The sequence below is a fragment of the Stigmatopora nigra genome, chromosome 15 (assembly GCF_051989575.1).
Source record: "Stigmatopora nigra isolate UIUO_SnigA chromosome 15, RoL_Snig_1.1, whole genome shotgun sequence".
In the NCBI taxonomy this organism is placed as follows: domain Eukaryota; kingdom Metazoa; phylum Chordata; class Actinopteri; order Syngnathiformes; family Syngnathidae; genus Stigmatopora; species Stigmatopora nigra.
Window position 1 is genome coordinate 6387727 of NC_135522.1, and position 243346 is coordinate 6631072.

Consider the following 243346-nt stretch of genomic DNA (forward strand, 5'->3'; position numbering starts at 1 on the left):
GTTGAAACATATCTGTCTCCGCCTTGTGGCTTATCACAGTACTGAGACATGCATAAATCATTGATGAACTCAACTATGCAGAATATGTAGACCAAATGGAGCCCAGCCATCTGTATGCAATGGTAAAAAAAATAATCTGAATATATTTCTGCATATATATAAAACTATATATTACATCTAGGTTTGACTCTATATCATTCAAATTTCCATGTAGTTATTGGAATGAAGAACCACCTCTAATGCACAAATTAGTAACAATCATGTGATGTCATAGAAAGTAACGGAACATAATAAATGTGATTTTCTCCTCATTTTTGCTTAAACCGTGTGCGCGTCGTGACTGCAGCGCGTCTTTATTACCTCTCTGCTGTGCACCTGCAAGGGAGGGAGAGTTGCAAAACGAGGGGGGAGAGAAAGGGAGAGTAAGAGAGAGACTCACTTCTCCTCTTCTTCCTCTGCATTGCACTTGCATCCGAGCTTCATTTCGGACAGGACACTCTGCTCCTGCTCCTCCTCCTCCTCCTCCTTCATCTCTTCTTCTTAATTTTCTTCTTCTTGATGCTGCAGTGGACTCGCTGACTTGAAGAGAAAAGGAGAAAATTCAATTGGGATGAAAATAAGAATACATATACACTTCTCGTAGTTTTTTTTTTGGATGAAACATTCAAAGAGGATGACTTATTTACCCACAATAGTGATCATTTACGTTCTGGTAAGTACCTTGATACTTTTTATTTTGGAATTTTGGAGTTGGAAGGACTTCTTTGCCAGTTGCATGAAATAAAAAAATGGCAGGTTAATTAAAAAGCATGCATGTCCAATGGGTTATGGACTATTAGGTATCAGGGGGCCAAAATGGGTCCTGGCATGCAGGGTCCAGATCAATTTTAAATGTGTGGAATATATAGATGTTTTGGGAAGATGTGATCTATTTTAAAAAGTGTATGAATTCCAATTTTATGAACGGTGACCCAAACTTTATCATTGGGGTCAAAAGTGGATTTTCCCATGTTCTTCCCTATTAATCTCATCATGTTACACAGTATCTACTACCTAAAGTATATGCAATGTACATATATTTGAGGATATATTTTTGTGCACATGGGACAGTAGATAAGTGGTTAGCATGTCGCAGGCTATGTATGGCCTTTGTAGACTGTGCATGTCCTCAGGCCTTTGTGGGTTTTTTTCAGGCTTCTAGTTTTCCTTCCAAATCGTGAATTTAGGTTGGTTGGACACTTTTTTTTTTAATAGTAATTTTTTTTGTATATGATGATGAAACACTGTTTCCCCAAACAATATGTCGCAGGCTTCAAGTTTCTCAAAAAATTGGGAGTCATACTTGTTGATTCATTTATAATTAGCTTCTATTGGGTTTTTATAAAAGTTATATGCATATCTAATATATAGCTTTGTTAAATTTGGAAAAAAGTATTGGCTGGATTTAAGTCAGATTGAAATCTTTGTTGAGTGATTTAAACGTAAAATATGTAGTCTATATTCCATGTGTCATTTACGATGATTGGAATAAAGTATTTTTTTTAGGGGGGTTCATTTTCATTCAAAAACTAAGACAATCATCATAGCCTCCTCTTTAGTCACAGAGCAAGTGGTTTTAGTTTAAGTTTGGCAGCCCATTGCGGCTGGAAACTTGACAGAGTTGCAATTGGAGGACTTTTTGAATGAAAACGAGGCAAGAGCGCAGCGAGCGGTTGGCGGAATCGCCGCGGCCGCGTTGCCAACCAGCTGTGCAATGACAGCTGGCCGAAAGGGCGGCCACAGATTCAATTTAGGAAGAAACCGCATTGCCCCCCCCCCCCTCCAACCCACCTGCTCGTTGCATTAAGTGAGCATGAAATCCGGGTGAATGCAAGACAAGCAGACTCTAAGCCCAAATGGATCACAGAGAAAATGTCACAATGGAAGGAAGCAAAGTTCCGCAAGGCCTCAGGCTTTGTGAGTTCCCAAAAACAGAACAGACAAACCTAAATAAATGTGGGTTTATTTAACAAACACAATGGAATGGATGCGGGACCAGATTGTCCTGTTTAACACCCACAAACCCTGGCTTTCAGATGGTTATGGGTATTTCAACACCCACACAATTTTTGCATTTTTGTAGCCTTTAGGCTTTTTTGTTGTTGTTCATTTTTCTGCTATTCTTGTGCAATCGTCCCAATCACTGCTTGAATGTCACCAAAAAGTCTGTGCTTGCACTTAAGGCTTGTTTTGACGGTTCGGGATTTATGACGTTTTATTGTCGTGTGCGTCTTGCCTCAAGGTGGCGTCGGCAGCGTCCAAGAGTGAGCGTGCGGTGCCATGCGACTCGGGCCAGTTTACCAAAGATGGAGAGTGCTGCCAGGAGTGCCCGCCCGGCGAGGGCGTGGTCAGGCCTTGCGGCGCCAAGCAGACTGTGTGCGCACAGTGTCTCGACAGTAAGTTGTATTTGATAAGGGCTAAATATCTACACATTTTGCATATTTTCATACAGATTTAAGAAAGTTTCAACTAAAACGAAAATGATTTTTCCAGATATAACTTAAATAAATGTCAACTAGACTTACTTCGAGTGTCAAAAATATTGTGGACAAATTATTGGGACATCGTACTACAAAAGGAAGCCAATTGAAGTTTTTTTTTGTGTATGTATGGTTGACCTCCAGTTCAGTTCATTTCACCTTGAATGATTTATCAGGAAATGGGTCAATTGAATCCCCTTTCAACTTTAAAAAGGGTAAATTTGAGCCCTAGTTTAACAGAAGGGCTATTACATGTACCACCTTGGTCGTCTGTATGGACAAAAGCTGTCATAAATCCTCCATTAGTCATGGTAAAAGTTACAATTTAATCACTTTAAAAGAAATAAAGCACACATTCTTAACTTGAGTGACCGCAATATGACATAAAGGTGATTCACACGTTCTTAACTTTCATAAAAGGGATTAAAAACAAATAATCAAGAGGTTAAAAAAATAATACAAATGAGTAAAATTGCACATAGACAAAAATATAACTACTATAGTTCATTTTGCTCTTTTTTGGCTCTTAAAAGTGTTGCAGTTCCAAATTAATTTGTAACAATAAAAATAGAGCAGTTATTCTTCATGTGACTTATGATTTTGAACCAACCCAATCAATTTTGTTGTCTCAGTTCCTGGATCATAGTCAAATATTTCTTTTTTTTTTTTTGCCAAAACACTACGTACTAACGTCCCAGTGTCTGAATTTATAAGAAAAAAACTATATTTCTCATATTTCCACATGGGATTTGACACAATTCCCAGCAATGTTTTTCTTTTGACAAAGTTGACTTGTAAATTCCATGCTGAATTATGACGAAACCAGTTTTTCTCAGAGTTTGGCTGACATCTTGCGAAAAGTTTAGCCAAACTAAACACAGACTGGGGATAAAAATGAATTAAATGTATCCAGAGAAGTGCAAAACATTGAAGTTCGCAGAGAAAATATAAAGCATTTTTCCAACTTATAAAATAAAAGATGATGACCATTTTAAGGGGAAATTATGCAATGCGGTTAAAACAGAAAAATTTTCCAAAAGTACACTGATTATCATATTGTCTCTTATATTTGTAATACTTATTTGGCATGGTAAAAAAGCTTTGTGGTTAAGTATTGCCAATAGCCTCTCAAATATTCCTAATTTATTTCCTTATATAATAATATTGTTATTGATACGTATTATATATACATTTGGCTTGTGGTTTAATTTACACCCAAAAAACAACACTACTGAAAACATGCAATAACTACCTGATCATATTTAATCTTGCAAACATATCCAATATTCCAAAAATATCCATATCAAATCGGGACATCACTTATGTGTATCCCACCTACTTCTCCATTTTGGACAATCTCCATCATAATCCCCAATTGATCTGTACTGTCAATTCTCTTATACTTTATTGCTCAAGGGAGTCTTAACAAAGATGGAGCTATCTCTCTCAACTGTAAAACATTCATGAACTTGAACAGCCTGCCCTTTGTTTTAAAATCGCACGCGTATCATATTCTCCCGCTTTGCACTCGTAAATTACAGTCAATTATTTTATGTTTATTCACGCGCCTTTTCCCAATTGTTTTCCGAATTCGCCATCCTCCCTCGCACTTCTGTCAACGCTCCATTTTTTTATTTCTCTATGCAGAAAGCCCCTTCACCTCTTTCACCCCAGTTGTGATGACTCAACCAACTATACTGTCAGTTAAATTGGTATTAGGAATCAGCGCACCTGAGGGCTCAATCTCCTCATTCATCATGCATACTGTTACACCAATGCAGTTTAGCCATCCGCCTGCCACTAATTAAACGCCTTCGCCATGCTTATCAGGAACAATTATTTCCAGCCGATGTGTACTTACATCTGCGCGGCCCTTGAGAGGCTACTTCTAATTTCCTGCGACACGTGTGGCGAGCGGTGGGCTTAAATGCGGCCCGGCCCGACTCACCTGCGCGTGCGGCTGAAATACTCGACTGAATCATTGATGATTTGCAAAGTGCAAAATTTCCTGTTCGGCAGCCAATCTTTAGTTACCGCAGCGCCATTTTGTTCCCACTTCCTCTCGGTGTAACCCCCGCGAGACAGCCCACACCCCCCTACGTGAATACCGCTCCACCTCTCCACTCGAGCCAGAGTCAGCAGTGTTGAAATATTAATTAGCTGTCTCCTCGCGTTCTCTCGGGTCTCGAACCATAGATCCTCCTCAAAAAGCTGACAGGTCAGTGTTGTGATTAAGAGCCAATTGGAAGAGAATTGCAGGCTGGAAGGGGAAAGGTCACGGAAACATGGGAAATTCCCAATCCACTTGTCTTCCCACTACATCCTACCACACCTTGGCAGGTGGAAGTAACCCATTGTTACATTCTTTACTCCCAGATTTCCTTGTATGAACACTATAATTTATTTTTTTTAAATCCTGGAATGATGATATTCTCTTTTCCTGCACAGAAAATTCTCTTCACATCCCGTGTCTTTTTAAGTCAACTTTTCTCTATTTTTAAAGTCATACGCCACTTTTAACATCCTGATAGACCCTAAAAGTGCCCACCAGTCTTTAAGACTACACTTCTAGAGTTATTAAAGACTAAGTTGAACTAAAACAGGGGTAGGGAACCCATGGCTCGGAAGCCCTATGTGGCTCTTTGCTAAACTGTGAGGTAAAATATGTATTTAAAGCACTGGTGACAGAGCAGAGTCCCGAATGCACCATTAGGAACGTCACCTCAGGACTATGGCGATGACACTACCTCTAGCGTCCCTTAAATATTATTTTATTTCATTAGACTTTTCTGCATGCATATTTTTATGAATTATTAACTGCATAACAGTGTTGTTAAAAGAATTCAGAGACATTTAGTACATCAAAAGATGGAAAATTTAACTAGTGAAAGCTTGTAAATCCTTTACTCAATCCATTATTAATATTATTAAGTTATTAAATTGCTCATCAAATATAGCTAATGTTTTGTGGATGTGTTTTCCTGTTTGTGTGCTGTTTGCATGATTTGCATGCTTTTGCAGTTTTGTCCCTTTTGGCTCTCCTTTCTTTGCTTGTGTGACACCCAGGTGATTCTGATTGCCAGCAATGTTTGTTTGCACCATGTGTTTTTGTACATCTTTGTGGGAGAATAATTTCCTGCTTCCCGTAAGTAATATTTGCTTGTTTATCAATGTGGATTTCTCATGTTTAGTTTTTAATTTGGTTAATATTCCTCACAGTATTTGTGATTTGTATGCTTACTTTTCATTAAAAGCCCCAATTGTGCACCAGCAGGCCATTTCATGACAGCAGGCAATTGTTTTGCAAGGCAAATGTACATATTTTTAGAGTTAAGGGTCTTAAATATCAAAAAGTATATAACCCTCCCATCCTGCTTTTTTTAAAAGACCAAAAACAGTCACTTTAAAAAGTTAGGGATAGGATTAGAGTCCATTGTAGTGACTAGAGTCCCTTGAAAGATTACTTGCTTAGTCCCCCTCCTCCCAAAAAAGGAAAAACATAACCAATTATGATAAATATAATGCTGTGAAAAATTGTACTGAATATACCATAGATTTACACCACTTTTTAGGGCAGATTGGGAGTGTATAATAGGACTAAAGTACTTTTTTTGTGCAGCAGAGGATACAAGCTTCCACTACTAAATTGGGATACTCCTCAGCATTGCATTATTGATGACACAAATGGCATTCTGATATGATATATAGGATATGTTGAGAGAGGCCAGTCAGTACAACCCCCCACTTGACCCCAATACATTGCATTCACCATTCTATATCACTTGTCGACATCAATGTGTGGTCTTTTTGTCTAAAAAAACAACAACACCTTTTTAATTGTTGATCTTGGACCACCTTGCTTTCTGACTACTTTGACTTCAACATTCATGACTAAATCTTTCCCCCTTTATTCTTACCGAACCGGGCGTGCAAAATCAAAGCAGCCTTTAAAACATCCCTGCTGTTCACAAGGTGTTGGTGGTGCCAGCCCAGGTTGGATTTGATACACGTACTTAAAACATAGCCAGACAAGAAAGGTGCATTGGGATATTCACAGCTCTTAAACTGCTGTGAATCAACATGACACTCCCATGTGCACTCTGACACATTCACACATCATCTTACTACTTACTACAGTTACATCCACGCCAGTTCAGGCTGCCAATGATTTACTCCACTGCAGGAAGATAAGCAGCACAAGTAGCATTTAAACATCCCAAAACAGACAGGTGCCGTGTTATTTTTGTTCGATATTCAAAACCCCAACATTGACCTAGTTGGAAAGGGGTTGGAAATATTCCCCATGCTCAAATGGGAAATTAAAAAATCCATACTACACATTCTACTACACTTAAAGATGATTTTTGTAGGTCAAATTGGACAAAAGTACATTTATGTCAATTTATTTATGAAATCTCATTCAGCCCTAAAAGTAAACTGTTATGTTTGAATGATATATGGGTTACATTATATTTTTTCTCAATTTTTTTTATGTGCCAACAAAGTTTAGTCCAAAAATACGAGAATTGTGCAATGTAATATCAAAATATATCACAGAATAAAAATTTCAAAATACCTTTACTATATATAAATAGAAAAAAAGTGCACATCTTACAATTAAAACTGACTTCATACACTCAGTTAAAAAAAGTATCGTTTTAGTGTCCTGATTTTATATTATTTTGTTATTTATGCATTGGATTTTCAAGTTCAAGGGTATCCCTGCAAAAAACTTTCAGGTACTTAAATGAAATCGAGTTAGATGTTACAATGTCTTTTTCCCAATTCTGTCCCTGGAGATCATTTGTTCCGTGACAAAATGTTTCAGTTTTTTCCTCATATTCCTGTGCTCTCCATCCCTATCTGCAGGTGAGACTTTCTCCGAGAACTACAGCCACACCGAGCAGTGCCGACCTTGCACCGAGTGCACGGGCCTAATGCGAATGGAGACCCCGTGCACCGACTCCAACGACGCCATCTGCGTTTGCCGCTACAACTTCTACTTCGATTCATTGTCGGGAAGCTGCGAGCCCTGCACCGTGTGCCCGGCCGGCGAGGGCGTATTTGCCCACTGCGAGCACGACCACGACACGGTGTGCGAGGAATGCGTAGACTTTACATTCTCGGACCGAGACAGCTCGCTGGACCCATGCCTGCCCTGCACCATTTGTGATGACGAGACCGAGATCCAGCTGGCCCACTGCATGCCTGTCAGTGACTCAGTCTGCCACAGTGAGTAGCTTTACACTTTTGTACTAAATGAGAAAAACCTTGAGATTCAAACCTAAAAGCTTCGATTAGGAATCTCTCTCTCACGTTTCAACATTGCATTGAAAGAAAAATGAAATTAATTACAAATAATCCTCATTTTTTTTTTGCATTTAACTGACCTAATTAAACAAACATGGTACTACTATAGCTACTACTATAGCTGGGGTCGGGAACCTTTTTGAAAGAAACTATTCCTATTTTCAAATGTTATTCCTTACGAGCCATACTCACAATTTAAAAGTCAAAATACATAAAATGTTGTAGTCATTTTTATCAGTTTTAAAGTACAAAAAGTCTCTGAATTCCTTTGGCGACGTTGTGGCTCCCAAGCCATAGGTTCTTTACCCCTGTACTATAGGAAGACCCTTTTCAAACACTTGGATAAGACATTCTAAATCTCTTAAACCACCATGCTACTGAATTGCCTTTCAACAGACATTGGCTTAATTTACGAGTAGCCGTTTTTCGGACACAAAGCACTCCCTAATGATTTGCACTAAGCAAAAAAGAGAGAAAAATCCTATGTAAGTCAAGGTATCAAAGTATTCCAATGACGATCGTTTTAATCAGAAAGAGCTTTGCAATGTCGTCATCCCAACTTCAGTGTGTCCACTTTGAAGCTCTCTGATGGTGTTTGAACTGATGCCCGCGGGCAGGACTTGGTAATTTACAACTTCCACTACACACTTCTTTTTGTGAGAGACATCATGTTCATTTCTTCCCCTCCTCTTTGACCTCTTTCATGCTAAAGCGACGACAACAGCTGCCCTCAATGCAGAAAACCTATTAAATATTCATATGGCGACGTTCAAATCTCTTCTGCTAGAATCTTTTTCAATTTTCTCAGTTGCCTTCCATTTTTAACTTACATCCAAACACACCTTAAACAAAATAGTCTTTCCACTTCTACATATTCTTTCAAGATCAGCTCATATCTAGAAAAAATCTTTCTTAAAGAATACATCTTCCTATAAGTACAATAATGATAAATAAATCTGTTCATGAATGACATCGCATGGTAAAGGAGGACACAAAAGTAATGTGAACACAAGAGTGTAGCAATTTCAGATGATGATTATAGATTAATCAAAGTCAAGAGATTCCTATGACAAGGCTCAGGTTTCGCCAAGTGACCTCCATGAAATGTCTCATTTGCACACACACACACGCACACACACATTTCTGTCCCACAGGCTTCTATATTTATCAGCATCTAAAATCAATAACACAGATGCTTCCTCCTGGCGAATGTATTTAAACTCAATGACGTTCCATTAAACTCATCACAAGTGAGTGAATACCACACCTGCTGCTTCTGCATTGTAATCCTTCTCCTATTCAGAAAATATTGCTCTTGCTCTCTTTGTTTCGGAGCTGTTCAAAATACCAAAGCTTCATTTTGATCGCAGCAGGGACAAATAAGACAAACACAAAATAATCCTTATTTGCAAGATATTTGACTTTAAATGCGACAAAAAGTGACTTTAAAATGACAACAGACCATCAATTTGGAAGCAAATTGCAAAGCATTTCACATAATAATCCTTATTTACAGGCAATTTGACTTTAAAGTTGCTCTCAAATGCTACAACAAGTGACTTCAAAATGATAACCGACCATCAATGGAAAGCAAATATACAAGATACACAGAAAAATCTTAATAATGAATTTAAATTCTACTTCTCATCTACCTTAGGGATTGAACCCTTGAATTCAGAACTGCAAGGCCAACCCCCTAACCACTTTTCCACTGGCACAGATTTAACTTCAATAAAATTAGGACCAGAGCATCAATGTAGTCACACAGTCAGTCAGCAGGTGCTGTCTGTCCTCTACAACTTTATCCTTCCTATCACTTTCCCTCCTCTCAGCCAGCGCCCATTGCACGTTTTCAGCTAATTAGAAAGCTGGATAGCAGCTCCTCTGTTCATCAACACTCCCCTCTTCTGTCTGCTTTCCTAACCCTTCCTTTGGAAAGGAAGGAGGGATGCGTCGGATAAGGCGTCGCCGCCACAGAGGAAAGAGTGTTCTCGAGGGGGCCATATAAAGACGTCATTGTTTGGCCTGCCACAAGACGTTCTCAGGTCCACACCCTGCTCAGATATACGGCTCAATGGGCTATTTCCTGATCCAGCAGAAGCCCAACTAATAGATGAACCCAAATTGTAGCTTTACTGAGGGATATGGCCATGTTTTTGGGTTAGAGTAATTAACAAAGGTATTTCTGGGAGGGAGTTATAATAAATTCACTACATTTATACTGCGTAAACTTGATTTAAGTTGCAATTTTTTTTAACCACATGCATGGTCAACTTTAAATACCAATGTATGGGTGAGTTGCATGGATTCAGAAAGACATTAATAGGAACGTTAACATTAACACGCCTTTTTTTTATTCCATTTGCCAGCTTTGGTTACTGCGTTAATAAGGTTAGCCGGATGCGAATTAGCGGTATGATGCATGGGCCGAGTACAAGAAACTTGACGATGCCTGGAGGAAAGGTCATGAAACGCACCCTACGTGATGTTTTTCCTTTTTTTTGGAGGGTGGGCAATTAATAGCTTGAAACAGACCCGTGTATGATGCCTCACTGTCTGCCAAAGATATTTTCTACCCATTCTGTAAAGCAATACGGCGTGCAAGCAGGAATGCCCCGTCATCACCCGGCAGTGTGGGTGTCTTCTTTTTCTTTTTGTTGCTTGATATACAGCACAGGCCTGCAGCCAGAGTCTGTGTGTAAACAACACAGCAATTCAATTACAAAATGGAAACAGAAGAGGACGCATGAGATGTTTGGGAACACTTCAAAGTGGGCCGCACATTGTATGGCGATGTTTGCGTGCTCAGCAAATGACACATCGTAAAAATATGGGTTCTTGTAGGAAATGGGGATCTGATTAACGGGGTACGTAAAAGTAGCTAGTAGTATTTACTCATTGACTGCTATTGACAAACCCATGTAAACTAGGAAAGATGCTCGCAGTCAAAAGATTGGACATCTAACACCATCAAAGACACGTAAATATAAGCATTGTATCAGCATAAACTCATTCAATGCAATGAGTTAACAAATAACGGGTGTAACTACTTTTACGTAATCCTATTTAGGCCATTATATTTGTACTTGTATAGCAATTGGTGTCTTTTATTCTAGTTTTGCTGATGTTTGGGTTTTAATACTGCATTCTAATGATCAAAATTGGACACGCAAAGAAGAGTAGTGAAACTAATCAAAGTAATTAACAGTCAAGAAAAATAAGCGTTTCCATTAAGATACTTGGCAAGTCTTTGGCAATGTCACTTCAAATGTAACTGCCAAAGAACGTGAAATTGGAAATAAAGTATTTCATCTTGATTTATTGCAAACTAGAAGTTGCAAACCTCATGGGATGAATGTAGGAAATTGGGATGCAAATGTGTTGCGTGTCTTCTGTAACTGATCCAAAGCAAAAAAAAAAAAAATCACACATTGTTAAAACATGGTTTGGAAAGTTGCCGTCTTTTTCTTTGAAGAACTCATGGGAGGTTTCACAGGGTTAATCCCTAGCGTTCCGGCTTGGGGCTAATGAGGAGCAGTCCCCCACCAACCCTCCTTTTCTTTAATGCTTTCACACTCGAGGGTTCAGGCAGACCCGAGCCCTCGGGGGAAAGGAATCAGGAGCAAGCCTGACAGCTTCACCACACTGGACTTTAATGGTGGACGCCCGCAGCGTTCATTGTGCTGCGGGAACGAAGGAAAGTACGACCGATCATTAACTGGGTGACAGGAACCAGACATTCCCTGGACCATGCTCATGCCCTATTCCAGACACCCTACCCTATCCTGATCCATTAGTCCGTACGGTCCTGATTCGGATTGCAATGTTGGGGGGCCTGAGAGGGATCTCTGAGAAACAGTTCCTTTGTGCAACATTACAGGCAGAACTTCAAAACATCTGCGACAAAAAAAAGGAAAAGATCTCATCACAAGAGCATTTTGATTGCAGCCATTATTCAGCACACAGCCAATGGTTGCCAGGCAGAATTTGATGCTGTTTTGTTTCTTTTGGGCAATAAGCTAAGCTGTCCCTAAAGACAAATTATAACACAACTGCAGTTGACTAATGGGCTAACTAACTCGGCAAAACTAACAGAAATGAGAGTTTTCATATAAAACTAGGAGGGGTTTTATTTGCTCCCAGTATGTTTTCTGTATTTCAAATGTAAATGGGATTTTGAGTTTTGAATCTTTCATTTTAGTGCTGAACTATAGTTTTTGTGGATAATTAAGAGTAGCCCCATAATCTCTCCATCTTCTTTTATCATAATCTTTTATACAGAATTTTTTTTAACTGTGTTTTATTTAATGCAAAACAATCTTCAATATAAATCACAAACAAGTAGGTTTAGTTTAAATGTAAGTATGGTATGAATGTTTTTTTTGTACAATAAACACTTTTTATTATGCTCCTTTTAATCAACTACCATATTTTCTCACATAAACACCGTATTTGGATTCATATAGTATGTCAGAAATACCATGTGCAATGATTTTTCTCAAGAAGTTCCAATCAAAGTAACACATTTAAGGTGTTACAGGTTACTAACTAACTAACCCATGTTAAGCAACTGTTAAACGATTTCCCCCCAATCTACTTCCATCTAAAGTCCACTGAAAATCTCCTTGCTGTGCTCTTCTCTCCCTCAGATCCCCTGCTACCCACTTATTTCCCATCCACATCCACTGAAACAGAACCGACTTCACCCACTTTCACCAACTACTTCCTCCCCGACGGTTCCGAGGGTCCGGGTCCGGATGACGAGACTACCACGCCTGCCCCCGGTTCGCCACGTTTCTTGGGCCACGGCTTCAACGAGAACCTCATCCCTATTTACTGCTCCATCCTGGCTGCCGTGGTGGTGGGCCTGGCGGCTTACATTGCCTTTAAGAGGTCAGTTTCGTGTCGAAAGGAGAGCCCAAGAACAGTAGGGACAAAAGAAGGCGTGAGTGTGGTTCGCGTGGCCTCGGCCTGGAGGCTCTGACCTACAAGTGCCGACGACCTTTTATGCAAACGTAAAGAGCAAGATGCATTAGAGAGGATGAGGTTTCAAACTGAGGTTTGAAGCCAAGATTAGAGGGTTCAAGACCGGATTACTATTTCAAAGTAGGATTTTGATACAAGGCTGGTCTCTTAAAAAGGTTTTTTGTTTCTAGGTAAAGGGTTGGGATTGACTTAACGTTATAATATAAGGTTTTAAAATCAGGTTAGGCTTTTTGAGTTTAGAGTTAAGGTTTGACACACGATTTTAGGGATTGGAATTATGGGCTTTTGACATTGTACTCTAGTCTTAAAGTAGTCTAGATTAAGGTTTAATGACAGGATAAATGTTTAAAATCACACTTCTATTATTAGCGTGTTAAAGTCTTAGGTTAAAAATTAGTATTCAAAGTAAGCCTAAGCGAATGTAATATTCTTAAATAGACTTTCAAATCCATTTGGAGAATTTTCAAGTTAGAGCAGCCTTTCAGATTTCAAGATATGGTTGCAAGACACAGAACAAGAAGAATAAAAGTGCAATATAAAAGATGACACAATTATAGTTTTAAGGTGACTAATGCATCCAAGGGCCGGAGGCTCTGACCCACTAAAACAAACAACCCTTTTAGAGCAAAAAAGCAACAGTGCTAGATACATTAGAGGTCACAAACACACACATACAAAGTCAATTACACATGCTTATACACACACAGGCTCTTATAAACATTGATTTATGTTTTATTCTTATTTTTTATTAAGTGCCAACCAGGGAAACTCAAGCAGCACTTTTATGAGGGAGATGCACAAACACACAGAAAAGCTCATGATAACGATGCATGTCCCTCAAGAGGGATTTTCTACATGTATATAAGCAATGGATATCAAATGTTTATGCTAGTTAATTTTACAGCAGAGGCCTCGTAAAGAAACACAGATGTGAACGGACACACAAACACACACATGCGAATGTTGTAAATGTTTAAATTCTCACATTAACTCATGACCACTCTAACACACACTGGTTTGTATTTTCTTTCTGTGTAAACAAGCCAAGGAAAACAAATGGCTTCAGGAAAACATGTTAAAATCATATGTAAACAGCATCATTGTCGCCATAATAACATCAACACCAGATTGGCCTGTTTTTTTCTGTAAGAATGAGGCCATAAGATGCAGGGAAAAAATGTAATGGTTGCCATGGTGAGTTAAATTGAAGGAAACAGGTTTGTAAACACGTTTGTCTCAGTTGATGATAACGTCCAGCTAAACAAGCATGTGTATAGTATATTCATTTTCTGAACTGCTTATCCTCACAAGGTCGTGGGGTGCCGGAGCTTGTCCCAGTCTACTATGGACACCCATAATTGGTGGCCAGACATTTGGTGGACAACAACTAACACTCACACTTAAACCTAAGGGCAATTTACAATGTGGGAGGAAACTGGAGTACGCAGGGAAAACCCATGCACCCCCGGGATCAAACACTCGATCCCAGAATTGTGAGGCCAAAGCGCTAACCACTAATCCACCGGCCCACCGGTGTGAGTGTGTCTATAGTATATATTTCTTATTGTTATATTAGAATTAGCTTTGTTTTTCAGACACTAGTTTCAGTCAAACCTTCTATAATATATTCCATTATGTCTCTATTTAATAAAAATGAAACCATTGATAAAATAGATTCAAGCCTTCTCTGAGGTTTCAATCTAGGACCACAATATTACTATTGCCATTAAAAGACAAGGCTTAGGAATTCAAACTCAATTTAGGCTTGAGATGACAGGTCAAAACCACCAACTTTAGTATGTTTTCAAGCCACATTAATAGATCAAGCCAGAGATCCTTTAGTGAATAAAATGTTACTAGCCCTGACTGCCTGTGCTCTCCACAGGTGGAACAGCTGCAAGCAGAACAAACAGGACGCTAACAACCGTGCCGCTGCGGCGGCGGCGGCAGCAGCGGCGGCGTCTGCGACAAACAACCAGACCGTTACGCCGGAGGGAGACAAGCTCCACAGTGACAGTGGAATCTCGGTGGACAGTCAGAGTCTACAGGAACAGCAGCAACAAGCACAGGCCAACGTTCAGGCTCAGCCACCACGGTCACGCACACAAGAAAAGATAGGTAAGTGGCTGCCCGTCCGTCTGTCACGACATCCAATCATTCGCCAATTAACCAACCGGGGATGGGCAACCTTTGGTTAGAGGGTGATGAACAGTTCTTTGGGCTTTTCACTATGGTGTCAGAATTCTCCAAAATATGTAGTATGTGCGATTGACGTCTCGGTTTAGGCAGATCATCAAAATCAGGTGACCCGGTAATAGTAATATTTAAAAATCCATTTCCCTTCCTACTATTAGATGCATAAAACTGGTCAAAGTGGTTCTGTTACAGTCTTTAAGCATTTTGGCAACAAGATTTTTCTGTGCTCAGGCTCATTCCTTTAAAATGAGCTTTTAAAAAGATAGACAGAGAAATACAAATTACTGTGTCACTACTGCAGGTGTCCTGTCCTGAAACAGCAAGGGTGAAATTGAAAGTGATCAATCAGTCTAGGCCGCCCCTATCTAAAACGAGAAGTTCTCTGAAACTGTCTAACTTTTGTTGCTTCAAATTTACAATTCCAAACCTTACGAAGACAATGAAGATGATGTCGATTTTTGCTTGTCTCAAGCCATGAATGGAAACAGACATTTTGTGTCAGGAACATCAACAAAGCCTTTCACAGATCCACATTAACTGACTTAATTGACCTTGAAATTGTCCTGAGAACTGCCCCAACTAAACTTTAAATGCGTTGGCAAAAATAGAAAAGATCAATATTACTGTTCCCATTGAACCTGAAAGTCAGGTTCTCTAACTATTGATTTTATTTAATTCTATATTTGCATTATATTAGTTCACACAAGCACTCCATCTTTATATTCCTGGCCTGGTGTCTATCAAATTTTAGGATCCATTTTGGCTTAGTAGTTAAAAAATACATTTGCCCGAAAACATGCCATCCATCAATCAATCAAATCTTAATTGATTGTTCTAGTTTTTAGTTGCAATAGTGACAGCTTTTAAAGCAAATGCTGACTGTGTTTTGTGTGCAGCAGGTCAAATGTAGGACAGGGACGTGCCAGCTTGAGTGCGTTGAGAGTCTTGTTTAAATTTTAAATCCAGTCAATATGGATGTGAAGGCACAGAGCCAAGCGAGGTGATTCTTTTAAAAATGAGGCACACAAACCCCCATTATGCCACAGCCCACCCCAATCCCATTTTTTGTTCACGCCTTAAAGAAATACAACATCTAAACTGAGGACTGTCACTAATAGTTTGACCACTTTTAAATTAAATAGGATAAGACTCACCCAAAAAAACAACAAAAACAATATACATATTTTTCTGACAGAAAATATAGCCCGCTATAAAATTGTACTGCATTTAAAATATAATAAACAGTCCAAATAGCCAGAAACAAATTATTCCACGGCTCCTGCTGAGAGGTGTAATATTTGCATTGCATGAACATGCATACAACTGCTTTGCGAGTCCCTTTACGACTTTTTGTGCTAGGATTATTATGGCCATCTTTCATTATGCAAAGCTATATTGTTTGTTTGTGATGCACCATGCGCAATTCTCTTTCCAATATACTTCAACTTGGTGCCAAAAAAGTGGCATTAGGCACTTTTGGGATAAATTCTCTATTATCTGCTATACTAATGTCTTTTTTATTTTAATTCATCTAGCCTGTGACTTATTTTTTCCCTTGCAACTTAAAGCACACATACACACAACTTCTGTATGTCAAAGAATCTGCGTTTCAGGTCAATCAAAATTGTCTTATCTGACATAACCATTAGATTGCACTAACTGTAAATATTCTTTCTTTCATTATAGGCTATCAATCAAATCTACCTAATGTTGTATCTCGCAAGCATGCAGTCACACAGAGGCGATGACTCACTCTCTGTTATAGCTCTGTTATGTAGCACATTGCTGTTTCTTTTCTTTCTATTGGCTGCCGATCAAAGAGCAGATCTTACAACGCTAACATCCTAGAACGAAATGTTGTAGTAGAAATTGCATTCTGTCAATAGTATTCGTTTCAATAGTACCGTAGGCTAGCTTCCTCCTTTTTGAAAATGTATTAATGTACAATAATTCTATAGGGACCTGTAGTAGGACTCGTGTAGTCGACAGTGCTGATGAATGAATGGCAATGTACGTGTTAAGCAGACAAAAGCAGGCTCTACAGAAAAAAGGTTTCTGTGATTCCTCTTTGGCAAAAGCATGCATTGATAATAAAGAATGCCTTTTCATTCTTAAGTCGTTGCCATGGAATTCGCACTGTTGGCAAAGCAGGTTAAGAGGTTTGTGGGTAAAAGAGCATTGGATTCCCATCCTTGTCTGGGTAATGATGCCACTTGAGCTAGAGTGAAAGCACAGCGCTCCCATCAGGAATGATGAGAGAGTTCAAAGAATCACAATGTTTGATTATGATAATATTTTTTTAATGATCAAAAAGGAAAAGTACATAACTGGAGAACACAAAAGGGAAACTAGATTTTCAATGCGATTGGCGGGCCACCAATTCAGGGTGTCCCCTACCTGGTTCCCATTGTTGGCTGCGATAACGCATCAAATGACAATGAATGAATGTCTTGCTAGTTTGAGTCTGACATGTGTTTTTTCTTCCCTTTGCAGTGGTGAGGGTCGACGGCGGATCTGAGCCCCAGTTGCCTCCTTCCGAAGTCTGAGGATGAAGAAGCCCACTCAAAATGCGCCTCTCTCATTTAAGAAGGCAGCACGCGGGCCTCACAGACTTGGATTTGGTTCCAAAGACTAACCTTAGATGGACCTCTTCATGACTCTTCATGACTGCATGCAGAGTCTCATAGAACCACGTGCCTGGACTCTCTTAGCCTGTCGACTAAAGTAGATAAAGAAAAAGTGCATCTTAGTGAAAACTCCACAAGCTCATTTTTCACACTAACTCCCATTTTTTTCTCTCTCTCTCCCACTCCACAGAGAATTAGCCTTGAAAGCCACCGGTGCCTGAAAGGTCACACTAATGCATCTTCCTTCACATTCTAGGACTCACGTCAGACACGCTTTGTATTTTCTTGATTTTGCGAATTTACACATCCCAACTCCCTAGTGATGGAACCAAGTCTGCTAAACTTCCTACACTCAGACTTTCTGTAAGGCTCCAGTTTCATTTTTTAGCAATGCTGAGTCAGCAAGGTTGGTTTCTGCTGACCCAAAACATTGGGGGCAAAAACACCTCGACAAATTGTGTCCTCAACAATGACCCTGAACGAATTGCTCCACTTTTAAACGGAGTGAAGGTGAACATAATACGTTCAAAGACTCACTTTTTGAATTCCAATGAAAATTGCCAAAATTATTGGCCTCAATGGAGTCAAACATTTTGGAACACCCTGTATTAAAAGCTAAAATAATACTTAGGAAAAAAACAACAACCCCACATACTTGTTAGTTCACCCTTATTCAAAGATTAGTCATGATTTGTGGCTGCCATTGTGTATGACTGACAGGGACGAGGCGTTAAATGCGTGACGGTCAGCAACAACGCAACATCCATTAATGCGAGATATGGTTACAGAGAGGTGGCAATTACCCCTCACTTGCGCCTACCTTCACCCACACGCCGTCCATGTGTGTGAGTGTATGTGTGCGAGACTTTCTCAGTGTTGAAGCTGCTGACATTTACTGTATAGACATGCTGATTTGAAAGCCCTTCACTTCACAGGCAACCTTTTATATCTTGAATGTCGACCTCCTTCAGTGACGTAGATAAATACCTTTTAAACATCAAAGAACAAAAGCTCAGCTTCGGTAAGGTGTGAAGAATAACTTTGAGGTAATATAACACTTATTAAAGTGTCATAAATTTCCAGTTGGCAATGAGCATCATTGGATAACATACAAGTCAATCATTATACTTACTTGATTCATTGGTGGTGATGTCATAGGTTTTTTTGAAGTTGCTTAGTCTCTTTAAATAAATCTTTAATGTTGAAGCCTTTCTAACGCTGAAAGATTTTACAACATAGCGGGAGAGGTTAGACTGCTGAAAAAATACTTTTGGTTCTGTTGGCCTGCTAAATATTATATATAAAATGTATAATTTGAAGTCATTTTAAATCAGCATACATTTTGATAGGAATGTCAGGAGAAATTGAATAAATAAGTAATTAGGCTTAACAAATTAATTTCACTTACCACAGGATTGTAACAAATTTAAACTTCTTAAAATGCATGAACCTAGGAAAATAGCACTTCAAGGATTATACTTATTATAGGCAGTTCTGCAAATTAGAGCCAATATGACTTCAAATGGTTATTTGTCCTTTGAAATTGACTTTAAAATTGACAAAATACCAAAAATTAAGTATATTGGTATACTATTTATATGTCATTTAATATAAGTCTGCCATATAAATCAAGCATACTTATTGTAATTTTCGCAGGCACTCAACCCACCAAATTTTACAAGAAAACTAAATTCGCCCATAAATAAACCACACTGGACTATGAAACCCTGGTGCCAACATCAATTATGTGAAATTTACACAAAATAACCATCAGCTCTATAACCTGAATCTACAAACAAGCAGCAACAAATAAATCGACGGCTTAAAATCGGGGGAAAAATAAATACTGTCTCATAGTCTTAAAATTACAGTACTTATAAACCATCCAGCCATCTATACCAACACCCACGGACCAGTTTACAAAGCATACAACAATACTTACAGACGCATAATTATAATACATACATTTAGTGTAGAATAAGTAACTTTCCTAGCACTACTGGAAAGCTCGAAATAGTGAGATAGCAGGGTGAGTCATTGACTGGGTCACGTGGAGACCAAGTTTTTTTTCCACACAATTAACCTTCTGCTCCTTTATTTCCTTACATGAACTGGTGATTCATGCTTGGCTGAGGACGAGTGGAGGCTAACACACACTGCGACACACACACACACACACACACACACAAAGATGGACACACACACACACATATGAGGAGCCGATATGAATCACACTCCTGTCGAGAGGCAGTGTGGGCGTGATTCATCCGCATCCTGGCAGTGGCATTCAAGCAGAAGCTGTTACAGTGCTGAGTGGAAAGCATATCTCAAAAAAAAAGAAGAATTTAAAAAGACACTTTCCATGACAGCCAGGGAATAAACCACATTCTCTTTGTGGCTGCTGGCGGATTAAAATGTGAAGCCAAAAGGGAAATGGCGGCAGGATGAAAAAAATTCTTGGAAAGGCAAAAGAATATCAATTGCTCTATTTAGTTACATGTTAAGTTATTTTCATGTGATCTTGCCAGTAAATATACTGTAAAACAATAAGGTACAGCTACTAGTAGGAAAGACTATGTTGTTGTCTTATGCTTTCAGAAGAAACTCAACTTTATGGATATAAATAGACAAATATTGGACATCTGTTGCAGTCAATGGCCATTTTTTTTACATTTTTTTCTTTTCAAATAGATGCTTTGTGACTTGTGAATAAGTTAATTTCATATGGGAATAGAAAGGTTGTCAGATACAATCAGGGATGCCCCGATAAGGGACATTTTGACTTCTAATACCGACTGACTGCTTCCCCAATTTTTAGTCAAATTAATGCGAAATATGTAACCAGTAAATGTTAAATCAAGAAATATTCAAGTCAAGAAATACTTTGTTTACAATATTACACAATCTATTACTGCCATTAGATTCTAGAGAAAAGTAGAAATAGACAGATATTTTATTTGCCTAATGCTTTGATTTACAAAAGCGAAAAGCCACAATATTACTGACCAAATCATAAAATTTGACAGTAAAAAAAATCCAATTTAAATCCTGCATTTCTCTCATTGTCTCACTCAGTGCCAAACTCCACATTTTACACATTCCACAAGGTATGGGATAATACTAATAATACACATTTCAAATATTAAAAACCACAGTTTTGCAGGTATTACCACATTCGAGACATTTTCTGAAAATCTATCTGACACAATACTGCAGTTCTTGCCACTGAAACGTAATTTAAATCCTCACCTAACGATGCAATTAGGTAAAAACTCCACATCAAAATTGTATAGCCTCTCAAAATCCACTAAACAATGCAATAATCACATCACACATTCAGTTTATTGCTAATGTTACTGGCTGAATTGTTATTGTGCATTAACAGAATGATTGTTTTGGCACTTGTGTTCCACTTTTGTTTTTTTTAAGCACTTATTAGACTATCGCACTCAAAGAGTCGCACCGCAGTGCCTGCGAGCTTTGTCTTTTTCTTTTGTAGCTTTTGAATGTGCATTTTGTTTACATGGCGGGGAGTCTAAATAGAACACGTGTCATGTGACTTTTCACTGTGATTGTCTACCATAGTACAGTATTATAACTATTCTAATGACCAGAAAGGGATATTTGTCACTGTACTGACACACTAATAATGTACAAGGCTTTATGTAAATGTGAATTTCTTAGAGTTGATATAAAATACAAAAAAAAAACAAAATGTACAAAGTGTGTTCATGAAATGGTCTAGAATAAATAAAAAGGAAACATTTCTTGCATAAGGAGTCTGAAAGTTTTCCTCAAAAGAGAAAAATTCAAACCAACAATGGGCTGAAAACACCAAACTTGCATTTTTCTTGGCATTTTGGGAAAATTCCCACAAGCTCGGAGAGAAGTCAACGTGCCAAACCACAGTTAAAATGACAACCACGTGTGTCAAGGCCCAAAATATTAGAAACAGCTCTCAAAACAATGCAGTTTTGTTCACTAAATGATACCGGGTATAGAATATCTGGTGGGAAAGTTGCAAAATTTGCAATTAAAACACAAACTTTGACCAATCACAACTTAGAATCAGATCAAGATTATTCACTTGACTCACACGAATGAGAAATTCCAACCAATTTGTTGCATGAATGCTGATTTTGATGAATCAGTATAATCAAACCAATCATTAAGGCTGTGCACAACACCAGAAAAGGAAAAATGTACCACCACAATGTCACAAATTTCACTATGACAACTTGATAGTTAGAAAAAAGATATCTCTAAAAAATGTCATACTCAAAGTATTATTAAGAAATAAAATAAGATGCCCGTCATCAAACTGAGTCAGCAAAACCCGATGCCACACACATGTAACACTGAACCTACTTAGTTGCAGATGTTTAGTCCAGTCCCCAAAATGTCCCCTACATGCTGAAACCTGCTTCTCTGGCACACCCAAATTGGAATGAGATAAAAGCCGAGCTCCTTACACATGTGCATGCAATGTGAGCAAGTTTGTAGTTAAGGTCCATTCAAATATACTTAATATGAGCTAAATGTAGTACAGTATAGTGACGTATTTTGCATTCTTAACACCAACATATTTGCAGAAGATCTTTTAGAGAACATGCACTGAAAAACAAGACAAAAAACAGGCTTGGAGGAAAAAAAAAAACAGTAAAAAGTGCAATGGTATCCAGCTGTGCTAAGCACTATCACACTGCTTTAAAATAACAATTACATGTGTTTTTATTTAGCATGCTGACCTGTCTGCGGAGTGACGTGGAGGAAAATGACTTTTTTGGGAACACAAGTCTAATATGTTGCCAAAGTATTCCTAACTTTTGGATAGTAACTACTGTTACAAAGATTTAGCCTTTGAGAATGCAAATATTGATGGACACTGAGGCAAAGCGACATTTCAGTATAAAGAATATTAACCAATATTAGTACATTAAAAGAGTATCACATCATTGAAAAGTGATCTCATGTTAGAGGCTGCAATATACTAATTAAATAGATGATAATGAGAGCAGTATATTCAGATTTTTGTCATCTGGAAAAGGAAAACTAGAGAATTTGGAGTGAAAATCTAGACACACACAGAGGAAACACATGTCAGAGTTAATATTTTCTCTCTTATTTTTTTAAAACTTATTATTAAACAAATTTGGCTATGTAATATGAGTCACCCTATATGAAAATAGATTCCAGAAATGGAATAGATTTCAGGACAACATCAAGAATGCACATAAAATGGTGGTGCGACTGGAAAAATACAAGATCATAAATATCCATATTTTAAAAGAACAGCTCGCTATAATTATCAAGACAGTTGTATATGTGTGTGTGTGTGTGTGTGTGTGTGTGTGGATAAATTGGATATCGTATTGTGCAGGTGTATCTAATAAAGTGTCCAGTGAATATATACCTCACCAAGGATCCTTTAGATGTGGACATTTAGTGAGGATTTATGATGAGTGGGTGATAAATGTCGTTTGGGGTTTTTGGCACCAAACCTTACTGCTGGGAGAATGCTGGATAAAGCACTACAGATGACCCATGCTGATCCGTTTATTAGGAACAGATGACATGACCTGTGTACACATACTTTGCCATTTTTCTCCATTTATGTGGGTTGGTTCATATTAGCTGGAGTCTATTATGATTAAGTGAAATATTGTGGATTTTTAGTGGTTCACTAAGCAGTTTTGGGCAGTTCAAATGAGCATGGAGATAACCACATAGTCTAATATTTTTTATTCTGAGGAATGTCATTTGCCATAGGGATAACTTAATGGCTTTATCCAGAGTTGCACACTTTTATATGGGCTCTTTTTTCTCATTAATGGTGCGGTCCATTTTTCAACTGAGGTTGAAACAACCACAAAAGTTTTCTCCAAAGCTGACATTATCAGTCTGAATAAAAGTGATGACAGGATAGATCCTTGCGGTATCCCAGAGGCAAGTTTTTGCCAAGAAAACGTAACATTGTTTTGAGTAACTATTATACTATTTTGTGTTTTCTTTTCATGTGTAAATCACATTACTATATACATCAATCCACATGAAAAAAGAAAGCCTGTCTGAGTGCTTATGGGGTTATTTTTGGTAATGGCTGCCTTTCCTTTGCTCTTGAATGAACACACTGTCTGTTTTCGGCCAAATAATCAGTTTCCTTTAGACTACATTGATCCCTTAATGAAACCATTTCGAAAGAAAAAAGGGAAAAGAAAAGCAGACATCTGGATATGTGCTTGCTCCTCAAATCAAAGTCAAATGTTTGCAGTTTCGCCTCACAAAACCGGGCATTTATTGTGCTTAACCAATAGTCATTGGCCTCCCATTAGCCCACCAAGTGTCACTCTTACTTTTTTCCTGCCTTGAGGCCCTCCCTTCGTCCTGACTTATTCCCGACTTGGGGGCGGGGGGAGTATTTCCGCAAAATGTACTGTCACAGAAACAAACAGCCATCTGCACTCTTGATGTGACCTCATTAGAAACAGCACACAAACGTGCATGTTAGCAATATCACAAAGCTTTGTTCATTAGTGGTTGCTGACCCAAGGCCTCTTGAAAAATATTCTATTAAAAACATACCCAGCGGGGGAGAAGGTTTTATGATAGCCACACGAGGTGCAGCGTGAAGCCACTTTAAGAGGATGCAGCTTTGATTGATTCTAACTTTGCAGCATCAATTTGCTCAGGAGAAGCCATTAGTCAGAATGCCGTACAGACACCAGACGGGACACAAGTAACGGATAATTACTGCGGGAGGGGAAAAAAAAAGCCACATATCTCTATATGAGTGCCCAGATATTTCACAAGTCCCCCAATCCTCGACTGACCGCTTGCAGTTTGCTGACTCTTCCTAACAAGATAAAGTGGCGATTAAAGCTGAGGCGGACTGAGGGATCCATTAAACGGTGAAGCAGAGCGTAATAGTTCACATCAAGAAACTTTCAAAGAAACCACTTAGTTTTAGATGTAAATATCTCATCTGAGTGTTATTTTGTTTCAGTGACGAAGGAACTGTGCCTGGATGTAATAATAAAACAAAATAATATTAAGAAGAAACTTGTAGAGAAAATGTTACTTTCATTCTAAAGTGTTCAATAAATACATGTTTACGCTAAATAAAGTAGATGACTCATACATATACGTGTACATATGCACACATACGTGTACATATGCACATGCATACATATATGTGTGCATATGCACACATATATGTATGCATGTGCATACATATACGTATACATATGCATATCAATATCAGTATACGCACATATCCATATGCATACATATACGTGTACATATGCGTATCCATAACCCTATACGCACATATCCATCTACACATTCATCTATACACATCCATATCCATACTCATATTCATATCCATACATACATACATACAACTAGCTTCACTGCTGAGTGGAAGAAAATGATTGGCGAGAAGAAATCACATTTCTCAAGTGATACTGTAGCTTCAAATGCAAAAATCTACCAATGTATTGCAGCCAAGTATTAGTCTTGCATCTATTTTCTTTTTTTTTTTTTTTGGTAATGGACAAATAGATTGGTAAATAACAGTTTTATATAATGCTGTGGCTCAAGTGCTGACTGAAAAAAGATCTGATTTCAACAGTGTCAGCTTTGATTGTGATCAAGTAATGATTAATGGATGGATGGTTCATTGGCGAGATTTCCCATCAAGTCACTAATCATCATGTCTGATTATTTACTTCAAGAGTTCATATCCTCATTGCCTGCAAGTTTGGGCCTGTAAACAACAGTTTCTGAGCCCTCTAGACCCGAAAAGCAATTTGGCATTTGTGCTCTAACTGCATGAAAATACTCCTGCTCATTCCTGAACAGACCGAGGAGAGAACATATTTTTCTACTGATAGCTTCAATGGAGGATAAGAGAAAACAGAGATGGGTAAAAGAAGAATGCCCCAAACCACTGGCTCTTAAGTACTGACTTGAACTTAATGCTCAAGGCCAAAGCAGAACTGAGAGATCATTTTTCTCTACACTTTCTCCCTGTACAACTTTGAAATCTTAATCTTTGGTCCTGAACAAGCACAGTTGTTTGTCACGTCTTTGCTCCTGTATTCATTCTTGCACATTTCAAACGCAAACATCTGCTTCCATATGCTCTACGTGTAGAGGATATAGCAAATTCCCCCCACGGGGGACACCCGCAAACTCGAGACGAAGCAGGGGTGACTAAAAAGTCATCAATCATAGCTTTGGCGATGAAGATGTGGGAGGCCAAAGAAACTTGACAATAAAGTCATTACAAGCTGTTTGGTCAGCCTAGAAACCAAGTGGGTTCTCACCACATGCTGATATGTGAGATACAAATCTCAGGTAACGTTTTAGAGCTGAAAGAAAGAGACATAGAATATAATAGAGTTGCAAGTGGAGTATGTCATGTTATATCCCACATGGAATCATTCATCGAGGCTTTGAGAAAGTCCTGACAAGTCTCTAATTAAGCTTGAAAACCAATCCGACCAGTCGGAATCACACTGTGTGGGTGAATTCTCTTCCTTTTTCTGTCACACGACCTCCTGTATTTCCACGTTCAAGTACTCCTAACACATCTGTCGGGAGATGTTAGTTTGGTCCATCAAACACTGCAGGATAGGGAGAAAACCAGAGGATGGTGACCCTGGGAGGACCTCGCAGTCCAAAGACTGGGACTCTATTAGCAAGATTTAAGATCTGATTGGATTTGCAGTTATGTCCTTTGGGGCAATGCTGGGCAAGGACCATATTTTGGTCTTCGATTTTCTGAATACTGTACATGGACATAGAGTTCTACAGCAAAAGAAGAACGCAAACAACTACAAAATTCTAGTTAAAAAGTGAAAATAATAGCTGAGAACCCACAGGTCAGTTTGAATTATCGTATTTTTTGGACTATAAATTGCACTGGAGTATAAGTCGCACCAGACAGAAATTACACAATAAAGAGGTATTGGAGCAAGAGGGCAAATAAAGACCAACATAAACACAGATGGATTTTTATAGTGAGACTTAATCTGGCACTTTGAATTAACAACAACGTGCAGCAGGAAATGTTTAAAAACATCTTGAGCATCCGGGCTGACAAAAACAAGTTGATATTCAATTTATTGGTTCTTTTTCCACTTTAAAAGTATGTGATTTATAGCTTGATATGTCAAGCCTCATTCCTTTTCATGCTCCGCTACTGCAAGGTTTGTTTGGCGCATAGTTATTTGACTTTAAATAAAAATGCTGGTCATAAAAGTAGAAGATAAACAGATTTTCGGCTGCAGGCTCGAGCAGCCTTTCTATGTGGACAGAGACCGATTCCATTGTTGTAACCAAGCTTGAATTTGTGCAACTCCTACAAATTTGAGTTTGCTATTTAAACTAGAGAACTTGTAAAATGCTTAAACACAACACAAAATGAACATTCACACCCTCAGGCACAATTACAATACAAAAAAAAGCTAACAAAGGCTTTTTCACAGTAATAAAACTAAAATATTCATATAGCATTCCGAGGCGGACTTTGCAAAGTGACCTTCACATGAGTCAACATCGGCTCCATTAATCCACTCGCTGCTTTTTCATTATCTGTGTAATTTACTGCTGGGAGCAGAGAGCCACTCAAGCATCCTCGCGGGTCAAAGTACAATGCGGTGTGACTACCACGGCTTTACGTTGATACACAATAGCTTACCTACACGCTTGGAAGCAATCACCTGATCAGGCTTTTTCCAAGTTACTTTTAAAAAGTCAAGAGATATTGTTATTATTTTCTGGAAAAGTAACAAAATTACAAACCTAGTTAATACTAAGCTGTAAATAAAAAATAATGCATTGGCACAAATTTCAATTCACTACGACAATGCATGAAAGAGATGGAGATATACATTAATGTAATACGACAAATTTAATATTTGACTTATATTAAATATGTCGTCTTTACACTTGTCGCTCTTAAAATTGTAACAGCAACATCAGATTTATTAAAGAAATTCATGCAGGTGCTCTCATACAAAGACAAACTGCGGCTATGGCGGCCACTCGCTGACCTCTCTGGCCGGCGCCTCCATTAGCCAGAACACTGCACTGTGATTGCATTACATCAGACCTAATTGTGTTCAGGCAGGCCTTCTACACGTCAGATATCGCAAAACAACAGATTGCCCGTGTACACCCACGCCAAAGTCGAAACCTCCAAGAAGATTAACAACAACAACAACAGTGATAACAAACCAGATCATCATCAGGTTTATTTAAATTGTGCAAGATGGCCATCAAGTTCAATATTACTATCTTTCCATCACTTTGTCTCATACCTGCCAACCTCAGGCAATTGCTCTCCTTATCAATTAATTCAATTCCCCTTATTATGCGATAATAAACCATACAAATGCAACACGGTACATATTTACTCACATAAGGCGCACTTAAGTCTGAAACCTGTTACATTTAAAACTGCAAATGATTATTATCACCGATGATGTCACGGCTTTAATATTTTGACATTTTTTTAGGACATTATTTTTTCTGGAGGTCATTTCTCTCCAAACTGTCCCGTTTTACGTCTTTCCGCAAAATGATCACTAGGACAATCCAAGCCATGTGGTCTGGAACTCACTAGCAACACTAGCCAGAATAACAAAATGGAATGAGATTGGATGCAGCTTTATCATTTCTTTTTTTTTTGATGACGTGTTTATGATCCTCATCTTCATTCCTAAACTAACAGTGGTGAGCATGTGAGTCCTTCCTTTTTTTTTTTTGCTTCACTATAAATATATGTTTAGTACCCTAACCCTGGATTTTAAATAAAGACTTCATGTTGTCTTGAGTTACATACCAGGCGGGCAGACGGCGAAGAAGGGGGCGGATGCGTGTGCTGTAAATCAGACAGCTAATTTAATCAGCTTGTGTTTGATTAACAAGGCAGTACATCAGTCGCCGGTAGTCTATAGTGGGCGGGCTATGAAACAATAGGCAGGACTCATAAATCATAACACAGTTTCTTCACTTTAGTTTTGTCACCATTATAAAAAAAAAAAAAACTCCATCACACTCAGGAGGAAACTTTAATCAGATTTATCGGTATTAAATCAGGCGATCAAATCATTACGACGGCAAATTGGATTGAATATTTTTTGTCGTTTATTGCTACAATGTCCTACTTCTAATTCTGATTATTTATATTGTGGCAGTTATTGAGAGAGGAAAGAAATTAATTAACAAAAACATTTGCTCTGCAGTAAAATGATCTTCCAATGTGCTATACATTGTACTATTCTTAATATTTAAGGAACAATGCATGACTTGACTCTTTCTGACTATGCAGACTTTATCTATTAAAATGTTTATATTGAAAAGAAATTGTCTGCTATAAGCGAGCTTGAATTTGTGTTTTGTACGAGACAATGTCTGGCACGATTCCTGACAAAGCAGCTGCTTGCTCTCTGCTGCTTTTCCAAATCCAGTAAATACTCAACCCCCACCCGCCTTGCAAACCAAGGCATCGACCACCACGCCAGCTGAAAGGCGCGTGGATAGCAGCTAACCCTATCCGATCAAAGAGCAATCTTGGGGGCGTGATTTGATGTTTGGAAAGTATTTGATTGAAAAAGCGCACACAGAGATTTTAATCACTCTTCCTTTGTTGTGGTTGGTCTTGTTGGAGTCTTCAGAGAACTTTGACTCACGTTTTTATGTGAATGCAAACTTGTAGTTCCTTAATAGGAGATGTCCACGCTTATTATCTACACTCCACATCAATAACCAACCATGCACTTCTCTTATTCGACGCGCAGGGAAATATTTACAAGGGCCACATGTCTACAAAGCACTCACATGCGGGCAGATTTTCTGAATGTCCTGTATAATATGGCTACGGTAACTGAACACATTCCGTCATTTTCAAAGTAGTTCATATTGCAAGAAAAGTATGAGAGGTTTACCAATTTTAACTCTCATAATCCCGAATGCTTGAAGTTTAGTCCAAAAAATGTCCAACACATTAACAAGGGCTGGCTCTAGAGGTGACTGTGTAGTAGTTATTTTTCAAAATATTGCATTCAGCCAAAGCACCTTCTATGTTCGTTCTGCACATATCTGGAACTCAATACCAATTTACATACGTGAACTACCATCTCTGAAACTCAAAATTTCAATTACAGATTTTCTTCATAGCATATAACTAAAGTTTTTTGGGCAACTTTTATTATATGCCAACTTCCAGTGGCTTCTATGGGCATGAAAATGATTTCTGCAGACATTTCACACTTTCACAAAAATCTGGAAGGACATTTTTTGTCATCTATTTGTCAGGAAGGCCCCAAATGGGAATAAATGTCAGTAAAAAAAAGTAATCACATGACAGCTGCATCATCTGTCTGACTGACAGGCCATAAAATTACAATCTAAAAAAAAAAAAGAACCTACGAGTAATAGATTCTCAAAGTGAAAAGACCTAGTGGAGCCCCCCCCCACTCTAAAAATCCTTAACGGAGGACACAGATGTAATTAGGGGCAGAATTCAATCCACCCTGTAAGAGGCACTCTGGATGGCACATGGATCCAGAAAGGTAAAACACTTAAACAGCTGATGGAGAGGAGCAAAGGTGGTGTCCACTGGAATTATGGTCAAGGAATACCTTCTATTTAATGGATGGGGTAGGGAGGGATTTATTGAAACACTTAGGGGGAAAAATGGAATCAATGGGGGTGAAGAGGGTCGTCAAGGTAGAAGACTGGCAATGGTGAACCAATGAGGATCACACAACAAAAAGATCAATATAATTCCAACCAAATTCCCTGTCACTTAGTGTTCCAAGAATTTGGGGATTAAATTTAAGAGACCAGATGATTTGATTAAATTTGATCGTAGTGTCACCTTAAATCTTGACCATTAACATTTTTCAGATTTTTCAGAGTTAATTCTGAAATGAAATTTACTCCATATGACTGACTTGTATGCTATCGGTGTAAAGGTTCAATTGCCATACTCGCAAGCAATACAAATGGCTGTCTTTGTATTGCTTAAACAACATATTAAAAAAGAGAAAACTAATGATCTAAATGAAGTTAAGTTCTCCCTAAAAATAACGCTTTGTCAGTAAAACAAACACAAAAACAGCTCAAGTTAACGGCAGCAATGAGACGGATCAAATGTTCCCCCTCGGAACGTTATAATCTGTATTAAAAACCAAAAGCTTGCTCACTCTGCTGATTTGAGCCTAATAGTCCAAAAATAATATTTCCAAGATATTCTTTTATGTGCAACACTCATTCTTCATATTGAAGGTATGTCATTAAACCAAAGCCACCATTTTTCAAGTGTTTCCAAATGTGTCATATAATGCGGCAATCAGCACAACAAGAAGCTTAAATCACAATTCGAAGAATTCCTTTTTACCTCGAAAATGCTGACCACTTTATAGCGGGTGCAGAAAATTCCACCAGGCACCCCGACAACAAGGATGCAAAGTTCCAACCACGTTTTTAGAGGCTACATTCACATAAGTGGCTTATTGAAAAAAAATGTCAGACATGCCAAAGTGCAGGCTATGATTACAAGAGCCTTACTGCATAAATGTCTGCACTAGTGTTCTTTGGACAATACAGTAAAACCTCTTAAAATTGATAAGAATTGGATGATACCCTTAGGAAAAACATGTTTTAATTGCCAATGTTAATTCAAAAGATGGTGCTATGAGCCATGGAAAATTGTTTAATTTGACTTCTGTGTAAAAAGTCTTTCCCTCAAGTCTAGGTTTGCTTAGTTAGTCTAAAGTGACTCTTTTTTGCAGGATTTATGACTAAATAAATTTTTCCTTCAATCAAACTCCCTTTTTTTTTCTTTAACCAAAAAGGAATGATAATGAAATCAAAAGTATTGGAGTGATTAACTCGATTTGGGTAAGCATATACGTAAACATAATCACCTCATCACAATATTACATTACAATACAATACAATTTATAACATTCAAAATTAGGACAATTGTCATTTTAGTATAGATTTTTGCAATAAAAACGATCATCAAATATGTTTTGGTGTAAAATTTGAGGTGTGGCTTTTTGTCAGGGTTTCCTAGTAGTCTAAAAATTACACACAATCTGTGTGTAGCCGCCTTTTAATAGCTGAATTTATTTCATATTCATATATAATAAGAACCCATATTTATATTATTCACAGAAGGTATAGTCCTATTGATTATTACATCAATTTCAAAGATATTGAATGCTTTTTCACAAGGAATTACAACGGCAATGCTTGGGATATGGAAAATACTGCCACAATATTTGCTCAATATAGTGTTCTACTTTTGACTAGAGTTGATCGGCACCCTGGCTTCTCAATTTACAAGCACTGTTTTCTTTCTCACCATCAACACTGCGGACAAGTCGCCTTTCATTCATTTTGTCTGAGATGACTTAAACTGTTAAAAGCATCATTTGAAATATTCTCCACATTCACCAGCAAGAGTTTTATCAAGTGTGACACATCCTGCCGTTAAAACTGACCACCGACAATGCCTTGATGTAAGATGGCAAAATTTTCATTACTCGACCTCCTGTGAGAAATAACATTAGTACTAGCAGGAGTCCATCCAAGCCTTGCGGCTTATAAATAGACAACATTTCCAGCCATACATTTTCTACACGACTTATCCACTTGGATTTTGCAGAGTAGATGGAGCTTATCCCAGCTAATATTGAAGAAAAGTGGCATACACTCTGGACAGAAAAGCAGGATACACTACACCAGGGGTGCCCATTATGTAGATCGTGATCTACCAGATCGCCAAGGAACTATTGGTAGATTGATTAATTTAGAGTCTGAAATGAATCGAATCAAACGCTGAAGATATTGCAGAGCTGGATACAATCTGGATTTGAACTACTAACTGTGAGGCGGATATATTTCTGCTCCCTTTATTTGGAGTTAAATATCCCACAACTGAAATATTGTACAATATGTAAACCACTTCAATCTTTGTGTACAGGGGGTCCTCAGTTTACAATAGGCCTGTTCTGCATTTAACTGTTTTTACATTCATTGCCTGGAATCACTTCTCATGCAACTATTTAATCTAATTAGGACTATAATACTATGTTGGGCAATGCATGTACAAATTCAGGTCATGTCATCACCGTGGGAATGGAATTCTTAACTATATCATTGACCCCCTGAGTTCACCTTTACAAAAGAATCTGGTTTAGTAGACCGTGTGTACCTTCAACTTCTTGCAGGCAGTCTTTCGGGGGAATTTATAGCTTATTTAGACAGTGGAACAGACACGAAAAGGGCCCAATAAAGTGTAGAGTGTACCATTTCCTGTGAGAGAGGTCGGTGTCACTAACATACGGTGTTCGTCAACCAGGAGCTACCTGTCGGGAACGTGTCATCGCATTCTGCCGTGTGTTTGGCGGCACCCGTTGCAAGACGGGGAGCAGCTGTCACCGCACGTTTAGAGGGGCGGGGGTTCACCGAAAGGGGAGAGTGCTGACAGTGGGGATTCATTTGTCAATTTCCTGCTTCACAAAGACAATTCCTGGGTCGAAGAAACCAGAGGAGAAGGGCCGGGAGGCTCTCTATTCCCGTTAAGAACAATTTTATTAGGATCCTCGTAACTTTTAACACGTACCCTCGCCGTGTTTTGCATGGGAAAATGCGGCAGGAGCGCTAACTTTTAAAGTTGGCTTGGCGAATGCCATTAGGAGGTGTGCCTGAAAGATGCCAGCCGCAACATGGGCTTTGGCTAATATCTGGGTTTCACTGCTCTTTAGTACTTGAGGCATTTCAAACTAAAGTTTGGCTTTCAAGCCAGCACTTTAATTTGAAAGTTTGGATTCAAGCCATAACGTACTTATAATTTTAAATGAGGGTTTCAAGCCAAAATTCGAATGCCAAACGTGGCTTAAGACTTCAAACTAAAATTAAAGGTTTAAGTTAAGGTTTAAAATCAAATAAGTTTAGGGTTTTTAAAAGGATGTCAGGCCAAGGTAAGGGTTTCAAGTTAATTTCTCAAGTTGAAATTTGACTTATATGATAGCATTTTAAAATGAATTTTTTTCAAAGAAGAGTCTCGAGCTTATGTTTGAGGTTAGTGTAAGTACTTTGTTATTTCAGTTTGAAATTTTACTAGGTGATGTTAAAAAATATGGTATTCTTCCTCTATTAAGTTCTCAATATAGGGATATTCTCTGACTATTTTTTTTAAAATATAACCATTTTTGGATCAAACAAGGCTCTTCTGCAATATCGAAAGACATATATTACAAATTGTCATTCAAACTTTCAAATAGCACTGCTGTATGAGCTTTCAGTCCATTTTTTTCTTGATCAGCGAGTCGCCATATTTCTACCCTGTAAATCCGCTAATGATGTGTGGCATCACGGCCGGCCCCCGAGAGGCTCGACAGCCGAAGACCACCGGCGAACGTCAGCTGCCGGTTAGACTTTTGTGCCGCTGATGGGTAGATAGCCATTTTTGAGCCCACTGTCATTCACGCCTCTCGTCCCAGGTGGACGCCCGAGGGGCAGCTGGCAGGTTTTGCAGCCTCTTCTTGCAAGTAAAGTGTGAATTTGCAATTTCAGTGGCTGTTTTTGGACTGGAAATTTCTCCCTGAAGATTAAAATCAGCACACTGTCAATTAGGAAGGACCCAAACTAATTTCAGGAAGACAGAGTAGAGCGGAGACCACCGCCAAGGCTGGTTAAAAAAAAAAAAAAGCTAGGTAGAATTAAATTTTACAAAATTGCTGAGCTATAACAGATGCACAGGCATTTCTCCGCCTGTGACTTTCCAACATAAACATAAAAAACTGAATATAGCTGCTGTATTTGTGTCTGCTATATTTCCAAAGTAAACAATTTTACAAATGAAATTAAATAGCTACATCTTTGACTGTTTTTAAAGTAGTTTTATAAAAGTCTTGGTAAAATGGCTATAGCAAGGATGTCAAAACTATTCCACAAAGAGCAGATTTTTATTCCAACTGATCCATGAGAATTTTAACCAATTTCTTTGTAAACAAGCAGCAACCGACTGCAATCAACTGATTATAGTTTTAAGAAACCAGATAGGTGGAAATCTATCCTTTTTATCGGTTGGACTGGAAACCAGCATGGACTGAGGCGATTGAAGACTGGTTTGTAAAACCACAGACGATAGATTGTACAACATAGTGCAAAAAGTGCATTTTAGGTGTTAAGTTCCTCCATCCCAGCACCAGGTTTTGACTATTCTACTACCTTATGAAGAGTTGCCATGTCCTTAAACCAAGAAAACTAAGGAAATCTGGGTTTATCCACTTGGTAGCTGATTGAAAGGGGCGCAAAGTCGCCTGCCATCATAACCCATCACATCCAGACTCAACCTGATACGACTTTCTGAAAGTGGGAATCCCAAAATGATTAATATGTTTACCTAAGCTGATTGATTGAGTCGGATGGTAATTATGCTAGTCCAAAGATCCAAAGAGTGTAAACAAGCCATTAGTCATGAGCCTTTCCTTCCTTGCAAAGCTCCAGTGAAAAGCTCAGCATGACTCGCTGGCTTTGTATGCCTAACTTTTTTGCCGTCCCCTTGGTCCACGAGTCGCCTCCAGGTGACCTCTGTAATGGGCCGAGGGCAGGCTTGACAGACTCGACCGTCGGTTCTTTATCACGGCAGGAAAAATGACAAGGAAGGAAGCGACAAGTGGGAGAGATCTGATTGCTTCCACGTGTAACAAACTTTTGACCGATGCTGGTTAACTGCATTGGAAACCACAAAAACACTGAAAAAACAAAGAGATGATAATATATCTTCAAGACAAATAGAAACACATAAATGTATCTGGTTCTGATAATGACACAGAATAATTTGAAAAAAATACTGCATGTAACAGCCACTGGCAAGCTAAATTAATGACTTTAAAATTTGATGCAACAAGAGTATCATTGAAAAATCTGCAAAATGTGAATAATTAAAAGCAATCACCAGGTATATCCTAAAATAATACTTCAAAAAAGTAAAAAAATACATCTCTGATAAGCCTGATCCTTAACTACATTCAGAATGCAATGAAACTAAAGTCTACTTAACTATTCATCATACACAAATACATATAGAATTCAACTTAATAATAGTATAAAATAAATATAAATACTTAGTTGAGTACGACCATGCCCTTTACGTTTCCAACCTTAATTCTTGATTTTAAGCCAGAAGAAAGTAGCCTTGCTGAGAACTATGAGCAGTTAGTCAGTACAAAAGAACTATATTTACCATGTTAGCAATATGAATTAAGAAGCCATGTTCACAAGACAACGATCTTAACCAAAAACACTGACTACGCCATTATCAGTATCGTTGCAGTATTATCACGAGCACCTTTTCTAGCGTCTGTATAGAAGTCAGATGTCACGTAACAATTTTTTTCTATAACATATAACACATCTTTAGGCAGCCAAACAAGCAAAACCGCTATCATCAACTAACACTTGTGTCATTGCTGTGTGTGGGTGTGCCTTTTAGTACACAATGCTGAATGACAGTTAAGTGTTTATGATAAGATCCAAGTATGACCTACAGTTACTAACGGCCTGGAAAGTATCAAAACCTGTGAGCCGACAACAAGAGTAAAATCACTCAAAGGATTGTGATTTCAAAGCTGAAACAAATGAGATAGAGGTGGGAGAGGCGCCAAATTATTGTAAATGAGTTCCGTGTTTTAAACGGCTTTACTGATGCCTTAAAAAAGTTGAATTTTACGATTTCTCTCGTATAAGATGACCCCTAATTCACAATTTTCACCTCCATATATATAGTTTTAAAGGGAGTACTACTGTGTTACTTTGAAGGGGGAAAATCTTAAGAAATTTGAGGATTTCTTGACCAAATGGAGGCTACATATTCTCACTCCATATAGAAAACGTTGTTCTTTTTGTCATTCTTGCAGTCAAAAGACTAAGGTGTGAAATGGAGGTAAGCAGGTGTTCTGAACATCTGCTTTTAAAGTCAATGCCTGTGAAGTCTTTGTATGGCTCATCTCTGAACCACTTCTTCACTGGATACCCCCCATTCTGTGGCACAGCGCTGACACACCTGTGTCTCCCAAGAGCATGTTACACACTCCAGACCAGTTTCTTTCATTCATGGGTGGGACAGTGGGGCCAAGTCAAATGGGAACGAGAAGAACTCAAAATCAATTGTGTACATTATTCCCAGATGGACATCCTTCCAACACGAAGAGCACATTGTCAGGCTTCCCTTTGATTCCAATGACTTTTGACGGCAGTAAAACCAAGAAGCAAGCATGAATCGTCAGTGTCGGCTGATGCTTTCCATCATCATCATCATGATCGTCTTCATTACTATACTGAAAGCTACAATTACTGTCAGTCCCTGAAGGCAATGCACATGAATGGATAGATGAACTGAAGTATGGATGAAAAATGTACAATCTTATGAACCATTTGCAGAGCCAATGTAAAAAGAGCCAATGTAAAAAGAGCCAGTGTAAAAAGAGCTATAATGTCAATATGCCCGGAGACACCATCAGACTATGGATGGATAGAGAGATTGAAAGAATGAGAAATTAGGATTTGTCACTGAAGTGTGAAAAAGAGTGTCACTAAAGACAACATATTTTTTTTTTTACCTAATAGGGGAACACTTTTATGACAATGTCTGTGCATGTGTGTATGGGCGCACGTGTCATCTCATCTGTCCTGCTGCTTACCCATCACGGTCCGACATAATTGGATGTGTAGGAAGGGAAATGGAGTCGTGGTGATGTGAGCTGGATCGATATCGGCCGCCTGTGGCCCAGGCTTCTTCTTCATTCTTATTTTTTCAGCATCATGCGAGTGTGTGTTAATGTGTGAATAGTGGGAGGTTGATTAGAGGAGACACCTGCCTCGTAGTCGCGTTATGTACTTAAAATCGAGGCAGCATCCGGTTCTGCCTTATACAATGCTAACAGTGTTTATTGGAAATGTCAGGGTGCTTGAAGCTGAGGTGAAAATGAAGTAAAATGACAGCTCACAACAATTCATTGTTATAAAATGGGCCCCTGTCAAAAACACATCTTCAGCGACCACTTATTGTCTAATTTTTTATTTTGAAGACACGGCTAAAAAGACAGGTTGGTTGGTGTAGTCAGTATGTTGCCACTATCAGAATAGTAGTAATTTATTTTTATTATTTTTACTATCAGAAGATATTTTGGATTATTGCTGAAAATTAATGGCATATGAAAGCATACATCCAATTGTTGTTGTTTTAAACTGATGGCCATAAGTAACTTTGGAATTACACAGTCTAATTTAATGCCCCACACCAACATTAGTGTCAAAAGTTGGCTTTCCAAATCTGCTTCCCCAATCTGGATATCATTTTAGCTAACACGATACTTTTACATCGTTGACAGTATATTTGTAAGAACCATAACCTCTTACAAGCACAATTACAAGTCAGACCAAAAAAGGTCAACCCTTGGTGGGTCTATCCAGGTATTTTCCCACCTATATATCACCCAAGAACAACTATAGTTAACCCATTGTCGCCCCATAGGATCACACCATATGGCTCGAGTGGTTTTGTTACACCATCAAAGTAGAAGCATCATCAGCTGGGCGGTGTCACAACCGCCTTGTAGGGTCAACGGCCAGGAGGGTGTCCAACTTCAAGGCCTTGAACAGGGTAGGTTTTGGGGGCTATTGTTATGACTCAAAGACCAACTTTGAAGCGGGTCAATTCTTGAATTGGACCAACGCTTGAACCTCACACTCTACATCCCCCGTACTTCACATATGGACACTTGAGGGGGGGAAAAGCACCCATGGGAAGTGCTGGTAACCCGATAACATATAGCAGCCTGCTGCCCCTGTCGATGGAGGATTCCCATTGGAAGCTACCATGAACCTGCCGAGACGTGGAGGCTCAGGAGGGTGGGATCAACTGATACTAGGCTGACAATGGGATGAGTGTCTTGGAAAAGAAGACATTTGCAGCACAGAGACCTCATTTGTCTTCTTAAAAATTGATATTCTGTGATGCATTTATTTTGCTTCTTGATGGCGACCGATCGATACTTTTAAGAGGGTGACTCACTCATTGTATGCTATCTATAGCCGCAATTTATTATTTTTAGTAGCTTAAAGCACCAAACACATGTACACAGTAAGGTTGTCTTATAGCTTTATCTATTTTTGGGAAAGCCTGCCTAGTATAGTTGAATAGTTGAAATAATTCAATACTTCCTAGAGCCATTTTGGTTGTTTAGAGTGTATCTGCATACATTTTTTAAAAGTGTATGAGGGTATGTGTGTATGCGCATGGACTCCAAACAATACCATCAGATCGAACCACGAGCCAGCCCTTCCTCCGTGACTTTAATGGCTTCTATAATTAAAAAAGCTTTCAGACCAAGAAGGGGTTGACCACCAAAAAGGCGAAGTAGAGGGGGAGGTGAGGAGAGTGAGGTTTGATGGCAAGACAGCTTGCCAAAAAAAACCCTTCAATAAATGTAATGCATTCCACCTTGTCCTCCCTGCATATTAGTTTTATACTCCCACACATTTGGATTGTTACATAGGAACTTGATGAACAATTAACCTAAAAAAAACTTCATTAAAAGCCCTTGAGGAATAAACACTAAATGCACATTTCTGAGATCAAGTCCTCTTTTTCTACATGTCTACTAATTGGAAAAAATATCTTGTTATTTTCTCCTTTTGTTAAAAAAAAACAAATGTACCAACATAGTCAAAATTATGTCAGTCTTTGTCAACATTTTTCTTTCTACTACAAAACATACGTGTCCTCCTATTTTCTATTTTAATGCTTCCGCTATTCGAACTTGACAAATGGGAGTCAAATTGCAGCCTAAAATAGGTTTTTCATAATCTTTCTAGGTAATCTTATTAAGAGAAGACAAGAGGATACATATGCTTATTAAAATGATACATTTGAAAAGGTAAACCACAGGCAGGCACAATTTTCCCAGAAAACACAATCATTTCGGGTGAGTACTCAACAAATTCCGCTTAGTTTTTTCTTTCTTTCCTTAAGTACTGTTGACAGGTACTGGTATTATATTATATATATTATACTTTTCAACTTTCAAGGTCAGTTTAAAGTTTCCAAGTAGTGAGGTGTCAGTAATTGGTGTTTTATCAGCTAAATGGCAATACTTAGCCATTTGTTGTTGTATAAGCAACACAGGGCTTATATTTCTGATATGCGACCTAGTGACGTTTACATTGGCCTTTTTTTAAATGAGAAGCAGGCATTCACAAATCTCTGGTAGTTTGGAAATATTTCTTTGACTTTTTCCATCGGCCACAATGCAAACATAAGATATCAGGTGTCTCGGTGTTGTGCTCTATCGTCAGTTCCCATAACAAACAGCCAAAGGGTAGAAGGGGGGTGCATCAGTGGAGGTAGGGGGTGCGTCTAGGTTGTCAGGAAATTGATGTGGCGCAAGTGTTTCAAGCTGTGCGGTAATCCTATAAGAAATGTCACCTGGAGGTCCTCATTTGCATGATGTAACATATTCATGTCATTATAATACAATGCCAGCCTTACTCATTGAGTAAAAATAGAGAGAATGGAAACAATTACGCATGTGTAACGGCGCCCCCCAGTCAAAGAGCTGTAATCCGAAAGGGATGGCTGCATAAATATTGCAAAGAGCCACATGATGGGATGGAGATGCTATTAAATCAGTTCTGTCTTTACTCGGCGGATGCGGGAAATGTTTCGTAAAAGTGCAAATTGTCTTCTTTTCACAAAAACATATTGGTTTTGTCCACAAGAATCAAACTGGATGTTATTTTGATATCTTGTCATTCCCTTAATTGGAACACTGATTACTAATAGCACTTCTGAGATTTTGGGTCTGAAACGTCAGTTCAGCCTTCCCAAGTGGAATTTGCACTTTTTACTTCTATGGTTGAAGTCATACTCATCATTGCTTTTGTTTGTATAACCAAAACATGGTCAACCTGTGTTACACGCAAGGTCAAATATAAGTAATGTGCTTCTTAGTGTGTGTGTGTGTGTGCACATGCTGTGTTTCATACAAACCAGGTGTGTGTGTATGTAGTGTAAGCGTATCTTAACATGTAGGCGTGTGGGATCATGTCACAGTAAGCCTCGAGAGATGTGCTAATGATTAGCAGGACGCTACAACACTGGCGGCAGGCTGTAAAAATATTTACAAAACACTTTTCATTTCCTCTACTTTCAATTTCAGCACCATCCCAACACACACACACACACACACACACACCAATGTATGCATACGTGTGCAATCGCACACATGCAAACGATCCTCAAAACAATAATTGTGACAAAAATTGTGCAAAAGCGATGACAAACTACCAAATGGTATTAACGTCATTGGATGTTAATAATTAGAAATAGCTTACATATATGGTTCAATTCACGAACACAGCAAACTGGTTCCAATTTAGATTCTTTCAAGTCTAGTTTTTTTTATAGAACCAACCAAGTAACTGAAATTCGACTAAGAAGTGTAATCTAACATTTTTAATCTCCTAATTGATGAAACTGATTTTTACTCCCAATATTTCTTAAATCTTCTTAAATGGCATGGATAGCAATGTTGTGCTCATATAGACTTTACTTTGCCAAAAGTTGATACCCTTAAAATCAAATAAATTCTGCTTTCACATAACGTAAAGACAAGAGAACAATTTAAATCTCACAACATCCCAACTTGGAATGTTGAGGCCTTAAGAAAGCCAATTAAAACTCATTTAAAAGGGGTTCGTTTCACTTTGAAAACAGATTACGCTTGTTGCTACTGCTTCGATTACCAAACAAAATACAATTTCCTCTTCTGTAGCCTTAAATGATACTACACAATAATTGGTTTGAATTCAATTAACTTGAGCTTTTAATACCTCATTAACGACTTTCAATATTTGAGTAACCTTTTTCAATTTTTTTCAGTGGGCTGCTAACATTTTAATTAAAGTTGCGTATATTCAGTTGGTATATCGGAGGAATGGCTTTGGAAGTTTGAAAATGATGTACTGCTGTTCAGGAAGCAACCAGTCAGCATTTGAGCAATGGCTCCATTTGGGTTACAGGGGAGCTATTCATTTGATGTGTGCATCCGGGTGAACTAAATAGCACTCTGGTGTGTTTATTTACTGTGCAGGGGGCGCTAATGCGGACGTCAATAATAGCACAAAACCAGCGCCAACATGAGACAAATGACATTTTCAGGGTGATGACTTAAAATACTTTCCTATGGAGTTTATGCTGGTGTGTTACTGATAAACAACAAGTATGACACAATAGTCATTGCTGTGTTCTATTATATATGCAAAATCATCTGTTTTATTGTGTAAATAAGCAGTATAGATACTCCAAGTTTGTTTGGGTAGAGGAATATGTTCCTTGAAAATGGCCCAAGTTAATTAAGAAACTAGCTTAGTTTACATGCAATTTCACAATTTAGTTTAAATTACATGCAATTTCACAATCTAGCTTAGTTAAGATGCAATTTCAGAAATCTGGTTGCAATCAAATAAACTCTTTAGTATAAAGTATGACGTGAATCACATTGTAAAAGATCAAAATGACCTCAAAAATTCTTTTGTCGGACAAAAATGGTAAACCAGTTGGGTTTCCTTTGTCCATCACTTGAATGTCAATTAAAGATGTTTGCAGGTCGTGATCACGACACACCATCTTGATTTTAAAAATGGAAGCTGAGATTGACCATTCTAATTAGATGTAATTGTGAAAATTAATTGGGAAGTTGGGAGGTGGACAGGTTTCTTGTTGTGGTTTATTTTCACACCCATTTACACTAGCTACACTTTCACTTGCTGTTTGCTTTCCCATCACTCGATCTAAGTGGCCTTGACTCCATCACGAGGGGCTTCTTTTTCGGAGAAGGGGGCGGCATGAGCGAACCCGGGTGGCCTCCAGACGAGGTTGAAGTCGAGAGGTTTGTTTATGAAGGCGACTGAACCGGCAACGGCCTGCGGGAGCGGCAATTTGTCCTACTAATGCCTCTAATTCAGCTCCTGGAGATTGTTGTCGCTGTAACGCCTCCCAGGCTGCCATCTTTACGTTTGATCTAATGTGCCGGCCAATGACTTGATTGTGGCGTTTACACACACACACACACACACAAGAAAAGAAATAAGCAGAAATCGGGGAAAAAAACAACTTAATAAGATTTGAATGCAGCGCAAAATCTGGGAGTTACTGCTTATTTTGACTAATCATGATTGTGCTTGAAGGGCTTTTGCTTTGAGAACATCTGCTGCTGTTTAGGTGGTAAATAGATTGCTTGTGTTAGTGTAATGGAGGCCAGGGTTCTAGCTCCCATACACAAAATTCTAAGTCTATCAGTGGCTCAACTCCACTAAATCTAAATGGCCATCTATCCAGTAAAAAGTTACAATGTACACATTGTCTACAATGTTCGCAAGTGTGAAATAAAACCCATTTAATAAAGCAAATTCGGTCCATTGCGAGAAGCACTTGACATCAAAGACCCTGCGAAATGCTCTCACTCAGTGGAATGAAAGTCAACATGAGATTTCTGGAAGGACCCCAAAGATATTTTCACTTTAGCCAGCTGTTGTCTCCACTCCACAGTTCTCACTTCACCCATTCCATTCACAAACATTAACTTTTTTTCCCCCCTGCTTGCTTCAACATTTCCACGCGGATAATTCAACAATTTGGCTGGGATTATGCGACCAGCTCTCACAATTAAAACAACCAAGTTCTCAGAGTACAGGCACAGTATGTGGAGGTTGTAGAATAGGTAGTAGCTTTAATGTGTGTAATTATCAAAGTGTGGTTAGCCACTGACCATTTTCTATTAGTCAAATGTGGTACTCTCAAAAACACAGATTTAAATGCTTTCACTTTTTTTTTACTATGGACATTACAGAATTTGGATACCTTCTAAAAATACAGCGTTGTGTTTTTTGCAACACTATGACACTCTAGGACCTGGAAAGTCATTGAAGGCCAGGATAAACTGAAAGAAAAATAGGCCTCAATCATTAAAATACAAAGAAAACACAAATCTAAAGCCACAAACCAAAAAGCTACACTACATTCAGCTCAGTTGCTTTAGATAACAAACCACAGCAATTGGTACTAATGGCCAGGTACTGAAATGTTTACCAATAGAAATATTATGATAGATTCGACCTTATACAACAAACTAACTGAAAATACCATCTGATTTCCATTAACAATAATAATAAGAATACATAAAGTCTTTATTGTATCATTAAAACTCTTCATGAGTAAAAATCCAATACAACCAAATTAAGATGAGATCTGCTTCAGCGTCTTCCTGTAGCTAAGACACAGTTGGGCTCAGGAAGCAGATGTTCTCATTGCTTACCGGAGAGCTTCTAAATGGAATTCTAATCAAGTGAGTGGTCTGCTGTGCGACGCGTCAAATAATTTGATTTTTTTTCCTCCCTATTTAAAAAGGGGCTTGCAAACAGACGCTCAGCACGTTCAACTTTCATCTCAAACTCACATTGTGTGTGACTCCGTGAACATTTCAGAACATGTATTTTTTTCCTTGCTATTCAAGAGACCATCTCATTTCAATCGTACCCCCTACATGCGTTGACAAGTGGTATCAAGCTGGTATGTTCTATCATAGACGTAACCTCACGTGGCCTCTTTTCATTTGTTTGCATTTAGTGGTGGATCTGCTTGAAAGGTTTTATGCTCCTCACACGGTCCACGTCAAACAGTCACAAACATGAATCTGTTTGCTTCTCCCATTGAATCCGAGGTACGATTTCCTGACAAAACCTCCTTCTCAGTACCCCCGAATAGACCTTTCCAATCCAGAGGCAACAAGACCATCCCAAAACATCCAAAGCCTTTAGATGAAGATTAGAATAAACAACAAGGCTTGCATTTACAAGATTTCTTTCAAGAATTAATGACTAATGTTTCGGTCCTGTTACTACCACTTCTTCCTCAATTCACAAGCTCAACAACAGAGTTTTTATTCTTTAATTTTTCCACATGATGATTCATCCCTTTGTTTTTCACAGATTACATGGTGCTAATTCTATTGGGACCATGACGAAATCACCTTCCAGTCTATACCGGACATTTTTTGTGATTCTTGGTCAAAGCAAAAAAAATAACAAAACAAAAAAAATCACATGCTCTGATTACCGTAATTTGTCTGGCGCGTACAAGCCCACCCACTCTTGGCTTCCTACACCCCCCCCACCCCCCCATGAAAACACCCGCAGTGCAATATTGTTGGTTGCTATGGTAATTTCCTTAGACAAACAACTAAAAATGTGACAAGGAGCCTCTTCTTATTGGCTTTAGCAATCATGTATTTGGAACTTGCAATTCGCTAGTGTTTGAACTTTCACCCCATCGCCTTCTCTCACAACAAAATGGTCTCGTGGCCTCTGACTTAACCCACCCAACTGTCACTCACAGGTTGTTGTGGCACTCAGTGCACGGTGTGAAAATTGATGTCGTAGCGTGATAAGCACATGTGTGCCTCATTAAGTGCGGCATATCAAGTGAATCAGTATACAGTTAATCAGGCTGTAAACCTAATCATGTGCAACTCATAAACATTCAAGACTTGCCTTAGGTGGCTGCTGAGACGGTCCCTGTTTAAGATATCCTTTTTATCTCTCGTTTATAGTGTTGCATCTGTCTACTGTTCCGTTTATAACTGCTGTTTTGGCTACTTTTTAGACAGCTATTTCAATCGGTACAATAATAGTCATGCAAAACCATTGCTACCTTTTTGTATCTTGGGAAAAGAATACTTATAGTCATTTCAATGAATAATAAAAATGACAGGCTATATTATCTTGTGTTACTACAGTCATCTAAGACATGTTTTTAGCACATTGTCTAGAGTCATTGTCAAAAAAAAAAAATTCAACGAAATATTTATGTTGTCTTCATCATTACAAAAAACACTTAGCCAGTATTCATTCAAAAAAAGGCTTCTACATCAGTAACAATGTATTTCAATGAAAATACAATGAGAAGCTGACTTAAAGCCAAAGCCGCATGAGAGTAGATCAAAGTTAAAGCAATATATAAATCTCTTTTCAGACCAAAAAGAAGTTTTATGAGCATCATCTGTTGAACAAACCCGAGAAATACATAAAACACATCAATTCATGAACTGGTAAAGTATATCATTCAAAGTCAAGAGACATGTTGCTTTGGTAAGATGTCAGAAAAAAATAGTGCACCAAAAAGCTTGAAAACTGCTGACAAAAACCATGTACTGATTTCAAATTTGACATCAAATATCTCATCCATCTTATCCATCCAAATGAGTTGGATTCTTGTTCTGACACAGAATACAATATTTGCCATCCGTTTGATTGATGACCATAAAATTCAGCGAAAATCACGAAAAAAGAGTGTACATAATTAGATTCTTTTGTGCGGTGGAATTATAGAAAAAAAAATAAGATTCGTGCCTGGAAAATGACCACAGAAATGCATAAAGTTCGACAATGGTAATAAACTTTTGTAACTTGGGCTAGTGTGGGCAATCTTGGTAAAAAAAGAAAGAATAAAGAGTGCAACTTGTGCATCAACCTTTGGCTCAACTGCGGTTTCTTCTTTGTGGTGTGAGCTTGTTAAATAATTCTATTTTGGAAGTTGGTGCCTGACCTCCCCTACGCGCCTCAATTACTCGGACTGTCTCCATCGTTAAGACTCCTGCGGTGGAGCCCGTAAACAGCTGCAACTCGCACTTAACACGTCACTTACATAGCCGCCGTCCGCTTACAACATCTAATTTCATCCTATACATTCCATACCTCGCAATCAGTAAAACTGAAGATGATGGATGCAGTTCTGGAGTGTGGGTTGGCAACATTTGGAGTGAGGCCAATAGTTTGCGCCCGTTCCTCAACATAAACCATATATAGAAGTCAATGTGACTCGTTTTTCATGACTAACTCAACTGAATAGAATACAGTATTCATTAAAACTTATAGACTTCAAGGAATATTGATTTCATCCATTCACCTTCTAAAGCGCTCATCCTCATGAAGGTCGTTGGGGTCCTGGAGCCTATCCTAGTCAACTAAGGCGATAGCCCCGTTTGCTGCAGGAATGATTTGGCAAGAACATATGCATTGGAATATTCCGAGAGAAAAATCGTAATAATACGAGATTAAATTTTAAATACGAGGAAGATTGTACTACTTACAAGATTCAAATTAATACTATGAGGTTAAAGGCATTTTGTAGCTTATTTTTATGTAAATTGTTGGGATTCAGACTTCAACTTTTGCTGACATAAAATCTGTATGAGCACAACAGATTTTCGTGTAATATTACAAGATTGAAGATCTACTTTTGTCAGGTAAAGTTTGTATTATTTCACAACTACGAGACATCCATATAACTTATTTGCTTGTGCTCGTCACAGCTTTTGGTAAACAATTAGTTTTTGTGTAAAAAGAAAAGTCAATACAATTTATTGTTAACAACAACAAAATATGTCTAAGTAATAGTCTGATTCATGATGACTCACTGACGAAGGAATAGTCAAAATGACTCATTTTATTCGATCTAGAGCCTTGGTTGTTCCATTTTGTAACAATCGGAAGTAAAAATGATGAAACAAAACTCAATGTGAGACTATATCAAGAAAACAATCTTATTCCTGACTACTAACTACAAAGATTTTAGAAGACAAACAGCAATGACAGAACTTTCGTCTCTTAGGAACACTGTAAAGTGCTTTATGTCAAGCCAGTTCGAACAAGACAAAAAGCAGCCTTTGGATGGAATCTACCTTTCAATTGTAACATCTGAAGCCCCGCACAAGCCAATTCAAGATGTTGATGGACTGAATCACAAAAAGCCAAAGCAGACAAGGTCAATAAAGAGCCAATGAGTACAATCGATACTACATTTTAGCTAGAACGAACCATTTAACTAAACCTTGTTAAAATTCATTGTAGTTTTTTTTATTGCCTGATCTAAAGACAACTCATTAGGATCTCAATATTGAACCACGGACCAGTCTTGTACTATAGGTTGCCGGCAAAATGGGCCCTTCCCCCGCCTCTCACTTCTGAAGATTGATGGGGTGTGTCTGAGCGGTCGCAACTCCCGAATGGCTCCCAACAAGGCTTGAAGAGCCAGACCCATGATATCAACTTAGCTAGCGTGTAAGTGTATGTGTACCACTAAATTCAATTTGGAACTGAATCCGAGGTGGTGCCATCGATCTGGGGGTGTATTTTTGCAGCCAAATGTGCAGCCATGTGTAAAATAGTCTATGCCGTCTACACAAAACCATCTCCACATTGTGTAAATACCATTTACAAAGCAAAGTACCTCGTAAAAAATAATATCTACCGTCAACAGACAGTTTCATAAGCGTAGAAGGAGGGCCAAGATGTGAAACTTTGTATCCCCCTCCTGACTTTCCTTTCACAAAAGTCACTCAAACCACTGATGTCATTTCTTACAGTTTTGCACTGCTTTAAATTAAGACTAAATTTCCATTCAATTTCCACTATCACGATTTAAATAAACTAGTTACAGTATTGAATCCTCCTAAAAAAGATGCAAACTACTAACTAAAATTGCCCAATAACAATAATTTCCTTAAATATTAATCAAAATTCCAATTCCTATTATTGTAAGATATTCCCCGATTATTTTTGCGAGGAAAATCCACATAAGCGCTTAGTCTTAGCCTTCTAACGATTTAGATGTCAACAAGCTTAGTAAGGGTTAACATTAATAAGTGATTTAATGTCAAGCTATCACTAACCTACGCAGAAAGTTATTCCCAAGACAGGATTGCAGGAATAAAGACAATTGTTGCAGGGATTTGATTTTCTGTGTGAAACACGATCTTCCCGCTTTGGAATGATGGACTTGGCTTTGGCCTATGCCTCCCCCGTGATCTCCCTTTTGCATTCGCCGCTTGACATGTGTTCCATAGCGTTTTCTCTCAAATCTTTATCGCTTCCATGTGCTCCGTGAAAAGCCCACACTACCCGCCACATACATTGATCCTGAAAGAAACAGCCTGCATCAATCTCCCACACGGGCTCGACCAGTCCCACAAGCACTTTTTTTTCCAAACTTATTCTTCCTGAAGGGGAATATTGACAGGAAACAGACACTTGAGCACCTATGAATTTTGCAACGACGCATCCTGAAATTCTGATAATTGTCAAATAATTTCACTGTAGGTAGCTGAAAAGTTATCTCAAGTCAAGTCCTCTGATTGATCAGGTTATTAACTGCATTAATACTGTATAAAAAGTAGAAAATAAGCAAATAAGCAGATAGTAGTATGATTGGCTTATTTCTTAAACTTTCATGTACAGGTTTGTAGATTAGTAAAGTCTTAATCATCTTGGTTTTTCATCAAATTGAGTCATAAGACGTCAAAACAGTGATTCCGTCAGACTTATTCAAGGCCACAACTTAGACAAGATCCATCATTTTAACTCTTCACATGGAAAATCCATCTTTGACCTCACTTCCGTGATTATTGGGATCATTCGTGAATGTATTGGTTGGGGGAGGTCAACTCCAGGATTACTATTTGATTTACAGTGAGGAAGTGATAGACTAAAAAAAACAAGGTGGAGTTGGGTTCATCTGTTCTTACAATTGTCCTTTGTTCTCATTCCTGGTCATGTGATTTATGTTCAGCATGATGGGACTCAATTGCAATCTGGGAAAGATGTTTTTCAGCTCCATCAGACACTTTCAGAGCGAGGCCGAAGGAGTGCAGCTTGGGGCATGACGTGGTTCGGCGAGGTTGGTCATAAAGGTGGTGGGGATAATGGGGGAGCTTGGTTTATTTTTATGAAGCGTGGCTGCAAGGACAGGTGCTACTTTACAGCTGCCAATGGAAAATAAACATGATTTTGCCGCGTGCTCCATCACAGGCGGCATTGCCATCCAGCAAAGTCACATGGACTGGCTAATCTAAATAAAGAGCTTGATGAAAGAGAATGAGATGAAATGGATTGCTTTTTGGAACATTCAGATACAGATATGAATAATATGGTGGAGTTTTTACTCGCTCAAGATTGCTGTCTTCCACTTCTGTCATGTCCGCCAATGCACAGCTTAAAAATGTCATTTTTTTGGGTCACTCTGGATATATTTAGGATCCATTTATAGTATAAATTGTCCTTCGGTATGAATGTTAGCATGTCATTTGTCCCTGCCTATTGCCCATAGTTGGCTGGAAAATGCTCCAGTGCCCCCGCCACCCCAGTGAGGATAAGTGGAACGAGAAAATGAATAAGATTCAGATACATACATTTGAAAAATTAATAATGTTGAATGGTGAAAGTTGAAGGTATGCATGAGCAGAATGTATCGTCAAATCAAATCCAGATATTGTGAAACTGTAAACCTTGGTGCCTTTGACGAAAAGAAATACAACATGTGACAGAACTGATGAGTAATTGTTGAAAGGACCTCATGACTGTAAAATGATGCGTGCCATTTGACCCCGATTCCGATTCATCCTTGGAGCATGTCCTTTGTTTTCCCCTCTACTAAATGGTCCTGACGATGGATGGACTAGAGAAGGACCCCCAAGGACCTCAGTCCTTGTCATCTGCTATGATGACCACCATTAACCAGCAAGTATATTATTAGCATCATTATAACAGCTTTACGACCAGTGAGGGGTCAGGATGAGAAATTGCAGCAGCCGTCGCACATGCTCAGTCTGACAAAACCAACTTGCATGTGACGGTTCAAGCCCAGGTCATTGATGTAACACACAAGGTGGTGTCTATAGGTCTAATAAGTCTGGCATAGGGAGTAAATTGAAAAAAAAAACAAGCCATGGAGGACTGAGCAATGTCGGATGAAAATTCCAGATGGAAAAGGTTGGATTTCAATAAAAGTGATTCAGAGAAAAAAAGGAAGGTCTTCCAAGTTATTACCAGGGTATTTTTTTCATCTAGTGTAAATACTGCATTCAGACTTACGGCGCATTACAACATGTCACTGTTGCACTGTGTTGTGTCCAACCTACAGTTAAAACAACATAATAAAAAGCAACAAAATGACAGAAATACTTCAATTCTCTCAAAATCCAGCATTGCGCCTTATATATGAATCAATATTATTTAATTGTATGAAATTGTCTTACGCAGAGCTGCATCAAGTTGATGGATAACAACTCCTGACCATTACTGCAACTACTGCAACTACTGCAACTACTGCAACTACTACTACTACAACAACAACAACTACTACAACTATATAGCTTATAACTGCCAGTACCACCATTGCAGCTGCGTCTTATAGTCCGGTGCGTCTTTTGTATAAAACACATTTTAAGGCAGGCCTTTCATCAAATGTACGCCAAACACGGTATATGGACTTAGTATGCAGGACAAGAGAAAAAATGCAGCATAACATGTTTGACAGAAACTTAAATCGGCATGAGAGGAGTAATGCCGCATGATCCCTGGCCAACACATGGCAGATGCTAACTTCCTACACCAGACAGCAAGTACTTTAAGAGGTTTGAAGAAAAACAAGTCACCTGCCAAGTGGATGGAAAAAGTCCTAAAATCAAAGTTGTCTTTGTTGGATTAAAAGACAATCAAATCAAGTCTGCCAGGGAGGCTCCCTAATGGCCGCCTTCTCTTTTTTCATCATATTTGATTAATACCCCACTCTGCCTCTGACTCATCTGCTTCTGGCAGCGGCGGTGGGCGGGACGCCTTAGTGGAGAAAGGGTGGGAGAGAAGGTGCTCACGACTTGGAGTCACGATGTGGGACAGTGCCTGAAGTGTTCTATATGACAGCTGCAATTTGATGTCATTTTTGGTTGAAAAATCGATACATTCAATTTGCCCACATAATGCCGTGGCATGACAGTGAACTTAAAACTTGAGTGTTTTGTTTTGACTGAATACCTACCCTTAGGTAAATTTTGTAATGACAAGTCAGTAGTATCGTATATGTGTATATGTGTACATGTGTACATGTGTACAGGTATACATGTGTACGTGTGTATACGTGTACATGTGTATATGTATTTACATATACATCTATACACATATATACATGTATATCTATACAAACATATACATATCTATACAAACATATACATATCTATACACACATATATACATATATATGGTACATAAAGTTAGTTAGTACCTTGTACTTAAGGAGCTATCTTATCAGAAAGGGCTCCAAGGCAAGCCATTTGCCAAAGGTTTGCTAAATATTTAGAAGTGAACCAGCCGGAGGTTAAAGGTTGAAATACAACATTGTCGTTTGATTGACACTGGAGAGGAGAACAGGAGAGTTCCATCATGCCTCTCAAGGGGAAAGCCCTGGGATGTGTTTATTATCAGGGGCTTACATTGCCAGCACCGAGAAGGTGTCACAGCAAGAATGAGTCAGTCTGTCGTGTCAACCAATGCAAATAAAGAGCTAACAATTTCAGACCCATTGGGCCAAGACCTGTAAACATGCCCAAGGGTGATATACTACACATCTCTTGTCATGATCTCCACTAAGGAATTTTTCATTGGTTTCATTGTGGCTGTCTAAAAACGATTTGTCTCATCCTAAGAGATGCTGACGTCTTTTAAATGTCTGCTCGAAAGTGCACACAGTTTTGTCAATATCCTGCTCTCTCTGGATTCTATGTTAAAGTATCAAATTTGAAGAGTTCTGTGAACCGGAACCAAGTCAAGAAGAGGTTCTGAAGTGGGAAAGGCAAATGTGTAAGAGGATGCCTGGAACGAATTGTAAAGCTTTACACTTAAAAAAAAAAGTTTCTCACTGTACAGAGGCGAAGATGTTCATATTGTGAAGGCAGTTGACACATGATAGAATCATACAGGATTCCACATGTGGTCTTTACCAGCAGCAGCCTTGCATTATATTACATCAACTTAATAGTAGTTTGTTCCTTGTCATCTTTTTCTGCCATTTTTGTAAGCATAAAATTTAAGATCATTATCCCCACTGGGATAATTTGGAGAAATAACTCGAATGCAGCTACGTCCTAGAGTTCACGGAAAGGTGGCCCTCACTATAAAAAGACGTGGTTCAGTGAATATTAGTACTTTGTATTGCATGTTTCGAATCTGTATGACACGAAGGAGTAATGTTTGACAGATTCCAACGACTTCAAGTGTCACTTTCTCTTTTTTTCCCGTGAGAAAGCCAACGACAACAAGCGGATCTCAACATTCCTAGCCAATAAGTTCTGTTTTATGACCATGATGCGTGGCTATGTGATCCGCTGCCTAGCTGACATGTTTAACCACCCAGAATTCAAAAAAATAATGTGATAGAGCGAAGCATGGAAATCAACTGGAATTAATCCAAAACAGATGCACAATACATACAACCTCCATCGTTTCCTTCAGATATTTTTTTTTGTTTGACCTATCCATCAATGACAACAATGTCTGCAGGCCTACATTACATTCCCAAAGCCCAAAACATAAGCGTGGCTAAATTTGGAGCAACATTTGGATGAATCCAGCCCCCTCTGTGTCTGGAAGTAATCCACTCCTTCTCTGTAACCGGAGGAAAACATAATGTCCATCATTTACCCTTCAACTCAATTAACCCACAATGCGATTTTTGGAAGGGAAATAAAGGAAATAGTTTGAGTTATGACAAATTATTTTGTTTTTCATCTTGATGCTATCAGAAGAATACAGTTGGAAATGATTGTATGTGGCAAGATTGGGAAGTTGAAATCTTTTTGAAAGTTTCCTTCGGTTTGGGCTCCACCTTGTGGTTGAGAAAACCCCAAAACGTGTATATTTAATTGTTCAAGCCCAACCAATGAGGTCAACAGGACACTATAGTATCTTCCAAAACAACATAGGGGCAATAGTTTTATATTGCTAAATGTATATTGAGTTTTACATTTGGCCTTAGCAAACAATGCAACCACTTGATTAGGACTAGTCCTGATTAAAACTGGAATAAAGCTCTATTGCATATGGGGGAAAGAGAGTTTGCACAAAAATATTAGTAAAATTCTTCTTACCAACCATAAGAAAATGTATTAAAAAAACATTTTTAAGTCTAGTAAAAGGTACAGTCTTTAAGCAACTATTCGAAGAGTGTTAAAATTATACTGTGTTTAAAAACACAAAACTTGTACCAACAAGGGTGGCTCTAACAATAATTCCTACTTTTTAAAACCCTAAAATACTTTGAATTTCTTACAGGGAGGGGACGACAGTGACATTATCTTTAAATATATAGACAGAATCTTTAAATCTATAATCGTGTGAACCTTTAAAATAACTGGTCAACCACACCTGAAGACATTTTTATCATGTTTGATCAACTGTGGCCAATAGTGACAATAATGAATTCATTTACTGAAGCCCCAAAGGTCATGGAGGGTGCTGGAGCCTGTCCCAGCTGCCTGTCATAGATTTCCAGCATCTCAAAATTGGCTTTCGAGTCTGCCTTTTGAAAAATCCCGCTAGAGGGCAACCTATGCTCACAATAAACATGATGGTGGTCCTACTGCCTTTTCTTGTTGGACTGCAGCCTTCTTCTCATTCGAAAGCAAATGAGTGTGTCCAATTGGATTACACAGGGAGCAACAAGAATTTCAAAGGCCAAAACAAACAATGCATTTCCTATCACGTGGGACGAGATTAAGATAAATCGATGATATCAGGGGATACAAGCAGCAAATAATTTCTGGCGATTGAGTGGAAAATCAGCAAGCTTTCCCAGGAGGCTGCGTAAAGTGAGTTACGGCCCAGCAATTATGAGCCCAAGTCAAAGTGTGCGGGTGAGAACGTGAGGCGTTTTAGGATGCCTTTTATTAGGCTCACTTTTGCCGGCAATCATGGACCAGGGAGCCTCATTTCCCTTTATGGGGGCGCAATGTTTTTCCTCTCTCAGATCGCTCCCCCATTTCCCCGGCCTGGAATTATTCCCATACACGTTTAGCCTCAGGGTGGATTCCACTAGGGAGACAAAGGAAGGGAAAATAAAGATGATTGGCATTTTGCGCATGTGTCGAAATGACTGGATATCAGAGACAGAAATGTAATGCCACTTCCGTCAAATTTAAGACCTGGCTTAGACTAAACATAACCGTTATAGGAACAGGCAATTTGGGTTTAATACTACAGCAAAATCCGAGATTTCTGCTGACATATTCAAGGAATCTGTTGTTCTTTTAGGTTCCTGCTGTATTCTTAAAGTAAGACAGTTTGTATTTTAAGGGATTTTCTAGCATGGATCCTAATAATTTACCCCAATATTGCCTTATGTGTACAATATCTTATATTCTTTAACAAGCTATTGTATTTTAGAGTAAGTCATTTCGTCATTGTGTTTGGCTTAACACGAGTAGCTTTTTGATCGATGACTTGATTGAAATGTCTCTGACGGTCGATGATGCCAAGATGAAGCCAATCAGTGTGGTTGCTATGTAAACATAAGGCAGTGACATTTGCACGTTAAATTGCATGATGGAACTCTTGGCACTGATTCAGGTGATTGGAGATAGAATAGGAAGAAGAATTCAAAGAGAATGCACCCAAAAGGGACCACCAGGATTTTTTTTTGGCTCATAACAATAACTGGCATATAAACAAATTTGGAATATTTTCAAAGCAAGGGCTTTTGATAACAATAATACATTACGTTCACATTGGAAACAATCCGTTACATTTCAACAAAACCAAAGCAAGTTTGATGTTTTGGCAATTTATTGACTGAAACATTTCAGTTGTGAATGATGGTTTGGATCGATTGGATTGGATCGTTACTCAATTGATCATTTTGTCGATGGAGATTGACGCATCGTTTCGCTAGTCTTTAGTTTGTTTACAATGGTGTTGGCCATTCTCCATGTCTCAAATCCATACAAACCAAGCTACAGTTGCTTCTCAATAATTTGAACTTGTTATAGTGCATTTGCCTTGTATAGTATTTCAATTCTTAATGCCTTGGTTTGCTGAATACAATTCCAGGGCAAAAGAAGAGGTCAGTTTCAGTCGTCTTATGGCAATCTCAAGGATACGTGGTACATAAGAAACTGAATACAGCAAATAGTAATCCCTCGAATATCGCAGACAATGAACCCATGGCCACGAGAAGGTAAAGGACTTTGACTAAAACTTTTATTTACCTGTTTTTTATTTATTTATATCAAGTTGAGAGGAACTATTTTCACTATGAATACATTCATTATTAAAAGTAGTTATATTTTTAAATATACACATTACATTTAGATACTAATACATTACAGTTTTACTTTTGACATGCCTATAGCTGTAATATTTAATAAATATACACTTTCTTATGAATGTAGTTGTGTACTTGTATTTCTGAATAGGCGCAAAAACATGTATTTTGGTAGTTAGAATGATGGTGATCATATTCTGCAGTTTTTTTGACAATGTCCGGTGTGCATTAACTGCGATATTCGAGAGATCATGGAGATAAATGTGGCTTTTTTCTTGTTTGTTCTCAGTCCATTTAGACCTCATTTGTCTCTGTGTTATTTTCGGATCAAAAGAACGACGACTTCTCAATTTTACTACTTCAAGAAGTGTTTTGCAAGATTCCAAGAGCGGTCAAAACTCAATTGGCATTGAATGGATCACGGGGATATAGCACGCCTACGATCTATGTGTGGATACAGAATTTGGTTTAGATGCATTTTATATTTTCCATTGTTGGAGGCTGGTTGAATAAAGCATTTGAGCAGGAAATGGCAGCATTTGGCTTTAACAGCCCTCTCTCGGATTCGATCTCCCGAGGTGGCGTCCCTTGCCGTTTGCTAGGCTGAGCCAATTAACCCACGACCTGGCCTCAGTTAACCCTGCACCGTAGTGTCTCATCTTCGGGTGGGGAAAGGTTATTCCCAAACGAAGAAAATAACGACCCGGACTGACCGTGTCATGCCGCCTTTCCCTCTCGGGCAGTACAAGACAAAGCAAAAAGATAGTCTATGCTTGTAATTAAGACGGAATTGAGAACCGCTAACCTGATGTTAATGAACTGAGGCTATTAGACCACTGTCTTTATTTGTGTTATGGACTATAGATGAAGAAATGAATCTAATTTCCATCTTAACATTCTTCTTGAATATTTTATATATAACTATGCTATCTATAGAATTTCATACCATAGACTGGATGACTGGAGAATGACCGTCTGAACCAGAAGAAAACCTTTGGGAGCCATTATAGTTATATTTTGAAGGAGAGCCTGTTTATATTCTGCATGAAAAAAAAAAATCCAATATAAGTAATTTAATATGAACAGGGAGTTGAGGAAGAAATGCATGCTTGAGGGTCCATCAATAAAATAAAGACATGAATATTGTGCTCAAGGTAATTAAAATCAATTAACTTTTGTGGGGAAAACACTGCCTGCCTGCATAAAACAAACACAGGATTGAATTGATAATGATTTCTTATTTGGTAAGAGCATAGTTAAATTCAAGTGCAAGAGGATTTGTCAAAGGAAAATTAAAGTAGAGATGTCTAAATAGAACGTCATGAACAACGTTTTGTAGAGCAGAAGTGCTCAAGGATCAGATTTAATGGACGACGGTGATTATTTGTTCAAGAAACGTGATGCACATGCTAAACAATCTCAGATGAGATTTTGAAACAGTGCCAAGATAAAGAATGCTTGCAACACGCCCACTCATGTCAGGAAAGGTGAATAATATGCGGCTCGTGGTCAAATTAATGTGGAAAATTCATTATGTCACCAGCATGATGCAGCCACGGTTATGTGAATAGTGACTTTGTAAACTTTGGAATCAAATGCTAGACATACTGGAGCTAAGTCTAATTGTAGGGTCAATAATCACACTTCATTTTGTGTGAAAATGTGGATTATTTATCCGAAAACCATCATTTAGGACCAGGAAAAATAATCTAAAAAAGGATGAAACTGATAAAAGACATCAAAGATGGACAAAAGCAATGTCAACAAAATTTGCAGCCATAAAACCCAAGCCGAGGTTTCCCTAAACATGAATGGGTGTCCCACTACATTCATCCAGATTTTAACTTCCCAATGTACTCTTTTCATGTACGAGTTTAAATACCGCTGGTCTTATGGGAGATGCCAGACGCATTTGACAACAGGCGGAGCGCATTGCATTTCTAATGAACGTGAGAAATTGGGTGACCGAGATAAAGAGACACAGAATGAGAGAGAAAAGAGGAGAAGGAGGCGGCCTGAGAAGGAGAGAGAGCGAGCGAGAGAGAGAGAAAGAGAGAGAGATAGAGCAAGAGAGAGGTGTTAAAACGAGTGTCGGCTCCTCTCAAGCTCAGCAACGCTCAGTCCGACCCGGAGGCTGCGTCTCAACTCAACGTCTTTCCCAGTATTCCCAGGGATGCCCAATTTGCAGGAACTTCTTGCCATGGATGATAAAGCCACGGAATTCCCAAGTCAAGGCTAATTGACTGGACTTTGAAACGCAGAAAGAACAAAAGAAAAAGTGGCTTAAAGGAGCCCCGAAAAGGGACATGACGGGACGGCGCGCCGGCCGGGACGGACCCCGTGTCGAAGGATCGTAAAGAGGCAGAAGAAGAGAAGGAGGAGACGGAGGAGGAAGCGGGAGGTGTTTATTTAATAATTAGGAGGAAAGAGTTGTGGCTTTTCAAGCGTGGCAGAACAATGCGTGGTTTCATCATTCTGCTCCTCAACGGAATCGCTTGTTTGGTAAGGAGGACATAGTCACACTATGGGGGGCTTTTAGGGAGGTTCTTATCCTGCACAGTAGCATGCAGCTGTTTAAAAATTGACTAAGAAGTTGATGAACACCATTCGAGGAGAAGTCATTGGGTCAGAATATGGCTCAAAAAGTTTAGTCTAGATACGTTTCACTACATAAAATGTAAAAATAAGTACTCTATTTTGAAACATGTTAATAAAAGTGCATAGTAAGTGCAATGCGTTCAAATCCACATTTTCCCAGTGCTTATGTAGGTTTTCTGTGGGTAAACCGACTTTCTGCTCGCCCTATTCCCAAATAACAGCCATATAAAAAGGTCAAATGTAGACAACAAGAATCTTTGTGACATACGATTGATTGCCTAGCGACCAATCCAGTGTAAACCTCCCTGAGCCTGTCCAACACCCCCATATCACCCTGATAAGAAATGAAAAAAATGTGGCAAAATAGAGGTATGGACAAGCAATTTGGTGATCTCTTGGTCACCTCGCAGATCTGAGATTTGGGATTCAAATCTGGTTTTACTATGTGGACTTGTGCATGTTTGCCCCATGCTTACTTTAGTTTGACCTACTGCACCCCGAGTCATGCGGCCAAAGAACACTGTACTGACTTGTAGTGTTCTACGGTCTGATATTAGTTTACATGTCTCGCTAAGACTGTCTGGAACTAGTTTAACTGTGTTTCAATTTGGGTCAAGGGTCAGAAAGTCATGTCTGTAATTGCCAACTGATAATACAACATATTTCACACTAGAAATGATCAAGATGTACTAGTAGAAAATATATAATATCACTTCATTTGGGGTTGAAAAAATCCCAATAAGAACATCCATGTCTGCAGTTAAGTGGTCAAAAGTATGGATGGGAGTTGTTGACTTTTGTGTTCCTAATTGTCACATTTTTGTCTAGTGTGGCATACTATCAGACCAATTAGTAATTTCTATTAAGAAAAGTGGGGAAAAAAAGATTTCTTAACCTCTGAGTCAGTTGGAACATGAAATATTGGGTATTTGTGATATATTTTCCCCCCAAGAAATGACCCTGGCTATACAATTAAAAAAAACAAGTAAAATGTCCACGACAAAATTTTCTTTCCCCTAAAAAGAACATAAAACAAAATCTTATTTTCTTCATTCTCCGATCATTTACTGCACTTCTTGCGTGAATAAGACAACTTAGAAAACCTAAAGAGTATGCACAAGGTCAAAGTTTTAACATCAATGACCTTCAATTCTTTTACAAAGGGATGAATACGTTTATCTGAAAATTTCAGGCACTTTTACTCATGGTGCTGAATACTCGCAAAATGATCCACCTAGCACTTTTCAGCACCATGGACAGGGAACCATGCACCGTATGTGAACTATAGACACGAATCTCACTCATAGTGACCTGGTTTAAATCCATCACTATAGCACAAAAACAATAACAACAATTGAAGATGCGGGCGACTATGAAGAGGCAATTAACCCAATTTTATAGAGAAATCCAAAATTCTAAAGTCTGAGCTTAGAGGACAGTTTCAGCAAGCAGGGGGCGCTAATGACTCTCACCATCTTCATACACTACAATAGTTCAGTTATACTCCACTTTCATTTTTTTTTTTACATTTTTTTTTCATTTATTTTATGAGTTATCAACCTTGTTGTTCACAGACCATGACAAAAAAAATCAAATTATTCACAAGGTTGCTATCTGTCCAGAACATCAAGTTTCAATTTGGTAGCCAAATGGAGAAAAATCTCAAAAGAGAAATGAAGCGATGTTGTACATTTTCCTTCAAATACTCAAAATATCTGTTTAAAACTTTAATTGTAGACTGTCTGTAAATTCTAGTTAATGACTTCCAAGGACTTTTGTCGGTCTACTCATGAAAGACAGGTCTACCAAAATTTATATTGTGTAATCAAACTGCCTTGGATTTTTCCCAAACTATCCATCAGGTTGCAACACAAACAACTTTTTGAAGTACAATAACAAAATATGTCTGATTTACAGTTGTATAGATGTATCACAATAGAAAAACGTGGAAATATGCATCAAAATCCCCCTTGTGTTTTATATTGAGTTCACCCACTTGCCTTTCATGTGCGCTTGCACAAAAAAAAAGAAAATAAATAAATAAATAAATCCGCCTTTAATGAGAAATCAGCTCTTTAGTCACACGAGGGAAGTTGAAAACATCCTTCTCCTCTTCTTGCTCGGAAGCCCGCGGGCTCAGCTGCCTCATTATGGAAAACCAAGGGGGTGGGAGGGAGGTTTGGGGGGTGCTAAAGGAGATTTTTTTGGAGGGAGGGGCTGTGAACATTCAGGTAATAGTTAAAATGCTGGGGATAATAGGATTATCAGTCTCAAAGCTCTTAAAATTATTTTTTTAACCCCTTTTCCATGCCTGTTAGATGAAAAACACCATCAGCAAGGGATCACGGCTAATTCATTAACTGCATGAAATTAATAAATTACGGACCCATTAATGCATTAAGTGAATTGAGGGAAAAAAAATTGTAATTAACAAGAGGATGATTTAAAATTCAATCTTTTCTGTCGCAACCACATGAAATTCCACCAGAGGGGGAGAGAGAAGAGACCCCAAACTCAGTGGGGATCTTTTGCAAATGGCTGCGAAATACACAGTCACCGGACACTCCATTAGAGACACCTGCACTGAGATTAAAGACAAGAATTCTGCCTTGGAACAAAAACAACATTACCTTTTAACACCATTATAGCGGATGGAACTCGCTATCTATTATTCAATTGTGTTCATCCAAGTGTAGCCTCCACTATTATCCAGAATAAAGCAGTTTTTGGTGCTCACATGTTCGAGAAGGTCCAAAATGTTAGCCAAATCCATACAAAACACTAAAAAAATGATAAATTGCTCAGGGTTTCTTATTCAGAAACAATATTGACTAAGATAAGTGCTCAAAACAACTATAAAATGCTGTTGTATTCATATTTTTTAGCAAGAAAAACAAGTTTGGGAGGTGTGGTGGTACCCATGCATCTATTCTGAAATACTGCATGAATTATTGTGATAGATCTACCAAAATATAAAAAAAAATCTATATAAAATCAATATTGTAATGATTTCTAAACATAACTGCTACCAGTTTTAGTATATTCACTGTATGATGATCTCATTTCTAGTGGGCAAAAGCATCTACGCATTTGAAACTGATTTTGTCAGGCATGAGAAATTTTGACCCTAAACGTAGTAGGCAAGACTATTACTTTTGTGCACTGAATACTAAGTCAGTAAAATCCCCTAAAACGGACTCTTTCTTGATCAAGCGTGTTGACAAAACTAAGTGGGCATTTAATTTAGAAATATAAAGCTAATCAACAGTTTCTGATGAAGGAATTTCACACAGATATTGAAAATGAGATGTATTTTTGTATTTTCTACTTTCCACTCTTAATCAAAGCTGTGGGTTTGAGCACAGTGGGAGTAAGCAGAACACTTTGTACCCCAACCAAAAAAGCAATTAAGTGCGTTAGGCTTGTTTGACTCAAAAGCCAATATTGCAGCTAGAGTTATTTATAATGAAACTATAATTTAAACAAATTATTCATGACTTTAAGGGGAGAAAGCGGAAAAATGTAGTAATATATCCAGCATTTGGTAACATTTGGGGAAACTCTCAGGGAATAGGTTGATGTTTTAAAGTCTTTTCTGCAGCCCGGAAAGTAACTTACACTGAAAAAGGTCATAAAATATAAATAAATAAACAGGTTTGTTAGTTTACAGTATAGAAAAGGATGAGATTTGTGTTCATTTAAGTGTGCCCACTGAGTTATGCACTAAGTCAATTAGAGAGCAACCTGAGAAGAGATCATCATTATTTAAAAATGGAAAATACGTGTTAGCTTAATGAAGGTTGGGAAACAAGCTACATTAAGGTCTAAAATTATTTTGCTTACAGCGGTAAAAGTTATTTCAGTGGGAAGCTTACTATGATAGGAGGAAATATGTGAACCTTGTTCAATTTCATATATTACTATTCACATTTATCCTATTGTAATGTGCAAAAACATCAAGAAGAAGCATTGGAGCATTCTTCTTCACAAAACTGCTGTAAATCAGCAATTTTTCTGGGATATCAGGTGACAAAAGGTCTGTTGACACCATGCCGCAAAATCTCAAACAGGTCACGGCCAGAACTTTGTCTCATCGAATTGTCGAAACACAACCTCCTTAACAGTTTCCTTCAACTGAAAAGAAGGCCTCAACTCAAGTGGGGAGAAACAAAAGTAAGCTTTACACTATTTTTCCATTGATCATGAAAATCTGTCCAGGCTCTGTGGCAGCAAAGCACACCAATACTACTATATTCAATCCACCATCTTTCAAACAATTACATTTTTCCTTGAACACTATGAATGAATGCATATGCCTCCCAAAAGTGCTTTTCACATACATATTCACACATGTACACAGTACTATGCACATCATATGGCGTTATATACAGTAGCTACAGCCTGTATAAAGGTATTTATATTCATATTTTCTTTTGATGCAAATTGGTCACTTAATGTGGACTTAAAAAAAGGGCACTCATACGGGCTTTTTGGAATGCTTAAATTGTCGCCGCTTCATATATCCTCAATTCCCCCGCAGGAATCCCCGAGAGCCTCCTAAAAGTCATCCATCCAACTGAGCTCGGCCATTTTAATTGGAAAGGCTCACTTTGCGGCAGGCTCGATCAGTTCAGAAGATGAGGAGGTTGATCTGTCCCCCGTTTATGGAGCTGACAGCAATCTACTTCCTGTCCAAACATGAGGGGGCAGTAACAGGTCACATGTTACAACTTCAAGACAGGGCCACTGTGGAGCCTTATTATATTCCTTAGGAAATTGCTATTTTAATTTGTATTCCTATGAAGTGAGTCCACATACCCTCAATTTCTCCCTATGGCTCAGAAACATTACACTGTGGTAGATTTTGTGGTAAAATTTCCACCATTGATTCATTATCTTATCCTACTTAGAGTCTTCTTAAACCAAAACCAGCAGATTTGGGCAAAATGGTGAATATGCTCTGAACTGAACTGCCAATTTTGAGTAACCGTTAACAGCCACATTCACACTTATGGACAATGACAAAGATAAAAACCAAAGAAACTTCAGTTCACGTGATGCCAACACACAAAAATGACTTAAATTTTGCAACATTACAACATTTTTTTACTCCCAAAGTTACTTGACTCTCCTAACATTACCCAAAGAGCAGTTTTGTTCTGACACAGACTTATCGTCGACAAAAGCTGAAGCGCGTAAAACCAAAAAACTGCAACAAAATGACTTTTCCGGTTTAAACCTTGCAATAGTTTGATTTTAATCTCCTAATATTATGATTTTTCTCCACAAACATTACAATCTATGACTTCTTGCAATTTCCCGCGGCACATTGGTTCCGAAACAATAATCTAGAGATCCTATTCTATTCTGGTATGGTTAATTTCTACTGTCTTTAATTCTCTTTCAGCCTTATTTCTTTCCCACAAAGAAAAAAACTACCCTTCTTCATTGTCACATCGCACATATTAAATGTCTTTTTTCCCCTAACGCGACAGAAATTGGATGAAAATATGTTGCATTTTAGCTGTAAGCCAGCAGGCAGAGCGTCATTTAAAGTTGTTCATCAGCAGGGGACAAACCCAGGGCCCACTGCCGACTGGTCGATATCTTATCATGGAGAAACGTGATTGACAATTCAACAGCCTTCGCCCAGCCGAGCATACGAAACGAACCAGTCTTTAGAGACCATACAATGGTAGGCGGATAGTTGCGAATGAATAGATGACAAAGTCCCTCTACTCCCTAAAAAAAGAGGTAAATGATTCTTATCAAGAGTCGAATCTTTCTTGAGAAAGTACCTATTTTTTCTCCTACACACAATGACTAGGAATAATCAGTTCTAAGGGCGAAAGCCCTTTTCAGACTTTTAATCGTGTAACTCGGGAGAGCTCCCACGGCGAGCTTATTAGACACGCGGGAGAAAAGCGAATAAAGCGGTTGAGACGACACTTAAGACATCTGAGCTGCGCTGCTCTTTAATTAAAAATTGATGTCGTATTAGAGATGAAGATTTGAGCGAGACGGAGACGACAAGCGAGCGCTGCTTCAACACCCCGCCATCGGAAGCAAGCTTTTTTTCAGCTCTGTCCAGACACATTGGCAGCCTTCATCTGCTTCCCAGGCAGAAATATTAAGAAAACGGCATGGAGCTTTTAATTTCTCACAACATGTTTGCAAGAAAAAAAGAGATTATATTTTCCCCAAGATAATGGGATTTCCTACCATACTAAAAAGCCTCAAAAGAGTTCCTAAACAATGAATTAATTCCTAGGCAATTAAATATTTGATGGAAGTTAACAGTAGCAAGCAAAAAAATCTTGTGAATACAAAAATTCACAAATCTTTATTTAATTTCTAACAAGTTTACATTTTTTTCCCCAGCATAGTTCTTAGATAAAACGTACTTACAAGTTTAAAAACTCACAAAGAGTTTTAATTGAGGTTTTAAAGGGCCACGTGATTGGTCATCTATCATTGCCAATGGGTTATTTTAAAGAAATTAACATTTTATTCATGCAGTATCCAATACTACAGTGTTTAGTATATTATATGTAGTGGTATCAAGGTGAAAATTTGTAACAGCAATTCCAAAGTAGCCATATTTTCTTTATAATTGCACAATTGTTTGAGTTAAAAGGGAAAACAAACCCAAATATGATGTCACGTGGCAAATTGGCACATTACCTTTTCACCAATCACCTGATTGAACCGAATTGATGTTTCAAATCTCACTTAAGCTTTTCCTCTTCTCGCTTGTGCTATTTTATGCCAATCGTGACCCTGCATCACCACGGGAACCAGCGATAAAGTGCTGTCACGGTAACAGGCTGGTAATCGCTAGTCGGAGCCGGGGGAGGGCCAGCAGAGATTACGCTCCCCGTGGAGAGTGGAGGGGCCTAGGGGCGGGCGCTCACTCAGGTTGAATGACTTGCAATTACCGCCGACGACGGAGCCCTCGCCGGCTGTCTTGTGTCTTACGCTGCTAAACTAAACGCATGTGACAAACGGGAAAAATCGCTGCCACCCAACACCGATCACTATGTGGTTTTGGGTAATCTGTGCGGTAGGCTAGACCATTGTGTGTCAATTTTTAGAGTTAGTCAGGAATTAGCCGTTACACAAAGCGATGAATGAGTATAAATTGATAAAAAATGATAGCCGAGCTTAGACAGCGACATATTTGTTGATAGCCAGAACTACAAAATGCTCTTCAAAGAGATGGCGAAAGGTTCAATTAAGATGCGACAACAGAATCATAGATTTTTTTTTTAGATTGACATTCTACAAAAGTCATTTTTGTGATATCATTTGGACTAGCTCATTTCCATTCACATGTACAGAAATACCTCATTTATTGTTTATTTAACTCCCAAAGATAGACAATAGATAGTGAAAAAAAATCTATCTATCATTGCCAATGGGTTAATAGATGTCATTTTGTATTATTATTCTTCTTATACGATTTTTCCACTAAACTTTTCAGAGATAATTGTTGGATCCAAGCCACAATGTAGTGAATACCCAATACTCGATCCATAAAGTGGGGCAGTATTACTGTTTCTTTCTTGTTTTTACCCATCCATGCACAAACAATATCTCCATATTATACTTTAACTCTTACAGGTCACTAATTTCCAAACTTGATTTATTACAATGGCCCAGAAAGTCTGCGGTTTACCAGAAAAAGGCACAAAAAAAAAGTTAGGTTGGCTTCATTTCTGATAAAAGCAAATTCCAGTTTAAGGAAAAATATTGCATTGAAAATCTTATGATAGTAAATGTTAAAGCTTTTTTCAATGGAAATGAGTCTTCTTTCTACTGTTTGCATTCTTAGCTGTCCTTTTCCCCAACAATCCATCCTTTCTCATTTTGCTTACATTGCACAAGTAAAAGTTAGAAAGCGTGCTGCTGATGGTTAAATCTTACACCTCATATACTCCCCCCCTTTCCATGCTTAAATGCAAAGTGGCGACAAAGTTGTAGCCGTGTGCATTCTTTCCGGAAGGATGTAAAGCATAAAAGTAATGCCCGTTGTAATATTCAACAATAAAAAAATGGAGGTGTCACACCACCACCACCACCACAGCGACCTTTTCACGATGATTCAGCGTTCCGCCGGGGATGGCAACTCTTCAAACAAATGCAAATGAAACATAAAAAGACAAAAGCGCAGGGGGAAATTAAAGGAAAATCGCGGGTGTCCTCTTACACAAGTCTTTTATACTTCTTCAGAGATGCGTTTGCACACATGCGAGAAACTACAAAGCAAATTCTGCCACAAGGAATGATGACACTTGTATGGAAGAATTCGAGGAAATGGGAAAACTTTGGCACGCGGCCAAGAGGAAATGCTACAGAATACAACTCTAAGCTATGAAGTCGGCACAAATTGCCTTCAAGCAGGGAAAAGAGGTCATCAAAACCACAGCTTGCATTGGAATCGCTTCAGTGGGAGATTTCAAACCACTCACTTTGAAAAAAAACACGTCAAAGACTGCTGCAAATTCAGAGCAAATCGATGCATACCAGACACCCCTTAGCACCATGACGAAATGCACGACCCACAATGTTAAACATAAAAGTATAATGGATTTACATCTATATAATACACTTGCATAGCTTGTACTATTGCGCATTGATATCAAAATTGGAAAGTTGTTAACTGGCCTGAACATTTTACACTTAAAATACAGTTAAAAAAAGAAAAATGTCATTTGCCTTATTGTTGTATTTGTTCTACTAGGTGGAATAAATTAGGCCTTACATCCAAAAAGTAACCTAAAAAGACAAATGAAATAATATATCGATACTGTTAGGGTTAAGGATCTTATTTTTGGTTAAAGGGCATTTTATTTTGGATATGGGGGCAGAAATTATAGAAGCATTTTTGATTATCTTTTGTCTTTGGGAGTGGGTTTTTATTACTTGTTGGGAGTTATCATGTGACCACAGTCAACATTTTTATGGTTTAAAACAAAGTAAAATGTGGACTTACCTTATTTTTTGATCGAATGGTCATTTGCTTGCATATTGGGGCAGAAATTACACAAGTGTGGGGGTGGGTTTTAGTTACTTGCAGATATTTGGTGGTTGGGAGTTATATTGTGACCACAGTCAATCAAACACGTACATTTTTTTTACAGTTTAAGACAAAGTAAACTTTGGACTTACCTTTCCCCATGATTAGCTTCATTTAATGATGAATCCTCCGTAGCAATGGATTTAAGGAGTGCGATGACAATGAAGGTGACTATCTACGAGTTAAAAAAAGAAAAAGTAAACATTAGTTGAAAGTCATTTTTCATACCAGTTTATCCACAAAAAAAGTCCCATATTTTACATTAAAAATGGTAATTCACAAGAGGAATTATTAGTTTACCATCCACTAGAGTTGTGCACCTCAAGTTTTGACTCAAACAAGAACCAAAAACTTCTGAATAAGAATAATTGTTGAATTAGATGAATGTTTTAGTATTTCATTATTGTTGTTGGAAACATCGGAGGGGTGCTGGAGCCTATCCCAGCTCACTAAGGGCCTGAATTGGTGACCAGCCAATCGCAGGGCACGATAAGACTACCAAACCATGCACACTCACAACATGCTAAGCACTCCATCACCATTTGGCCTCTTATAAGTGAAGGTACCATGATTTTATGGGGTAGCCGAGCCTTTTGATTGACAACTCTAATATAGTAGTAATAAGCAGAGAGGCCTGTCTGACCGCCTCGCCTCACAGAAATCGAGATTACAGACGGGGAATGAAAAAAAAGAAAGAAATAGCAGGAATCTTCTCATCTATGACCAAAGGGCAAAACGGCGGGAATTCCTCGTTGTTATGAGAGGAAATCCCGAGTTTTTTTGGCAGGACAGAAAATCGATAGCAGTCGCGTCGTAACAAATCCGGCCGGCAGAATGAAAACGAGTCTGAGTTAATCATCCCCGAGGAAGCTGCTGCTGTCAGGACAGTAGATGGAAGGGGTGCGTAGACGGAGACGCATGCATAATGCATTGCGGCATCAACGTCTCTGTGGGTAGACACACACACACACACCCACACACACACACACACCCACACCCACACACACACACACACACACACACACACACACACACACACACACACACACACACACACACATACTACACACACCTTATATTTGCATCGGTTATCATCTAAGTGAGGAATCACAAAATGAGTAAAAGTGTGCTTCCCCCTCCCATAGGACATCATCATTATGACTGGTGGCGCATTAGATGCAAAATACCAGCTAATCCAGGGTTGTGTAAAGTGGGGTCCCCGGGCTACATATGGTACAATGATATGAATGATTTGAGGTCCTTTTCACTTTTTTCCTAATATTAATTTTTCATTTTAACACAAATTTAGCTTATTTAAAATTTGTTAGTTGCTTTAACAAAACAACAACAATAACATAAAAGCACAATTTCATGTACTGATGTGCTTTGAGATAAGAGTTGAAATATTTCCTTGACAACTGAAAAAGCTCTCAAATCATACTATTTCTCATATACCTAATAAATGGAAATGATATTAACATATAATCAATAATATTTATTATACTAAAATCATTGTTAAATAAATAAATTGGAAAAAACAAGTAGACGCATGGATACAATGATTTGCACGTTTGCCCCAAATTTGCAGAGTCTATTAATGAAATTATTTTACATATATATCTATATATTTTAGAATCATGATTTGTTTCACAGCCCACTCCTTTTCTACCCACATACCTGTATCCACATAATAAATAACCGACTTGCATTTGCATGGCCCATCATTTAAACGAGATGTGAATCCCACTCCCTGAGGAAGGTGTCATCACGGCCACTCTCGACACTAACTACCTGCTCGTCTAGATCATTACGGCAGAATAATCCACCGTTACTCTGCTGGGGCGAACACTGGTTCAAAAAGCCACCGCTGAGCACAGAGTGGACGTCTCATCTCTTGGCCGCCACTTTTTCTCTTTTAATTAGAAGACTGCATGTGCTAATTGGACATGAAGTCTTTATTCTTTTGTATGTAACCCCCATGTGCACTCAGCCGTCTTCCAACACTTTGATGCTCCAAACCCAAATATTTTCAGGCGATAAATGGCTTCCCCTGTGCAGCTGATGAAGCTGCAAGTTTGTTCTTTTAAGATTTTAGTTGAAGGAATTAATGACGATCTTTGATTGACCCCCCATAGATGGCAAGTGTGTTTAGTTAAGGGTGTACTGAAGTTACCTTTGCATTTTTATACTAGCAAGATCGAGTCACTTGTAAATTTGGGTCCGCAAATCAGAATCTGAATTTATTTAAATATACAGAATAATTCATTCCTATTGCGAGTAATTTACTTTTTTTGTGAATGACCCGTATTGAATTAAATCCATTCATAGCCAATGTATACATTTTTCTTTTTACAGTACAAAATATGCACCTTCCAGGCGTCTAACAATGATACGAGTAGGGCTGTAAAAGGCTGTTATATTTTACTCCATTTACGAAAAAAAGCAATGTGACAGTATTAACTCCAATTACAAAATAGTACCTTTTTTTTTGGTGGACCATGCGCTATGATTTATTCTGTTGGCAAAACAACTTAGACCAAAAATGAAGTGACACTATTCAATGAGTTAGAACATCATTCACTCTGATTGAATTGAGATTAACTCAAATGATCAGTTACGTTTCATCTGATGTTATAATTCATTCAATCATCTCACAGGCTTTGGGCTGCTTTTATCACACATATAATATATGTTTAATTTTCCAAGCTTATTATACTTCACTTCCATAAAAGGCAGTCTTACATTTTCTGAGTATAGGGTGAACGTAATCCAAGTTTTCCACATGAAAGTTCTGTTCAAACACAATGACCAGGCAACAAAACTGAACTGAAAGGCTAACTCGTAATTCCTGCCGGCAACAAAGAGCTCCACTGAAGACGTGATAGGGCATCAACACTTTGTAACGGCCTCCTTAAATCGGTCGTATTCTGACCACTGCAACATACAGAATAGGAAAAAAAACACCCAAGAAACTGAAAGATCAATTTCACGAGTATTTTATAGCGGTGCCTATGATGAAGATTTGTAATTGCGTCTGCAGATCGGGCTCATTGGCGTGTGAGAAGCACCTTTGGAGAGCGTTTCTTAATAGCACAGCTTTATTGTTTAACAGGATTATAGCCCACCCTGGCATATACTATATCGAGCGGGCAGCCAAAGACCGCAAGGCTAACGGACCTTGAATTTTGGATTTTGTGTCTGAATCAATTGTGGGATCCCTTGAGGCATCTCCAGCATTCCGTTGCTGGATTACTTTGGGACTAACTCACACCACAGATTTTTTTAATTCTTGGGCAGTCAAGCTAAACCATAGAATGTAATACCTGCCGAGTTTGTAACATTTATACACGCTATACTGTATCGCATTGATCAAATGTCATGGATACCATCACAGGTGGTGTGAACGGTAAATTAAATATTGATTAAACCTTTCATTTGTTTTCGTGGCACGTTCCTTACTCCTTGCTAATGAACGGAGAAAGGAGTAAGGCACAGATTGTCATATTTTGAGTATTGTGTTGTTCGAATGGTGTCGCACTCAAGGGAACAAGGTTGGTAGACCCAAGAGTAGGGATGCAGGAAATGGAAGGGAGCATTTAGGGGGCTTTAGAAAAATAATTTATGTATACACAAAAGGGCAAAGGCAGAGATGGATTTTTCACAGGTTTTAGCCAAGCAAGAGAAATAATTTCAGTTTTTTTTTTAACTGAACTACTGATTTTAACTGATTCTCCCTCTATTTTCTTGGTTCCAGGTTTCCCTGAGTCAGGAGGTGGACTCATCGAACCCGAGGAGCTCCTCGGGAGACTCGTCCAAGACTGTGGGTCTCCTGAGCGGTCAGGCAACCCTCTCGCCACTGAGTCGCTGGATGCTTCACGGCAGAGGTCGGGCCGCCAACGCCACCTCGCTGGAGCTGCCCTATCGCACGCCAGCTGCTTTCTCCAAGCAAGAATTCTCCAAGCAGGAGTTCTGGGAGATGCTGGGCAGCGACCTCCTCAAACCAGATGCCTCGGGTTCTCGGGTCAAACGGCGGCCCATCGTCAAGACGGGCAAGTTTAAAAAGATGTTCGGCTGGGGAGATTTCTACTCTAACATCAAGACCGTACGGCTGAATCTGCTCATCACCGGCAAGATCGTGGATCACGGCAACGGCACGTTCAGCGTCTACTTCCGCCACAACTCCACGGGGCAGGGTAACATCTCAGTGAGCCTGGTTCCACCGGTCAAGGCGGTGGAGTTCGACCTGGAGCGCCAGAGTGTGGTCTACCCTAAGGACTCCAAGATTTTCAACTGCCGCGTGGACTACGAGAAGGTGGACCGCAGCAAACGCACCTCGCTGTGCAACTACGACCCATCCAAGACCTGTTTCCAGGAGCAGATCCAGAGCCACGTCTCCTGGATTTGCTCCAAGCCTTTTAAAGTCATCTGCATCTACATTTCCTTTTACAGCACAGACTATCGCCTGGTACAAAAGGTCTGCCCGGACTACAACTACCACAATGAGATGCCCTATTTACCATCAGGCTAAGGGGACATGTCCAGGTTTGGAGGGCGTGGAGAGGGGAACAGGATCACGTATTGTTTTGCCACTGTGTAGCCTGACTGGAGTAAAAGATATATGCAAAACTCAAACAATATACATATGCACATTTAGTTGCAGTCGGGACAAGGCATTCACAATGCGGTACAGAACGTCAGCGTCAACAAACAAGTTCTTACCTCAAACCGAGTCAATCTTCATTAAGTCCGGTCACTGTCCTTCACACAATGTCCCTCACATGTAGAGTCTGGCTTTTACCTACTACCCCTCTCACAAACAGGAATATTTTAGCCTGTGCCTTTCCCAAACAAGCAAAACATTTGATGCTTGTATCAAGTCTGCATTAAGTCTAAACTTACTGCCCAAGTCCTAGTTTTCCGATATCACCTTTAACACCGCCGTCCTCTTGCCTAAAACATTACCACTTCAATTTCCAAACCGTTTAAATATATAGTACCATGTGTCAAAAAATGACACATTGTAATGACCACAAAACTATTTGAGCATTTATACTTTACTGCAGTTGAATGTAAAACACCAACATGCCGGTTGTGGTAACACATCAGATAGGAAACCGCAATGTTAACAAAGCTGCCCAATCTAAAGAATCAAAATATTGTCAATGATTTTAAATAGACTTCCAGAATCATGGAAAGTAGAGCCTGCCTTCCAAATGCAGGACTATGTGGGCGTGCCCATTAAAGTAGGCCTCTAGTTGTCCATCACGTACATGCCTTTGCCCTCCCCAGCTCCTTTGGGAGCAATGCTCAGCCCACTGGCTGAGAGGCAGTCTCTGGCAAAAGCTACCTTTGCTGGAATTCAGCGAGCCGTTGGCAGAACATTAAGCCAACTTCAGAGCATTCCCAGGTGTGGATTCACACAACACCGCTCGCCAGCTCTCCCTACGTGTTACTACACAAAGCCCAAGTGATACAAAACATAAACAACAAGGAGAAGCTGGAAATTGAGAAGGAAATATACCATCAAAAACACATGGAGATGGGAGAAGAAAATACACTGATAAGGGCAGATTTGAACCCACGACCTCTAAACTGTGAGGCTGGGGTGCTAGGGACTCTGACACTGTGCCATCTAATACAGTTTTATATTTTCTATTGACTTGACCACATATTATTTAATGATTTCATGAATAAATGATATATTAAAGTATAAGAATATAAGTGTAACCCACTTCCTGAACGTAGTTGGTTGGGATAGGCAATTAAGGGTATGGAAGATGATGGAAAAAGTTTTTCTAAAATAAATGTAAATTATTTTCTTCATTTTTTTAACTTAAAGTGTAAATGAAAAGGTATAGGCAGCCCCCAAAAACCCACACTTAATTAAACTAGAATGTAAAAGAATGCTTCTCTTTGGTTTGTTCGTCTGTGTGTGCGGGTGAGAAAAAAATTACATTTTGTTGCCGTCAAGATTCCTGATTTCACGCCTTGATAACTTTGACTGTTACCAGCGAGATTGCTCTCTCTCTCTTTCCGCAAACACACTGGCTCACGACGCTCACCCCGTTATCGGACAGAAAATGAAAATATTATCATAATAATTGCGTATAATTTAATCTCCTTTAGAACTAATTAAGCTTTCACCCAGGGGCCCGAACATATTCCTTGATGGCTGGCAGGACGTTAACAGCCGGAATGCTTTAGCTCCAAGTTCAGCTGTGAGTTAAATGCTCTCATTAAGATAAATGGCCGTTGGCTGGCGTGTCTCATAAACAATGATGGAGGGCAACGTACAACGATGAATTAACACGGACCCTCAGCTGCATTGGACAATTTACCATCTGCTATCCTTTAAGGTTTTAATTTGAACGTTACAAAAGGAACATCTTTTACAGTGTAGTATTGTACAACTTTCTCCATTCATTAATCAAGACCAAACTCAAAAACGAAACCATTTAAATTCCTCACTTTTACCTGAAAATTAAACTCCAACCACAAAACATTGCTTTCTTTGTTAGCCCAACTTTCAAGACGATTACAAACTTGTTTGCTTTGCGGTTTGGGGGAAGAATCTGCGCCCCGAAAAATAAAAAAAATCTGACATTGGGGCAAAGTATGCCGCACCGGCCGAGCAAGAATCTAATAAATGATGGTGTACATCTGCTGAATGGAGCAATTTTTTAGATAGTCCTTTTTTTGCAGAGGCTTCCCCCTCGACAAATACCTTGCTGGCAATGTGCAATGTGCAATAAACCAGTTTTGGAGTTAGGTGTGTTTTACTCAAATTAACTCAATCATTCATTTGCAATCTCATTCTTAATAAGAATTGAATGAATGTTAACAGAGGCTTGGAGGTTGGGTTCAGGCTAAAGATTAGGCTTAAGGAAGATTAAGGTGGGAAATATCAGGAATGGCTCAGTAAAAGGTACGAATTAGGAGAGGGTTGAGTCTCTGAATTCACATCAACGTGCCACCAAACAAAAATCCACTGCAGAATTCAACACCTACCAGACTAAAGATAGCCCAATCACAAGCCGTGTGAAAAGCCAAAAGCTCCAAAGCTCCAAGGAACAGCATACACTCATGTCCCCCACACACACAATTTTGCCTCCATTTCCCCCATCTATCCGTTAACACGTTCCTCAGCCATGTTAACCTCACTGTGCCTCCCTTTACCTGGCTGTGAACCCCCTTACTCTTGCCCCACAAAGCTATCCGGCACCCCCGTTATCACGGCAGTCAAGCCAGATAATACCCTGCTGAGTTTAGCAGTAAGAGCTCATGCTTTTTCACCTTTGCTCCAATCCATCCCATCATGAAAGTACAACCATCTTGTCCTGTGTTCAAAGTATTTTCGGTAAAACTGGATTATGTTGGATATGGAACGTACGTAGGCCCCTGCAGCCACACAATTCCAAGCCCTGACAAAGAAGGCGGCATTGCACTTAGACATACTGGGGAATGGTGGGTGGTGGGTGGTAGCCTATGCTATAGTTGGGCCTCGTAGCTACCCGCTTGGATAAGCAGCAATAGCAACAACCCCCCAAGACTTCTGGTAATGGGACTAAGAGACACCAGGAGTAACCCCCACACTTGGCGGATCTACTTGGCCTTAGAGACTGCAACACCTCAGCAAAGGACAGCGACAAAAAAACAACTATAAACAAATAAGTATAAATATAAATATATATATACTATAAAGACTCAGATCTTAATAAAGTGGTATTTAAATGTGGCATTTTTTCATTTTGTTTGTCACGTGGATGATCAATTATACAGGGATGACTGTGCTTATTTTTTTTTAAACATTCACATTAAAATTCGGAAAATTTCTGTCACTGCTGGTGTAGTTGTTGTCTTTATTCACTTGAGTTCTACAAAAGGCATTCTGGGTTTAGTTGCCCCTCGGGGAAAATGTGAACAGTCAAATTAGTCTTTGGCTTTATCTTCCTTTCTTGTTACATCACCCACAAAGAGGAAAAAAGAAGGCTCAATACCAAAATGTACTTTTAGCTATTTTATTTTATTGTTCATCCTTTTACGGCCATTGGTGGTTGTGAGCATTTCTACCAACAAGGCCCAGGATACTCTCTCTTGCTTGAAGCTATTTTTCCCAACACTTTATGGCCACTGTACTTAAACTTTTTACCCTCTCAGGCATGGACGGTAAACCCACTTTAATTTGGAGCCAATATTGTGTCAGGGGGCTATTATCCCCTTGAAAGTGACACACAAAGTACATTTAAAGAGCTCATGTTATGTTTAAACTATTTTTACATAGTCATCCTTATGTACTTTTTGCTTATTTAATAAAAAATATTTGCAATGAACTATTGTTCAGCTCATTCAAAGTAAAATTGACTATTTTTAAATAGCTGTAAAACTAAAAGACAGTTTTATATCTTCATTCGAGTTAATAAAAATGGCAAAAACAGTCTAAAGTTAGTGTTAGTTTGAGACAGTTTTGAGCTTTTTTCCCTTTTTTCTAGTTTATTCAGTTTTTTTTTTATGTTACCCTTAAACCAATCAAACTGGAGACATTTTTACCATGCCCAGAATAAATGGTGCAAATGGGAAGTGTTTGCTTTCTCCATATGTTCCCTGTAAATACTTGGCAAACAGTCCACAGTGCTTGTCAGCTGGTAGAAGCTTCAGCTCTACAGAATGGAATAATGGCGGGATCAAGTACTAAAACCCATTACTACACTGGTGATTATCTGTTTGGAATTCTAAAAAAAATTCCCCTTTCTTCACATAAAGATGCCGGGCATCTTGAGCACTAAATGGAATATGTCAATTAAATAATATATGTATCTACGTTAACTTAAGAGTCAAAAAGTCTGAAAACATATTGAAATCAATGTAGGGAACTATGTAGAATTTCAGCATTTTCTTTTACATAAATAAACATAAATCCAATGTGATGAGTTTAGCTATTGGTTGTGATTTTCTTGCCTTTTTCTGTCACTGTAATTTTTTCCTTTCCTAGTTGCATTAGTGTAAATAGAGTATATACATATTTTTTGCCCAATTCCAATCACTTCAACAAATAAAGTGGGACTACTTCACATTGGGGTTTACAGTCTCTCAGGCTAAAACTAAAAAGAATAATGATGAATAAATGAATGAAGCATAAAGTCATAAACATAACTTTGTAACCCAAGACAAGTAGCCTTAACCCTGCAATACTAAGAACAAACAGAAGACTGAAAACAACTACTATGGCAAGTAAATTAATTGCTGTCCATCTTAAAACAGACCATCCTATTTAAAAAAAACTCCAAATAAATGTTGCGAAAAACAGCTTTGCTCTTTCTACTTTATATGAGAGGAGTGGAACCCTAGAAAAAGCTCTACAAATCCAACCTTCTGATTTTTATTTGAGGATACTTAATTGCTACTTTTGCAGCGTTTAAGGCCACAGGCACACCATCTTCCTTATCGCTCACTACACCCGACCGATTATTTTTCAACTGACTGCGCTCCGGCTTGCCATCACTCTTTCCAAAATGCCCTTTGGTTGCCGAATGAGAGAAGAGAGACGCTTTAAAAAGCCTTGGAATTGGCTATGCTCCTCTCCAATTAGACGACCGCCCTGCATCTTTTTGCTCCCCTTTCATCATGAGGTTATTCCCAGATGGGCTTCCTGTCCAGAAACAAGAGAATGAGCAGTGGGGGAATAGATTGGGACCGTCGTTACCAGCCACGCCTTAATCGATCTTGTTTAAAGCCGAGCTGAACTCCTGTCTGAGATTTAATTAAGAAGTAAATTGAATTCAATTTCAGTTGGGCCACGAAACGCTGGGGAGGCTGAAAGAAGAAAAGAAGAGAAACTGCAACTGTATTAAAGAGGGACTTTTTTTTTTGTAACTGAGAGCCATATTCAGTTTGTCACATCACATAAGTGTCTTTCCTTCTCCATGTAGCCCTTCAGGCGTTGCAACGTTTAAGCAATGTAAAATTAGCTACATTAAAAAATAAAAAAACACATTTTCCTCCTCCTTGTCTTTGGTTGTTCGCTTACGTAGGAACCGTGTAAAGAGGGAATTCTAAATTGAGACTGATATTCGTCTGGCTAACGAGTGGACAAATGATACAAAAGGAGAGAGGACGAGTGGGAGAAGACAGAAGGGACGGCGCTGACTCATTGTTCGCTCCGTTGATCTCCTGAATAACAAGATGCTGCTCCTGCTACGTCATTCCCATGACAATTATTATGTTTTTAATCTATTTCTGTAAATTTTACGGACTCGGTCTCCCGCATTTTTAATATCAAGAGGGTGCAATAGGTTGCCCCGCGTCTGTATACTTCATTAGTCTGCCTTTTCTGAGGCTTGGATAACTTATTATTGCATGAAAGCAACTCCAGGATAGTTTTTTTTTCATTTGATGGAATTAAAGAAAAACTGGAGGGCATCAAAGCATATTGGATTGACAAAAATGGTGCATACATAGCAGCTCATCACAAAAAGATCTGAAAAAGGGCTACACTGGTCAGAGGCATATTCATTTAACTTTGAAAATACAGCAAAAGCAATGAGAAATCATTTGTCCAAAATGACTGACTTTCTGTCCAATTCCAAGATGAGGTCCTAAAGACATTTTCTGTTTTAAGAGACACGTTTCAATGGAGATGATATTGGTGATATTGGTACAGGGGTCATTTTTTCCAGGCTTCCATGGAGGTAATTTGAAAATTAGACTTGTTTTAATAATACACATTACTATTGAATGTTGGTAAAGCAGGTGTCGGCCTAATTTTTTCTCTTATTAAGAGAGTTACCAAATTATTTTGAAGGCAGGAGTCTTTTTATACTTGTTCACAGCTGCCAAATACTAAAAGTCTTCCATAGTTTACTACGCCAGTCTTTTACCAAACTACAAAATGTGCATTTTGTATCAAAACTATGAAAAAATGCCAGCTAAAGCTCAGCGAATTAGGCCGTTTACCAGCTCCCGCTGATAAATGACTTTACCAAGTATGATGAATGTTAGATTTGATCAGGACACCAACCAATAATCCAGGAAAAAAAAAACATTCCAAACTCCAACCCGTCTTAAACATTTCACACATCAACATGTTTCCCTTAAGGTCTATATTCAAACCAATATAAAAAGCTCATTTTCAATTTCTAAAACAATCCCACCAAAGTCAATCAGACAATCTCCTTCCACCTCATGTTGGACACCCATTGGTTGTGGCAGCACAGAAAGTGCTGATCGGCTTTTTCGTACCCGGGTATACAACGCCCACCGAGATGCAATTTATTATTATAGCTCAAACTCATCTCCACTGCTGTGGTATTCTAATGCACTTCTTTGATATTCTTGCATTGAGAGGCTTAAAGTCATCTTATTTACTATGGGTCAAAATGTTTATATGCAAATGTACCACTGAAGCGTATGAAATATATATTCAGACTCAGAAAAAAAAGAGGCAGTGATATGAAATGTTTGACTGGCTCAGAATCCTAATTTTGGTCTTTAAAGACAGTTCAAGATCATCTTGCATTTACCTGATTGTGACTGAAACACACAACTAATGGAAATCATGCAGAATATTTTAACAAAGCCTATTTATTCAACAACGTTAAGGAGACTATTTGTCAAATTATTAAGATTGTAAGATTGATTGATGAAATAATACTGTGTTGTTTGGATTACAAGTTGCAACAGTCAAATTATCCACAAAGAAGAGGAAAAAAGTATAAACAAATTGCACTGGAGTATGTCGTATTTTAAGAAGGGCAATTTTCTATTTGATTAGAAATCACGAACAAGCATACTTCAAAGTTTAAAAGTGTTGAATTGAGAATAACAGAATAAAAAGGCACCTGTTAACATCACAATTCAAGTTTTTTTGAATATCTAGCCTACCTAATAAAAATAAAGAGGCTGATTTCAGGGGATAGCGAGAAAGAAAAATCATGAGTACTAGTCACAGGCTCGGGCAAACTATAAAATATAGTATAGTTCGGAAAATACAGTAATATAAACCTCACTTATACTGTTTAGTTTCTGTTGATTGCCAATGCCTTAAAGGGCAAAGTCAGATAAAATCCTGTGATGAAAGAGAAATGGGACAGCGCCAAGAACAAAAGGCCGCCATGTTCCCTCCATTTTGAGAACTCCTGGGTGAACCCCAGGGGAGGGCCAATGCTCGCCACCTCAGCGATATGAGACGCCCTTCGTGAAGCGTTGTCCATCACAATCATCTGATAGATTCTGTGCACCCACTAAAACCTCCAGTTTTGCCCACAAATTCTCGCAGGATTCCTCGCGTCAGTGCTTCGCCTCCCTCAGGATCGCAAAAGGGAATGCGACTTGCACACCAATTTTCTGCAAAAACTCATCTTAGCATGGATACTTTTTGTATTGTTTTTTGGGGAAGTGAAATTGGAAAACATAAAGATTAGAGTAATTATGACCAAAATGTCATTAAGTGTAACTATTTTCATGTTTTAAGTCTATTGTTCAAAGTGGTTGTGATTGACACATATTCTAATAGACAAATAGCCCAAAAAAAGTAATGTGATGTAGTGCAATACCTAGGAAACCCCAAAACAAAAACCTATCTTACTTACTAACTACCAAAACGGGTGAAAACAATACCTTTCAGCTTTGCTCTCTCAAGCTTGGCAGGAGTAATAAGTTACAGGGCCAAATTACAGCTGAAAAATTCCATTAAACGAGCACAAAGAACAGTAGTCCCTCCTCTGTCGGAAGCCTTTTGTTTTACCGTCATTACCAGAGCATCCAAACTTGTGCCGACTCAGCTCCGCACAAACGTATTAGTCTTCATTTGCTCCCTCGCTTCCTTGTCAAAATCCATTGTTTGTTTCCTCTCTGCTGGAGAGCGGCAAACAAGGACAACTTGGCGAGGTAAAGGATCTTTGACTGCTAATTTTTCAATAAAAGATGTTGAGCCTAATGGTTGGCAAAGGCACCTGAGACTTAAATCCTGCTGGGAAAATCCTCATAACTGGCTGGCGGGCTATACGAGTCAGACAAAATTTGCATAATTCAACTTTTTATTTATCCGTTTAATGTGCGTGTGCTTAAAATTTGGCATGGAAATAGCCAAAATCAAGCTATAATGCTTAAAAGCTTTGTGAGCTAGACTTCATGATGCTAGTTATCATTATTATATCATTTTATCTTTAATGAAATGGCCATTCTCAAGCTATTTTTTTTTGGTTTTGTTGTTTTTGCCGTTCTTATTTTAAGATTTTCTGTGGTTTAACTTGCTTACCAGGCTATATGTTGATATAGGATTTGGAGCTTAGTCCACCTAAATTGCTCAAATGTGTTTAATGGTCAAAATAACCATGCATTCAAAACTGCGGAATTAGTGTCTTTATAAATTAGTCTGCTCGTGATCATCATGGCTGCCAAATTAATGTTTCTGATTGAATCTGTCTTGCACTACCAAATAAGTTGCAATTCTGAAACTATGGCATCAAGTTTATACCACAACTAATCATTTTTTGGCGCAAAACTTGTCTTATAGTATACAAAATTAGGGAATTGTTTATGAAGGATTCCTGGAATTGATCAAAATGGCCCTAATCTAGACAATTCAAACCAAAGAGTAAATCTTCTGGGTTTACTTTTGTTTGACTTAGTCATTTTTGCAAATGTAATCATGACACCCATGTCTACCAGATTTTGTATCATTAGGGGTTACTGGTTTCAAAGATTGAATTAAAAAGCAAAAAATAGGAGCAAGTCAGCTATAAAGATTAACATGTGCTCTTTTAGTTTGTATTAATGTACCCTATCGTGATTTTCTTTAATGCAGCTGCCCGTGTTAAAATCTACTGTCATTGAAAGGTCATGGTAAAGTGCGCTTAGGCAATTACCTTCCCTGCAGTCATTGCTCTGCCCAGCAGCGCTTTTTTTTTGTCTTTTTACTGAGCTGTAAAGTGGCACAAAGGCCAGCCTTCATTTCATTTTGACATGAAAAGAAAGTCTTTACAGGCATTATACGGAACTTGATTGAAGATCAGAAGAAAGACACCTTTTGTTTCTTCGTAAAGTACTGTACTAAGGAGATAATTTACACATTAGGGAACATATTGTTACGAGACAGATCTTTTTTTGATCTTTAAAACATTTCGGCAATACATATTGAGGCATATTGAAAATGTTTTGTAATAGATTTGCAATACCGAATAATACATTCATTTTGTGGTATTTTACATCATAGTTAATAGGGTAAATGTGAACCCATTTTAACTTGGCAACTCTATTTCAATATGCATTAGAAAAAATCCAGAACAATCATAAAATGACTATCTCAAAAGGACCTACAAAACTCTAAAAATGCTTTAAAAAGCATCCCTACAATCTGACTTCAAACAACTTAACAAATGACACAGACAAAACAAACTGAGTCTCGGTCAATCATTAGCAAAACCTCTTTAAAATTCAAATAAGACACCCAATATATATGGGTGGTGAAATGAAGCTGTCAGGAAATCATTACACCGATGCGGAATTGCCACCATTCGGTTTTGGAGTCCTATAATGCATTGTGTACCATCACCCTAATAATTCCAATGCAGTGTGATTGCTTGTTGTGTTATGCCTTTCAATTATGCCATTGAGGGTTGTGGGCCACGGGGAAGCTACCAGCATTACAATGACAAACACCACAATACACCCAGTCACAGTGATGGGCTGCCAGTTGTCTCATCCATGTTTTCAATTTCGGTTCTAGCTTTGAAGACTTGTTGTTGGCGGGGTATCAGTTTGAGCATCAAACAAGTCAGGCTATTGAAAGAAAGACTGGGGTCAAGGGTCAGTTAAAACGTCAAGCCACACCTTTCGATCCATTTTCCACATTCCGCCATTGTTCTTGACTCCACTTAACCGTCCCACCTTGGGAGGAAATTGAGTTATTCTAAGGCCTCGCTTTAAAAGCCTACCTCACAAAACACTGCAAGCGAAGGGAGTGGGCTTATTGATGGTGGCTCTTTTAGCATTTGTCTCCCGCACGCAGGTTCCAGTAGGACATAAATCCGGCTAATCTCTTCCCTACATCTGTACAAGCCATCCGGAGCGGGACGTTATCCAGGGTCAGGGCCAAAAGGGGCCCGTCAAGCTCGCTTTAAGAAAACGACAAGTCATTCTTGGAAGCTGACGTACGATCGCAATGTTTGCTGGCGGTCAAAAAGGTTGCAAAAGCTCCTTTAAAAAGGGACTTACTTTACAGAAATTGTGCTGAAGTAGTGCATCACTGGAAAGATCCATGTCACTATTTTCTAGCAGAGACTTATGCGAATACACAAGTTGAGACAGGGGTTTCAACAGCACAAATATATTAATATATACACATACATATACACATGCATATATATATATATATTTGTAAGAATACATATACACATGCATATATATATATAAAAGCATACATATACACATATGCATATATATATAAGCATACATATACACATATGCATATATATAAGCATACATATACACACATGCATATATATATAAGCATACATATACACATATGCATATATATAAGCATACATATACACATACATATATACATATGCATATATATATACACGTACATTAATACATATGCATATATTTACACGTACATATACACATACATATATATGTATTTTTTATATATATACACACACACATGTACACATACACATATAAATACACGTACATGTACACATATACATATATATACACGTACATGTACACATATACATATATATACATGTACACACATATATATATATATATATATATATATATATATACATGTACATATACACATATATATAGAGATTCTAAAAGTAACAATGATAAAGATGTGGCAGTGGGTATGAGTGGAGGAGGGTGATTGGGACTTGTGGGGGGTCTGCAAAGTGCAAAAAGGGCGGGGAATGGATGTTTTATGAGGTCCTTAACATTTACTTCCCCTACGTTTCAATTCGCCGTGTCTATTAAGGGTGGCCGCTCCCTCTGCGTGTCGGCCATCTATCAAACACAAAGCGGCGGCAGCCACATAGGCGGACATCTCGACGTGATAGAGGAAGAGAAGGTCGGCCTTGGGGGAGAGCGGACGTCTGGAGAAAATGATAATCCAGGAAGAAAGAAAAAGGAAGCGGCACGTAAAGATTCCGTGTAGGACATGGATCTGAGCTGAATCAGTAGTTCTTTATACCTACACGGACCAACTCACTTTTCTTTTCACAGGCACAGTCTGAAACACAGCATGGTACATGCAGAACACCGGCTTCGTATCAAGTGGCACTGTCTCAAAGGGAATACCATAAATAAGAGCTCGGTACGAAATAAATGACAAAATATTTTTCACAACCTTCAGGTTGCTGCATGACAGGCCATGTCTGTCTGTCTCACAGGGATACTTGTCCGAATCTTGACGAGTCGGTTTTCATCAATCATTCACCTTTGCCTGTTCACCTATTCATCTGGCTTTTCTCTGGGTTCTCTTGATTTTTCTTCCCATTCCAAAAAGACTATAGTATTGCCATGAACGCAAGTAGCAGGAGTAGGTTCGGAGACCTCTGGTCTACACACATTAAGCAAACCATACCCTATTCTGCTTGAAAGCGAACTGAGAGCACCTCTCCGGCAAGGTCTCGAACTGACTATTTGGCCCCTGCCAAAGTTTGCTGGATTGTATTCACACCAGTTCAAAGGTACGCACCACTAACTCTTTATATTTGATCTTGACCAAAGAACAAAACTCTACCAGAGCAATAAAAAGCCACAAATAGACATCACCAAACTTGTTGCCTAATATGCTTTCTGCCCTTTGGCCGACTGTAGACTAGGTCAACTATCTTCGAGCTAATCACAAACTCAGTCAGATACCAACTAAGGCAGGAGAGCTTCAGATCAGGGAGAACATTTGCGGCTGCGTTAATGACTCGCGTGGAGCAGATGATCATTGTGGCGATGAACAGCTGCTCTGCGATGCCGTCCTCTCGCCCACCATCGGCCGTTTGTCTTCATTAACGCGGGCAGAGGAGAACCCTCGACTGCGACCAGCGTGGGTCAAGCGAGGAAACGTGGCAGCTTTTTTGTTTACAAGAAGAGAGGGCAGAAGAGGAGGGTGAACAAGACAAAGATGAACAGCAAGCAGGTAAGGGGGAGGAAAGAGGGTGCTTTGTACCATCCGGCAACCTTGTCTTCTCTCGGCTACCCTGTACCACCACAAGCCTCTCTTCCCCCATAGCAATTAATCATCTGATAGTGAGCTTACTCAAGCGACAAGCATCTCCCCCACATCCTAATTAAGCTGGGAGAGGAGGCTATAGAAGAAACAGCGAAGTGCAATAAACAAGCAGGGAAGGACGGGAATCCAAATCTCAAGGCCGAATTCCTACGAAATGGTGGCAAAAAGTACACCAAGAGGCTGTGCCAGGACGTGGTATGTCCCATCCATCTCGGAGGCTCCACACTGATGCCAAGGTTATCCTGCAGACTTTCGGTCAGATGATTTCCCTCATGAGATTAATAAAGTAAACGGGGCTATAATCACATTTATGTGAGGATTACATATTATAAAACACAACAAATTGTAATTGTTTGTGTAACTCATCTCAGGGTGACAAAATACCTTTACTAATCCCATAGAAACACTGTCATTTATTTACCGTCTTAAAAGATGGGGATTTTCCACCATGACAGGGAGTGGAGATGTTGGCCAGGTTTGCAAGCCTTTAAAGTAATATATCATAAGTAACAAATGCCCAAAGGAATAATCGGAAGACAGCAAACACTGTTAAGTGTCCAACCAAGTGGACACTAACATGGTACTGTCCAACTACCTAAGGTTAAGCATGTAAAAAATAATTCTCTTAGTAGAAATACTGTTAAGTTTAACATATATTGCTGAACGACATATTGAAAATTTTACGACAACAACAAAAAAGCATGTAGGTGCAGCCTCTTTATGTAAAACATTTGGTGAGTCCACATGGACATGATGAGTGCTTGCTAACAATAATTAATGTACCGAAAGCAAGATTTGATATAAAGTCAAAGCCTGCTTTCTAATGGCTTTTCTCGGTGTCATTGGCATTGTAAAATCTCTGCTTTGTCAGGGTTGCAGAATCAGAATGAAAGACATGTGTGAATCAGATAAAGACTGCACAATGGCATATGCCAGGTATTACAATATCAAGTCAGTGTGAAAGGAATACAGCAGGAGTTAAAAGTCTGAATTTTTAGTGTGAAAATGTTCTTTTTTTTTTTCTTTCTCCAAGATGCAGAATGCCTCTCTTCTTGCTGGCCATGTACCGGCCACCTGCCAGCCAATTATCTGAGCACAGAAGGAGCAGATGTATGCCTGTCCCAACATTCCTAGCATCTGCTAAAGCTAATGGCTCTGATCTCCGGGAGCGCCGGACAGACAGCCGGGAGAAAATGTGCATTGGAATTACAGGGTTTGAAGAAAACTTCAGGTAGAGGATGCCATCAAACTTTCTTCTAACCCAACTTTTCCATGAGAATTCTCTAATCTGACTAAAAATGCATTGTGGTGGTAGATGCTTCAGGTAAATTACTCAACTTCTAGTCTGGCATTCTTGCTATTAGTCTATATTGGTCATAGAATATGAACTCTCCCAGGGTTTAAGGTACTATACATAACTTATACGATGAAAATGATTCACTTTGTTTTATAACAGCATCAGTGTGTCATTATAAATTGAGTCTGTTTGCATCGACACCTTTTATCAATAGAGTATTGCATCTGTTGCTCGGCATCGACCCATCTTTACTCGGCATCGGTCTCCCCGTTGAATAATTACCTTGGTCCACAGGTGTGGGGCTGTGATTATCCTAAAGAAAATGCTCTCTGCTCTCCTCGTTGTAAAATGCCTAAACCCTTTTTCACTTTTATGGATGGGGGGGGGAGTAATATATGGCTGTATTTACGAGGCAAGCCCTGACAGATTTAATATTTTAATTTGGTTTTACAGCCTGAACATAGGGCCTCGCAGGACTCTTTACGGCCAAAAGGATGGTGCCGACCGACAGCGACTTCAAAATGACACATGCTGCCATCCCCTCGTCCACGTGCTGGGCGGCATCTCTAAACCACCCCCGCCCCCCACTCGCCATACACGTCTCCATCAGCTCCCGCCTCGACCATAACTCTGAGGCGTCGACATGACCATCGAGCAGACAGCACCGATCTAATAGAAGCGAGATTGATGGCTGGAACAATTCAAGGGCTGCAGCACAGGGAACAACAGAGCTTTGGGGCTGGGAGATTGATGAATCAGAAGATGTGGCTCTAAACTTTTGCCGGCCTGGGCAATACACCTGCCGATGCTTCAGACTATTAGAAGCTGATACCGCCGTGGCCAAGGGGGGATTGATGAATGTGACGACTCTCGGGCCCAGATTGGTTGGTAATTTCAAACTGAGAAAGCACACGAAAAAAAAGTCTTCCAGCACCACAATAAGAAGTTTGATGAATTTGAATGGAAATCAATACAGTTGGATTTCAGTTTCTCCAAGAGAACACTTGAATCAAAAGAAATTCATTATTTTGTCATGGTATTTTTTCTTTTTGTCTTATTAAAAGTTAACCAATAATAACCAAGGTGGTGTCTGCTCAATTAAAGTGTTTATTGTTTGACACTAAATTAAAGTCAAATGTTGACATAGATACTCTTGAGAAGGATTTGGAGGTTTCATTTCCTCGTGGGATTCCGAAGCGTTCCCATGGGAACTGGCAAATGAGCGTCTGCGCGTACTGGCCCAGAGGAACAGTGATCATCGATCTGTCTGAGCTCAACCAATCAATGGCTTGTTGAGTACTTCAGGATTGTGGGATGCGGCAGTGTTAGAGAGAAAGCCGGCGCCCCAAGTCCTTTCTGTCCGACACAAATCACCAGCTTAATTGATGGCTTGCAATTGGCTTCAAGGGGGGGGGGGGTGCTCCTTTCCTTGTACCTCATTGGATAAAGGGGAGCACATGGGAGATGTGTGTAGCAATGAAAAAACTTCAGTGCTCAGTGATTGTATGTGTATAGTATACATCTAATACTTCATTTTTGCTACAAAACTGGCCTTGGAGATCAAATGTTTTGGAAAATTTTCCGGCAACACCTGAATGCATAGTTAAAATTTAAAAAAATAATAATTACAATGTCCACACAGACAAACTCTCTGCCCAAACTCAAGAACATATTACCAAAATGTTTTGATAAAAATATTTTAGAAAAGTCAATTTAGTATGTAAAAATGTTAAATTTTTAAACTTTTTTTTAAATTTTAAAGATGTAAAAACAAGTTTTTCTTTTAAAAAACCTAGATCAGTCAGTCTACCTTCCAAAGCACATTCCTGGTAGACCTTTGCAGCCATTATTAACTTAGACACTAATACATTTGTAAATTCCCAGTGTGCGCATTGAAAAATGGATCTAGGCTTCACTCCCTCACTCATCACAAAGCCCTAATACCGACAAAATCATTCACCTGGCTTTAATAGTAGCCTGCAGGGGGTCATGAAGAGGAACGCACAGGACAGTGGAAGGCTCATTTATCAGTGACATTTGAGTGACACAGTTACAGGACACGCCCATTATTGATGGTAGACTTCTGAGGTCTTAGCAGGTAGCAAGGGCTCAATCGATAGGAGCGAGCTTTGATAGAGTGTTTGCCACCCGGCTGTCGGCCAACCTCCCACATTCCTAATCAGGGAGAAGATTCACAATGGCAGCTAACTAATGAGCGAGCGCCAGCGGAACGGCTGGCCCACTCTCGGGGAATCACCGCGCCACACTGGTAAAATACAGCATTTTCGAGGCCATGAAAGCCAAGTGACGCAAAACACCGACAAATGAGATGGACGTTTTACATACTAAACGTATGTAAACCCCTTCCAAGCATCCTATAGCTTAATTCCATTAATAGTCAAAGAACTTTGGCAACCACTTGGTAACCCATAGGTATTTCAATCATTCATACATAGGTTATCCTGTTCAGAGTGACAGGTGAGCGAGAACTGAGAATATTTCTGCTGACTTCACTCTGGAACAATCAGTTGTAGGGACAACCGTTCACTCCTACAGTCAGAGAATCACTGATTGGGATCTGGGCATATGCACCACAAAATTTGCTATAAAATTACTTTAATAACTAACATTAATTCTCCCACAAAAAAAGTAAATGCTTGTCTGGATTGGAACTCAAAAGTTGCAGTACGTACTTTATTATTACGAAAAAGATATGATTTGTTTGAACGGAAACCCGGCAACCAGACTAACCAGGAAATTGCCTGTCTTGGCTATACTTTAAAAAGAAGTCTTTTAGAAAGACATTTTCATAATGAAAAAATGTCACTTGATGTCACAAACAGGTTATATGTATTCATGGTAACCACAGCAACAAATCATGTCAAATTAACCAAGTAATGGTCAGCTTTGGCTGAAATTGAAAGTGTCACTTTGAAACACGTACTTTTATAATGAACTGATTGTTTTAACGAGTAGCTATAAAGTTCTTGTAACCTTGGCAACCAGGCAGCATAATGTTTCATCAATATAACCAGGGCATGCTCTGTCTTGATTGGAATTTAAAGTGTCACATAATGAGCAACAGCGTTGGAAGCATTCACCCTTTCAATTGACTGTAGGGGAAAGCTCATCCTACACAGTCCAGTTGCCTGCTCATCTCCCAAATCTCCCGTGAGGTTCTGGCAAATATTCAGCGACACGGAGCCTCCGAACCGAAGACACCTTCAAAATACTCATCTGCCTCCCTAATAATGCCGACACGGGAGCCAGATCATCTTCCTCATTGGCTGTGCTGCTGCAGAGCTCTAGTTTAATCAAATCCAGAAGCGTGTCATTGCGTGTATGCACGCACGCATACACATTTCAATCACTACACATACACAAGAGGCACAAACACCCACAACTCCGATCCATTACACTTGTGGCAAACAAGGAGACGAATACAATGTGGACCAAAAGTCTTGTCCACCACCTGTGCTCTGCGGTGAACCGCAGAATGTTATGGTTTAGGAAATAACTAGGATTCTTTCGCTTCATTTTCTTTTTAAAGGAAGTAAAGAGGATATTAATGTCTCCTCTCGCAGGATATTAATGCAAATGTGTATTCTCGGTACATATGAGTGTCAGCTACAGATGGAAAAGCAGGGCCTAAAAACTGGAATATCAAACTATTTTTTAACAATGTCACTTCAAAACAAAAGGAGTAAGGCAATATGTGACCAATGTCACAATTTTTGTTCAATACTTCTTTCACATTGGACTTCTACTAGTAGTCCTTTTATTTGTAAAATCAACCAAAAAAGGCACAAAAAACAATTTAGTATTTCAACTCATCACCTGATGAAGACAACAAGTCTCAACTACTGTTTTCATACACCCTTTCAATTACGCCATCTGTTTCAACTATACAGTGACAGAGTATTACATAAATGATTTTAATTTTACAGTTTCAATAATATGGTGTCAGTGATCACTGAGTTTTGATCACTTATTTTTAATGCCCTTTGAAAATATTCTATCATTTAATGTGTATAAAAACTCAAGATAGTGGGACGTTAAAAACATTTTATTCCTAATTTCTCCACATTGTGTCATCTTCGCAAGCTTGTTCTCTTTTATCAGCTCGTCACACTCTTTCCAACTACGACTGATCTTTCCTTTTACCAAACATCTTAGCTTAAACTTCGCTTTGCAGTCCAAGACAAAAACAGAAGAGAAGAATAGCGGAATACAAAGGCCTGATGTTGACATGCTAAGAGGATGTGGCATCTGAGAGGCCAAGGGCCCGCCCAGCGCTCAAACAAGAAAGGACATCGCTCATTTCCAAGCTCAAATTGCCTTGCTCTCATTTCTGACCCCACACTTAGCAGGCCCATTCAGGCTATTCACGGCCAGCCCACACACCCACTCGTACTCACAATGTGACAAGAACACCGTAAACATATGTTGTTTTAATGCAGCTGTCTTAAACGGCCTTGAGCAAAGCGCCCGGCTTAAATCTGTTAACAGCCATTACAAAGAGGGGGCAGCCATTTATATGCCGTGCCCCTGGAGGGCAAGATCCTGTCTCTATAGCTACAATTCCGTGTTGACGAGCCGCAAAATAATGGCCGCCCGGCAGGCACAGTGATTGATCGTCCAGCTCAAGCCACGAGGGAGAGCGGCGTTGAGTTGCCGAGACATCTTGTTGACATTTCACCTCGCGGGCAGAGATGAGCGGGGCATACTCCTCCTCTTGCGATTTCCCACCCGCTCGCCAGCCTCCTGTCAGGTCGGCTTGCGCTCGTATAACTTCATTACTTTTTAATGCCCACCGTAATTACTGCCGCCTGCTGTAATTGGGCAGAGATATGAGAACAATAAAGGGTGTCAGGACACAGAACAGGGTTTTAATTGCGGGTTAACCATATTTATTTTGCCACGTGCTCTCCCCTCGTTGCGATCTGGGCTCAGCGGTGCAGGCCAAGTGCTGGAGAGCGCATTAAACCCGAGATCTTATTAAGAGGTGAGACATTCTCTACCTAATTCGAACATTTCGAACTATTTTTTGGGTTTTTTTTTGTCTACAAACTTTGAATTTCTCACCAATTGAAAGAATCCTGAACTTGAACTGTCTGTGGTAATGGAGCAGAAGCAAAATATGTAGTTACAAGCAGGAATCAAGTTTTGATGGTGCATAATAAATCGACTCAGATTTCCCAACCCAAAAAAGGAAGAACAGAACATCACTTTTACAGTTTTCTTACAGACCGTTTCCTTTAAAATGTCAATATTCAACACACGCTGCAGACCAGGATCAAAGTTCATTTGAGGCCTGACCTCTGAAACTGCACATTACCCTTGGAAAATGGGCTCGTGTTTATCAAATCCATATCTCTCCGAAACATGTCCACCTAAATTCAATGTGTGATAAAGAAGTAAAAGTTTAGATAAAACACTTAAGAATGACACTACTATTCAAAAATCACAATATTGTCCAAGTATGCCTCCAATGCAAGTCTTGCCTGAAAAGGCAAAGTGTGTTACTTTGGCCCAAAGGGAGCAAATTTGGGCTCATTTCTCAGACTCCATCAAATATGAACACATCTTATAAAGGTAAATTTTCTTCATCAGTGCATTTGGGCAAAGCTTGGCAGCAAGGTTTGTTTAATCGACTTTGACCCAAATATCTTGCATATGAATTCTGGGTGCACCCAGAAGAGATGCATTACTGCTTCTGGCAAAAACATTTAAAATATAATAACATCATTCCTGATGCTCCAATTTCCTTTAAACTTTAAATTTCTGTCTCACTTTGGCTAACATCTGAAATATGGTGCGAGGACCACTTTATCACTCCTCACGGTGTTTAATCACATTTGATATACATCTGCAGGGTTTAGCCATATTGCTTATTGGTAAGTGCATATACATTTTTCATGGAAATACTTTGACTTGTGAAAGCAAGTATTCAGCTGTGACTGTTACTCATTAGAGGAGCAGAAGGTCCGTTAAAGTGTCTGACTAGAAGAGCTGGAAAATGAATGGTCGACGAGGGGACAAGCTTTTGCTTCATCCAAACCCATTCCAACCTTCCTCTTTTGACTCTGTCCTATTTGCTGTGCTGGCGTCCATCTCTCTACGGGGGTTCATCAGCGCTGATTCACTGGAGCCTATTATCTGAAACCCCAGGTCCTCCATCTCTCACCAGACTCTCCACAACAACAACATGGGGCCACTCAAAAATCCCGGTGGCTTGATTGATGCTTATCAGAGAAGCCATCGGTGTTAACTTGTCTGGCCCATACCAGCCAGCGTTATTCTTTGGGTTTAAGCTTATTTCTACATTGCTGTGTAAAGTTTCTCCTCAAAAAGCAACAACAAAACAAAAAACAACCAAATCCTGAAAATATATACCAATGAAAACACAAAATACGGGTTTCAACTATTGGCCATTGACCATCAGACTATCAAAGTTTCATTTTTGGGCACAACTGTCAGGGTTTGGCCCATAAAAATGATGCATGAAGGCATGCCTAAAAAAAAAGGTATAGGAACCTTGGTTTAAAGCAGCCAGGTCAGCGTTTTTCTTATATTTTCTTCACCTTGAACCATTTTCAGCTTTCTGTGAATAAATTTCCAAAAACCCTACTAATAACAATTTCCTATGCCCAAAGCATGAAAAAATCTTTGGCAGTTTCAGTCTACTACATTTAGTCATATGTTATGTTATAGTTTGGTTACATGTCTTTAGTTCTATTAAATCATCAATCCACTCATCAATCCCTTCATTCTAAACACCTTATGGTTGCAATTGAAATCCCATAGGAATATTTAGAAAAATTCAGCCCACAAAGCTTGTTTTATCTTAAATGTAGTCTACATTTTTTTGCGAGTGAACACAAAACATGTCTTTAAAAATCAAATAGAGATATAAGAAGCCAATTCCAGCATGAAACCATCATTTGAGGGCAATTTTGGACATTTCCCAGGAGAACCCACAAAGAAAATTTCCTGTCTGATAGCTATCCAATTTTCAGTAGGTAAACCAGAGAAACAGACAACAGTAAATTCCAAAGAATTTTTATCTTCACTACCACCTGTGACCAAGTTGTAATAAATCCACAAAATTTATGTTTGCCTCCTACTACGGTATGCACCAAAACCTCTCAAATCGTTAACCGATCACAGACCAGAGCCCAGCATCTACTTGAAATATTCAAGTTCCTTCAATCACTATTAAGCTGTCCTTCTAAAAGCGTACTTTGAAAGGGGAAATGTATTCCCCCAAACAACCTTTTCATTGCCTAAAAACCCACAAAGATGCACACACACAGTGAAATCCAGTCTTTTCTCCAGTCTCCTGTGGGTGTCTGTGGTTTGCTGTGCCAGTGAAATGAAAGCAGGCCTCTCTAATAACAGTGAATTTAATACCAGCACTGGTGTCTTAATGAGAGTGCCTTGTGTATGCTCAGGACGCATATATGCATTGCCGCTGGGAGAGGAGGCGAGGAAGGAATGGAAGGAACTGTAGGCAAAATCTCCCATTAGCAACAAACTCCCAGGACCTAAATGCACAACCGCGTTGGCCAAGTAAGGAGATAAGAAGCAATGCCTCAACGTAAACACAGACAATGTCCGACCCAGTGATCGTAATGCACAAAATGGATAACCATAACAAGGAGACCTTAAGCAATTAGCACATAGACCGTGTCGGGAAGTCCTGGAAAACAAACCACGGCAATAATCTCCACCTTAATAGACCGGGCGAGATCCCGCGAGTGTTGGTGAAACCGTGCGGTTGTGACGGAGATTTGAATATTTAATAACGCAAGGTGATTGGAGGGGAGCGGCGTCAGGGGAACGACAACAACGGGAAAATTGAGCTGATCGAGTTTCTCCCTGTGGTATTCAGGGTTTGGAAGGTTTCTTTTTTTGACATAGTGGCCCTTAATACACTTTCAAAATAGCGAGACAACAAGGCTGCCCTCAAACTATAACACAGTGCGTTACAGAACAGATGCGTAGACTTCATCAGAATAGCGAAACTCTCCGAGGAAGATTTGATGGAGACATTAATTCTCGGTCCGCTAAGGTAGAAAATTCACCCCCTGCGAGACACGCGCCACGTACTTTCATCTCAATCTCTTTCTCCGTCCGACACATCCATCATATTGTACACTTACAAGGATCAAGCTAAGCCTGGCGCCGAGATTGGCTTTGCGTTTGTGTACACCAGCACCCACATACAAAATAGGCGGTAGGATGGAGTCTAGGGCGGTTGCTATGGAAACAGTTGCAATACTTTTCTAATTACATGAAAGTGTAACCTAAGCCACGGGGTAATTATGCCGCTTTGGGGGGCACTGGAGATGCGGCTCGTTTAGTCTGGATCAAAATGGAAAGTGTATATTACACTGCACACCAATGGCGTTTGAGTATATTTTTCCTAGGAATGTTCGTTAACCATTTTCACCATTGATGGTATGAATTGTTGTTCGATACCCAACTCATTGGTTGCCTTTCGCGGTGATAGCAGTCCAGTCTTGTAGCTGTATTAGTTTATCACTAGTAGATATTCAAAGCTTGGCATTGATTGAGGTAAATATAGAATAACGATAGAACACGGAACCAACAGGGATGTCCAGGCTTTCAAAGTTCATATTCAAATTGACCAGGAATATCGTACTTGTCAATATTAGATTGGTATTAGTAGAGTCAAGTTGTAAGGTATAGATATCCCATGAATACATGAAAAAGAATTACAGGTAAAAAGTCAAACTAAAAGTTCAACATCCAAGCTGCAGGTTAAGTAATCATCACTATTTGATGACTACTACAAACATGGTTGATCAACACTTTCCCAGTTAAGTGGCTGTGTCAATGTCAAATAAATCAACTATTCTATATTAATGTATCAGTTTGTTCAACTAGATCAGTAGATTTGATTGTTACTTTACACAGACAGACAACATTTTCCGAATCCAGTCCAGATCCGATTGAAAGGCTTGATGAAATTTGGCCACGTTCCAAGGTTAGAGGACGTCTCCACCCTGCCTTTCCCTCTCTTGCCATCTGCTCTGTCCAGAAGGCCTGCGCCACTGCTGGGATTGAAGACAGAGTGCTCCGAAAACGACTCGTTCAGGCCCAGTCGCACCCCCATAGAGCCCAGAGTAGAAGACACTCAAAAGGGATGGAAGGTTTTGTGTGTGGGACATGATGCATGAGTACGTAGGTCCAGACCATGTTGGTAGGTTCGAGAGGGCGATGGAGGGCAGGTGTGTGGGGGTTACCAGGGGCATCTGTTAGCTGCACACCCCTGACCATACCATCTGCTTCATGGGGGGGTGAAGAAACTACTGAAACTAAAAAGCTACAACACTCCAGAATTAGTTCAATTTGGAATCCAAAATATAGGTGTCACTTGTGTACATAAATTGGTAAAGGAAAAATTCACAATAGTTTGCATGACTAGACCATTTAAATGTACACATTTTGATGGTTGGAATGGCTTTAAAAGAAGAACGTAAAGCTCAATTTAAAGGTGAAAAAAAATGTTGGGCTCTAAATAAAAAGTCTATTTCCTCCATGCAGTTCCTTATAAAATATAGTTTTAAAAAAGTTCTTGCATTGCACTGGCCTGCTTTGCTTCTGATCTCTTTCTCTCTCTCTTTCTCTTGGTGACATCGTAATTGTCTGGGTTCATGCCCTGGGATAGGAACAGTGTAGATTCATTGGTCCAGTTGAGTTTAAGGAAAAGGCAGAGGGATTTGGGAAGGTGAAAGTGTGGGTTAAGGATGAAGAACTGAGCTTAACAGGGGATTTAAGGAGGTGGGGGAAGCAAATGAGATGAAGTATAGAAAAAGGTTTACAGCTCTGCTTTTCGCCTCTGGACACCGAGATGACTATTTCAGTCAGGGGAAGACATGAAAGAAGTTTGAAGAAATCTACTTAGCGAGAACCCAACGAATAACCCGCAACCGAGGAGATTTGTGGTTGGTTTTTAATATTAAAAGTTAAAAAATAAAAAAAAAAGCTAAACAAATACCTGCAAGAATGATCATTACGCTTAAGTGTTCTAAGAAGTTTCCAATTGAGAATGATTTGGACAAATTCCATCCAAGTTGGAGTCTTGGAATTTCATACATTTTCAACATCGCTTACCCTGGTCAGGGTCACGGGGTGCTGGAGCCTATTCCAGCAGACTTTGCAAAATGTGGACAACACCCTAAACTGGTCACCTGTCAGTCATAAAGACACCAAAGTCAGACGAATGAACCACTACATCATAAGCTGACAAAATCCAAAATATTCCTACATCTTCTGAATCGGTGGCCAGTCATTTGCAGGGAACAAGAAAAAGGACAACCATATCCAACCACAACCTTAATTCTTACCCCTATTACTAGTAAATCAATTCTGACTAGACTATGACATTTTGTCTTTCTCTACCATGCTGTGTTACATTGAGTCAAGTTCCTGCCAGACCAAGTCACAAAATGACAGGTCATGAGCAGTGGTGCCAGCTCAGCATGTTGGCTAATATCCGCCTTTTTTTTTTTTTTTAACATGTATCCCGCAACCTCTCCTGCCGTGCTACAATTAGCACTTAGCAGCAAGCTCTGGGGAACAGAGGGGAAGTGACGGTATGCAAAAAAAAAAAAAAAACGGGACAGACGCAGGGCAGCATGTGGTCATGACACAGCATGGTCTATTGCCAGCTCGCCAGACATTTCATTAGGTACGCCTTTGCAAAATAATCTCTATTCACCACCATAAACCTATGCAAAAATGTACAATGAAATAAGTGTCCTAATGCAGAGAATTAAAAAAAAACTGATTCAGTCACTAATTGTGTCCCTGGCATGTCTAATTGAAAAATTGACAAATACCTATACTGTAAAATACAAAAGTTTATCTATTTTAATGAATCAAACAAATACACGGGTGAGATTGTAAAACATGGATATATTTGTGTGTCGTCTAGCCTCTTAGACAGTAACACATTCATCTACTGTGTCATTTGGTGCTGGGATAGCGTCCATTCCTGCATATCCTCATTCCCTTTCCTCCCTCTCTGACATAACAAACAGCTTATGCCAAAGAAGTGAATTTAAAGCAGGGCTGCGTCGCAAATCTCCACACACAAGATGAGCAGAGAGAGACATCAATAAAGGCTGACTGAGTTTAAGAGGCAGACAACCTTTACAAAAAAAAAAAGACCGCTGGGCTTAATGTTCTGTCCGTGTGGGCCATAAAGTGGGGGTGATTTAGCCCAAGTCTACGGTGAGAACAAACAACCGCCCTAACGGGTTCGAAACGCCATTTTACTTTGCATGAGACAATCCGTCCGTCATGAAAAGCGTTGGAAATCCCAGCAGGCTTGACCCGAACTTAAGTGGGAGGTGTTTTCTGGATGTGGGCGGGAGCTAACGGCCATGTCTCGCATCTCTAAAGGTCATTATGAAAATTGTCTGAGTCACAGAATTGACAAATGCTCAACAATTATACACTTTAACATTGCCATGCAGCCTCAAGATAGCAGTTTTTATGTCAGTTCTTGTAATTGATGCAGAATTGGATCGACATGATAGAGAATAACAAGCTTTTTTGGGGGTCTTGGGGGTGCTATACACTTTAGTCGGTAGTATTACTTTATGTAACATTTCAATTTAAATAATGAAAGAGCAGGAGCCTTTCTTTTTGGATAAAAATCAACTCTTAATACTGTATTTGTGGGTGTTATTGTGGATTTTTTTTGTTTCAGGAACTTATTACTATTGCCTAAAATCAGTCTGTCTTAATTGGGAATGTTTTATTCAGTGTTCTCAGGCTTCAACAGCAAAATCCTGCAGTAGAGTCGAATGGGCTAATCGGTCAACTTTTCCATTTTGTTTCCTGTTATTAATGGAAATCCAAAGGCCTCCAGCCATTTCCACCCATTTACACAATTTCTATTAAGTCGTCTCAGGGTTTCTATAAGGCTCAAACCAAATCAAACCACAGTGAGTTGAAGCTATAATAGGAATTGAAAAGGACTCCATGATATAGTAAAAATATGCAAATGCATGCAAAAGTAGACGCTGACCTCTACCGCACACGCATAAAATGATAAATATCCCAAAATGCAACTTTTTGCATGCTATTTTCCTTTGCCACCTGCTGCAAATGCACTCTCATTAATATGCAAATTAGAGGAATCAATCAAACGAATTAATCCGCGACACTCCCTTGATTACTGACAAGCGTCAGATGCGAGGCGATAGCTTCGAATCCCGTTTAGCCGCTCTATCTCCTCGGGCAGAGAAAAAAAAGGTTTTTACAAAGCATTATGGGTAAAATGAAATATTTTCCACATATTCACTTTAAAAGAAAAAATGCCATTCTTTTCCTTTTACTCTCACTAAGCTCCCACTAAGCGTAACCTGAGTTTCCTGACGAACTAATCGCCGTGCAATTTGCAAGCATTTAAGCGTGGGGGTGTTGGAGGAGATAAAATGTCACCTTTTTTCTTTGCACCCTTCTTCAAATACTGTACAGCTAATGAGGAAGGGTCTTATAAGAAAAAAAGAAATGGAAATGAAAGTCAACTTTACACTTATTCATCTCGCAGTTAACACTATAAAAATATCATAAAAAGGGCATTAAAGGACATAAAGACAGAAGTCATTGTAAGTGCATAACATTTTGTTGTTAATATTTTCTTAGTGAGGCTTGTTGATTATTAACTAAACATATTTTCTTTCAGTAAGTAGTAGTAGAAGGCTGTTTTTGAATTTTTTTCCTAATATTTGAGAACAATAACTATGTAAAATCGGGCATTTTGGAGTTAGGCCAATTCTTAATGATGCCGAGCTTTAACAAGACTGCATTGGACACATCAAAGGATTAACAATGTGCCACTTTTTTTTCTCCAAAAGAAAAGACCCATGAGAATAAGTTGCCAAGATAAAAGACGCTATATTTTCTTTTTTTTAATTACATATGACGAGAAGAACAAACAATTTTAGAAAGTTGCTTGCTAGTCATCAAAAAGGTTGAAAGTTTGACCTCTATAAAGAAAGCTTCCTAAGGTAGAATATTTTATGAGAGATTGCTTTGGGACTTTGGTGTTTACCAATATTTGTTCAGACAAGAAGCATATTTACAATGGAGAACTGCTAAAAAAAAAAAAGGTTCCATGACGTACATTACAAATACTGCACTGAAATGATTTTATATGAAGCCACAATTTAAAAAAACTACTTACTGTAAAATGTTAGCCTGTTCATTTGAACACAAATACATTACTTTGGTGTGCAATGGCAATTGGTAATGCAGAAGTATATAACTGGGACAAAAATATTAGAATTAAACAAAATTGCAGGTCAAACTTCTGCTACTTAAAATGTTTATAATTTACTGCAGCCTTTTTAGCTCTTAATCCAATCTTTTTTCCCCCATAGACCATGAATAAAGCAAATGAAACCTTAAAAAAAATCCAACATTATAACTACAAACAGTGCTCATTCATGGAGCTTAAATAGTTCTGTAAGAAATTGCATTTTGCTAGTCTGGACATTTGCTGCAATTACTGAACCTTAAGTACAATTAAATATAAAGTTGTATGTTTAGTTACTTTCCTGTTATTATGTACTATGAAAGACAAATGCAATAATTACAATATTTATAGCAAAAAGCCACACAAAGTACAAATAGATAATCATTTGCCTAGGCATGTCCAGAGAAGACATTTTTGTTGTTTCAGTTCAATAAATCGACTTCCATATATGATGGCATCATTCCAGGCTTCCACTTATAGTATTCTAAGAGGAATTCCTGCCCCGAGTACGGTTCCAAAGTTCCGTCATTCTTCAGGCCCTAAAAATTACAACGGTCATTTCTGCACAGCTAATAGAATTAGCAAAGCCATCTGTTTTTGGTGCAACGCGGCAGCCCTGAACCCATGCTAATTACATTATAATGTCCCATTCAGTGGCAGTGATCTCTTTAATATTCCCCCGGCAAATGCTACTTGTGGGCAAATAAAAGCAGGTGGCTGGAGACCAAACCAAACCCCTGAAACCCGAGCCTCAAACCCACACACTCGCCTCGCTCTCGGCCTTAATGAAATAACAGTGGTTTGGGAGTGTGCATCTCCGGCAAACGGGTAAATATACTCGGGAGGCTGAGCCATGTTGCCAGGCGACCGCCGCTTGTAATGACGTGTGCATCTAAAATGACGGACAGATGGAAGTAAGGAGGATGCATTGAAGCCAAGAGGCTGGAGATGCTGTCCAAGTGTATGTTTGGAAGTATTCTTGACGAAGTTGAGCAACTTTAGAACTCTTTGGTCGCCACTGACTGTAACGGTGGTCCAATCCAATTGGACGTCTGGTGCTGACAGCATCACAGAAATGTGCATTCACAGCCAGTCCAACCAGTTAAACCGTCTATGAAATGAGTCATTGTTGTTTTCAATGGAAACTAAATAGTTAAGACTGATACAATAAAGCAGGGGTAGGGAACCTATGGCCAGGGAGCCACGTATGGCTCTTTTGATGGGTGCATATGGCTCTCCACTAACTTGTGAGGTGAACTATGGAAACCGCTGATGAGAAAGTGCAGGAATAGGAGCCATATGTTGGTATTGTGGCATTGACAGCGCCTTATAATCATTTTATTTTCATTACACTCTTTTGCAGGGATTTTCTCATTGATACTCATTGATTAGAAACAATGTATCAATGTTGTCAAAATATTTCAGAGACTTTTTGTACTTTAAAAGTGGTGAATTGACTAAAAAAGGCACACATATTCATGTATGTTGACGTTTAAATTTGGAGCATGGCTCTCAAGGATTAACATTTAAAAAATATGAATTGTTTATGTCTCTTTCTATCAAAAAGGGTCCTGACCCCTGCAATAAAGTCTCAATAATATGCTTCAGGCTGTCTTTAAGTTAAATAAAATCTTTTTAAGGAAGCGTTATGTCTGTTATACCCTTGAATATCAATAGGGCTGAAAACAGTGAGTAGGAAATTCCAATTTTCTTTCAAGGGTTCTCGAGATCTTATTACATGGAATCTTGATTTATTTTGCCTGATAGAGGATGACCGATGTAAACTCATGAAGACCAAATGCCGAACTATTGTTCATGTTAGAATTCCAATAACAAAAGGCCAGATTTTATTTCCCTATTCTCTGTTTAGTTAAGCTCAGCGACTAAGGTGCACCACCTAAGAAAGTGCCAGACAGCAGGCTCCACACACCGTCACCTCCCAAGTCAGACTGCCAGTCAAGGAAGCTGCCAACAAGGAATGACTGCTGGGTCAGGAGACAAGGCTTCACTGTCTTGTTAGCCAAAAGTAAGCCGAGAAGGACCTATAATACAATACTGTATAGTGACAATTGCCACAGTATGCCATAAATGTGTGGAATTCTTTGACCAAACATTTTAGTATTTCGGTACTTGAGATGTAAGTACATTACTTTTTCATCTAATAAGCATTGTGTAGCTCATCTAAGGTGAACATTAATACAACTATTCTGTTATTTAATTATTAGTGACTTCCAATTGGGAGTATCCTGATGATGAAAAAAAATCCAAGCTTTTGGAGCGTAAACCTTTAACGGATAACATCTGACATAAAAGAATTGCTCTGACTCAGTTGCATGCTTTATGTTTTTGTTTTTTTCCCCTATTTCATTTTGAGAAGCACTGGCTTTAAAGCAAAATGGAATTGATTTGTGTGTGTGCATGAGAAGCAGCTGAAAATCACCTGACTGGCCCAACATGCAAAGTGAATACAGAGCAATAGGCCATCCTTCATTTCCTCTGCTTTCCATTACTCGTAGTATATATTTCACAGGTGAATTTCCTTTCTTATTTACAGCAAGAGAGAGCACGAGACTCCCCCCCAAAAGAGGCCGCCATTTAACAAAACACTAAGTTCAATATCCTTCTCCTGCCAACCGCAAACCAGCATTCAACTCTTAATCGCCCACTCCACGTGTAAATATCACAGGCCTAGTCTCATCTTTAATTTAAAACCAATCCCCAAGGCCCCTTCGGTGTAGACCAAAATTGTTTGGGCTTGGTGGCCAGCCGATGCATTCTTTCCACAAAACAGAGCATGCCACACAAGGGATTCCCTAACACTTGTGCAGGAAAACATTATTTCCCATGATAGATCTATAAGTACTAAAAGAATGTATTTTTTCCTAGCTTTATATCATACCAAAGAATTAGAAATAAAGTTGAAATTACATCAATTTTCTATTGTCTTTCTGTTCTGAGTTTCAAATTTGCATAACAGAACACAAATTCCAAACATTGGGGCAAAAGACACATTAACCTTAGCAAAGCAATGAAAATTTGAATTTCAAGTAAAGCAAATACATTTATAAGCTTCATTTTCCCAGAATTCCCCTTAAACTATAACTTAGAACTATATCGTATTCAACTAATCTCAAAATGAGACTTGTCCTAAAAAACACATGAATGTGTCCAAAGGATTGGCCATGAATCATGAACATCTGCTGTTATTTTTCATATATTTAGTTCAGACATCCAAAGCAGACAGACAAAAACAATTGGCCACTGATGACCAGTAATCCAAATCACAGTGTGAATTCTTCTTTAGGACACGCTACCATCACCATAAGTGCTTCATAAGTGTCTTTCACCAAGCCCTTAATTATAATCAACGGCAGACACCCACCACCTCTTTCAGCTCTGTTTGTTCATCATGCACCTCACGTCATCACCCTGTAATGAATTCCCACTGGAGCAGTGAGGTACAACTCCACCACAAATGCCTGCAATCAACCTACTTTCTCCTTTTAACGACACTTTGCTCTGATTTGATCGAAGTAGTTGTCCTTGTGTTAAAAAATATGAGCAAGAGTTCTTTACATCTATCCTTTATTCACTGACCTGTATGATTGTTGTATGCACACCGTCCTTGAGATCCGCTGTTTACATTTCCATTTATTCTTTTTTGCCCAACAGCTATAAAATCAATCTGGTTCTGATTTTACAAGTCTTGTCCATGTGACAGGCGGGCATACAAAACGTGACATTGAATGACATGGGTGCACATAAAACGAATTGGCATTTACTGTAATGAATATGGACTGACAACTCGGTCTATTACATATGAATTATAGCAATTTGAAAGATTTTGAGACTGAATTGACTGAGCTATTTGAACTGAACCTTCCTCTGCTTCAGTTCTAAGGCTTCCTTTGTTCACCATTTGAACTCTTATTGACCTTTTTGGTCCGCCATTGCTTTTCATACTTGTCAGTTTTGTCAAGCCATTTTGGTACCACTTAATGAAGTACAGGTGGTATGAGAGAAACATTCATATTCACTCCTTGATCCAAGAATCCGCATACGAATGAGGGCCTTGATCAAAATTGAAAACCAATTGGAATGATCTGTTCACTTTGCATAAGAAAAAACAGATAAATGTTGGAAATGAACTACAGTATGAACTTAACCCAAAAGCCAAAGTTCACAGAAACAGTTACCTAATTAATGTAATAATAATATTTTCATTGACTCTCTAAGGAAATATAACTGGGCTTTAAGGCAAGCATCGGCAACAAATTGCAAAATACAGAAAAAAACTTCAGAAAGTCGAGCACGATTCTCAGGAGGTGTGAAATTGGAGGATAAACAAAGAAGCAAAAGGGAAACGAGGATATGGAACGAGAGGAAGAAAAAATAAAACAAAACAAGCAGCTTTTGATGCGGTATTTTGTTTCTTCTTAGGTCTGTGTGAACGGTTATGCACATGCCAGGGCGAGCTTGCGTACGATTGTGTGACAGGCTCAGTGAAGATGTGCAATCTGGCTGAGTTTAGATGTGATGAGAATTGCAGATGACTTTTGAGGCAAGCGTCAGGGTAAGAAGGATATGTCTGGTGGCTAACAGCGATTTCATAGAGTCACTGGCTTAAGTGAGAGGACTGACTGCCCTCGAGGTGGCCTTTCGGTCTGTTTTAGATGCTCTTGGGGGGGGTGTAGGTGTGTTTATTTTGTGAGCTCTCATTGATGAGAGTGAGGCAAAGCTTGTTGAAGAGTGATCCACCTCATATCACGTTTGCAATCCTGCTTATACTGGCGAAATGAAGGATTTGGTGGCCTATTCCCACCTCGCAACAAATGGGAGTCACATATGCTGAAGCTTTTCTATACTTGCTCGTATGTTTGACCGTCAATTTGACCCACCAGGGTGATCTGCAATCCTCATACAAGTCCTGAACCTAAGCTTTGTGTCATACAGATGATTTTATGTAAACAACGTGCACTTTCAACATGCCAACTTGCCTATTGCGAATTGACATTGCAGCAATATGAGTATTTCCCAATTTAGACACATAGCCAAAGGAGAAATCTGGTTAATCAAAACCATAGTAGTAAAAATCCCTGCCTTCCAGTGTGTGTGCGTATGAACAGAGTGATTATCTCTGTTCATTTTTAGTCCATAGAGTGCCAGGTTTTCATTGAGAGTTGCAGACATATGGTTAGTAATTGTATCGTTAAACTTAGATTCCCTTCAGGCTGATTGGTTTAGCTTTTTCCTCCTCCTTTTAAAATGCTTTAATCCGGCACATGGTAGGGATGGAGAGGGAACTACAACCCAGCCAACACTGGGAGTTCATAGTATTTCCTAAAAGTGGAGCAACAAGCTCAATTCTGGCAGAATCCAATGTCTGGGCTTCCTTCAGCAACCAGGAAACCTCCCTTGACACAACATTTTTGCATATCACTGTGCAGCATATATGAAGTGGCATTCAATCCACTTTAGGTCTTCTTTACCAATGATTACAGAGTTTAGTATTCAGACCGGCTAGTGGAATTGGTGGCTTAACCCAACTACGTGGCTATTTATTTTGGGACCCAAAGGGTAGCACAAACAATCAAAAAAAAAAACATTGCAATTACAGTATTTCCCTAAATCATTTACTACAAGCCCTGATTATTGACGGGCTATTTGTTTATTCATTCTTCTTCTGAACCACTTATTCTGCAAAGACTGCAAACTACTGTGCCTGGGATCAAACTCTTGATCGCACAAGTGCAAACCGGACACACAAACCACTTGCCCATCTCCCATCTATTTGATACAATGTTGAAATCTTATAGGCCTCCCAGAAACAAGCACTTACTAATTGTGGCTAAAAGTTTAGTCACATAAACACAGGTCATGTTCGCAGACCATCTTTTTATTCATGACAGTGAGCCTCAAAAACTCATCACAATCCACCAAGTGTTTGTTCAGCAATCTCGTTTAAAATGTGTTGTTTAAGGATTTCATTCTCCCAGGCATTTTATATCACGTCTTGTAAAATGTAAACTCAACAAAAGTTCAACACAGTTTTCTTTGTATATGTGTACGGCCTCACTGAGTCAATGAAGGCAAGAGACAAGTTACAGGTGATCGGTTTACGGGAGCGGCAATAAAAAGCACTAAACCGTTTTCTTCAAGCACATAAAACAAACAAACAAAAAAGCTGAATATATTGATGAATGTGGTATAAGGAGCAGAAGAGTCAAGATTTTGAGCCAAGGCAAACACAAACAGCTAAAGCCTAATTCAAACCCCAATCATAGCTCAGGTTTCATTATCTGGACAACCCGCCACCGGGATTGCATTGAAGCCACTCACTTGGTATGAACAGACGTTTTGGGTTGTCATACCCACACACACACAATATGTGCCATTCATATTCAGACTCAAATATAAGACTACAAGGAAGTTTCATATTCAAATGTGGGTGTAAGTGGGGGGAAGGAAGAGCCTCAGGGCTTCGCTTTACATTTACAAGCAGGCTACAGATTAAAGCAGCAACCCAATTACACCTCGCTGGACCTGCGCCGTCATCGAAAGAGCAAGAAAGAAAAATGTGGAATGAAGATGAAGGAGGCTTGAGGGAGCTCAGCCGCAGAGAAAAGACCGGCGACGACAGACGGCAAAAGGACGGTGAAGGAGAGATTGTCTCAGAAGCATAGGGTGGGCAGAGAGGGGTGGGGGGGGGGGGGGGTTCGGGGGGTGGTACGGATGGGTGCAACGCAAACCAAGGTGTTCAGAACAGAAAGCGAGGAGGGGGAAATTGGATTAATCAGAGGCGAGAGGAATGCAATGTCAGACACCTCCCCGGGGGGAAAAAAACAGTCGCTTCAGTGACGACATTTGACGATTCCGAGCCACGCAACTGTGCGGAAACCTTGGCGCACGACAGAGAATGCACACCAAGGTCGAGGCCGACAATTCGACAAAACACTCAACTTTACTAATAGAGGTCAACATCCTGTGCAGTTTGACTTTAATTGCTCAATGTTGTAAACACAAGGCCAACGATAACTGGAGAGAATGTTTTCTTCGTAGTCACAACTGTACTTTGTGGACAAAAGTCTGCTAAGAAGAGCATTATGTTTTAAATCCTAGTGTTAACCCATTTATTATTTTTCAATAAAAATCTTGACTTTAGGCGAGTCCATATTGCAAAATCCACTATTATTTATAATGGTAAATTTTGACCAAAAGCTAACTGAAATTATACCTTTAATGTCCATGATAACACAACCGGGTTGCAGTTAAAAATTGTCAATGAAAGCGTATCCAGTTTTGCATGTAAAATAGGACTTTACTTCCTTGATAGTCAAAATTTACACCAATCAAGTGAGTCCTCAGTACCTCATTCTATTAAGCGTCCTATGTGTCTACCTATAAGCTACACTTCTCAAAAATATCAGGACCACTACAAGCGGACGATGAGTCCAAAAACGTACGACTAACCTACCAGAGAAAGCCAACACTAATTGCCAAGCAAATGTGAAATGCACAATTGGCAAACGTGATAATGAAGCTTTAAGAGGTCCTGTATACACTTTTCACACTATCATGCAGAAAAATCGCAATTAGATTGTGTTTATAAATCCTTCAGCCCTACTCCAAAACATTCTCGCAAATCAGCATCACCACATCTGTCTCGGTTACCACCTAATCCAAGCCCATTTGGGAAAATTACCTGTCATGATAGTGAATACAATGATTATCAGTGAAAGTGAAGTCAGAGGCTAATGATTTTACTCTTTGAGGAGGTGCCTACTGATGGGAAACTACCTGCAATTTCCGTGACACTTTTTCCAATATAAAGCGTAAGGTAATTTCTATTTAGTATCATGATGATCACTGAAAAGTCAAACCAAACCTGGCAAACAAAGATGAATGCTTCAAAATTAAAAGGGTTGGCTTTCTGCTCAATTCCCAAACAGGCTTCTTGTCATAAACAGAACTCATTATGTGTTAAAAAGGAGAAACTGCTATGAGGGACTATATTTTCCTCCCAATATCTGTTACTAAGGATATTCACTTAAAGAAATACCATATATTATTATATTATGTATATATCATTATTATATTTTAATACATGTTCTGTCATGATAGATAAAAATAACGCTGGTGGTTTTTTCGAGTAAAAGTAATTTCTAGACTTGGCTGGTTAAAATTAAAATGACAGACTTATTGTATGTTGACTCAAAATAGGGTATCAAACAAAAAAAAATATGAAAACAGTCAAAAAACTACTTTAAAAAAGAGATGAGTGGAAGATTTTGGGTGGATTTTTACTCGTGACTAATTGCAAAATCACGACTGTAAATTGTGGATCAGCCGAATATGAAGTAAATATTCTATGAGGTCAAAAAGGTCAAAGACTAAATATTTAAAGCAAGGCCGTGCCCTTTTGCTTGGAGACTGCAGCCTCAGCTAGCTTCTACTCCGACGTCCAAAGGGTGAATTTTAATGGGGCGAGGATGTTAGAATAGACTATATAGTCACAATCTAACAAGGGCATGCATTCTGCTTAACGAGGCTTTCATTTATCACTATGTTTAGAGCAGAGTGGGCTTTTATCAATGCAGGTACATTCACCTTCAATTGAGAATAACAGGCCTCTCTGATAGATGGCCGACAACCATAAAACAGGACAGAGATATGTTCAAAATCTAAAGAAAATTAAATTTCAAGGTGACTTAGGTAAGTGATGTCCGAAGAAAACCTGAACACAAGGGGACTAGGGAAGGGGCAGGAAGTTTTTCTTCTTTCTGTTCCCGTTCAAATATGTTCAAGTTCTGAAACTTTAAAAAAAAGAAGTGACTTCCCAGTTAACGCCGTCCTTAATCCCCCTCCTCTTTGCATCTGTTAATGACCATCGTCCCAATCGGAGTCTATCATCACCAAATCTCATTACAGGAAGGCCGGCCAGGACACATTTTAATAAATAGCCCAAGACAGCGAGTTTACATGTAAACATGCTCAACCTTGAGTAGGGCAAATGATTTTGGCTGAAATAATTCAAAGAGGTCAGAAACTGTAACCTCCAAGCTGTCCAAACAACTAAAGATTAATAAACAAGCAGGGCATACTGTGATTTTTTTTGAGATTACCAAAAAAGTCTTATGAGATTAAATGTAAAATTACTTGCAATAAATAGCAAAATTCTTTTTCATACATCCACAAATAGATTTTTTTCATGTAATATTGTGTGGGTTTGCATTGAAAAGGATGAAAATTAATTGATTTTTCTTGTGAAATTAACTAACAATGTCAATGTTTTTTTGTTTACACATGACTTACCTTATTCTTTAAAAAAAATCTTTACAAAATGTAACATTTTGCACTAAAAAGTCAAGTTATTCATTACAGTTTTTTTTAAACTAACGATACAAGTACCCCTTTTACTTCAAAATCACATTCTCTTTCCTATCATCACCCTTTTACCAACAACATTAAAAACATCTTTCCAACGTAATTAATTCCTGCAAAATTACATTTCAATTACTACAGTAATGCAATCGACCATTTCTAAGAAAAAAACAACAACAACAACAACAACACACTTCCCATTACACTAAAACTACCAACGATCAGTTTTTAACCAGATTACACAACGGATAAAGGCGCTTGCATATGGATGATGTTCAAGCCTTTCTGTGACCTCACTGCACGCAATAAGTCGCGCTTCATTAAAGCCAAATTTCATCCGCACTGCGTTTACAAGCGCGGACGTGGTTTGAACCGCCGGGGAAATACAATTCCATTCCGTTTGGAGGTTATCCTAATATACGAGCTTGTCTCCGCCACACTGCACGGCAGTTACGAGGCGGCCAAACACCCACAGCATGGTAATATCGCTCGGGTGCCTTCACAGCACACAAAGCAATTAGAAGCCTGACTATGTGTGTGTGTGTCTGCTTTTTCCGCTACTAATATCAGCATCCGATGTTATTAGTACTGTGGATTGCTGTTTGTTTGTTTGTTTGTGGTTCGCTTGCTAATCGTTATGACGATCCCCAAGCAAAAAGGATGAAGCGCCACTAAATGGCGTCTGCAAGTAGGTACTGTATCATCTCTACATCAGTCAGGATTTTTAAAAAATATATATACACTCACTCAGTTGTGACAAATGGAGTCCAATCGAGAGCCATCTCTCTACTTGGGAGGGCCTTGGCTCGTATCTGTCGGCGCTCAGTGACGCCCGATCGCTCTTCATGCCGCCATCCATCCGCCCCCGAGGCCCGAGCACCCTTCACCTGTCAAATGGGAGAGGATGACTGGGATTAGCGTGAAAAATGTGCGGGCCACGTAGTATCTGTAATAGAGTCTCTCTCTGGCTGACGATGACAAATAGACTTGAAATTGTAACATTTAGTAAGTCTTTATAGAAGCCACAGTCACTATAGAAACAAGAGTAGATGCACCTTGTATTATGACAGCCGTATTTTTACGAGTATAAGTCGCAACAGCCAAAGAATACACAATGAAGAAGAAAATATATATATATAAATCGAACTGGATTGTAAAGACACATTTTTGGGAGGGCAATATTTTATTTCATCAGAAACCAAGAACAAACATATGTTAAAGTAACAATAGTAAAATGTAGAGGCTAAAGTGATACCTTTACAAGAAAGCAGTTGAATCTTACTTAGAGGCCCAGCCAAACTATTAAAAAAAATGTTTTATAGTCCGGAAAATACGGTACTTCACTCAAATCAGTTAAATACAAGATGTCAGGTGTCTTTTTTTAGAATCAACTTAACCTGAAAAACACATTTCCATATGAAGATGTTGTAAAAGTTTTAAATTGAATATTGTTTTTATTTCTTTAACTACTACAATTATGTGCTTGAAAAGTCCATCTTTTATTGTTCTACTAATTAAGGACAGTTTCCAGTCTTTACAGTTTACCTATGCTCGTTTCAAAGCAATTAATCGGGCGCGCAAATAGACATTCTATTTGCAGCCTAGCAGGAGGTTTTGACCTTTATCAAGAGAGAAATAGGTTTGCTTCATCTCTTCTAATAAAAAAAGGTGAATAATTAAGAGATAGTATAAAAAAATAATTAACGAAAAGACTGACCTTTTGATAGTCTCATCCCTATATCCTATTTATTTATTTGGAAAATCCAAATTGTTTTAGTTTTTAATTCTGTAGTCAGTCTTTTTATCACAATGATAACATCTGATTGTTGAACTGTTAATTTTTGTATACCCTTATAATAATGAGTAGCTAAAAGTGGAGCTAAAAAATAAAACATATCAACATTCACAAATGTTAATAATTCTATTTTTTAAAGTACTAAAATATCTATAATTCTATTATTTCAATCAAAAATGTTATATTTGACTTCACCTTTTTACATTATAATCTAAAAAAAAAATCTCATCCCTGATTAGTCCATCTTTGCAAAAGAGGAAAAAGTTGGGGGCAAAAAAATAGATGAATAAAGACTATTATTTCAAACAGCCAGCCCCCCCTTAGACAAAATATCCACACCCTCATTCCTCCAAGTTCTTCTACACCCTCTTTCTCCTCTACGATGAGACAGGGGGATCGTCACGCCGCCAGCCCAGCGTCTTGAGTGAATGATGGGGAGGCGAGGCGAGGAGGGAGCCAGCGACAGGCTTGTACAGCATGCATAACAAGGATAGTACACACACACACACACACACACACACACACACACACACACACACACACAAATATGTTTCCACAAAGACACACACGTCAACTATTAAATTCCCATTCTATCTACTGTGTGAAGAAGGTCAGACCAACCGACAACCTGACTCACATTAAGAAAAGCGCCAGCCCAAAAGATAGTATTATGATCGTGATAATGCTGGATAATCCATTTTATAGTGTGGGATCTTATTTAATAAAAAAAGGTAGAAATTGCAAAGTAAAGACGGTGATAAGTTTTCAACAGTACAGGTATTATGATACATAACTGTAGTGATTATCATTTTATTAGAAGAAAACCATTCAGCAATCAACACAATATCCTGATACCGAGAATTGTGTACAAAATAGGATTTATATAATGATGGTTACATTTACAGCATAACTTCATTAATTCATTCCCTGTATTTATCCTCCCTCACAAGAGTCGCGGAGGGTGCTGGAGCCTATCCTAGCCACAATATTCTTGAATACAATATTATTGCATTCACTATAATGGTAGTGTAATGACACAATATGATCAATGCTATACGTACAGAATGCTATGTATTGTTACTGCAATGCTACAGAGGACGAAAGCATGAAGCATTTTTTGGAACTGTCCATCTGTCCAATACATTAACGCTTGCTCATTGCTACCAGCTGGCCAAAATGCTATTGACTTGAAGTTCACGATAACAGTCAGCAAACATGCAGCAACAAGTTGGTCAGCGTGAGTCATGGCTTTATCACAGACTCCTGTTGCATGGCATCATCCACCAAAATATGGAACTTTCCACTGACAAAATAGGACGAAAATACTCAAGTTGCATTTACATTTGACCTGTAATTGTCTTTTGCCATTTATTTGACACTATATTGTTATTTTCATTATTTCCAATAGGTGAAACAAATGATAGTATTGCACAAATCAGCCCATTCTGAAGGTAGGGGGGGTTTAAGTGTAGTCTACCTTGTTTGCATGATTTGTATTTCTCAGCTTCCTGCAACATTCCCAAGAAACAAGTACTACAAGAGTACAATAAAGAGTTCTGTCTGAAAGCCTGTTTGTCTACATTTCCAAGAAACCAGCCCAGAGTGCACTATGCCTCTTCTGTCAAATCAGATTGCTCAAAACCACTCAACAACTTTATCATCTCCATAGACAATGATTAGACTAAAAAAACTAAATAGCTCTGTTGCTACTTACTTGTTTTCTGCCTTAATAAAGCAATTAAACCAAATTTGTCCACATCAATACTGAAGAAACCTCACATATAAATCAATATCTCAATCGATTAACTAATGACTACTCTGGACTATACGTGTATTCTGTGGTATTTTTGTAATTGCTGATGCACCACCCTTCTGGCAGTGGTCTTTCTAGCATCCGTCTGTCGACCCCTATGGTGCTGGTCACCGTGCCTGACGCCCTGAGGGTGCTGGGCAGCGCACCACCAGGCTGGCCTTTAGTGACATTTTACGTGTTTATCCGGTGTAAGCAAACAACAGTGATTGTGTGTACACAGTATGTGTGACTGTGTGTGGGTTTTTTGACTTGAAGGAAAAATAGAAAAAGCAACCTTCTTGGAAAGGTCCTCCATCCAGGCCAAACATTTGAATGGTGTGGTTTTTAAAAGAATATATTCCATTTTGTGAACCATTGTCTATTATTTGTTGGCTATTTACAAGTTCATCATTTTAGATGTTTTCAATTAGAAAATAGTTGGTTTAAAAAGATTAATGAATTGCTGCAATTTGCACATTTTTGACTACGTCGTGTCTTTCCTGGAGATTGTTCAGATTATTTTGAGGTTTTTTTAGGGTTTGTTATGGAACCTAGATGATGAAATTCCTGGGTTTCTCCTAATTGTGTGGTGAGAAACATGGTTCATGAACGATTGGACAAGTAACTCACAAAATGTTGGACGTTAGCCCATCCTTGCATGTAAACACATGAGCCTTCTGGGGATGCTTCTTTTATAACCACTTATGACACGCACCGGTTTCCAATTAACCTGTTCACCCATGTAATATTCCATACAGGTCTTGTTTTTCTAATTTTTACTATCCAAACTTTCATTGAATTGACGTTTGGCCAAATGCTTTGAATTTCAGGCGTCTTTACCTAAATCAGTCAAATTTGTCCTAAATTATTGAATCTTTTGCAACAATTTCAAATATAATTTAATTTCCAATGTGATTATTATTGCAACTATTAATGTAAACGTTTACAACAATTTTAGAGGGTGTATGGGGGCGCTTAATGTGACAGAGCTCGGTCCCAATCCCCTACTCGTGGTGTTCGTCCTCCAATGATGATTTTGTCTTTGTTGATCATTTGGATGACGCGTTCGCTGGGGCCACTGGTTCCCCCGTGGCCAATTTCGTTGCTGCAAATTAAACTGTCATGACGGCCATAACGACAATTAATGAGCGGGATCAGGCGCTGGAATCTGCATGGACGAGCACATTCAGGCTCTCAAGCAGGGAGCAAGAGAATGCGATTTGGATTATCAATTCAGTCTTTATGTAGTAGGCCTACGGTGTGAGAATGGCAATCGCAGCTATGTTATAAAGATGCAAATGTTTGGTTCATCACTGATATTACAATGTTCACAAGATGGTAGCACGACTGGAGACTGAATGGTATTTTTGGTACACTGTTTGCCCTGCTGCAAACTCAAAAAATGTTTTGATGTTTACAACTAGTATAGTACATTCTCTTCATTTTCAAAACACAGGCATGGCCATGTATCCCGATGGCTGAATTGTTTATGGCGGTTAGTAAATTCTCTGCAACAAGGCAGTCAATCTTGCTGAAATTAGCCTAGAGCAGAGGTTTCCAATCTGGTTCTCCAGGGCTGCTGTGGATCCTGGTTTTGTTCCAACCCGATCCAGAAAAACCAATGAGTTTTCTGCTAAAATAAGCTCCTGACTACTGTCAATTGATTACACTTAAACCAGACCAATTGAAATTGTGTCATCTTCTTTGGTTGGAATGAAATCCTGCACCCACTGCAATATTTAGTGGAATAATTTGGAAGCCCTTGATCAAGAGTATATAAATTGAACCTTGAAATTTGCTGGAACGTCTATAATCTTCACAAAACATGTCCATTTGGTGTTTTGGAGACTATGGATTATCTTGGACACTGATATAAACACCCAGGTTTCAAAGATCAAAAATTGTCTTTGTTAAACAAAAATCCACTTTGTTTATTTAGTCTCTAAATGTTCAAAATCTATTTGGTTTAAACAGGTTAAATGAAGATACAAATTGTTGGTTACAAAACAATTTTGGGGGATCTACACAAGTCGATGTAAAGAAAATAACAGTAATTGTTCCTAGAAACCTCAATTTTTGTTGATAAAAACACATTTTCTAGCTTTGGATGAATATGTCGATTTTCTTTTGAGCTAAGCATTGAAATGCATGGCAGTGCTGACAATAATAAGTTGTGCCTTAGCCAAAGTGGTGATTAACGTGAGGTGTACTCTACTGCTAAATGGCCCAATAGAACTCGGCAGAGAAACGCTCTGATCTAGGGATTTAATTAAATTTCCTCAGGAGACAAAAAATGGCTCCCTCTGAAAATTAATGACTTCCTTTTATGGCAGGACGTGCTTGTGTGGGGGAAGACGTTTGCCCAAGTGAGTCCTTGTGAAGACGGATGATGTCAGCGCATGTCATAATTCACCATTGAATGATGTCCACATTGAGTGAGCGACAAAGGTGAGAGTTAGTTACGAATAGGAAAGACGCAAGTACATCTTAAACATAACAAAGAAGTTGAGTCATTGACTTCAACCAACCGTGACTGGTTACAGATCAGTTTACTTTTGTAGAATGTGAAAAAAATTAAATTACCAACTAAAAACCGAACTGCAATCGACACTACCACTCCCTTAGACACTGGAAACATTAAAAGGCACAACTGAAAAGCACACCTCTTTTAACTACAGAAAGCAATAAGTCCACCATTTAGTAATATCATATTGCCTACACAATTCATTTATATCTGTTGACAAACAACTTTAGAAATATTGTTCAAATATAAAGACAGCAACTCTACTTCAACACATAACTTGATTAATGAAAAGATGCCAGATAGGAGGCAGCATAAAGACATAGAAAGTTTGAGCTATCACTTGCAAGTGTTTGAAAAGCTAAGATTTCAGGCCACTTCTAGAGGCTACATCTCACTTAAGGCCTTCGCCTGATGGAAATTGACACAGAGTCATGTCAGATTTAACATTATGAAAAGTGCAACTTGGTCGTCACCTTTCGGCAAACAGTCAGAACACACTTCCCGACCAGGACATTCTATTACATTTATTTGATTCTTTCCAGATGAGTGGCGCGACAGCAAATCCCAGCGAGTCGGCTTTATCGGCGCTAACCTGCAACTCTCCCTGGTGAGCGCCTACGGGCACAACAAACGCGCTAAAGCAATTATGATGGCGCTTTATCGTCTCCACAGTGACCGGCAGCGGGTCGGCCCCCATGCTCGGGCAGCTTAACGCACGTAAACACGGCGGCATAATGGTGGCCCAGTCTGAGGAGTTGTTGCGCCTTTTTGCAGATAACACAGCGGCTTTAGGTTTGTCACTCTGGCTGTCGAACAATGCAAAACAAATAAGGAGATTATTTTGACAGATAACCGAGAGTTTAGTTCAATTTTCTTGTATCAACTATGAGGTTGTGAAGTCTGCCAGAAGCCAAACAAGGTTTTTTTTCTCCTTTTTTCCCCCACAGCTGATGGAAGATGACGAGAGGCGATAAACACTCGGACTACCAGGCCTGAAAAGTCTCACTGAGTAATGCAAATCTGGTGACAAGAAAGAAGACAAGACTAATTTGCCAGATCTTAACAAAAATGCGTGAGCATCCTTACTAATTGGAGAACTCGATTTCAGGTTAAAATATGATTTATTGAAGACTGTTTTATCATAGACTGCCTGTTAGGGTGTGAAAATGACACAATTCACAACTAGTCAATGAACATCTTGTCATTTCCTTTAAATTTGTGCATGGAGAAATGTACAAGCAACATAAAACCACATCCTTAGATGAGCTGTGAAACCCGTAAATACGTCCTTTGCGGTCACCGCCCTACGCTGTATAATGGTCAGTAGAGTAGCAAAACACTAGTTATATCTTATTTGTATACATTGTATGAGAGCACGTTTTAGTACATCAATAGAGCTCTGATTGTTTTTTGTCAAAATTTAGTTAAGGATATGGTTAAATAATAACTTAAGATTTAATTGTTTATTCCATACACCTAACTTTCTTGGTTCAAAAGACAGTCCACTTTACTTCCCCCAAAGGCCTTACCTCAAATAGACCTTTACATAAATGCCTGCTGTTGTCTGCACTTGCATAAAAAGTAGGTCCCACTACAGCGCACTACATCCTTTTGTTTACTTGCATTACACAACTCCAAAGTTTACATTTAACATCTGCTGTAGCCATCAGGAACTGTCTGAAATCATATTAATGAAGGAGGAGGCGTCACACTACTACGAAGTGGCATCGCAATAGTGTCTCATAAAAGGCAAAAATAAAGAGTGTTGTAGCTACAGACCAGGCCTCGATTAGAGACTGACTTTATGAGCTCATTATTTATATAGATCGCTGCCGATGAACGATCAGACGTCTATCTGCCTCGGCGTCATGTTGGGACACGGCTGGCCGGACCCGCTGTCTATCTTTCTGATGAAGACACCCACTTAAACAGCAATTAAGATGCATTTCCCCGTTTGCCCCATGTGGGTGTCCATATACTGCTGACATGACAGCTACGAATCTCCCAGCAGATGAAAGGGTGAGGGAGAGAACAGACCGTTAGCATCCGTCCCTCAAGTAGGATGAATGGATGGACGGGAGGACATGTACAACAAGGAACTCTTAGCCTTCATTGATGTGAAGCAAGCAACAATTTCAGATTGTCCCTTAAGACAACAACTGACTTTGACACGGATGATGTAATATCACGAGTGTATGGAGGATAAATAAATGAAAATAGAACAAGAATTTCAAACGTGGGGATTATTTAGCGTGGTCAAAGCTATCTGAACTTCCTATTTACTGTTTCTTTATTCCCTTGTTGTTGCTTTGCCGGGTTGTTTATCTGCCCCTGGGGAAAGTTATGGGTAAGAAAAATTGGAAGGTGGGAGGAATGAGGAGAAGTTTTGAGGCTTGTTATTTCAGCCACTAACAGGGCTATGAATTCAACCACTTTATTGCATGCTTGCATTTATAGAGCACACATACAATGTGAGTTATTAATTCATAGCTCACAGCTTTATCTAATGTGTCAATGTAAGCTCAATGTATTGTCCATATTGCTTGCATTGGTATTATTATAATGCCAATTTTAATGCTTATTACTACAATGATTAGTTAATTTTACTTCAACTCTTTCCTTTTGTATAGTTTTATAAGTACTAATAAGAGTACTAGTAAATGTCATCATATTATTTTTTTTTGTTTAGTCATTCATTATCCAATCATTATCTTATGATATTGGAGGGCATCGGAATTTAACTTGATGTTAATAGTCAGTGCATTCTAATTACTATAAGTAGAATTTTTCAATTGAATTAAGATCCAACAAAATTGACCACTTGATTGTGACCTGACTGTTTTTCTAGACTAACCAACAAACCTTACACTAACGTCTCATGTTCATATGAGAGTCAACATCAGATCTATGTGATGCAGCTCTACTATGGTGAGCTCATACTGCAGCAACCAAGAGGAGGGGTGGGCGTTGGGATGATAGTCAATGGCTTCTCAAAAAAGGGAGCATCAGACAGCATCATGCCCCCCCAAAAAACGAAAGAAAAACATCAGCAGAGGTAGTAGATCCAATGAATTCCAAATGGAACTCTGGCTAATTAAGCTTTTAGTGCCCCTCAAAAAATACACAAGGCTTATGCTCTAAAATGATAAGTCATTTTTTCCCCTAATTGGCATCAGCTAATCGATTTAAAGTGAATTAGTTAATACTAAGTAGTAGAGTGTAAAATGATTTTTTTTTCAAGACTGCAAAAGGTCTTAGAGTTCATTAAAAGCATCGTTCCGCCACAAAACAACTAACAAACAGGGAGTCAGTCCCATCGTCAGGCAAACTTTCATCGGGTCAAAATCTTGCTGGTTTGTTGTTGCTCACGTGCGTCATTCCCGTTAGCGTGTTAGCACGTTAGCAATGTGCCACATGGCGAGTGGGAACAGGACATCAGCGGGGAGCTTCCGAGACTTTCTGGACTCTCCATCCTTTTTGTCACTTATCATTCTCTGCATGCTATATAAAAACATGCATCGGGTGTTTGCGATTGTGCATAAAACACCAACACAACGTGAGCACAGAAACTAAAGCTGAAGAGCGCACGAATGTGTGCCTTCGTGCTTGTGTATGAGTTTTATCTACCCCACTGTCTTCACCACCTGCTCCAGACAATATCAACTAGACTCATTTATCTCACCACGGGATAGCCAAACACACACAAATGCCCTCAAAAAAAAAAACACACGAACGCATCTCGCTGGGCTAAATAAGTGGAGTGGCGTTGTATTGTTGCTTACCATGTAACAATGCATTGATGTTTTGACTGAGTGGTTTATTTGGAGTAATGGTGCTTATTTTTCATATGCAAGCCATCGACTCGACATCAATAAGGAAGATTCTCAGATGATATGAGGATTCACATTGAAATGAGGATGTGGTGTGGTGTGGGCGGAAGAATGAGATTACAAAGATATGAGGACGGGGTAAATTCAGGATACGAGGACCAAATGTAATAAGATATAATGAGACGAGGGCGCAATGATGACGAGTAGACAACCCCAGTATGGAATGATGCATTTGTTTGTAGCGGAGGAACTGGCCTAAGAGTTTAGTATGCGTTGAGGACCTCAGAAACAACCACTACAGATATGCCCTGTGTGTGTGTGTGTGACAGTTTCGTGACTGACAGCCTAATGAGATTTTGGTGAGCCTGATCATATTATTAAATAGTATTATTCATGAATATGTGAGCAGTGTGCATCAACCCTATTAACTGTTGCATAAATCAATTCATTGAACACTTTTTTTGTTATGATATTTTGCAAATCATCCCAAAAGCCGTGGCACAAGGGGGGAATGCAGACACAAAGAATGCAAAGTGGAAGGCAATTTCAAAAGGGTTGCAACTAGCTACCTTTATATCATTTGACCTCATAGATTTGAACACATAAGTTCCTTCTTCTGTGATAACAAGGAAAACTAATGTGCCAAAACTGTCTATTTTGAGCAAAACACCAGAATACATACTAGAAACCCCTAAAACAATGACAAAAAGACCATTTAATAGTGCCTCCATCCAGCACACACACAAAAAAAAGAGTGAGAGGAAGCACAATGGAGAAATGCGACGCAAGCAGGAAATTGAATGTCAAGGACTCTTGTTTGCTCCTGACTGAGGGGCTGGGACTTTTTGCCTGATGGCGACAGGGCAGACAAAAAAAGAAAGGGTGATAAAACGTGGTAAAGGGGGAAGATGAATGGATAATTGAAACAGATGGAGAGCCAGAGAAGAATACCGGACACATGTCACATTTAACTTTTGTTCAGACAGCAGCTTTCTGAGTCGACCTCTTTCTGTGAGTGTGTGTGAGGAGATAGATGTAGTACTGCATGTTCATCCATCAAGTTTCTCCTAGAGTGTGACTAATAGAGCTAGATGTAGATACTACACATGTGCACACATTGTCCTCATATCCTTCCTTAACATATTGCGACAGTACACCAAATAAATTGGCCGTACAAGGAAACACCAATTGGACAATTTTCGTCAAGAAAAATCTGTTAAATTATATTTTAAAGTATATTAAAACTGAAATCCTATCACCTTATTGCATCCTTATTTTGCACATTATATCTCCCTGTCGTCATGGCATCCTCATTGCCTCATCTTTCCTTTCTCATCCGTTTCTCATGTAAGTGAACATAAAAGGAAAATGCAAATGATGTATGCTTTTCTTTCAACAAACGCCAATTAGCTGAAGTTTGAAAGATAATTACGATGATGCTGATGATGACGAGCACATCCAACATGAGGTAAATCACAACCATAATGAGGAATTATGGTCTCACTATCACCGCAATCACGCTTTTGTTGGGCTAATTAAATTCAGCAAGATGAGGGCGGACGAGAGCCCGCTGGTTACCGGCTGGGAGAAAAAGATAGATTGGCGGCAAAGCTCTTCCCGCTCGTCCCTCTAGGCGCTTGCAGATTGACTATTTTTGTGCATGATTTATTGTATTGCATCAATGCCCCCCCCCCCCCCCCCATCTCTGTTAGTGCATTTGTTTATGGAAGGAGTAGAGTTGAGCCATGTTCGGTTTTACTTCTGGAAGCGAAAAAAAGAAAGAAAAAAAAACAAGTCGAAGTAAATTAATTACGGAAAACTCAAACAAACAAGACACACTCAAACACCAATAAACATTCACTTGGACTTGAAGGATTCCCATGTGCCACAGTATAAACAGCTTACTGTTTTTTTTTTCTTACTAGTGTAATGTGATTGCAAAGCATGTCCCATTCATACAAACTCCAACAGAACACATTACACTTTTACATGTATGACTTATACTAAATGCCATGTGTCTACAGATGCCAACTTTGCAGAATCAAGTTAAACTAGTCATATTGATATTAATCCAAGCAGAAGAAAAACTCAGAGAAACCATATAAAGCTTCTAAAAGGGACACCACGCCCCCTTTATATGTTGCAAGCTCACAATTCATCGTGATTTTAGTTTAATGATGTCGGTCAGTACTTTTGACTTCTCGCCTTATGTTCCTGAATGGGAAGGAGGCTGATGGGAGATTTCCCACAATGCACCTGACACCATACAACCTCCTTGCCATCTGCTTGCATTCTCCTCCATCCATCTTGGTTACTTACGCTGCATCTTCTGTTCTCAGAGCAGGTGCTCCTGCTAGACTCACTTGTATTTTTCACTTGCTTTTGTATTAACGTTTTCACATTTGGTTACACTTGCTTATTATCAAACACTCTCAACGAAGCAGATGGTCTGCCATCCTGAGTTGTCTTCTTGTTTTTTGTTTTTTTTATAATGCCAGATTATTGCTCTGCTAAAGCTTTGGAGATGCTGCTCTCTTCAAGTAAAGACTTTGCAGAGGGTTCGAAATTCAACAAGTTTGATGGTGCAGCCACATGGCACTACTATGAACCCATAATGTTGAATTTAATGAGGAAATATTAAAAGCCGAGCGTAATTAAAGTCAAATTTCATCCCTTCCTTCATGGATAAACAAACTTTCAGTCCCAAACGGTGAGAAAAGATCTGAATTTTAAAACAGTTGCAGCATACGCACTCCTCAGAGGACAATAAATTATCATTAAGAAGATATTCATTTATTAGTGACAGACTTGGCTCTCTTTTGTCATGCAACATGGAAAGAGTTAAATAGAGCTCATGTATTATACACTACTATTATTATGGCATTTGTGCCTACAACCACAAGCTAAGTAATATAATATCAATTTTCTCCTTGACTACAAATTCCATCTTGTTCATACTAACGTCAGGCTGTGAAGTATGACTTGGTAGGTCTGTGTACTGGTATTAATTAACATGCGGAAATTAATTCATACTGTATTTATTCTTGTGCCATATGCTTAAAAATTACAAATTGTGTCTTACTGCTGCTACTTGGTGCAAAGTTCAATTATTAGTGACTTGTAGTTTGTTTTTCTTAAATGTTTGTCCTGGTTTTTGTTTACTATAAGTATGTAACTGCTTATTATTATTATTAAAATAAAAAAGTGTAATTCAGAAATATTGCAGAAACATGACAAATGGTTCAACTGGAATATTTGTTTGCTTAATATTTGTACACACAAAGCATACGAAATAGTATGGTTAGCGTGTTCTTATTTTGGAAACATGACGTTTTGCTGGTATAGGGCTATAAATCAAACTTGAAATCCTTCCACTGTCATTTGTTAAACATAAAAATAGATGTTTACACAACTATATGCAGATTTACTTAAGCATCTTGTGCAGGCCAAATTCAATAATAATTTTTAAAAAGCAGTTTCTGCTTCATTCTTTTTCCACTTTAGTTTATAACTTTCTTTTGTGTGAAGTGCTTCTGTGAGATAAAGTAAATGTAGTTAAGTGTCGGTAGAATTATCTTTTTCCTTGTTTGCCTTCCAGCACGCGGCTCACCTCTGCTGCGAGGTGACGCCGTTGCTATCTCTGCAGGAACACCCGAAGGGATTCGCTTGCATCTTGGGAAATCTCAGCAAGTTTGCGTCGCCGAGCTTTGCCTGCTGGGCAGGAAGATGTGGAAGAGGTCGCATAGTCCCGTAGGACTTTCGGGAAAGAGAGAGAGAGACGCTCATCTGTCAGTTAGCATCAAAAATTATATGAATGGTAGGAAAAGGAGGATATTGTATCCACATTTAAAAGGTAGGAAGGAAGGTAATAAATTAGGCTTTGCAGCCAAGTAGCATATGTATTTGTGAAATTGGATTTAACAGTCTCCCTGCTAGATGATGATGGATGTCAAATTACATGGTGGTGTTCATCAATCTGCTGTGAATTTAAATTAGTTGATGAGTAGTACGCATTAGCCCATTTGAACTGGGAGGGTGGCAATGAAAATTGAAGTCAATAGCAACGAGTTAAGGGGCGATTGGCATTATTGGAAAAGTTGGTGCTTGTTCCCTAACGGCACAATCTGGAATCAAATTTATTTTGCCGACACGTGTCAGTTAACGTAAAAAAACGAGCTAAAAATTAAAAGAAAAACTATTGCTAGGATACTAAAAGAAGACATAATGAACTTAACACAACCATGTGTGTTTTCTCATTTCCATCTTTTTGTATAAGCCAATTATTTGTGTTTTAAGACACTCCTAAATGAGATTTTTTTTTCCTCCGTTCTGGCTGTACGAGAAAAATGGACAGCCCTTCGGTATTGATTTGATTCTCTCATTTGCAAACATGCAAAAGGCAGACTTCACCTCCTCCTAATTTGCACATAAAGTGGCTGAGTGGTGAGAAAGTGCCTTAGGCTGTTGTCAACGTCACGGCGAAGATTTGTACCGTCTTTTTGATTGGTTCACCTCCTCAACATGAACGGCGGTTACCGTAATGCATGGCCGGCGTTTTTCTTTATAGCAGGGCTCTAACATAACACCCTTGCACCCTCAGCGCTTCCTGGGAAGACGCCACCGTTCATCTGTTTCCTCCATTCGTTCGCTGGTAAGCACTTTGGATGCTGACAGCAGCCATCCTTCACCGGGCTTCACCATATGCTACGTGGCTGTCACCCAGGAGAACAGTGCACACACTCCAGATGCTCCTCATGCACACTACATGCACCAATAAAATAACACACACTAGTGCAGCTATTTGCAAGAGCATGGCACGGGTAAAATTCTGATAAGATGGACTTTGCATGGCCGTAGAGGCAGTATTGTTACTTTAGAATAAGACAATTCCAATAAAAGTAGTCTTCTACATAACACTCAGATTGGATTTGGATTAAGTATCAGTAGAGAGTTGGAAAAACTCATAAATCTCAAGTAATTTGAGATTCTTCGATTTAATTAGCGCATAAACCTCAAATATAGACGCGTTCTGTTATTATAGGAGGCTGCAAATTCAACAATTTTACTTTAACTGAGAAAAAACAATGCAAATCTGCAAACTACTTAAATAAATTAAAGAACATTTAGCCGCAATGGTCAATTAAATTAAATGAAGTTTGTTTACGTTCGCAAAAGAGAAGAAGTTTATAGTACATAAAAGTTGGCTGTGGACATTTTTAGGATGTGAATAGACAAATCCAGAATCAAATAAAACTCAAGTGTTTTACCTATCAAGAATAACAATTTGTTCATACAAATAACCTAAACTAAAGTACAACAAGAGCTCTGCCTATTTACATCTTTATCGACCATGCTGGGCATACATTGCAGATTGTTTTTCCCTGCCGCTGTGTTTAAATAGGCACAAGGTGTTCTACAGTAAGGAACTTGGGCAGAAATGCTAACATTTATAGGCCGAAGTAAGAAATCTTTTAATCTTTTAAATGGTTATCCATCCAAATTTCTGCCACGTTTCACGTTAGTTTCCTGCAGAAACATTGGTTCTGAAGAAAATTAATTTTACAAATCAATCTAGGTCTGGCATGACTATGTCTATGCCAGACCCAGATTGACAAAAAAATACTTTCAAACTTGCATTGAATTGCTAAAACAGAGGCAGGAGGAGACACCAGTCCTTTTGACATAAATAGAATACTTTAGTCAGGCACTAAGCAAGTGGTACTAGTATGGTGGGACCATGTAAGAAAATGGCATGAGTACAATTTCTCAACCACATGGCATCATTGTGAATAGAATAAAGTATAGTGGAATGTACAGATGAATGGCATTAGTTCAAATGAGATAAATTGCATTTTGCAGCCCCATGGGAATCTTATGTGAGGACATTGAACAGAGTCCTCGTGAAGGCGTATCAGTGCCAGTAAAGACGAGGCAGCAACTGAGAGAGGGGCTTCTTGGGGCCACTGAGACAGACATACAGACAGCTGAGCGAGCAGCCAGTTGAAGTCTGAAGTGGGCGTCAGCGGGAGATGAAAGTGATTTGGGTTTGAATGGGAGATGAAGGAAAGCAGAAAAGAGGAAGACGAGAAGATGACAGAGGATGGAGGAGTATGAGGAGGGAGAGGGTTAGGGGATCGGGGGGCTCTCAGATGCAGGATGGGACCATCTGGACGTAAACACCGGGCCTAAGACAGAGTTTTTGGTGCGAAGCGTTAGCAAATTGGTTGTATAATTCTCTTCTAGCAGGATTCTTCGTGTGGATTAGCCTTAGCATTCTGTGAGGGGTACAATCATGTTTCTGGTGGTGCAAAATACAACTTGATACAACCATACTGTACAATAGTTCCATAATATTCACCCTACAATGCAGCTGCACCCATTGATGTTTATTTCTACCAGTGTATCAAACTCATCCAAGTATTCCCATCAACACAACAGACATTTACAGGCGAGGCGGCGGACCCGCAGGACTTGCTGCCATGTCTCCCACCGCCCATTCAACACCAGCTCATCCTCAAATCCACGTCCCTGCGAGACACACCTCCGCACCACACATGCACACGCGCAGCAATGTGAAGGAACTCATTTGCATGCAGTCAGAGACTGACTGACAGACCGAACCACACACACACACGAGAAGCAGTTAAAAGAAAAAGAAGGAAGAATTTCAAGTCACGTTCCTCCCGCCGGCTTCATTAGGATTGTTTTAAACAGCTTTTCAAACATTAATGGCCGCCCGCGCCGTGAACCACGCATTAACATGGCCGCCGGCCCTTCACCTCGGCTAGAAGACGACGACCTTTGTCGCCCCTGTGTTACCACCGGCAACCGGCAGGGGAACGTCCAATGAGGAGGATCAGAAAGAAAATGTGACGAGTGGAATAACAATCAGACAGTCTGTGAGACCTGACTAACTGTCTGGTAAGGATGATGACGATGAAGATGATGACTGGGATGCTATGATTGGATGGAAACTCACTAGACACAAGTCTAGGTCCAATTTTGACATCTTTTAGGACATTACAGGGACATGCATAAAGATGCACAAACATATCTGCACAAATCTATAATGGAGGTCTTCATACATCTGTACAAATGCCAATTTTGGTGATATTTTACAATAAAACAGTTAAATACTAATAAAAAAATATTAATTATTGTTTTTGACCCCATTTGACTGATCACTGAATTGTCAAAGTCATAAAAGTGAGTTTTATCTTTTTCAATAATAATAATAATAAATACTTTGTTTTCCCCAAATTTACAGTACGCTTTATCATCATATATAAAATAATACAGCACAAATGGCTGTGTAACAGAAAAAAAGAGCTATTTTAAAAGATTTTGCAAATACACTGCAGAATTCCCATTCGTGTACATTTATTGCGATGAGGCAGGATTTAAACTCTCAAAACTCAAGAACAACAGGTACACAGGGGTATAATCAATGTCCCAGTGTGGAGGTAACATCATCCTCTGTGCTGCCATTACACAAAATGGGGTCCTCCTCCAACATGGCAATAAGGGCCCTTCTAAAACAGCCCCCATTCTGATATTTCTGGACCAAATGCACAACGTCCTCACAGTCAAGTAAATACAGCAGATGCAACCCATTGCCATCTGGGATCATACATCATTCCACTGCTCTGCACAGAAGTGATTTCGGGGAAAGCCCCGATGTTCTTTGCTATACCTTCCTGCATATTCTCAAATTTTCAATCTAATCGACAAGTTCTTTTCAATGAGGGTAAATATTAGATCCGGGCAAAGGATCAAGTGGTCTTTATTCAGATTGTGGTGGAGGGCTGTGACGTAGTACACCAGTGTTTCCCAACCAATGTGCCGCGGCTGCAGGAAATTATTTACCAAGAAATTAAATGTCATAACATTTTTAGATTACATTGCTTATTTTTACATCACTCAAACCAGGAGGTTGTTCGGAGTCTGCAGACATCAACTTTTGGTGACAATTGTCCGTGTGAAAATTTGAATTTGACATAGTTTTTGGAGGCTTTATTTGATTCCTGTTGATAAAAGTTTTATGAGATTGATTTAATATTGTCAATTGTAAATTAGAGGAATTTCAGATGGTGGTGAGCCTTGAGATTTTTTAAAAGGTAAGAGTTCTGCAGCTCTAAAAAAGTTGAAAAACGTAGACGGACATAGATAGTCAACGTTAGATGGCACATGCGCAGTAGGTCATCCTACATTGTCTTTGTAACAAAGCTGTAAGGTCAGTGTCCATGGCAGAATAATAAATAAGGGCCTTTCCAAGAATAACATACATAGAGTTAGTTCCAAGGTGAAAACTACTGTGGACCAAAAAAGGACATCAAATCTGCTCTTCCATTTGCAGACCGTTTGGAGACTAATCCGTGGGCTCTCCACATCCACATTTGCCACACACGGTGACAACATAACATGCCAACTTCCCAAGCAAGAGAGATGCCAGACTCCAAATTCAGACCCAAGAACCTCAGCACTGTGAGCCAAATATTCTAACCACAATCATGCTGTGCAAGCTCAATGAAATCAATCAATGTGATGACAACACAAATTGGCAGCAGGTGATTTACAATTCGTTTTTTTTTTTGCCACAAAGTTTGTTGTGAGTCACGGCTTTGGAAACAGGAAGTGTAGCCCGCGGGGAGCTTTTACACTTCACAGGAAGGCAAAAAAAACCCACCTCTCTCTCGCTCTCTGTGTTTGTCTCTCATTCTTTGTCAGAGAGAAGTGAAGAATTGGCGGGGTAAAAGTAGGCCCAATTATGTGACTTTCATGGTGTGCCAATTATCCCACAAAGTAGCTCACAACAGGCTGCTAAGTAAATGTCATAAAATGTCATCTATTTTATAGTGCTAGTGACTATCTATATATACCTTAAGCTTTGACCATGTTGAATTATCACAGTTTTAGATTTAACAGCAAGCCATTACATTTTTCAGATGGAATTTAAAGACAGAGTTCATCTTTGGCTTTCAACCAAAACACTAAACTTCACCTCTCCAAATGATAATTTTTCACAACTAAATGGAAAATAGTACTTTTTTTTAGAAGTCGGTAGTATTACGATAAAATCTCAGCACTGCTTTCTAAAGGAAGGATTCCTGGTATTGCTTTAGGAACGTTATATAACATTATAGCGAATAATAACATTATTGCAGAGTGAGTAAGAGCGATTGTCAAATTGAAGAGGAAAAACCCTGAACTCTGATAGAAAAATGAAAAGGTCATTTTTGCAGGAAATCCATCCTTCAAGTTTTCTCGTCTCTTAATGAGTTAGAGCTGAGGGAAAAAAACTCATGAAGAGAGCAGAACTCTGAGGTTTCTGGATTTGCTCCGCCAAGCCGCAATGACAGCCGCTCTGCATACGAGCATCTCATTGACTGCTACTATTAACCGACACTACTTTAAACTTCACATAACCTTTTTAACTGTATTACGCTGTGCTGCACATCACTGACCAGTGCTGCTCACTAATGCACTCCCGTAAAACCACTGCTTTACAGTAAGCACTCAATGACTTGTTTTTTTTTCCTTTAGTAGTATTTTTCAGTCAATGCCAAGGCGTACATAGTGGCGTCCACAAACAATTGTGCAGGTCAATTATAGAATTTTCAGTTCATACAGAGTGATGGATTGCCAAAGCAGTACTTCTATTTTTTTTGCATGATGCAAATCACCTCTTGACCAATAATACTCTTTGCTAGAAATTATACGACTTGCAGATCCAACGCAGATGCATCACGACTACAAAAACGTCTCGCCACATCTCACCAGACAAATAATTACATTTAAATTATCCCAGTAGTTAGTATTTTTCTGCAAAAGGGCATCACATGCTCATGAGAAAAATTAATATGTTCTTGAAAATGGAAATTATGGACAAACTTTGACCCTTGTTAACAAAAGTGATTGAAAGTTTTTGTATAAAAAATAGTAACATTGAAAAACAAACTGGTTGTTTTTTGTGTCTGCATGGAATAATTTGGATGTCCATTTATTTCAATTGGGAAAGATTTGTAATATAAGCAAAGTCCTTTTGTATCTCAAGGGAACACTGGGATAAATTCCAATATTTTACACAATGGAACTGTGAAATACTGCAGAATTGCACAGTGCCTTGTACAAACCGGTTTGACATAGAGTAGTAGAAACTGCACTACAGCTCAATACATACCTCTGCACTGTACTACAGTAGCAACATAGTATTGTGTAATGCAAAGGTAATACAAACAAACAACTGTTTGCAAAAAATGGTAAAACATTCAACGTTCTCACTGCTTTTAAACTCTCTTTCTGTCTCTCTCTCTCTCTCTCTCTCTCTCTCTCTCTTGTTCTCCCTCTTGCCAACACACATACGGCTTTCGACATGTGGAAATTTGCTGGCCCATCTCACTGTGAGCAGCATCGAAATCTCCCGCTAGGCTGCGAGCTCACATGCAGCCAAAGAGGAGGATTGACGGCAGACTACAGTGCAAATGTCCTTATTCCGGGAGGTCCTCCGTGTAATCCCCTTGCTGGCAGGCTGACAAGGAAACGGCGTGCACATACACTGGTACACCTGCCCACCCCCCAACACAGACAGACTTTTTTCGTTGTTAGTTCAGTGACACTGCAGGGACTAACAAAAACAAAAAGTTTTCTAACAAAAGCCCTGAAATAAATCTAAGCATCTTGAAAAGAGAGGCTCGATGCTGCCCTCTGCGGCTTGGTAATTGTAAATGGTAAATGATTGACTGTCACCTTCTAAAACACTGTCACAAAGTTAAAACGGGCATGTGTGTGCACCAGCACACAAACACGCTGAAGGTTGTTTCGCCTTACACCATCTATATTGTTCCTAACCATGCAAAAGACTCTCCTCTACTAGTTAATAATACCACAATCAACTAATCATTCATGACTTAAAGACATTTAAAAAAATAAGGCTACACAGATCAACAGATGATGGTCTATGCTACAGAACTACCAAGTTTCAAGATGATAGGTTTTTTAATGATAGAGAAGCAGGACACCAAAGTTAGTATCCACAAGAACAACAACAACATCAATTCAAGTGGTCAATTGGCACCCTCTGACTCTCAGATGTGAATTGGAACTTAAGGGTCTTCAAAATAAAGTATATACAATTAGGGGCGTCATATGAGAATATTTTATATTTATAAATACATATACATGTACACATATATTCACATATATACATATACACACACATATATGCATATACATATATACACATAGTATGCTTAGGTGTGCATGTTTGTTTCTACATCCGCTTCATGTTTCAAGTATGCCTGCTGAGTGTGTCTGCATGTGAACATAAGCTATCTGCAAAAACGGGTATGCAAATATTTGTAGTGTGTGCATTTGTGAATATACGTGTGATCTCCAGCATGTCATCAGGAAGCTGATGGCAGAGTCTCAAAGTCAGGAAACGCCAGCGCTCACTCTGTCAGTGAGTCAGGCCAAGATGGCAGGAGTGCAACCACGCCATCAGAATAAAAACAAGTGCTTGACATGAGGGAGGTGTGGTATGGGGGGGTTTCTCTGAGGGGATGTTTTGTGGGTTTCTGTGCAGAAAAAAATAGAATTGCTTGAAAAGTCAAACCAGGAGACTTTTGTGTTTTCCTGCCATTTTTTTTAATGTCTCAACCAAGTCCTTTTCAACGTGGCATGTTTTTTTTTGTGCAAAATGGAGATAGAGAATGGATAGGAAGGTCACATTTATGTGAGCAAATAGTTTTACACTAGTCTGAGTGCTTATGTCAAGAGTACAAGTCAAGTACATCTTACACAAAGTAATCTTTGATAGACTTCAGCTCACGAGATAGCCTAATAAGGACAAATGCTAGGGAAAATGGATGGATGAGTATCCATCCAGCTTCCAGTATTTATATCAACTATGCTGTAGCCTTGTAGTATTGGTGCACGTACAGATTCAATCAACTGTAGAGATTTTCTGGTCTATAAATTACTATTTGATGCTTTCCAGGCAGAGGAACAAGCTTTCTCACCCTTTGGATGAAATAGTGAAGGTGAAGAGCAAAAGTGAGAAAAACGAGGCCCGAGTCGGCAATTTTAAAAGGGGAGGGTGGTCTGTTGGTAGTCTGGGAGAGGGGGTTGTAGACAGTGGGAGCGGCGCCAAAGTAAGGGAAGCCAGCAGAGCATCCATATTCTAGTCAGAGGCAAACGATTGCCAGAAGGTCGTCACAAGACAGGCTTCTGGCTTCCCGTCACACATCTGGCTGTCATCTCCCTCTCTCTTACTTTGAAGCAAAACTCACTACCCTAGCACCCACTTCTCTCTTTTCTAAGCTCGAAAAGAAATTTAAAAAAAACAGCGATTGATGCAGCGGTCCAATTAACAAGACGAGCTGGCTCGCCGTCTCACTTTCGGACCTAATGGGTATTGAATAGCAAACTCTAGAAGTTGATGTCAGCATAAACACGACTATCGACAGGCTTTCTGCTAGTGTCAATAGTATCTGTTTATGTCAACACCTTACTATATCTTGTGTCTATTAGCTTAATCACTTATTCCTCCACCAACTACTGCAGGTGGAATCTGCAGAGAAAAAAACAGTCATGCTGAAAACACAAATACGAGGCAGGGTCTAGGTGTCAAAGTGGGGGGTGGAGGGGCCAGAGCCGGCCCGTCCCATCCCTCTGTGCGGCCCAGGAAAGTATAGAATGTGTCGACTTCATGTTTTATGCAACAATACATATAAAGATGATAGATTTATAGGGAATATTTGGTGTTTATACTCTTTAAAAATATAATACAGGAGAATTAACTAAACTGTCAATTCATTAATCAATTAATTGCTCCAGCCTTGTTCCCCTTTGGATAAAACTGCCACTGACAAAAATGATTGACACCCTCGGGGGTCTTTTAACATTAAATGGGTGTTATGTATCCAACCTCAGTGTTAAAAAATGACGACTTTCCATCACTTGCATGTGACTCTCACACCTGAGTTGTGACGAGAATCTATACATTAAGCTTAGGAGAGAAACAACGTGGATCTCCAGAGACCATGCAAGTACATTGCTGTGTGAATGTGTGTAATTGAGTGGGTGTGGGGTATCAGGTTGCATGGGCTTCTGCTGGAATTTGTCTCCATTAGTAAGGAGTGAGTGTAACAAGATTCCAACACAGCTCCAAACAGTTATTATTCTGAAGAGGGGAACATGGAATAGGCTGGCACACACACCATGTCAAGGAAGTGGGAAAACTGTAGTCCATTTGGGGTAAGGTGCTACTAGGGGCATGTTTAGACTTTGGAGTACTACCCTATTCCTAAACCTCAATTACTATGCAGTACAGTACTAGGAATCACTGAATGGTGGATTGTAATAAAGTGCTGTGTAAATTCAGCCGTTCACACACACGTCAACCTCCTCCTGTTATTCTGGTGGGAATAAAAAGGCCCGCAGTGTAAACCAAAAAGTCCCCCAGTGGGCTACAGTCTGCCATCGCAAGTCGCCATGAGATGCCAACACAAATACTGCACTTCCAGCCAGCTTTTCTTAATTAAAATACTTTGTTTTTTTTGTTTTGTTTTTTTATTTGGCCTCCCCTTTCCTTTCCCACAGTCCTAAATGAAATTGGATTCTAAATGATCCATAACCAATAGAGCAATCTTTACTAAAAGCGCCTCCGACGCAGCGCTCGTCGAGTCCGGGGCCCGGCGCACCAACACAGACTTCCCCGAGGGGATTGTGGGAAGATTGGAGCGACACGGCGCACGCCATTTATGGCTGAGAGCCCCTCGAGACGCGAGCGGCGAGAAGATGAAGGAAATGAGATCCTCTTTATTTCGCTGGGAGTGCTGGGGCTCTCCCTCACTCGTTTAGCCGAGGCGAGGCGCGTGCAAATGGCCGAGCGGGGAAGTCAAACACCGTCAATGTCTGTTTATTGCACACACCCTCTTTTGCAATACACCATCAACATGGACTGTGTAGTTCATCACCACAGCTAGTGGGATGAAGAGCAAGAGAGGTGTCAAGTTTGTTAGCGGGAGGAAATTATTTCTTCAGCAGCTCCCACCTCCTCCCATTTAAAGACATTTATTACATATGTTGTTTTTCTTCTTCTCTTGGAGAATCCGGACTTTTTCTTTTAGCTTATAAAAATGTGGATTTTTTACTGTGAGGACATGAAATAATTTTTGCTGTTTACAAATGAAAATACATAGGGTGGAATTTATTGAGGATTTAAAATGGATTTGACTTGATCTTCTATGTTACTATTATTAAGATAGTGGATTGTTTTTGACATTTACACATTGCATGATCTTCCGCATCAGAATCGAGTTACAAGCTTGTATTAATGTTGTATTGATGAGTTTATGTTTTATTATCATTCTTTGATATCAGGAAATCAATTGAGATGAAATTGTCGTACTATAAATGGAGTTGAATGAAGTTAGGCTCGTCAAAAATGTTTACTTGTCTATAACTACCTTCAATTGCCATTAAAGTTTAGCTTTACCAAATTCTTACATTTTTCTAATGTTACGGTCATAAAATAATTATTGTTGATCTTATATATCATCAGTGTTTGTCATACTTAAGTGTCTTGATATTTACAACTATAAACATTACAGTCATCAAAGACACTACTATAACCATTGCAGTCATCAGATAAACTACAATAAAAATTACAGTCATCAAAGACACTACTATAAAAAATTACAGTCATCAAAGACAGCACTATAAACAATGCAGCCATCAAAGACACTAAATTGAAAGTGATTTCTTTGAAAGGTTCAAAAGCAAAACATGGTATGATTCACCAAAATGCAAAACTATTTTGATGTTACCAAACATGTATGTAACCTAAGGTCCGCCATATTCAAAATGCTAACATGGAAAAAGCATGTGATCAAAGACACACTTTTCTTTTAGCTCTGGCAACACTCAAAATGTTTGCTGCTGACCAAAATTTCACGTCAAACATGGTGTCGAGTTTGTTAGGGGGTGGAAATGATTCCTTATTTTCCCAAGTCCGCACCACCCTCCATTTAAATAGTTTTATTAAACAGCTCCTCTTCAGAAAAGCCTGATAGCTGGAAAGAAGTCACATCTGCTCCTCACTAATTCAATCCCACACAAGTTCCCCCACACCCACAACCCCTCCACCACACACACACACACACACACACACACACACACACACACACACACACACACACACTCACAACATAACCTAATTAAAGGCAAAATGCAAGAATTTTAGGAGGCGTACTCATTTCACATTCATCAAGCAGACCAAGAGACGCCTGAAAATAAAAAGGTTAGATTTTTTTTTAATTAAAATTAAAATTGCCACCACCCTAATACATTAAATGATATATTTACAGCCAGTCAGTGCGTCCATATGGCAATCAACAGCTCACATTATTAGATACGCTCGCAGGGGTATTAGACACGCGCTTTGCCTCCAACATTTACAAAGTTCAGAACTCAGGTGTGAAAAGGGACTTTTTCCATTTGGAAACTTTGACAAATGCTCTGCCACACTGTGTTTGAAGTGAACTTGAGGAGCAGACAAAATGAAAGAAATGCACATAGATTGATATAACATTATTTTTCGTTTGTGTCTGTGCATTGCGAGGAAGAACACAACCCCAACAAAGTTCAAAATGGCTTAAAGTAGAAGAAAAACAAGGGAGATGAAGACAAATGTCAAATGATTTTGTTTATCCATCTCAAAGTCTTTTGCCTAATTCCAACAGTCAATGTGTGGAGCATTTCACCCGAGGCTGCAGTCATTTCCGTCAGCCGCCAACTACTTGTGCTACTTGCCCTAAGCACGGCGTCAAGATGAAACAATTGCACTCGATGTTGTTTCACCAACATTGAGAGGCGGATACGGGATGAAAAAGCACACATAAGGTCATGCAACAATTTACTAGGAGCAAAAACCAGGAGGCACAACTCGAGACAACACATTTTTCGATACAAAGCTCACAATAACGATTAATTGCAGAGTACAGGCAGAGAGACTACTATTCATTATCACACTCGTACCTAGAGGCAATTTAGAGTGTTCAACCAGCCTACCCGGGCTACCCGGAGAAAAAACATGCAAACTACCATGCAAAATCCACACAGCAACCTGAGATCGAACCCAAGACCCCAGAACTGTGAGGCCGACACTCTAACCACTCATTTGCCTGACTTAGGAAATCAACATATGAAATTCTACAATACTATAGATAACAACCAAGCTATTTCTAACTAGAAAATGTAGCTTTTTATAAGAATATTTCAGTGCAACATTTCTGAAAATGTGTAAATACCGAAAAGCATATTGTTTAACATTTCTGGAAACAAATGTTGGCATTGTAAGCTTATGTTTGAGGGCCATTAACAACGTTAGACGTCCAATTGCTATTTTTTTCCTGGAACAGGACATCGAGGGCCACTAAAGGCTGTTGTGTTTTAAAAATTGAAATACTCAAAAATAAAATTCTATATGAATAAGACCATTATTGTTTTTGATTTTATTAGTGGGGCAAAAAAATGGATTTGTGAGCATTTCTTTGTCATTCAATAGATGAATATGATTCACTATATTGCACGGGTGTTCCAAGCTATGGCCATTGGTAATGAGATGAACTAAATTCTCAAGGCAACACTGTTCAATAGGGCTGCAGTTTCCAAATGAGCACAATAGCACACACAAAAATCCAGGTCTATGTCCATGAAACCACTTATTCAATCCTTCATAAAGGATGGTGTTCCAAAAAAATACAGCCTTTTCAGTTCTTTTTCTCTAACCTAGAACCAGTGGACTGCCATGAAGCCTAAATCTAGTGTAATTGGGTCATATTGTATAGGATATCATTCAAAATCAATAAGAGTCTTACCTAAACTAGTATGTTTTAATGAATTGTACTACAAATTTGCTCACAACAGACCCAGGGATAATTACTTTAAAATGAATAGGGCTTTTAGTTTACAGTAATTGAATCATGGAATTGGAAGTTGAATAGAATCGTAAGTACGAATATTAAAAAAATAATACAATAGGATCATTTGCCATTGTGTCTTATTTAACATTCAAAATCATTTTAACCAAGTTGATGTCCAAGTTAAAAAGAACATTGGCGTTCTCTACAGTAAGTTTAAAAAAATGAACATGGAGGCTCAAATGAAAATAATACTGCTGATAGTCTTGGTTATTGGATACCATGTTGTAACGGACCATTCAAAATCAATAGAGCCACGCCACAATGATCAAAGAAATCAGAGAAAATGTCAAAATCGATACATCGCACTTTTTCCTGACCAACAGAAATGTAATCATTTTGCTAGACAAACAGCTATCTTGTGGGTGACCTGTGATGGACTTCACAAGCAGGTGAGAAAATCAAACACCTTTTTGTCTATATTTATAGTACATATAATGATATATACACACACACTTCATCCACACAAACACACAATACATTCCTTTTTATATTTACCTAAGTGCTGTTTGCTTCCAACCGTCCTTTCATCTTAATAAAGGCCACAACAAAAAGCACAAAGCAAGCAAAAAAAAAAAAAAAATAGAACAACTGAGGGAACAATATTGTGGGGCCGAATGCGAGATGAAAAACAGGGCAAATGACAACAGCTTTTTACACGCCATCGCTCTTTACAGCCACTGCGTGACAGCTATAAACAAACGACCTTGAACACCAACAAAACTGCTTCAGTCAATCAAAACAAAGTCTATACCCGCAATGATACTGGGAAAATAAATGGGACCCATCTAGGGGGGGTCCAGAATTTACCTGAAGTTTAAGGAGATTCAAAATAAATAAATTTAAAAAAGGATGTTGAGGTCTGTTGACGGAATTCTCATTGTACTATAGATGGCGGCCATACTTTTTTACTGGATGCAGCTATCTTTTTTTTACTTCAGCAATAGAAAATACGCTTAAGAAATTACATAAAATGGATATAATGTAAAATTAAGTTGCTTCATTAGAAAAAAAACACCAGAAAAATGGGTCATAGTGACATATTTTGAAAAATTAATCTTTCCAGGCCAATGAACGTATTATTGGTTTTGTAGTAAATATCAATACGGTCATGAGCATTGGAATGCTTTAGCACTGATCAATACACATGATACAAATTGTTGTGAAATTAATTTTTGTAAGGGACCGCAAAATGATGACCATAGCTCAATTTTAATCTAATTTACCCCACCATCCTGGGATTTTACTGTTGGCTAAATACGCCACTAAAGATTGAACTAGTCAAGACTTTTATTCTTAAATCAATTCTATTATTACAAAACATTGATTTAGAAAAGAGAAAATTAAATACACCACCAAAAATACGTTGAGTACTTTAAATTAGATTTAATAATGGCAATGAAATACAAATACCCATATGTTTTAGTAAATTATATCCAAACTAAAAAGGAAAAGACTGGCTAAAACAAGGGAAATTATTAAGGTATGCAATGTTAACATCTTCCTTTTGAGCCATTTGTATTCAGTTCACAGGCGCATATAGCTCATAAAAACACACGCAGGAACATGAAAACAGCAGTCGGCGATTGTTTCTATCAAGACTACATCCTTGAGATACTTTCATAGCGAACAATGGCGAACTCCCTTGTTATTTTTGCCTCATTGGGTAACCTTGACAACACCACCAGCTTCCTGGGAGTAAAACTCTGGGTTGGGACAAACACGCATACATGTAGGATATACACACCTACAGAAACCCACAGGAACAAGAAGTTTCAAAGCCACCTAAATCTCTTATGTTCTGCGGCCTTTCACAAGGGTTCAGGTTGTGACTTCCTTTCCTCACAAAACTGCACATTCCACACTTCCACCTGGGTGCCTAATTAATGCTCCAAAAGGAAGATAGAGGAAAGTTCCCAGACAGAAGGGAGGGGGAAAAAGTGACAGAATACAGAGTGCGGCCAAAGAGCGAGCGAGACCTCTGTCTTTATTAGAAGATCTGGAGAAAAAAAGGAGAGCGAGGCGAGACGCTTCGCTGGTGGCATTTGCACCTAGGCGGACGATCAAATATGAAACAGAATAGCAGCACTGATTTGCAATTAAAGCGATCTGAGCCTTTACCTGCTACTTAATTAGAGCCTGCAGCAATGACACATCATCAGCGTGCAAAGAGAAAGGTTTTCAGAAAAGGTGGCCGCCTCCAAAACAATCTTGGATGGAGATTGGATGAAGGTCATGTTATAGGAAAAGGCAATAAACCCCATAACAGTTAACTTCCCAGTTCAACTTTGGGGATGATATTTTTTTTTACTATATTTCAACTAGATCAACTCTTTGCAGCATCAATAAAACACAATTTGTGGGATTTGAGTTCACGTTAAAGTCCCAATAATAAAAGTGTGACTGATCCAATATGGAATAAAATGCATGCATACATATACATGAGGCACAACATTCGCCTTCAAAGTCACATTGAAGTAAAACAGAGTTGCAGCATGCAGAAAGATCACGGAAAGTTGCACCATTGAGGTAGACGGTTCAAACTATTTTTGCACAAAACGTGCAACAATCGGACCAACCCATCAACAATCCCCACTGGTTCTTCCAAGAAACATATTTTGCACGGTTCCATTAAAAGTAGACAAGAATACTGCAAGCGGAAGGCTTTAGGATTAGCAAACCTGACCCTTATTCTAGAAAAATCCTCATCCTAACTTGTATATCTGTTGCCTGTCCAGATAAAAGAGTGAATAGCGAACAGCTGTCTAGATACAAGATGCAAGATTCATACAAAAAATAATAAATAAAAGAGTACCTGTCAGGTATCCTGTCCACCCCCCATCCCTGTCATTAATTCCTGGCTCACACCTGGCTGATCTACTTAATTGATGCCACTTCACATCAGTCGGAATGGACGCGAGGAGAAAGAGCGGAACGCCGAACGAATTAGCTCGGGTTGATTACGGCCACGCGCCTCTTACAGGAAGTGACCCCGAAGTGGATGATGTCATTGACTGCAGTCACTTCCTATTCTGGAGAAGACGCTTTGATGTTCACTGGCACAAATAGAAAGCTGCAGGCTTTAGAATGGCGTTCCAATGAGAATTTAGTGGGAAATCATCCCAAATTGATCCCCCTTTAAAAAAATAGATCAATAAATCGTACAAAACATGAGAAAACAAACAAAAAACGCATTGGAAGTTGTCTAGAATTTAAAATCTCAACATTGGAAACCAGTTTGGATGGTGGTCCATATCATGCCAACTAGATCTCATATGGGTCTGACCAGTTCATTCTTAGCCATAAATTTTGTATCATTATCCATTGATTTGGGGGTAATTTCCAGGCTATTTTCTGTGGGTTGGTCGCTTCCTTCTGATTCATGCTCATTTACAGGAGTATAAGAAATTGTGCACGCACTCAATCACAAAATTCTAGGAAAAAAAGAATATTTAATCCTGTATGTACAGTATAAATGAGCTACAAAGTCAGGCTGTTTGACACCACTTTTGTGAAGAAACACGCTTTACCAGGGGTTAAATGGGTTATATCTTAAAATGTTTCTTTACACGCAGAGCGTCCATTTTCTCGTCTGTCAGCTGGCATTTTAACGTTAGGCCGTTACCGTACAATTCCATGCAGCCGCAGACAGATGCGACAGCTGCTGGGCCATATGCGACAAGCCTTTTAGATCCTTACGCCTTAATTATGCTATCCCGCGGGCGCAATATTGACATTTCAGCTCTTTTGAGCGTACGCACCCTGGAAAGTCGCTGGTTGTCGTTACGAGTCTCCCGACACCGACGGGTTACATCGCAACGCATCAATTGTGTTTACCGACCGAGAGCTGACTCGTAGGTTTTACCGGCAAGGTCTTTTATATTTTAAATTCATTTCCGCAGTGAGCAACCCTTTCAGTCTCAACTTATAAATTAAATTATTGCAATATATGTTATGTTTAAGCATCAAAACCATTATAAAAAAAATATTTACATTAAAAAAACTGCAGAAGCAATCAAAAACATGCCAAAATACCTCCAGTATATAAAACAGGGTTTCTTTTTATTCTTTTTTTGTATTATTGTTTTATTTCAACTTGACCTGTTCAGCTACATAAACTCAGTGAATGGAAATCAGAGTGTCCTTATTGATTGAACAGTTTTAATGTGCCACATGGGAGTTTAATGTACTCCCATTATGGTTGCTCATATTGTTTAATGTATAAATACAAGTGTTGATTATTATAGACATTCTTTTTGCTACCTCGTTGCTAGTTATGGCAACAACAACACACTTAGTCATGCATGAACCTCCCAACATGTGTTAGTGATGTAGAAAAATGAAACTGCTGTAACTATGTATTTTTGTTGTTGTAATTTGCACATAGATTTTGAGCTCGTGGTAATGTTGAGGCCCTGAAAAAGGCGAATAGTCAGCGTCAAGAAATTTTGATAAGGCGTTTCACACTGCATGCCCTTTACAGGGTTAAGGAGTGATTACCACGACCAATTAGACAAAAGGTGGGTACGCGCCAAGGCGATTCGCTTGAAAATGACAGAAGAGATGCCTGCCAGGAGTTCCTGGTTTGATAATGCCACTAGCAAGGAAGACGAGCACATGAGTTATGGGAAATAGGCAATTCGAGGGTGACTTCAGCCCCTGATGCTCCCAGATTCACTGCAGCGACGCTTAATGTCACAGCCATGGCGTGCCTGTGGGTGTGTGTGTTGGTGGGTGTGTGGGTGTGTGGGTGTGTGTGGGTGGGTGTTCATTTTGCAGCTTTATCAGGCTGGCATTTCCTGCTCTCAGACGCAAGAAAAGGAAGCCATCTGATGACCTCACAGAGATTGCAGAACGCACATGACCTTAACAGGAAGTAGAAGGCTTTCCAGGATATCACATAGATGTTTTTTTTCCACTTTTACCAATATCTAAGGATATTTCTTCCAAAAAAAATACACATTTTAGATCATTTGTGCACAATTTATGGTTAAATTAATTTTTTTCCAGGTTTTTTTTATACATTAAATTACAAATATACTTACAGCTCTGTTAATAAAGCATCATAGAAAATAAAATTAGCTTTTTTTTCTTTGGAAATGTATACAAATTTGGTTTGAAATACCCACATAATTTAAATTTCTTTTGAAATGTAGAAAATTGAACTTAATTTTTTTTCTGGAAATAAGACCCAAAATTAAATTTATTCTAGTTATTTTTTCTCTTTCGATATAGCCCAAATACTCCCTTATACATATTTTAAAACAATTGAGGTGTTAATATCCTGCATTTGAATTGAAATGTATATATTAAAAAGACTACTTTCAATAAGAAACCCCACTACAGAGATATGATAAACCACCATGGGAATATATTTTCACTTTTTAGTTACTCATAATTAGCAAGTACTGTTTCTTGGGGTTCTACATTGACAATTTTCACAGTATAAAGCCTCATTTGCGACAAAGCGGGTATAATCTGTTGCCATGTACGTTACGTGTTAAAAGGTGAGTGGAAAAACAGGCTTAATGGAGAGCATTTTAAATCTACGCTGGATTGTAGATGGCGCATGTGTGTGTACGCGAGGTGTTAATTGGGAAGTGGAGTGGCGTCGGGGTACACGCGGGAGTCGCCCCTGTCGTACGGGAGTGCAGCCAGTGGAGAGAAGTGAACTTATTAGTGCAGCTACTTTCTCCCCACACATCTTGCACTTCATGCTCCTGCTGCTGAAAAGAGCAACAGCCAACAAAAGGCTCTGTCAGAACAAGAGCTTGTAAAAGATATAAAAATCACTCCCTAAATTCACAATTTTACATTGCAGACCGGTTTTATACCCCACTCCCAAATGCAGAGGGGAGAAATCCTGACCCCTGGAATTCCCTTGAAAGGTATAAAAATATCTTGGAACATGTCTGCTTCAAAGAGGTATCTTTTGTTCTGCTTTAAAAAAAATGTTTTTCTCCATTAGAGGTCTAAAATTGTTTGCATACTTAGATCCGACCTGTTCCTAGACATCAGTCTTTGAGATTTAGTTTGACATGACCCCTTGATATCATGTTAATAGCTGAAACTTATGCCCAGAGGGTACTATTGAGGGAATTTGGTACAAAATGGTTGCTTCAAACTCTAATGAATAGATTCCTGTTTAAATTCAAGCAGAAGACGGTAAATGGGTCAGAATGGGTTTGGAAGTGAAGATGTTTGAATTTGATTCACTTAATAAAAAGACACAATACATATTAATGAAGATATCCATATCAGGGATTAAACTCTCGATCTCAGTACTGTAAGGCCATTGCACAAACCACTTAACCACCCCAATAGTAGAATTCCGTGTCAATCTTTATAGTTCGATTTCAGACAATGGCCCTCCAGGCATTTTTGTGTTTGTCCCGTTATGATGAAAATCCAAACTTTCTAAACTTCTACAAACCAAAATTACTAACATTTCAATTCCAAGTATGCATCAGACTTTTTTTATGTAAAAGCTTGTCAATCGATCATTTTATTTTTCTGTTATTGATTTAGTCTTGACATAGAAAGTCCCTACATAACACGAACACCTACAACGTCAACCTGTTGACAACTCCAAAAGGTGGTGACTACTGACTGAAGCAACATACACAATAATGAAACACCCTTTTATGCAAGGCATCAAGGGGGAGCTAAAGACGGACTTTGTCGTCACAGCGGCAGGCTAATTAGCGAGTGCTGCGCTTTCCAGCGCAACGTGTTTGAAATCCGCTGGATGGAGATAATTGAGCTGGAGACGTGTTACACGTCAATGTCATGCTGAAGGGCGCACACTCACACGTGTGTTGTTAATGTAAATTGAAGCTTAAAGCGTGTTTGCACGTTCTATTAAGACCCAGCAAATGTCGGAACAGTTGACCATTGTCAAATTGTGGGTTTTATTTGGTACGTTTGTTGTTTTTTTGGTCAATAATTGCTTTAAGAAGGCGGAAAAACGTCCTCAAACGCGTTAGAATGTTCAGACTTTTTTTGTATGCCACCTTTTATATATTTTTGTGAGGGGAGGGTGGAGTTGAAATTACCAAATTGATTTCAGCGTGTGGTATGAAAATCGATTTGGCCAGCTGGGCTACATAGACGTGAGGCCTCTCCCCCGAGAGTAAAAACAAGGTCTTTCTATTTGCATTTTAATTATAAACTGCAATGTTGCGCGTAGTGCACCTTCAAAACTGATCCTTCCTGCACTTGCTCGCTTGAGTCGCCTCCAGCTCTGTTCGGGATGGACATGTGGCCTTTACCTAGGATTCAAGTCATGCGTCCTGTTTTTTATTAACGTTTGCGCTTCATCTACAGAAAAGTTATTTCAAAAATGAGCCCCCCAGTACTAGTTTTGCCTATCATTCATTGGTATAAATCTGCCATAACATACTCAGACTTAAATGGGAAAAAATGGCCATTCTGGGCCAATTTCTACACTAGCATCAACTAGAAAGATTTGTTTAAAATTGTGAAACAACTCTCTCCTGGGAAATTAGTATCCCGGAGGAACAAATTTTACTACAAATTTTTACAATCCCCTGAAATGGTAGAAAAATAGCACCTGACTTTCTATTGTTTTGTCTTCAACAACTTAGTTTTCAAAACTGCCCTTTGCTTACCTAAACTGTTTTTGTATTCTATCAATGGTGCTCTATACAATTAAGCATTCATTATTGTTGTGACACGAGGTTCAACAATCAATGCAAAATGGGATGGCATTGCATTGTGCAAGAATGCACACAAAAAAAGTCATTACTGGATGGACAAACACAACTATAGGTTTAGCCAACGACAGATTAGAATGGTGAGTACAAAAATATAAAAATTCCAAGGTCATAAATCCAAATAATGATATTGCTGCTTTAAACTACTGCTTTCTGTTTGTCATTTAAAACACCTAGATTCACACAACGGATCATGGAATATAGTTTGGTATATAGACAAAAAATATCAAATGTACCAACTCGTTTCTCCTCAAACGAGTTGAAAGAATAAAACTGATGACTTTGGTTAATATATAACAAATCTGCACTTGTTCACCCAGTTGACAAAGCAAAAATAATGCTTTAGTCCTCAAGGAAAAATAACCTTATTGTACTATCACGATGCATTCAGATGCATCATTTGTGCTCTTTAAGTGACAATTTAAACAAAGCGAAACTTACTCGCTTTTTACTGATCTGTTCTCAGTTTAGTCTTCGGGTCGACCTCATATCTTCTGTCACCTTCACTTTTCTCTGTGTCCCTCTCACTTCAAACATTTGTGTTTGTCATTCAACAGCTCCATTGAGCTCATTCTAATTGCCATAATATACTTTCTCCTCCAGCAAATGCAAAACAAATCAAATCAACCATGATCCCTGTCATATTTCATTACTTTTTTTTCCTCTGTGGATTTTTTGTCTGGTTGGTTTAATTTCTGTGGATGAGGGAGGTCAATCACAATTCCGCTTCCGTCTACCGAATGTCAATTCTGCTGAAGACCGAGTACATAGTTATGTTTTTGTATAGTGTCCCATTTTGGTAGTGATAAGCACTTTCAAGGACCCAATGCGAGACCTGCCGTATTGGACTTATCGTCTTTCGCCGTAAGGATGTTGTATTCTATTTTTCTTTCAATTTGGAGCATTAGTGAAATGTCAGTATTTATCTGCAGACTTCAAAGTCCCTCATCAATCTCCTGTACTACTTGGTCCTTCGTTACGGCCCAAGTACGCTCAGAAGAAGCCTTGCAAACATCAAAGTCCCTGCCACATCTGTTCCACTGGCTGACTGCGCTGTCAGGCCAGCTGGACTCTGCATCCCATCATTCCCCGTGCGTCCACCGCCGAGACTTCTTGGCGAGTTAAGAGAGCAAGCGTGGGCGGACAAGACGGCGAGTTTGCATCTGTTTGGCGGGGAGATGGACTGTTTTGGAGATGGAGCGTGACCAGTGCTTTTTTCTTTTTTAATACTGGTGCGTGCCAAGCTCATCTTACACCAGAAATTGGTACATGTCTGGCTGGTCAATGGCCAATCACGGGCTACTTACAGACATTCTTTTACACCGACAGACATCTTTGTCTTCAATAACTTTACATGTTTTTTTTAAAATGTGGGAGAGAATCAGTACATTGAGAAAAATACACAGAGGGAATCTATAATGGATTTGAACCACCTATAGCTGGTGCCTGGAGATAAAGAGTGACTTGAGTTATGAGCATTTTGGGATAGGAGTCGATATTGGCCCGAGTTCTGAAGTTAAACGTCTGACTTGCAGCTATAAGATTGTACGAGCAGTTATTTCAACTCAATTTAGTTAGGATTTTTGAAAGCCAGCATTGTGTGTGTAAAAATCCAAAATCAGCAGCGATTAAATATTTATTTCAGGTACTGATGAGACCCCAACATACATAGCATAGGCTAGCTGTCTAACTCAGTGACATTTCTGGCATCTGATTGACATTTCCTCAGCATGCGCACGTAAACACGGGTAAGTTAAGAAATGACATTTATTCACTCTCAGAGGGGAGCAATGGTCAGGAATACAAAGAGTGTGTGGATTAAGTTCAACACAAAAACACACAAACACACACACAGACTGCTTGGATTGGCGTTCCAATCGTTAAGGCCTGTTTTTGAAGGCACTTTTAGAATAAATGACTATGCATTCTAATACGGGCATTTTTGTAGACATCAGGCCAAATGCAAAATGCCAGGACCGTCTTGTTTTAGTGCACTTGGCACTTACTTGGGCGCAGCTCCAGCGTGAAAGGGAATTGGGCTTAAATGATTTTGACGCTTCGATCGTCGCCCCGGGTCCGCTCCAGCAGCTAGCTTTACGGCAAGTTCTCTGCGGGCCTTTAATGCAGAGCATTAACCTCACACACGCGCAGGGATAGAAAGACCGGCTCGTAAATGCGGAAGAATTATGGACGGCTTCTAGGCTAAGATAACTGGTTAAGAATTTTTACAAATTTGCACACATGCCATCGTTGATGGACTTAGGAAATGTCAGAAATGAGACTAAACTGTCATTTTTAAGGCTTTCTGTGTATTTTCAGCAATGGCTTATGAGGTTTATTTCTTATGGGTCTAACCTTGAAAACAATATCTACCATGTTATGTTATATATGTACATGGATTTAAGGAGATTCAGTAACCCTCCACCAAGATTGGCACACATGTAAAGGCAAAAATGATATATAAATTTGGTATTAATTCAACAATATGTATGGGGGCCAAAAACAAGCATAAATGGTTGATTCAAACCAACATAAAAGACCTCAAGTCTTTTCAGACATGGTGTCTTGAGAATGTGTTGAGTCAACTTATGACAAATCAACCACATTTCATTTTGGGGAAAATAGACTTTGCACTAAACATAAAACCGAAAATTCAGAAGAAAAACTGTTTATTTTTTGAGTTATGCCATATTTTATCAATGAAGACAATTCCCAAAGTTACCCGATTAAATATCCTAATATAATGCTAGATTACTTGCATTCTGACGACAAACAGCTGACATTTTCTTATATCTCTGTACAAGCAAAAATGGAAGAAGTGGGGGGGAAGAAGCAATTGCATCAGCTCCTCCACGCGGCGACATCTCCTCTCTAATTTCTCCATCTTTTACGACCATCACTCGCCCACACACTATTGCTCTTTTTCTGCAGCTTCCGCCTTGTAAATCCTCCCTCGGCCTCCATCTTTGTCTCCTGCAACCATTGTGCCTGGAGAGCCATCAATCTTCCTCAATGAGTGCCAAACGGTGCCGAGGCCACAGTAGATAACAACAACCTCTACTCACTTCAGCACAATACTGTACAAACTGATACAGTAGATACACAAGTAGGTGTGTGTGCAGCAGTCATTTGAACATCATAAAATATCGAGTTGCCATCGGACAGAAGAGGGAAATACACAATGAAAATATTTAAACTAATAAATCCACCCATATATTTAAACTGAAATCTATCTGTGGGTTTCTTTAGATTTTTCTTGAAGTATGCATTTGGGGGAATGTTAAGGGTTATGTTTGGGATTGTTAAAACCTGATTTTATTCATTAAAACTATAGATTGTTGTTTGGTTTTATTTACTGACCCAAATAATAAGTTTTATTTCAAGTAGGAAACTGATGAATATGAACTCTCGGAGGTTGTGCATTTCAAAATAGAGATAAAAATAAATATGAAGATTTGGTAAACAAAAATGAAATGCTTGCCCAGAAAAATAAGTGCCCACAAAACTCCTCCAATTTTAGCGGAAATGCGGTGTATATATTTTTTGCCTTCATTCTTGTTTAGCCCCTTCATTTAGTGGATTATTCATTGTGTTTTACTAAAGGAAGATTAACGTTTTAAATTGAAGTGGTAGAAAGGCATAGGAAATTGCACACAAATATAAAAGCCATGTCAATAGACGTGCGCGTTTTTTCTCACAAAAGGTAGAAAAATCAGGGCCAGTGACCTTGCAATCCAAAAAGGTTTTTAACAAACCGCCTCGCTGCTTTCTTGACAGTCTTTTACACACACAGACACATTCCAAGTCTAATTCACTGCACCAAACAAGAGAATACTGGATAAATTGCCTCAAGTATCATCTCCTATGTATACTACATACAATAGAAAATGAATAATGCCTAAATAAAAACAACTCTTTCCATGCCATTCACAACGATAGACTTGCAATCATGTGTATTTTTTTCATCCTGCTGTAAATTAAGGTGAGTTTATCACTAATACATGTCAAATCCATGTGAACTGAGAGGTCTGATAGCAAAATAAAGAGGTAACTGAATACACCAAATCACATGCATAAAAAATATGTATTCGTTCTGTTAAAAAAAGAAAGAAATAAAAAAAAATGCCAGGGTCTAAACTTAGAGCTGTCTGCACGCCTGTCAATGTGTTAGGACTCACAACTATATCACATAAAATACTGTAATCACATAATTACCCATGAGGTAAATGTTAAATTAATGTTTTTTATAATTGTGTCACATTTTCTCTGCTCAGAAAAGGGTATTTTTTAATAAGATAAAGTGAATTATTCAGGTTCACTACTATGATTAGATTTCTTAATAACAATAGGCAGAGATATCCCATTTGTCCATCAGTCTATAGTACCCCCATTCTTTTTGGCAGAGATCCAAAATAAGTATATTTCAGCAGCGAAAGCCAATATAATAGCTTCATGTGAATTTTAATATCGTGTTTCAGGCTTTTCATAGAATGGGAATTGGATGTGCTGTCTGCATTGTGGCAGTCTGGGACTTATTGACTTGTTTCCATGCTGAGGTTGTTGTTCTGGAACAAGCATAACTATTGACATTTGGGGATATTTGAGGACATGCAGGGACGTTTGCGGTTCCTCTGCAGCTGTTGTGAGTGGGCACAGAAAGGGGGACATTTGAGTAGATGATAAAAATGAATGAAATTTCTTCTCAACTTTTCCCTTGCATTGTGCAAAAGGAACTGGAATAACAGAAATTCAGGTCACTGGGGTGTTAACTGAACTAATGACAACCTAAAAAAAACAGAGTTGTCTACCTGGAAAAAGGTATTTATTGGCCTTGTTATTAGTGTTGTGTCCCCTTGGTGTCCTGACGTTTTCAGTGATGGGCCCTTTCCTGGAATATTCATAAGCCTTATCAAAATGCTGGTTTGTGGCACGTATTGCACCAGGGAGGGGAAAAAAAACATGAGCTGAGGGAGGATGAGAGAGCGGGGAAGTCGGATGAGGTGTAACAGGTGCACTCACAAGGCTTGATGGGACAGAAGGGGTTTATTGTTTTAACTGTGAAGTTTCAATTAAAAAAGGTGAAAAGGCCTCTAAATTGATGCAACGTTTGTAAAAAATAATGTTTCATATTAGGTGATAATTGAGATATTATTATTAAGGATATATGGGGAAGTGCAGTGATGTTTGTGTATTTTTTAGGGACACAATTGAAGTTGAAAATGTTTTTAAATGAAAGACATTATTAGTATTTAGGGGGATTTGGAACATTATTGATTTTAGGAAGTTGTGGGACCTTTAAGGATACAAGGACAAATTTGTGGTTGAATATATTTTGGAATATTAGATATTTTGCATTTATTTGAGGTGACATGCCAAATAATTAGGACGATGAAGGGAGAGTGGCTACCATTGACTAAACCAGATCACTGTCAGCATTTAAAATGAATTGGACTTCTTTTTTTGCATTGTCAATGTCATCCAATGCATTCAGAAAAACTGGGATATTAAAAATGGATATTGGAGGGTGATCTGGCATTAATTAAAGAGAATTATTGCGACTGCAAGACCAAAAGCTGTCCCAAAGCAGTGCGTGTGTGTGGCGATTTCAAAAGGTCAAAGATTGTCCGGAGGAAACCGAAGCAGGGAGCGCTCAGAGGAATCAATATGGCACTGTGCATGGGCCCAACGCCAAAACCATTTCATGTTCCAACTTGAACGCTCGCTTTGTGACAAAACTTCAATTTCACAAGTGTATGAACTATCGATTTTGCAGGCGCACCTTCATTGTCCTCTGCCTGCTTCCCTCTCCTTCTCCCATCTCTCAGGAAAAGTTCTTTTCTGATTGGAATGTAGGGGGGAGGGCGGAGTAGTCTTGGCTTGCGAATTTTAGATTTTGTTCAAGTCGAGCCAGAGCACAATGCTCCACAATTTGGCATACAGTCAGAGGAGCTGCTGTGATGCGCATTACTAAGCCTATTCCGAGCCTCATTGTCTGGACTTTAATTGTCGGTCAATCAGGATTACGCAAAACAATATGCAACGAAACAAGAATTGAATACACTTTTGGCAGTTTGCAAAAAAATAAAGGCACTGATCCAAGACGTTTGTTGAAATTTCACAAGAGCATACGTGGTCCAGTCAAACTCTAAAATCCATCAGTTCATTTGTAACATCTTATGCTGGAAACAGAGAAGGAGCCAGTTCATTTCTGAGCAAATTTCGACAGGCAACATATCTAAAAGTCAGACACCGCCTTCCTGATTCTCGGTTGAAGGGGGAAAAGTGAGAAGAAAGATCGCAAGAATGACCAAGAATGACCAAGAATGACCAAGAATGACCAAGAATGACCAAGAATTGACCAAGAATTGACCAAGAATTGACCAAGAATTGACCATAATGCATTTGTTTCTTTACAATGTTTTTTTTTTGTATTTGAAATTAGGAAACTGGCAAGTTCATAGTATTTCAACTCTACAAAAAAGAAAAATACACTGAAAGACATCTTGTACAAAATATTCTTGTGTCAATTCACATTTCCTCAAATGCAGCAGCTATGAATCACAACAATATCTTATCATACTTTGTAGGCATTAATATCAACAAAAACGACAACATCCTTTGATGTAACTAGAAAATACGTCCGTAGACATTTGGGACCAACAACAACAAAACAAAGTATTCTGTATATCAAACATGAAAAGTGAAAATGTATCATATTATTAAGAACCAGTGCAGCGGAGGGGGAATTCAAACACGCGATGTGTCAGTTGATAATATACTGTATTTTCAATTTTGATAAAGGCTGGGCCTTGGGGAATGTTTGGTGAAGTAATAACTGACTTTTTATAGAATCGGGCTCAGACATGTAGCCCCTTCTTTGCAATTAAAACCTGAACTCTGAGTTAATATCACGCTCCACTATTTCACTCTCTCACTTCTTTCCAGAATGTATGAAGTTATTCCAAAAGCCCCTCCATTTCTCTGATGAATGATATCCCCTTCAAATGCCAATTCCGACCATATCTCTTTACGGTGCTATCGCGCCCTGCGATAATCCCACTATTAAGATGGCCAGCCACTGTTCCCTCGCACAAATGGCAGATAATATCAGTAAAATTGCACGTGGCTTTTGGGTTAACGCCCAAAATAGGCGGTTTTATGTCTGGTCCAAAAGGATTTGCTCTGAACGCACCTCAACTCACCTTTAACAGACTTTAAAAGTGTGTATTGCTCAGCCTATTTACTTAATCATTTACCTAATCTGTAACGCAGCCAAACTTTGTAGTCAAACATTTCAGCAACCCTAAATTGCTGCTCAACACTGTTTAATTCTCTTTCTTTTGCTGTAATAATTTGTTGTCATAACTTACAAACTACACTATATTTAAGATATTATTATAGTGAGGTTGTGCCAATGAGTTTATTGGTCAGTGACTGGCTTGCTTGATCCTTTTGGTGGGTTTCATTTTTATAAATATACATTTCCCTGGGCATTTGGTTGGTTGGTTTAGTCATTTATATAAAAATAGTCTGTTGGTCTGGCTGTTTGGTCAGTTTGGTCTATTTCTAAGATGCAGGAAAGTATACATTTAAACCGTGCACAGTTTCAGCACCTGCCCAAGAGAGGTGATTAAAGGGCAGTCAATGTCCACCTAAAAATATTTTTATAGTAGTATCTGATGCACAATCGAGTCCATGAGAGAATATTCCAACCTTTCATTCTCCTTCACTTCAAAAATTACGTGGCACTCATACCAATAGTTTTATTTTATGAATTATTATTAAGTTTGGCAGTCGGTAAACCATATGCCACATATCTTCAGAGTCTGTGCCTAAATTTGGTCCATGTTTTGGTAGCGCTGATCATATGGCCAGTTGGTGGGTGAAACAAAATGAAAGTAGGAAAGCAGAAGATTGCATTTCTGCATAGAAAGAATTTATAAAAGTAAAATCGTTAATCTAGGAATCCAGAAGTGATCCCTTTGGGCCATTTTAACAGGGTAACGGTTCATTTGTAAAAGTGACCCAAGAGTGACACCCACAAGTATCGCAGAAAGTCAGCAGGTTATTGCCACAAATTTGGCGGTTTGACTGGCGACAGCTTTACGATCCCTGAGTGGCCTCTCCGACTCGCCGCCTGTCACATTCTATTAGCTCGTACCTTTTCCATTGGCTCGCCGCCTATTCCCCCAGCGGCTTCACTGGTCGCCTCCTCCCGTAAATAAAGCAAATGGCCGAATCGTGTAGTAAATGAAGACGGTGGACTGTGTGGACAAGGGGGGCACTTGTGTGTAAAAACATCGCTCCGGATAATTTAACCTACGAGAGCGGGACCAATATGCCCGCCTTTGCTCGTCCTTCGTCAGGCGCCCAGTTTAAGTTTGACTTATGCTTTGACGGCAGTTTAAAGGCTTCAGTAAAAAACGCTTCAACACACGCACACACACACACAAAGATGACCACTTCAGAAAAGAAAAGGTTGCGTCTCTATGCAGCTGCCAAGAGCCTATAGAAGAAAAGGCCATAAGTCTAATTACTGTTTTCAACATCTGTTCACTTCTTTTTAAATACAGGTGCTGCTTTCAAAGCCATGCAGTCAACATTCCAAAGGTTAGAGTGAGTTTATTTTCTCATCACTTTTTCAGTAATGCCATCAATAAAAACACACCCAGGAATCCCTTTCAGTTCTATAACCAAGCTTTAGAGGTTTTGTTTGAACATGGTTGGTGGTGAAATTGGCCCAGAAATTGCTAAGGGCATTTTTCATGGACAAAAATAGGTCAGTACATGTGGTTTACGGTATATAATGTTTAGAAGAAAGTCCGATTGACAAATTTGAGATGCCAAGAGTGTGGTTGAATTGCCATTGAATTGCATAGAACCAATATGAGATGCTCCAAAAATTAATTTGTGGATAGATTTTGACAAATTGTAAACAAACACACTCCAAGGTGCTTAAAGCCTCATTTACCTACTGACTATGCAACATTAGGAACAACAAGGTATTCAGTAGTATCTTGCTCAACACCAGGTAACATAGGCACAGAACCAAACCTACAACCTCTACGTTATGGAAAGACAACTCTACCATTGAGCCATGCCACCCTAAATATAGTTGCAATAAATGATTGAAATGAAAATTGGAAAATCAATTGTTTATATGGAAAATTAGAGTGGATATGACAAGTTTTTGATCAAATTATGTTAGAGACGTGAAGAGAAAAGTGTGATTCTTGCTAAACAGCCACTTGTATAAGGAGGTTGTGTGCGAGCAGCTGCTGCTGGCAAAAACACTATTGTTTTCTGGAATTAACACCATCGAGTTGTGTGTGTGTGTGCGCATGTGTACTTGTGCATGTCCATAAATGTCACCTAGTAATTTGCATTTTAACGCTCTCCACTTTCTTGTCAATTAAAGCTCCAGGGCTATCAAAAAAATGTGAGAAATGTACATGCATAGCTGCCTCTGCAATACAATTTAAACTGTAATCAAGATTTAGCATATAACCTTTTTGTTAGGTTAGCTGCAGAAATCCATCGATATAAAGCTATATAAAGTACTCTAAAGCCTATAAAACACAATCAAGGGGGGAAAAAAACATTGCATTCGAGTACAAGTCACATTTTGGGGAGGGGAATTATCTAGTTTAAAGTAATAATAGTAAAATGGAAAACAACAGGCTAAATAGGCATCAGTTAACAAAAAAAAAAACGTTTTTAGAATACCATAGCCTTAAAAAAAATAGAACATGCCATCATTGGTCAGGGAGAGAAAAAAAACTAATCACACATCAGAAAAAGTCACACACCCAGTTAAATTATGGAAATGGTGAGACTAATAGTGCGGAAAATACAGTATATCTTTAAAATAAAACTTCAAATAAATCAAGGATTTTCTTGAGGCCATAAATAAATTAGTTCATTTTTACACAACTTCCTTATTCACCAGTAAAATGGGTCATATTTCCAAAATAGTCACACTAACAAGGGGTTCATCCCTTACAAAAATATGCCATAATGTATCATTTACAGATAGATTGGAGAATGAACTACGAGCCTGAGACGTGTTTACTTTCTTGCCAAAAACTACATTCATAAAGGGTTATTATATATCTAAATCATTTCCTATGACTTATTTTTTTGTTTTCCAACTAAATATTGACCTGAATCAAAATAAACCATAGTCTACATGCAAACATGGCCTGTGTTGCTACACAACGACTGTATTTCTTCATTATGCTAGCACTTGGAGAGAATTTCTTGGAATGAAAACTCATAGAGTGCACGTTTTTTTGTTGCAAAAGACGCCGAGGTGTGCTTTTTTTTGCCAGCATCTTAATTGGGTTGCAAGGATAAGGCAGGTTTGTTTGTTTATTTGTGTGGCAGATGTGAGTCGGCATCGAGTCACCGCATGTGGGACGCTGCCCGTGTCGGCTGTCTTGGCAAATTCCACCAGCGAAGAAGACGACTAATGTGATTTCCCCTCCCGCCTCCGTCCTAGTACCTCCTCCGCCCCCCTTTTGAAGATCGAGATCATCCGACGCGAACAAAAGCACTTGGGGGATAAAGCTGGGCTCGCCTCGGCTCGGCTGTGATGCTCGTCCAAAAGTTGCCCTGGTGGGATCTTTCATTTAAGGCGAACGGAACGGAAAAAAAAGGCAAAGGAAGAAATCTGGCAGCTGAAGAAAGAAGAGAAGCTTGTTGTGACACCTGGATTGTTTTCATCCACGCCGCCTTTCATCTCCATGCACAACAACATTGAGGAGATGGGCACTTTTCCCCCTATTAAACGCACACATTGTCTCACAATGCCTTGACTTGGCCACGGCCAACAAATGCTGGGACGTTTGGGACTCCCCTTCAGCTTTGGCTCTACACTCCAATGCAATTATACGCAAATAAATAAGCATGTGTGTGTCTACCGAGAGAGGAAATATAGCAAGTTGATTAAAGCTGCAAAACCCAATCAAGCACCACGCTTACACGTGCCTGCATGCACATCAAAGTTTTCCCAAAAGTTCCATTTAAAAAGTGAAATGTATTCTATTTAGTTTGTGTTGATTGTTCTATATTTATAAACACTACTTTCATCACTAATAAACTTCACCATTGTCTTTATGGACATTATGAACAATTAAATTGCATGATTCAAATTAAAATGGGGAAAAAATAATATTGCGGGTACACTGTTGATCTATATATAGATATATATAATTTTTTGTCAACATATTTATGGTTTAGAATGCCCGCCGTGGCCTACGTGCGTCACCTGCAGCGTGCCGTCGACGCAGTGGCGGGTGCGGGGAAGTTTTTAATTAGCCACAGCCTTCGGAAAAGCTGATGAGGGACTATTGAATTTGCACTTCAATTAGAGTGCTTATCAAGTGCAGATTACAGAAGACTCGCACTCAATGACTACGCTGCACCATAGTGATGGAGGCTCGGTATGAAGAGTGGGCAAAAGTAGCTCGGGGAGGTGGTGAGCAAAAGGTATTTCACCAGACATTTGTTTTAGAAGGATATGTCAATAATATCAGATATGAGTTGAATTCATTTCTTAGGTTAAGTTGTGTGATATCTTCCCTTTCTCTCTGTTTTACTTAAAGCATCTAAATTCTGGCAGAATTAGGGGGCTTCTTTCCAAACAAGATTTGGTTAAAACATTATCCATGCAGTCAGTAATTGTTCAGGGATTAAATAATTTCAATGATGTATTTACTATGGTTGCTGAGAAGTGTCAGGCAAAGTGCATAATCTAAACGCTTTGCAAAAAGATGGAAAAAATAATCACCAACGCAAATTTCCACATAATGAACGGCAATTCTAAATGCTACGCAAAAGAAAAACAGGAATGCAAATTGTCCAAAGCATCAACAACAACAACAACACCCCCAATTGCCCACAACACGAATACTAAAGGCCACAACACGATTGCAAAAAGCTACAACATGAATGCAAACATATACGATCCAGAAATAGATACATTAGGACTATAACGATCACCCTTTTGCTTTCCCAAAAACAATATTGACAAGGAATTCACGAGGTCACTCATGTCACTTTTTTCTGTGAATTGGTAAAACACTATTACAAGAAAAATATTGTATCATTTGTAATGATCTTTTAGATAGTTTTGTAATTTTTTGGTTATTATTTATTTCTACTTTCATTCCACTTTTAAAAAAATGTCTCTCAATTTGTTTAATGTGTTATATTTAGTCATTTCAATTCAATTTCTATTAATGTATTTTTCATAAATGCATGTATTAATTATATAGTTATTTTATTTTAATTTAGCTACATTTCTCTTGTTTGTTTAAGTCCACCTCCAAAAAAATCACAAAAATATGCTTCGTTTTTCTATATCTCTGCTTTCCTTTGACATTTAAAGAGGACGTTTGAGAGCTCCAACAAGGACGCGTGACAGCTTGCTGCTAATTCGCAGCGTCTGATGTGAGTGTGTTGTTGAAGGCAGCCTCCTTCACAGCGCAAAAGACCAATGCGTTGCTCAAACGGAGAAGAAGAAGAAGAAAAGTCAACAATGGGTAAACTCTCTGCAGGATTATTGCAGCTATGACTGAACGTTAAGAGTGGATTTGTCTGTGAGGCTCCGATAAAAGGACGGCTCAGCTCCTTGCGTGCGTCAAGGACTTTAGAGTCGACGTACCACCAACATGGTGAAATTACAGTGAGGGCCTTTATGTATACTGAACTGCCCATTATGTGGATGCAATATACATTCGTGCAATTTCATTAAGTTGCTCTATAATCGTTCATTTGCAATAGGTTGCGCCCAAAGATTGTGATTATTATTGTCTGAAAACAACACTGTGGATTGCGGGATCATCACAATTGAAAAATACACATCTCAGACTTACCTCATATTTCAAGAAATGATCTTCAAACATGTTCTATTGTAAAAGACATTTCATGGTTCAGATATCATCCAATAGTCTATGTGTGCTGCTGTTTTAATACATAGCTCAATTTGAAATTATGCTCTCAAGAAAGAAAAGTGTTTGACCTTCCGTAAAAAACAAAATACAAAGTTTCTCCTATTAGCTATGTGAGTAATTTAGATTATCTTCCTACCTGACTCTCTTCTCTGGTCATCATACGGTCAACAAAGAGTATTCAGTCTCCCCACAGGATCTTAAGGCATCGCTTTCGTAAAGCGTGCTCACATTTGTTTCAGAGTCGACAGTTTAGGATGACATCTCATCCGGGATCCGTGTTGTAGGCCTTAAAAAGGAAAAAAACTCATTAGAATGACATTTATTACTTCGTAACTTACTCTAAGTGTTGGTAAGGCTCAGGATGAAGATGGATGAAGTCACACACGTTTTTTTTAGGAGGTTAGGCCTTTTCAGTTGTGTTTATAAGTTACAGGCGATTTTAACGGTTCGCTGTGGTGATCCATGTTGGGATAAACCAAAATTCCACCCGCCACCAATATTGAAATTATCAACACAGGCCCTGATCTTCCGTGTAAAAATAACGTGAAATTATATAATAATCCTTGAACAATTCCACCAGATAAAACACTCTGGAGTATACGGCACACCCCCAGCCAAACTATTTTTAATAATTGTGGCTTATAGTTTGGAAAATGCAGTAGTTTTACCATTTTGATGACATAGGGATACATTCAGGATGCATTCACTAGGGTTTCATTGAAAATAAAATATAAAAGAAATGTCAAAACCGGAGCTGAGTACTAAAAAGTGGGAAATGAAGTACTTTTACACTACTTTCCACCTTTTCTCACAGACAGATCTTTCAAAAATCACGTGTTTTAGACAAACCAAATGCATGAAACATGTCCAAAATAAAATTACCTCATCAAACTGCATTTTGCAGGTAGGGTTGACAATGGCGTCATGACGTCATCGATCAGATTTACAAACAAATGGCATCTCCATCATTCAATAACTTTGTTTAAAGATCTCAGATCTTCAGTCCCCATGCATAAAAACATAGCACGAAAAATGCACATTTCATTTCTTTATAACGCCATTCTAAATCTTACCTTTTCTCATCAATTGAATCCGCGTGGCGTTCCTTCTGAATGAAGGCATTGATGACATGCGTTTGCAAGTCAGTGCGTGCAAAAATGTCGTTTTTGATCCGATCTGTTCTTGTTTTTCTTTAGCATATTCAATACAAAATGATCTCGTCAATGACGGTGTTATGGTAGCTAGATCGATAGATCGATGTGCAAGAGCAACTTTTTAGCAACTCTTTCCACCTGCAGATCGCTGCACATTCTAGCCATCATTAGTGCCCCCAGCTGGACGGATGCACGGCCTCCTGTGTCAGGCTCCCTAACTTCTTCTTCGCCACAAATTGGAACGCACTAAAAAAACACATGATAGAAATAGCCTTGTTGACAAAAACACCACTTATTAATAAAAATAAATCAGCTAAACCATGACAATTTATTTCATATGGTACTCTGATTTGAAGCCAGCCAAAATAATGAAATTATATAAAAACAGCAAAGTAAATCAATCCGTTTTTTTATTAAACCAGTTGACTACTATATATACATATATACACAGTGGGAGACTCGGGTTCAAATCCTGGTCATGTCCATCAGGACTGTGTGGGTTTCCTCCGGGTACTCTGGTTTCCGCCCCCATTCCAAAGGCATGCACTCTAAATGGCCCCTAGGTATGAGTGTGAGCGTGAATGGTTGTTTTTCTAGTTGTGTCCTGCGATTGGCTGGCCACCAATTCAGGGTGACCCCCGCCTCTTGCCCATAGTTAGCTGGGAAAAGCTCCAGCATCCCCCGTGACCCTCGTGAGGATAAGGTGCTTCTGAGAATGAGATCAGATACATATATGGTGTTAATTATGTTGAAAAAGTGGTGAAATGTCCCATACACATTATGTGCAAAGTAGCTTACCGAGGCCCCGTCATTCATGGGTGGTAGAGTCGTGGGGTGGTGGGCTATAGAAGAAAAAAAAATAATATCTTAATTAAAAAGGCAAGTGAAGGCATAGCGATCTAACTTTGGCCCCCTGTCAGAGGGTCAACTCACTTTGACTGACTTGGGGAAGTCGATTGAGCCTCCAGCGCGACTCCGGCGGGGAACATTTGCATAGTAAAGGCTGCCATTAGAGCTCAAGGGCTCTTACTGCCATCTAATTACACTCAAAGTGTGTGAAATATACACAACGGTGAACAATGACAACATAGTATACAATACCGATAAATACAGGGTTCAACACTTATTTTTCTTTGAGGAATATATCTTTTTTCCACTTTTTACTCAGAGTGGATATCAAATTGAAGAAGCTTTTTTAAAACAATCAATTTTGGTGATATTTCTCAAGCTGTACCCATTTTTTACAGTTTTTTCCAAATAAAAATGTAAAAAATAAACATTATAAGTAAAACATCCAATATGTTTCCCTTCAAAAGAATGAAAGAAGCCACTTTAAACAGTGTTTCATGTGCCAAACTCAAGCAATGCTGACAGACTTTGAATATCTGTCGTTTAAAGCTTGCTTATGCTCAGCTGGTAAAATATGAGCTCTCCAAGGACGATCGAGGACACGCAGGGGCAACATGGCTGCTAGCAGACGCTCTTATTTATCATTTTTGCTTCATCTCCACCTGGCCACTGTAAACATCTTTCAATAAAACGAGCGGTCGCAGGCGCAGTTATCCGTCCTCCTGACGCAGCCGGGACGCGGCGACCTGGCACCTTAGGTCTGAGCATTTTTCTTCCATCCAACGCTCATTAGGGAAGCCAGGCTTTTAAAAAGTGCACCAAAACAAGCTCTGCTGTGGCCATTTAAGCATCACATGGTCTTTTTAATTAAGTCTCTAAACGTGAGAAAGGCCAGAGAATTTGTACCAGTCCCAGTTTTGGAAGTATTTGAGGTTTAAACAGGCCCTTTGACGCCATTAATGTTCCTTGACTGTAACACTTAAAGTGCATAAAGAGCATCATACTCGAGGTGGATAATTTGAGTGAAGCAAAAGCACTGCCTGTGTTTAATTTTGTAGCAACTTTACCAAATAAAACTAGTAGTTAATGTAATTGCTTATGAATATACTGAATACTTATCAACCTCAGCCAATTGTTTTCCTTATTAAATGACATATGTATTCACATAGGGCACACTTAAAAGTCTAAAATGTTCCTCATTGTGAATGGGGTGCCCAATAAGTTTGTGCGCCTTTTGTATGCACTAAATTCAAGATGCTGTAGATGTCGCTCTATGACGCTGACAGCTTGACTATCTGGGTACATTGCTTGCTGACACGCTATATTTATATAGTGAAAAGGCAGAACTTTTAAAGGGGAACGCAAGTGCTTAAAGCATAACAATATTAAAAGTCAACAATGATGTTTTAGTCTGCTACCAGTGATCGAGACGATCCCGATTGAAGCCAAAATGGGTAAAACGAAATTGGTTTTATAAAAAAACGTACTTGAAAAAAATCCTGTATAAAAGTTGTTGTATGGTGTACATAATTTGTGGGGGAATTACCTCAATATTAGTACTGAATGTGATACAATTTTCTCTCTAAAATCTGAAAACTGACTTGATTAAACCTTGGCTTTCCCCAAAATCTGCATCGGAAAGATTTCTGTTCCTCTGCTTTTGGGTAAAAGACATCTTGAAGCCTTCTATTATAGCACTCTGGCTGAGAGTCACAATTTGGATTGACCTGGCTCTACATTCGGTACTTCTTAAACGCCTGCTTCTATCTTAATATTCAATTCTGCCTTCCGTCTGTTTGTTTATCTTGCTTCCTCTTTGCTGCCCCCGAGGGGGGGAGGATTGCCAGGAACCGTCCGCGTTGGCCTGCGAGTTGATTTGCATATGCAAAATGGGAACCATCGCAGCAGCTAGATCCGTAATTAAGGCAACAGCTGACAAACAATGTCGGCCCACATTAGTAGAGCAATGAGTTTCCACATGTGGGTTTTACTGTACGCGGCTGAAGTTGTGAGCCTAGTTCTTGACCGTGCTCCTCGTCTTTGATGAGCCAAGCAGTGGCTTACTTTTTATGCGTGATCGAATTTATTAACAAGCCATTAACATATTCTACAAAGAAGACAGCCTCTGTTAATATACAGCAGCTGTCAGAAGCTACAGTTGACTTTGAAATTCTATACCAGGGGTTATGTCCCCTTTTGGAAATATTAAAATGTTTGGAAAAATACAAAATGCTGTGAAAATCTTTTGGATGTAAACTTTTTTTTACAAGGCCTAGGTACAATATGATTCTTTTTTTTTTGCTTGTACTTGTACAATTTGTATCCTCTAAGTTTAAATTTTAAGAACTATGTATGGGTTGTAGTAAATAAATGACAATACATCATCAATAATCTTGTTTTTTTTACCTTTCATCATGATTTTTTCATTTAATTACTTAATAGATTGTATTATTGTGACAATGAATGAAAAAAATTAATGGAACATAGATTTTGGTCAAGTGAAGTTACATATTTTAGGTTTAAGTGCATCTTTTAATAGAAATATTGTCATTTTGTCCAAGAAATGTCAATAGCCAAACCTTAAAGATTTAGAAATGTGTTTTAACTTGAATGATTTCTGCTCTACTTTTCACATTTCCATTTATTTAACATATATCTTTTAAAAAATCATTTGCCTGAGCAATGGCATTTCAAGCTTGAAAACCCGCATTTGAAAGTGCATCTCACAGCCGAGGTTTTCCCAGTGGTCCAAGCAGCGACTTACATTTTCTGCATTAAAAACCCTTTAAACAATCAAAGCAGCAGGAGTTCATTTAAATACCCTACAAAGAAGTATGCCTCCGTTAATAAGCTACGAGGTCAGATGCCTTGACCGACGACATTGAGATTCTGTACCATCAATATGGAGTTAACGACATGCAGGCTCAGATTTTTGTGTGTGCCAGGAGCTCTCGCTACATGTGGCGAGCCAATACACATTAGCATTCCTTTGGAGTCATCTGATAAGTCCAGGAATCATTTGGAATTCAGAACGAGAATCCTTTCCAAATGTCTACATTGGGACTTTAGCTTGGGGACTACTGCTGGAAGGATGCTTGTGGGGGGGAGGGCACGATGTGAGCTTCTATAGGTTGAACTTTAATCTTAGTTTGTTTAGACATACTAAATTATTAGTGATGTGATAAACTTTGGTTAACCTCTTTGAAGAAAGACACTTGAGAATTGCAAAAACATGAATTATTGGCCTTAATGATGTTTTTTCTATTCATTTACTTACTACATTACAAAACATCATGCTAGAGTGCTGGGAGGGGCGTATTCACAGGATTATAATGCAAAGACATAAAAAAAATTGCATCTAAATGTTTTAAAAGAATGGAAGGCACTTACTTGGCAGACAATACAAAAAAAACAACAACAACACTTGGCCTTGAATGACTTTTTCCATTCCTTGAGACTGAAAGGTTGCATTGCAGTAGCTCAGTATTGTTCAATTTTCTGTCTGCAGTCATGTTGAGTGAACGAGGTTCAGTGTATTAGCACTTAGCACAAAAGACACCCGTCCCTTCATCTGAATGAAAATTTTTCAACTCTGCACTCACGCTGCTGCTGATGAGCCTCAATCTCCACATCTCATTATATCAATCAGTGACACACGCTTCCAATGCAACCTATTCCCAACTCATGCATAAACATGAGATTTGGGGAGCACTTAATCTGCTTGCTGTTATTATGCTCCCTGTTTGACCACACAGTAAACAGTGACAATGAAGTTAGTTTTCAATAGACAATACTCGGTTTAATTGATTTTTAACACAAAACCTATTTTATATTTTCAGTTATTTTGAACAAATTTAACATGGGGGACTTTTGGAAGGATCTCATATCTGTAATCAACTGTGCTTAATTACATAGAAATATAATTGTCAATTTTCTAATTAAGCTGTGATGACGCCTTGCATACAGACATAGTTTTGTGTTTAGCTTTTTTGAATATTCCTCATTTTTGGCACATACCTAGTCACATTGACTACATCACATATCTTTCTTGGTCTATTTCAACTTTCCTGGACATGTCCGGGACAGTCCATCACTGACATCTCCACTCTGGGAAAGATCTAAGTTCCAAAAGGTCGTAGCGGCATGTTCCAGGCCTTTAGAATGTCTACCAGTTCCTTGACAAAATCGATAATCCAATATGTTCTGTCAAAGGTAACAGATGATTCAAGAAGATGGGCGCAGGGGCTTCAATCAGGAAAGCCAAAGTGGCGTCCGATCTGGCGTCTCTGCCAATAAGAAACCAGCAGATAGATGAAGGCAATAAGCGCCAATGGCTTTGGATCTAATAAAAAGTGAGAGAAGGATATTTTTTCTGACGTTTGTTTTCATCATTCATTCATCTTCCGCAACTTGCATCTTTGTACGAGTCGCAGGGGTTGCCGGATCTAATCCCAATTGACTTTGGGCAAAAGGCTGACAACAGCCTAAGACTGGTCGCCATTTAGATGGAGGTCACACAGACAAATGAGCATTTAGATTCACAATCAATCATTCACCAGTGGGAATTGATAAAAGAAATAGTACCTGCCAGCACTGAAGTCAAGGTGAGTGAACCACTACACTATCAGGCAGTTGGGATGTTTGTCTCCTTTCATAAAGCTAAAGGTGAAAGGAGTCATAACAATTCAAATCGCATTTACTATTGGCAATATTTCAGCAAACCAACAGTTCTGAAATTCTAATAAAACTATGCGTACTGAGGTTAAAACTATTTAAGGAATAGCGGGTTGGTAGGTGTCTTGGGAAGGTACATCTTTATTAAATTATTGAGTGCCATTGCAATTTTGACTGCTGGTGATCAAGCGTTTATTCACACATTTATTGACATCAATAGCAGCCGACGGGATAGGCTGTTTAAAAAAAAAAATCAATACAAGTATGGGTAGAAGGTGGTAAATATAAGCTTTTGTGCAATGTAGAAGGTATTTCTGATACTCCAAATGCAAGCAGATTTCTGCATTGAAAATTCCTAAATCCAAAGTACTATTGATAAAGAACAGTAAAAAGTAAATGAAAAAAATCTGGATAATACCAGCATTAGAAAATGTGTGAAAGCACTCAAAGGAGGAAAACTGGAGGGAAAAAAAACCTCAATTTTCTTCTTGGTACTGTTACTCCTGAACAACAACAGTGTGAAATTGGAATTGGATACCACATTATTGCTGAAGGTGGAAAATTCCTGAATTGACGTTGGCTTTCTTTTGTTCTTTGTCAAGGGGGAAAATGTCATTTTCCATGCTGTGTAATAGAGGCATATAATGGCGGAAAATTCCCAAATAAACTTCGCCCCACAGTGTTGTTTTTCACAGAACAGCACACTCAATAAGTAAGAAATACTTAAATTACTCCAAAACTACTCTTTCCCTTATGTGTATTAAAAAAATGCCATAATGGATGCCAATGGACTTCAAAGGTGGATTCTTCTATTTATTCAGTAGTAATAGTAGTATTGTTATTGTTAAAAAGAATAAAAATGATTATTATTTGTCCTCAAGGGAAAATTTAAAAGCAGGACAGGTTATAGGACAGTATATTTAAAATGGGAGAGCTAGCAGTGACCATCTACTTCCATTAGAAATGGATTGGACGTCTATTTTTGTCAATTTATCTCAACTTACGCCTTTGCATCAGTAGAAAAAAAAAGAAAAAAATGTTTTCTTTTCCAATTAGGTTCCTAATACTGCTCCAGGAGACCGAAAAATTAATCAATCCAAATTCTGTGCCACTACGGTGGTCTTTGTCAGACGGCGTGAAAGAGGTTGTCGTGCCTTGTGCTTTGTGTATATTTTCAGGGTGTTTTTTTTTTTTGGTTGTTTCTTATTTACTGCAAGTCACTTGGCCTGTAGCTTGTGTGATTGCTAGTGCTCGTGGCCTAATTGTGCGCCCTCTCCGGCCGAGCAGCTAATTGACTTGAAAATGGATTCGATGGGGCAAAGGGGGGTATGGAAAAAAAAAAAAAGTGAGCGGGACAATGGCGTCCGTTCTGATGAGGCCGCATGTTGCCAATTAGGCCCACTGGCGCTCGTCTGAAGTGTGGGCGAGCGGAGTGGGAGCATTAGGGCGACCGGAGGGCTTTTTGTCCTCGCCGTGACATCATTACGAGCGCGTTCGCTCACATTAATGCCGCTTTGTGTCGGCGCCCTTTCCGTGATGAACAACACGCTTTGACTGGCCCTAATGAAAAGCTCTAATAACATGCAAATGAGCTCATGAGCAGGGACAACGACCAACAAACTTTACACTGTGATGTCGTAATTGGAGTACTTTCCAACACTTGGGTTGACTTTATTTTAGAATTTCTCATAAAATTGCCTTCAATTGGCCTTTTCCCTCAAACATTTCATATTGATACATGGCTTCTATGAAATTTCACAGTTCCAGGATATATTTATTTTGCACAAGGGACTAAGTATTAACATGAATGTGAATATGCTCATCGATTGACATGTGCTGTCCCTTATTAAATAAATCAAACTGAAACTCAATTGTAATGAGTTATTCCTTTCTTGTTTAATACCATAAATTAAGATGTATCAACCAGTACTATTTAGATGCGTATACAGTCTGTAAATTAAGATGTTTCAACCAGTACTATTTAGATGCTTATACAGTCTGTAGAGCATGAAACAGTTTTAATGTGCCACTTGGGAGTTTGGAAAACTCAGTATACAGTAATACACCCATAGCACCACCACTTTTTAAAAATGGCCAATATTGCAATATTTTTATAAGACCATTTAAAAAAAATGACAACTCTTATGTGTAAACTTTGCCAATTCAACCGTGTTTTGCGACAAACAATTACACTTCCGGGGACCAACAAAGCAGTCGGAAATGAGAGGAGCGAGCGATCACGACAGAAATAATATGCCTTGCAAATTTATTTTCCATCCGCATATTAGTGGCAACGCGGCATTCCGCCTACTGGGCCTCATCTCGCCTCAGATCAGACGTCGGCATCCATCCGTCGGCTGTCATTAGACCTAATAGACGCGCCGAGCGGCGCGCTCCGGCTCGGCTCAGTTATGAGATGCATTAAGGCCGCAATAAGCCAGCACGTTCTCCACAACGTCTTCAAAGCGCGGGCGGAAGACTTGTTTTGCACGCAATCTATATTTAAATGTCTATGATTGCATGGCCAGCCTCGGCAATAAGCAGTAATGAAGCAGACGCCTAGCGACACAAGGAAAATGCGACTTTGTTTGTGCTACATTACCGAGCGCTAAATTGCAAACATGCAATGCAAATTAAGGACGCTGATTGTTTTTGTTCACATCTTCCATTAAATCACAATCATTGCTTGGATGTAGTAGTAAGAGATGCTGTTTGACAGGTGAGCGGATGGTGAATAAAGAGGAAATAGGGAGCTGTAAAATATGGATTCATGGTGTCAAAACCAGTCCTATTTTTGTTTTTTGTGCAGAAGGACATACGTGAAGGCATTATGTGGTCAACAACCCCATCCAAACGAGGAATTGGCGCCCCCCTCAGCCTTATTTAAGTTGCCAGAAGGAGAAAAGGTGGTCCTCACATTGTGTGTGATTCAAGCTAGAAGTACCACTGTGGAAATCATGCACTTTGCATAGTGTGCAGATATACATTAAATTGAATTGAATATAATTGAATGCTTCTATTGTCATTATGCAAGTATAATGAGATTTAAAGTTATACTACAAAGTGCACAGATAACAACAACCAACAAACAGACAAATAAATTACAACAATAAATGATAAAAAAATAAGCATTAAAATACGTAGTAAATGAATAAGTAGTCAATAACATAAAAAAGTAGGGAAGTGCACAAATAACAGCAAACAAACAAACAGAAAAATAATCAATAAGTAAGTAATAAATAAGTAGTCAATATAATAAGTACAGTAGATAAGTAATCAACATGAATAACCATTATTATAGAGATAAGTAGGTACTACTACTACTACTATTATACTACTACTCTTACTTAAACCCAAACTTGTCAACAATAAAATCCTCTAAATGTTTTTTTCTATATATTTTGAATTTAATGTCCCTCTTAAGCATATTACTGAATATAAAATATTTTTTTCCCATTTGAACTTCTTGAATACTACATCTAATAGAGTATTATTGCATAATCGGCTGTATCTTTCTCTGCTATTAAAGTGAAAAAATGTTTTCTAAATATAATAATAGACTCCCATTGCAAACTACTATCCCGCCATCTCCCTCCATTGTTTCTTGAGTTGACTTCCATCTTTGATCCTCTCTGTGCCTTTGTATATTTGTGTTGAAAATTGAATGTTGCATTTATTTAATCTTTATTTTATTTTTAGATAAGCAAAGCTGACAGGAAGGATAGGAAGCCGCAAGCAGATGCTGATGGCATTTCCAGGTGGTGGGTGGGGGGAAGAGGAGGCAGGTGATGAGGGTACAAATGTTTGATGATCTTCAGAGCTACGCTAGTGTCTGATGTGCAACACGACATATCAAGGCTGAACGCCTATAGGTAATAGGAATATGCTTTTAGAAAAAAAATCTATCTACCGTAGTGAGACATTTTGTCTTGCATTTATTACAAGGGCCATGGGGGTGCTGGAGCAAATTAGGGAATTAATTGTTTTTTTTTTTAAATATATTGTGTTGGTATATCTTGTTAGTTTTCACTCAGGGAGGCCCGGCGGTTAAGTGGTCATTGTGTCGGCCTCAGAGTTTTGGGGTCCTGGGTTCAAATCCAGGCTGGTCCTCCTGTGTGGAGTTTTGCATGTTCTCCCTGGGTCTGTGTGGGTTTTCTCTGGGTACTCTATTTTAGTCCCACTTTCCAAAAACATGGTGGTAGAAGAGTTGCACAGACGATTTGAGTAGGCTCCTGCACCCCTCGCAACCCTTGTGAGGATAAGCGGTTCAGACAATGAATGAATGAATATTTTTACCCATTGCTCGCAAATGCAGTTTGAGCCTCATATTGCCATTTTTATTGCGCATTGTTGGGGACTTGAAACATTTCTGCGAGGACCCATAGGTTTCCAACAATGCAAGTTCTGGGGACCCAACAATTTTCATGGTAAATTAGAGAATTTGTTGTGAACTTGGACCTCAAGATTCCAAACAAAGGCTTCGTCCAACCAACGTGACTTGCTCTTAGCAACAGCACAACACTTTACTGCCCCCCTTAGGAGGTCGACTGCACCAGACATTTTGAAGGAGACGCCTATCTTCATTTACGTTTTTAATTGAGATGACCAAGGACTCAATCCATGGAGACGATGTCCTAACCCCATGGTGTCGCCACTGTGACCTCCACGTCAGCAGTTTGGCGATCAATGCAAACCCAGCGAGATCATTAGGGATCTTTTTAAGTAGTGGGACACCCACTGTAGTTTTCTCCACCCGACCTTCTATTAACCTCCCGCTCATTTAGCCGTAACGATCCAATAGGCACTCGTTAAAAGTAACTCCTAAACACAGACAAAAAGTGAGGTTTGAAAATGCTGGCGCCAGTAAATGTTCCCTCCACACCTCATTGAAGGCCGAGTCTGTTATATTTTCCGAGCTTGAATAAATTCCATCACCTGAGTCTGTCGCCACTGCTGCTTTTTCGTTAAGCGCGCCGCTGAATTACACGCTCCCAAGGGCACCCTTGTGCTTTTGTTCCCGTCGGCAGTCAAGTTGCGACCGCACTGTCTTTTAAGAAATCCTCTGGCGTGTGAACCCATGCTCTTCGGCCAACCACTATAGAAACCAAGAAGTGTCCTCAAATGAACCCTAAAGCGAATGTTTCTCACTGCTTCCATCCCTCAAGTTGGACGAAGTAGAAGTTGTCAATCAAGGTTTCCCAACTGGGCATAAATAGCCAGAATTTCCAGTATGTGACAGAATGCTTGTTTGAATACACATGTGATACAATAGGCTAACTTTCATTCCAATACTTCAAAGTCAAAATGCAAACATAAAATACAAATGACTGAAACACAACTTGGACATCAAGACGAAACCAAAACCAACTGATGGATATATGTTTAGAGGATTTACACGATCTGGGCTCTAAAAGCTGTCTACTGCAGTAACTATACAAATCCCAGCATTTTCCATCTTATTTTATTTCCAATCTGTTTCACACAACAAAACGAGATTGAATTTGCAGTTCATCAAGATGCGGGTTGCCACGGTACCCATATCCCACAAAGTCTTTCTCTGGCACACAATGGCAATCCTGCCAGTTTCCAACAAGCGCAGCTTGCCACTGAGTTATGATTATTAAGTAATATTTTATATGGAAGAAAAAATGGAATGCTTATTTTTTGGGGGGGATTGGCTTGATAGTTTTCCCAAAAATTTTATAAGGTTTCTGAGGGTACAAATGATGCTGGTTTGGTTCCTTCAAAAGTTCTTATAAAGCTTCTTTCCCTTGTAGACAAGATGTTACATAAGGAGATAACACTTTAAGCGTACTTTTCTGTACACATCTTGATCTCAAAGTTGCATGTTTATGAATACAAATGTGCAAAATCTTCCTTCCTGCATTTATTTGGGCGTCAAAATTGCACAAAAACGGGCTTCCCAAGTAGTTCTCTTCTGCCTTAAGTTGGTTATAGTTTGGGTTTGAGGACATTGGTACCACTTAAGTGTCATTTAATGGTGAATTCCTATGTTGGTTTGACTTCGAGATGATAACTTTGTAGAAAACACCTTTCTATGGTCATTGTTGTGACAGATATTAAAACTTGCGTTTGATTGGAGCATGGCTTGGGTCTGTTGAACCCGACGAAGCGTCGCTAATCGGGTGTTCACAGACAAACGAGTTGCAGAAAGTGGTTGTGGGTGTACCGGGAGAGTATACAAGGGATGCACGGGAGGAGGGGTGCTATCTCCCTGCAGCGGCACCCCAGGTCGAAAGCAGGTTTGAAGTTTAATGATGCCAGCTGCCAAGTCTGCCAGGCTGTGAGTGCTAACGAGCTGGCACCGGCGGCGGACTGGGCCGTGGCAGCCGCACCTGGAAAAGGAGCACGCTTTTCCTGAGAGGGCGAGGGTGAGGAGGGTACTGGTGAAAGGGGTGTGTGTGTGCATTGGGGGGTGCTGGAGACCTCGCCACCAAGCGGCCCAAGAGTGTTCTCTTTGAAGAGTGCGGAATTTCCATATTTCATTACACGCCGCTGACTGACAAGGCCCAGCCAGATGTTCTATTTTAAGCTATTTAAATTCTGACCTGCTTTGCAAGGTGGGGGATGGAAAAAATATTTTTTTTCTACTCTATCCATTCTTCTTCCGTAGTGCTTATCCTCTTCGGGGTTAGTAGAAAGTTTGGCAAAAGGTTGACTACACACTACACTAGGGGTATCAAACTCTTTTTTTTTTTGTTGCAGGCCATGTCATAGATTTGCTTTTATCTAGAGGGCTGTTAGTTATGTCTTCCAATTTGGCTGCCAATAAGTGAGTGGGGGGCTTTCTGTAGAATAGATCTGCGTTTGTTTGGCTCTTAACGAAGTCTTTTTATGTCCTCATTTTTTGGTAGTTTTAGTAGTGCTACCATAGTATATTGGGTGTTGTGGAATCTAGGGAATAGGCATAATTAAAGGTATTGAGCTATTGGTCCTTGCTAAATTGAAAAAAAACAATTGACTAATGAGAAAAAGGGACTGTCGGGTCGGGCTAGATCACTTTGAGTTCAGCCTAAAAAATATATAGTTAAGAAAAACCTTTCTACTTTAGCTCATAGATTCAGTACTCAATTTTTCTCAACTTGTCCCAATGTTTTCAACATTTATCAAACATATTCCATATAGTCGGAAGAAAAATCATTAACATTTTTGGGCATCTATACTAAAGTTGAAACATAAAATTGATATGGATTGATATACTGATTTGTTAATTTAAACACTATTTATTTTGTTCCACTAGTCTTTATAAAAAAAAAAGATCATAATTCATAATAACAGACAAAAAGGGGGCTAATGTTTCTTTTGTTCAGCTCGCTATTCCTTCTTGGCCCAGAAAAGATGTACTCTTTGCTATATAAAACACACTACACCTGCCATTTTCTCTTTTGCCTGAGGACACTATTCACGCAGCATATACTGTCTCGGAGATCAAACCCACGGCCTCGACAAGTCTCGTCCCGGCACGCTACATAAAACACTGCGGCGACGAGGCTAAGTGTCCCTGAAACGTCGGTGATTCATCCCGGCACAATTTCTCTTCAAACAATTTCGAAACCCCGGCGTTCCAGCGCCATCCCTCATGAGGAGAAAAGAAACGGCAGCTGCGACCTTTTGATGCTTGCATTGCAAAATGGTACTTTGTCATCTTGTGTGCCAAAGCCCAAGAATCAATCGGAGTTTGGGGGTATAAAAGTTCCTTGACAAACTCCTCCTGTCTACAAATACACTTGTCTGTCCTCCATATATTTGTACCAAAAACAGACATCATTAATTACGTCCCCCAAAAAGACAGGTGGATGATAAAAATTGAGACTGAAAATGTAGAGCTTCAACTTGAATGGAATATGAATACGATGACATAATTTTACCCTGCTAAAGTGGACTAAAACTAATATTGGTATTACCCATGTCAGTAAGAGAATTCCTTTAGTTGTTTGAAGTCATACTGTAATATGCGTCTTTAAAAAAAAAGAATAAAAATATCAATTGGCATTATAATTATTGCAAATGCAAATTATTGCAGATATAAAACATAGGCCATAGGTTACCTGTTTAAAGTCAGTTGGAAAACTCGATAAAATGCACTTTATATCATTAGAAATTTGTGGGAAAAAGTAGTTTAGCAGAGAAAAGGCAGAACATGTCAAGCTTAGTCACCTTAGTTAAGGAAATTTGAATCTTCCTTTTAGTTGAGGAACTAATTTTGCAGATATATGACAGCCCTGAGAACTACTTGAAGCTCTTTGTGCTAGTATAGTGGCATTTCTCCTCAAAAGATGGTATTCTTAAGTGTGGAGACATTAATTACACTTTAAGATGCCTACTCTATTTTTGCTTTATCACCTATACTAAAAAAACACATAAAAATGCTTTTTTTATAGACTTTACAGTGAGATGAAAAACTTATCTTTCAGTTTTACAGTGCTCTCCGTTAATAGGAAGTATAAAGTTTATCTCAAAGTGCAAATTTTCTTCTTTTGCTGCAATGACAATTATATTCATGGCACCTGTTGCTGACCTGTGTGGGAAAGCATTTGTTGAGTTGAGTGGTTACCATGACAACTCATCCAACTGCCTTCAGGAGTCTGTTTGGGTGATGAAAAACAACCAATGACCAGTGACTTAATTAAGAGGCACTTTATTTGCATTATACAAAAATAAAACTTTTGGTCCTTTGCTTTGAATTTGCACCCAATTTCAGCACTTACAAAAATCCTTTTGGTTTTCAAAATATGTACTAAATGCATGCAGCGCTCTAGCAAAATATGGATTTTAGGAACCCAGTAAATTGTGAAAATAGAAATGTCAAAAGAAAATGACTCCAAAAAAAACCTCATCACAGCTTTCTGCTATTGTTGATAAGGCAAATAGAGCATTTATTCATTTTTTGCCACTGGGGTCATAAACTGAAATTTTGTGACCTCTTATTAAGAGGAATCCCTTTACATATAGAAGCAACTTCTGTGTAAGGGTAGTATTTTCACTATTAGGGTTCCTAAAATCCATATTTTCACTATTAGGGCTCCTAACATCCATATTTTCACTATTGGGGCTCCTAAAATCCAAAGTAAATAATGCTAACTGCCTTCTGGCTATATTTTGCAAACAAAATTTAGTAGCAATCAGACATAAACTCTTAGATAAGAATAAGAAAGGGGCAAAAATGGTACTCACAGTGCGTTTTCAGGCATGATAACTTGAGTTTTTTTCAGAGGTCATCTCATGGCAGATGCAGCTTTTTAATGCTGGTCGTTAAAAAGCACTTAGGTAAAGACGGCTTTTACATTGTGCACAGGCTGTTCCCACAAAGAAATTAGTGGGAGAAAAAAAGGTAGTGGTGGATTTAGTTGAGTGCTTCTGTTCAAACACAAAAGGTCTTCTTGACATTTTGCACACCGGCGTTGGCTGCTCATCCTTGTCGCCTCTTTCCCACATGCGGCTACGTCTCCGATGCAACTACATGTTGACATTTACAAACTTATCAGACGAAAGAAATGCGACAGTGCCCGTATCCTTTCCGCCACTCAATTCTAACTTAGCGAGTCTTTTCTGGCTTACTCGGTAATACAATTTTCCTAGGTGGCACTGCTTGTTGGTTTATGACCCCATTCGACTGATAAGCTTCTGGATGGAGGCCAAATGAAGTGAGTAGCATACGGGTGAGAGGAGGTGAAGTGATGACGAAATCCAGGCAATCAAAAGCAAACGTGAACATGAGGATATGGAATAATCTCCAATAAAAGAAACAGATTCTTTTCTCTTGTCAGCAGGAGAAAAGACTCCTTTCACTTTATTGACAACACCCAAAAGTGAGGACGACAGGCGTTTCGAATTAAAGGGTATGTGATGATGAAAGTTAAATAAAAATCATAACGCGGCTTTAGATTCTGCAATCCCAACAGACAGTGTGCTTGTGCGTTTGGTCCAGCAGATGGGGGACGCTTTAGAAGTCGGGCCCCTGCTTCTTCAGTTTGCTGTAGTCCATGTTCACTGTGTAGAACTGAAGAGCACAATGGACAAGAAAGGTGGCTCAAAAGCTTGAAATGCTCCTTTCCTCCCTCCCATGTGTTACAAAAACCAGATTTAAGTTCCAGTTTGGTCCTGCTGTCGACAGCGTTGTTAAGTTATGAAGAAGATCAATGAAGAAAGAGAATTTCGGGGGGTCTGTAGCAAAACTTGGATTTCTTCCTTGGCTGATGGTAAACCACTTGTGAATTTTGGGACTTGGCAAACAGTATTTTGATTATTTTTTGTTTATCGAAAGGAATAGTTCAAGTGAATTGTTGACTGTGTGAAATTCATTGTAATACCTTAAATATTTTCCAAACCAACTTGATGATTAACCCAAAAAAAATACTTTTTTGATAACCTTTTGAATATTTGCACTTATTTGTTCAAAACCTGACCCTGACCGAGTAATTTTAAAAAACTATCTCTCTCCTTGGGAAAAAAAACAACCTACCTTGTACTGATCTGTTGGAGCCATCTTGTTCCAGGGCTCAGGGTTGTTCTTGCGATCCCAACTGTAAAAAAAAGAAAAGAAACATTTCACAATCTTCAAAATTGCACAAACAAAAGGGAATCAATCCACAGTCAATGCATCCCAAATATAATGCATGTGGTTCACAACAAAAGGGAATCAATCCACAGTCAATGCATCCCAAATATAATGCATGTGGTTCACTCATTCTGTGGCTATTGACTATTTTTCTACGTTCAATGTAACATAACAAATTAATACTTTCATATTTTATGGAGACAGGGCCGAAGTGTGTTAATGAAGCAACAGTGCCACCTAGTGGAAAATTTTTGACATGACAACAATCTTGCATGTGCAAAAATGTTTCAATAAATTGACAAAACGGTTTGGCCGGGATGAATTAAGGCCCATTCTACTAATTTCTAGTAAAGTAGTCATAGTTACCAGACATCCGGATTCCTGAGACCTAGACGAGCCAGGTACATGAAGGACATCACTGTCCCACCTCCGATGAAGAAAAGAAGTGGAATCAGCTGCAAAGAGCATGAAATATTTTTTTAGAGATATACAGGAGCAATTTGATTGTCCTTTTGACTTCATTCACAAGAAATGACATTGTAATACTCATAAAATAAAACAGAATTATAGTATATATATATATATATTCAATGTACAAATTGTACATGCAATTTCTTGCGCTGCCAAAGTTTTACGACTACATGAAATCAAAGCTGAATTTATGAAAAATTCGTCTCAGCGTGGCATTATTGATGTGTTGCACACTAGAATGTGGAGTATTTTGAAATAGATGTTTACTCAGTAAGTAGCTAAGGCTAAGCAGCTGCTATTTACAACCTAGCACCTACACGCCTGTCTTATCGGGCTGTACGGCATCTGACCCCATTTCGACATCAGAGCATCCCAGACACACGTTTAAGACTTTTAAAGCATCATTAACTAATATATCAGGGAATAGCAGCAAAAACAAGTCGTTTCATATCCCTTTATCGAAAGATCATCGAAGTTCAGAGCGTGCTGGGTGAGGTTGCTAAGCTAACTGCAAATATTCACTGAATTCCGCAACACACATTGCAAAATTGTTGTGGAAATAATAGTTTACTCACGGCAGGGTGGCCCTTAAGTTGCTTGCGAAGAGTAGCCAACATCGTGAAAGGTAGATGTGTGTATTCTCCCAATGTGTACACAAAATAGATGTTTAAAGGAAGACTGCCTAGTAGAAAAAAAAACTGCTATTTAATCCACCAGTGACAGGAGAGGCGCAAACTGCGCAAAATTAGAGGGTCGAGGAGAATGCCTGACGAAAATGTTCTCTAATGCGATTATATGGAATTATTTTCAACATTTTTTTGTAACTGTCTCAAATAAACAGGGCTCAAAATATAAATATTTTAGAACTGTTGTTTTAGAACTGCATGTTAATGTAATATTTACATCTGGCAGAGCTATGCATTAAAATTGTCAGTATAATATTAGTATTTTATTTTTTTAACTACATAAAGCAAGTTGTTTTGCTTTTTTCGTATATGTCACTCTTAAATGACAATAAATGTATCTAAGTGACGTTTTTGCAGCGTTTCATCATCCCTTTAAATCAATAGAATATTAATGGTACTGTTCAATAATTGGTCAAAAGATTGTCAGATTTGTAAACACAGTAGAGGGTTTTATTATTATTTGAGAAGAACTAATAAAAATAACTCAAAAACATCATGATGCCATATTTTTCAACTTCTGTGGTTGTTCATTGTTTCCTGCCACCACAATTTCAATAAAGAAAAAAACATTGAGAAAAGATGACCAGTTCCTTTTAATGCAAGCAATTTTCATTTGTACAAAATAAAAAATCAAAATCAAACAACCGAGTCATGTTTTATGTATGAAAAGCTACTTGGCTAATTATTGGCCAAGAATATGTCATGATGACACATTTTGCAAGCAGCATGATACTTGGGGCGTAAATCCATTGCTTCAATTCCTGGAATTGTTTATCCTTGATGAATGTGTTAAAACAGGAATTGGCTTTCATTTAAAAATTGAGGTAACAAGTTTTTTTTTTTTTTTACAAAAGTAAGATTCTGGCTTGTGCACCGTGTCCTGTTGGTTTAAAGTTGCGTCTTTCTGGGTCCTTTGCCAAATTTAGCATCCAAGCCAAGTCCTGAAAGAACAAAAAAACAAAGATGTGATGGAGTACCTCACTAAATCATCATAAAATACTTGTCTTCGTCTTGTGAGTAACACAAGGCAATACATTCAAATAAATAGATCTCCCTCACCAAGGAATACCAGGATGGTACCAAACCACTGCATGTCACTCATTTGGTTCCCAAAAAGAAGAACAGAGCCAAGAATGGTGAAAAACTTCCTGGTGGTGGTGACAATGGAACAGGTCAGGGGTCCAAAGTAAACCACTGTCATGAAGATGAACGTCTGAAATCAAATAAGAAAACATGTTCATCCCTGTAAAGACTTGCCTTAAATTCCTATTTACTGTTGACTCACCTGGCCCAAAGCGCTGGTTAATCCAAAGAGCAAGATGTTGTACAAAATGCTCGGATAGCGTTCGGTAAAACTGAGAAACTCCCACACCTCACCGGTCCACAGCACAGCTGCCCACCATAAACACAAGCAATAACCATCTCAATAATGATTAAAAAAAAAAAAATTCTGCCAAGTTATGGTCTGCCTATAGCGCAGCCAAGTGGTGGGTATAAAAATGACTGAACATAAATTGCCAGAAATTGAAGTTCTGAGTTCAATCTATCCTGGAAATAATCACCTGCTGGAGTTAAAGCAATCAATATTCATTTAGCCATTTTTTTTTGCCAATTTGACTCACCCGCTCCCAGGAGCACAGTGGACCACAAATTGATGTTGAGCATCATATGGTTGGCGGTGGTTTGGAATCGAGACCTCATGTGGTCCTGGGCCACGCCTGTCAAACCATCCAGTGTCAAAGACACCAACTGTAAATCAAGAAGAACAATAATGTATGCCTAGAAAATTGTTCAATTACTATCCTTACACTTTGAGCAGAAGGTTTACAGCCTATAGTTCAGAGGGTTAAAATAAGCTGATTTTTCCAAATGATTTTATAGGGGCAAATAAATACCCACCAAGAGGATCTCGCCGAAGCCAAAGATGTGGTCGTCGGCCACCGCTGAGCTCTTGTTGGGCTTGTACAAAAAAAGTGCCACACCAGCCACAATCAGTAGCACACACAAGTACTTTGCCAATGGGTAGCGCTTCCTTAGGATGGTCACCCCCAAGATCATAACTGAAATAATAACATCAATGTGATTGAATCACAATTTGGCCAGGAAAAAAATTACAAGCTTAAAAACATGTATTTTTTCTTGTTGTTCATCAAATTCATCCTTCCTAAAAATGGTACAGACTGAAAAGTCAATATTTTGGTCATATGATAAGCTATATTTAAAAAATTCACAATATTAAGTCATTGGAATGTTTATTTTTTTAAATCACTCACCTGGGATTGGTTTGCAGGATTTTCCCAAAACCTATAAATATTGTTTTGTTTTAAAAGGCATAATCACTGAATCGGGTCTAGTTTTAAGATTAAATGGACTTCTGACTGACCTGTGTGGGGTAGTTGACATACTGTAAAGCAGAGTTACTGGAAACCATAGCACCCACATAGGAGATGGAGCAAAGACCATAAAGCCAACTTCTGGTTTGGTCCGGTTTCGAGCCCTCAAAAAACTGAATCACTGGGGAGGATGATAAAAAAAGATTATTATTTAGAATGGTGAATGGTGTCACTTTCAAACCAATAATCTATACACATTGTCTGAGGCCTTTACTGGACCTAGGGATACTTACATATCCTAGCAAAAAGTGCATTGATGATGCACTGGATGAACACCAAAGTCCTTGCAAATCGAAACTTCTCTTTTTGGTCACCTTGACCGTAATCACCTCTTGTACTGGGTAAGAAATTTTAATATGTATGTTAGACATTTAATTTGATGTTTTTAAGGAGAACCACATTATTGTTAGTGCAACACTGTCTGTGAAAGGCTGTCATAAGGTTGTAGAAACCAGATCTAATTCTTGACACATCGCCATTTGGGTAGCAGCAATCCCTTGGAATTGTGACCTATTAAGTAATACTGGAATGATCAGTTTCACATTCCAGACAGGGTTCAATGGAAATATATACTTTCTCTTTATGAACGTTATTATTCATGTTAGGAACAATTTAAGATCAGGAGCAGCATGCACTTCAACAACGAATGAAACCCAAAAGCTGTGATTGAAACACAAATAGGAGAATCCTAGTCACTTACATTGTTTCTTGTAAAATCCCATAATAGAAATAACACACGAATACACCCAGGAAGCAAATGATAAAACGCAGCCGCATATTGTCCCAAACCGACGGGCCACCGGCTGCTTTTTTCCCCGAACCCATGCTGTCCTCCACCAGTCCGGATATAGAAACCGACACCGCTCCCCTATCACTACCCCCGACACCGACTTCCCGCTCCACTATAGCTGCGGTTCTTAGAGAGGGTGGGGCTCGGGTTGTTACGTTTTTAGTTTTATAAGATCGGTGTGTTTATTATTAATTTAGCATGTTGCATTGGGTGGTTCTAAATATCCCGAGTCCAGTGCGGAGGAATGTTGTTATGATGAGGTAATTAGTCAACCTGTGGTTTTGAAAGGACCTTCAAAAGTAGTGATCACAGTTTTGCCTGAATGAAAAAAGCTTTCTTAAAGTGTTCTTATCCGGTGTGTCATGCTTTTCAACCAAAAAAATGTACGTTAGTCTTGGGTATGTTTTTTTAACCTGGACAAGAATTTGTTCCTCTAATTTTTTTAAAAGCAGTTTTAATGTGGGGCAAATGCGGTCCTTTTCTCAATAAAATCTGCGCACCTCTATGACGCAGAGGTATGTGGATTACACCTATTGGTGAATACTTGACACTCCCCCAATCCTCTTCAACCAATCAGAGTACGGCTCTGAAAAGAAAGGGCTGGATTTAGATGTAAAACAAAAAATCCACGTGTATTTAAAAATACATAGGATAAATGCTAAATAAATGTAAATAAATCAATTAATACAACCCTAATATCAATTTCATTTTACTGATTAGGTTTTCATGAAAATGATGACAACCTTTTATTTCCTAATCATCATCATCATCATCATCATTTACATTCATTTTTAGGCAATTAAAACATCTTTTTAAGTAAAAAAAAAACAAAAATAGCCATACAGTAACATTCCCAGAATATTTTTGGATTCATCAAAATCAATGATCAAGGTTACAGTGATGAGCCAATGCCCAGTTGCCGAGTGGGAGACACCTGGCCCGGACAACCGGTCACGGGGGAGACACTCAGACCACGGAAGAGAAGATCCATGGAAGGCAGCAGCGGTTTAAGGAGGCTGACAGGACAAAAAGCAGAACCACCATGCGGAGTGAAGTTCACCTTGTTGAGATCGGGACAGGAAGGCTGAAGGTGGAGAGACTCGCTGGAACATGCCAACCTGTGTAGATACACATTTATTCACTGGTAATACATTTTAATGCAAACCATACATTATATTGTGGTATACAGATGAAGAAACTCACATTGTGTCTTGGCACATTGGGAGCGCCTCGCCTCCTTCTGCCGGCTGCTGGTTGAAAAAAAGGCTTTGGTCGAGACACGGGGGTGATGAGGAGGTCGAGCGTGGTGGCAATGCAGGAGGATCCACTCCATATAAAGGGAAAAATGTAGGAGGAGATGGACAAAAGAACTCACGAGTAGAAGACTCTGAAAGATGGATGAAAATACTGTATACTATCAAAATATTAAGATACCACAGATCTTGTATCAAAATGAATGTCTTACGTGGCGATTGGGTTGGGGACAAGAGCAAAGGGTTTAAAGGGCAAGGTGAGGTGGACGGAGACAGCAGCAAAGGATCCAAAGGACACGGCGACTGAGAAGGAGACAGCAGGGAAAGATCTAAAGGCCCGGGTGACGACTCACTTTGGGAGCCGCTGCTGCATCTCTGGACCGGAGCAGGGGCCCTGTGACCGTCCGGGATGACCAAAAACTGCAACATAAAAGAGAGTTGATTTTAATGACACTCCAAAAATCACCAAAGTTCATTCTAAGTGACCTCATGCTGGTCCTCCTGCTTCTCAGATACAAACACTTCCTCCAACTCCAAGTTGAGGCCCTCGACACTTCGTCGTAGCCGTGAAGCCAGCCTATTAAAAGGCACGAGGGGCGACGTCTAGAGCAAAAAAATAAAACCAAACAAACATTTGTTTTTTCACCAAAATGTTATGTATAGGATAAACACATTCACAAACTCCCAAAAAAAGGCAAACCTGACATTTGCAGCTGAATACTAAGTCTATTTTGGAGAAGAACAAAGAAGTCATCATACCTCAGTGGCCCCCGTCGTCAAGGCATGGTGTGAAGATCCATATCCCGCCGAGGAGGGAGCAGCATGGCGAGATCGCTTCTGCAATTGTTGTCTCAGCTTGGCCACCTAGCGAAATCATGACAATAATGAAGCCATTGATAATGAAATTTTAGAGATACCTGCCTCCTTCAGGTGCTCGGCGCTGCCCCATGATGCGGAACGCTTGTGACCGCCTAAACTTCTTCTATTCTGCGTCTCTTCTGCCCAATTAGATGGTTTCTGAAGGCAAGGAGAAAGAAACCTTATTGTTAGCGTTCACTCAGCCTACCCTGTATCTTTTTGGGGATGTGAGAGGAAACTGCAATACTCAGAGAAAAGCCACGCAGGCCCGGGAAGACCATGCAAACTGCACACTGTCAGGAACAACCAGGGATTGAACCCATGACCTCGCCTAGTTCTCTAAAAACTAATAATTTCTTCAGACTCCCTCTGCCAATTTATAAGTATTTTTTTTACGTATCAGTCCACAAATATGACATAGAAACCAAACAGGTGACAGTGATTCACCTACCAGTATGCACCTGCATAGAGGAAACCCTCAACAGAACCCCATCCTCTCAATACATTAGACATTAGCGGCACATCTATGAATAGACATAACCATAAAACTATCGTCATTCCCAACCTCACACGCACAGGCAGTACCGTTTTCTTCACATGAACTCTAGATCTTCTAACAGACGGTTTGTTGTCCATCATAAACCCCCTTGGTTCCCCTTCTCCTGGTTCGAACCCCTTTTTGGGAATGAAGAAGACTATCCCGTCCAAGTCAGCATCTCGCCCACAGGATACAATAAAGTGAAAACTGTTGTCGTCTACACGTCCAGTGTTTAAATAAGTCTAAGTGAGTCATAGCCTGACTTAGATGGATTAAATTACAGCTGTCACCTCTACAAATCATACCCTCTGCCTGTGAGGGGGATCATGGGACATGGTGCTATAAAAAGACCACCAAAATGGCACTGCCAAACGACATGCAGTGATTGAGTAATACAGGACTGGAGTATTTGTTTCTAGATACATAATACATGTCTGAGGATTAATGCTGAAAAATTATCTTTACTATGTACTATGATTGCAATTTCAGAAGTTGTCCACTTTTGTATCTGTATCACTTGAACCAACACAAAATGCTCTTCTGGTGGTTTGATTTCTAGCAACAAAAAAAAAAATAGTTTTTGTCATCAAATCCATGCAAAAAATCCCCAAATAAAACAGTATGTCTGAAACTCATTGGTCACATCATTTATTACATCATGTTATCATAAAACCGTAATCAAAACACAGTGTTTGAACAAAAAGTATTGCACAATGACATTCAACATTTAAAACATGTTTGAAAAAGTTAAACCATTAAAAAAAAATCCATAGTAATGTGATAAGAACAATCACAGTCAATGCACTGATTAAATCATTTGGTTACAATCAAACAAAATGGTAGCGACCCATTTGTTTTTGTTTTACTGCATTCACAGCAAAATTATCAAACTGGGCTCTTTCAAATGAACGTGTCCCAATGGCAGCCCAACCATTATTTGGTCTCAGTATCACGGCATTCTTCCACAATGTATAACCATTTAACTTTCCTGTTGCAAGTTGGCCCTGTACAGTGAGTGATAGTGTGTACCAATAACCTGCTTTGGTACCCGATTGTCCTTCAGCCAGTATTGTCAGACCAGTCAGGTCATTAGTGACTTTGTACGTTCCATCGGCAAAGACCCAGAAAAATATACCCTTGGCACTCCGGATGGTCTGGCCTCCTTTATCGACTCTCGCCGCAATAAAAACACCACCGGTCTTTCCGCGCTCCATAAAGACGTCTGATTGGACGTTAAGATCGCGCCACATGTAGTCACCGATAACACTTATAGTCTGGTCAGCATCTGCAGCCCATGTGATAGGCCTTTGAGTCAGAACTTGGCGTAAAGTGAATGCATGAGGCCCTGGATCTGTGATGTTGGTGAAATATTCAAAAACGCCGGTCTGGTCTGCAAAATTTGGAGCTTCTGAAAAGGGGGTTTCTCGGACGTTGAAGTTATCCTTGTAGTTTTGTGGGAAGGGAGAGGATGGTGGTGGATCTGGATAGTTGCCTTTTTGCCCTGTTGTTATTGTGGTTATAGTGTAAACCTCATCTTCAGCAAGACTTAAGTTGAATTTCCCATCTGAAAGCTTCAATGGACTTAAACGCTCGAAAAAAGTGGACTTGTTTGTCTTAAAGTTAAACTGAGAGCGCCAAATTTGGAGATATTTGATGGAGGATAGCGATCCTTTTAGCTGGAAGGTTGCATTTTGGGAGGTGACTGAAAAAGGAGGGAGAGGCGGTCTTATGCAAACTGAATGATCATGGGTCATCGTTTCTATGACAACGGTAAGATTCCCTTTGCCATCAGTCAAGGCTACATAACTTCCACCTTTAGCTAAATGCCCAACGGTTGTCAGGTAGGTCCATCCTGGCTTAGTGAACTGTGCTGTGTGAGCCGTTATCCAGATGGGAGAGTCTACCACGTAGTTGCCGCTCCAAGGTTCTTCTGCCGTCATCAGTCCATCTCTGCCAAATGGGAGCGACTCGTAGTAGCTGGCGACTAGATTCCATGAAATAGTCGCGGTCATGAACCCGTTGACGTAGTTCTGGTTGATAATGCGCGCCCAGCAGCCTCCACCAACCTCATCATTAAATGTGCTATAGTCCTCTGAAGACCACAGCTTCTTCCCAGTCTTCATGGCCGACATTACTGTGTTAGTGCCGGGGTAGTGGGCGCCAATCACGTCTACGGCGTTTCGGAGTTCAGGATCCAGCAGAAGAGTCTGGGAAATGGGCTCCCATAAGTTATCATTTGCTACAATCTGAACATTTTCTAAGCCATTTTTATCCAAGGTGTACCGCAGCAGTTTGATATACTTGCTGTCAAAGTTGCGTTCGTTCCAAATTCCGACATAATCAATGTCGAGCCCGTGAAACTCTTTGGCACCGAGGATCCATTTCACTACATAGTTTGCAGTGACATCAGGGAAATCATAAGGCCAAAGCTTCCCATGGCCGACCCAACCTGGAAATGCCCATGGCAAACCAATCAGCGTAATGTTGGGGTTCCTCTTCTTCGCCTCTTTCATGAGCCACCATTCATATCCTCGGAAGTAGTTTTCATCATCTTCAAAGTGCATGTGCGATGGTTCCGTCCCATCAGTAGTTTGAGCGTCTCCACCAATTTCAACCTTGAGGATGTGCAAAGAGGCACCAAAATTTGGCTTGAATAGATAATCGAGCACTTGACTGCGGTAGGGTTCTGCATAATTAACTAGTAAACGTGTTGTCGCTCCTCCACCACTCAAACCTCCAATTCCATCAAAGACTTTTCCTAAGCCATCTTTGTCACTGAGTAAATAGGTCTGACAAAAGCAAGTGACAATTAAGACACTTAGAAATATTGCAAAGAAAACTTGTATTCTTTGCCCCATAGTACCAAGTTACTGACGGTCACGGGTTCCGGGTCCGAACTGCGATGCGTGGATATCTCATATATAAACCTAGATGTTTATTTGGTGGAGTAAGCGACGCAAATCACAGGCGGCCATTCTGGGTCGACTAATTTATATGAAATGTGCTTGATTTCCACTATTAAATACTAAAAATACTAAATAATAGCAGAATTTTTTCATGGATTTGTAAACTATATTACATTGTTACGATTTGGGCTGAACATTTCAAAAGGATCCAAGTGTTGTTGCCTATGCAGTTAACATACTGCATATATGATGCTTATTAATATCCATGTCATGTTGAAAATATGGCATTTTAACTACAAACAAGGCTCCATTGACTAGTACCGTTTTACATCGCGATTTGCCCCGATGCAAAGGGGCCAACAAAGAACAACGCACGTTCCTATTGAGTCATCACATGCATTAGACATCTAATTTCATATTTTTCTTATTCATACTGCGATCAAACCGCAATCAGCTGTTCTGGTCGCAAAGACAAGCGATCGGGAAAATGCAGGAAGCTGACTCAACGCGATAATACCGTTTGGATGCGTTTCTATCTGCTATCGCGTAAATGGGGTTTACTTTGAAAGTAATATTCGGATGTAGAATACTCGTTGCCAACGTAGGAAAAGAAGTCGCGTCAGAGCAGCAGTGAAATTGTATGGCGTCACACACGGGATAAACACGCAGCCAAGCAAGCCTTTTCGCTCCTAACACCGACCCGATTCCCGGATAGAGGCCGCGATACATTGCCGGTATAATCGGTAACATGCACGCCCAGCATGGGCTGTAGATTTCTGCTCCGGAACCGAAGGTGAGTTCTGACCACGTTCTTGTCAGTACACGCTCCTCATTCATTTCGGAACAGGTGTACTATAAGAGTATTTCTTTTTCTTATTGTACGCCAATAACAAGGAATTATCCAGGAAATATTCACCTCAAAATGTATTATGATTTCCTGAAATGTATAGTCAGGTTTTTCCAGGTTGACAAACAGATGGAGTGCGTTTCTGGTGTTTCCATAGTATGTTACTGCGGGCCTGTGTGTGGTGGTCTTGAAAGGCGGATGCTGCCCGGATGGAGACCCCCCCCCCCCCCCCCCCAATCCATCCATCCATCGGTCCATCCGATTCCTATTCTAACCCACCCATAACCATATAATTATTATCTTATGTTAAGTGCAAATGGCATCCAATCAATGTGAACATGGGTTTTTGCAGTGATCATAATGAGTTGGAAGATGCTCCAGCACCCCACGCGACCCTAGTGAGGAAAAAGCAGTTTCAGAAAATGAGATGAGAGATGAGTTACTACTTTACTGTTAGCCTTTTTTTGTTTATCTCATTGTCTGTCATTGGTGTCAATAGCACTGACTCATAAGCATTCACAGCCAATCCTTCCTGTTCAAATGAATTGGACGTCCATGTTTGTCTTTGGCAGTTATGGAGTTAAACATCACACACCTTGCTTACTTGATTTGACTTTCACCCACGTCTTGCTGCTGACACAAGCACTTTAAGTACATCAAGTGTTCCGCAAGTGCTGCACCGACTGTGTACTGGATGCTATTTTAGGCATATTCGCTGTTCATGAATTCCCCCAATTGCACGTTTTGGTGCTGTTTTTTACCAGTGTATTGGAAAGTAGTAATTCAGTATGAAAGTCTGAGTCTTGTGTTAAAGATCGCTTCAAATCAATGTGGTACTTCATTTGAGTTCATTGATTTGTTGAAACGTGTGCCTGCTCAAGCAGTACAAATGATCATGTGCCTTTTACACTGTTGACCTGTGCTGATTTGGCGAGGAGAAATGACGTCATACTATGAAGCGCCCCGATTAAATTTCCTAATCGCTAGGGCATGTGATTTGGCATTGACCAAAGAAATATGGATACAAATGTTTGGCTTTAATGGATTGAGAGTAACTTTGACTGGTAGTGCACAAGAAAAAAAAACAATTAAAACTTGCTCTACAAGACCAATTGCAACTGTCAAGTGTGATTATAAGAAAAGAAAAAAAACATGGTAACTTAAAACATGTTTTTCTGGCTTCTTTGTCAACAAAGTCATCTCAGTAGCTTTTTAGTGTAAATGTCAGCGTGACTAGGATTGCCTGAGGTGGAAAAACTTGGCAACTAGTTTTAACTTCTCATGTTTTTGGTTCCAAATTTAAAAGTTAAGAGGAAAATTTTGTATCATTTTAAGCCAAATTAGACAATAATACACTGTGGAATCAAGAAGCCAGTCCATCTAAATGACCAAAGTGCACCACCATGTCAGCTACAGTAGCTTAAAAATAACCTCAAGATAATGGAGCAGGAGGGATATGTCACAGTCGGGGGTCTCTTCAATCTGAAGTGAGACAATACATCATCTATGGAAGAATGGACTCAGTGGTGTATTGATGTAAAGTACTTTATGTCCAGTTAGACAGATTGAGGGACATTAAATTACTTTTATATGAGAGCACAAGGTCATAACAAGTTTAAGATTCATTTTAGATGACCATCAAAAAAGCACCCCTCTTTTAATCCACAACTAAATCAAACAGTGGTTGGTTGAACTCTCTGGAAGTACACCAGAACTTTCCTGCCTTTACAGTTTCACATCAGGAAATCAGGTGCCTGCTCAGTCAGCAAGGCGGTAATCAGACCACGAACGCAAAGAGGAAGTAGAGAACATTCCTTAGAGGAAGGGAGTGTGTGTGTTGGCAAGTTAAGCCGATGACAGCAGTTATATACTCGGACCAGAGAGGAAATAAACAAGCATGTTACAAAATGAATCCCCTCCCATTTTTTGTTTTGTATTTGCCCAATGACAGAGGATGGGCCCCGCATCCCGCTTTCTGAGGAAATGTCTCTGGGTCGGCTCCTACGGCGCGCCTCCTCCAAGGCCTCTGACCTCTTGACGTTTAACCCCAGCGCATCAGGGCGCTCGGGCCTGGATGGAGAGATCATCTACTCCAAAAACAATGTGTGCGTGCACCCTACCGAGTCGCTGCCGGGCCTGGCGGAGCACCACCCGGGTGGGTATCCATTCATTTTACAGTTTAATTTGATTCCTAGAGTTATTTTAATAGGACATTTTAAATAAGGTGTCATGAAAACATAATTGTTAAACTTTTTGTTCATATATGAAGTTCATGTGAACAGAAAACAAACTTTTTAGGGTCTTAAATGTACCGTTTTAATTTGTATTATTCATGCAAACACACCCAATAACATAAAATAGTAGAAGTGATCCTGATAAACCTTTATACAACCGTATAACTGTTTTACATTCAAATAACTTGTTTTGTTGTTCTATTTTTTGTCTATGAGGAACTTGTGTGTGAGAAAGTTAAAAAAATGGTTTTAAAAATGTACATATTTATTCTTAAGCATTAAATCATTGTTGTATATAGCATATATATTTACAATATTGAGTAAAATGTTGCAAAACAAAGGAAATGTCCAACTACGGCTAAAACGTCAACCAATTCATAACCAAGTTAACCCAATTAATCACAAAACTAAATATTCAAACTAAATATTTTGATATAACCTTATTTTTATCTGCACAACTGACTAGGTGAAATTTGTGAATTTGTTTTTACTTTGTTAAAACTACCATTGTACTAATATGTTTTATTTTATTGGGCTATCATCTTTAGATAGCTTTGTTTAATTTAGGCCCAAAGGTTATTTAATGCACACCCTGTGTGTTTTTCTTTCTTATGTGTGTTTAGTTAAACCCATTATTTGACAGCAGTGTAATAGTATTTTGTTAACGCCCATTGCAGGCTACCTGTGCGTGCACGTGGAGAAGGACGAGAGCCTGGGCAGCACACTCATTTTGACCTGGGTACCAAATTCACGAATCCAGCGGCAGGACGAAGAAGCCCTTCGCTACATCACGCCCGAGAGCTCGCCCGTGCGACGAAACGCTCGCCGCAGAGGCAGACGGTAATGAGAGTCTTCTCTTGCGTTTGGTGATCATGAGGCTATAAAGGAAAATGAGAGCCAGGGGGAAAACTAAAGTGCTCTTTCATGTCGTAAAAATTGGAAATTTCCAAGAAAGTGCATAAAACAAGAGTTTGGGGCATTCACTTGCTGCTTACTAATTGGGGTAGAAAGATTATTTAACAGATTTGGAGTATTTGATTATTTGATTTGAGACATTATTGAACCAAAAATAGCTCAAATGCTCTTTTTATTCAGCATCCTATAGCTAAATAATTAGTTATTTCTGACTGAATTTTCTTAAAATAATGTAATATTCCCATTTTAAGTCATTATACATTTTAATTTATTTTAAAAGTAACTATATTCTGAATTTAAAGTCTTTTAAAATGCCTATTACATTTGGCTGGTTTATTCCTGTAACTCATAAAAGTTGCAATTGGTGTAATTCTATAACTGTATTTGATGTATAGTATTTTTTCCCAGAAAATTTGCTTTTTTTATGGTAAATAGCCAAATTATTCTAACAATAGTTACAATTGCTGTAATTATGCCATTTTTTTTAGATATTCTCTGTTTTCTGTAGTACTTCTGTAGAACATAATTATTTTCAAAGTTACAAATGGCAGAAATAATCGATGACTGTCAAACTAACTTAGTGTTTATAAAGTATTCAAGAAGTTTCTATCTCGTTGCCCTCTCGCAGACCACGCTCCCGCCCACTGCCACCACAGGTGGACGGAGAGGACGAAGAGAGTAACATCACTTGCTCCTCCGGCGAAAACCACGCTTCGGTCGCCTCGGAGCAACAAAAGCTGCCGACGGCTCCCGGCGAGGAGGGCGACGAGGGATCGTGCGAGCTGTCGGACGACGTGAGCCGCGACAGCACCCTGGGTTCCGACTCGGACACCTTCTCTTCGCCTTTCTGCCTGTCTCCCGTCAGCGAGGCGCTGTGTGAGAGCAGTGGCTCCGTCTTCATGGATAATGACAGCAGGTCAGTGAGTGAAAAAAAAGGCAAATTAATGTGTTTCTTCGTTGCGAGCTCTTCCAGTTCAAATGGATTGGACGTTTATGGCCTTTAATTGAAGCAAATTAGTTAATGAGGAATTAGAGATTTCTTTACCTAATGGTAAAACAGCACACAACTTGTAGAAGTTCTGGATTTGTATTTTTTTTCCAGTCAATATATTTTACTTCTCAGTGTAATTGGGATTTGAAAAAACTACAAGTACTCAATCCAATCATTGACTGCCTTTCATTTCCAATCCATTTTGAGTGAGAAAAAATGGTCCAAATTCTTAATTGTACCTAATATTCAATTTCAAATCCACACTGTTGCAATTGTGAATGTGTGTTTTCCCTTTCTTGTGGCCAAACTGGAAACATCCAGTTACAACAGTCATCCACAAAGTGGAGCCACATGTAAAATTATCAATCTCCCCACTTCCCTTTTATGGTGTCTTACCAGCACAGTCCAAATGGTGTCTCGCCTCCCTGTCTTTAAACACACACTGCAGGTAAATGACGTCACAGTTGACATGCCACACAATCAGATGTTTAGTATTCATCCCTTGCATGGCTCATTATAGGTTTATCTGTTAATCATTATCCTCAGTGAATCTTTCCCGTCACGTCCAGAATGTGAGCGGGCGGCTTATGGAACCCTTTTAACCCCTCAGCCCCTCCGCCCCTCCACTCCCCCCCTGCTCAAAGTGCAGCCAGTGTGTGACTTGGCAGCGCTCTCGGCCTCTAACATTTACTCTGGGCGCCCTTCTCCTTCTGCTCTCTCGCTGGCTTTCCTTTCCTCCGCGTTCATCCTGTGTGTGTATGTGTGTGTGAGTGAGTATTTTCCTTCCGCTATAGGATTCTGCTTTTCCCATATTTGTTCCTCCCTTGTTTTTAAAATATGACATCTTTTCCTCTCAACTTGTCCATTCCAAATGTCTTTTTTTCTTCCTTTTTCTTTTACTAGCCCCCCCAGTCGAGTGTTTCCCACCTCTCAAATATCCCTCCCTCCTTTCCCTTCCCAAAGTCTGTGTGAAGCCCCTTTGATTTTCAGCACGACTGGGGTTGTTGTGCTGGGCTGAATGTCAGCCCGGCGGATTAGAGGACGGAAGCGAGATAGAGAGGGAGAGAGTGAGTGAGAGAAAGCCGTCCAGAACCCTGGAACTCTCTTTTTCTCTCTTCCTCACTTTAATTGACACTGTTAAAGGGGGCCAGGAACTGGAAACATGTCACTTGGAATCATTCAAAGAGAAAAGTTTGCCTATGGGAGAGCAAGATTGGATGAAAGGGGTGAGTGCAGGGGGGAGGCTAAGGAGAAGAATCAGCGGTTGAGCTTTTCAAGGAGTTTCTTGACACTTAACCAAGTAACAATTGTCTGCTGCCAGTCAGGCCTCGAGCAACTTTCGATGGTGTGCTCAAGAAAAAATGATTTTTTATTTTTTTTTACTCAAATACACCATCCAATGTAAAGGCAGAGATGGGGGGCCAGGGGCATTTTATGATTGAGCATGTGTGACAGCTACCAATCCCACTCAAATGATTTGAAAATGAATACATCAGCAAATGTGAATCGGAGTGCTCAGTTGAAGATAGGCTTGACTTGAAATTATCCTTTGGAAAGAACGTTATCAGGAAGAATTCCAGGAATGTGCATGACCAAAAAAGGGTATAGTCTTCCTAATTTTTTAGTACATGTTCCATAAAACTGTCCAAAAAAAATCAAGTTTCAACATTCTTTATAATACTTTATAGTACTAGTATTATTAAGAAAAGCCGTGATGGTTGTAACACAAAGACAGGCTCTTTAATATTTACAGAGAATCCACATTTGTGCTTCATCCTGCCTTTTATTTACTGAGCACTCAGCATCCATCTAATCCTTCTACTCACTGTGGCCGTTAGCTTCTTCAGTGGTCCCGGGGGGGGGACTCGGAGTGCTCTGTGGCCTTAGGAGGACCCAAGGCTTGCAAGCGCTTGTTTGAAAACAGTCTGTTTACATCGCTTGGGAGAGATGTTTTCTTAGGACCAAAATAGACTTGCTTGTTAACACGACAAGATTGGTTTCGTAATGTCACACATAGGCTGGATCGTTTATCGTTGAGTTTTCAAAAAGCCTAGATCAAAGCATGTTTTTCATTAGTCCACATTTGGCAAACTCAGCAGGTTTTATGTAAAAAATGTAGTAAAATGCATCTGATAGGCAGCTACTTACTAGATTAAATCACACTTGAAAAGAAGTTGCAATAGCCAACTAATGCACATAGAAGAGGAAAAAAGTATATATGACTCACATTTTAGGGAGGGTATTATTCTTAACCAAAAACCAAGCACAAACATTTTAAATGACAAATACTTCAATGGAGAACAACAGGCTAAGTGGGCACTTGTTAATGTAACATTTATAGTGTATAACTATAGCCTAAAAAATTGATTTTGGTGGTCAGAAAGGGGAATAAGTCACAAGCCAGGCCCAAAAATGTTTCAAATATCAGTGATTAGATCATGTTTTGAGCGTTGATCCAGTTTTTGCAGCTCGCACATGTCAGGGGTCGTGTCAAAGCGAGCATCATGGTCATTAGTTGTGCTTCGTTAGTGTGTGTTGGAAATAGTGTGTAAAACCAGCTGCTCAATCTTTGCTCAATCAATTCAACATTTTCAGTGTGTATGCTTTTATTTTCCCTGTGCTTGTGCAACCCTTGACATCGCACTTTTTAGTGTGTGTGCACATAACAGGCCAACCTTGCACTCATGTTTCAAAGCTGGGAACCACAAACTTGCCACGGGGGAATTTCAAGGGCGATTGGATTTGTTATTGCATAGGGCTCTCACAAACGAATATTTTGATAGATAACTAACCACTGCTTATTTTTCATGAAGAGTCAAATAATCAGGTCGTATGTATGAATCACTTGAATTCATGTTATAAAACACTTAGCTGTAAATGTGCTCTCGAACAAAAAATACTAAGCAATATTGATATTTTTGATCATTTTTACTGAAAGAAATTGAATTGCTATTGAGAGCCATGTATGGTTTAGACCTCTAACTATAACTCAACTGGCTGCCTTAAACTGTCATGGACATGGAACTGGAATAAACTGGATGGGTGTAGCCCCGCTAATGGAAACCAATGAACTAAGAGGGTCAAAAAGTGAATTCAGACCAAAATTAGATCAACAGCCTCAAATCTCTTATTAATATATTATGAAAATAGTGTATTATTAGGGTTATTTATCATTTCAGGGCATTGAATATGACCAACAATTATTTTAGGGTTCTTGAATTAAGAAATTGGAAGGTTTCTCAAGATGTTAATGTCAACATTAATTTAATCTTTCCTACCTGTTCCATATTGGATAGAACATCTGTTCTTTATAAGGCAAATGATTATTTTGGGAAACTTTAGAAACTTAAAGGCCATACATGGACATACATGGATATCACATTTTGAGTTACATAGTCCATAATAACATGTGCACTTAAAATATGATGTTGATATATGTGTAACAGTAATGTATATTTTTATATACAGGACAAATAAGATAAATGTTAATTGGGGAAATAAATAACAACAAATAAAATCTGTTTACGGCCCCCAATAGTGCTCTAAAAATGTTTTTAAAAATGGTTGTCAATGGATAAATGTCTATCTTAAAAGTAAAAAAAACTTGTCTTTTTCAGGGAACTTTCGGAGGAGCTCATGCAGCACTCGGCGAGCTCCGCCTCCAGCTTAGACAGCAACGGTCAATCGCAGGGCGCGCGATGGGAGGAGCAGCAGAAGGTGCTGGCGCTGGAGCAGCTGTGCGGCGTGTTCCGGGTAGATCTGGGTCACATGAGGTCGCTGCGTCTGTTCTTCAGGTCTGCTGGGGGGGAAAGTGTGAAGTCAGGATGAATTTTATAAAATAGGAATTTGAATTTCCTCTTTCTGCCCTTGCAGTGACGAAGCGTGCACCGGCGGCCAGCTGGTGATCGCCAGTCGAGAGAGTCAATACAAGGTTCTACACTTTCACCACGCTGGCCTGGATAAACTTGCCGAAGTTTTCCAGCAGTGGAAATGCTGCAGGGAGACGCAGCTTAAAGACCAGGTTGGAAAGTTCTCCTAAGAAAAATGTGGAAATACAGATGCAAAGAATTAAATTTGGCAGACGTGCAACTAGTTCATCTGTGAAATGAATTGACAATGAAAATCCAGGCAAATGAGCAGGATATCTTAAATGTTATGATTAAAAATGACCTAATGGATCATCTTCAATTTCGTTCATTTTCCTACTTGCCCCAAATTATCAGCAGTCTTAGGTTAGGTTAGGATAGAACTTTATTTCATCCCATATTTGGTTTTCTTGGTTGCAGTAGCAAGACAGACTTAAGGCACAGAAGACATTGTAGACCTAGGTAAAAAACGAAATAACAAAATGCAGTAAAAAAGACAGAAAAGCAGCCAAACTTTTCTAAACCTCTGTGACATTTGACCCAAAACCAACTCTTCTGTTTCATATCCTGTAATCTTAACAATAATCCCATTATTCACTTTTGAGTTATCTTGAAAAGAAACTTTCACCAGTTAGCAGAAGCAAAAACTCGTTAATTTGGTGTCTTAAATTTCTGCAAAAATCGATTCCCACTTATTCTCCTTTTAACTCCAAATTCAACATTGTGACAAGGAATTCCTCACTTTTCCCATCTTCATTCTAATGCTCTTTTCACCTGTTGAGTATTTCCTCCCCTAAATCCCCCACTGATTTGCCTTTTGGCCAGGTGTCAAACGAAAAGTCCTGCATGCACTTTTCCATCCAGAGGTCCACGCTGCCTTCAGCCGAGAGTCACCCAGAGGAGAAGCTCTACCGGAGGTTGGATGTCACCACTTGGTTACGACATCTCAATCACAACGGCCAGGTGGAAGAAGAATATAAACTACGCAAGGCACGTATCTTTTTTTTTTCTTTTCTGGTTGTGGTGCAAAGGGGATTTATGGAAGCTTGTTCTATAAAAATGTGGTCTTGACCTTGAGCTGTGATGAAAAGCTTCCATCAACCATGTTAGCAGCTTGTCAATCACCAAGTAGTCTTGCCATAAAAGCTAGCAATGTGACTATAAAAGATTCAAATGCGAGGTCTTACGAGGCCCAATAAATCCTGCAATAGCCCCCCTGTTGGGCGGTATTATCTTAAGTTGGATTTTCATCTTTTTAGATACACCCTAGCTTAAAATGATTGTCAAATTTACATTACAGCTCATAGACAGTAACACTGAAATTACATCTCAATGCATGTGTCACAGTGTGCGTCATTTGAGACCTCAGGGATTTGTTCACTTGAACATTTAGCATTTACTGCAATGACTCAGCCGTGGTTATGTGATGACTCTTGTTTTTTTTATCGGTGAGCAAGAAAACATAAGCTTTTTTTTTGTTTGGGCTTTTTGCGGCTTTGGTGAGAGTTTCAAAATTACAGTACTTTGCAAATGAGACATTTACAAGACACACCTGCGCATAACCTTTCAGTACTTGAACTATTGAAGTGAATGGATAAATGAAATGAAGAAATTAAAGATAAATACTGTATGGAATTAAAGGAATTCCGCACAGTACAGATTGCAAGGCCTTGGCGGTTATGCTATTTACAGTTGACTCCTTCGCTGTGTGACAAGAAGCTCTTTGTACTTTGTGTTTACCTTCTCCCAGGCAATTTTCTTTGGGGGTATCGACCCATCCATCCGTGGCGAGGTGTGGCCCTTCCTGTTACACTACTACAGTTATGACTCCACTTCGCAAGAGAGGGAAGCTTGGAGGCTACAGAAGCGGACACGTTATCATGACATCCAGCAGAGGAGGTGAAGTGGTTTTATGGGGGTGTGGTGGTATAGGGCTTGCTTAATTGGGACCCCCCAAAGAAATCCAAATTCGATTTTTTTTTAATACTAACCAATATGAATGATCTTTCTATTTCTAACTTTTTTTCCATTGTTTCTAACTCCTATTTAGGAATCTGAGTATTTTTTTTTTATGAATTGTTAACATTAAGCTACCTTCTGCAAAGAACCACATCAGACTCCAAATTACAAAAAATGCCAAGTCAAAAATAGATCAAATACACCAAATTAAAAACAATATAATAACGAAATTGACTCCACAACAAATAGAATAGTATTCATGAGAATACTAAATTGGTCAGGCTTCTTTATAAAGGAAAAACATCTTAAAAATCCAATATATTAAATACATATTCAACACAAAAGTATCATGTAATGTGAAAAATACCTGTAGTTCACAAAAAGATTATACTATGGTGGCTGAATACTTATTATTTTTAAAATTATAATCAATACAATGACGCCATGCTACATTTTTACTCTTCAATGGCATTTTCAATGGCGTACAACTATTGAGTTAATAAATTTAAGAGAATAGATGAATGCAAAAGTGTTTTTAGTATATTAATACACTCTATTAATCAACAAAAGCAACCAAATTTTTCTCCCCGTCTCCAATCTTGATCATACAAGCACCCCCCGGGTCGGGACTTAGTTAAATATTAAACCACGTGAGTGTGTTGTGGTTTCACATCACAGGCTCTGAGCAATCAATAGAAACAATGAGAAAAGTGTTAAAGGGAGGCGGAGGGTGCGAAATAAAAGCTCTCAGGAGAAAAAAAACATGTCAGCGCTTATCAGATCTTATTCAACCATTGGTAAGAGTGTAAAAACAGCTGCGGTATGTGTCGACGCACTCATAGAATCGTACGGCTACTCCACCCAGGTCGAGCCAGCGTGTTATTCCACGTGACCGTAAACAGGCGAATAATTGGAGCGGTTTGATCCGCGTCGTCCCATGAATGCAATTAAAAAGTCCTTTGTTCTATCTCGTGTGGGGATTCCGTTTTAAAGGGCTGTTAGTCAAGAGCGGCCCGCAGGGCCTCTGGTCGGTCATTAGCGAGAAGGATCCATGTCTCTTCGTCTTGGTCGCCCCGTGAAAGCTGAGCGGCCGCGCCCTGAAAATGTAGCAGCTGTTGGCGCGCGCCCCCACTCCAAAAAGACTCAAAGCCCAGCAAAGCAGTCAATCACCAGAAAGGTGATGAATGTGACAAACAGGAATGTTGGCCTGTTCTCATCCCTGGGAGAAAATGACATGACATTTAGTTAGGTTTGTCAGCCCTTAATTACACAGTTTTTACATCTTTTCTGTTTTTATTCTTTTTTTGTTTAGACAGGGACGGGCACATGTAGGAATGTCTGTCTGTTTTACTGTGAATTCAAAGTTTGTGGAGAACTTTAACCCATGACAGGCACTTATTATTTTATTGCTACCATTGATGGTGGCTGATGTCCAGTCTGGTTTAACTGGGAGGGAAGGCAATGAATGTTTTGGAGTGTCTAGCCTCTTTAATGGAATTGATACACATATAAACACATGCTTTTGTGGTCAAAAGTTTGCATACGCTTGTGAAGAATATAATGTCATGGCACTCTTGAGTTTCCAGTTATTTCTACAACTCAGATTTTTCTCTGATAGAGTAATTGGAACAGATACTTCTTTGTCACAAAAAAAACATTCATTAAGTTTGGTTCTTTTATGACTTAATTATGGGTGAACAGAAAAAAAAATATCAAATCTGCTGGGTCAAAAAATATACATAAAACAGCTTAATATCTGGTAACACGTATATTTTTGACCCAGCAGATTTGATGACTTTTTCCTGTTAAACCATACTAATAAAGTCATAAAAGGACCAAACTTTATGATTGTTACGAAGAGGTATCTCTTCCAATCACCTTATCAGAGAAAAATCTGACCTGTAGAAATTAACTGGAAACTCAAGGGAGCCATGACATTATGTTCTTCACAAGTGTATGTAAACTTTTGAATACAACTGTATACAGACAGCACATATTGTTACCTACTTGACCCAATATGATGATGTCCATCACATCACGTTAATGTGCTTACATTTAATTTGTTAAGGTTGATCATTTGCTGCTATTGAGAATAGCCCTGTGATGGGTTGTCCATATCGTCATTGGCACTGAAAGAGTTACCTTTTACAAGTAAACACAAATTACACTCCGCTGAATCATTGCTACTTAGCAATGAAACTCTAGAGAAGCCCACACGAGAGAGAAAGGTGTCGCAGGGAGACGAACAGCGACACAAACCGTTGACAAATTGCAGCTTACGAGGCATTGCGTCAGGTGCACCGCTCATTATTCCTGGCGGGGCGACGTGCAAAACAAACAGTGATAATTAAATCCCCTTTTGCTCGTTAGGACTTGACTAGCGTTGAAGTAACAGTGCAAATAATTGGGATGTAGAAGGATGCATGAAACAAATGTGCTTTTTAAGTTTGCATTTTTTTCTCCCTTTGTCAGGTTGTCCATGAGTCCAGAGGAACATAGCGAGTTTTGGAGGAAAGTCCAGTTCACCGTGGACAAGGACGTGGTGAGGACTGACCGCAGTAACCAGTTCTTCAGGGGAGAGAATAACCCCAATGTGGAGATCATGCGGTGGGTTTGACTAAGTGATGTTTTTGAAGCGTACGTGTGCTTGGAGCAAATGGATGGCTAAATTGTGAGTGAGAGGAGTCCCCCAAATGTTGCCTACTTTTGAAGTCGACTCCCTGATCTGTGAGGCAAAAACTTTAAAAGAGAATCCCCCCAACTGTGAATAAAAAAAAAAAAGATGGCAAGCTTATCATTGCATCTTTAATCAACCAAAACCACTGTGTATTCTGCTCCCCTCCCAAAGCCTCCTCTGAAGCTGGTTTGTTTCCCTTTCTTGACACTCTTTCATATTGTGTCATGAACAAAAATGTCCTCAAGGCTTTCCCTCTCTGTTTTGGAGACAACTTAATTATGCATGAGTGCAACCAGAGACACTTTAAAGCTCTATTCATAAAAAATAAAATAAAAAAGGAAAAATTAAAAATAAAAACCAACCCACAAGATCATTAAATAGCTCCCGAGTTACCATAAGGGTTGACATGGCAACCATTTAAAGTAGGTCTTATTGTCTGTCTGTCTGTGTGTGTGTGTTTTGTAATGTGTATTATAATACATGATGGAACGTTCCGTGTTTCTGGGCGGGACTGTTTCAAAGCTGTGTGGTCTTGAAGACGTCCATCAAAGACGTTGTCCTATTTATGTCATGGTCGCGCAGAACCGCCATAATCGCTCATTCTTACATTTTGGTTGATTTCTTTTTCTATAGAGAATAGATTTAAAGGTTGTCTCTGTTTTTTTATAAGCTACAGTTAATAAAACCACATTTTTGCTGTTCATAATCTGTTTAGCATCATTTTGACTGATCCAATGAGAATGCATCTTTTTTACCTGCAATTGCAATATAGTGATACTGCCATATTTTAGGTTATCATACCATCTTTTTTTTCTCTTAGGCGTGTCCTCCTCAACTATGCCGTGTTTAACCCGGACATGGGTTACTGCCAAGGCATGTCGGACCTTGTGGCCCCCCTCTTGACAGAAATCCAGGACGAAAGCGATACTTTTTGGTGCTTTGTGGGCCTCATGGAGAATACCATCTTCATCAGCTCGCCACGGGACGAGGACATGGAGAGGCAGCTGGTAGAGTCTCGCTACGTTGCGATTGATGTCCATGGAGCGAGATGTTAGAACGTGTGTGTGTGTGTGTGTTTGTCGTGCAGATGTACCTGCGGGAGCTCCTACGTCTAATGCTGCCCGACTTCCACCGGCACTTGACAGCGCTGGGCGAGGACGGCCTCCAGCTGCTTTTCTGCCACCGCTGGATCCTCCTGTGCTTCAAGCGCGAGTTTCCTGACACAGACGCGCTTCGCATGTGGGAAGCCTGCTGGGCTCACTACCAGGTCACCGTCAAAGTCTCTTTGAGGAAACAAAAACACGCGCACACATGCATGAGCCGGGGGAGATTCATGTTTCAAAAGGGCGCCCAGAGTGCAAGTCTTCTACTTCAAAGCTTGGGCAAAACTATACAGTCAGTGGTCAAGTCAAGTTCATTATCATAAACATAATCTTGACGTTTAAGTATAATTGTGATATTAATAATAGATTTTTTGGATTGAAGGTATATTATTGATCAATATAATATTTACAACTATTGTAACTAAAAAAATATATTTAATTCATTACATTTTTTAAATCAAACAGGTGCTGGAGTAGAACTAATTTCTGCACAACTTGAAATTTTTTAACATTAAATCAATAAAAACCTGAAAGATGTGATAGATTACAATGATTCAAAATCGTATCAATAATTAATAACTATGTTTTATTAATAGTTGTCTATTTATTCTGAAGATATGGATGTATATATACTTTTTTGACCTAATACAAAGTAAAAGTAATGAATAGGACCATACAGAAATTAAATAAATAGATGCATATTTGTTAGTTGCAAGATTGGGACAAAAAAAAATGATACCGGACAGTATTTCATTTTTCATGACATTTCATTTGCCTTCCTTTATTAGTTAGCCACTGTAACATTGATTTGGGACTGACCTAATTCTCTCTATTCCAGACGGATTACTTCCACCTGTTCTTGTGCGTGGCCATCATCGTGGTCTACGGCGAGGATGTGACGGAGCAGCAACTGGCCACCGACCAAATGCTGCTACACTTCAGCAACCTGTCTATGCACATGAATGGAGAGCTGGTATTACGCAAGGTGATCCTTCTCAAACCAACACCTTCTAAATTACACTTTAACAAATTATTCAACATATCATTAATATTACATTGCCAACAAAAATAATGAAAAAGCTCACATACACATATTGTCCCTACAATTTGAGGGTCCTACCTCAACCGCTACAATAAAAAAGTGATGTGGAGTTTCCGTGGCAACACCCAAAAGCCTCCCAACCCCCCCCAAAAAAAACAGTTTCCATCTGGATGATTTTAAAACCATTTAGTCCAGGTCAATTTGTTCCATATTTGCGTTTTTAAATGAAGGCAGTGTTCTGTACACGTCGCGGCCCACGCGCTGCGTTTACTGGCCTGTCGAGAATTTACGATGCGTTTGCGCCGTCGCCTCCTGCTTCCGTCCTCATGTTTATGGATGGCGTCGTGTTAACATGCAGCCGATGTTCTCCTTTTGTTTATCTCGCATTTGCATCCATTTTTTTTTCATAGCGGCCAAGCACAATGACCTTGAAGGTTTTTCACCCTCAAGGTCATTGATTATATTAAAAGCCGTGTTCTGAAAATGTACCAGAAGCTGTTTTGCATCCATTCTTTGGAAGCTGACTGGCCCTGTCTTGTTTTGTCTGGTCGCCTTGGCCCCCCCTTAGGCACGAAGCCTCCTCTACCAGTTCCGCCTCCTTCCCAGAATCCCGTGCAGCCTTCATGACCTGTGTAAACTATGCGGGCCGGGTATGTGGGATAGCCGCTACATCCCTGCCGTGGAGTGTTCCGGCGAGCACCCAGACTCGCAAAGCTGCCCTTACGGGGGCACGTCGGTGCCCAGGCCCACCTCGCCTAAGCCTTCCAGAGGTGCCAAATCTCGAGATATTTTCACCTTTAGGAAACAGTCCTGAGGAACGGAGATTTCTCCCCCGAGGCTCCGCCTTCAATTACATGTGCATATGTTTATTAGAAGAGAAATATTTTTCAACGATGCCTTCTAAGCCATTTCAGGGCTGAAATTGGACCCCGAAATTCGAGGCCAACGCGCCGACAAGTTGTCCATCGGGGGATGCCCTACCAGGTATTCATCCATATTTAGCCTAGTGTTCTATATCCTTGCATGTAAAGCACAAAACTATGCCTGACTATCTACTCAAAAAGGGGTTTACATGTTTGCTTAAGATTTTTTGTTCTATCACAACACTTTTAGGCAGGCCTAACACGTTCAAGTACCCTGTTTTGATACATGTTGAGTCTTCATGCTGTGTTTCCACCAAGTGCGAGGTAGGTTCTATGCCATTGATGGTCGTAGGCGTCCAATGCACTTAAATGAGGAGGGTTGGCGGCCCTCCTTATTTAAATGGACTGGACTTTTAGCGCTGTCAATAGTAGCAGATGAATTGAAATGGCTGTAACGTGACAATCTAAGCTCCTGTTTTTTTTTTATTGTAATTTGACAATCTATTCCACTATATAAAATAGTTAATCAATTGGATCTTAAATTCCAAAGGAGGTCATGATAATAGGAAAGTGTTTCACAGTGATTGAATTCAACCGAAATGACAAACATTAAGGGGGGGCTTCAGCGTTGTGTTCTTAGCTTGTGGTTCTTTCGTACAATAGATCTTTAGACACAGCTTGGAAAATTTGACATATTTCCATTTCTTCCCCTCTGACATGGAATTTATGTACCTGGCTTTTTTCAATCCCTTAAGAGAACAGATGTTTTATTTTTTGGGGAAATGGAGAAAATGTTACTTAGCCTGGTGTCTTAACTGGTTTTCCCACTATAGCCAATACACAGTGTTTTCTCATTCATATGTTTAATACATATTTTCCCATAATCACACTAACTTAAAAAAAAAAAACATTTTTTTTTTATCATATTGCAAGAAAGGTGCATATTTTGCACAAACTCAATGGTATGGTAAAAGTCAATATAATGTATACATGAGATGTTGTATGACATTCTTATAGGCAAATAGTGCATCTAAAAATGACATTAAAACTAAAATTATTATTTTTTCTTCACTATTACATAGAACATCAAAATGCAATAGTGTGGGCTTTTCATAAATGTGCAATTATTTATTGAACAATGTTGTCTTTCAAGTGAATCTAGTCCATTACTATTGTTTTTAACTGAACTCTACTTCTCACTTGGTGGAAACAGTCAAACAAAGTTACGGAATACAGCCAAAGATCAGAAATGTTACAATCTGTGCCAATAGAAAGAAGATACAAGTTGAAACTCTTGTCCTAAGTGTGTCAAATCATAAAAGAAAACAATCATTTATACCACCCTCCGCCCATTTCTTTCCTCTCTGTGCTTGCTTCAGGTGACATTCAGTGTCACAAATCAGTCCAAATGTGTTTTTTCTTTCCACTCTGGCTTTACAGACGCCAAGTCTCTTGGTTTTGTGTTAGTGTGTAAACTGGAGTGACCTTTTAAACATCTGGTAATAAGTGGAGCATAGAAGTAACCCCCCTCTCATCCCCCTGGCTCCATCTCTGTAATTACAGCCTTCATCATAGAGATGATGAAGTAGGGATTCTCAAAGCTAATCTAGGGCAGCATTGCCAAAGATGAGCTCATTGTCTGCCATGGACGCCAATGGACGTCTAATCCATTGACTTGTGGTAAAAATGAGCCTTAGAATAAATAGTTTTTAAGCATTTTCTGATTTTTTATTGAAGTTTAAGAAGGAAATGTCACCAAGAAAAGCTTCAACTCAAAGATGGTCATGTCCATAAGTCGCTCAGCTTGCCTTTATCATCAGTCTTGGCGTGGTTTCATCGCCAAAATCGCGTTAATTCATGCGTGGCCTCGCTCAAATAGCTTTCCCAGGGAAAATGAGTCGCAAATGACTTGAACCTGTACCCCGACATCGCCTCAAGGGATGGCTTCATCTATCGTAAGCAATTTTAGACTGTACGTGTGATTATTGTGCTCGCCGCTTGTGATGTTCCGAGCCGTCTGCATGCAATTATGAGCCATTAGCCCCCTCGATTGACAGCCCCTCTAAAGGCTAATGCAGAGCAGAATGAGATAAAGACAAAATGACAATACGGATAGCAATGAATAATAACATGCCGCCTGTCATTAAGTCGTATCTCTGAGCCCTTTTTTTGCTGGCTTGGAACGCCTCAAAACACACACATGCAACGGCTGTGACATGGTGTACATCTGTGTGAGCTTAAGTTGACCTAACCACATAAAAGGGGGAAATATTACTGTTTACATATCCACATTGTCAGCACAGGGGTATATTGTGAAATCCGTAGAGGGGGGTAAATGCAGGCTTTTACATCAAAGTACCACACAGATTTTGTATACTAATGTTTGGATCATTCTTTATCCTGCAGTCAAAGTCTGTGATTATCATTAAGCATTGCAAAAGCTTTAATATCAATTGATTATAATAATTTTTTGGGAGAGTAGTATGCTCACATGCGGGTCATTTAACTTTGTAAGTCAATCCTAGTTGGTTTTAAGGCATTTCTGGGTCACTTCTTAAGGATATTTGGCAACGTGATGTTCATTTTGGGTCATTTCCAGGTCAATTTTAATTGACTTTAATGATTTGGAGGCATTTTAGGGTCACTTTATATAGATATTATTTCACGTCTTGTTAATTTGGAGGTATTTTGAGGTCACTTCTAGTTGAGCTTGGGTCACATAAATTGGATATTTTAAGATATATCATGTGTGAGGGTTCAAAGGCCAGTCAATAGTCACTATAAATGAACTTCATGTGAAAAATGGCAACTATTTTGATAATTTATTAATCAATTGCTTGTCAATTCAAAATTTCTACCTAGTTTTGGCAAATGCCATTTCAGTTCTAATGGATTGGACGGCTATTGCCGCCAATGGCATTGAATTATGTTCATATCATTTTCAATTTTCTTCCCCTACCAGCACTTTAAAGTCCAAAATGTTTTCAATTTCCCTGACTTGATGATGTTGCGCTGACATGCCTCACAAACGTTTTCGACAAGCAATTGTTATGATAAAAAGGCGAGTCAATCTATTAGTAGATAGGCGTTTATTTTGTTGGATGGATGCAAAGACATTTGCTGTCATACGTGATCGTCACTTGGAAAGCCATGTTTGCGTGGGAGCGAAATGGAGATTGCAAGTGGCTTGCTTGCATGTGATGAGATCAATTGAAGGAAAACACATTGACTGAGATTATTTTTTCTGCATTAATATTCTTGGGAGGTTGTCTGAGCCAAACAAAGAAATACAATTGATTCCTGAATTTGCTATTGTCAGGCACAACAACACAAAATATTAGAGGAATGCAAAAGTACATAACAATACTATGAATAGAAAATTACATTGAAATAAAATGCAGAAAAAATCTTAATACAAAAAATGAGGAAGTAAATGTAGTTGGGCTGATGTCCAATCCTTTTTAAATGGGTCAAAAGGATTGGACGTCTAACATCGTCAATGGCACTGAAATAAAATTGGATTGATTGCTGTCAATTACAATTCATGTACAGCAATAGTGAATTTCTATAATGCTGCTGCCATTAAGACTAATGACAAACCATAAGCACATTTTAATGACCTGAAATGAGCCCCCGAAGCAGCACTAAAATGACACGCCACCAAACTGTACTTTTTATGATAGGGAGACGCCATAAAAATGAATTACTAATTAATGTCGTCTTTAAAAAAAGACCACTGTGCTTCACCGCCTTTGACGGCGATAGATGACGACTCCATCGGCATCAATGGAGGCAAATGACTTGTGTTATACTGTTTAATTAGCAAAAGGATCACGTTACATTTTTTGAAAATGAAAATCTAATCATCATTTTATGATGGTTATTTTCCACATTGTCGAATTTCAATTCTAAAATCCTGTACTGACCCATTTCCTCATGTAAAACATTTAAAAAAAATAACACTTAAGCCAAATAAGCTTTGTAAACATGTTTTCATTTAAATAGTTCATTTTTTATGAAAATGCCCAATGAATGTCAAAAACAAAGAACAACAAAACCACGCTTTTGTAGCATAAAACTAAAAACAAGTCATTAAAGTTGCAAGAGCCAGATGAGCTCATAAAGAGCCGGATATGGCTCGCGAGCCGTATGTTCCTGACCCCCAGTTCTAGAGGATTTATGATCTTTCAGGCTTTATGAGATTGTCAACATGTTTAGGTTCTTAACGATCGCCCACTACTAGGTTTAATGTTGCATAAGTCATCTTTTCTAGGTTATGAGTCATCATGACAACCATTAATGATGCGGCCACACATTACAGCTCCCCAGTGAGATGTTGCTTGATGACGCAAGTTGGACTCCCCTGCCACCAAAAAGGTAAATTAATGTGTGTCTGTGTTGAAGACATAAACATTGCTTCCTTATCTTATTTAGTTTATTTTGACTAGTGACCAATAATGTCAGCCATCATATACTCATTGATTTCTTACTATATCATAACCATGTTTATCACCTAATGTGTAATCAGGTCATTTAATATAGTGTTTTGATGGCAACATATTGTTGATTTTTCAATGTAAAAGGACATTTGTCGGTTTATATTGTGATCGGAAAGTTAAAAGGGACATTTTTATGGTAAAAGATAGCATGTTGGCATTTAATCATAAAAAAGCAACATTAGATTAGATTAAATGGGATGGATACAATTTAATCTAATCTAATGTTGTGTTTTTTATGATTACCTGTTGTCTTTTCATGTTAAATCTAAAGTGCAAGGTTTTAGGTCATGTTTAAATGGATGGCTGCAGTATTTTTGTTGAATATGTTTAGTGGCTTTATTGTAGTGATACTGGGGTAAAAGTAATCATGTTATGTATATACTAGTACTCCTTTATATTGTCATATGTCAAATATAAGGGTTAAATATTTATGTTTGCATCTATTGTTTTATCGTTGTAGACATTCCATGGGAAAAATCAACATTTGCTCATAAAATCTAGTTTAATAATTTAGTAATATAGTCTTTTATGAAGAAAATCTAATATATTTCTATTTGAATTGAGCATTTTCTGCTTATACATTTCCTTTCCACATATACTTGTGTTTTATATTATCTTTCCCTTTTGGAGCCATGCTTTCTGATCCACTGCAGCCATCCTTCAAAAGGAAATGCTATTTTTCCCCCCATGTTTGCTCACGAGACCCAAATTGCATCATTGTGTCGATTTTGGCGTTTATTTCAAGTGTAGCCAACAGTGCTTTTTGTTTTCAGGTGGGAACACACATGACGGCTTCTCATTAAAACAATAGCTATGCTACACCAATTAGAGTATGGAGCCTTCACAAAGTGTCTCTCTAAGGATCTCCTATAAAAAGCGCCTGTACTATCAGCAGCCCCGTGTAGCATTATCCCTCTTTAGCATTATGTGCCTCCGCGGCTCCCCTCGGGGCGACAAGACGCACTCCGACGCAATTCAAGCCTAATCGTGCGCCGCTTGCCTCTTTTTTTGGACGGGGCCCTCGTGTTCTTTGGCCGTATGAATAACGCGGCGCCTCAGGCTGCGGCGGGGGGCTCTGCGGGGGGACCTCCTAATCCAGGATTATTCCCCCAGACCCGCAGCCGGCCCGGATTGAGGAAGGGGGGGTAGGTCGTCGATTGGAAAAAAGGCCAAAGTCAGCACTCTTCTACTGAGCGGCTCAGGGGATTAGAGGGCGCCAAATATGGAGACGGAGGAGAGCCTTGTGTTGCATGAGTAGAATTGCCGACCTTGGCGGTGGTAGGCGTCCAATGTATTTGAAAAGGGAGGGCAGGCAGCCATTGAGGGGATATGAGAAACAGGCCTGGAAATTCGATGTGATTGTTATTTGATGAAGAGGTGATTGGAATTACAAATTTGTATTTATTTAATGCATGCTATTATATTGCTGTGAAATTTCTATGTGGTATGAAATTCAGTTGTTTTTTTGGATGATTAGCTTTTTTTATGAAACAGGTTTAGTTCATTGGATTTTTGTGATGCGGTAAATATTGTGGGGGGGGGGGGGTTGATTAGGCCTTTTCTAAAACCACTTCATTGGATTTTGTTGCTTCAGTTTTTGTACGATTCCAGTGAACAATGGTGTTTATCTATTCATGATCCACAGGTGTTTTGACCAGGCATTTACCATTTTAAGGCTTTGCTTACCGAACCTAAGATCGAACCCTCGACCCGAGCAGTATTAGGCCGACTCGCTAACCACTTGTCCTCCGATCCGCCCACACAACAAGCAATTGATCTGAAATAGTGAGTCGATAGCTAGGCGGTAAATTACCGTGTAGTGTCAGACTAAAGTGAACTGGCACGTCCTTCCGCTTAAACACGCCATTACATTACTGGATTTCAGGGCATGTCTGAAAGGCGCTTAAGCGCCCTGCAATTTTCTGCCGATCAGTCGTGGCTCTACCCGATACTTAATGTGTCCTCGCCTGGCGATCGCATAGAAGCAGCATATTATCGACATTTTGTCGCTCAGGCTCTCCTCCATGTTTGCGTCCGAGTGGACCAGCGAGACCCCGAGGAGTCGCTATCGTGCGGCGGAGGAGCCGCATAAGTGACAAAAGCCTCGGGGGGCGCGACAGTGCAGCTGCAAACTGCCAGGCCTCATTAGAGAGAAGATCTACACGCCTGGGTAACGCCGCGGTACGTTTCACCCCGTGTGCGCGTGCGCCGCGGAGAAGCCCGAACGCATCCCGTCTACTTGACGCAGACAAAGAGGCCATATTGGAATTGCCAGGTGCCTAATTTGGTCTTTGTTGCTCATAATTGAAAGCACTCGTCCCCCCCTCCCCCCCACGCCGCCGAAAGCGAGACGGAGAGACGGAGGGAGGGAGTGATAATTGCCTTATAAGGAAGTCGGCAGTTGTGCGTGCCTGTCGTCTCGTTCCCAGCAGCGTGTGAGCAGATGACGGACGGGAAATGGGAAAAGATTGCATTTTTTGGGGAAGGGTTTGATGCCGGCGTTTAATGCCACAACGGCAAAATACAAAAGGAATTAGAATTCGAAAAAGGATTGGACATTTATTGCTAATAGGCGTGTGTTGCGTCCAATCCCTTTGACGCTGTAGGTTTGGCAGCAAATGAACATTATGATACGAATTGTAGATTTTTTTTCTAGGCATTGAAGTATGTCTGCCAGGAATGTAATTAGATTACATGTGTGTCAGCGTAAATATGCCTTAAGCATAGTGGTAAACAAAAATGGCAGTCATGCTGGATTGGAAGGAGCGTTTCAGAAAATATTGTTGTTTTTGATCATGTGTTGGCTCTGCTTAAGACCTTTATGAGATAATTTATTAAAAAAATAACTTATTTTACTCATTGGTCAATCCATTTTTATTGGGAGGCCCTCTCCCCCTTCCACTTTTAATGAATAGACAAATTAATTTTAATTCACAGCAGGGGAGGTGAAAGGAGACCCGATAGGACGTCTCTTATAATCAATGCCTGTTAATGAGGTCTTTAAAATCATTTATATTAATTTACAGTTTATGTAAATTTCAAGTTCATAATTTTACATAATATTGGAGGTAAGATCACAGGGCTTTCATAATGTAATTTACAGAAGCCAAAGTTGAGAGATAGAAATACATTGAGTTAATGTATACTTGGTTATATTTTCTATTTTCAGTTCTTCTGGTATTTCTACAGTTATTTTATAATTTGAAGTTGTTTTTTTTAAAACAAGTGCTAAAATTATTACAGATGTTGTACAGTAGCAAAGCTGTCACTATTAATTGATGAATGGTAATAGTTAAATATATTTATCTATATATTTTATATGCATTTATACCAAATATTTGCAAACATCTCTTCTTGCTTTGGCAAACAATAATAGTTACAAAATGACACTCCACAACTTCAGAAGTTCCACTTTTGGATTCCATAAATACAACTAAAATGTTAACACTTGATTAATTTAACCATAAATAATGTTGTGGTTTTCTTTTTGTAAGTGCCAATTTATTGACTTGTGCCAAAAATATTGGGTAATTAGTCAACTATCAAAAATATCACATGGCAGCCTGTTTGCCAAATGTTGAGTTGAGTGTGTGTGTGTGTGTGCGCGTGTGTGTGTGTGTTTCCGTTCATACGACATTCTGCAGTGTGTTATTGACTTTCCAATTATTCCTCTGTGGGGGGCTTTATCGGAATGTGTGTGTGTGTGTGTGTGTGTATGTGTTCTGTGTGTGTGTACATGTGTGTGTGTGAGCTGAAGAGGTGATGAATAGTGATGGAGGGCACGCTGCTGAGTCAGGTGGCCGTCCATGTGTTTGTGTTTGCTATCCCAGTTTTATTGTGTGGACATTTTGCCTGCTCCTCTTCAGAGAAGCACGAGCTCCCCATAAAGCCCTTTAGCCAATTATATTGCACGTGTGTTTGTACACGCACGGTATTTTCTGTTCTAAAGCGTCCTTTTCCTTTCCCTCGTTCCTTTATGCTCTATCGCTGCATCCCAGCATACCCCTCCCCCATCCAGACAGCTGGGCTGGATGTGTGTGTGATATGTATGTGTGTGTGTGCATGTGTGTGTGTGTCCTCTCTGCTGGGGGCAGCAGTAGGGAGGGATATTCTTTGGGGAAATGGGAGGATGAGTGCATTGCTGCTCCTCTTTCTTTGTGCTTGTCTTGTACCTTCTTTTTATTTTTCAAGAGAATTTGCTACCTATTGCTGCAGAAAATATTGGATTCTACCTTAAGTACCCCCTCCCAACCCCCAATTCTCGTTGTTGTTTTCTTTCTCCACGCGCCACTGACGCTTGCTGTGTATACAGCAGCTTTAGCCTATAGTGCCGAGGCATCTTGACAGTAAAAGGCCAGTCCGATGATCCGCCCTTCCTGGTGTAAATATTTGCCCTTCATAAAGACAGCGTCATTAAGCTCCTCGCTTAGTTGTGTGTGTTTGCACGTGGGCGGGCACTACGGCGATGAAATGTTAATTGCGGTTCGGGGCGTACATTCCTGCTTGACGCAGGAATCCGGCGAGGGGGAGAGGACCACGTCTGGGTCAGGAGATACGAGAAAAGAAGGGATGCGCAAATCGGCAGAGGGAAAACATGCATGCATACTTGGCAAATCCTTACTTAAGGGCATCTTGCTTGTTAATGAGTAGACCCTTCAATGTTCTATTTCTTTCTCCATGTAATATGTGTTCGCCATGAACTATCCGTGTCTTAAGTCACAGCCAAGGCCCAAGCGAGAGATGGGAGTTGCCATTTGAAGTGGTGAGAAAAAAAGAAGCTGGTATCTGTTGCAATGTGCTGAACAGCAACAGCTTTGTTTGGGCTGGAGGAATGCAGTAGAGCTAGAAATTTCCTGGCACGGCTGGCACAACTCTTTGCAAGTACACTTCCGCTTCTACTGTTGGCTTTTCAAAGACGTACTGTTTGCAAAGTGGCAACAATAAGCGCCTTTTACCCGCCGGTGGGGCATTCGACTCAGCCCGGGTTTGATTCCCGTATGTATGGGCTAGGTCGGGAAGGGCACCCCTGATTAAAATTCTAACGTTTTGCTGGGATGAGAACCCCTGAGGGGATAAGACGGAATTCCACCGTCAACAAGAAGGGCCTTTTGCTGAGTAATGGGAAGTTAGCAATAACATACTTGCATAATACTTCAAGTGAAGTCATTGATGGCAATGGACGTGGTGTCCTTTTTGACCGGAAGGACTGATAGCAAATCCGTCAGTGGTAACAGATGCCCTCAAAAGGATTTGGATGGCTATCCCCCCCCCATAAGTGGCAGAAATCAGTTGAAAGGGATTTAGGTAAAACATAATCGTTCACTCCCACCAACAATGGTAATTGTAGGTCTAAATTTAAAATTGGTGCTGTCAGAGAGAAAGATGTGTGAGTTCAAGCTTGAAAATGAAGTAAATTCCAATTTTACCCTAACGTAATACTCTAATTATACTGTAACTTTAACATTTTTTCGCTTTATTTTTAAACAATGCTACTACTGGAAATACCAGCAAATCTTTAACATTGAAAACTGAGTCAAAGCATTGACTCTTTAACTCTTTTAACTCTGTATATAAAGTTGTAGATTGATCAATTTGGAAAATGACTGTTTATTTAACTCTAACTCTATCTTAAGATCTAAATATGATTTAAACCATTTTCTGCTTGGAGATTTTGACTCTTCTCTGTCCATTTACATCTTTCATGTTTTCCAACGTTAAAATATGAACTCAATATAATGTCAAGACGATGAACATGCATTCAGACCGCCTGAAACAAAACAAAGGAGGGGCAGCACTTATCATAACTGCATTTAAATCGACATTCCATCGACTGAAACAACACAATATTGTGTTTCCTTCATTTTTTCATGGTACTATTTCCCAACTAAAACGAATAACCGAGTGATGAAATGGTCTCTCCTCCCTGTTTTACCTTTGCTCTCCTCTCTCCCAATTAAGATAGAGAAGACTGTGCCAGATTTCTCCATCCACAAACCCATAATTCTCTTTGTTTATCATGAAAGTGAACTTGAGAAGACAAAGCTAGTGTGTTCCCTTGAGAGTATCTCTTTCCCATGCATGTGGCATGTTTGTTTTGCTTGTTCCTGTCTGACTCCATCAGCCTTTTTTGCGGCAACCCCCCACCGTCGGAATCACTGTCGTCCACAATCACGTGATAAGCCATACGTGTCTGACACATAATGTGTGTTTATGTGCCCTAATGATGCCTTGGTAAACGCCGTGTCTGATTTCGTCGCCACAGGTGAATTCCCCTGCAGCCCGCAGCCTCCCTCCTTTGTCTCTTCGTCTGCGCATCCCCCCGTCCTCCCCCCTCCCTGCAATCCGTCACTCCCAGACAAGCCGAGCTGCTATCAGCAGGGTCTATGAATAGCACCGCGACCCACTCGCATGCCGTCCAAAGCTCATGTCTTATGCATGTCACTATCAGTTGCCCCCCCTTTTCTGCCAATTCAATGAAGCCCCTGTAAAATAAATATAGACTTTGTTTTATACAAGAAGGAGAAAGGTGTTTTGAACATCCCAGCCGTCTTTGAATCAGTCACTAAAATGTCTCATTTAGTAAAAATGGGCTTGTAATGGGCTAAATGTAAAGGCTTTTTAACGCCTGGTAAATGTGACCAAGTTCTGCCCACTCAACTGTCAATCAAATGCTGTTTTTCAGGACTACTCAAGTACGGGTTTTCTGCATAAGGGGGTCTATGAGGCTGACCAAAGGGCAACTGCAGGCTTGTTTATGGCTTCTTGATCGTTGTGAAACTTATCACGTCATAATGTGATATTTGTCACATTGAAACATAACACTAAATTGCAAAATGTATCGTATTAGAAATTGTCATTTCACATAGAGTAATAATCTTTCTTATTATGTTTCAGGTCATTAGAGAGCATACATGCAATGGGAACATTTTGCCTTTTAACATGAAATTTAGACACAATATAACATGCATAACATTACAAAGTAAAGCGTGGTATGTTCAATTTCTGTCTTTTTCTCATTGGCTGCCATTGACACTGTTGAATTGCACATTAAGATGCATCATGCTGCATTTTCCTTTATATTTTATTTAACCATAAACGCCAATGCACGTAAATCATCTTGAAACCCATTTTTCTTATAGGAAATAATAAGTTGCCACCATTTAGAGATCAAATCTCAACCCACAAATCAGACTCCAAAATCTACCAAATAGGAATCCCTCCTATCCCAACTCACTCTTGAATCTCTGAAGACATATTAAGATGCACCTTCTCAAAATGGCAGCCCGACTTTCACAGCCAACGCCTTCTCGCTGGTGTCTGTATAACCCCCCCCTTCCACCATCCAGCAGCTTAGCGCTGACGTCCCTAAATCCCTCGTTCCCACTCGCTACCGATTTCTGGATTAAGAAGGGAGATTTGCACTCCTCCGAGTTACATTGTGCATCTTTTTCACCTCCACGTGAGAATTGGGTGCGCTGACCTATTATTTTTTATTGATTCATTTTCTTATGGTTTGTCGAGATGATCTGAGCAAAATCCATCAGTCTTGGAAAAGCATGTTTCAGATAGTTTCACACACACCACAAAAAGGTGTGTCGCTTTTACATTCCGCTGAGATAAATTCTTCCCTCTTTTTGTTTTATTTTAATTGGCCGCTTTAGATTTTTTTTCCCCCTCCTCTGGTTACCTAACGTTGTTTTGACGCCACCGGCCCGCACATTCCGATTCCGTCCAACCCCACGAGGCCGCGGGAAGAAATAGCAATACTATTGTCCACTTATATTTCACCGGCATGCCGACAGAAGGCCGTAAATTCAACGCTTTTATTACATTATTGTTTCTCATGGCGGGGAGGGGGGATGGAATTGAATTAATGATACATTAAACATGTCCAAATGTCATTGATTTGCATTGGGACATCCCATTTAGAGAGATTTCACTACCGCCGTGCGTGTCCAATCCCTCATCGCTCGGGCCTGAATTAATTAGGATGGAGAAATAACGACGCACTGATTATGATGGCAAAACATGTGTTTTGTGTGACGGTAATATTTGTTTGAATTATTAAACACATGAAAGCTGCTTGTATCTTCGCACGCTGCTAGTTGGCAGAGTGTTAATTGTGTTGGGCCTCGGGGTGAATACAAGAGTGCAGCACGTGTGCCGTGACTGTGTTGTGGCGTTAAAACCTTCTGCTGTTTCATTTTTTTGCTCATTATAACATTGGTTGCTTTTTGGGGATTTTTTTCATTTGCTTATTTACCGACTTGAACGCCCCCGCCTCGCTACACCAGGTCCCGAAGGAGAATGTTTTCAGAGCTATATGACTCTTTAATTGCTAATTAGACCCATGTAGCAAGAGATCTCTGTGCAAGAGTTGGCTGTGTACATGGAATAATTACAAGGAGTGGCGTTGAAAGATGGTGATGGCGGAGATAAGGTGTGGGGACTCCGTTCCCATTGTTAATGGTGGTAGATGTTCAAGGCACTCTGGCTGGGAAGATTGGCAGCGATTCCTTGCTGTGGAGTTCATGTCGAGAATACCATGTTTAAGGGATTTCCCACTTCATTTGGTATGTTTGCACAACAATGATCTCAAGCAAAAACGCTAAAGATTGAATGTGAAGAACTGGTCTGTGAAGGCGAAATGACAAATGCACATTTCTATCAAACACGTGTGTCACATGCACATTTACACGTCAGACACAGAAAAGCACAATGAAGGTTTAGAGGCTGTCATTATGTAGGGATTCGCCCATATCTGCTTAGTGTACTGTCAAGCTACACACGTGATTTTAGGGTGACAAAACGCGAGAAGAGTGTCAAGTGTTTTAGGGTTTCGCTGTGCTTGTTTGCGTTTCCTGTTCGGAAGATGTGGTTTCCTAGCAGTTTTATGACATGATATGCTCTGTTGCATCAATAACCTTTTTGAAAATGTACATTTTTAATTTTTAAAAATAGTACAAAGTGCACACACATACACTAATCTCTTGGAAATTAATGTACACAAAAATATGTTATCTTTACTGTTAACATTTTGAATGGCAATTCATTTTGAGTGAAATGTAATGGCACTGAATGATGGATTAACAATTCAATGAAAAAAATTATATTATAATTAATTTGCTCTAGTTTTAATTGCTAATATCAACAACAAACAACTCTTCAGTTTAATGTACGTCTATTGCCACGTATACTGTCCTGAATGCCTATGACTAGGCACTAGGTTATTAGAGTATTTTGTCAAAATTCCTATAAGCACACGAGCACTCTCCTGATGGTATTTTCCCATATTTAAACTGTTGCCGCTTTGAGTGGCGGGTGCATGTGTCCACATTCGAACATGCACCTCATCCTCATTAGGCCTGCCGCTGTTGCCATGGTTGTCTATTAGAGCAGTGCAGATTAAAGTCTCATTTACATGTGAAAGACGGAGCTGGGCGGCGGGAGACTCGGCACTCCGGCGCGCTCGCTGGAGTGCGTTCCACGCCGAGAGGTCAGCTGGGGCGCAGGCAAATGTTTGCAGAAGCTTTGGCCGACATTTTGGCCATGTATGTGCAATGGAGTGAGGAGGGGGGGCTGCTCCATCCATATGAGGGCATAACCTGGTTCCTTCAAATAAACAGTCATAAAATGAAAAAGGCCATTCCAAATGTAGTGCTTACATATTGATGGCATTAAGAGATTGGACTCTGGTTCTGTTTGATACAGGATGGCAAAGAAGAAACTAATAAATACTACACACAGACATAACCACATCCAGGGACAATTTCAAGTGAACAACCATCACTGTAAAAACGTCACAGACAGGATTCGAACCTGTGCGGGGAAACCCCATTGGATTTCGAGTCCAACGCCTTAACCTCTCGGCCACTGTGACTGCATTTACTGCTTGCAAATGTAAGATAAATTGGATACTAACAACTACACATATACATAGTCAAACCCTAACCCTCGCAACACTTTGGAGCAGGGGTCCCCAACCCCAGTCCTCAAGGGCACCTATCCACTTCCTCCACCAGCTCACCTGAATCAAATGATCAACCAATCAGCAAGCGATCCAGGAGCTTACTGACAATCCTGATTATTTGATTCAGGTGTGTTGGTGGAGGAAGACATGAAAAACTGACTGGACAGAGGACCTCAAGGACCAGGATTCAAACCTGTATGGGGAAAACCCATTGGATTTCAAGTATAATGTCTTAACCACTTATCCACTGTGAGTACCCTGGATTTTTCCAAATATTAACAAAAAAGTGTGCACCCTGTGGGAGATTTCATGACATTTGCATTCACAGAATTCAAGTGTTGAGCCCTGAGGCCTAACTATGTTTGGGTTTAAATTTAAAAACAACATCAAAAGCCCATACGTCTTCCCCCTAAACGCATTATAGATCATGTTTCCACGTCTGGCACATGTCTAAATTCCCCCGCCCCCTCCCCACGGGCACTTTGAAGGCTGACCTCTCTCTTCACGCACATTTGGAGAAGGCGCACGCTTCCCATCTTGACACTGGGCGTCATCCATCTCGCACTGCCCTCCATTGTCCCATGCTGCGTTTAAATGACAGTGATACATACGGTGCATTACCCTCACAAAGACTTTGACAAGGCACCCCCTTTGTACAAAAACAAAAAAAAATTGACGTGTTAAAGTGTATTCTTTACATCTGGATGGGCTGAAGGCGACGATTGCCATTAAAATTCACCAGGGGGGGAAAAATGAAATTTGCGAGCGTGTAATCATCCCTGGTACCCTCTCAGTTTTATCTGCAGAGGATTTGGAGGATCCTCCCTCCCCCGTAGCATGCATTAATATTCATGGAGAAGATTCCCAGCTCGCTTGTAGCAAAAGCACTCCAGAATGGAAAATATGGCCGGCAGGCTGTGTGGGGAGAAGCCATTAGGATTTTCTTATGCTGCTTGCGTGGCTTGTCATGAAAGGCGACATATATAACTCAACCCAAAACAACTAGTGTCCAGTGATGTTCACTAAATGGAGTTGAATGCTTCTCACGGCTGATGGAACTATTCAATTGCACGCAAATGCGAAAAGATTACTTTGTGGACCAAAAAAGGACCAAAATTAATGACACACTACCATAAGAAGAACATCATATTAGCTGCAAATGACTGTAGAAAGTAGTGTTTTCTTTTAATTTTCTGCCCATGCAGTGGATGCATCATCCGGTCTGCCGCAGCTCAGTAGTCAGCACGTTTGACTACCAAGATAATTGTTTGAGTTCAAATATGCAGAGGTTAAGAAAAGGTGCAACATGAGGTCACCACCACCATTAAAAACAGTTACACGTTGATCACCATATAAAAGTAATGATTTTTTTTGCAACCATGTAGTTTTTAACAAATTTTAATTGAGAATACTTCCATCAACTTTTTTTTTATCCCGAGTACTAAATTAAATGATTTTTGAAATAGTATACACTCATCCGATGCCGCCATCCCTCCCAGTTCAAATGGATTAGACATCAAGAGTTAATTCTATACTGTAAATCAACGTTTGTTGGTTTATACGTTGAAGCAAGCTATTTTTTTGGGTGTCAACCTGACCAATTTGGCTACTGCATATGACTAAAGAAAGTAGAAAAGTAGAAAATGTTTTTCTTCCAGTAAAATAAGTCTACTATTTAATGCTTGAAAAGACAAAACAAGCTGAAAAAATTGCTTATAGTACACTAAAACCAACCAAGGCCTATGGATTAACCAATCACAATGGCCAACGGCGCCTCCCCATTGATACAAGACACCCGTCCATATCGTGTTTATCGCTGATAGCCATCGTAGTGACCCCACATCACACACGGGGGACTCTTTAATTACAGTGTTTGAGCCAGAGGTTGTCAATAATCCACGCCGCGCAATCGTTCTTTTTGCCGTTTCGATCAATAACGTGAAGACAAGTGCCGTCTGACTCCTCGGGGTCTCGTATGCTGACCCCGGCGGACACGCCATTCATTTTCATTATCTCAAATACACCATTCATAAATCTTGAGTGATTTGATTTCAACCTTTCTAAGAATGAATACTATTTTTAAATGACACATTTTATTGTATATCACTATTTTCTCTATTAACATCACTCATTCTCTTTCATTCAGTTTGGTATATCTTCATATTTTTATTAAGGTTTTACAAAAAAAGCCTCATTACAATATATTTTAATCTTGAAGTGTCTGAAAAACCTCCCTATTTTTTTCCAACATTCACATCTCTCATGTCCAAATGCATTGGACATCTCACACTAATACATTAAATATGGCCACAAAAATCGCTGTTGCGTGCCAAATGTGGCCCCCCTGCCTCAGGTTTGACACTCTCAAGCAACAAAAAGGCTAAAGTAGACAATGTGTGTCTTTATGTGTACACACCTAAGGACACACATCCCGAAGGTGACAACTCCCAGGAAGCTAGCAAAAGTGTGAGCGCTGTTTTTTTTTTTTTCATTTTCTGGCAGCAACGTGTTAGATTAACATCACACGTGCACACACACTTTCCACCTATGCTGTTAAACACACCTGTGCAGGTGTGTGCGCGCAGAAATCTGGTTACATCTTGGCATGTTTTAGTGACAAGTAGAATTTCTCTGGGTTGAAATGCTGTCATTTGAGCCTTGTTTTTCATGGATGCCTTTTAAAATACATTTTGAATCAATCTTATATGAATTCATGAATAATATTATTTAAAGTCACACTATCAGCTTATTGGGTATTTTACTGAATTGGATAGAGTGGAGTCATATGTCCTATGCCGGAAATCATACCTTTCAGTGTGTCATGGGTTTCATCTATGCAGAGGCAACCCATTTCATCCACAATTCATATTGTTATGTATCTGTGAGTTTTCAACTATCATTGTGAAGACTCTTTAACATCATTCTGTCATTTATAAGTGTGTAAAAACCTGTGATAGTGGGATTTGAAAGGTAACAGCTGTCCAATGTAAGGATAAATTATAATATTTAACTAATACTATCTAGTAGCCTAAGAAATAATGCACTAATTGTGCATATGAGCACTGTAAAGGCTAAACTTACATCATGGCAAAAACATGAACCAGTAAATTGCTCATTCCAAAACAATAACATTGACTCAAAATTAATGTTTGTAGTCATAACTTGGCCTCTACTTGTACAATATTAATAATAATTTAAAAACCGAGCACTTAACCATGACTCACCCTTCTCTGAGTCACTGATAACGACAGCAGCAATACAAAACAAACCCCCCGGGATACCTTGCTCTATTTAGACATCTATTTCTTCTTTTTTTTTACCGTGTCTTTAATCTGAACTGCTGTGTTTTCTATGATGTCAGGTTTCCGCCATCTTTCCCTCCCTGACGACTGAGAGTCATAAGCAGTGGAAAAGCTCCCGCGTGATTGGAACATGACGTGTGTGTTTTACTTTGCCATGGTGAAACACACACACACACACACACACACACACACACGTGTGTTATGTGTATACACACCATAGGGACCTTGTCTTCAAGCAACACAGGTGAGCAGATATTCCAAAACAAGCTTGTTTTTAAATGTGAGACAAGTCAAACAGGCACAATTTCCTGACAGAATGACGGGTGGAAAACTAGTGGAGTGCCTCCAAATACTTAAGAAAACTACAGTGCAGTCAATTGTAAAATTACAATTTGACTGCAATTATCATAAGAATATTGGGTAATGGTGTTCGATGATAAATGAAAACTTCACTTGCTTTTTATATTCCTCTTAAAATATTGTTTTGGGGGAATATAAACACTCAAGATGAGATCATTGGTCACGTTTTACAACATTTTAACTATCCCCAAAATATTTTTGAGTTACAGCTTTGTTTTTTTGTTGTTGAACAACATTAACTTATAATTATGAAAGACTAATTGCATCCACAGGGAAGATGTTTTGTAAAAAATTCCTTTTCTTAAATGTGTGTCATGCAAATTGATCTGCTTGCATAATTACGATGTGTGATGTGTAATTTAAAAGGTTCATTTAAAAGACTTTCCTGCCCTAAACATGCTTAGCATAATGATTGAGTTGTGGTGATAAGACATATTTAAAAAGTACACTACCAGATACTCGATGTTAAGCTAACTCACATTTTGACGAGATTTGTGTTGATTTTGAGTTGGGAAAACAAATGTAGGTTAAGTTAAACAATCATTTGAAAGCATTTTTAACCCGGTTACAATAATGCTACCATAAACAAATCAATACATTGAGTTTGCTTGGCATGCATTTCCATTGTCACTTTGTTTCCGGACAACAAAATCAGTTTCAAAGCCGATTAAATTGTCCAATGGCTGATGTCAGCTCTCATGGTCCCAAAGGTGAGACATGACATTCTTCCGTTTGTGTTAACTCATTAGCTGCCAATGGAAACCATTTGGATTTGGCATGCCTGTCAACCCTCCCACTTCAAGGGAATTGGACGTCTACTAGCGATAGTCACAAAAATATAGCAGAAAAGAAATTCACTGTGAATTTCCCATACAAAAAGAACAGAAATTTCATTTTCTTTTCCTGCAGTTGAGATTTGGGTTCAATTCCACTTCCAATCTTTTATGAAATGAAAAGCACAGCCCGGCTTTCTGTTTGGCCGGCGTATTGATTTGCCATTATGTTGCACGGGGGGGAGAAAATCCATGGCTCTCCTTTTAAATAAGCATCACAGCAGGACAAGAGAGATATATCATGAACAAGGCGTATCGAATGGAAACACATGGGATGCGGGGTATAAGTCGAGCCATCTTCACGGTGCTTCGCAAACTGCTTAGAGATAAAAAGGGTGAAATCTGCCTAGCTTTGCGGAAGTAGTGTTTTTTTTCCCCTGTACAATATTTGCATGTATTTGTATTGGTTGGTGTGAAGGTACTTATTGTTGGTGTCTTTTCTTGCTTGCTCTTGACCTTGGAAGTACAAACGTTAAACAAGAGTTACCAGTTTATAGCTTTTGGATAGACGTCCAGTCTAGGGGCCAAAGTGGATAAGATGTCCATTGCTGTCGATGGTAGTAAATGGGTTAATATTGGTGGGGAGTGACAATTTTTAATGGAAAATTATCATTACTGATGACTTTTTAATTCATTTTAATAGTACAGTTTTAGTATATTGTCGCAATATACCTCTGACCAGACCATAAGTCTTAAAACATCAAAAAAGTTGAGAACTGTGGTCACCAGCTGTTTTTCAAGGCTCTCAAATATTTGCCAGATATATGTGAGGCTTTGACCATGTATAGCAAGGCTTGTATTTGTTCAAAATATGACCATGTATGGGGGCTTTTTTTCTCATAAGAAAAAAAAAACATGTAGTAATGCGATTTTTCATTCAAGAAAAAGGGTAGGCAATGTATATTAAGGCTTTTATTTGTTAAAAAGGACCATATTTCATAAGGCTTTTATTTGTTTTAATAATGGCCATGTAAAGTACATTTATAGTGAAGCTATTTTTTATGTATTTTTTCAAAATTGTATAGTAAGTCATTCATGTGTTCCAAAAAAAATTACCATATATGGTAAGGCTTTTTTTTTGTTCAGCCTACAGACACCCCTGACCAATAGTAATGACTTTTGGGGAAAAAAAATATACAAAATGGACCATATTTGTGCAAAGCTTCTTTTTGACATAGAAGTTATTTGTGAGGGCAAAAAAAAGTGGTGAGAGGTTTCAGTGTCAAAGGAGTTATGAGAATGATGTAACAGCTGGTAAATGCTTTGATGGCTGATTCTTCTGAAGGTTGATTGGGAATACACAAAGCGAAACTGTGTTGCGTGATACAGAATTTTTTCATCTTTTTTTTACCTCACTATTGTGCAACGGTTGACTCAATAATTCTGCACAGGGAAGTACATATATATGTACTGAAGTATAACTAATGCTATTTCACACTCATTGGAATTCCCCATCGAGGACAGTGTTGGAAATTCCCTCTCTGTGCTTTTTTGAAAGATTAAAATCTATTTTTCAATTAGCCCATTTCTTTGTATCGGGAGCCGTCATTGGAAGCCAATGATGTTAATTTTGTAGCAACCGTATTGAAAGCTGAATGTTGTGTACTGCCAACACAATGTTTTGGGAAGCCGACAGACTGGCCCCAGACGTCACCAATTATTTGCTTTGAGGAACATTCTCTGGCATTACAGCTTGTCGCTTGAATGCTGAGAGACAAGCATTCATCACTACTGCTATTGTGTGGAAAAAAAATAGCTTCATCCTGCTTATTTTTATGATAGAATGATGAATAGAGGCCTCTCAACTGTCACATGAAATCAACAAAACTATGTAAAAGTGCATTGTGATGAACTTAAAACAATGTGAACCAGGAGGAGCTTTGTTATGTTTTCCCAAAAGTCATACTGATCAAATTTCAATGTCATAACTTAGCACGTTGAAATGTGAAATTGAATCAATTAAATTGCATGACATCGCTAAATGTCATAAAACTTGTCATATTAACTTATGGGCTCATGTTGACAGCACCAGATGTCAAATTCATTACAACTTGAAGGGGGGGGGGGGGGAACCTAAACGTCCTTACAATAAAATATGAAACTTGTGCAACATAACAATTTGCAAATGAAATTTTAACAAGGCAAAGTTTAACTGGTTACATTAAAACCTCTCTTGTGACATTATAACAAAATTTATCACATTTTTACATGAAACCTATCAGTTTAAAATGTCAAACTTAACACGTAATTCTCCCCTGAAATGCGATTGTTAAATGTGCAACAAGTCCAAGTTGGCTATAATAAGCTTCACTTCAGGGAATGGAGTTTAAAAAAAAGGTTATTTTTAAATCTTTTGAAATTATTGATGACTGTTGAAAGTAACAAACCTTGGCATTGTTGTATGTGAATGTTGCAGACAGATTAGATTGACATGGCAACAGAAAATGGCCTATATCTGATTGGATATAAATATCCAAACCTGCCTATCCAAAAGAAACACTATGAAAAAAAAAGAAAATTCACTTGAAGCAATAAATTTCATGTGAGGAATCATAAAACTCTGCGTGTAAAACCTCAATACACAAGAAGAATTGCCATTTTCACCGGAGAAAAGTCTTGAAACAAAAGATAACGTTGATCCACGAAGTCATTCTTTGTGTGTTCGGCTCTCAAATTGCCGCATGAAGCATTTTTTAGAAGGGGTTTGATTACCGTCTCTTTTTTTAATGCAAACAATAACAAGCGTGGCACAGCCTTGGTTCGATTATCTCTGTAAATTTAATACAAATCTCTGCTGGGCTCTCAGCTGCTGCAAAGAAAGCCGGCTTTATCGCTACGCTCCTCCGACGACACTCTTTGCTCTTCACGCAGCAAATGGGAAGTGAATTATGAATAAATAAAAAAAGAGGAGGGGTACGACTGGGCCATCGCATGTGCAGTTGAATTTCCATATAGATAGACACGCACATTAAACTCAGTTTTCTGTGTGCTCGCTATTCACTGGTGCTCTGATTACGTTTTTGATGGAGAGATGGGTGCCGGACCCCCAACATTTGGCTTGGGACACTTCATTGGTTGGTTGGTTTTAAGATCTTATTAAGCTGGATATGGTTTTTCTTTTGAATTCACAGTTCCGATAGTGTTTTATGATAAGAACCTGTTGGTGCGTTTTGCTGGATAGTCCACCTTGGAGTCCCACAGGGATCAATGCTTATGCCACTTATGTTTGGATAACTCTTTTTTTTACAGGAAAGGACACAAACCATGTCAATGTAATACAATATTTGCTAGGGTCATTAAATGAGCAATGATAGAAGCTGAAGCAACAGTTAAATAGAAAAGTATTTAAGAGGTTTACTATGTAAAGTTATGGGGACTATAAACTAAGCTCATAGGTTTATTGGATATATACACCAAATGACAAGAGAAAAATAAATAGTTAACCATTGTGTGTAGATTTTAACTCTACTTTTGCTTCTGTATGCCTCAAATTGTAGGTCAGTTTATTTGTTATTGTAAGCCATTGGCAGTGATAGACGTCCAATCCATTACGGCTTTCAGCCCTCCTAGTCGATACAGATTGGTCGCCTATTACAGTCAATGACAACCAATGAACTATTGGCACTAGCCATATAAATAATTTTCCATCTTTTTCCTCCATTTTGTAATCATTGTTGGTAGGTGTTGCCCTTTTTTTATGGGGTTGGGAGTACTTGCACCTGCTTCAAAATGTCTGAATGCACTGTAGTTTAGGGACAGGAAGATGGAACTAAAACACTTCTCCATGTAAATGCAATTAGAAGGAAGCAAATAGACTGCTCCCGGGAGATTGTCAAGGGGTGTGGAAAAGGGGAGGCAAGGGCTCTCAGGATAAGGGCCCCCGTGTCACTCATCATTAGCACAGCATTAGACGGAAGGGGGGCGAAATTCGCTCTCATCCATCAAATCTCGTGTTTGACTTCTTCGGCTCGATACAGTATTGACAAGTGTGCGTTCTGTCAGAATTTTAGCGTGCCACCATCTCCATTGAAGTCTGACACGGGCACTCCCGTGCAGGGATATGCGGGTGTCTAAGCGTATGCTAGATGAACCCCACACGACGGCAAGACGAGTGCGAGAAGAGGGGGAGGGGGATAAAATGGGGGAGCCCACCCTGGCAGAGAAGCACCCCTCAACGCAGACCTGTCGCCCCGCTGCAACAATGTGACAATGACACTGGAGGAGGAATTTCCGCTGGAGCCCCCTCCCCACCCTCGCGCCAACAGCCCATCTTGGTTGTAGGGGGGGAATTTACCACACAAACATTTGCTATGAGATTTGCAGGGGGGCCTTGAACGCCTCAACGAATGGATTCATTATATTTGGATGGATTTTAAGCAAATATTGTTTTAGTTGTAATTGTGGTTGTCGTTTGAATGTTTACAGATTAACATTCTGTGGCAGGAATTGTGGGAGGGTTGGGGTTAGAAATGCTGATGAAAATGTCAGGTGAGATGTTATTGTCAGCATATTTTAGTAGACTTAGCAAGTTTTAATATTTAATCACTTGTTGTTATGAAACATATTCAAGGACAGTGTAGTTTCCGACATACATTTCCATTGACTCCATAAGAGCCATTTGAATTGAGGTCCACATTGCATGATGGGATTTTTACATCAAAAGACATTCAGCTCGTTCAAAATATATAAATACTAAACTTTTCTTTAGAAAACAACAATGCAGCTCATTATTAGTCATCTCATTGCATCCTTTTTTTGCCACTAAGCCAAATTTCTAGCTAAACTGTAAAGTAAATGACATGATTTATAAATGAGTCCATTAGTGGGCGCACGACAAACTAATCAGTGATTAATCGGCTATCGAAATAACGGCTTGTATCAGCTTGGGTCTCTCTCCAACAGTATAATAAGCAGCTAATTAATCTGCCATCTTGTGTTTTCGCTGTTCCCCCCAAGAATTTGCTTGTATTTCATTCCGCTGCGTCCTTGTTGTTTGATAGTGTACTTTAATGAGCGCCCGCTGAGCACCGCAAGGCTCTCCAACCCTCTTAACATTTTTCTAATACCACCCCCCCCCCCTCACCCCCCATCCTCACATTCTCTATCCAATCAACTCTTTTCTTCTACCCATCGGACACTCCTCTTTTTCGTCCTCGCTTTTATTCCACCACTGCCTTGAACTTACTTTACTTTAACCCCCCCTCTTATTCCAGAATAATATCTCCATCCCCTCAGCTGGCACTCCTGGCATCGTGGGTGGCAGATGCCCAAAAAGAGGGACTTGAGACGCCATTTTATTTTTCATGAGGGAATGATTGAGCTCCGGCTGTGTTTGTGGGGGAGAAAAAAAGGCCCCAAGGTTGGGATATATTTCCTGCTGAGATCATGACTTAACCTGTGTACCACCCACCCACTGGCGGACATATGAATATAACATTGGAAAAGCAGTCTGTCCTCCTCCTATTGCATTAAAACAGAGACAACCTTGTCAAAACACAACAAGGCCGTGTTGAGATAATTTTTTTTAAGGCAGGCAGTCTGACCTTGTGAGTTTTAGATAAGTGTTGCTTTTTGACCTTGGTGTGTTGCAACCATGTCAACTTCTGCTAAAGAATGACTTGGTCCTAATTTGGACTTCACTTTCACCGTGTCCAACCACTGCAGAGCCCGTCTGTTTATTTAGCATGTCTCATTCCGGCACACATTTACTGACAACCATGAGGCGTTCTAAAAGATTTAAGGAGAACTGAAATTTGATGTGGTTGTATGTGGACTTTTTTGTTTGCTTATTTTATTGAGTTATTTTACTGAACAACCTGGCAATGCCAGAATTTGTTGTGGTAGTAAGTAAAAGAAGAAAATCTATATATGAAACAATGCCAAGACTCTTAGTTCAGATGATTAGACGTCTCTTGCTGTCAATAGCAATTGTTTCTCTTATATTCATATTATTGTCATATTTCTCATTATACACTTGTTTTGACTTTTTCAAATCACTGCTACATTCAACTGCATCCATTCCTTCTAGAACTTGCAATAATTTTATATATATATTTGCATCCCTTGGATATAAATGTATATTTCTTCATTACTTACCGCTCCAAAATGACATAATTATTATTTTTTGTTGTCTCCACTTCTAATTCAATTTAAACAGGACACACAACATTCACACTTACTGCAATGAATCGATTTTCAATAGAAAAGGAGACTTTTATGGCACCTCATCTTACAAAACCGGACTGAAATTCATTTAACTTGTTTTATGCACTTAAACAACCCCTAGCATGTGCTTTAAAACGACATTTTTCTATTAAGGAGCACAATTTATTCCCGATTAATGTACGTGCGCGTCTTTTTTTGCTGTTGCTAGGGAAGTTGGGCGTGTGCGCTTCGTGGCCGCGGCTGCAGGGCATCGCTTGACGTTTGGCAGGGGGGAGAAAACCCGCAATTGGCCGTAAAATCACTGCTTTAATCGAGCCATTCCACTGCCAACCGGGTCTTAAGCTTCCCTCGTGTTGACGTGTCGGGCAAAAGTGGGGAATGACAGGGTGGGCGACAGAGGAATCGGCCGTTTTCAGTACATGACCAAATATGGCAGGGCAGCGGTACATCGTGCCTGCGTGCGATAGGCGCCTTTGCAGGCTTCGTTTTTAACCCTTATCATTCAGAATTATTTTAGGAAGCGTCCCAGAGAAATCGTCGGCGATTGATCGAGGGCATTTTGGCAGTCGAAGGACAAAACGTTTGTATCCTGTGGGTATGTATTTTCGAATGAAGACTTGCAACTGACTATTTTTAGACATTAAAAGAATACATAAATATTAGAAAACAGTATTATATATTTTTTTATAAAAGGTAATTGATTATTATCATATTAGATTATATCATTATTATTTTCATCAACCATTTCATCTCATTTTCTGAACTGCTTTTCCCTCATTAGAATCGCATGGGGTGCTGGAGCCTATCCCAGCTGACTCTGGGCCAGAGGCGGGTAACCCTGAATCAGTGGCCAGCCAATCATAGGGCACAAGAAGACGGACAACCATGCCTTGTGGTAATTTAGAGTGTCCAATCAGCCTAACATGCATGTTTTGGAATGTGGGAGGAAACTGGAGTACCCATAGAAACCCCACATAGGCCCAGGGAGAGCATGCAAACTCCACAAAGGTGGACCGACCTGGACTTGAACCCAGGACCTCAGAGCTGTGAGGCCAACGCGCTAATCACTCGCTCCACTGGGCCGTCCGTTCGTAAATCATTAGTGTATTTTTACAATTATACATTGATACTAGAATAAAAACTAAATAAAATTCTAATGAATACAAGCTGAAATACACACTAAAGTAATACTATAAATTAGATTTTTTTGAGAATTCACCTAATTACCCGCTATTGAAATCCAATTTATTGAAACTGGGAAGTTTAAACTGTAAATTCCTATGTTTCTGTGCCTTTGGCATGACTTATTCACCCCTTCCAGTCAAATAGATTTAGACATCTAACCCCGTCAGTGGCATTTAGTGAGCTTAAATAGTGTCGTGTAAGGGTTTTAAAAAGAAGAATGAGAATGTGTGCGTTAAAGGGTGAAGCTAAATCCAGAAGACATGGCACTGGTCTGACAATGTGTGAGTGTCAACTGTATACGTGTGCGTGACCTATATTTGCTCAGTGCAGCGAGCAGATCGAAGTGCAGGCTGAGCAGTGGCATTTTTTTCAAAGGTGAGACACGTCACATAATCAAAGCATAAAAAAATGAAGCAGGAATCAATGCCGACGAGGTCGATGCTGCATGGCGGACCGTTCTAGTGAGGTCAAAGTCTTGAGATAGCTAATCGACAAAACAAACATGCATTTGTGGGGGTTTAAAGGATGGGTATATAGCTATATTTTTTTAAAGACTAATTCCAGGTGTACACTGGCTAGTGACAGATTACTACCTATGCAAGAAGGGCAGTTTTAAAAATAATGCTGCTAATTAGGACTATATTTTTAAACGTTAAGTAGTTATTTGAAACCTCCCCTGACATGCATACTTACTAAGAAGACCTAACTTGGAAGAACATGAGGGAAAAACTTGCTCAATTCTGGTATGTAAGCTAGCGTGACCTTGCCGTTTCCCCACATTAAAAAAAATGAACATTTTTTTATCTTTGCAGGGTTACAATGTTGTTCTTGTCTCATATGTACAGGCAAGGAAACAAGAAATAGTGCTTTATTATAAGAGTGTAATAAATACTAGGAAGTACTATATTAGCTCTGATAGAACACCTAAAAAGCCCCTTCTTTCACTATAAATGCACAGGTTTATCTTCTTAAAATTGGCTCAATTTAGTATAGTCCATCTAGTAGCATTTAATTTGTGAACATTGTTTAATGTAGCATTTGTTTATTTTTATCTCGTAGTTCCTGTTCTTAAGCAAACAGATTGGTTTAAAATGACAAACACTAAACCTTATGAATGCACTCACACTGTATTGTTCACCAAAATGCTGACATTGGATACTTCCACACACAAAAAAACTTGAAAGACAATACAATTGATCCGATAGCATTGAACATGTGTTCTTTTTGTTGTAAAAGACTGAAATGTCTACTCCTTTAGCTAACTTCTTCGGGCCAGCCAATCGCAGGGCACAAGGAGACGGACAACTATTGACACTCATACTCATACTAGGGGCAATTTAGAGTGTCCAATCATCCTACCATGCAAGTTTTTGGAAGGTGGGACGAAACTACAGTCCCCATAGAAAACCCACACAGGCCTAGGGAGAACATGCAAACCCCAAACAGGTGGACCAACCTAGATTCAAACCCAGAACCGCAGAGCTGTAAGGCCAATGCACTACCCACTCATCCAACGGGGCACATTATTATGATCTTTAAACCACAAGTTGCCTCATCACGGGTTAGCAGTATATCCTAATTATCCCCGTAGAACCCCCCCCCCCCTCCTTGTTTTGACATATCCAACCCCCTTATGAAATGTTGATTTCTTCTGACAGACGACTCCTCCTTAGGGCTAACATTTAGAAATCCATTAATGGTACACGATTCCATATACAGAGAGGGCGTATCTCCTCCTCCTTCACTGCCATAAAAACACACGAGCTCCTTGACACTTCATATGGTGATTTATTCGAATTCCCACACGTCCAAGAAGAAGAAGAAGGAGAAGGAGAAGGGATGGAGTCCAACCAGGAGAGGTCTCCACCTCCTCCTCCATCTCCTCCTCCATCTCCTCCTCCTCCGCCTCCTTCTGACGTCATGCGCCAAAGCTGGAGCTCTTGCACGACTGGATCAGTTCACTACGGCTGACTGTCTCTCTATGCACACTGCCAGGACTGAGCGTGGGGTGTGCAAAGGAGGGACTACACGAGCTGGAAGGGAATAACACTTTGGATTTGGATACACACTGGAAAACTACCAAGCGATCGAGCGAGCGCCTTCTCCCCCGTTTGCAGACGTCGTTTTCTCTCCCCCCCTCCATCGCTTGAAGTCGGATTGCGGCGAGAATGGAGCTCCCTGCCGCCGGGGAGCAAGTCTTTGCGGTGGAGGGCATCGAAAAAAAGCGTATTCGGAAGGTAAGATGAAGCGCCATTTTCAAAAAATTTCAGCAATATCATTGTTATTATTATTGCGAATGGTGCGTTTAATGTCTTGTGGATGGGATGGGTTTTTTCCCCCTTCTCTATCAACGCAGGGGAAGATCGAGTACCTGGTCAAGTGGCGGGGGTGGTCGCCAAAGTAAGTCCTTAAATGCAACATACGTGCATGATTTTAGTCTTTCGTGCATGATTTCGTGCAATTTTGTGCAACTCGTACATCGTCTGCGCGCGCGTGCTTTCGCGTGTGCGTGCGTGTGTATGTGGGCATCCGTGGATGCCTTCACTAATTTATGCGAGAGGAAAAGGGAGGGTAGGCACGGCCATGTAATCCCGTTTTAATTATTTCTGCTCTGCCAACGAATTTGAGAGACAGTGCTGCTAAAATGGCCGACTGCGTGTTGACGCGCGCGCACAACAGTCCTTTTCCTTTCTATTTCGCCCTTACATTCCCAAGAGTTTGCTTTCAAACGTGCATGGTTTAGTGCGATATGTATATTGTAAGGGAATATGGAGTGTAATGTTGTTGCGTTTCCTGATAATGACAGTTGCTTTGGCCCCTCCCTGCAGATACAACACATGGGAGCCAGAGGAAAACATCCTCGACCCGAGGCTGCTCGTCGCATTTCAATACAGGTGAGAACAAGCTGGACTTTAGATGCGAGGCCGACCATGACCTTATATGGGCTTGGGGGAGGAGCTACCATCCGCGTGCACTGACATCCCCTTGACCCTTTGGTATCCTGGGAAAAGGCCAATGAGTTTCTTGGGCCAGGATTTGTAGGATGTGGATGGGTAGGAGTGCATTGCATTCTTTTTTGGGGAATACAGGTACCTAATTGGATGCAAAATAGCATTACAAGTAGGTTTTGCAAGTATTGTTTGCAATGTAGAGGCAGAAAAATGCATCAAAAGGACAAAAAGTGCAAGTGTATCATTAAAACATGATTATTTGCTGTCAGTCCTTCCCATTTAAGTGGACTGGAAGTCTACTGATGTGAATGGCAGTTTATCACCTGAAGTCTGTATGTCTCAGCAGTTTTGTGGAACACATAGCTGGGCATTCTTTTTTCCCCATCTTTTTATGCCCAAATCACTGGAAGGTTTTGCAACAAATAATAATTTATCTCAATGTGATCATTTGAAAAGTTCGATATGTACATTAGCACAATTAATACAACATGTGTCAAATGTGCGCATAATATATCAACTCAACTGTAGACCCTTGAATCAAATGGAAATCTGTGCTTTTTTCCAAAAAACATCATCCATTTCGGCATTTTGTGCTATCATTTTTAAATAATGCCCATATTTTGAATCAGATGCATATACAAAAATAACATTATAGAGCTTTAGCTATTGGCAAAGCGCTATATTATGACATTTGATTTCATTAGTATAAAGTTTTATCTAAAAATGTCACTATATAACTATGTAAACATTTCCGTTTCAATTTCTTTTGGGAAAGACCCCAAGCCAAGACCCAGGTCAAAATGAATCGAACATTTATCACCACCAATGGCAGTGAATGATAATGAATCCAACATCGTGAAAATGTCAAAAAACTGAATTAGCATTTTAGATTGGGGTTAATTGACACGCATGCTTGTACACTTTGGCGCTGGCAGGCTGCATGTGCGCGTCTGGCTCAGTCCTGACTGTCATGGAGGGCTGCCTGTGTATGGAATCCTCCCTACTCCCAGAGGATGGGGGAGGGGAACCCACAAGGGAGCCTGTAATTGCCAAATCTTCTGCGAATAGGGGTCACCACGTCAGATTTTGCGTTTTGGAAATAATCAGCACGCTTTAGCACGGCAGCCTTGATGTTTTCAACATCAGAAGAACACCCGGAGAGACCCGCGTTAGCCGGCCTCCGTCCACCGCCGGTTATTTACGAGTGGGCGATTAGTCAAGGTTTTTTTTTTCCTGGTAGTAGTAATTTTTCATCCAGACCTTGCACATATGACCATCTTCTCCAGTTTTTGTCCCTGCTCTACTTTTGCTGAATTATTAATGGCTGAGGTGTATTTATCCCATTTGCCATGTACCTCATGACCCTAATTACAGTTGTGAGAGGGTATAGTGGAGAAGTAGCAGAAGGGAGGATGTTTGAAAGACAAGCCGAGTCTCTTGGCTGTAGCCTTAATTGAATTTCGGCAGGATAATGAGAATACAGACTGGGATGATTACCATGGAGAGCTATGCAAATAAGGACCACAATGCTTTGCGGTAGGTCACGTGTGGGGCTTTTTGGGGGGTTAAATTCTATGTTTTGACCTTGTAAAGGTGAAGGGAAATGGGTGGCAATCCTATGCCGCATGCCCCTTCTTATTGCATGTGAGTTGTAATAAGACAAGACATGAGAACCTATAATTGTCCTTTGTTTTCACAGGGAGAGGCAAGAGCAGCTGATGGGATATCGCAAACGGGGACCCAAACCAAAACCTCTTCTGCTGCAGGTAATTTTCACCCCGCCTCTCTATCAATGAAAGGCTCGACATGTGATGAGGGGGTTACTATCAGGTGTTCTCAAGCTGTTGTTATTATGGTCACGTTATTTTTAGTTTCCTTCTGACCGAGATGGGTGGGAAGAGTTCTTGATCTGGCATGTCCTTGCAGTTTGTTTTTCAAGGTTACATAAGCCCTTTTCGGGCCAGCTTGCATATTATTTTGTAGTTTTGAGCTAATGAATCGACTTTCAAAACGCCTGCAACTAGTGCCCCTGATTTTCTCATTTTCTGGGTTTAATGGAGCTTGTTATGAACCAAATGTGGACATGCAGACTGGCCGCTATGCAGTATTACTCCTTAGCTAGAGTCAGGAATCAGAGATGAAGCGTGACATGTCTGCTGGCACTTGTCTGACCTCAGGTCATGGCCAAAGGGTCTTAAGCGTTCCGCGGCAGTGCCCCTCTGTGGGCCCAAAGGGTCAGCCCGTGCTGGAGAAAGAAAGGGACGAGTTGATGGGTGGACGAGAACTAGTATCATGCATTCTTTATAGTCAATACCAATGGTGCCTCCCATAGATACAGGCTATCTATACGAGACCAGACTGAGACTTGATGGATTGTTGTTGGCTATTTATTGCAATAGCATTTCTTCATAACTTTATTACATTGCAAGTAAAACTATGTTGAGAAATATGCTTGTTTGTATCAAACAGGGTCTGCATACCACAACCTCTTAGCCAAGCTTTGTAGCTCTCTTGAGACAACAACATTTCTCCATAGTTTCAAAAGACATGAATTCCAGTATGTAGCCACTTTTACAAAGTAGAGAGTAGTGATGTCCTGACCAGTTTTGTTCCATGAACTGTTCAAGCCTGCTCACATTTGAGGCTAAATGTTTCCAGTCCAGTGGTTTTCTACACTTAAGAACGGTCTAGAACACATTTTCAAATATCTTTCGGCCCCAAAATTCTTAGTCTCAGTGATTTCTGGTTAAAAACAAAGTTGGGTTTGTTCTTAGTTGTTTACAGTTCCACTGCGTTTGATTCAACGTCCTTAGAAATAATGACTGACAAGAAACTACATAGTAAACTGATGTGTCTTGTTAATTCTTTCAGGTTCCCTCATTTGCCCGGAGATCGAGTGTCCCAGAAAGCTTTGAGGACACCACTCCGGACACAGAAGACAGTCCCAAGTCTGATGCTGTCCTTGTCCAACGTCCCCAGCCGAAGCAGTACGAGCTGAACAGCAAGAAGCATCATCAGTACCAGCCGAGCAGCCCAGAAGTTCCCGTTGAACAGCTTGCAAACAGCAAGAAGAAATACATATACCAGCTTAACAGTAAGAAGCACCACCACTACGAGCCGGACCCCAACATGTACGACGATCAGTCTTCCAGGCTTAAAAAGGTGATCAAAGTTCAGGAGGCAGCCAGTAAACCCGCCAACCCTGGGTGGAACCTACCTCTGGCACTGCAGCAGAAATGGGTTCGCGACAAAGAAACAGGCTGCTTGAGTAAAGTCAAAGAAATGGCAGTGGAAGTGACAAAACCTGCTCCAAAAGATGCTGAAAGTGAACAAGCTCTTAAACCCAATCCTAAAGATGCGACGCTCCCAAGCTGCGCTAGCAGCAAAATGAAGATAATCAAGAACAAAAATAAGAATGGACGTATCGTTATTGTCATGAGCAAGTACATGGACGGTAATAAGGTTCACGGAGCCAAAAGCAAACACGGGGAATCGTCAAGCTCCGAGAAAACCCAAAATAATCCCGCGCACAGAACCAAATTGGTGGAGAACGGTCTACCTAAAGAGATCTGCAGCAGTAGTACACTCCCCGGCGCCGAACACCCCCAAAAGTGCTCCCCAAAGGACAGACATTTCTTCAAGCCTTCACCAAGCACAGCAGAGGAATACAACACAGAGGTCGCCCGGGGTCAAGCCGACCTACCCGATGATCTACCGCTCCAGCTGACCGCCAGCTCACCCCCAACGTCTTGGCCTGCAGACAGCAACATCCCAACGCCTACAATTATGCACCACATCCGGATTCCGTCATACCCCAGCAGCCGGAAGAGGAAACTCTCCGAGCCTGCCGCCGATGAGCGCCGGGTTTCCAAGACTTTGTTGGCTTCCAGAAGCCTTAGCGTTTCCAGCACGGCAGTGGCTCCGCCTCAGGACAAACCGATGGACCTCCACCGCACTGAACACATCGGCGGGTATGATGCAACGGACGGCAGTTGCCAGGAGGAGCCCATGGATCTGAGTTGTCCAAAGACTACTAGGCAGACGGAGCTGGAAACCCCAGCTGAGACACAGACTGAACTCCAACCCCAACCTAAACCCACTCCCCAACCAGAACCTTCTTCCCAACCTGAGCAGACTGAACTCCAACCTCAACCCGAACCCCAACCTGAACCAGTTTGTTTCCAAAATCCACCTGGAGCAATTGACATCCTTCAAAAGAAAACAAAAAAGATCTCTCCTTTTATGGGAAATATTATCATCACTGACGTCACTACAAACAGTCTAACCGTCACCTTCAAGGAATACGTCTCTTTCTAAGGACTCTATAGATGGAAATTGTACATACTGTAAAAACATTAGAGATTTTGTACATATGCAAAGGTATAATTTATCATTGAAATTTAATATGTTTCTTACAATGTTTTATAATGTAACCCTGAAACGTAGCCAAGCAAGTGCCCTCGAGGATTTGAGTGAATACATGAAACCAGGTGTATTCTACTTTTAAAAAAAAAATGAACTAAACTGTCTATATGCTGTTGTTTCATACCTGTACCAAATTTGTAATCTCAGATGTATGAAGGTTTATACATATTTTGTATGGATTATTTGGCGGGGGCGCTGCATGTTAGAGAGAAACTCTCTTTGGGTTGATTGCGATCAAACATTGAATTGAAAGCACTTATTGGCTTCCATTGATGGCCATAGAAGGCCAAGCCATTTTAATTGGGAGACCTGGCACCAATCATTTTTAATAGCAGTCAATTAGTGAAGTGTCATAGAGTGACTAATTGATCACTTGTCAAGAAAGCATAGTTAAATGTGCATCTCTTGTTACTTGTTCTTATTTGGCCTCCATTCATTTTGCAATATGAATTATCGCCGTCACCATGAATTCATCGGCTGCCATCGACGGCGAGGTGAGCATTCAATCAGTCCTACAACTATTAATTTGATAATTAATCGGGAGCTGAATAAAATGGTGCATCTAAAGAGTTATATGATCCCCCAATGTAAAAGAATTGATAATCATTCCAAAGGTTATGGTTTTAATTTTTGGTTCAAATGCACATTTACAGCAAAAATGTTAAGCCTTGAATCAGTAAATAACATGATTTATATATAAAATGATTAGAAGATTAATCATGAAAATACTCAGTTGTGGTAGCCGTATTGTCATGGTGATTTGGACGTACCCTAAAAATAAAGTGAATGCTATTCTGTTGATGAAATTCAACTGTCAAACATGATAAAAGACCCTTTTAGCATTGTTCATCTCAGTTCTTTGTTTTTCAAGCTTCTGAATATGACATGTTCTGCAAAGGCATGTGACTGCTGTTTGTTAGGGGGTCGCTAATTACCCGTGAAATGTGACTCAACGTTGGTATGTAAACTCAAAACAATAAATAGTATGCGCTGGCTGTTTTGTTGATGCTGCTTCAAATGCAAATTTGTTGGATGTACAGCGGGAATCTCCTTCCATACGCACACTGAATGCAAAACCAGTATATGTAGATGAAAGCTGAAATCGTATACGAGAATGACATGGAAGAGGTCATATTTATTCAATTTGTCAAAGAAGTTGCAAATGAGCTGTTAAGAAATGTTTTGGCGTTTCGGTCAATGTTTTTTGGTTTTGTTTTGCTTGAATTTGTTGATCCTTTGCACTTGGTTACAAGGATTGTCATAAAGTTGGTGTGGGGAGTCTTATGGCTTACTGCTGTTGGCACAGTTTCACAATAAAGAAAGAAGTTGCTATAGTAATGGTTGCCTCTTGTTTGTTTTAAGAAATGATTTGGAGTCCTCAAAAAGGTAGAGAAATATGAGTAATAAATATGAAATGTGTTGGTAGGACCACTGCGTAATTGGAATTATCTATTTTATTTCTTGAGTAGAAGTTAAATGTTTATATTTTTTTATTTTTATGCATAGTTGCAATTTTAAAACATGGTTAATTGCAATCAAAGATTAAATTGGAGAAAATTACAACAAAAAACAGTTTGTAGTTGTTTTTAATAGCAATTCCTAACGTTGATTATGCATAGTATCATTTATCAGCATTGCCTTTTTCACCATTTAAATTAACAACTTTTCTAACTTTCGGATTTACTTTAACTACTATGATTTGCATCATCAGCAACAATCCTACACACTAAGATCTCATATTATAACTTTATAGCACTTTTTAGCACTTTATCTCTAAATTACAATTACAAAGAGGTTGGGCAGTTGCTTTCATTGATTGAACATTGAACATTGAACTGTTGTCATCTTAAAATGATTGGCACAAACTAAAAATGTTTATTTAAACATAGCCAATGTATTTCTGTTCAAGTGCAAACCTCTCTATGTAGTTGACCTTGCCGTGCAGGCCTCTGTAAGTCCAAATATGGTGCTTGCTCTATAAAGGGCAACAAGCAGAAGAGGAAGGAGTGACAAAACAAGCCTTGACATTTCAAATATGTTTCCTCAGTCACGCCCTGTCACTTGGTTTTACTCTCATTTTCTACCCATAATAGCGAAACTATAATATATGCAAGAAAGTTTTCTACACTAAAAAGGGAATTTTTCCAAATAATCCAGACAGACCACATGATGCAGGTCACGCGTTCTGATGTTATAGTTTATTCCCTTAGTCATGTGACCAACGTGTGCGTGTGTGTGTTTGTGTGTGTGTGTGTGTGTGTGTGCGTGTGTGTGGGTGTGTGTTTGTGTGTGTGTACGTGTGTGTGAGTGTGTGTGGATGACATGGTCAAACTGCAAAGGGACGACATATTTATAGCACAAGTGTGAAGTTTCACATTACGTTATGACGTTAAAACCATTTTAAGTGTATTTTGGGCCTTAAATGATAGCGCAATTAGATGATGAGCCTTATATTTAAATTGAATTGAATGACTTAATTGTCATTATACAAGAAAAATCAGATGTAGAACTTCATCATAACATGCACACATAAATCAGCAGTCATAAAAAGATTTAAATACAATTAAAATAAAATGAGGTAAAAAATAAAGGCGTAGTATAGTTGGTTGGTTGGCTTATACGTCAAAATGTATGCACAAAAGGAATTTTATAAATCCAAAACAATGAAGAAAAAACAATTTGGATCCTTTACACTTTACAGTGTAAAGTGTACACTTTAATGAACGACACTTGAACAAAAGCAAGTCAATCAATAGATTTTAGAAAATATATACGATGCTCACAACTGAGCATAAATGGGTCCTTTTTAATGGGAGAATCATAATTGATATTCTGCAACGATATGATTTCCTTCCATTTTAAACTGTATAGAAAAAGCAAATTCCAGTAGTTGCCCAGAAACCAAACAGCCAATGGCGTGCCATCTAATTTTCATTTTCATTATCTTTTCCCCCCTACGTTTCTTCTGCAGACGCCATTGTGGCTCTTCTCATCCTTTTTTCATCAGCATCCAGGAAATTGTTCATAAATAGAAGTGATATATTTGTGATGTTTAGACATTGAAACGATAACAAAAAATATTTTCTCGCTTTTGATTTTTAAAAGGACATTTTAGTGCATCATCGTTGAAAAAAATAAAAGTGAACAGAATGTAATATGATAATGTCGTAGAAAGATGAAAATGAATGACCACGCTTCCTGCCTGTTTTACATAAAAAAATAAAAGCTTAGAAAGCCACAGTCAAATTGGAAAACAATCCGCAACTGCCATTCAACACACAAATAAAGCTTAACATTATGCTTCTTTACAAAAAATAAAACCTAAATAATGTTATTTCATCAAAATGTTGCCTTATAATTTTAATCGTCCTAAAAAATGTATAATACATCATAAATAGCTAAGCATTCGTTTTGATTTTAACCACTAAAAAGGACTCTTATTTGATTTTAGACGAAAAATACATGAAAAAATAACAAGTTTTAATGCTATAGATACTACTTAAAAACAATATTTTTCTTTTATTTTTTTAGGACGACTCATTTTTGTTGTTAAAAGGCACATCAAATCTTATTTGACGCTGCAAGATTATTAATGCATTATTCCAGTCGTGATTGCTTATTAATATATTGCAAAATGCAATACAGTGGCATGAGTGATTTTAACTCTTTAGTTAACCTGACAGTTCGTCAAGACACCACTTCCTAAGTCAATAATTATTTTTAGTGACCAATTCATAAGGAACAGATTACATAAAGCTTTCAAGTAATGTGTAATTAATTGGTGGAAGTTAATGACTTATGCATTTTCAGGTGAAAGATGAGATATTATTTAAATGCAATTGTTTGGATTTGAATTCCTTCTGAATTTTCGTGGATGAGCATTTAAGGGCTTTGTATTTTACATTTGCACTGATAAAACATAATTATATGAGTTTGATATTTAAAACCACAACATTCATTGAAAGGACTTTCGAATACAACGTTTATTTAACACATTTAATGACGTTTATTGCTGTTAAACGTAACATTCTTGCAATTGATTTTCGCCATTTTACCACACATCAAAGCGTGACATCTGCTGAACATGAAAATTATAACATGTAATTTAGTTAATTATAATAAAAGAATGGAAAGAGAGAATAAATGTTTATGGATACATTAAATTGCCCCGCAAATCTGTTCTAGTAACATCATTTTTCGTCCTAGAAGAAAGGCAAACACATTGCAAGAATCTTATTATAAATGATAAATTATTCAGTTGCATCCTTCAAATCGGCATTTCCGGGGGTATTCACGAGTGAATTAAGCAGCAAAGTTCGTATTGCTGCGTTACAAATCGGGCCGGGTGGAATACGCACGCTCCCGGGTGCCCCAAGCCAACGAGTCCGCCGCTTGAGCGCATTCCATCGGGCTCCGCAGCAGCGGGCCTCCGCCCCCCTCGTCGCCCTTAGCAACAAGCCAGCCAATCGTGCTCCGCCGAACACCGTGCCTGGTAACAGCGCGTTACGTCACCACGTCAACCCCCCACCCCTCCACGCCAAATCGCGTATTATGGGATGTGCGGAATTAAACAGCCGGAGGAGGACGCGAGGTTTCGGGCGCGAATAAGAGCGCAGAACCGGTGAAGCCATGGAGCTATCTGCCGTTGGAGAAAGCGTCTTCGCAGCGGAGTCCATCATCAAGCGACGGATCCGACGGGTACGGTGTTACGCCTCTTTCTTTTTGCCATTTCTGGGCCCTCTGTACTTTTTATTTTTTGGATTTTTTTTTTTGCTAGCGACTGTTACGCAAGCGTGTTTTTGCAAAACGACGACACGCACGAAGGCGATGGAATCTTTAAACTGATTGTGTGCGCATGCTTGTGTGTCGTTTGCAGGGTCGTTGGGAATATCTGGTGAAATGGAAGGGCTGGTCTCACAAGTGAGTATATATACAGTGTATACAGTATACACAATTCTCTCTCGGGCGAGACGTAAGCTTGTGGGAGGAGGCAGTGACGTCTTGTGGCCATGTGTGGGACTACATAAACACATAGCCAAAGCTGCCAAATGCCAGCAGAATTGAGCTTAATTCTGATATTCCATTTATTTTGACTGCCAGTTGTGTTGCTTTCCTATGAGGTTTATGTTTTTTCTAATTTTTTTATTTATCTTTTATTTCTGTTATTTAAGTCTACTCATTTTGTTGCAGGTACAGCACATGGGAGCCAGAAGAGAACATTTTGGATGAGCGCCTGCTGGCAGCCTTTGAAGAGAGGTGAGCCCAAAGTTGCATGGGAAGACATTCACTTGAAAATAAAAGCAGATTTTTTTATGAGACATAGTGCAAAGTCATGAAGCTAAATATTTCAACAGTAAATACAATATTAGACTCAACTTTGCTCATTCAAATGTCTTCCTTAATAATCTTACAAAATACAAACCATACATTGTTCTTGGCCTCAATGCGTGTTTGTTTTTTTTGTAAATGGAAATCTGAGGCCTTGAGTGGCCTCAAGCAATGTCATAAATAATGATCTTAATGTACTGTTGTTGTTTTTTTCCAATCTTAAGGGAACGTGAGAGAGAGCTTTTTGGGCCCAAAAAGCGAGGACCCAAACCTGAGACGTTTCTCCTGAAGGTTGGTAAATTCCACCATGAACACACAAACTCAATTTACATTCCAAATGAATTCTGTGCAAATCAATGGAGATCAAGTGATATCTAATATCAGTCCTGTCTTTCTGCCGCAGGCCAAAGCTAGAGACAAAACATACGAGTTCCAACGAGAACCACTAGAGGTTTCCTATCCGGTCCCGGAGCCCGTCGCGACACCGAGGGCCCGAGAGGGCCTACGTGCCGTGGTGCCCACCATCTTCCCTCCGAGCGCCATCAACAGGGGGGAGAGCGTTGCCAGCCAAGCACTCGAACTTGAACGAAGACCCCGACCAACACCAAGTACTCATAACGAACTTGGCCCTAAAAAGAGGGGACGTAAACCCAAATTACATCGGAATTATGACCACGATGTGAAGGAATGCACAGGACCGCCCCCTAAAATTACCAGACGCTTAACACACGACGGGCCGACTTCTGACCTGATCCAGTTGACCAAACGCTTCCAGGAGAAAACCACCATTACGCCCAATTCTGGGAGTAACCAAAGAGGTAGAACTCACTACCTAGCCGTTCTGAAGCATCACGACAAGAGGGTTGAGCTGCCGATAGCCACGGGAGAAGAACTCGGGGTGGTGTGTCCTCCCACGCCATCCGGCTCCACGTGGAACCCGCATTTCGCCAACATGGACACAGTGACGGTCACTGATGTCACCATGAACTTGCTCACCGTAACGGTGAGGGAAAACTACACTGACAAAGGCTTCTTTCGAGGAAAAAGATGAGGTGGCGGGCACGGACTGACTCAATTAGTCAATCGAGTTGCTGAGCTTCGAAGGGAAGAAAAAAATCATTACAGTTATGAACTGTTTTGAGATTCGGAACGAGTCAAAAAATTAATCCACGGAGACTTTTGAGGGAAAAAATCATGCTGTTTCCTAGAAAATTTCAAACACAAGTTGGGATAAGTTTGTCATCATACTACTATATCCTTTTTCCTGCATAGTTCATATGCTACTGTGGTAATCAAACTGTTAAAACTTGGCATACTGGATGCTCCAAAGGGGAGCAAAGAGTTAGTCAAAGATTTCTAATGGTATTCACATGCTGTCAGATGGCGATAAAGTTGTATTTTTGTATTCTTTGTGGCTTTGCCCTGAGCACCAAATCCTTCTTTCCTCCTGTTTTTCAAATTCTCCAGCTTTTTGCCCACTTTGTTGTCCATGTTTTTGAGTAGATGCACAATATTGTTGCCAATTAGCAAAGCTACTAACACTGAAGCTACTGTCATCATGCTTATCCTGTGTGTATATATATTTTTTCTAAAGCGTTATTGCCCATCAGTATTTAATTATAAAATAATTTACTGCCACTGTTGGTAACAAATCAAATTCCTGAATGATTTTTGAAGCTGCTGTGACATCAATATGAAGCCAATTAATGCTCTTTAGTTTGACTTGAATTTGGTAGCCTCACTGTGTATGTTGCAAGCATTTCACGTGTCACAATGAAAAATAATTATCATTGTTAGTAGAATTTAATCAAGGCAACCCTGAGATGATCTGTGGTTGCCTTTGTTTCGGCTCCAAGATAAGAAAAAATATATACATATATATATATACACTTCTTTATTTATTCCCGGGCGTGCAGAGCTGCAGTATTCATGTTTAAAATGAGGTTTTGTTGAAGAAGAGTTTGGAATAAAACTCTAAAAGTGCACATGAAAATAAGCATTCCTGTGTTATGTTATATATATATTATTGCAACAAATATCTCCTCATTATCAGATGCATTTGTGAGAATATTTCGGAGGCAAATCTCTCCCTTTAATTTCTACCTTTATGTATAATATTTGCAGGTGCCTGCGTCATTGCCTCCATTTTGGATGTTTGCAAGTAAAGCTGATGTTTTGTTATGTGGCCACTAGATGCAGCTGCAAACACAAACAAACACATGCCTGCATTGGTCTTCTGCAGCTGCTTACCATCCTCAATCATCCAAACAATTCTGGTCTCCTATCCATACACCACTTCACCAGCAGACCCAAGTGAGGATATAAGGCTAAAAGTATTAATGGATTCCAACTAAAGGTAGTAATATTTTTCTATTTCACCATTTTCTTTCATTATATTTGAAATGTTCAATGACAACGTACAAAGAAAAGTTCAGAACATGCACTTAAGTGTTCAAATTGCAGTGCCAAATGGCATGAAATTATAATTTACAGATTAGATTAAATTAAATTGTCGTTACTGCAAAATGGTACATATAGGCTCTCTGTGCATCACCAGGAGGAAAGACATTCCAAATTTACTTTGAGCACATAACATAGTGTCTTTTATTGTTCGTTTTGTGGTTAACAGTGTTGTATAGTTTTAATGGTATTTAATCTAATGACCCCAAGGTTGAACTTTAGAGCCCTCCCAGTTTTCAAGCAACTGCACACACTTGCCCCATAGAATTTTAATATAAAAGCTGGAAACTATACAGTACACACTGACATCTCTGGTTAAAACCCACTAACGAAGGGAATTGTCCACATTTTGATATAAATGGGTGTAATGTTCAATGTAATGCAAGTGCAGAAGAATTGTGAGCCTTTGAGTGTGTTCATTTCCTGTTTTAATGTGTTCAAGTGGTAGTTTGAGGAAGGAAGAAGTGTAATAAGGGTAAAACCAGTAAAGAGAGAGACACTTTCTTTTAATTGCATTTGTTTATTTAGGGGATTACTGAATAAAAAATACATTTTGTGCCATAATTTATGAAATTACAATTCAACTGCATCTTTAAAAAAAATAATGAATTACTTTTAAAAACAAATTCTTGTGGTTCACACACTTGGGATTGGGATAGCAGAAAAGGCATTGATAACTGGATTCTAACAAAAATCATTACAATTTATTTGTTTTAAGCATGAACCATCTTTAAACACACTTCAAGATGGCCGCTGTGTGTATTGTTTAAAAGGATTTTGGCTATTTCCAATTCAAATTGTGCTAGAAACATACTAACAGAATGGGCAATTTAAGGGGAACAAAGGGGATTGCTGGCGAATTTGGATCAAATTGTTAAAATTGTGTATAAAGACAAATAAGTAAGGAAACCTAACAATGCTAGGATCCACGCGTTAATAGCTAACAGTAACAAGCTAGCAGCAGAGACAAACCACCCATGCTGCAGGCTTTTTTTGTTGTTGCAAAGTTTGGGCATATAAATGTCTGAGTTTAGGCTGCAGATCGGACCATTGAAAGGTTCGGCTGTGTTGCCCTCACTCATTTTAATCTGTTCAGTAGCCAACAGTTGTCCAGAACGAAAACTACCCGAGCAACAGAGCGGACTCTTCGCGGCAGCCGAACTGCCACGGCTTGTGTTTGGGTGCTTTCCGTAAAGGACCTGAACTCGGCGGAGGTGCATTTCTCTTGGCTTTTTTTGCCATCACCAAATAAGTGGCTTTCAAAATTTCGGAAGCAACCCATAGTTTGCTGAAAGCCAGAGAGAGAAAACAGGAAACGATCTGTATGGGCCGCATGTGATAGTTAGGGTTAACAAAACACGCTCCGCAAATGAGTCGGGGTTCGGTCAAGGTATTTATAGTCATTCAGGGAACTGACGTCATCAAAATGCACCCGGCACTAGTGCTTGAAAAAAAGGAAATGGAATTCAAAAATTGGCCCGCAATGAAAAATATCATTTGTTTTTTAAATATTGGGATTAACATTAACCATGGATGCATAAAACTAATCAATTATTCTGTTTTCAAAGCAGTCCGTTGTAAATGTGTTTTTAAATAAAGTTTGAAAGTTTTAAAGTTAATCTAAATTTTAAAATATGCACTAAAATAAAAATCAAGACTACCAAACTTTTAACAAATGAACATATGTAGGCATAATTAAGGGATTGCAGGTTTGTGTTTCTAAAGTGAGTAAAGCAATTGCAATTTAATGCTTCATCATAAAAATGATAATAAATCATGCACAAATTATGTTTTTAACCCTTACCAGGCAACCATCTTTCCATTTACATTTCATACAACTTTTTTT

General features: G+C 39.3%; 9 protein-coding genes, 1 long non-coding RNA gene and 1 other non-coding gene across 17 annotated transcripts; 5 read left to right on the forward strand and 6 right to left on the reverse strand.

Annotated features, from left to right (window-relative positions):
* Nucleotides 1-468: 468 nt before the first annotated feature.
* Nucleotides 469-21414, forward strand: ngfra (nerve growth factor receptor a (TNFR superfamily, member 16)). The gene is made up of 6 exons (XM_077734423.1): nt 469-712; nt 2282-2435; nt 7389-7751; nt 12479-12722; nt 14701-14933; nt 17505-21414. The coding sequence occupies exons 1-6, from the start codon at nt 656-658 to the stop codon at nt 17555-17557; spliced, it is 1104 nt and encodes a 367-aa protein (XP_077590549.1). The 5' UTR covers nt 469-655; the 3' UTR covers nt 17558-21414.
* On the reverse strand, nt 17296-138632 carry LOC144208525 (uncharacterized). The gene is made up of 5 exons (XR_013328890.1): nt 138498-138632; nt 109507-109646; nt 67641-67723; nt 17648-17730; nt 17296-17553 (listed from the first exon to the last, which is right to left on the reverse strand). It is a non-coding gene; the product is annotated as an uncharacterized LOC144208525 (long non-coding RNA).
* LOC144208524 (neurexophilin-1) lies at nt 57987-75386 on the forward strand. Its single transcript, XM_077734424.1, has 2 exons — nt 57987-58373; nt 71303-75386. The coding sequence occupies exons 1-2, from the start codon at nt 58329-58331 to the stop codon at nt 72074-72076; spliced, it is 819 nt and encodes a 272-aa protein (XP_077590550.1). The 5' UTR covers nt 57987-58328; the 3' UTR covers nt 72077-75386.
* Nucleotides 138633-172822: 34190 nt separating the features above from the next.
* On the reverse strand, nt 172823-175018 carry ndufa4a (NDUFA4 mitochondrial complex associated a). Its single transcript, XM_077735410.1, has 4 exons — nt 174677-175018; nt 173997-174085; nt 173535-173595; nt 172823-173072 (listed from the first exon to the last, which is right to left on the reverse strand). The coding sequence occupies exons 1-4, from the start codon at nt 174716-174718 to the stop codon at nt 173016-173018; spliced, it is 249 nt and encodes an 82-aa protein (XP_077591536.1). The 5' UTR covers nt 174719-175018; the 3' UTR covers nt 172823-173015.
* A 338-nt stretch (nt 175019-175356) lies between these two features.
* slc35b1 (solute carrier family 35 member B1) lies at nt 175357-178256 on the reverse strand. Its single transcript, XM_077734511.1, has 9 exons — nt 177881-178256; nt 177414-177517; nt 177171-177301; nt 177061-177091; nt 176687-176847; nt 176410-176536; nt 176073-176179; nt 175847-176000; nt 175357-175728 (listed from the first exon to the last, which is right to left on the reverse strand). The coding sequence occupies exons 1-9, from the start codon at nt 178003-178005 to the stop codon at nt 175676-175678; spliced, it is 993 nt and encodes a 330-aa protein (XP_077590637.1). The 5' UTR covers nt 178006-178256; the 3' UTR covers nt 175357-175675.
* A 407-nt stretch (nt 178257-178663) lies between these two features.
* On the reverse strand, nt 178664-180814 carry fam117aa (family with sequence similarity 117 member Aa). The gene is made up of 7 exons (XM_077734899.1): nt 180667-180814; nt 180145-180240; nt 179983-180087; nt 179710-179826; nt 179436-179643; nt 179174-179357; nt 178664-179088 (listed from the first exon to the last, which is right to left on the reverse strand). Exons 1-7 carry the CDS (start codon nt 180718-180720, stop codon nt 178863-178865), a joined length of 990 nt encoding a protein of 329 aa, XP_077591025.1. The 5' UTR covers nt 180721-180814; the 3' UTR covers nt 178664-178862.
* A 431-nt stretch (nt 180815-181245) lies between these two features.
* galcb (galactosylceramidase b) lies at nt 181246-183543 on the reverse strand. Its single transcript, XM_077734644.1, has one exon. It carries the CDS (start codon nt 183475-183477, stop codon nt 181447-181449), a length of 2031 nt encoding a protein of 676 aa, XP_077590770.1. The 5' UTR covers nt 183478-183543; the 3' UTR covers nt 181246-181446.
* A 412-nt stretch (nt 183544-183955) lies between these two features.
* On the forward strand, nt 183956-204735 carry tbc1d16 (TBC1 domain family, member 16). 5 transcript variants are annotated; one of them, XR_013328903.1, is made up of 15 exons: nt 183956-184318; nt 186324-186527; nt 187284-187446; nt 188150-188437; nt 192130-192306; nt 192386-192533; nt 193204-193368; nt 194129-194277; nt 196810-196944; nt 197835-198021; nt 198102-198281; nt 198956-199102; nt 199728-200143; nt 200273-200346; nt 204296-204735. XR_013328903.1 is itself a non-coding variant. In XM_077734641.1 (13 exons), exons 2-13 carry the CDS (start codon nt 186356-186358, stop codon nt 199971-199973), a joined length of 2157 nt encoding a protein of 718 aa, XP_077590767.1. In that variant the 5' UTR covers nt 183956-184318; nt 186324-186355; the 3' UTR covers nt 199974-201364. The 5 variants fall into 5 exon arrangements, 2 of the variants coding, with proteins under 2 accessions (XP_077590767.1, XP_077590768.1); XR_013328901.1 differs by having other exon boundaries at nt 199728-200346; nt 204296-204311; XR_013328902.1 differs by lacking the exon at nt 204296-204735 and having other exon boundaries at nt 200273-201364.
* Nucleotides 204736-214319: 9584 nt separating this feature from the next.
* On the reverse strand, nt 214320-214401 carry trnas-cga (transfer RNA serine (anticodon CGA)). Its single transcript has one exon. It is a non-coding gene; the product is annotated as a tRNA-Ser (tRNA).
* A 242-nt stretch (nt 214402-214643) lies between these two features.
* Nucleotides 214644-235050, forward strand: cbx4 (chromobox homolog 4 (Pc class homolog, Drosophila)). Of its 2 annotated transcripts, XM_077734191.1 has the most exons (7): nt 214644-214740; nt 217853-218037; nt 228332-228573; nt 228693-228736; nt 229165-229230; nt 230987-231053; nt 232159-235050. In XM_077734191.1, exons 3-7 carry the CDS (start codon nt 228505-228507, stop codon nt 233602-233604), a joined length of 1692 nt encoding a protein of 563 aa, XP_077590317.1. In that variant the 5' UTR covers nt 214644-214740; nt 217853-218037; nt 228332-228504; the 3' UTR covers nt 233605-235050. The 2 variants fall into 2 exon arrangements, with proteins under 2 accessions (XP_077590317.1, XP_077590318.1); XM_077734192.1 differs by lacking the exons at nt 214644-214740; nt 217853-218037 and having other exon boundaries at nt 228223-228573.
* Nucleotides 234109-241018, forward strand: LOC144208379 (chromobox protein homolog 8-like). Of its 2 annotated transcripts, none has more exons than XM_077734194.1 (5): nt 234109-234206; nt 238589-238632; nt 238903-238968; nt 239265-239331; nt 239444-241018. In XM_077734194.1, exons 1-5 carry the CDS (start codon nt 234177-234179, stop codon nt 240089-240091), a joined length of 855 nt encoding a protein of 284 aa, XP_077590320.1. In that variant the 5' UTR covers nt 234109-234176; the 3' UTR covers nt 240092-241018. The 2 variants fall into 2 exon arrangements, with proteins under 2 accessions (XP_077590320.1, XP_077590319.1); XM_077734193.1 differs by lacking the exon at nt 234109-234206 and adding an exon at nt 238242-238410 and having other exon boundaries at nt 239444-241015.
* Nucleotides 241019-243346: the final 2328 nt, after the last annotated feature.

Bases quoted from the DNA above. Each gene is read 5' to 3' on its own strand.
- ngfra (XM_077734423.1), top strand. From the start codon at position 656: ATGAAACATTCAAAGAGGATGACTTATTTACCCACAATAGTGATCATT. The intron at 713-2,281 runs GTAAGTACCTTG...TCTTGCCTCAAG, and splicing joins TAGTGATCATTTACGTTCTG to GTGGCGTCGGCAGCGTCCAA. The intron at 7,752-12,478 runs GTGAGTAGCTTT...TCTCTCCCTCAG, and splicing joins CAGTGACTCAGTCTGCCACA to ATCCCCTGCTACCCACTTAT.
- LOC144208524 (XM_077734424.1), top strand. From the start codon at position 58,329: ATGCGTGGTTTCATCATTCTGCTCCTCAACGGAATCGCTTGTTTG. The intron at 58,374-71,302 runs GTAAGGAGGACA...TCTTGGTTCCAG, and splicing joins TCAACGGAATCGCTTGTTTG to GTTTCCCTGAGTCAGGAGGT.
- ndufa4a (XM_077735410.1), bottom strand. From the start codon at position 174,718: ATGTTGGCTACTCTTCGCAAGCAACTTAAGGGCCACCCTGCC. The intron at 173,596-173,996 runs GTAACTATGACT...TTTTTTTTACAG, and splicing joins CTCAGGAATCCGGATGTCTG to TTGGGATCGCAAGAACAACC. The intron at 173,073-173,534 runs GTAGGTTGTTTT...TGTGCTCTTCAG, and splicing joins CTCCAACAGATCAGTACAAG to TTCTACACAGTGAACATGGA.
- slc35b1 (XM_077734511.1), bottom strand. From the start codon at position 178,005: ATGGGTTCGGGGAAAAAAGCAGCCGGTGGCCCGTCGGTTTGGGACAAT. The intron at 176,537-176,686 runs GTGGGTATTTAT...CTTGATTTACAG, and splicing joins GCTTCGGCGAGATCCTCTTG to TTGGTGTCTTTGACACTGGA. The intron at 176,001-176,072 runs GTGAGTCAACAG...ATTTGATTTCAG, and splicing joins TAACCAGCGCTTTGGGCCAG to ACGTTCATCTTCATGACAGT.
- fam117aa (XM_077734899.1), bottom strand. From the start codon at position 180,720: ATGATGGACAACAAACCGTCTGTTAGAAGATCTAGAGTTCATGTGAAG. The intron at 179,827-179,982 runs GTATGATGACTT...TTTTTGCTCTAG, and splicing joins TGACGACGGGGGCCACTGAG to ACGTCGCCCCTCGTGCCTTT. The intron at 179,358-179,435 runs GTAAGACATTCA...TCCATCTTTCAG, and splicing joins GTCCCCAACCCAATCGCCAC to AGTCTTCTACTCGTGAGTTC.
- galcb (XM_077734644.1), bottom strand. From the start codon at position 183,477: ATGGGGCAAAGAATACAAGTTTTCTTTGCAATATTTCTAAGTGTCTTA.
- tbc1d16 (XM_077734641.1), top strand. From the start codon at position 186,356: ATGTCTCTGGGTCGGCTCCTACGGCGCGCCTCCTCCAAGGCCTCTGAC. The intron at 187,447-188,149 runs GTAATGAGAGTC...GCCCTCTCGCAG, and splicing joins GCTCGCCGCAGAGGCAGACG to ACCACGCTCCCGCCCACTGC. The intron at 196,945-197,834 runs GTGGGTTTGACT...TTTTTCTCTTAG, and splicing joins CCCAATGTGGAGATCATGCG to GCGTGTCCTCCTCAACTATG.
- cbx4 (XM_077734191.1), top strand. From the start codon at position 228,505: ATGGAGCTCCCTGCCGCCGGGGAGCAAGTCTTTGCGGTGGAGGGCATC. The intron at 228,574-228,692 runs GTAAGATGAAGC...CTATCAACGCAG, and splicing joins AAAAAAAGCGTATTCGGAAG to GGGAAGATCGAGTACCTGGT. The intron at 231,054-232,158 runs GTAATTTTCACC...TAATTCTTTCAG, and splicing joins CAAAACCTCTTCTGCTGCAG to GTTCCCTCATTTGCCCGGAG.
- LOC144208379 (XM_077734193.1), top strand. From the start codon at position 238,342: ATGGAGCTATCTGCCGTTGGAGAAAGCGTCTTCGCAGCGGAGTCCATC. The intron at 238,969-239,264 runs GTGAGCCCAAAG...TCCAATCTTAAG, and splicing joins CTGGCAGCCTTTGAAGAGAG to GGAACGTGAGAGAGAGCTTT. The intron at 239,332-239,443 runs GTTGGTAAATTC...TTTCTGCCGCAG, and splicing joins CTGAGACGTTTCTCCTGAAG to GCCAAAGCTAGAGACAAAAC.